Source organism: Rhamphochromis sp. 'chilingali', assembly GCF_963969265.1.
Source record: "Rhamphochromis sp. 'chilingali' genome assembly, chromosome: 6".
In the NCBI taxonomy this organism is placed as follows: domain Eukaryota; kingdom Metazoa; phylum Chordata; class Actinopteri; order Cichliformes; family Cichlidae; genus Rhamphochromis; species Rhamphochromis sp. 'chilingali'.
The window spans coordinates 22064296-22352653 of record NC_137933.1 but is presented as its reverse complement, the minus strand read 5'-3'; the positions used below and the strand labels follow the sequence as shown (position 1 = coordinate 22352653).

The following is a 288358-nucleotide window of genomic DNA, read 5'->3' as shown; positions in this document are numbered from 1 at the left end:
AAGCTGTGTCATAGATTAAAAGAAGTCACGGCAAATATTGACTTTCAGTTTTGTTTGTTTTTATTTCCATTTTTGCTCTCGGATGTTTGAATAGATCACTTGCATTTTCCTAGCAGTATATAAAGAAATCAGGGGTGGCTCAAGACCTTTGCACAATCCTGCATGTACAAATCATTATGTTTTGTGTACACGACAAAATCCAATCAAATAGAATACAAAATCAAGACCAGTCAAGTAGGAAGGGTTGCTGCCATTAAAAAAACGGACTGAGTGATTACCTCATTTCAATTACGCATTTTTTAGGCTGATGCGACTGGTCTCTTAAGGAAGGGTAGTCCCACCATCCACAGTGTATGCCACGGACCAGTTTATGCCCGACAATATTTTCACGGACCGGCCTTTAAGGTGTCGCGGATAAATACAACAAAATAAAACTAGTACCGGTACCGAAAAAAAGAAGATTTATTCATAACACACGTGAAAAGACCCAGGAAAACCGAGTTAACTATAAAAACGATAACAAAATAACGCTGAAAAACGATAAAAACCCTGAAAACCATACATTTCACACCTGAGCCCCAACTCTCGCGGCCCGGTACCAAACGACTCACGGACCGGTACCGGTCTGAGGCCCGGGGGTTGGGGACCGCTGTTCTAGCACATGCCATGGCCTCCAAAGTGACCAGATTAGCACCTAATTTTGGATTTTGGAGTACTGCAGCATCAAAACACCAATATCTTTCAGAAGAATCCCTTCAACAGAGTTTCACAGGGGTCACTAAACCTGTTCTTGCAATGAGTGGTGACCCGTCACTTTATTTACACACTTTGTCTTTTTTCTTCTTCTTCTTTTTAAAAAAAAAAAAAAAAAAAAAATCCTCTCATTTTTGGCTGATCTCTGACTTGACCACCTAGTATTAGTTTGGTTAAATAAAATTATTTAGAGGCCCATAAAAAATCTCTTATATAATACTTTAACTCAAGTGACATTATCATCCCCTGAGAGTTACATACACAACACACTGTGCAATAGAAACGGATAGGTCTTTGTGTTTATGCTCGACTTGGCTTTCCATGTGTTTATGCGTGTTGGGTGAGGTGAAGTATCTTAACAACTATGCCTGAGAGGTCAAACACATTCCTAAGCACCACAAAGTTCAGTGTTGAACATGAGGGTGAGTCTATTACATGTAGCCTGCGGACAATGTTCTGTCAACAGACTCATTCCTGCTGTCTCCTCTGTAATTCCCGGTAGGAAAACAAAGCATCTCCTCAGTAGATGTAGCCTCAAATCAGTGTCCTTTGATCATGTGCTAGGCACAGGGCTCACCACAGTGCGCTCAGGTTGGGGCTCTGCATTTTATGCAAAAGGCCAAAGTGAAGTTTTAGTGCTATATAATTCAGTGCTGAAATAATTAGTCAGTTAATGAGAAATGATTGTCGGCAGATGTAACAATTGCTTATTCCTTAAAATAATTTATTAAATAATAAAAATATTTGCGTGTCCCAGCCCTGGTATGTGCTTCAGTGTGCATTTTTATTGTTTTTAGGTTTCTGACTGATTGAAATAATTATCGTGACCTCAGGGGGCATTTTTTTCTTCTTCCCATTTTCCACAATTAATTTAATCTTGGCTTTAATTGCATCGTACTAATACTTTCCACAGCAATAATTTCCTTAAATTGGTAAATGAAAGACACGTACACAAATGGCGCCTACAGTGTCCCAATCAGTCAAGCCAGCATGAAAGTGCCTGAAGATGTAGCATTACAATAAATATTCAGACGACATTATGGTCTCACACTAGCCTGAGTCATCTCTGGTATGCATTTTCGTGGTCCTTAAAACTAAAATTGGATGTTTTCTTGATTGACACGAGGGTCGGTCTGTCACGCTGAGGTGAAGTGTTAGTCTTCCTCATCTATCCACAGCTCTACGTCTCTGCTGTTTGCCCAAAGTTGAACTTTCTTATCCCACTGACCCAATATAGTGGTCAGTGGTAAACCTAAATTCATTCTTCAGAACAGTCCTTGAAAATTCTGTCGACAGGATATGCAGCATATGCAGCACATCTAGGCTAAAAAGTAGGAATGAATAAATCAAGTAACTATGATATAAATGACTTTGTCAAATGTTGGCATGTGGAGTTATTGCAGCAAATACAGTTTTAACCTTTTAACCTTTTTTCCCCTTTACAAGCCTGTGGTTTGGTTAACATTTGTCCCAACGACACATTACTTTGTTACTTAGTAATTTTTTGCAGGTTAGTGATACTAATACCATACCTCTGAAAATACTTAATTCCATAGGCATTTTAAGCAGTATATGTACCACGGATGGTTGTCAAAAAAAAGATACTTTGTTACTAATTGATACTAAAAAGTCACGGATCGGATTAGATACTCCTTTACTCATTTGTAACAGTATTGAATTCAAAAGCCTGTAGCTAACAATCAGCCTCTCTCCTCACTAGCAGCTGAACACATAAACAGTAGCACAGCAAACTTGGCAAAGCATCTTACAGACCAACACCCCAGTCTTTATGAGGAATTTTATGAAGTCAAGCCCAGTTATCATAAACTTCCCTGTCCAGTACATACTTTAACATTAGCTGTTTAGCTATTTGTAATTAGCACATAAGGCATCCGTTAAGTAAGGTAGCATGCGCTGTAGCAGCTAATGATGTGGGGGCTGAGGAGCAAACATTATCAGTTAGTCAGTTCTGATCATCTGCTGTGTTAAACACAAGACATAGTGTTATATTAACTTCATACCTCAATTATTTTTGTTGAAGGGTGTTATACTTCTGAAAGTCTAAGATTGAAATCAAGACAGGTTTACTAGCAACAAAACTAAATCGGTGACAGCCTACCTTAAAAACTCCAATTGACTTTCCCTTTTTTTCTCTCTAGCTACACCTGTGATTTCTAAGCATTTTAGAAATCAGTTTGTCTATCCAAGCTGTGGTTTTGCATTGGCTATGCTTCGATACTGAGACAAGGTCTAACTTCCGATACTGAGTTCTAAGAAGTATAACTGCTATTTTATGAACTTTTTTTTTCTTGTGTTTTTGGAAATTCCTTGTTTCAGTTTACAAGTTGTAGGGATTGTAGTGCATATGGTGCTCTTGGAGGCATTGCAATTTCTGTCCTGCATCCAAACAACACTAAATCACATGTGCTCCTACAGTAGGCTAATCCAAGGCTGGCTGATAACAGAGAGACACTAGGATAAGTTGGAGAAAGGTTACTGTACTCTGTGTTCTGTTGTTGAAAAGGCTGCATTTTTTCCTGTGGCATATACAGTAAATGCAAACACACAGAGTACCTGCATCAAATGCAGAGAAGTACATGTATTGTAACAGCAAATGATCTTACAACAGAGATTTTTGGGATTTTTTTTTTTTTTTGTTTCTCTGCTTGTTGTTGTTCAAACATTAAACTTCAGGGCCCATCTTCCTTTAAAGGAATGTGACCTGACTTGACCAGACTCACATGTGTCATGTCTCTTGTCTAGAACTTTAACTTGTTGAACTCTTGCTTTTCCTCCAAATCCCTGCTGTAATGAGAAACAAGGCTTCACTTCCAGAAAAGATGCTCAAGTTATTAGAAAAATGTGAACTGCAAGTGTCATGTGTGGATAGTTTATGTCCACTGGGCCAGAGTACAAATGGTGAAATTCTAACTGAAATTTAAAATATGGTTTTAATTAGAGATATTCTCAGGAAGACGAAGTCTTGGACCTGACTGCAGCAAGACCTGGGCTGCGCCCCCCCTTAAGTAAAAATGTTCCTTGAAATCATAGTGAAACTCAAATTTAGTCCACTGCACAAAAAAACAGAAAGTCGTAACTTAAACTGTGTTTAAGTTATTTGTTGTTATAACAAAAAGACAAAAAACCTGAAAAAAAATATTTTCTCTGCTGATCCAGTAGAGTTGTTAAGATATCTGCCACCGTTTCGTTTTAGTTGCTGGTAGACTTTTCTCCACTTCAATTTGGGACTTTAAAAAGTTTTAGGCTTCTTTTAAACACCCTCCTGGTGAAAGTACTGCTACAACATCACCCAACACACAAACAAACAGAGTCTTTAAGTCTTATGTTTAAGGTTAAAATGTTCACTGTAAATATTTGTTTTCTCGTCATCTTGCTCTTGTCCTGCAAAGGACTTAAGCAATGAAAATGGAAAAAAAAAAAACCCTCAATGGAAGTGTTTTTCAACTGGCAGAATCATATAGATGATCTTTACAATGACTATACAATAGCAACCACCTTCGTAGATTAAATCTGGAATTTATTTTTGAAGCAAACTCCTCCCGTACTCGTTGTTTTCTTTTGACTGTTATGTGTGGCTGAAATATATAAGAGCAATATTAACCGTATTGCTAGTTCTACTCACCTCATAGAGCTTGGCAATATGGCTAAGAAAAATCTGACCTTGATATAATATGATATGATAAAGAGACTGAATATTTATTTGTAAGACAACAAACCCAATTTTTGTGCATGAAGAAAAAGAATTTAACAAAAGGAGTACAGCATGATAACAGTGGTATGCTGGGTGAACTTTACTCCCTCTAAGAAGCAGCAGTTTCGACCCTTATGGGAAGTAAGTGACTCGTTTACCTGCACTAAGCTGCAGTTGTAGTGCAGCGTATTGAGGTTCAGAGATCTGCCACAAAGTGTTTCGATAGAAACTGTTATTGAGAAGAGTTGCATGCCATTTTTTTTCTTCCTCAGAGAGGCGATAAAGGCCCTGATTGTCCAGTGTTATGTTGCATATCGTCTCCACCCATCTAGGAGCCAAGATAAAAGTAAAGACGCTTCACAGGAAGGGTAACGTGAGTGCACACACAGCGATTAGAACGAGAGCCCTAGAATGTTTTGTACTGATAAAATATAGTCGATTAAAAACACAAAAACATGATTACTTGTTTAGCATTGTTCAAGAATATTCAATATTCTAACTATGGGAATATAGTATATAAAATAAAAATGATCTATTAAATAGCACCCAGTGACATCTATGTCATATATGTACGTCCAGCTCTACAGGTTAGGCAATATAATAAGCACAAATGAAAGAAGCGTACTCTGCTTTAATGCCTTAAAAATCTCTTTTAATCCATCAAGTGTCTTAAAGTTTAAGATTTTAGCCAAACATAACTGAAGCTTTTTGTCTCATATCTAACCAGAACACCAAAGCTGTTTTGTTAAACCTCCTAGCATCTGGGCTTAGGTCAAGTTCAGTTCACTTGAGAGAAGACTCACCCTTTCAGCTATGAGGGGTCATTTATCTAACCTCTCTGTTGGTTGGATAAGCAAAACATGACAAAGCTTTACTGCATTGTTCATAATCAGCAGGCCTTGTTAGTCCGATTTAGGCTAATTGCCAAATAACTGACTTATGAAAGAATGAAACCTAATTATATCACCTTATGGATTGGCTCATGTGTGACATGTCGCGCTGCACGTCAGTCTTCTGATGTTTGTAAAGCTATGAGAGAGAAACTAAACAGTGCATTCCAAATAGCAGGAAGCCCTTCCAGCTAGCGGGAAAATGGGACCATGCGTACATCAGGAAGATCCACAGATGAGTAATCAATGCTTTATGTGCCAGTGAAGCTAAACACATCAGGAAACAAAGCTGGAGTTGTCAAGCAGGCAGGACTTTCCATGATATGAGCTAACCAGGAAATGGGAATACACAGGATGAAATCGAGCCACGGTACACAGGAGAGCTCACATACTTCTAGATAAAATACAGGCAGAGCTTTTTGACTTGTCCACTTAACAGAAATGTTATTTCCTAATCGACTTCAAGTTTGAGAATAACATGGAAAGCCTCCTTCCGAGCAAACAATACATGAAAGTGATGATGGTTAATAACAATCTCACGTGCCACTGGGACCTACGCAAAAACAATAGCTGTGAAATGGTGCCAGTTTTGGGATACCACGGCTATCCTGAACCACCCACATGCTTGCTCCAAACATTCCCCTACGTGGTTACATGTGAATGAAAGTTGCTAGTAAATATGTGAATGACTACTTGATGATGACTACACCAGTGGCTGGCGACATAGCTTATAACTGCAGAGTCCCTTACTTCCCCTCACTTGTGAATTCTACTTACGTGCCTTAAATATTTATCTTTGAAATATCTCTCTATCACTCTCAGGAGTGCAGGTGTACAGACCCAGCTTCTGAAATCAGTCTCAGCGTTGTGCTTTTCAAACATGATTTTCCAGCAAAATATTCCTATAATAATCTGAACTCCCTGTGCTGAACTTGAACATATTTGAAATTTCAGGTGAAAAAATACTGAAACTAAGGGGAAACGATTAATTCCAGTCACAGAATAATATGTTGCACTAATGAATTCTTTTTTTTTTTTTCTTGTAGCCTAGGAAGACTTTAGGGCTCTTTGCATAGCTCTGCTGGGTGGTTGATAAACTCTGGTAGTCTCTGTGGGTTTAAGAGCTGCATGTCCTGTAGGGAGCATGGTTGAATGGTCACACCCACAGTTTATACAGCATCTTCACTATAAAACCAAACTTGCGGATGTATTCGCCACATTCAAACGAACGGTTACCAGCTGATTTTGTTCTGGTATAAAGGAGGATAAATATTACCATTAACCCACAGCCCACTTGACTGAATAGTATCATCACTATCCATAAAACCTCATACAGGATATGAACGCTGCATGTTTTGGCAACCCTACAACCCTGCTTTCACGATTCAGCGACAGAGGTTGCCGGTTGCTTGGGTAGAAAAGGAGATGTTGGTCACCACGTCTGAAGTACGTCACAGATATCATCTCTTGTTGTTTTTTGAGAACAACACCAGACCTTCTGTAGCAAGTTTATTTCTTTTTTTAAGGTTTTGCATTTACTCCACGCACTGCATTAGTGTATAGTTAGGAGAGGAACAAAACATGTTGTGGTTGGAGGACAGCAGAAGTGAGAGCAGAACCTATGGTGAGTACTGATATTTAGCCAGGGCCCCTACAAGGCAGTGGAGGAAGCACCTGTTACAAAGCTATTATCTTTCTGAGCTGGACGGCCATTGTACTGATCGACAACATCAGGATAAAGCTGTTTACCCTGCTCTTTCATGCATCGCTCCATGTGCTCAGAAATGTGTTTTGATGTGTCGTGTTTACTTTTTACAGATAACCGTAACAACCATGTTTACCTACTCCTGGGTTAAAAAAAAGGGCCTGTAGTAATTTGGTGCTTTAAAACCTTAAAAATAAGGCCCATTACAATTATTCAGTCCATCTGTTTTTATATGCATATACAGGCTCACGTGTCCCACATGCTCATTATGCACATAGAGACAATGATTACAATTAATATTTTTTATTAGTGGTGATTTATTTAATGCCTTAATGGGACATCAAACTAAATTTTTACCTTGATTTGCATAGTGTTTGCAGTCACACTGACAGCAAAATCCTTGAAATCATCCACCCCCTAATTTTTAGCTTTTGTTTCCCACTTTCTAATTTTAGTCCCCTTGGTGTTCCTGTCATAAAGGATGCTGTGGTAGACAAAGCTAACCCACCGCACATCTGACCTGTGGACACGGGAGGTGTTCAGGATGATTTTTATAGGCAGTGCTGCAAAATTAGGATAGATCCTGGACTGTCTCAGTTGTGAGGATGAAGTGCTCCAAGGTCAGATGCACATCTGCAGGCAGTCTAGATTTGAATGCCAGATGTGAGTGTGAACCAGATCCCGGGGAGGTATCGGGGTTCTTTGGTAGAGTAAATATAATCAGAGTCCTGCTATCTGTTGTGAGAGACACAAGCAGATTTCAAAACGTACAATAAAGCCGTATTTATAAGCGTGTCACTGTCTTTAAAGAGGATGATTTAGGTAGAAGATGATCTTATGTAATAAGCATGACAGTTATTTGGAGCAAATTGTGGCTCGCTGCACGCTGAATCATAATGAAGCCTAATCCTTTGTTCCACAAATATTTACTATATGTCAAGCATATCTCTGTAAATATTGAAAGGAACAGCCAGTTCTGCTAAAAGCTTCGCCTTTTCATTGCCACGTTCTTTAATACAAGGATGAGTACCCAAGCCGGGTACCCATGCTTGTATTTTTCCCCACGGCTGTCACAAATGTAGGAACCTGACAGGTTGTTTCGGTCTGCTGGTGTCTGTTTTTCACCCGGCTTTCATTACGTTACGTTAAAGTCGGGCAATATCAAGAACTGTCTGTAACTTTCGTACATTTCTCTGGAAACCAACTCGAGTTTTTGCATTTTACGTGTTGAAAGTCATAGTCCGCTTTCTCGAGTGCAGCATAATATGTGCTGTACTCATCTACCAATAGGTCACTTCTCATTTATTTACTTTGTGAAATCCCAAGCTGTAATTTTTGTTTAATGCAAGACACCTCGTTTGAATTGTGAAATCCTGTAGTGTTTAGAAGACTTTGACATCAGTTTAATCTTGTTTAAGAAGTTCAGTATGCTGACAAGTGATTAACATGTTCATACATGACTTATCGAGTCTGGTTGTTTCTTTTTCGTTTTGTATACAAAGTGCCAGGACTTTACACGGTTGATTTTTACTGCTCTTTTTGTCCATTTTGACATATTCCATCATCACAATGGGAGAATTTATTCGATTATGATTGTTTTCATACTACTCAGGTGGTTTTAATATCATTTTTCCCGCTTGATACTACTATTAAACAGTATGGGGAAAGTCCATGGACTTTTCTTGGATTCCGACAGGGAATTTTTCTACTCTTGAGTACATTTTTATGGCAGATTCCTGACCGAACTATGATTCAACCTATTCATTCTTGGAAGATACAGAGTCTATTAACCTACTTTTGACTGAATTGGCACCGGAGAGTCAATCTAAACTTTGGGATCCCACATGCCAAACAGTGAACATCCCATATTAACTCAAGGTGAAGCTGAAGTAGTAAGGTTTGGGTACAGGATGAACTGACAGTGGGTTGATTTATAAATAGGAATGTTTAATTCTCCAATGGGATGTTTAGTTTTTTTCCCGTCTCTGCATTTCTATTTTCAAGCCGCTTGTGGTGAGCTGCCTGGTTTTCATTTATGCAGTGTTTTTGAAGTAAAGTATTTGCCCTCAAGCAAAGCTGTCCTTTGCAAGCTTGTGGTGGGACTGTGCGTGGCAATTTAAAAAAAAAAAAAAAAAAACTCTTTACGTTTTTGCTTGAAATACATGTTGTAGCGGGGTCCTTTTCCAGTGTTACATTTCCTATTACACATGTGGCATTTATGAAGCACGGAATTCTGTGTACATTACTGCATTAGTGTTTGCCATATTTGCTAGATGACTCTTACTTCACTGCCTGACTTGACATTTTTTTCTTTCTTTTTTTTACATGCTGTGCTCTATCATGGTTGTCTAAAAATAATCTATCTTTAAAATGAACCATATGTCTCCTGTATTACATAACAGGTCAAGTAAACCAGACTTTCAAACTAGCAGAGCTGAGGAGATCAGATGTCACCTAAGAGGCTTTTGTGATGCATCTGTGCTGCAGTAAAGTGAATTAAGTCACTGTAACCATGGAGAAGTGTTTGGGAGTTATGGTGTGGGAGGTTTTTTTTTTTTTCTTTTGTTTGTTTGTTTTTTGTTGACCGTTTCATTTCCTGTCATCATCTTGGTGTCCTTGAGTGAAGGAGATGAGGTGTGTGGGGGGTGGACGTAAGCATGTTTGTTCGCTCGCGGCCATCTCTGGTTGTTTTGTCCGTTGCTCATCCTGCAGACCTGATAAAGATGGAATCCTGGCTAGGCTGCACGCCGCTGACCTTCTCACCCCCCGGCCAGCCCCTGACACCTTGCACTTCACTTTCCGTCATTGTGTTGTCTTCCTGGCATGCTTCCATAAGAATGGGGAAAGAGCAAGGTAGAGGGAAAAGGATGATGGAAGCACGTGGTGTAGGGCACATCTGCTGCTAGATTTTTCTGGCAGCATTGTCTTGGAATTCTTTAAAAGTTGAAGTTGTTGTTTTTTTGTGTGTTTCCTTTCAGTAACACCCGCTTTAGGATGTGAGAACAGTTATTTTTAGGAATGCAAATGTTAGTGTGTGTGAACTCAGCTTCTGTGTTTTGTATGTGTTGTCATTTTAAAAACTGCCCATATTCCTGCATTTTCCAGGTCTCTCCCTCTGTCTCATACACAAAAAGTCGCCTATGTGATTAGAGGATTGTAGAGGAAAATATTTTCCTTTTTCTCTCATCCACTTTGGGTCATTCTTGTTGACGATCAGATTAGAGGAGACAGCTCGGTCTATACACATTTTATTGCTGCGGAGCGAAAACATGCGAGAACTTTTGGATGTAGTAACCTAACCAGAGTATGAAATAATTCTCTCGTGGAGGATTTGCGGGACAGAGTTCATTGGTGGTGACGGGAACTCTTTCAAGGTTTTATGACCCTTCAGAGTCTGTTTGTATTTTTCCTAGTACAGGACTCTGAAATGTTGTGGTCATAATGAAAACACTTAAACCCCGCTTTCCAGTCATGTTTCAATTGTGTCATACTGGTGGAAAACAAAGCTGATATCGTTGTCTCTGACTCTTTTTCCTTAGTCATCGTTAGTGATGGCGGCTGCCCCTGTTTAAGCTGGCCGCACCAGCCTAAGCAAGCTTTAATCACTTGTCATAATAGAAGAATGTTGCCGTGTCTTGTTCAGGCAATGCAGCTGTGTTCCTTCTTTTTTTTCTCTCTCTCTTTCTTTTGATTGGTGCTGTGACGATGCTTACCAGGTCAGACTGCATATCTAATATCACTGATGGGGTGGTGAATTGTGGGGTTGGGAGTCAGTCATGCTGGGCTGTAGCACATGATGCGACGTGGTAGGTTTAGCTGGAGGGCTGCAGTCAGCTCGCCTCTGACATCAGCAGAGCAAGTGTGTCCCAGAGATCCTTTGTCATTTGACTGAGATCTAATTTTGGACCAGGAGATGTCCTTTCTCTTAGCTGTATAAAGGCTAAACTGTTAGCACGTGTTGCTCTGTAATTGATTCCCGTGTCATGCTATAGGTCAGTGTGTAGCCTATGTCTGATCCTGTCAGTCAGTGCTTTCACCTTTTGTTACCTTCTGCTTGGTCTCTGGAATCTATCTGTCCTATATAGCAGTTACTGTTTCTGTTTGAAGAATGTAGCATAGAAGCATAGAAGCCCCCCATCCTACCTGATCTGTGACCTCAGTAAACATTTATCTTACAAGATTATTGTCTCGGTTGTTAGTTTCACATCTCACTGACACAAACTTTGTAAGTCATGGTCCCCATCAGAGTCAAAGCATGACAAAGCATGGTCTGGTTTAAGGCTGCCATGCCTTGTGATTGAAGAGCTGCTGCCATATGAAGCTTGAGTGTACCACAGTTTCTCAGTCGACCCCTCGCTCATCACATCAGGTTCCAAACCAGGATGCAGTGGTGAACATGCTTAGCACCAGGCCTCTAAACCAGTCTGTAATACCACATCCATTCTACAGATATTAGACTTCTTGAGTCTGACCTGAAACGATTGCTCTACATTGAAGTTTACACTGCTACTTTTGTCAGTCTGTCAGTTAGCAGTCAGTTCAGTAATAAACTCTACTGACCTGGTCCCATTGGTGGCAGGTATACCCTAACCACAACGCTGTGTCTACAAAGTTTAATTCTGGTATCATTTAGTCTTAAAAATGCAATATTTTTGTTAGGCCACTAAATTAAAACAAAGTCTGCGCTTAAGCCACATTTTATTCAATTCCTTTTTAAAGAGGAATAACTTAAGAAAAGTGTTACTATCGGTATATCCACACTTAATTACAAATCACAGAGGATTTCTTCGGATTGATGTTTACATGCAGTTGATTTAAAATGACAACATTTGTAAAAAGCACTGCAGACCTTCAGAGATGCCCTTCCTTTCTAGTAGGTTGCAGAGAGAGACCATCAGTATACTCATCTTACTTGAAATAGTTTTAATCAAGCAGACATTCACCATATGTGAACACCTTAGTGTAGGATCCAAACTCAGTTGTTGCACAGGCCTGAAACTTGTAGCGTCATAAGCATTGAGTGTTTAAAACCTCGGAAATGAGACACGTTTTTATAAAAATGCAGCTGCGTAGGATAGGTGGAATCACTTTCTTTGTAGAGTCTGAATCGGATCCAGCTACATCAAAGATACATGTTTTATGTAGACAGTGATAAGTTGCATGTAAATGGATGTCTGTCTGGAAGCATTGGTCCCTGAATACCATGAAGTTTACTAAACACCAAACTCAGTCAAGTGTCTTTGAACCTGTGCCAGCCCTGAAGTGTCTCTGCAGACCTACAGGAGAGAAACCCCTGACTTAAACACTTATTTAACATTATGGAAGGCAATTCATCATTTCACCATCATCTTTTCATCTGCTGCCTGCATGTCACCGTGTCATAGTCCCCATCTCGCACATATGTTCACCACTACGGAAACACACATGGAGAAATACAACACACACACAGACACACACAGGATGTTATTATCTCCTGTGATCTTCTGAGCTATGTGGTCCCAAATGTGTTTGTCTCTTTTTTGACAACAATGAATGGCATAGTTGGAATACTTTAGGACAGGAGCACAGTTATCCGCACTTGTCCTTGGATCCTGTCTGGCCCGAGCATTCATGCACGCGCACACACACGCACGCACGCACGCACACACACACACACACACACACACACACACACACACACACACACACACACACACACACACACACACACACACACACACACACACCTCCCCACAATGCAGGTTTAACAGATTTCCTGTGGGCTATTGTATCTGCTAGAAGATGGCATCCTGGTCTGAACCTCCAGGTTGAACAGGCCCCTTGTCCCCCTCCCATCTCTCTCTTTCCTCCCTTCCTCTCTTAATCTCTGTTTTCCAGCCCTCCCCTTTAATTCCCTTTTCTCCTTTTTTTTTTTTTTTTTTTTTTTTAGTTGACCTCTTATCATTTGCTGCCCAAGAGACACTACCTCGTGTACAGAGCCAGCTATCTACCCATCTGTTCATCTGTTTTTGCCCTTAGCTGCCCCTCCTTAACCCGGTCTCCTCTCTTCCTCCATGTGTCCGGTGATCCCCTGCGTAACCCCTGAGGAGCAGTCTAAACACCATTTTCAAAACCAGAGCCAGTTGGGCCTCCTGCAAAAACAAGAGAAGGATCAGACACAAACACTCAACTCTCTGACCAAATGCCTGCCTGCCCCTTATACTTTGGCCCTCTGTGCTCTCGTGTGCCACGTGGCTTATTTATTCCTTTTTCTTTTTTTTTGGAAGATAAACTATTCAAAGTTTATCTATAAGAACAAATAATTCATCTATTTCTCCAAACAGTGGGCAGGTTTATTTTGAGCTTGAAGAATTGCAAGTGTTTATGTGAAGGCAACATCAACAGCAATTTATGTCTCTAACTATAAAGTCAATAGATTGATAAACCGGTTTTGTCTAACCAGACAATGTATCGGGAGAAGCTTGTTTTTTTTCCACACTTTGCAGATGTTTTGTGTCAGGATTGGAGATGACTCATGCTGTTGTTGCTCTGGGACCTAAAACCTGTTTAAGATGCTTCTTATTATTGTAATGGTCTCTCTCTGTGCCCACAGTTTTCTAAAAATGGCTCAGTTTTGTCACGCATAGAAAATTATTGATTTGTGTGATACTTAAATCGTCAGTAAACAGGAATGTTTGGAAGTCTAAATAATAAGTCCTTCCTGGAAGATTTTGGGAGAACAGGACTCTCTCATGGAATATCTAAACCTCTGTCCAAACTTATACCCTGGACAGTCTGAATCAATAAAACGGTGTAACAGAGAGGTCCGCCTTTCAGATGTGTTGTTTTCTTAAATGATGATTCGTCATTTAAAAATCTGAATAAGAAATTGGGACAGTAGGATAAATAAATATTTGTTGTTATTCTCAGTTTTAGCTTTGATTTAATGTATAAAGTTGCTTAATTCCTGTTTTTTGTTTTGGAGTTTTTTGTCCCTGTAAGTCTTGTGTGCGACATTTCCTCTCATGCTCAGACCTTCAATTAGAACGGGCACCATCGCTGACGATTTTTAAAGAAAATAAATTCTGAACATGCCACTTCCTGCTAGCACTGTGGCATGCATAGGAGATGAAATTGCAACCCCAGAGCAGGACATCCTGTCTTTGCTCTTTATGGGGGCGTTGGGATTCAGCTAGGACCTGCTGCAGTATTTCACAGTAATTTGAAGGTTTGATTGGTTTACCAGCAAAAAGTTTCAGTGGGTGTCATAACCACTGAATTTATTTAAAAAAAATCAAAAGTAACCAAATGTTACTGTAAGTGAGATGTGATTCTGTGGATTCCTATGTGACGTCATTTTACTGTTTTTTGTCTTTTCAGTTCTGCCAGCCTGGAGGCTGGAGGCTGTCCAGAGATCGGAAAGCACCCACTTTCTTCACCGTTGTGCTGACAGATATCGATTCAGACCGACACTACTGCTCCTGCCTCACTTTCTACGAGGCCGAGGTCAACCTGCAGGTACTCCACAGTCTCTACCTTTGACCAAAACGTGAACTACATGAACTCATCTGCAGTCTCATTTCAGCTTAGAGAGTTTCTCCTTTATTCCCTGCTCAGTCTGAACCCACCACCGTTTACAGATCCACACAAGCATGTCATGTGTAAAGTGGAGTGGACAAGAACCCGTTGGCGACAGTATTCAATTTTACTAGAATTGCAGCAGAAGCCTTCAAACAAGCATTATGTGCCACTGAGTAAAAGAGAGAAATCACAACGTGCTGTTGGAGTTTTTCAGCCTTGCAACTCACTCGATCGTTTTATGTTTTATCTTAAAAACTTTTGCGAACAGCTGGAAGTGAAATGCCTTCCAGCTGCTCTATCTTTGCTTTTTCCTAGTTTTTAGCTTCTTAAATGCTACATTAACTCCCCTGTTAGCAATCAGTGCAGTGTTAATGATGTGTTGGCTGTAACCAACATGATCTGATCATCAGTGATCGCATTGATATTTGATCAAAATGTCAGATCGGTGCATCACCTGTAACCCCTTGAGCTGCCATGTGAGCCACAGTAATAATACAAATCTACAGTCACCTGTCCTCTTTAGTAGAAAGCAGTGCATGACATCATCACCTTGTAAGCCCCTGATATCAAAATGTTGAAGTCGGTTTCTTCCTCCTCCCCAAAACGAGGTCACTGTCATTCTTGTGTGCTTTTCATAACCATTAGACACCCTTAGGGATATGAAGCTTGGGCAATGTGACTTTCTGTTTTCATTTTAGGCTTATTGATTTGCTTTTTGTTTTTGTTTTTTTGCCGTCTTTGGCACTCTTCTTTAGTTCTCAGGAATGCTTGTCGCGTGGTTGATGTCTTCCAGAATGTCGGGCGTTATTATAAAACAGCCTGTTTGCATCCAGCCTAATAAATTGTGACTTGGCCGAGGAAAGACAGGATAGCCCTCCCCTTCGGCATGTGATTTACTCATGCATACAAGACTGCGTTTGATTGCAGATTAGTGGTCACGGCACCAATGTCCAAAACCCCCATAAATTATTGATTACTACAGATTAGTTTCATTGGGATCATTTTCATACTTACCAGTGATCTTGTTAACTTCTCTCCCTGCCAGAGGCCCACACAATACCAAGATAATTGTTTCACTGTGTTGGCCTTTGTTGGAGACCTTAAATGACTCTTTGTCACTCTGCCCACTGTGACCTCACATCCTTTCGCATGTGGAAGGCAGTCATCAATCACATTCCAGTTATATCACTTTAACATCTTTGAGGGAAATTTGAAATCGAGCCCCGTAAGAGAAATGTGTCAACTTCAAAATAGCAACGAGTCACTTTGGTGGAATGCCTGAATTCAGCTCTGTTGTAGTGCATCCTTTTCTCATTAGCATTTGAACTTGTTGTGTGAATCACATTATAATTACATTTGTATTAAAGCATGCCTCAGTTTGCATAACTGAGTGCATTTTTCCACTTTGCTCGCCTCTTGTTGGTGAAGTCTGTGAAAAGCATGTTAGGGTTTACAGATAAGTGGATCACCCTCATTGTGAAGAGTAGGAGGACTTTAGCGACAGGATTTCACTTTAACACGAGGATGACCTCTGGAAATTCTATTTCATGCAATTTTGATAATGCTCCACATATTTACCAGACATGATCGAGACTACAGGGAGAACTCGTACTATGCTCAAAAAACACATTTTTGAACACTTTTTTTTGTGGCAGTAGAGGAGTGTAAACGTATGTACAATCACAGAGCCGGTGTATCTCAACATGTAAACTTTGTTGCCAGGTTGGAAAAGTGGGACTCTTAATGTTTTCACTCAGTCAAAAACCCCACACCTGAAGCAGGTGGTTGTGTGTAAAATAAAGTCAATACAAACTGTTGAGAAACCTCATTTCTGTTTGGTTTTTTTTGTTGTTTTTATATGTATTTTAATCAGTAATACATGTGCAAGAGTCCCTGATGCCACGTGGAAAGCTTCAATCCATTGAGTTATGGACATTGGACCTCTGGGGGTGTCTGGCACGGGGACACTGGCAGCAGATCATTTTGGGGGCCTTGAGTATCGGGTTGTTTTAGCTTTTTTTCCAGTTAAAATGGGTCAAGGCCTTGAACTCTTTGCTATGGTGCTGGTGGTGGAGTGATTCTGAAGCAGATTTTGTAATGTTGTCAGCCACATTGTCCTGAAGGGGAGTCACGGAGTGCCTTTTTTCCCCAAGGTGGGGGGGGCATGCTTGTTTTACAATAATATTTAGATATCTCATGTATGCCCAAGTGCCGTGCTTCTTGGAAAGAATCAGGGCTTCCAAGCAGAGCGTTGCACTGATTTTGATGTTGGCACATAATGTATTAGTTTATAAAGTGAGAAGTTAATCTAATTAATTTTGAAGCTATCTTTAGGCTTTTAAAAAAAGCATGAAAACAATACAGTTTGTCTTACAGTTTAACTGATACGCTTCACTCAAACAGATTAAACTAACTGAGATGTTTGTGTCTGATAGAGAGACACTTGACCGAGATGCGTGTCTGCTTGGTGTAGATTACATGCTGTAGCATAAAGACTGACCCTATAAACGTTTATTATCCACCACACGGCCTTATCTTTTATCTGTCTCGCTCATATTAATCATTAGGTCAGGCTATATTTGGTCTCATCGAGACCATCGGGGTACCTCAAACATTCCAGCGTTCACTTCAGAGCGCTGAAGATCTTCTTGAAACGTGAGGGTGTTTTAACAGTCTTAACTGTCTGAGTTGACGTCCTTATCTGCTCAGCTAGATTTCAGAGAGCGTCCAGACAGGCGGCGCAGGAATGTATTTTGTTAAATAATTGAACCAAATCTCTCCCCCCCCCCCCCCCCCAAATTCTCAGATGGATAGAACAGATATTTTGATCCTGCACTCCTTGGTGCTGGAGATACCTAAGCGCTTGCGGCATGTTTTGACTGCCTGGAGAAATATACTAGACTGTGATAAAGGCTTTATTTGGAATGAGCGCCGAGAGATTGGCGTATCAGTGTCGTAATGCAGCTCGTGGATCTCAATAGAGACCAGATCGAAACTGTAAATTTTCTATCTTACACAACAGATACTAAGCGCTGTGCAGTTGTTAACTTGTTTGGTATTTTTGTCACTGATGTTTTGCATTTGCTGTATTATGATGTGATCCTAGGAGAGAAGGAGGATGAACTTCCTAAAGTCATTTTTGACTCTTCTGTAAGCAAATCTCGTTTAATCTTGGTCCCTTTGGAGAAATCTTTTATTAGCATCATCGTAATTGAAGAAATTAACAGAGTGGCTCTGCTGGCTGTACTAAAATGCAACATTGTGAAAGAGGATAATTAATTGTCCAGCCTTTCATGAATGTTTTTTTTTTCTGCTCACTGTAGACAAAGGAGGATTTTTAACATTTCTTTTGGCTGCATTCAATTCAGTTAAAGGCCATTTTATTTATACAGTGCCAAATCACAACAGTCTCCTCAAGGTGCTTCTTCTTATAAAGTAACGACTGCTCTTTTTATGTTTCAGGGATCAAAGAACATTGAAGCTGATGGCGATGAAGATGAGGAGGCAGAAGAGGATGGCCTGATCCAGCCAGCTCAAGTGTTTGCACCAAAAAGTCTCATTCTCGTGTCCAGGCTGGATTATCCCGAAATATTCCGGGTAATAAGACACCGCACGATTAAATCTTGATTTAAAAAATGTTTTTTCTGACCGTTCAGAAGAATTCTCAGAATTTTTGTCAAATCTGATTTTCGTCTTGCAGATACTAATCTGCTTTGTTCTGTCTGTAAAATGGGTTTAATGTAGGCATGCACTTCAGAAAGTACAGGAGTCTCAGGTGTATAAGAAACTTTGAGCCTTTCATTAAGGTCAGTTTGTGCTGGCGTAAGGCCAGTCATACCATCCATGGTAATAACCTTACTAGCAGACCTTACCTACTGAGGATCCTTTGCTCTTGGCCCAAAAAGAGAAAATGCAGACACTTATTAAGCACATTGATGGTTGCTTCTTTCCTTTTTCTCCATGTCTTAGTTGTCTTCCACGTGTTGTTCTTACAGGGGTGCTTAGGGCTGATCTACACGGTCTACATCGATAGCCTGAGTTTCCCTTTGGAGGGATTGGTGGCCAACCTTTTTACGTTCTTGGTTCCTGTTGCTGGTGGATCTCAGGTAAGTCTGACCTAAGAGAGAACATGTCCACATATCACTGTCTAGCTCTGCTGTTGGGTGGTTTTTCAAGGAGGGGGGCACAGGTCCAGGACTTTGTGCTAGTTGGTTGTTGATGTCAACCCTGCTCTGCTTTCAGCCAGATTGTAAGTGGATGACTGAGGTTCAGTGATGCAGACTGATGTTTGCTTTGCAGCCAGTCACCACCATCATGTTCAGGGTTCAGGCGAAGTTCTAGTCTGCTCATTCTGCCATGAAATAAACTCTTAGAGTGGAGCAAGAAAGAAAATCTCTTGAACTTTATCTGTAGCATTTTTGAGGACTGTACTGCACTGTCGCTGCATTAGGATCCCTCTTGATGTCATAATGTATTTTGGTGGCCAAATGTCAGAAGATAATGCTCCGATAAGCTAGGCATAAGATAATTTATTTAACACCCGGAACAAAAACGCAGCCCGCTCATTCTGCCACATTCGCTTTCTCATCTGATTTTGTTTTAAATGATGGATAATATGCTGTTAGAAGGAAGAATTTGGCCCCTTCTGTTCTCTAGCAAGACGCCACAAAAAATCTCATGTCCTCAAGTCTGCCAGACCCAAGCAGACTCATTTGTCAAAACAAAACACAGTTGAACATACAGGTATGCCAGGAATTGTGTGAATGAGGACCCCATGAGACCTTTATATGATACTGTGAGATTATATCAGAGGATACCTGCACACGGTGTGAATCAGGATATATTTGTGAGAATAATTACAGCACAGCTTTTAGGTGACTGATTAGAGTCTGTGTTGATCTGAACAACACGTACACACTTTGGAAATATGTTTTTGAATCTTTGCAGTGCATGAATCATTTTTATATTGATGCAGCTGTGCACCATATCAGTTATGTTTTTGATTAGTGTGAAAAAGACTTATTCAGATGGTCTGCACAGTGTTTGCATTGAATAGAATGCATCTTTTTCATGCCCCACGGGCTCAGAACAGTCCTGTGACTGTCAGTCGTTGGACTTCTCAACCCTGTAGACGTGATGGTCGTTAAAATGTTCTATTGCTGTTGTCTGACTGTCACGCCCTTTTTTTTCTGTTTACAGAAGCTATTTAGCCTGGGAGCAGGAGACCGTCAGCTCATCCAGACACCCCTGAACGACACGCTGCCCGTTACATCCAAGAGTATTGCTCTACTCTTCCAGCAGTTGGGTGGGTCAAGGAACTGTGATAACTACTAACCAGCAATCATGAGTCACAACATGACTTATTTATGACTTCATTGTTGTATCTGAAATGAAATGACTAAATGTCTTGTCATGTATTTATTAACATTACCCTGCTGCAGTTTATCATGTACTGTAGACTCAATCACCATGTAAGTATTTCTAGTAGCTATTATAATCTGACAGCAGTCACATTTAAAAACATAAGTTTTAAAGCATTCAATGTCTCAGCTTATTTAGTAAAATGCCTTTATGCTTGACATATTTCACATTTATTCTTATCAGATTTTTAAATGCTCTGTGTAACTTTGCTAATCACCTAGTGGCAAACTCCACTACTGTAGGACTTTTGCGGTGAGCCATTAAGAGCTCGGATTAGTTCTACATGAAATGCGTCTCAAGCACGGCTGTGCGTTTTTCTCTGTGTCCCATCAATGTTTCTGTAATTTTGTCTGGGTAGAAGGAGCCAATAATGAAGATTTGATTAGGTTTTGTGGTTTCGGATTGCAGTGTTTGCACAATATGTTAATGGTCCAGACTTAAATGATTTGAACAGGCGATACGTGCTCTGGTAAAGAACCGACGTGCCTGATACGCAATGACTCAATCATGAGGGAGTCCAGACGTATTTAGGGAGTGTGTCTATTGTTTTTCTTAGCACTCCAAAAAAACCCGCAAATTGGCAAAAGCCATGCTGTGAACTTTCTGAATTATGTTTGCAGATTTTGGGGTTATTCCTAAACAGCGGGGCTTATTTCACTTTTTGCATATGTAAGCCGAGAGTGTGATTAAATCTAATTCACCTGAAATCTGATTTGTAATGGAAAGTTGGCCCTCATTTGGTCTCTCTTGATTAGGAGAATGTGCTTCACATCAGAGTAGATTCTGTATCCTGACTGTATTAACACCATCCTCGTTTTGTTTGGAAGCAGCAAGGGGATTGGGAGGGGTAGGTGTTCTTACACGATATATGCAATTAGGGTCATGTCAGAGCATGCATTTGTTGCCAATTTGGATACACAAAACAAAATAATGTTGACATAATAACGAATCACGACCAGTCAGTTTTCCTAAACCTGCTTCCTTTAATCAGGAGGGTACATTTGCAGTTCAGAGCAGCAAGTAGGATACAGTACATGTGTGCTGGAAAGATGAACTGCACATTTTAGTTTCTTTCTAATGTTTAGAGTCACGTACGAATAGCGCAATGATTACAGTTCGGTCGCTCTGTTAATAATTTTGAAAATGAAAATGAATAGACAGGTACTCTTCTGCATGCAAACCGATATCTGAACACTGCTAAATGTACCCAGAGCAGGGCGATATGACCAAAAATATTTATCACGATATACATTTGAAAATTTGTGATAACGATAACTGACGATATAATTGACACTAGACAAAATAATTTACAACTTCTCAACTTTATTAGTGCCAAAAAAAAAAAACCATCAATGTATTTTCACTTAAACAAGCAGCTTTTTTAAGTGCATTAAAGTTACATAAAAACGTAACAGTGCAAATGCAAATTCCTTGCTGACAGTTTAACCAAAAGGCATTTCCAGTGGAAATTGGCCGACATATCCTCAGCATAACCATGTATAACATCCACAAAATCCACAAAAAAAGAGGTTATACACACACAATACGGTAATATTATGTTGAAGCACAGTACGTATCACTCCGCGAGGCTCCTGCCTAATATAGCCGTAATGCTCCGACAATCCATCAAGCGTTGCGGGTTCGTAGCTTAGCAAAGTCGTACTGAAACATTTGACAGATTTTCGAGCGCCGTGTACCACATAAAATCATTTCGAGGTCAGTAAACACAACCAGAATTCATACATAAGGCACACGGGATTATAAGGGGCACTGTCGATTTTCAGAAAAATCAAAGGATTGATTTTAAGTGTGCCGTATTTTCCAAAAAAAAACACGGTAATAACGACGGCCCGCTAACATGCTCTACCAAAAATAGTGCTTTGTTGTGTACCTGACGGATGAAAGCCAAACCAGTTCCACACCACTGAAGTTGCAGCATTTTTACAAACCAATTCTGGTTCATTCGTTTCATTTAACGATCCACTTTCGCTCTTCTCATTCTGCATCGCCGCCATGTGCGTATGTAAACAAAGGCACTGCGCATGCGCGTTTTACCCACGTTCTATCGCGATATTTGATTTTCCTATCGTTGCCCAACATTACACCGGTATTACTGTGAACGGTATGATATAGCCCAGCCCTACCCAGGTGTTTACAGAAAATGTCATATTTATGATATTTGTATCATCATGACTTTCAGGAAGAAAAGTACCTCTGACACGGCGCAGGGAATCTACACTAAACTAGGCTAAAGGCTAAAGCAATGAGATTGTTAGCATAGCTTTAAACAGAGGCTAGCAGAAGGGAAAAATAGCTAGCCAGAAAAACCTCAAAGCCACAATTTGTCACTTTTTATAGTTACTTACTGTAATACAAAAACTGTCTGTTGGTTTGGCTGGGAACTCCTCCTACATGATTATAAGTTGCCTGGCAACCACCTACCAATGGCTAAAATGACTCATGCACCTATAACGCCCAATAAAAGCATCATATCGTTTTACTTTCATGACAGTGACGCTGAATTTATCAAATACTGAATGTACTCATTCTTGATATTTTCATCTTGTGATGTTTACAGTATACCATGACTGTAATTTAACTTATAAAGTCAGGTTTACTCTATCAGAAGTTTAATGTTGGATAAATGAACAAATGTACTTCAGGCAATGGTGTTTTGAAACCACCTCAATTATTTCAGTCTGCATGTTTTGTTTTTTTGTCTGCAGGTTTTTTCAGGCTAAACTGTCCTGACCATCTCGTGTCTGTAAGCTATATATGTAGACACGGCATCGGTATTATCTATTCTTTATTCCACTCTTGGCAAGAATATGAAATCATAATCTTTTTTTTTAATCTCTCCTGCTGCTGTCACAGGTTGTTATATAATAATTATTTTTTTATTAAGGTGCAGGAAACTGAAAGTTACAGACATAGTTAGACAGTAGAGTTAATGATTCCTCTGACCTTAAAGCCTGACTTTCCTGCACATTGATTGGAAAGTCAGTTGATGAGTTACACGTAAGCGTTTTGTTTCCACTTATTAGCTCGTCCTTACATCCATATAAGGATCAGCTACTAGCATGGGGACAGGCAGGTCGGGACATCGCTCTGTGCGCACAGGTCATCGAGTCACCACAGAGGAATGTGTGTTAAACATGTTACACTGCACAGGAAGTACAGCCCCCCCAACACCACCCCCCGGCCGGGAGCGAGATAAATCCGACCATCAACAGCCCGACTGTTGTTGTTTGTTGCCTTTGTCTGTTCTGTTTTTGCTGCCACTTCTTTTATTTAGGGCTCGGAAACGTGTCGCTGTTTCCATGAGATAAGCAAACACCTGAACACGAGGTGTGACTGTGAATTGGAAGCCTCGGTATCTCAGTAAAAATTACGGACAAAAATACATCATTTGGTGCCTGTTATGACTTTTTAAGTCACGCTTTTTCATTTTAAAAAGGAAGATTTTTTTCCTTTTTTGTTTTTTTTGAGGTGCGCGTTTCCTGTTTATTACTGAAGCGCTCCATTCAGGCAGCCAGACTCCAGACCCAGCGCCCCCAGCGGCGCGGATATGTCTGCCGGTGTTCCTCTTTCCTTATCACTCCGATGTGTGATGAATTGGTCTGTCAGTTGCTTGATAGGAAACAATAACAGGAACTATAAACTTAGAATTCTTCCTGATTGTCGCATCAGTTTTTGAAATATTATTTATACTGTATGAGAGTGTGTAATTTCCTTTGTTTTTCAGAGATGACTTTTCACCTACCTTTATATTCAATGGTTCAGTAGAAACTGTCCTATTTGAATGCAGATTTATTTTCACAGCTAGTGGACACAGTGCAGATTACACAGCGTCACTGTAATTTTATTTCCAATTAATGCAGCTGCACTAAATAACAACAGTAGTAAAAATAATAATACAAGCTAAGAAATATAAACAAAAGTGAATTTGCCCTTTCAGTTTAGTTCAAAGTATTCATATTTTTAAAAACATTGTATTTTCAATTATGCATTTATTTGAATATATAAATTTAGCTCAGTGTTCCCATCTGCATACATTTGCTCTGTGTGTATAGTAAACAGAGAGTGCAGTGCCCACATACAAAGACAGACTGTGGTAGCTTCATTTAGACAGGAGGTGATAAAACAAAGAGGTAATACTAATTGAAGAACTGGCACAAGTCAGCCTGCATTACTGTAACACTCTTCTTCTTTTTTTTAAGTGCACTTCCCAAAAAGTTTTTTTGGTAGCGTGCAATAAATTTTTTACAACTTCAGCAAAAGCAGAACCACATTGTGTTGTAGTCTTCTACAGAACTGATGCTAAAATAATTGTTCTTGCATACAAAGCCTTAAGTGGTCTTGGCTACACTGCTGTCAGTGTTTTGCGTTCTCCTTTCATGCCCTCTGAAGTCATTCTGTACTTTTCCATCACAGCCGGAGCAAATTTCAATGAGATGAAGTTCTGAACTTTCTATATTAACATTCTTCACGTTGTTCCGCCTAACAGGAACGAGCGTACAGAATATTGTTTCCTTAGAATTTCAGTGATCCGGCTTGAAGCTTTTATGGTTATCAGCGAACTTCCAAGTGCACATTGTTTGCTGTAATCTGTTGTTGAAGTCTGAAAGGCCTTCACAAATCAATTTTAGATGAATGATCTGGAAAATGTGGACGTCACATTCCAGCAAATACCTCATTTATTTCATTCTGTGTTGGGGTTTGGTTTGTTTTTTGTCATTTCAGGAATCCAAAATGTTCTTAGCCTATTCTGTGCAGTTCTGACAGAACATAAGGTCTTATTCCACTCCACCAGCTACCAGCGGCTTGGAGAGGCATGCCGTGCCCTGGAAGCCCTCATGTTTCCTCTTAAATACAGGTGAGTATGTGTTTGATATGGCTGGATGAGACAGAATCTCATGTGACTTTCCATTGACTGCAGTTGTGACTTTCTTGGCTTGTGATCTGACTGATCATTAACTTTGTTAATTTTTCATTCATTTCTGTAAAAACAGTTTTCTCCACCACATTAGATCACCTTTTAAAGTCACACAATTTAACCTTCTTTAACCTCTTTTTTTTTTTTTTTGTTTGCTTGAAATGACTCAGATGTATGTGGTTAATAACCTCCTTACCTTTCTCCGATACATTTGTTCATCACTCTCCCTTGTGAAACATATCTTCTAAGAAAGGGTATTTTAAGCTAATCCGGCCAAATGGGTTCAGGGGTTCTTAAACATAACACTAAACAACAAAACATGCAAAAGGAAGGAAGACGTCAGGAGGAAGGAGACAGTAAGCCTTTTTCACAGAAGACGTCTTGAACCATCATTGTCGTAATATTAGTAACAGTTTAACGACTACATCCACATGATTTCCAGCCATGGCGTGCCACCGTGTCTTTATGTGAAAGCAAAGTACCAACATCAAGTTGATCTAATGTGGTGTAGTAGGATGCTAATACATATAAATATTTATAAGTATGAGATATATGGTCATCTGCCACTTTATTAAGTATACCTATTTAACTCACTGTTAGCGTAAATATCTAATCAGCCAATCAGCTGGCATACAGCTAGGTGTATTTAGGTGTGTAGACTTGTTGAAATTCAAACTGAGCATCAGAATGGGGATGAAAGGTGATTTAAGTGACATGGCATCGTTGTTGGTGCTCTGTGGGATGGTCCGAGTACTTCAGAAACTACTGACCTGAGATTCTCCCACACAACCATCTCTAGGGTTTATAGAAAAAGAGGAAGTCTCCTGTGAGTGGCGGTTATAAAAGAACAACACATTGAGCACTGAAGCAACGTTCAGATGACTAATTTGGCATGAACAGCATTCATGACCACACTGTGCCCATCTTCTGATGACTGTTTCCAGCAGAATAACTGTCACTAGATCTCAGTCCAATACAGCAACCTTGAGATGTGGGCATGCATGAGCAGCCGGCAAATCTGCAGCAACTGCGTGATGCTGTCGTGTCAACATGGAGCGAAATCTCGGAGAAATCTTTTCAGCAACTTGCAGAATCTATGCGATGAAGAATTGAGGGGATCCCTTTCTTTGCTTGCAAGGTGTACCTAATAAAGTGTCTGCGAGTGTATTTAGTTCCTATTAACAAATGAGCAATCAAAGCACTAAAACCATGATGCTACTCTGCCATTCCTTGCGTTGTGTGCCTGTATCCTTCATTGTTTGCTTGGTCTAAGTTTGCCAACAGCAACAAGAACAGCAAAAATCAGCAGCGGTTTATTTGTCTGTCTAAGCTGCTGGAAGTTTGCACAAACACAGTCACACGTCTCAAAAAACCCTTTTGTTACTGGAAAATGTAAAACAGGACTTGCACAGAAGTAACGGGCGTTTCAGATGACTGGTACACAATCGTGGTCTCGAGTAATTCTGTTGTTCAGGTAGAATTAGAAGCCACTATGTATTAACATGATATGAAACACTGTGTCCACACACAGTGTTCTACATTTAAATTATCTGGGGTTTATTGCAATTTTGACACAAGTTTCCTGTAGATGATGATGATCATTTAAAATTTACGTATAAATGTCCTCCGTGCTTTACTGCTCTCTTATCACTTGAAATAAGTTTAGTCATCCGAGCTCCATTTTCATCAAATCACATCCTCTTCCCTGCGGGGAAGTATATTTTAAGCTCATAGTTGACCAATCGTTGCATAATTCTTCTTAATCTTTCTTCTGAGTAAATGTGTGCGTTTTGCTTGTGTCCGTGCACACAGCTACCCCTACATCCCCATTCTACCTTCGCGACTGCTGGAAGTGTTGAGTTCACCCACGCCCTTCATCATCGGCGTGCACTCCATGTTTCAGAATGAAATCCAGGATCTGGTGAGTGTAGACGTGTCACAGACATCCAGGAATTTGTCCTACCTTCATGCACAAGTTAAAGATTAGAAATTGTTAAAAGGTAACAATGAATCATTAACAGACAACTTAAAGTCTTTAAAGGCTTATTTTGATATCCTCAAAGCAGGTCTTGCTTTAAGGACTTTTTCTTTCTACTGACCAGCGAAATTGACATTTTTATTTTTTCAGATTGTTTTTGCACACTGGGTTTTAAAAGATTTCTCTATATTTAGCTGGTTGCATTTGACTCTCATCAGACATGTCTACCACACAGCGCTTCCTCCAGCAGCAGTAAAACCACCTGACCTGTCAGTGTTTTGTGTGTTTTGATCAGTTGGATGTTATCATTGCTGACCTGGATGGAGGAACAATAAAGATTCCTGAGTGTATCCACCTGTCCTTGCTACCTGAACCTTTGTTACACCAAACACAGTCTACCCTGTCCCTGGTGAGCCCAAACGCAAACTCACACATGCACACAAAAACACCTAAAACCACATTATTTAAAGATGATGGCATCTAAAGTGAGCACCCCAAAATTTTAAATATTCCCGAAGTTCCTTTTCTTTGAACATTATATAATAGAGTAATAGAGTGGGTTGTGTTCTGTATACGAAGTGTGCTCAGAAAGTTCCGTAATGCCGGCCAAACAAAGCAAAAAACATACCTGACCTTTTCAAGGTCGTCTCCTTGCAACATTTAAATCTCTCCTTAGAAACCCTGCTTTGCAATTTAATTGTGGAACATACACGTGCACAAAGAACAAATGCTGACAACCTGAGCCAGCTTCCATCACTGTTATTGAGCAAAGGATTGAGCTACAACTCATGTCGGCCAGCTTGAAGACAGCTCATCAAGTTAGATGGGTATCAAGGTACATGCTCCTAGATTGACTCCCTGAATTTATCCCTTAGGGTCACCGAGTTGTTCTGCTGTAATACTTGCCTTAAGCAAGGCAGGCAAATTGTACATTACAGCAGTGCCCTCAGTTTCCAAGGATAGCAAAAGACACATGACCTCCCTAAGTGGGCCCCACCTGTCTCCACTGTGATGTGACAAGGTCAGAGCCAGGAGTCAGACCTGGAACCTGACTTATTAGCATAGCTAGTAGGCTAAAAGAACATAGAAACTAGTAGTTACAGTGTTAGTAACACTTTACCTGTTGTTTTATAGACTGTTGTTGGTGATGTCACATTATTTAGAACAGAATGGGGATGACCTGTGGCTGGACGGGCCCCCTGTGTATTTTTGTTTTGGGCCCCAACAGGCTGGAGAATCAGTACTGGCTGTAATATCCTGAGACAGCTGAGGAAGAACACTTGATCTGATCTGTGCCACGTGTTGTTTTTTGATTATTTTTTTTCCCGGCCACACTCTGAGACTCTCCTCTTCCTGAAAATCAAAAATGGTTGAAGGCGTGTATTTTGACACAGACAACATGATCCAGTTGCCATCAGAGACTGTCACATGCAGGTAGTCACAGCAGGACTTTTATGGAGTGAACTGAACTTTGCCCGAGTGCAACGTATGTTTCCTAGAAGTCACAGGGAGACTAACTTGAAGGGATGATCAGGTAATGTTTTTGTTTTTTGCAGGAGGTGCTGCAGAGCTCTTTGATTGCACAAGAAGTCATCTGTCATTTCATCCTTTACAAAGACAAACACATCACTACACATATATAGAGAAATAATGCTAATTCTTATATTTTGTTTAATAAAATGTTTGCTTTCCTAATGAAATAATAAGGCACTTCTTGATTACCACATTACCTGGTCACTCGCTGTGCACCCGCAGCATTCCCTAAGTTAATGTTGGAATCATTCCAAGTTATTTTCCATAAATGCTTGGGATAAACGAAAACAAATGTATCGTCTGAATCTAAATTCATTTTCTTAGGTTTTACACCCGGATTTGGAGATAGCGGACAACGCGTTCCCCCCACCTCGCACCGCACCCTCCAACCTCAAGCTGTTGGTAAGTCAGCAGGGTTAACATTTGGCCTCATTTAAGTTCCTCAGTGTCTCAAGGAGTGATGTCCTTCTCCTTCCCACACGAGGAGGACGGGCTGCCCAGAAAAGGTTTCTTATCACAGGGAGGTTAGCGTTGGAGTGGGGGTACTAACTGACGGTAACCCATAACCCAAGTGAAGAAAAAAAAAAGCATGTCTGTTGTATAATTACCTTATCAGACTGCATTTGTGGCATAGCTGCTTGATGAGTTGTGTGTGTGTGTGTGTGTGTGTGTGTGTGTGTGTGTGTGTGTGTGTGTGTTTTCCAGGACAAGGAGGTGAGAGCCGTCTTTCTCAGGTTGTTTGCACAACTCTTTCAGGGCTACAGGTCCTGCCTGCAGCTCATCCGCATCCATTCTGAACCCGTGATCCACTTTCACAAGGTAATAAAACCAGGTCATGAAATTCCCGGGGCTAAAATTAGCATTTTTGCCAATATATGACCTTTTGATTAAGCTCGTTAAGCAATTCCTCCCTAGAAAACACGACGTTCCATCAATCTGCCCGCGCTCCTTTAGCCAGCAGTGTGGGCGGACTCGCACATAAAGACCTGACAGATAAACTTGTCAGAAGTGTCTAATGCGTGCGTTTGTGTATGCGTGTTGTTTTAAACGTGTCACAGAATCTTCGTGACTCTTCCTTGATGGTATTCGTTTGTTTATCCAAGCTTCGGACACAGTCCCGTAACCTTGGGCAAATCCGGCAGTGAGCCATATGAAACGTATTAGGTTTACATTTTTGTTTTGCGCCGGGGTTTTTGTTTGTTCGTGTCTGTGGTGTCTCCGTGGTAACCCATCAGCAAATCACCCTCAAAGTACCCCACATGGATCGCATTATAAACTAAAGCTCTGCTTATTCGCCTGGAATCCTGGAGCAGGAGGTGGGGGGCTCGAGTGAACTGTTTTATCTCCTCTAGCCACAGGCACATATAATTATGTGTAAAGTAAATTAAATTCATTTGCATGTAGTCATTTCTAACTGGATTTATTTCCCTTTCTCCGCACACTGAAGAACTTGCCCACGTTGCAACAATATAAAAGTCCCCCTTGCAGAGATATTTTGTGATCATGTTCTAAAAATGGCTGCTTGGTGTGCAGTCTGTAGTAAATCCATATGAACAAGGTTTGTGATTGTGAATGCTCTAATCTGACATTATCCAGACTGCCTTCCTGGGCCAGCGAGGCCTCATTGAGAATGACTTCCTGACCAAGGTTTTGGATGGCATGGCCTTTGCCGGCTTTGTCTCAGAGAGGGGTCCACCTTACCGAGCCTGCGATCTGTTTGATGAGGTACTGTACCGTGACGCACCACCGAAACCTTAGCCTTTAACTTTAAATAGAGAGGCTCGTACATAAACACCTTTTCAATCAACTGACCCTGTTTCTAGTTTACATTTTGTTTTCTTTGTTGTTGGTGTGCTTTGCAGTTGGTGGCCTTGGACTTTGACAGCTTTAAGGAAGAGGAGGTCAACCCCGCCAAGCTTCAGAAGCACATCAGGGAGCTCTCCGAGCAGCTTTATAGAAATGTAAGTCCTCGTGCAACAAACGACTGCTAAGTTTCCTCTGTTGTGCTGGTGTGCCGTGTACGTCTGATTTCCTCATTTTAGCCTGCTCTGCATGTGTGCTGCTCCAAATCTGTCCCATTAATCCATGTTGTTTCCTGGTTGTTGTACGTTAGGAGAACCCAAACCCCCACATGGCATTCCAGAAAGTGCCTCGGCCGTCTGAGGGATCCCACCTGCGCGTGCACCAGATACCTTTTCCCGTGCTGCATGAAGAAAAGGTGGAGAAGCTTATGGAGGAGGGTACAGCAAAACACAGCAGTTCACCTCTTCCTACACGAACTGAGAAAAAGTGTGTAGTACCCGCTGGACCACCTGTTGGTATGACTCACTTTAAAACCTTATTATGCGCAAAAAATACATTTCACAGAATTTTTTGCATGTAAATTTTTAATTAAAATGACTCATCAACGATCTGTTTGCTTTTTCCAGCATCCATCATGGGAAAGAGTTACTCTGTGTTTAACAGCGCTCGCAGGCTGGAGGTCGTGAGGAACTGCATCTCATTCATCTTTTACAACAAGACTCTGGAGACTGAAAAGGTGATGCACACTGTTTATTTTTCTACCTTTAAACAAGTTCATAAGGCACCCGTGCTTTGGGTAACACCAGAGCTTCAGGCTGTTTAGGAGCAGGTCTCTCCTTAGCTTTATCGTCCTATTATGTCCCAGCTGGTACACAGACACCTAGAAGCAGGAGTAAATAAGGCCTGTGATCAATCTTTCTGCATCCCTGTGCCAGGCTAAGCTGCCAAGCAATAATTACAACTGGGATTGATCAATTCCTGTCTGATCTGTTTGTTCCTGCAAGTATTTATGCTGAACAGGAATCTTTCCTCAAAGTTATATTCCACACTACAGCCTCATCTGTAGGAGTTCATAGGTGAGCATTCAGTCCAATATGACTCCAGTGTGTTTAAAATGGGATGAGTGCCAGTTGTTTTATGTATCCTTATAGCTTCATACAGGAGTTATATAACCTGAACCTGCATCTGCATGCACACAGGGTAAAAATGCATAGCAGGAATTCTCTGAACACCCCGTGAACTTGTAAGTCTTTGACATACATACAGTGCTGTGCAAAAGTGTTTATCCTCTTCCTGTTTTTTTGTTTGTTTGTTTGTTTTTGGAAATCTGTTACATTTAAATGTTTCAGCTCATCAAACAAAAGTAAAATTACCCCCTAAACCTAATAATTGGTTGCGGCACCCTTGGCAGCAAAAACTGTAATCAAGCATTTGCAATAACTCTTTCACATCACTGTGGAGGAATTTTGATCCGCTCTTCTTTGCAGGTTTGTTTAAATTCAGCCACATTGGACAGTTTTCCAACATGAAGGACCTGTTTAAACTAAGTCCAGGCTTTAACTAGGCCACTTCGAAGGTGGACTTGCTGCTGTGTTTCGGATCATTGTCCTGCTGCATAACCCAAGTGTGCTTGAATTTTATTTTTTCACATAGGGCCAGATAGGTTTGCAAGAAACAGCATTTTATATTTATTTATCTTTGCAAAAACATAATAAATCCGGAAAGAGCAAATAATTTTCATAGCACCGTAGGTGCTCCTGTAGTTGTTGTAGTGAATGTCACTTTTGACAAATACTTTATACAATGAAGGTTTCCTGTCTTCAGTTTTTTTAACAGTTTTAAATTACTAATAGTTTCCTGTTTCTTGTGCTAATTGACTTCTCTTCACAGGTCTGTTACTTCTTTCTAAAACCTTCTTTCCCTCTTTCTTCACTTTAACAGACGCTGCCGGCTGCACTGCGTGCGCTGAAAGGCAAGGCAGCCCGCCAATGTCTGACTGAGGAGCTCAGTCTCCATGTTCAGCAGAACCGCGCCATACTGGACCACCAACAGTTTGACTACATCATTCGTATGATGAACTGTGCCCTTCAGGTCAGTGACGTGACAGATAAACCTGCCAACATAAGTCACAGACTGTTACATCTGTACTGTAAACATGCACAGTAATATTCCATGCAGATAGGAAGAAGCAGTCAGCCTTAGAAAAGCCTGGATTTTTTCCCCCCTGCAATGCGGGGGTCACGTTCTACAATCAGTCAACTAATCGAGAAATTTAAATACCTGAATTTTTGATAATCAATCAACTGTTTAAAGTACTGAAATGTTGTAAAGTCTTTATTTGTTCCAGATTTGGGTTTGGTCTGTGGCTTTTAACAAAAAAGTCAATTTAAACATCATCTTGGATTACGAGCTTTTCTGTTATTCTAAGAAAATCGATGGTGAATAAGTAAATAATGAATGAACTACACAAACCTGATGGCTTAGAGACTGTGTGGCCTTATAAAGCAATGCATTTTTTCCTCCTTACAATGCAAGTCTGAAATTGTACTGAGACACTCAGTGCTGTCGTCCCCAAACTGTGAATGTCAAATTTACCGTGTTATTCCCACAAAATATTGAGATTTATTTTAACAAAGCACTTTTTCTAAAGCTGATATACAGGAAAATGTTTTTCAGATCCATGTAAATATTTTAGTTCAGTATCACAAAGTAGACTTTATGAGTTTAAAAGATTAGCTGTAGAGAGTCAGATAGTAATGCTTAAGGTCTCACACAGGCTTAGGGACATGTTGGCGACCACTTAGTAAACCCTGGTCACGAGGGAAGAATGCATATTCCCCAATAGACTGCGATTGTTCAATGGATGTTGCTTGCAGTCGCTGTGAAATTGAATCGGTAAGACCCAGTCATGCAAGTTTGAAGACCGATAAGTGACCTTGCCTGCTGGTAACCTCCAGTCGCGTGTGCATCCCATCACTGTTTGGTGAGTGGTTGTTGGTAGTTTTAGCGTGAAATTGGTCGTAAAGACGTACACAGTAGTGCATCCAAAATGGCCTTGTGATTGTTTTGTTTCTAGCAGGTTGCAGTTGCTGGTTTTCATGGAAGATGCCATCCCGTCTGCAAAAACTTGCAAAACACTCCACGCCATCGTGAAACTATAAAAAAAATGCTATGCAAACCGGAAAAGGAGAAAGTTCATCTTCAAAGTAAAAGCTGTGATCAGGCACATCTACTTTGAAGCCATATAAAGTTTGCCTTTATTTGCAACTGTCTGGCCTTGTGTCATGAGACTTATGACCTATAAGACCTAACAATGCTTCTCAATGTTAATCAGATACTGTGTTTGTGTCTTCTTCGTGCCCTCCTGGTGGTTCAGCTCTTTGTCAAAGCAAGTACGTAGTGTGGTTGTTTTTTTGTTTGTTTTTTTGCAGCTTATAAAAAGTCTGTAAAGCTTTACTCAAACGGAGCAGTTGGTCTTAATTGGTAGTTCCACTTGTTTTATTAGTGTGAATAAACCCATCTGAGGGATTTTAAAAATGTAAGCAATAGTCAAAAAGTACAGCATTTATAGAGTGACTTGAGATTCCAGTCATTCCCCCCCAAATAACAGAAAACCAATTAATCCCACCATCTGCTAGGGACGTGCAAAATGTGCACGTTGCTTCAGAGTTGTTCAAATGGAGTTTTGATGAATTTGGCCTTTCGAGAACAGGAAGAGAAAAGTAGTTTGTTGGCATTTGGTTGTCTTCATTTTCAGGATCAGAGACTTTATCGCTGGTCTGCATTTACCAAGGCTTTATAAAACCAAAATCTCGTTTGCACAGCCTCTTTAGTTCAATTCTATCTCAAGTATAAATCAAACGCGTGCTTTCATGTTGTTTCATGTTGTTACATGAAAGCTGGTGCGTCATTTGGTCTTCACCATCAGAACAAAATCTGCAAACCTGGGCTTAAATTTTTCTTTCACCCAAACAAATGAACCTGTTGAACAGGTATGCTCTAGGAAAATGAATAGGTCATCTGTATCTTTAGTGCTGTCTGCAATTCAAGCAAGTAAACCTACATCCAAGTTGTGCTAATATTCACTATTTTCATTTGTTCTGCTCTTGTAAACTACATGTTAGACATGAACATGTTTAAAAAGAATATAAACAAAACATGTTTGCTGAAATGCTAGTACCCCAAAGGACAAAGTAATAATTTCACAAATATAGACGTGGAGTACACTTTGATGAATTGCAACAAAGTATGTAATTAGCCTTTCTCTAAAAATTTTAGAATCATTTATTGTTGTTTTTAAAGATTTTATTGTTTGTTTTTGGTCTCAAAGCCAGGTTGGCTTGCAGCTCTCGGTCTTGTGTTCGTCTGGCATCTAAATATACATTTTAAGATGTGGGGCCAGTTATTACTTTTAAATTCTGCTACGTCACCTTTGTTTCAATACCCAGCAAAACAAGGACCCCATAAAGATGTCACAGAGCGCGCCGCGGCCGGCCGGATTGTGTCTGTGTGTGCGTGTTCAAAGGTCCTTCAGAGCTTCACAAAGCCAAAGTGACCTATTCTGCAAAAAATGTTCATGCTTCTTGTGTGATGACAGCCACATGCCGCCTCAGTATTTGTGGCGCGTGTGTTGATCTGACACGTTGATTTGCAGTGACATCATCATTAAGAAACCACTTACAAGATTTATCGTTAAACTGTCAACGGCTGTGTGACTTTTCTGTTTTCTGGTTACAATCAGAGTTTTCCTTTGAAAGAGTTAGCAGGATGTGTGCGCCACAGAGTAGGCTAAAGGTTGAGGCGCTGGAATCAGATGAAACTGTTCCTTGGAAGTATGTATGAACTAGCTTTTCTTTCTTTGGCTATCTTGTTAGGCGCGCTAACAATCTGTGAGTGTCTGTAAGAAATTTACAGTTGTGCATTTTTTCCTGTTTAAACATCTGTTGTTGGCCTTATCTCTGCTGTGTTTCTCTGCCATGAGTAATACCCCCCTTATTGAGGCATTTATGTTAATTGCTCATTTATATGAGTGTGCGTGCGCATGTGCGTGCATGCGCTGGTCAATGCTCTAGCATTTAGAAGTAAAAGTTGCGCAAACCATGTGGGGGAACAAGCCCTGCTGTGGATGTGTCCTGGCATTCCAACCATTTCCTGTCTGATAGGATTATTAGCCTTCTGTGCTCTGCTCTCTCATGGCCTGCAGCGTCATGATGGTGCTCACGGACACGCTCCGAATGGAGGTTTACTGTGAGAGGGTGTCAGAGTCCGAGGTCTATGGGAAGAGATCGCCTCGGCGCAGAGTCCATGCGTCATTTATGATCCCGACCTCAAACGTGTGACATGGAAAAGTGTACAGTAATGCATATTAAGCATAGATGTTGTTGTCGGGTGGAGGGTGAACTCCATCTAACTGTCCTATATGGACTGCATGTTGCCACATCTGAGCTGATGAACGCTGATGTACCCTTTACCCTCACCCGTCCACCCCCTCTAGCTTAATTTCTACCCGCTGCACTTTAATCACTTTGAACATTTCCATTAATAGTTATTAGTGATTACATTTGTACATTATTTAGCTCATAAATTAGTCTCTTGCTGTGAGAAAATGCCCTCTTGTCTGCCTTAGTGGTCCTAATGGACTGCCTTATGTAACTCACTGGTCACTGGGAATCTGTACTTAGTATCATTCCCATGTTCGGATAAATGTTTCTCAAGGATGTGCACCAGTGTGGCCAGGTAAACATCAGTGCTAATCGGATATCTTGCTTTCACTACGGAATTTCTGTTTATTGCTCATCCGGGTGACACAAATGTCAGCTATGTTGCTTATTTTTGCCTAATTCCTTTTCCTATTCGTAATTCCAGACGCAATTAACAGTAATAGGCTATGAGGCAGGCGCTGCTCTGTTTGCCCTCTGCCGTGAAAGTCTCATAAATGCATGCCACAAGTGTCATCCCACAGCTTTCCTGGAAGGTGCTAACACAGGAAGTTAGTGTTTGCTCACATCCTACAGCGTTTTGTGTCACATGCTGACAGCCTCCTTGTGTTTGTCCAGTGCATACGTGTCTGAAACAGAATAGCGGTGTTAGTCATCCTCGCTGTTATAGCTCCAGCAGGCTAAAGAATGAGGGAAAAAGGTTAGACACATAGTAAATAATGGAAGGAAATGGAGGCTGCAGGGTGTCCGTGCAAACCGCAACATCTTCTTCTCCCTCTATTCTTGAAAACCCAAATAACATATGTTAAGGACGAGTTCCCCACCATGAACCGTGTGGACGCTGTGAGAATGACTGAGTGCTTAATGCAGTAACTTTTTGTCAAGTGTTTGATGGACTACAAGCACTCATTCAGTCTAATCTGCTGGAGATTTCACTGCTATCTCTTCACTTTGTTACTCGACCTCAAAAGCTTTTGAGCTGTCACTTATCTTCTCTGGCTGCTCACAGGAGATTAAGGTGGAGGTTAAGTGTGGCTTAAGTGAAGCCGATTAAGTCTTCTTTATATGAAAGGTGATATGGTGAAGTATCTAAACCCCTCCCCTTTCCCACCTCCAGCCATTCTTGGACCATTTTGGTTAAAAAGGCTCCGGTCACCGCTAAATTTCTGTTTTTTTCCTTGGAAGAGTACTCATTTGTAAAATAGTCACACTCTTCTGCCTGTGCATTTCCACTTGTTGTTCTATTTTGTCTGGGGTCCATGAACTCCAGTGACCTGCAGCTTTGTCGAGGATGCTGGGTAAACAATGCTTTGGTGCCGCTCCAGTAAGCTGGAACATTTTACCACAGCCCCAATGACTGCAAAGAAGAAGGAAAAAAACTAGCAACAAGAAAACTAAAGCAGAAACTGTGTTGCTTTGTCGACGGGGGGGCACTGGCTTTCATTTGTTTTGCATTTTCTCCCCTTTGTACATTCTTGCCTGTGCGCATTTTCAGGAGTGGCGGCAAGAGGGCCCCCCATTACAGACCACTATCAGAAAGTGGAGCATTCCTCCGCCTATCTCCCTCTCCAAAATGAAGCACTCTGATAGTATGTTGTTTTTGAAGAACACAGTCATGGTTTTAAGAGTCTCGTTTTCACGTGACGTTGGTCCAAAACCAATACATTAAATATGAAAACATTTGTCATACAGGGGTTTTTTTGGGGTTTTTTTTAATGACTCGGGGTTATCCGGTGCGGCACAAGGTCAAAATCAGTGCTGTTGTTTGTACATGGTCTTAAATCAAGTTTCCTCTGGCTGTTTTCATTTGCAGAGTTCAACGAATAAATCCCAACAAAGCTTACTGCACATAAGTACCAATTTCCTGTGGGTGAAGCACTTTTGAGTCCAACTCAACTCTTTTTCTTTTGTTCCCCATTGTTTTCTATGGTCTGTGTAAGAAAAGTTTAGTTTGGGCCCCTAAGCGCCTCCCACCTTCAGCCTCCCGTGTAGTGATTTTTTTGTCTTAATGCCATCCTTTTAAAAGTGCTGTTAAGCACCGCCTCTCTGACCTGAAACAGTCTCAGATACAGAGACTCATTGGAATGGTGTGTAAATGTCAAAGAGGGAATATTTTCAACCAATCCCTTTTGAAATAAAAAAAAAAACACCTATAAAAAAAAGAAAATTGAATTTGCTTTCTGGCTGGTCGTGGATGCTTGATTAATGGCCAAAATAACTGCACTTTACGCAACATTTTGTGATTATTATTTTTTTAATTAGCCTTGTATGGCAGTCTAGCTGAATCAATATCAATAAATTGAAGACTGGGACACACTTGACAGTCGTGTCAAGGCAGGAATTATATAAGAAGATTGAAAGCATATGTCATAACGGTGCAAAAGAGCAGAGTGAGGGGATTTGGCAGGCCTAGTTTTGAGCTTTGCCCTGACATTTAACAGAACAGTGTCTTTATGTAACAGGACGTTAGAAATGCTGAAGATGGATTCTTTGCCACCCAAAGTTCTCCCAAAGTCACATTTCTGCATTGCTAATTTGTAGCTGTTGATCAGCAGAGCCCTCAAAGACCATGTTTCTGCTGTTGTTGTGCAATTTAAAATTGTGTTGACATCATAAAATATTTTCACACAAAGTTATCAAACCTGATGATAGTAGGGTTGAAAAGATGTTCTCTCCGAGTCTCGCACCATGCTTTGTTTCCTGCCCTGTTCTCACTTCTCTCTTACTTTTCACCCCGCAGGACTGCTCCACCTCTGAGGAGTTCACGGTGGCTGCTGCACTGCTGCCCCTGTCAACAGCATTTTACAGGGTAAGGAAATAATAATTCTATCAAAGCATAGAAATGTGTGCCTTGAATGTAAATCTTTTGCTCCACCTGTTTTCTCAATGCCGTCTATATCATCTAAGGGATCAGTTTAACTTTTTTATGTGAAAAAGAAAGTTTCCCCAGGCTTTCTGCAGTCCTGTGAAGAACTAGGCAAACCTTTGATGCTTCGATAAGAATTGATATAGTAAGTAAGCTGCATTCAAGCCTCATATCACCAAGCACAATGCAAAGTGTTGGATGCAGTGGTGTAAAGCACCCCACCGCTGGAATCTAGGGCAGTGAGACGTGATCTCTGGAGTGACGAATGAACAGTTTGGGGATGGCCCCTTGCTGTTTCAACATGACTTGACACTAATACACAAAGCAAGATTCATAAATGGATGAGTGAGTTTGGTGTCGAAGAACTTGAATGGCCTGCACAGAGCCCTGACCTCAACCCGATAGAACAATTTTGGGATGAATTAATGGAGACCAGGCCTTCTCGTCGAACATCGGCATCTTATCTCACAAGCGCACTTCTGGAAGAATCGTCAAAAATGACCATAAACACAGTCCTAAACCTTGTAGAAAGCCTTCCCAGAAGAGTTGAAGCTGGTATAGCTGCAAAGCGAGGGCCAATATCATATTAAACATCATAAGATTATATTAAGAATGGCATGTCACTTGAATTCATAAGCTTGTGAAGGCAGAAGAAAAAATACTGTTGACAATATTGTGTAGCAGCACGACTTAGGTTTACAAAAGTGCATCTGAAGAAACCACAAGATCTCTGGAACAATGTCCTTTGGACAGTTAGACCAAAATGGAGAAATCCATCATATCAGCAGAAACACCTGACCACCTACCCACTGCTAACCACGGTGGTGAAGGGGTGATTTGATTATTTGGGCTTGTTTTGCAACCACGTTGAAAGCTATTGTTGCTAAAGGTGGTTTTACAATATAATCTATCAAGGAGTGTGCTTAGGTTTTCACATGACTGCATTAATACCTGGGAACTTTCTTTTTCCACACAGCTGTATGCAAATATTCACTTACCCCCTGTGGTTTCTAGCCATGCATATAGTCTAGTTTAATAAGTGAAACTACTGTCTCTAAATATTTAAAACAATCTTAGATAAATTATTGATTTGAGCTTATCAGCGCATTGACAGATGGTACCGGACTGGACTCTTTTAAACCTGTCAGCCTAAACATGTTAAATATGTTGCTCCTAAATCTCATCAAACTGAACCTGCAAACATTGACTCCTGTTGAACAGATCAGCTCTGGGGATTACATTAAACAAGGCAGTTCCTGTCAGTATTTTGGACCATCACTGTCTGTAATTCCACTTTGGAGGTCTTGTGAATTTCTCTGTTTTGGTTTCTTGCTGGCTGTTGTGAATAGTAGATGGGCTTGTGTACACAGCTGGTTTAAGGAACTGAACTGTTAACCATTTCCCTTGTCTTCGCCCTGCCCTAACTGCCACCGCAAGTGTGATAATGCATAAACAGTGAAGTGCAGTAACAGCGGATTTCGACTAATAAAATGCAGATATATCAGCTTTGTCTTAGTTTTATTGAAGATATTTGGGTAGCGAGATGCATGTCAGTCAAAATGTAACCACAAGCTGGATACAGCGTCTGTTACATGCTTGTCCATGTCAGTGAACCTTCTTTTTTCCCATGACCCACGCCACACACCTCTCAATCATCAATTTTACTGGCAGCCCAAGAGTTTCAAGTGGTAGTTGACCTTAACTTAACATTGCCTTCACAATAGAGAAGTTTCTACACAGGGAATAACCAGAGAAAGAACTGCTTACTTGACTTTTCGACCCCTGCTAGAAGCACACAGTATTTTAAAGCCAGCCGTGGCCTTTGGTTTCCAAATCATCTAATCAACCACAACTATGTCCTTGCAGCTTACTTGTTGCTATAGGAACAGACACAACTGTCCACACTGGCTTTTTGTTGGATACCAGTGCTGTACCCTGATGGGCTGGACTGGGAACTGGCCTGCTCTGTGCCACCACATGACTTATTCAGTTCACATGCCACAGGCTGATGTAACTTTGTTTGATATTTGTTGTTTTTCTCGTTTCTCTTCAAACCCACCAGGACTGAAACTTTCTCTCATGTAAAATTACTTCTCGTTACAAAGTGGTTTCTGTCTCAACTATGTTAGCTGATCATAAGTCACAGTTACCACACACTGCAGCGATTTCCTCCCTTTTCAGTTAGAAGATTAAAAATAATGCCTTTTGTGGCACATGCAGCTTGTTAGAAGTAAAGACATTTAGAGAAAGCCATTTTTCTTTGTTGTTTACAGATGATTGGAATTAATGACAGCACTGAGCTGTGTTTCATCCAAAGGGGGAAAAGTAAAGTGAGGTCACGAAGGAATCTGCCAAAAATGTCTGTAATCTCTAAAACAAGGATCATGCAGTGGAAATGTGAGAAAAACAAAGCGTGGTAATGGAGCATGGCAGCAGCTGTCATTTTGGGTGGGGACTGTGAGGCATGCATGATCTGATATCTCACAATTGATTTCCATACCCTGTTTCACATGTTTCTGTACATGTTTAATATTTTTATTCATTATTTCCACATTTGTGTGTGCAGCTAAGAAAAATCTTGTATCAAAAAGTATTTTTGATACCGATACCTAATATCGGATTGGTCCATCTCTAATATAGTGTAGGGTTGGGCGATATGTAAAAAATTTCCAACTGACAATCGTCAGTCCAATAATCGACGATGGGCAATATATTCGCGCATGCACAGACCTTTTGATGGGCGGAGCAATGTAATCATGCACAGACTGATTTGCACGTGTGCAACACAGAAGTCCGAACATGGACAAACTAATTTCCATAAAAAACATTAGGACTGTCAGCGTTAACGCAGTCATCACGATTAACGCGATTAAAATTTTTAACACAATCAACCCATCTGAGGCGCAGAATGAACGAACTTTGGACAAACTGCCCGAAAAACGTTGATAGAGACATTTCAGGGATTTTGACTCAGTCTGCGCTCCAGATGGGTTAATTGTTAATCGGTGATGACGGCACGTTAACACTGACAGCACTAAAAAATATATATAAAGTCGCCAATTTGGGATGAAAGAGGCAAACTTAAGGATGTAACCAAAGTGGTGTGCCGCTTGTGCAGACGTATTGTTCGAGTAAAGTACTCAAGCAAGACTAACTTGCATGAGCACGTACGTGTCCACCATTCGGCTGAGTATGCTAGGCTATCACCAGAGTCTGCAGGTCCATCAACAAGCATTTGGGCGCACTCTGAGGATGGTGCATTTGCTCGCAGATGAAAGAGGGTGCTGTTAAAACAGCGTTATTATTTTTTTTCTGACTGCTTCTATTAGCTCCATCATTATTAGCAAGCTTACTCATGGGCAAATAAATAAATAACTTGTCCTTGGAAAAACGATAGTCGATATATATTCGTCACCCAACCCTCATATAGTGCCAATCTAAACTCAACCCTACACAATCTTAGAAAGACATGATGTAGGAGTTTTGATAGATGCTCTTACTTTGCTTTCACATAAAGACACTGTGGCATGCCAAAGCTGTAAATCATGTGGATGTAGTAATTAAACTGTTACTAATATTACTACAGTGACTGCTCAAAATGTCTTTTCTGAAAAAGGCTACTGTCTCCTTCCTCCTGACGTTTTCCTTCCTTTAGTCACGTTTTTTTTGTTTTAGTGTTGTGTTTGCCTGAAGAGCCCCTGCACATTTTTGGCCGGATTATCTTAAAATACCTTTTCTTATGATAGCATCACACAGTTGCTGCAGGTTTCTCGGCTCCACATTCATGACGTGAATCTCCCGTTCCACCACATCCCAGGGGTGCTCTTTTGGATAGAGATCTGGTGACGGTGGAGGTTATTTGACTACAGTGAACTCATTGTTATGTTCAAGGAACCAGTTTGAAATAATTTGATCTTCGTGACATGGTCCATTTTCCTACTGGAAGCAGCCATCAGGAGGTGGACATGGTCAGCAACAATACTCAGGTAGTTTGTGGTAAACAATGCTCAGTTGGTACTAACGCAGGCGTCGGCAGCCTTCAACATCAAAGGAACCTTTATAGAAACACAGGCGGTTGACGGAGGACAGATGTAATGGGAGAGAATAAATTAATACATATAGTATATGTACTAATGGGGGTTACGGTTAACCCTAATTATAACCCATGGCTCACCAGCCACAGGTTGCCAACCTCTGAATTAAGGAGACCAAAGTATGCCAAGAAAATATCCCCCACACCATTACAGCTTGACAAAGGCCTGCAGTGTTGATACAAAGCAGGATGGATGTTGTGTGTCATATTGTTTACACCAAATTCTGACCCTATCATTCAGATGATGCAGCAAAAATCAAGACCAGACCTGACTCTCTTGTCCAATTTTGGTGAGCCAGTGGAGCCTTCGTTTATTGTTCAGGTTCGCTGCGGACGTCTGCTGCTGTAGTCCATCTGCTTCGAGGTTCAACGCGTTGTGCATTGATGATTGATGATGCTCCTTTGCATACCTTAGTTATAACCAGTGATCATTTGAGTTGCTGGTGCCTTTCTGTCAGGTCGAAGCAGTCTGACCTCTAGCATCAACAAGACATTTTCACAAAAAGACTGACAGTGCCGCCCACTGAAGCTCTTTTTCAGACCATCCGCTGTAAATGCTAGTGATGGTTGCGTTGAATGTTTAAAAATCCAGGAGTCTGTGAAATACTCAGACTAACCTGTCTGGGCAGGCTGTTGCTTCCAGCTGTTCCTAGAAGGCTTTTGTCTTAGTTCATTACATAAGTGCACCATCAGAAAGCAGCAAAGTCTATCCATAAGCATCTCCAGCACAAAAATAAATCAAATGACATTGTAGTCCTCACTTCAGATAGGTGAGGTCTCACAGTTTAATCATTCCTTGATCCGTTGACTGAATATTTTCAAAATTGTGTAAAGATGTGTTCCTGTTTTTCAGAACCCGTAGAACAACAAGAGCATGTCATTTATCTTGTCCTGAGTAATACTGCTTTAGTAAGCCTTCTGCAGGACTTTCCATAATTGTGTAATAAAGCTGTGATGAATGCTCACCTAAAAGGCACCTATTGTATAAATGAGAGGCTTCAGTCCCAATAAACCACACATTTAGATGGTAAATGGTCTGTATTTGTATAGCGCTTTTCTAGTCCCTAAGGACCCCAAAGCACTTTACACAACCAGTCATCCACCCATTCACACACACATTCACACACTGGTGATGGCAAGCCACATTGTAGCCACAGCCGAAGTTTGATTTGTTGCAATAAAGTGTAACAGTCCAGTACCATTGTTGCATGAGAAAAGGTTTTCCAAGTTTCCAAATAATTTCCATTGTAACAGTCTTGAAAGAGTCTCCTAAGCAGGAATTTTTGCAATTTTGATATAAAATGATTCAAAGATAAATGAGTTTCTATTTTTTGTTTTCATTTAAGTCAGAGTCTAAGCACACTTTAATCAATGATGCACATTTCTCACTGTGGGGAAAAAACTTTTCCTTTTGCACTACAAGCCAAACTTTGGGTAAAAATTATCCCTCCTCTGTTCAGACAGTGCACTTTAAAGACTGTTAGTTCAAGGTTAGGAGTCAGACATTGGTCAAGTTCCTGTTTGATATTCTTGACCAGACTTTGGCAGGCTCACAGTGTGTTCATGCTTACAGTGGCACTGTCCCCACGGCCTTCGAGTCTCCAGGTCGGGTAATGTGGGAAGGTTTCTCTCTCTCTCGCGCTCTCTCTCTCTCGCTCCCTGAATGTTTTGCTCACACTAAAACGGTGTAAATATTACAGAATGTCTAGTCTAAATCATGCATGTCATTTGGCCTGTGCAGGTAAATTTTATTTAAATGCCTCGCAGCCTTTGGACAGCGGCCCATTTGTTAAAGGCGAGGTCTTCTCTTATGCATTGTCTAGTGAGACGTGGGTTTATCAGGAGATGAACGGGTGTCATTGATGCATGGAAGTGTTATTCTGCCCTTTTACTGCCCCACCTGATCCCTTTCTCCTGACATTTGAATGTGTCGCCAGATTAAATGCCTCCGCGTGGGGGAAAATGCAGATTGAATGCAGCAGCCGTTTGAAAACCCAAACACAAGACTGGATGACTTGCACAACAAGAGCACTTGACTGTTAGCATTCTTTCATCCAGAGTTTATGCCTGGAGGCATTTGGCAGCTCGTTCTGTCAAACTGCTCTCCACTTTGTCCCCACAAGGAAGATGACGTACTCCGTGACCCCTGACTATCTCCAAAATGCCTCACCGTATCTGTGTTTTCATTTTTCTTTTGGAACATTTATGTTACTTGTACATTGTGTTTTTGCACAGTTGTGGATGCCACGATAGGCATGTTTATTAGTATGACTGTCGGCATGTGTTTCTTTGTTTGTTTGACTTGAATACGCTATTTGAAGGCAGGCTTTTAGACGCTTCACGACTTTAGTAGCTCTCCTCGCAATGCGCGCACTCGTGCAAGAATTGCAAAAGTCGGAGATGGATTGTGTTCGGGTCAAGCGTGCATTCTCACTCAAGGCTGCTCCAGAAATGATGATTGTTTTTATATCAACAGTTCAGGAATGCTATGAATTCTTCCAAAGCCCGTAAATAATGTTGCTGCCCCGAAGCTGACGACGTATCAGATATAGCAGTCTGCATGCAAGTGCGTCCTCCCTTCAGCGACAACATTCACCATCTCAGAGACAGCGGACATGCATAACGCTGCATGGCTGAGGCGGTTATCAATCATATTATGAACCTCTGGATAAAATCAGAGTTCAAAGTGGGATTCTAAATCCTGATAGCCTAATTACTGTGACTTGTGCACGGCTTTTTCTCCTTTCTGTCTCCCCTTGTGTTTTTTTTATTTTGTTTTTTTCAGCTTGTTTTTACCAAGCCCTGCATTCCTCCTCTTCACCGATCACACAGCCAGATGGGGCTAATAGTGGTATGCTCCCTCCTTCCCTTCATCTTTGCTTCCTTCTATTCTTTCCTCCTCCCTTTCCTTTCTTTTCTCCTTCCCTTTTCCCTTCCTCCTTGCACATCTGTCTGGTGCTTTACAAATGAGTAAGAGCCAACCTGGGTCGAAATGACCTACAAAACTCCTGATAAGTCAAGAAAGTACAGCCACTAACAAATCGCACACACTCGGACCCTCCTACACAAACTACACACTCCCTCGCAGCATCTCTTGCAAGACACTGACAAAGGCTAGCACACAGTACCATCTAGGGGGCTGCTATTCTGTTCCTATTTGTCAGTATTTATTTATAGCTGTGATCAATTTAGCTCTGCAGAAACAGTTTATCTACATGTGTTCTCATAATGACATCCTAATGTTGTCTACAAGTATGTCTTCCGGCAGCTTGCATTTAAGCGTCAGGTGAAATCTGTGTCTAGTACGAGTGGTTTAAATGGAAGGACAGGTAAACTGTGTGTCATAGTGCTGAGGCATCATTTAGGAACAGTTGATGGCAAGGCCCTGCAGGAGGAGCTGTTACAAATGGAAAATACAAGGATTGGACCCCCTTTTGCCTTCAAAACAGAGAGTTTGGTCCATATTAAACTGTTTGACAACATCAAACATTTGCTGAAGATTTGTCAACTGCACATCCATGATGTGAATCTCCTGTTCCACCCCAGTCCAAAGTCACTCTATTGGAGTACAGTGTCATGTTCAGGAAATTAGTTTGAGATCATTTGAACTTTGTGGCATCACAAGATGGTACGCTGTGGTCATAAAGGGATGGATAAGTGTGGCAAGAAAATATACCTGACAACATGACACCAGCAGCAGCCTTAAACCATTGTTTACGTCCATAAACAAGCCTGGTTCTGCCGGAAGTTTCTTCCTGTTAAAAGAGCGTTTTTCCTTCCCACTGTCGCCAAAGCGCTTGTTCATAGGGGGTGATATGACTGTTGGGTTTTTCTCCGTATGTATTATTGTAGGGTCTACCTTACAATATAAAGCGCCGTGAGGTGACTGCTGTTGTGATTTGGGACTGTATAAATAAAACTGAATTGAATTGAACTGAATAACATGCCATGTACCAGCAGAAATTAAGTCTCATCAGACATCAATCTTCTGTTTTGGTAGCCTCAGTTTCCCGTTCTTAGGTGATGATGGTGCATTGGTTTTATACTTCTGTTGCCCGTCTGCTTGTTGTTCATTCAGAGATGCTCTTACCTTAGTTTTAACAGGTGAATTACTTGACGTTACTCTTGTGTTTCTGTCAGCTCGAGGCAATCTGACCTCAAGTTGGCAGACTGACTCCAGACATTTACTAGTAAACACTAGTGATAGTTGTGTGGGAAATTCTCAGTTCATCAGCAGTTCAGCAAAGTCATTTAATTCACCTTTGTGCCCATTTCTGATCCTCCATCTGAACCTCAGCATGTCGTCTTGACCATGCCTACAGGCCTCAGTGTTTATTTTTATGCCATGAGATTGACTAATTTAGATATTTGAGTTAACAGCAGTTGAACAGGTGGAATGACGTGGTCAGTGAGTGTATATCTTAATATCATATCAGTTCTTTCATTGCATGGTATATCCTGCCTCTTTAATCTGTGGGGCTGAAGGTACCTGTGGAGACACAAAGAAATGCCCCAACCAGTGCGGGATCTGCACTACCACTGCAGAGCTGCACTATATAACTGCAGTATTCATGGTTTGAGTCAATGTAAAATGATGCACCTAAAACATTAAATAAAGGGTAAAAAGCTACAACAACAACAGCTGACCTTTAGTAACCTACACTGTTATTTCACATTCTTGTTCTAAATTGTGATAATTTGAATCTGTCTTGGCCTCTGTCATCAGCCAGCAGGATGTTATTGCTTCTTATTTTAAACACCTTGAAAACTCATGAAAATCTGCTGCGCTCAGCAGAGTCATGTTTCCCAAAAAAGCGGTTTCATTTGGGTAATCTAATATTAGACGAGCGGAGGAGGGCTCGGCTTCGGTTGTGTGTCAACATGTCAGAATGATTCTTTCTTTCAAGAGGTTTAACCTACACATTTTTTAAACAGTAAGACATATCTGCCAGCTCTTCTTCAATTACATGTGTTATTAAGGCGGAAAAACACATTTGTCTGAATTATGAAGAAAAACCGCTGACCTGTTAACACCCATAAACCGCTAACAAGACACAGCTCCAGAAAGACTTGTGTTATCAGTGCTATGTGCTTGCAGCTGCGGGCATTAGCTCCCAGCTCTCCTGGCTTCTGGCTTCTGGCCCATTTCACTGGGAATAAAACTGTTTTGGTTCTGTCTGTTATAATTACAGTAACCCCCACCTCCAAAGTTCTCATCCTTCAAAGGCAAACTATAAAGTGATAATAGAAACCACCGTGTTGTGTCCGGCTCAGGGGGAGGGTTCAGAAGCTAATCTAATAAAAGCCTTCAGCCTTACATATGGCTGTCAGACTTTGAAGGGAGGTGGACGGTTGTGGGCGGTTGGTTTGTGATGATAATTTAATGGCACGCCGTGCTTGTATTTGGATCGTGTTGTTCGTGGCGTGATTGATTTATTTTTTTGCTTCCCCACCACTTCCAGCGTGGTTAAACATGTGTTATTACAGTACAGTGTGCAGCAACGTTCATGTCTTGTGCTGAGGACGGTACAGTATGTTCAGAATCTGTTTTTGTAAGCAGCAGGTGATTCACTGCTTGGGCTACACTAGTGAAAAACAACAACACTGTTTTTCACTAGTGTAGGCACAAGAACGTGTGCTGCTTCATCAGTAGGAGTTGTTATCTGTTTAAGAAGTTATATCTCCAATAATGCATGCAGGATATTTTAGCTCAGGCTGGGGGAGCGTTTGTATTTATCTTCAGGAGAACAAAAAGAGAAACGTTTAGGCTCTAGACCTGAGTCCAATGTGTATTTTCATGGCTTGATAATTGTGTTTATGCAGTAAGAAGTCTTGAACCACACAAAATTATAATGATTTATTGAAACCTGTTTAAACATACTTTGAAAAAACAGTAAATCAGGCAAAAACAGAGTCTGTACAGTTCTAACAAGCACGAAAGAATCACCAGCTTTATGCTTGAACACAGCCTGAACTCTTAGGTAAACTTTTTTTGTAATTTCTTTAGTAGTGGCCTTCAGGAATACATCGCCAGATTTATTGAAAGACATTTAAAGCTCTTCTTTGGATGTTTGCTGCCTTTTTTAAATTCCATTCTCTCTCAAAATGATCCCTCACTGCTGCGGTAATGATGAGATCTCCATTCTGGGGAGACCACACCATGACTGATGGTGTTCACTTGAGCGTTTATTTCTATCTAGGTTTGCTTTTACACCATTGTCTGTGTGTTTGGAATCATTGTTCGATTGAAAATTGAAGGTGTTCTTCAATTCTTCTGAAAAATACTGAAAAAGCAGCCAGTGTCCAAAGAAAAGTTTTGATAGCTTTTCAGAAAGCTGGGGAACTATTGCTCAAGAGCACTTTACAAATTCCAAGAAAGTCTGCCTCTTTAGGGTTGATTCAAGACTTTTGCCGAGTACCGCAGATGATTTGCGTCCCCGCTTTGATTTCCATCAGAATTTAAAATGAAGTTGTGTGCCTTTGTTTGGCTGTGGAGCCACATGCTCCAGTGTGTTTGTCCTCACGGGGGGTGAAAAAGGATTTGATTGACTTTGTCAGGTTTTTAGTTGATACATGAATTCAATTTTATGAAAACAGGAAATGCAGTTGCTGTCCTAACATATATTTAATTGTAAACAATGAGACTGTCATTCGTTGTTTTTAAGCCCGACAGTCAAACATCTGGTGAGTGTCTTTTACTGTCGGAGCTGACATAAACTTTTTTTTTCTATCCTTTTTTTGTTTGTTTTAGGTTGTTTTTTATGTTTTTACTCCATCAGTCAGTCATTTAATAACCCCCAAGATTTAAATTCACGAGGGCTCTTTTCTCTTTCTACACAAGATCGCGTGTCTACACAAACATGCAGTGTCGGTCACAAATCCAGTGAAAAATCAGCCCCACATAGAAAACTAACCACCAAACAGCCTGCTGTGTAATCTTGCTTCTTTTCTCTTTTTTTGTCCACATTGTCCTCACTGTGTGATCTCCGTTTTGCCTTGTAGAAGTTGGCTCCGGGAGTGAACCAGTTTGCCTACACCTGCATACAGGACCATCCCATCTGGACCAACCAGCAGTTCTGGGAAGCCACTTTCTACAGCGAAGTACAGAGCCAGATCCGAGCCCTTTATCTTAACACCCCGGAGGAAAAGGGGGGCGTCACCGCCACGTTAAAGGTAAAACAGGGATAGGAGGGACTGTTGCACATTTTGTAACAATTTTAAGTCTATTAAACTAAAAATCAGAGTGAGAAAATAATTTTATTATAATTTATTACTAATATGTAGTTTTCAAGCAAATATCCGAATATAAATGCAAAATAATGCTTTTCAAAGCAATCTTGGTTTTAAGTAGCTCAACAAACCATGACATTTGGCTTCTTTAGCAAAGTTACATTCAAAGACGGTATGAATGTCAAAACAAGTTTTTGAGCAGGCTGTTAAGATGTTTATTTTCTGCTTCTACCTCCTTTAGGATGCCGGTGCCGTGCCTGCAGCGGACCGAGATGAAGAGCAGACAGCCATGGACCTAGCAGCAGAGCAGCTGCGTTTATGGCCCAGTCTGAGCAAAGACAAGCAGCAGGAGCTCGTGAAGAACGAGGAGAGCACCGTGTTCAGCCAGGCCATCCACTACGCGAGCCTCATGGTTTACCTGCTGGTGCCTTTGGACAGCAGCAAGAACAAGCTGCTGCGCAACACCCCTGCAACTGACTGGGAGAGCGGCAGTAACAGCATTGTGACAAACAGGTCAGGAGAGCGGTTTAACATCTTAAACCCGACTGCAACCTTTTTAATGTCTTTTGGCTTGTTCTGCATTTGCAAGGTAGAGCGATTAGTCTTATCTGGAAGGAAACTTCCATGTTGGGTTTCATGATTTGGGAGTATCTGTGCTTCTCTTAATAAGGTGATGATAAGCATGTGGGTGGATGTGGCAGAGCTTGCGGTCTACATGATACCTTCCTATTTAGCCAAATGGATCGCAGCTCCCCTTCTGTTTCCGGACCACATCCATCCTGTGGGCTCACATCGCTACTGCACGAAACAAGTGTGCGGCTCATTTACTTCTGCTGGAAACTTTAAAACCATCAGGTTGTCTTATACTGGAGCTACGCTGTACTCACCCAAACCAAACAAATTAAGAGTGGGAGTGATTTCCTATGTTCTATACCAACTGTGGAGACAATTAAACAGGGGAAGATCCCCTCCTTAAATGTCTTGCCCTGAAAACCGAAGGGTATTCATGTAGATTTTCTTGTTGTCATTTCTTGTTTAACTGAAGGTCAGGAGGATGTAGCTTTTTGCAGTTTTTTATATTTTGTTCCTAATTGCACAAGAACACAATGTCGCTATTTTATAATGTGTTTTGTTTCTATTTATAATAAGATGAGAGAAAAGCTGCAGCCAAGAATGTATTTATGTGGAAAAGTTCTTTCAATTTCTTTTGCTTTCACCCCAGACTTGTTTGCTTCCCACAGAGGACATTTGGATTTCATCACTTAGTATTTGTGCATCCAAAAGGAAAGTTGCATCAGTTTCTCATGTGAAACATTCTCCTTGGATAATAGAGTCTGAGCCAGCGATCCAGGCATCAGCACTCAGCTCATGCCAGGCTGCAAATCACTCTCACCTTCACTGCTCTTTAGCACAGTGCATGTTTAAATCCATGTCTGTCAGCACACAACTCTCACATCTAGGATCAGATCTCCTCCTGGGCATGGTGGCTTGAGCTTTCTCATTTTCATTGTGTCATCGTGTGTGTTTGCAGCATTGCTGGCAGTGTGGCAGAGAGCTTTGATACTGAAAGTGGGTTTGAGGACTCGGAAAACAGCGACGTCGCCAACTCTGTGGTTCGGTTTGTGGCCCGCTTCATCGATAAGGTGTGCACAGAGAGCGGCGTGACACAGGAGCACATTAAGAGCCTGCACAGCATGATCCCAGGTACAGCACTAACTGTATTTATTCACTCTCTGTCACCACCCTGATTCCCTCAGCTGTATTCAGAGTAAAACCTTCGATTTGTGTTTTCTCAGCTCAGGCCAACAGCAACAGAGGCCTGTGAGCTCATTAAACTCCTGGCATGTCAAAACCTGTAAATACACATCCTGATAGAAAGCACACACGTGTGTGTGTGTGTGTGTGTGTGTGTGTGTGTGTGTGTGTGTGTGTGTGTGTGTGTGTGTGTGTGTGTGTGTGTGTGTGTGTGTGTGTGTGTGTGTGTGTGTGTGTGTACACATGGTAACTGACCCCAGCTTCTGACCTACAGGCATTGTAGCTATGCAGATTGAGGCGCTGGAGGCGGTTCACCGCGAGAGCAGGAGGTTACCTCCTATTCAGAAGGTGAGTGCTGTTTCTCACTAAGCTGCTGGGACTCTATGCTACATAGACCCAGCAGCTGTATATACAGTATTTATGCAGCTACATTCACATGAAAAAGTCTTCAAATGATTAAAACTAAATACACTTTTACTGCCTCCATAGGAATTAGGAGGGTAAACAGCAGCCAGATGCTGCTAATCAAATGCACTTGATTAATTGATCATCAGCAGTTGATTCAGACAAAGCAATGCTCAGAGAGAGTGCAAAAGACCCAAGAGCTACAGCTCACACTGTGCAGGCCTTAGTTAGCACATTCAAAGTTAATGACAGTACAATTAGGGGGGAAAACTGATCAAGTAGTTTCCAGGAGAAAGCCTAGAGTCATCTGTCTAATAGCCAAGCCTTAGATCAATTGGGGCAGACCTTTTTTTTAGATCCATTTCATTCCATTTATAATAATAACCTATAGAGAACTTGACCCATATTATTGCAAGTTACTACAAATGGGTGAGGAGTCCACTGGTAACACACTTAAAAATTCGCTTTCATAGTTTGTTAATTTAAGTTTTCATCACATACTTATCATCTAACAACAGGCGCAAGCTAAAAGTTATATTCCAAAAGAACTCGTTGAACAGGCAAATATGAAAAAGCAGATCACATCTGAGGCATCTGGTTCTATGTCATAGACTGTATTTAAAAGATGGGTATAGCCTTCCTTAAATCCTGCAGTTTCACCACTGGCCAGCAGGGGGTGAATCTTTTGATTGCAAAATAAAATCAAATTGTACAAAAGTCTATCGACTGCTACTTGTTTAAGACCTCAGTAAACACTTTCCTGATGGCGTGTCTGGTTTCTTAGTGAGCTCTGCCCCGCCATGGTTAATAGCTGACGTCACTATGGCTGTAGCTCAGGAGGTAGAGGAGGTCATCTACTGATCGGAAGGTTGGTGGTTTGATCCCTGGCTCCCCCGCTCTGCATGCCAAATATCCTTGAGCAAGATACTAACCCCATGTTGCTTTCCGATGCATCCATCAGGGTATGAATGTGCGTGAATGTTAGCTAGAAAGCGCTTAAAAGCATAGAAGAAAGTGCTTGTGTGAATGGGTGAGAGAATCAGTCCATTTACCATTTACTGTGGCGATGGTTATATTTTATATATATATACTCTATGCTTTATTGATAACTGAGAAAAATAAATCTGGATTACTTGACATAATGCTTCCATCCATCCAGTCCATTGTCCTCCTCCGCTTATCTAAATCGGGGTTACAGAGGGGAGCATGCTATAGCTGAAACAGGATGAAAGGTCTTCAGTCTGTGCAGAGCTAACACAGACAACCACAGACTAATTTTAAACACTGTATTCTTCTGCACTGTTGACTTAATGAAGACTTTTACTCATGTCTCTTAGTTTAGTCCACGTGCTCAGTTTGGTCTGGTTTGCTGCAACTCTGCATCCAGCTAATGTCATCCAGTGTTTTCCAGATATCATCACGCTTTCATATTTTACCACTTAGTCTTTTGGACCTCGCTCTACCACACGCCTGCCAGCTTTTGATAAATCACACAATTATACATGCATTAAAACATTATGCCAATGCTGCTTAGGGAGCAACCTGGACACAGCGGAGAGCTGTCTGTCTGCTGCAGCTTTTGGTTAGCTACTCACATGTTTATGTGTCGGATAAGGCTTCCATCTTGGGCTGCGAGCATCATGCCAAAACATGCTGAAAGTGTGTAAACAACACCGACTCTGGCTTTGTGACAAGTCTGAATAGTAGTAATGGCAGCAATAACCCTAAAGAAGGAAAGCAGTGCATGCTTTTAAGGTGCAGCAACAATAAGCAGCCGAGCTCGCAGCAGTAATGAGGTGCAGAGGGACTTTCTTCTTGGTCTCGCTGTTCATTCGAGGACAAGAAGCTATTATCTCCTGGCTGGAGCTTCGTTCCCACAGGTCAGCTGTGGCCTTAATGGGAAATGTTGTGAATGATCTAACGTCCCTCCTCGTGCACATTTGTGACAATGGAACAACTGAGTGTTTCTGCTGACTGTGGAGGCCAGAAGGAGCCGAAGCAGCGCAGGGTGCAGACCTGACTGTTGACTTACAGTGGGGCAAAAAAGTATTTAGTCAGCCACCGATTGTGCAAGTTCCCCCACCTAAAATGATGACAGAGGTCAGTAATTTGCACCAGAGGTACACTTCAACTGTGAGAGACAGAATGTGAAAAAAAAAATCCATGAATCCACATGGTAGGATTTGTAAAGAATTTATTCGTAAATCAGGGTGGAAAATAAGTATTTGGTCAATAACAAAAATACAACTCAATACTTTGCAACATAACCTTTGTTGGCAATAACAGAGGTCAAACGTTTACTATAGGTCTTTACCAGGTTTGCACACACAGTAGCTGGTATTTTGGCCCATTCCTCCATGCAGATCTTCTCGAGAGCAGTGATGTTTTGGGGCTGTCGCCGAGCAACACGGACTTTCAACTCCCGCCACAGATTTTCTATAGGGTTGAGGTCTGGAGACTGGCTAGGCCACTCCAGGACTTTCAAATGCTTCTTACGGAGCCACTCCTTTGTTGCCCGGGCGGTGTGTTTTGGATCATTGTCATGTTGGCAGACCCAGCCTCGTTTCATCTTCAAAGTTCTCACTGATGGAAGGAGGTTTTGGCTCAAAATCTCACGATACATGGCCCCATTCATTCTGTCCTTAACACGGATCAGTCGTCCTGTCCCCTTGGCAGAAAAACAGCCCCATAGCATGATGTTTCCACCCCCATGCTTCACAGTAGGTATGGTGTTCTTGGGATGCAACTCAGTATTCTTCTTCCTCCAAACACGACGAGTTGAGTTTATACCAAAAAGTTCTACTTTGGTTTCATCTGACCACATGACATTCTCCCAATCCTCTGCTGTATCATCCATGTGCTCTCTGGCAAACTTCAGACGGGCCTGGACATGCACTGGCTTCAGCAGCGGAACACGTCTGGCACTGCGGGATTTGATTCCCTGCCGTTGTAGTGTGTTACTGATGGTGACCTTTGTTACTTTGGTCCCAGCTCTCTGCAGGTCATTCACCAGGTCCCCCCGTGTGGTTCTGGGATCTTTGCTCACCGTTCTCATGATCATTTTGACCCCACGGGATGAGATCTTGCGTGGAGCCCCAGATCGAGGGAGATTATCAGTGGTCTTGTATATCTTCCATTTTCTGATGATTGCTCCCACAGTTGATTTTTTCACACCAAGCTGCTTGCCTATTGTAGATTCACTCTTCCCAGTCTGGTGCAGGTCTACAATACTTTTCCTGGTGTCCTTCGAAAGCTCTTTGGTCTTGGCCATGGCGGAGTTTGGAGTCTGACTGTTTGAGGCTGTGGACAGGTGTCTTTTATACAGATGATGAGTTCAAACAGGTGCCATTCATACAGGTAACGAGTGGGGGACAGAAAAGCTTCTTACAGAAGACGTTACAGGTCTGTGAGAGCCAGAGATTTTCCTTGTTTGAGGTGACCAAATACTTATTTTCCACCCTAATTTACGAATAAATCCTTTACAAATCCTACCATGTGAATTCATAGATTTTTTTTTCACATTCTGTCTCTCACAGTTGAAGTGTACCTCTGGTGCAAATTACTGACCTCTGTCATCATTTTAAGTGGGGGAACTTGCACAATCGGTGGCTGACTAAATACTTTTTTGCCCCACTGTATAGTAGATACTGCTTTAGTAGATACTCGGCAGCCAGTTAATTATCAAGCAAATTGCGAAACAAAGACATGAGTCAGTCGCATGCGTCTCTGGGAAAGCGAGTTTAAACCGAAACAAATTTCAGCCATTGCAGCTGAATCAGCATTCGCACAAAAATGTAAGGTATTTACTGTTAAAAGACGCCGCTTATACAAGTATGTGTTCCAACGTAACATTACTGCACCTTTTTATTGTTGTTGTTTTTTATTGCAAAATGATTAAAAGAGGGAACAGAATGTACTGTGTATCAGCTGCTTTTTGAATTATATGATTACAAAGGTCTGTTGTGATGCACTTTTTTTCACCTATAGAACATCAGTCAGTTTCCAGATGTTGAGGACATAAAGTGAAAACCAGTCCTTACTCGGTTCAGTGAGCTGCATAAAACAGAAACATTTTCACTTAAAAAGTAGATCATGAGTTTTTCAGGAGAGTAGAAATGGTAAATTGGCCTCCGCAGAGAGTAGGAATTTGTTTTTGTTGGATATTTAATTTCTGAACGCCGTTTGATGACTAGTGTGCTTGCAAGATGTGTGGGGGGTTTTTTTCTTTTTTATTCAATGATGACGTTTGTGCGTAGCTTAAGTTTGTCCAAGAAATTCATGCGGTGCTGTGATTTGACATTATGAAGACAAATTGATTTCAGTGACGCACATGCGCTTAATTTTGAGCACCTTGTTGTCAATGAAAAATGTCTAAATTGGATCTCGCATGTGTTTGTAGACGTGATGGGTTATTATGCTTTTACCTTTCAGCCTAAGATTCTGCGTCCAGCGCTGCTTCCTGGAGAAGAGTTGGTTGCGGAGGGGCTGCGGGTGCTTCTGGACCCCAATGGCAGGGAGGAGGCCACAGGGGGCCTCCTTGGGGGCCCGCACATCTTGCCAGCAGAGGGAGCTCTGTTTCTCACCACGTACCGCGTCATCTTTAAAGGCATCCCACATGATCCACTGGGTGAGTACAAAAACAGTCTCAACAAAATGGAAAAATACTCATATGTTTTGTTTTTATTGGCTAATTTTCAGTGTTAAACTAAAAAAGCAAAAGTCTGTTTTGTCGGTAAGGGGCATCGGATACTAACCCAAATCCTGATGAGTTGAGACGCTGTTTAAAATGTAAGCAGAATGCAGTGATTTACAAATTTCTTAATCTCGTATTTTAATCACAACAGAACATAAAAAAACATCAAATGTTTAAAAAGACTGAATCTGAATTTGATGGCAGCAACATGTCTCAAGAAATCACTGTGTAGCAGATATGTTAGCTGCCATCGGCATTAATGCACCTGAGGGACTGAACATCATGGGCATGCAGTATTGGGGTTGTATGTATAATAACAAGATGCTGGTGTGTTTGTATGCAGTGGGGGAGCAGGCAGTGATCAGAGCTTTCCCAGTGTCCACTCTGACCAAAGAGAAGAAGATCAGCATCCAGAACCAGCTGCAGCAGAACATGCAGGAAGGCCTGCAGCTCCGCTCTGCAACGTTTCAGGTAGACACTGAAGCACGCTTCTCTCAAATTAGCATGAATACACGATGTTCAATTGCTTGGTTGGGAGAGGATGAAGCCTGAAGCTTAATATGTGGTACTCAAATATTATTTCACATTATTTTATGAACTGGATCTCGTTCGTTACTCGGTGAGCTGCAAAAGATTCTAAAAAAAAAAGAAGCACATCACAAACTAAAAGATTGGACAACTAATTACACCGTAACATTCGGTGTGGCACATCATTATAATTTTCAGCCAAGCATGTGTTTTTACTCGTTGGATGTACCGTTGTAAAAATTTTATGGCTCATTCCTGTCTTTTTACTGCCAGGGATGATGGAAGTGAGTGCGGGTCACTTGAGTTGTGTGGCCATCTCTACAGTTTTTATTGTGCTGTTCTGTGCGTGTACGTGTCTGTGCAGAAACCATATGTGGGCAGATTGGTACAGATGAGCAAATCTCTTAAATCAACTTGCCGAAGTGCGTCACGATGCCCCACCGTATAAAAAACACTGTGACATCATCCATTGATTGGTTTGTGGTGGCATGCATTTTTGGTCTTTTGGCATTTTGTTCTGTGTTGGAGCCAGAAGTCACCAGATATGTATGAGAAGTTAAATAACTCTCCGTAGCTTGGTTATCAAAGTGCAATTACAGTTAATTAGTGCTAAATAATAAAATTTTATTCACCAAAACTAAAGCACAACTTCTGGGGTGGATTCTTAGTTCAAGTAAACACACAGCAGTCCGTATTATGTGTAAGATTATGTATTTAAAATGGCCCCAAAGGCACAAACAGCACAAACATGGTCTAGAGGTTAAGTGCACTGACTGAACTTAGGTCAGATTAGTGTCATTGTCACTCTTTCCTCGTGAGTTTATGGTCTCAGTTGCTCGTTTTACCTCTTTTTTTTAATACAACCTGAAGTTCTTCTTGTAAATTGAGGTCCTTGTTGGAGTAAACATAAATGATAAAGCAGCATTTTTTGCTTCATTTTTCACCGTTGCAGTTTGCACTTGAAATGCTGTATTTGAATCGTTGCTTGTGTGATTAAGCAGTCTGTTTAACCAACTGTCTTTTGCAGCTGATTAAAGTGGCTTTTGATGAGGAGGTGAGCTCAGAGATGGTGGAGATCTTCAGGAAGCACCTGCAGAGAATCCGCTACCCACAGTCCATCTTCAGCTCCTTTGCATTTGCTGCAGGACAAACAGCACCTCAGCTAATCCTTCCAAAGCAAAAAGAGAGAAACACTGGGTTCAGGTTTGTAGTGCGTGCCAGCTCACCGAGCGTTGTTTCCGTGCATGAATCACACAGTCTCACACATGGTTATCTGAGATATTGTTATGAGTGGGTTTTGATGCCACAGTAAATCATTTCTGCTCTGTACTCCTCGCAGAACACTGTCAAAGACGATTGTCAAGGGAGCAAAGAGGGCTGGAAAGATCACCATGGGCCGAGGTAGCCAGCCCTCGCTGAAGAAGAATGACAGAGGCAGCAGAATGACCTGGCATGAAGATGACGATATTTCAAGTGAGAAGCGACATATTTTAATGTGGTGACTTTTGGACGTGGAAGAATGGGAAAGGGGGGAAAAACAAACTGAAGAAAATGCTGTTTGTGTTGTAGTATCGGACGATGGTGAGCCGCCACCCAGCAGCACTTTGAGAGCTTCGGAGAAGTCCACCATGGAGCAGCTTGTGGAGCAGTCGTGCTTCCGTGACTACCAGCGTCTGGGAATGGGCACCATCACCGCCAACTCGTCCCGCTCCAAGTCCGGCGAGCAGTTCAGGATCACGGCCGTGAACAGACTCTACTCGCTGTGCCGCAGGTACACCGCCTCTCGCCTAGAGGTTGTCTTATTTACCCTACATGTGCTGATGTCACCGATTTCATAAGTAGGCAAGCCTGAGAATCTCAAAAGGCCTGCGGAGGGGATGTTTGACTGAATTATTGTTCTTATCTGTGTGCAAAAACACAAACTTCTGCAGGAGGCTTTTTAATTGCGGTCATATTTGTGTGGCTTTGCAGCAGCTCACCGATGTTAGACAGATGTTAACACTTTCTCTCTCTGTGACAGCTACCCGGGACTGCTGGTTGTTCCTCAGGCTGTACAGGACAGCGGTTTACACAAAGTAGCCCGTTGCTTCAGACACAACCGTCTGCCTGTTGTGTGCTGGAAACACCCGCGCACCAAAGCCGTTCTGCTCCGCTCAGGAGGCTTTCATGGCAAGAGTGTAGTGGGGCTGTTCAAGTCGCAGAACCCGTCCTCAACAGGTGTGCTTACGTGCTGACAGGCACAGATGTTCTGTTTGTAAATGATTACAGGTTTTCTGATGAAGCAACTAGTGGAAAAAAAATTTTTTTTTAATGTTCTTATAAATCTTCCTTATAAAACTTATCACAAAGTCTGTTATTCAAACAGCTTTTATTATAGAAGTCATTCACTTTTTTTCTCTTTTTAGCCCCTGCCTCATCCTCAGATTCATCCAGTAGTCTTGAACAGGAGAAGTACCTGCAGGCTATTCTGGACTCCATCCCGATCTACTTTAAAATGAATGGAAACAACACCCTGACCAACCGCTCCCTGATAGGCCTCTCGCCAGGTACACTTCAAGAAGATTGTAATGTTCACTGTATATTTTATGTCTCACAAACACCATAAAGGTTCATAATGATTCGTGTTGGTATTTGTTAAAATGCATCTCCTACTTTCTGTCCACTGTGCTGATGGTAGACCCAGTCCCAGTTATGCCGTGGTTTGCATGTTTTATTCTTAATGTATTTTTCAGCCCACATTTTCATCAATTTTAGAACCAAAGAATAGTATATTGACCATTTCCATGGGAAGAAATTAGTGGTAGCTATAATCTGTGAACTCTATCTGAGAACTATCTTTACATTTTTTTGAGGTAGCTCCTTTCATCACCACGGACTCACTGGTTCCAACTTTTAGGCCGAACATTCCTGTGGTTTCACAATTTTAAGATTGGCAACAGCGAGGCTTTTTCAAACTTCTCTCAGTATTCTCAGTGATGTGAGAATCTGACTCCTTTTCCTGTTTCAGTCTCTGACTTAGTGGAGACAAAATGCTTCTGTTCTTTTGATTTCTGAGCCTTAAATCTTCGTCGTAAGTCAAACACCGACGACGTCTCTCTCATTCCATTTTCCCACAAAGGCACACCCATGATCTGTGCCGAGTGCCTGAAATGAGGACATGTACAATAAATGGACGGCTGCCATCAGTGTTATCAGTGAACGTTAAAGGCTGTTGGTCAAACTGTAGGGCATGAGAAAGAGCACAACCTTTTACTCGGGTTGTGGCTGACCTCCACCATCAAGTCGTGTAAATCTCCAGTAAATCCAACTTGCAAAAATTGGTTGCTACCTTATATCAGACAACTTTACAGTATGCCGCTTTACAGCGTTTATTGCTCCGTTACACTGACCATAATTGTACTACAATTTTTTTTTCTTGGGGCGGGGGGAACAAGTTCGTTTCAAAAGGGACAAGAGGCCATGCAGAGTTCACGTCTTCAGAAAAACTGCAGACTTGCACTCCACAAAGTTATTTTAGTTTTCTGCGGCTCTGTGTGTTTTTTTTCTCAGGTAGTCATTCTCTTCCTTTCTGTGTTCGCTCTGGTCAGCAGTTATTTTTTTACCACCTTATCTTTGTGTGTGTATGAGTGCAATAGGGGAGAGTGACTGTATGGGAGCATTACAGAGTGTGATATTTATTGAAATTAAGAAGGAAATTTTGTACAATGAAAGGTTGTGTAAGAATCAAAGGACAGCCTGAGGTCACTGACCACCCAATCCATCTCCTCTGACTTCACCTCCTTCTGCCTGTATCCTGAATAAACTCTATACACACACACGCACACACACACACAAGCACAAATCCTGTGCATGCTTACGATTTAACTGAATTTTCATGTGTTTAAATAACCCGGGTCACATTGATGGTTCTTAATGGGAAAACTGGGATTTAAGTCTGATCAAAAGTTGCTACAATGAGTGATCCTAAAATCAAATTTGATTTAGTTTCTTAGATCTCACTCGTGTCTCACTGTTTACTCCGTGTGTTTGTAATGGACACCTGTGTGCTGTGTGAATGTTTTCCAGGCAGTGAAAGGAGAATATCCAGGATGCCAAAGATGGCTCCTGTCCATTTAGACATCCCATTCTCAAACAGCTTTACTCGAGGAGGTGAGTGGTTTTCTCTGTTTCCTGCTTGGCACTTCATGTGCGTCCTTGCTGCCTGGTGAAATATGAAACACCAGAACTGTTACAATTACATAGTTATTTGAAAGAAAGTGAGCAAACAGGGATTTGTGCTTTCTGCATCTCTTCAGACACACCATACTTTAGGGAGTTGTGATTACAGCGTACATTATGAGTGTTGGGTAACCTCTGAAGCATTACTCCCCAGACTGAAAGCATCAAGCAGCTATTTGCTGGTTATCTTTGGGGCCATCTGTACCTTATAGCTATAAACGTGCATCCAATTTCAACTTCAAGAAATATAATTATGTGAAATTTAAGGATTTATATCTCATAAGAGAAACTTGGGACTACATTAACTGCATTAACTGTGACCCGTATTTCTTGCCACGTTAGCATTATTGTAACTTATCAAATAAAAGCTTAATGTACCGTCAAAGCTGACACATCGCGATGAGTGCTCGAACTGGAATGTGATTTCTTGAAAACAAAGTGTCCGACGTGTTAGTCAGATGAAGGTCAAATATTTTAAGGCGTCGCTGAAACTGTGAGTCATCTTTTTTTTTCTTTTTTTTTTTTGTACCGGTAAATGCCCTAAAAGGATGACACAGGGTTTTACTTAACCCATCGCTATGTAACGCTATGTAACGTCTTCTCTTAAGATCCAGAGGATTTGCCATGCAAAACTGTGCCTTGAACTTCATGTGAATTGAATTACTGTTTTATTTGCATGTGTTATCTGCAAAAGCCCCAAAAAACAAGCTTAAATACGAGCCTTTTGTCTTCACGCCATCATTTATAACCAAACCACAAACAATCTTATTCATGCATGCAACCATCATTCACTCGATCATTCGGAATAAATAATAGCCGATCCTCATTTGCATGTTTTAGTCTGTAATCTGAAATCTTTGGTAGGGTTGGTGGTCGTGTTGGTTCATTTGATGTTGACGTGATTTGTGTTTTCCATACCCCCTCGCCCTGTCTCCTCGACAAAACATCCACCCAGTGCTTGAGTACAGAGATAAACTGTTCACTCACTCAAACCAAAAGCCTGCCAGTAAGGAGAAAATCCCCAATCAAGGTATAGTGATATTGTTCCTTCTCTCCTCTGCCAGCACTCATAACAGCACCTCTCGTCTTCTTTAACACTCCTAACCTACGCAAATGCTCACTAACCGCGCCGAGGGTCACAGTGCACTGTGCTGCAAATGCCTCACAAAGACCTTCTGGGACGCAGTGCTAATCTTCACTGACTTTGTGGGCGCTCCTCTGGGAGCTGTGGTTTTTCACAAACCGAAGTGGTGGCTCTAATGTGGTCTTTTCCATTGTTAATGTGTTGGCTCAGCAGGACTAACTGTGGTCAGTCAGCGGCAAGTTAAGGCTGGGGGGGGTGAGCTGTTTGTTATGGCACAACAAATCGTGAATCACACAAAATGAGGCCCCTGCGATCCTGCAGTGTAATAAAGACAGCTTGAATATTCTGTAAGCCTGACTCAAAGGAGTAGGATTTAGTTGACGAGTAAAGATCTGAGATGACAATTCTTAGATATTTTGCATGTTTAGACAAGTGGTGTGTGAGCAACTAGTTATGTGTAGTTTTAATTGGAATAAAGTGCGCTTATATAGAATAAATATGGAGTTAATGATGGTTTTTATGCTTTTCTCTCCAAATTTGAGCACAACATCATACAGCAGGGGTGTCAAACATAAGGTCCGGATTAAAAATCCAATCCAGCCCATTCAATGGTTTTGAAAAATTACATTAAAATTAAATGACAGAAAAGACCCTGTCGCTATCTGATACAGAAATATCATTTCGTTTTTGTCACAATAGGCCCACATTTTTTTAAAAGAGGGCATTTTCTGTGAATTAACAAAAAGTTTCTGTTTAATAATTAAGAGGGCTTTCTGGGACCTACCAGAAGTTTTTCTGTAATTTCGCACAATTACTTCTTAGTAAATAAATAAGCGCTCGTTTTCTACAGCAGCATTTCTTCATAACTCTTAGACGTAGTGTTGAACTTGCAGTTCTTTTATCTCACATTAAGATACCTCAGGGATTAAATGCGTAGTTAAACATCTTTACACTGAAAGGAAGGAGAATTTCACAGGTCTGACCCACTTTAGATCGAAGTATGTGGCCCGCAATCTAAAGTGATTTTGACAATCCCTGCTTACAAACACCTGGAAATCCACCACCAACGGCAGCAGTGGCCAATATTTTGGGGCTTCCTATTCTGTGCTCATTTTGTTATTTTCGAACATATAAAATAAACTAAATCTAATTAAAGTAAAATCATTTTGTCAGTGGAGCTCAGACTGTAATGGCCCTTGCTTGCGTATGAAAATGCACAATCTGTTTACAGGGTTTACATCTGAACATCTGGGCTGTATTCATTCATTCATGTTTAGTAGTATTTACTAAGATTTAAGATTTCCATCACCTTCTGTCTGCTGGTCAAATCTGTGCTCGTAGTTCTGGGCGACCAGAGTCAAAACGAGCTAGCCGCGTCAAGGACATGAGCAGTACTTTTTATTACGTTTCATCTTCAGCCTGGAAAAATAATCATTTAGAATTACTGTTCTAACTTTGGGCAAAGCTTATTTAACTGCAGCTTAATGAGGAGACATTTTTAAGATGGGTATTCAAATAGAAATTAACTTTTATTTTTCACTAATTTGATTCAAAAAGTTGCCAAGCAGACTATCTGGAAACTATTACATTTCAGAAGTGACCACCCCAGCAGTGGTGATGACGTGGTTTGATTTCCTGTTTGTCTCTCAATCATAAAAGGTCTAACCAACAGTCAGCAGGTATGTCAGTCAGGTGGGAACAGTTACATTGTTGATCTTGTCTGAAGGAAAAGAAAACGGACAGCTTGTGTTCGGTTTTCATTGTAAACTTTAATTACGAAGCCCGTCGGTTTAAACGTGCTGAATCGAGGCGTCGCTGAAACTTCACCAATTTATGCTCTTGTATAATTGACCCGGCTACAGCAGCTGACAGTTGTGGTTTGATAACTCCGCAAGTGCAACTGAAAAAGGCCTGAAAGTGATTATTGTGAAAAATCACGTCCTTCTGGCAGTGGTTCATGCTGCTTGGAAGGCGTTGCATGCTGTTTTCAGAGAAACACCATCTAGACTTGTTGACTTGCTAAAAATTCCAGCAACTTCTGCTTCTAATATCCCAGCACATCCGACTCTCAGAGCAGTCGCTTTGTTCATGGACTGAAGGAATGAAGGTGTTTACATAATAGCCGTTGTACTGCTGTGCATGTAAACGTAGCTCGCATGTCATGCGCTGTTCATCATTCGGTCTTAGTTTGTTTGACAGCATGTGTACATCTCTGGCATTCGAACTAGCCGGCTCATGCATGTGTGTGTGTGACTTCTGTTCGCGTGTGTGTGTGTTTGCAGGCATGTGGGCCAGCCTGCGCTCCAGCAGCAGACTCGGTCAGCATCCGCTGGCAGCCGACGTGGGTGCCAGACTAGCAGGGAAGGATCTGGCACCCCCTGCAGGGAGCCACAGTCTGCAGGCTCAACTCCTCAAACATCAAGCAGCCCTTTACATCTTCGGGGAAAAGTCACATCTAAGGGTGAGAATGCAAACAAAGCGGCCAGAGACTGAGAGGACATGTTTGCTATGAGTTGTTGTAGTATATCGTTTTATATTTGCACTCAGTGGCCTCTTTTATGAAACCTATAATGTTTCTTACACTGTCATATGTGTTAAATTATGTTTTATTGGTGGTGGTGTAGTAGATGTGTAAAGGGGTATAATGAAGTCCAGTAGAACACCACTTTTAACAGAGACCCAGCAGTCAAAATATAGTTAAATTAAACACTTCTGAGGCAACATAAATGTTGTAAAGTCTGTAGAGGTGGAGTTAATGGATGGTTCAGTGACGTAGACCATCACTGAACCATCTTTCACCTGTGATGCCACAAGTCTCTGTCAATAGTATTCGTGGCCGTTGATCAGAGATTTTGACAATGAGGCTGTGCTGTTTATAAGACTAAGGGGGATCTGCAGTCACACCGAAGTCACCTGGATGAGTGGATGAACAGTTTCTCTCACTGAAAACGCTTCGTTCACATGAACAGATTAACTTTCCTTACCTGGATTATTGAGCGTGCATCAAGACACGGGTTTTCTAGCTCATGCTACTTGCTGTAAAATGGATTTGTAAAACATTGCCGTTTGTCTGGAGTTTTCAGGCCAGGTTGTCTTGCACAGGAATAGTTTGATGTATCAAAGGATAATTGTTGGTTTAATTCATGTGGAATTATAAGGAGAAAGTCAAAAACTAGCACATCTGATGAAACGGTTTGTGTTTAAACTCACAGAAACACTTAATCTTATGCATTTATGCAGTTTTCACTTTTTTTAATCCAAGTGTGCTGATTCAGTGAAATAGTACCTTTGCTGGGATGACTCAATCAGTTTACCAAAAGCCTACAATTACAAAGACTCACCTGTGCCAGTACAACTTGTAATACAAAGCCTCTGAGAGGTGTGTTATAGTTTTGGCGTCCGATAGTCTGCTGGTGTTGTTTTTGGGTCCAAATGACGTAAATTTTGTCATCAGACGGTGAGCGTCTGTAACAGGAATGACTTCTCGCCCGTGGAGTGTGCAGCTACCCGTGTCCTTGTCTGCAATCTCTGCTTGGCTAGCTGTTCTTTCATCCATAAGACACAAGTAGCATGACTTCTGATCTGCAGGAGAAGCCACTGACGTCAGCACTGCTCCCCTCCTTTTAACAGTTACAGCATGCAAGAGGTTAAAGGCAAGTCTATAAATGCGAGGCGAAGTCCACCACAGTGCAGGACAGTGCACGAGTGCGTCACACAGTTCAGTTTGTTTCTCTATTTTTCATTCACGCATCAAGAAACATATTTCACACACCGTTGAAGCATGCCGAGGAGCCGTGTCGACTAAAAACATCTTGCGCTTCTGCAGTTTGCACGATTCGCAGTTTTATAATTCTTATCTATTACACACTGGGCTGCGCTCAGCACCTCAGTTCATCCACGGTCTGAAATGAGCCGTTTTATTTCCTTTAACTTTGATATAAAGGCAGCGTTTTTAGTGGCGTGCTGTATCTGTTTTTTGTACTTTGCGCACACTGTTGTATTTTTCTCTTAGTTGAAATTTACATTCCTCTGTCTGCAGGGCCTCCGAGTGGACTCCTCTCTGAACTGTGAGCTGGTGCCAGTGGACTTTGCAGACACACGGCAGGTGAAAGCTGCTTTTAAAAAACTGCTGAGGGCCTGTGCTCCAAGCGCCACCTCGTCGGACTCGGAGGACTCCTTCCTCAAAGCCTTGGAAGACTCCGAATGGATCCAGCAGGTAATGAAACACACAAAGCATGCCATTTTTATGATCTGCAAACAGACAGCATTCAGGTCTAGAAACCATCTGATCTAACGCGGGAGTCTGACTCTTAAAAGCGTGTGAGAATGACCCATCGGTCCACTCTTTCTCTTCATCCTGTGTATCAGATTCACATAATGGATAAATTATGTGAATCCTCTCTGAAGCCATTTTCCCAAGAGAAACAGATTTACAGCGATGCAGTGGGAGGAGACCCCTTATCTTGCTGTTTATCTGATTGACCCCCAGCGGCCTTAAATTGAACATATTCCACATGGTTGACAAATGCTATCTGTGAGAAACAAGAAGGCAGTCTACTGGCAGACCAAACATGGCAGTATATGCACAGAGAGGATAAATGTTGGGTCTGTGTTTAGCATATTTGTTCACATGCACATATGTTGGCCTCCCGCAGCTTCAGAAGATCCTGCAGCTGGCGCTGTTTCTGGTGGAGCTTATGGACAGTGGCTCATCTGTTCTGCTCAGCCTGGAGGACGGCTGGGACATTACCACACAAGTGAGAAAAATGCACCAACGCCATTCATAAAAAATACATAAAGAAAACGGGACAGATGTGAAGAAGGGCAAAATATCCAGAGGGAGGTTTAAAACGGTGCAAGATTTGTCCTTTAGGTATTTTTCCACACATATAGATTTTCTAGATACAAACTGGAGTTTAAAAAGTTGTTATTAAAGTTTAATTACTAACAGAAAATAGGTGACAGTTTACTTTATTATGAGTAACTTTTAACATTTGTTTGCAAGTGTAGTGGGTTACATATTTGCCCAACCAGTGAAAGATCCCCATCAGGAAGGGCGTCTGGGGTAAAAACTCTCATTATCAGCCCTCATCTGCACTAAAGTGGGGACAAAGTGTTCAGCGAGGATGAAAAGAAACGCAGAAATGCAAACTCATAGGTGTAAAAAGGATCCAGATGCAGCCGCACAGTCATTCAACCGCTAAACACAGGGCGGGTATTTTGAATGCCATCAACCCTTCTGCAATCACGGCAAACTAGAGATCATTCAAAAGTACTACTTATAATCTCAATTCATATTCTGAATGGACTCATTCTAATTTAGCGTTTTTCTACTCCACCTGAGTGCTCTACTCAAAGCACTTTACACAGCTGAGCTATTAATTCAGTGTGTTTTGCAATATTACGGCAATGTTGTCTCTTTGACTCTGATGAACAAAGTGCTTCAGAGCTTTGGAGTATCCTTTTTAAAAAGAGGCTAAATGTGAGGGGGAGAGGGTACCTCTGAACTTCTTATGTATCTCCTGCTGTCATTCTAGACTCACAAATTAAGACTGAAAGCAAAAAAACACGTTTTGTAACACTTAAATGTGATTTTTGGACATTGATCACATTTTTAAGGATTCCCCACGGACACCCACGGCATCCGTTCAGACTGCACCTGCTTCTTCTGGCCGTTTCACTCAGTTTACTGACTGGTGATCCGACTGTGTTGATAAAGTGAAAATGTTTGAAGTCTCGAGGCCTTATGTCATTGATTTGTGCTGATTTAATTCATGAAAACTCATAGTTTGTTTAGATCCTGATCAATTCTCGGTGTCCGTTCGCTTCTAAACTTTGCTTTTCTTCACATATTTGCTCTCTGAGCTCATATTTTCCATGCTGACCTGCTAAAGTGCACATGTATGGTGTTGCAAGTGTGTGTCCCTCAGATGTGTTTATGGGGTTTGTGCAGCCCTGAGCTGCTGTTTAAAAGTATAATTTGTGGATCCCTTACGCGGGGCACGTGTTCGGCCCAGAGCATCTTTCTCCACGGGCCACCGGCTCCAACTCGCCAGGTCCAGATCGACCCGCACAGGCAAATGGGCTCCATATGCTCTGGCTCTCCTGCCATGGACCATAGACACCCAGCAGGCAGGATGCAGAACCATCCTCGCTGCCTTTCTGAATGCTTCTTTCTTTTTTTCGGTTTCTTCTTCCTGTCTTCTGCCATTCTGCCTTTATACGCTCTCCCCTCTTATTCCGCGCTCGCTTTTTAAATCCACTCTTCAGTCTGCTGCAGGGGGGCTCATTTCATTGCTGGGTTGCGGGGGGCTTTTTCTACCACTCAGGGCTGGATGTTCTTGTAAACCCACGGGGAAACCATACACTGTTCTTCCCGCTCATTCCACACGCGTCAGGGCTCATTAGCCGTCTTGGAGAAGACGCGGGCAGGGAAGTGGGCCAACCAGATTGCATGTGTAGACAAGCGATTCTCAACTGGTGTTTCGTGGAGTGAGCTCAAGTGTGCCTGAAGCTCCAGCGTTATATAAATGTTATTGATAGCAGATGATCATTTTAACATTGCACTGTCAGATGAAGGGTCATTTTTAGATTGCATTTAGCTTTTTTAGGGGGGGATAGAAAGCAAAATCATGCCATCCAGATTTCTTTTTTTAAACTAAAGTGTGTTAAATTGCAACCATCCATGACAAGTGGAAAAAACTAACGATATGCACAGATGTGGTGAAACAGCTGCCACTTTCCTTTAGTGATAAGATGTTTCAACATCTAATTTATCACAATGTAAGGGTTTTAAACTTATATATGATAAAAATATTAAATAAAAGTAGGTCGTGTTGTAGGTACTGGCAAATCAGGCACAGCATTAAAGCCATCAGGCGCCCTTCATGTCACCAGAACAACCCAAGATTAAAGGTGGGATCACCACTCAGACCTCCTTTATTAGTGTCTGTGGTGAGGCGCAGTGTCCTGCTAGAAGAGGCTGCAGTCATCGGGGAGGATGTTGTAGTGGGAGGTACCTGTTAAAGCAGCATACGAGTGAATGGGGGTTCCTCTCCTTTGTGGCTCATCAGTCTGTATGCTAGCAGATACAATAAACACAATAGAAATCTGAATTTTCATAGCTATACCTGTTTCTTTTACCTTCAGATTGTTCATTTCATAAATTCAACAAGGTACTGGTGATTTTGGTCCATATTGACATGATAGCATCACACACTTCCTGCAGATTTATCAGCTGCAGATCCATCCCGCTGGCATGAAGGGGCCAAAGTGCACTAAGAAAATTTCCTCCACACCATTAAATCACCAGCCTGAAGGCAAGGCAGGATGGATCCGTGCTTTCATGTTTTTACTGCAAAATTCAGACCCAATCGAGACATCGCACCAGGTCATGTTTTTCCAGTCTGAACTGTAGCTTTGGTTTCCTGTTCTTATCTGAGAGGAGCAGCACCTGGTGTGGTCTTCTGCTGCTGTAGCCACTCCACTTCGAAGTGTGAGGTGTTATATAAGGATGACCTTTTGCATGCCTTTGTTTTAACAGGCAGTTATTCGGGTTACTGTACATTATCACACGCTTCCACTTACTGAAGATTTTTCTCCTTTTGGAAAAATTCTCTGTAAACTCTTGAGATGGTCGTTTGGAAAACTCGCAGTAGATCAGCAGTTTCTGAAATACTCAGATCAACGTGTCTAACGGTAACAACTACGCTGCTCTGAGTCATTTAAAATACCCTTTCACCCACTTCCGATGCTCTGTTTGAACTTCAGCAGGGCATCTTTACTACATGCCTAAATGCACTGAGTTGCTGCCATATGATTGGCTGATGACATATTTGCATTTGTGTGTGAGATAAATTACATCGAGAGCACGATTCAATCAATCAATTTTTCTTACTTACTAAGAAAGGCTAAATGCATCTCACAAAACGTTCATAAAATGTGTTTATTTCTCAATATTTCCAGAGGAGCAGCTCTGGCTGAGATGATAGAGCAGGTTGTCCACTAATCCCAGAGTTATCTGTGATGTGAACAACATGCTCTTACACTGCAGGGTGTTTGTTTGTTTCATTCAAGTTGAACTTGTGTATTGAGGGTTTTTCCTTAGCCAGCTTCTCTCTTCCTCTCGGCAGGTTGTGTCCTTGGTGCAGCTGCTGAGCGATCCTTTCTACCGGACTCTTGAGGGTTTTCAGGTCCTTTTGGAGAAAGAATGGTTGTCTTTCGGCCACAAGTTCAGCCAGAGGAGCAACCTGAGCCCCAGCAGCCAGGGTAGCGGCTTTACGCCCATCTTCCTCCAATTCCTGGACTGTGTGCACCAGGTGAGTCTCACTTCTGCCATAGGTACCACAGGTACGCTGAACCCTGATCTCTGCCCCTGCTACGTGACTCTTCTCCACTTTTCCCCTCATGACTGGATGTCATTCATTGCTTGTTCGTGAGCTCATCACATTCCTCGAAAAGTGAAAAGGTGAGCGAGGGGTCAAAGCGAACGATTCTGCTGTCAGTAACGGTGCATTGTTTTAGTTTAGCACTTTCCAACACGGGACGTGTAATCACAACAACATATTGGACCCGGGGAGTGAGCAGCGAGGCTGCTGCACAGATGGTCCATGAGTACAGTGATCAGCATTGAGCTGTATGTACGTGTTCACGTGTTTCGGCATTTCTTCACATTTTAGTGCTTGTTTACAGCCGCATGTGGAAGATTACAGTTTTGGGGATTGAGAGTCTCTAGGAAGGCTTGCGTGTGCTTTAGGATTTGGGGGAAGTGGGCTGGGGGGGAGAGGGGGCTCAAGTTAAGAATGAAACACACACACAGATGATTTCCGGAGAACCGGGTCTGTTCTGAAATACTAACTTTAGAGAGTGCAGTGGGGGTTTTTTGTGTCTCCTCGGGTCACACAGGCCCACTCCCATACACTTACATCAACACATAGTTTCTGCATTTGTCTTTTGAAACCGAAGGCTTGGCAGCTAAGACGGTTTGGCAGGAACCCGGGGGTCTGGAGCGCTATAAACGAGGGGTGAAGCAGGGGATTCGGACAAGAGCTCAAAATAGAAGTGCCTCATCTCCAAAACAGCTGTTGTTTTTGCCAGCAGACCCAGGTGGCCTCAAATTTTCGACACCGTGATTGGCCACCTCGCACCGCTTGATGGGAACCGTGGAGCAGCAGTCATGCTGGCTCAGTCTGGATTGTGTCTGACGGCAATGATATCACTGACCTTTGCCCTCACAGAGGCGGGAGAGGTTCTTTCCTGTTTCCGATTGGTCATTTATACACTGGATAGATGCGACGTCGCTACACGGGGACACGGTGCAGCTGTCGCCCACACGCTGACCTCCTTCTAACTGTCTTTATCCATCTTTTCATATCCTTGCAGATTTTGGAGCAGCATCCTCTGGAGTTTGAGTTTAATCAGTATTATCTGAAGTTCCTGGCTTATCATCACATCTCTAACCGCTTCAAGAACTTCCTGTTGGACTCTGACTACGAGCGCTTGGAACACGGTCAGTGTCCTTTAACCAGAGGGGATCTTTTATTTTCTTCTTCTCTAAAAATGCTTTGTTACACAGAATTATGAACCTATGGTGGTTTCCTTAACAGTCACAACAATTTTATTGATTTGAAAAGATTCTTGGCCCCTCTTCGTCAACACCACTTCCCTGGGTAGCAAGATTCTGGCTTTTCTGTCACTGTAAATAAAGGAAACTAGATCTCTGATATGAATGCACACAGCTACCCAGGAAGCTGTTACATCAGTCAAAACAGTAATGGCTTCACATCCTCGTCAGCTTATCCTGTGTGTTTTTTTGCAGGCTTGTTGTTTGAGGATAAGGGTGATAAGCAGGCCCGGAGAGGCATCTGTATCTGGGATTGCATCAACAGGATGCACCGGAGGAGTCCCATCTTCTTCAACTATCTGTACAGCCCCTCTGAGAATGAAGTGAGTGTTTCCTTCAAGTTTCTGTCCTTCACCTTAACCTATACATCAGGCAGCTATAGTTGATTCGTGCAGCTGTGGATCCAGAGAAGGATGTTTAGTAGCCAGAGCCTTCAGCATAAACATAACATGACTATGAGGACAGCAGTGTCACACACCTGCTCTCCTAAACTTCTGTTTGTGAAGGCCAACCAATCAGAAAAAGTGAAACTGGTCTTAAAAGAAGACGAGCACCGAGTGTAGGCTCATTTTGAACTATGAATCATTTAAAGTATTCGAGGAGGGTCCAGATATAAAAGCTGGATAGCTATAAAATATTTGATTAGGCTACTTAAAAATGTTCTCACCTTACTTTACCATGTAAATCTGGGGTGTCAAACAAACATTAGATAAACAATTAAATGCTTTTTTACTGTCTGCTATAGAAATGTATGCTTGTTACAATTGGTTTACATCAGAAACATACATAATTACAGGACAGTGTATGCATGAGCTAACAGAACTTTTTGTGTCAATTTGCACATTTATTTCTTACAATTTAAGCCCAAAGAGTCGTATTGACACGCTTTTCTTTAACATGTAAAAAAAAAATCTATTTGTTTGTTTGTATATAAAGATCAATGGGTTAAATGCGTAGTTAAAGTGCTTTACACCAAGAGAAAGGTGAGTTTCACTGGTCTGACCAATTTAAGATCAAAGTGGGCTGAATGTGAAGTAAAATGAGTTTGACACCCCTGATGTAAATGATCAGGATACTTCACCCACTGCAGGATAAAATACGGGTCAGTGATTCCTCTACCTCCACGTGGCATCACACAAACATTGCTCGAGGCTTATTTGCCGTATTGGATTGGATCGCAGCCACCAGTTGCTAGGGAACTGTGTATTCTCCAACTGGTTGGCAGCGGTTCCTGGAGCAGGTCATCCAAGGTTAGTGGTTCAATCCCTGGCTGCTCCAGTTTACATGCCAAAGCATTCTTGGGCAATGTACTGAACCCCGAGTTGCTCCCTATGCATTTATTGGAGTGTGTGTAAATATTAGATAGAAGGTACTTGGATGTCGAAAAAAGTGCTTGTATGAATGTGTGTGTAAATAAGATAAAGCATTGTTAGTGCTCATGTGCTGATAAAAAGCTCTGTAGAAGAACCAGTCCATTTAACACTTGACCATTTACTTTGACAGCAAACGTAAGCAAATCACCCTCAAATCTCAACTGCTTAGGTTGCTAACAGATTGCCACAATTGCCTGTAGTTTTTCATGTTTGTTTGCCAATAAACGTTAACTACTAGCCGAGCAAGCGTGATGCAAACAAGAAATGTTACATGGAACAGGTTTTATATAGCACTTTATACAACTTGCCTCCTTTATTCAAGCACTTTTTAAGCCTAAGTGCTTTCTATCTAACAGTCACACTCCATTGAATGCATGTGAGATCAATTTGGGGTTCAGTATGGCCCCAGGAAACTTATTAATGCAGACTGGAGCAGAAACCAGGGATCAAACCACCAACAACCTTCCAATTAGTAGATGACCTGCTCTACCTCCTGAGCAACAGGTTTGCCTTCAAAGTAAAAGTTGCTCCTCAGTGCTGCAGCCAACATGTTTTTACTTTGAAGTCAAATGGTCTCCATTCCTGGTTTGTGTCAGTTTTCATAGTTTCAGGCCGAAGAGCAGCTGGGGACGGTGTTTGTAGACAAGTCTGTCACTTCGTGCAAACTAAGATGGCAGCAAGGTGTAAGAAGCCAAACCAATCACAAGGATGTTTTTGCCAGCTGTTTGTGGAATACATGTTTTTCCCTGGTGACATTCGGTTGCTAAGGGGCTGCAGGGCTGCATGTCTGGTGCTTTAGAATCGTTTTCCCAGCATTTTCTCAGCAACCAGATGCTTGTAGACGAGTCTGTAGTCCTGTGACTGGGGCCTTGTTCCCTTAATGGAATGATGGAAAATGTTGGAAAGCTACTGTCACATGTAAGCAAAACTTTAATCGGTAACTATGGTATTGTGGACCTTTAGTTTATATTTTCTTCAGAGACTGATAGAAAAACAAAGTTCCTGTAAATGATGTGACACACTGAGAACTGGATCAGATCTCCTCACCGAAGAAATCCTCGTCATCTGTAGGTCTGTGGTTACACCACATGCAAACATAAATATACAAAAATAAGATGAGGATTAGTGTTTCAAGGTTGAACGGCATTAATAATAAAATTCTGCCGTGTAGCTGACTGAAAACAAATGTTCCAGCCAAATCCTGAGTACTCACGGCAAATCGTTCGCCTGTCCTATCTTGTAGCCTGTGCACTGATCAAACATGTTTACAATAATATTTTATTTTTAAAGTACGCAGTGCTCAAACGTGCTACACTTGGATGTTTTGGCTCCTCCGAGCTGAATGATTTATTGTCAGAGTTTGAGGCTAAAACACTGAGTTTGTTTCATCTGCGCAAAGTGGAACGTTTTTGCCATCACCGTCGCTAGCGCCAACGTGAAGGGATCATTTTAATATCACAACTGCCTGAAGCCTGGACTGCAGTCAGTAGACACCAAGAAAGCTTCATAGTCCAACATTTTCGCTGATGAAGGTTGATTTTCACACCTAAAATATGTTTAGTTTAGTTGTGTCCGCTTAAGGCTCACGGGGTATTGTCGTCAACCTGCCGGGTAGGCGGGCAGATGAAATTAGCGACCCACATCAACACCCAAGTTTGTGAATGCACTAAGTCGAGAACGACCCGACATACGAGTTTGAAATTCATACCATCTGTGTATCTACCAGGAGGCTGAGGGACTCCACAGGTGGTTACACTATGTACCTCCATCCTGCTCTCATTGACAGTGACAGGTTAGAGCAGGGGTGGATGTCATGGTGATTTGTCATCTTCTCAATGAATAAAGCATTTAAAGATACTCTGTTTATAGAGAAACATTCATTGCATCTACACCTGTAATGGGGCGTCGTGAAAAGACGCTCCTCCTCCCAGAGGATTGGTCAAAATGTAATTAAATTTGTACACAATGGGTCTTCATTCAAACTGTGCTGCTTCCTTTTCCAGACAGTTTTCCAAGAAGCTACTCCTCCTGTTCGAGTATCGGTCAGATTTTAGTAAAACTTGCACACACCTAATAGGTCTTCGCCCACATTGTTGCCGAAGTGAACGTCATGTGTCGTTTTAATGCGGATAACCAGTCTGATGACCTGGTTTTCAGCTTTTGGTCCGCTTCCTGTGCTTGGTCTGAAAGTCTGTCCGAAACAAAGTGAATCAGGGTGAAAACATTTCTTTGTTTTTCTCGTCGGACTAAAGGTTGGCTGTTTGGCTGTTCACAGCCGGACCAGATGAGATAAAGTTCAGCAAAGAATTTGTTTCAGACATTTTTTTAATATAAATCTTGGAAACTGACTTTTCACTAATCTTTAAAGAATAACCTAATATATGACCAAGAATTTGGTTACAGTGGCCAACGTGAGTTTGGAGTTGACACTTATTAACTACAGAGACTGAACAGTCAGTTATTTTGTTTATCATTTGCTGATTTTGATCTCAAGTTGAGCATCATCATAGGAAAGCACCAAGGAGACAGTCGTTACACATTGTGTTGCCACAGTAGATTGTTGGACTTTCCAGGGTCAGCATACTGCTGCGTATCGAGACTTCATACAAGCTAAACACACAAGTCGAGTTTTAGCAGCGCTATGTTGGCTTCAAGTATTCTACAGAGTTGATTTAAAAATCCTCCCATGTGTATATTAAATCCTAAATGGTCTTGAATCTTCTTTAATCTCTGCACCGCTAACCTGTCAGTGATGCAGCTTTCCTAGGCTACGTCCACACTAATGCGTTTTCGTTTGGACCGTCTCAGTGTGGACGGGAGACGGCGTTTTCCTCAAGGAAAAACGCAGCGTTTTGGAAACGCTCTCGAAAACGCATACATTTCAAAACGCAGCTGTCCCGTTGCAGTGTGGACACTCGGAAACGCAGACTTTCTAAAGCGATGACGCATTTTAGTCATGTGACGCAGTCATGTGGCCAATTAAACAAAGATAGCGGAGGGCATTATACAGCAGTTGTTTTGATTGCTGTCAATTTTGACAGCCCTACAAAAGATTAATATGAGTTTGTACATGCTCCAGATAGCTTTTCTTCAAATTCTTGAATTCTCACTCGCTTTTGCGCGTGCGCAGGACTGGAATAAGCGTTTTCGGTCGTTTAATGTGGACGAACAACTCTGTGAACAACGACTTAAAACGCTAGTGTGGACGCGGAACATTTTCAGACGAAAACTCTGTTTTCAAATCTATCCGGGCTAGTGTGGACGTAGCCCTAGTTTATGCCACAAACTCTGGAACAGAGGGAAGCAAACTCTACTGATCATTTCTAGAACCTCTTAAAAAAACATGAAAGGGTGATGGGGAATTGTTGTCGCAACAACAGGCGAGCTGCTGGTGCAGACACCCAAGTTTATGAAGACAATAACTTGATCTCAGATAAGTTGAAATCTCAGTGACCTTTAGCTTCTGAAATTACCTCGAATTTTTGAATTCATACCATAGTTACATCAGCTGGGAGGCTGAAGGGTAGCACTGGTGGCTTTTCTAACCTAACATTCACACGCTCACAGTCCAATGAATGCACCTTGGTGTGCTTTGGCATGCTGGACTGGGATAAAACAACCAATTCATTCGATTAGTAGCAAACCCTATAGACGAACTATACAAATAAAACTGAATTAGATTAAAGAATTAGATTAAATTCTCCTTAAAGCCATGTGATGTCTGTGTTTCAGGTGATCCTGAAGCCTTCTATCAGCATCCTCAGCCTGAATAAATGGGACTTCTTCACAGAGGAGACCCTGTCGACTGGGCCGTGTTACGACTGGAGGACGATGGCTGTGAGGGTGGAGAGCTCGGAGGAGCTGCACACCATCTCCAACAGCAAGAGGAGGATTGTCTGGCCGTGTTACAGCAGCGTGAGCCGCGCCCAGCCGGACGCCATCACCAAGCTTCTCACTGTAAGAGACCCCAGCTTTTGTTTAAAATGTTTGTTCTGTTTGTCATTTTGTGGGTAACTTTACTCGGCTCTTCTTTGTGCTGCAGGACATCGAGAGGTTAGAGAGCGAGCTTAACCAGGCCCCGGAAAAATGGCAGACAACTCTGGAAAGAGTCAGAATGAGCATTCAGGAGGACCTCAAGCAAGAGGGAAATGTGCGTGCTGGAGGAGTCTTTATGACATGTTATGATTGAACATAGAAGGGCAGTCATATGCTTTGCATTTGCTTAATTGTCTAAATATTTCTTTTCTTTTTTGTTCGTGTGTAGCTCTGTAAGGATTCGCTGTCCATCTCAGGCCTCATTTCCACACCTAACCTGCAGGCCTTCCAGCGGCGCTCCATGCTGCACCTGCCAGACAGCGCTCTGGTAGAGGACCACAGCACCGCCACAGCCAATGGGATCAACCGCCGCGCCGCAACACTTTACAACCAGTTCACCCCCAAGAGCGAGGAGAACAGGTGGGTCGTGAACTTCCCGATTTCCGGAACAAATTAGAAGTCCACATTTGTTTCGCTGACAAGCTGTTGCCGAGGGGCCAGTCCAGTTTTGGAAAATGAGTCAGCGCTCTGGTACGCTGTGTGTCATGTTTTGTGAGAATTGTCTGTACTCTATTAAACTCTGGGTGTGTAATTTTACAATTACTGTGAGGTTAAAGTACAGTCTTTTGGCTCCAATATCTGGATCGTTTCCTGAGGTGGACATACGGTCATTAAAATCTACTTTATGTTTAAAAAAAATGAGTATATTTTCAGTGTAATACGTGCTCCTCCTGATTCAAATAATGTTCGGACAGGCTAAAGTTTTAACAGATGAAGCAAGTAAATCAGAAACCAGATATTACTTATCAGCGAGCATTTTCCATGTTTCAACACCTTCTCATTGCATCCAAATCACAAAACATGGCCTACATTATTCTGATGTCTCGTGGTCCCACAAATTTGTCCACTTTTTAGCAGGACAGAGGGTGGAGAGGGGTTTTCGCCCGCCCGAGATCCTGACTGGAAGCTAGTGCCGAATACAGCAGGATAGCAGAGTTCACCGGGAACGGGAGAACTGCAAAAACAAAACAACTATCAAAAAATAAAACACGAAAAGCACGGACAGTGGCTGCAGTGACACCATTCATTGTTTTTAACACAACCCTCCTACATGGTTAGCTGTTAGACCGACAGCAACACGAACAACAGTGGGCCACAGACCGTTTGTAGCACATATTTGAACATTGCCTCCATCTGACATCAGAGCTCACTGCAGGCGGTCGCCGGAGTGGACCTAAAAGAGGTCACTCTCCCACTGCTCGAGCATAAAGTCCTCTTTACTCTGCTTTGCTAAAAAAATATGCCCAACGACTATTTTTGATGAAGCTGCATCAGGCAGACAGGAAGTCAGACACAAAAACAGTGAAAATCATAAATAAAACACTGAATTTTCACTGCAAGGCGTCAGGTGTCATGTTCCCTGGTGCCCTGGCGACTCCTCTGAAGGAACCGTATCCACTAACTACACATCACATAAACGTGGAGGACACTGAAGTCAGCATATGGGTTCATTTATAGGTTCATGTGTAGTGGAAGATAGCAAATTCATGAACAGATGACAACGAGGATGAGGAGAAAGGGTGCCAACTGTTTAGTTGTGGCTTTTTGTGAAGCAGCGTGTGCTACTTCTGTCGGAGATATGTGCGGAGTTGGAGCCAGGAGTTTTGGCTAATGCAGACTTCATCCAAAATTTCATGACTACCTCTGTCAGCTGCTCTCCTTGGGACTCTGACTCTGATGGAATCGGTTAAAATCGCAATTAACAAAATACCAGAGTTCTTGTGATTTCTGCTTTTAAGACTAATGTGAGATTAAAAGTGTCGACGCATAACATCCAATCTTACAACTGTTATTTTTGTAGGTCTTATGAGGGCGTCCTGTATAAACGTGGAGCACTGCTGAAAGGTTGGAAGCCTCGCTGGTTCGTGTTGGACATTACAAAACACCAGGTGAGCAGGTTGCACTACCCTGCTGTAGTTTGAGTGACCGGTTGCAGGTTTAACAGTCTCGTCTTTGCAGATGAGGTACTACGACACCGGCGAGGACACGAACTGCAGAGGCCACATCGATCTAGCAGAGGTGGAGTCCGTGATGACGGCCGCGCCCACTATAGGAGCTCCAAAGCACATCAGTGAAAAGGCTTTCTTTGATGTGAGTACACATTTATTCACTGGTCTACATATTATATTTTATCTGGAAGTTGTTTTTATATTATACAATTGGATTAATATGGTCTTGCATAGAGTGTTGCATTATGGGTGTCGGTATTTTCCCAAAATGTTTTATAGAAAAACTACTTGACGTGAGTTCGCTGCCTGCACTGCAGCATGTCATAGAGGCTTTAGTCTGATTCCCTCCTGAATGACTGAGCTCCTACCGCTGTCACTAAGGGAGAGCTACGCCATCTATAATATTATTCTTTCGGTCGCTACTCAGAGATTGAGACCAGGTGAGGGTAGGAACGTACAGTGAGGGAAACAGCTTTTTGATCCCATCGTAAATTTCAGGGAAGTTTGCTCAATTGTGAAGAAACCTGGTCCATCCGTCCATTTTCTAGCCAGAAACATCCAGAGAAAAAAACCTTACATGAAAGTAATGCATCAATTTGCACGTCTTCGAGCGAAATAAGTATTTGATCCTCAACAATCCAGCAGGAATTCTGTAAACGTGTTTAAAATGTGTGCTAAATTGGGATGAAAATTTGTGACATTGTTGCCCTTTTTGCTGCCATTTAACCTTTTGTCCTTCCACCCATTTGTTCTCTAGCTGAAGACCAGCAAGAGAGTCTACAACTTCTGTGCCTCAGATGCTCCCAGCGCTCAAGTGTGGATAGACAAGATCCAGAACTGCATCTCTGATGCGTGAAGTAAACACGACATCACCGACATCAGAGGCAGCGTCGGGCGGTCGAGACGCGACAGCTGCTTTATCCAACTTTTAGATGTCTTTCATTTTGGGGACCAAACAGTGAATTAAGTGCCTGGTAGTGGAGGATGGATACTCTCCATCCACCTATCTGCCTGTTACTTAGCAACCTGTCATCACTCCACAGGTGAGCTTCAGTTGGAATCGGGTGACCAAATTTGCCTCTGCTGTCAGCGTGCCCCACTCCCACCCCCCTGACAGGGATAAAGTAAACATAAGCTGAGGTTTTAGGGGACTGCACTACCAAGGACATGTTATCCTGTTCTAGATGTACATAGATCAAAGCAATATCACTGGCCAATCAAACTGTGGGTTCAGTTTTTGACTTAAAAACATTAAAAAAAAAAAAAGCTTGTAAAAGAATTTCTATCTTATTTTACTACAAGGAAAAAGTTATTGCTGCTTACATAAACGTATGAACCGCCAAAAACTCAGAGATTTTTAATGCACAACATTAAAAAGCAATTTGTTTGCACTTAGCGCTAACGTATGCACTCGTCATCAAATATAGACTTTCTGACAGATGCGGACAGCGAGGCTAAAGGCATTACTTGGCAATGTGCATGTGTCGTTTCCTCGTGACAGATTAAATGGAAAGATTTTGCACAGTGAGCTCAAATGAGTTACCTGAGATTTTTTGTTTTGTTTTAATTTAAAAATGTGACGTTTCCTCTGTTTTGTCGAATGTTCATTGACTTCTGGTTTAACACTTTTGTCTCGTGTAATGTAAATTATTATTTTTATTAAAAGTGTAACTGTGTAAGTGTGGTGGCGTTACGTTTTCCTGTAAATACCTACATGACATGTTGTTTTATATACTGTATGTACTGAACATAAGTATACTTTTTCTAACTTTAATTCTAATGTGACTGAGTTTTTCTTTTCTTTTTTCTTCAATGTGTTGTTACTGGTGCACAAAACCCCCCGAGTGGCCTGTTCTTTGTTTGTGGTGACATGTTTTTCTGAAAATGAAATGGACATTGTTGTTGTTGTTGTTGTTCGGACAGGCTCTGTCTTTTAAGGGCTTTTTAAAGAATATATATCATGTAGGACGTGATTGTTTTCAGAGTTTATCGTCCCATCTGTCCTCTGTTTATGCAGCCTTCACAGTTTTTCATTACAAAAGAAGAAAAACACAAACTATTCAGCCATATCAGCGGCGTTACTGTATCTTTGTACCATGTTTTGTGGTTACGCTATTTTTTTTTTATTATTTTTTTTTGGAAATAAATCAAACATACTTGAAACTACCTGTTCCTTTTGTGCTCATATATTTTTCTACCTAGTGATGAAGTAAAGGCAGGATTAAATGATGACCATTTCTAATTTTGAATTTCCTAATCTGAACATGTGCGCGAGATTAGTGGGGCCTTAAAATGGCACTGGCGATTCTAGAGTCTATTGGGGCCCTAGGGAAAATTCACAGATGGCACCGCAGCCAGTGTTTTATCACCAATACCTCTTAATATAGGAAATTCTTTGAAGATAGTGAATCTTGAAACTAGAGAATTTTCACTTGTTTCATCATCAAGATATTTTACCTTGAAATAAGGGGAAAAATGAAACGAGTGAAAATTCTCTAGTTTCAAAATTCACTGTCTTGAAACAAGTTCCTGTATCTTACTGGAATGACGCTTTGTAGCTGATTTTGTCTTATTTTAAGTGTAATGAGATCTTGTGACTAGAAATAAGACAAATATACTTGGTAAGATTTTGAGTTTTTGTAGTGTGAGGAGATGCGTGGGATCAAATTAGCTGATGAATCCTCTCGCCCTATCACAGCTAAGCAGAAGACGATAGCTAGATAGTAAAAGTTATGTTATTCGAGTGTCTCTTTCAGCATTATATTTAATAGTAATTATCCGCTCCACTCACTGCTGTGTTGCTTTTCTTCTCCTCTTTTTCCTCCTGTCTTTCTTCAGTCCCAGAAGGATAACTCGTCTTCATTTTCACAGATTGGCTCTCACTGTTGTCATTAGGTTTGTTTAAACAGAATCATTCACGCTACTTTCAGCTGGAGAGAGTGCAGTCAGGTGGGGCCCCCTTGAAGGGAGTCAGGTTTCTCCTATTTGTGCAACATGCAGACTTTGCACTTTGCCACTTCTGCACTAGTTTAAACTTTGTTAACCCCATGCCCCCTAGACTTCAAGCAGTTGCCTGCCTTGTCTGGATGGAAGTGGTGCCTCTGGGACTGGTGAAAAAAATAAATAAATAGAAACTCACCCTGAGTAATCCCACAGTCTTGCCAAAAATGAATGTATGAACTAGGCGCCCACATTGGCTCAGGTACACTTGGCCTCGAGCTGAGACTGAACTCACACTGCCAGTAAAAGGTCACAATCAACTGCATTTTCCAAGAGGAGCACATTTAACTCTCTGTAAGCTCATCTTATTAGTCTTTTTGTTTTGTTTATTTGTTTTATTTTATTATTTGCATCATTATCTGAGTGGGTATTATGCTGAGGCAAACAGGAGGTGGAGGCCAGGTTATTGAACCGCAGGAGAAGGAGGAGTGGAAAATGAAAAGGGACAGGGAAACACCCAGGAGACCCCAAAGAGTGCTGAAGATCTGGGGCCAAAATCTCGATGACAACTGTGTTTCCATGCAAGCAGAGGGAAGAGTGAATGCCCACAGCCAAATGGGGGTATTTCTTTACCAATGCAATACAAATTTTTTAATTATGGATATGTTTGCACTGAATCAAGGTGACATTGTAGTAAATAGACAAACTCCAATCTGTGCATCAGGAGCAGCTAAGGCTTCAGTATCTTGCCCAAAGATACTTTGATATGCAGGTTGGAGGAGTCAATCTCACATAGAAACCTCTGAGCCCTGACTGCTCCTAACTACCAGCAGGGGCATTTTTGGTTTGTTTTGTCAGGGTTTTAGGACATCGAAGAGGAAAATAATGTTTTAAATCAAGTGATTTATGTGTAACCATGGAGTAAAGCGAGTCAGCCTTTTGATTTGATTCAGCCAGATTCTTTTCACCCCATGTTAAAAAAAAATAGTGTTTAAATTTGTTATTTTGTTTCAGACTCCCGAAGCTGTCCTTTCCTCTTTTCCTTTCCTCTTTTCCTTTCCCCTCACTCACCAGCCAGTCGAAGAAGATGCCAGCTCCACCCTGAGTCTGGCTCTGCCAGTTTCTTATTCTTAAAAGGGAGTTATTCCTTCCCAGTGTCGCCAAGTGCTGGCTCATAGTGGATCGTCTGGTTGTTAGAGCTCCCAGTCTAATCATGTCAGGTCAGATATAAATCGCCTGCCATTTTTTTATGTCTCCTCACATTTACACCATCCATCTGTCATAAGTGTCCGAAAAACAATGACTCAGAGTTTACTTTATTGTGTAACTGTTTTGTATTCTCAGACAATGTTTACCAAAGGAATGTTTTTGGGTTTATATGTAGAAGCTAAGCAGCCAGCAGTGTAAGACTGGATTGTCTGCCATCTGCTAGCTAGTGATGATTTCTCTGTTAGCTGAAGCTCATATTTATCTGGATTACAGCTGAAAGAAAGGTCAAACTTTCCCCTCACAGGATTCCTGAGAGAAAGCGTCCCCTCTCCGAAAAGAACATGGCAGCGCAATTTCGGTTTGCAAAGTTGCATCTCAGCAAACCACAAGTGTTCTGGGACAATGTCCTTTGGATAGATGAGACCAAAATGGAGACGTCTGGCCGCCATGCACAGTGTATTGCACAGAGAACCAAATACAGCAGTACAAACACCTCATACAAATCTACAAGCATGATAATGGAGAGTGGAGGATTTGGGGCTTGTTTTACAGCCACAGGACTTCGGCACCTTGCCGTCATTGAGTCGACTAAGAACTGCTCTTTATTTAAAGCATCCGGGAGGCAATCTGTCTGACTGCTACAGCTGGTCTGAACTGAGTTATCCAACAGCAGCAAATCTACAACAGAATTGCTGAAAAAGAAAAGAACCAAGGTGCTGCAATGGTCCAATCAATAGTCGAGGCCTCAACATGACTGAAATGCTGTGGAGGGACGTTAAAAGAGCTGTGCATCAACACATCAAGCCTCAATGAACTAAAGCAACATTATAAGGAAGAGTGGGGTGTCAGAGACTCGTGCAGAGAGAGTTATTCCCACTAAAAGCTCTTCTAAAATCAACTGAAACATGGAGCACACTTAGTTTTTCACATCATTTAATAGAGTCCTGTGAAAACTTTCCATGTAACTGTTAACACATGGCAATCGAGTCCTAGCACTCGCAGTATGTTCCCTTCAGGATAAACAAAAATAGATTTGGTCATCTTCTGGCTTTTCATTTAGCACTCGGCATTTTAACTTCTTCTGTACTCTGGTTTTATGACTTATTATCTGTGATCTCAGAGCATCAGCTCTGTCAATAAGGTGAGTGCTAACACACCACAATCACATGATGAATTTCATAGGTTTGTCAACAGGTTTTCTAGAAGTACAGTGAGTACTGAATGCTGACCTTAGCAGTGAGTTCAAGGTAAAAAAAAACAAAACAAAGCTGCTCATCATTTGCTGTCATGTCACACATAGGATAGAGTCACAGGATACAGGAAGAACTATTTGTAATTTCTGTCCTTGTGTGAGCACCTCATCTTCAAGAAAGGATGTCCTATCAATGAGCAGTAATCAGACACCCCTTCAACTGATGTTTTCTGATCTGAGCCAGCAACAGGGCTTGGAGAGGATGATGATGATCTATGTCTCACTTGCCAACAATGAATATGGGACTGGGCAGGAGCCCCAGCTCAGGCGCTGTGGCGCCTGGTTGGCGGTGCAGAACAGGACTCGTGTGGTCCCTCGAAGGTTTGATTCAGAGAGGAAGCTGAGGTCAAAAGAAGAGCGGTGAGGCACTTTTTTGGAGGGAAGTGGTGAGTATTTGTCAAGCAATGCAATCTCCCAGCTGGCTTATACTGGCAGCAGGTGCAGAGCTGCAGCAGGCCAACATCTGGACAGAGTCTATGACACATCATATTTAGCATTTTGCTTTGGGTAAGGGGATTAGGACCTTGGCCCGTTAATACTGGGATGCAGCGGAAGTTATCCAGCAAGATTGTGTGGAATGGCATGATAGGAATCATCTTCTCCAGAGATAAAAATGGGGGTTTTACTTCCTTAAGACCGGATTGCACCAAATTCATGCACATCAATTGAATAAGTATTTTAGGATGAAAACTCCAAGCTGTTATATAACGATAGCATGAGGTGGTGTACATTACTGCCTGTGCAAGTGATTTCTTTCTCAACGTTTGAGACAAATTACTGATGAAAGCCTCTATTACCCCTACAAGCAGCAGTGTTTTAAATGCATTGCTGTGTAACAGTGATATTGTGTAACTTGGCTGCATGTGTCTTGAGTTCACTGTGATTAGTCTTGGTTGGCTGGAAGCGTGCTGCTTCCACATCAAAAGTGGTCTATAAATTAAACATTGCACGTATCTGTTGGTCTTGGATCGCGCTCTTCGTGTTTAGTCACAGCTGCAGTAAATGCTTCTTGTCCAATAAAACATCTCCAGAAATAAGCTGATTGGCCTTTCCGCAGGCCCCAAAAATACCCCAGTGACAGATGATCCTGATTTATTTTATTGCTCCTCCAAGGCTAATATCCATGTAGCCCTGTGGCTGCAATGAATGCCTGCTATGTAGCAATTTTTACATGAATGTCATGTCATGTAGGCAACTTGAGAGTTCATTCGCCGCTGCTGGGGGTCCTTCCCGCTTCACAAACTTGCGGGCCTCTCTGCGGGCACCTGCTCCAAAATTCAGCAGAACACTTCCAAACGCTGATCTCACTTAGCTTGACACACATCATCGAGTCCCACCCTTGGAAATCAGGGTGATGTCAACTGCGGGCAGCACATGGGGGTCTAGATTATCCAGTGCATGCTCCAGATGATCTTATCCAGACACCGCCCGCTCATCCATGAATAGAAAAGCACAATAAACATTTGATTTGTATCGTTAAGGGCTGGTGTTTGCTTTCGTGACTGTTTCTTTGGCCCATTTTGAGTGATTTATCTGAGGCCCTGATGTTTTTCACTTGCCTGTGTAAGTGACCCACAGTTTCTCTCTGCAGCTGAACCCTGAGCCCATTCAGCTATAGAAGCGCTCAGGGCTGAGGTCACTGTGGGAAGCCATCTAACCCAGAAAACAGGCATCTGCCAGACATTTTTTCACCAGCAGACAATCCCATAAGATGTTCCAGTTTCAAATCAGTCTCTATGAGGATGTTTTGGAGAGGAATCAGATGGATTGGTTATGGGCATTAGGGTGCTATTCGAACACATGAGCTTGAGGGTGAGACAGCTAGAGATAGCCTTTACTTGGAATGCAGAGGGCTTGTGCAATTTAGCTACGGAGATCAGAAACTCACAATTCTGAGAATAGTATTTGCAATAAAAAGCAGCACATTTTTCTCAGATTCTGAGATATAAATACCTCTTAAAAACAAATGTGGACACCAAATCTGTTTATCACACAGCAAACCCTGTTAATCGTATATCATCATGCAAGACACCCATAAAAGCAGAGTCTGTGTTGTGTTTAGTGTTTTTTTCTACAATCCCGTTTACATTATTAGCTCAGAGCCTTGACTGATCTGTTTCTACACCTGATCTTATCAGTGACCTGCCAGTATAGAGATATGTGCACGGTGCTGACTGTTAGACCGGTGTGCAGGTCGTTATCTCATCTCCTGAACTCAAAATGAACTCCCAGTTTCCTTTCAGAAGGACAAATGAAGGCGAGTTGCTTTTTTACTGTAAACTATAAACGTGCATTGTGCAGGCGAGCTGCCTGGCTGACAAGACGAGAGACAAACAAGTGCCCGAAATGACAGCTTGATGCCGAAACAATGTTCCTGCAATGCTGTCTCTGTTTTCACTGAAACATGAGGATGAAGAAGACAAAGGTGAGCAGTACGTGTAAGAACAGTGGTTCTTTGTTGCACAAACTGATGTGTTTTGACACACGCAGACCTCACCGCTGCATGTCACGTGCATCAAGTGATTCATCTTCTTTAGTGGTTACTGGAACAATGAAGTCATGTTGTAAAGCACCTACAAGACCTGTTACACGATCAGACAGGTAACCAGGCCAAGCGCTGATCCGAAGCATTCTCTCTGATATCCATTTCAGCGTCTGCACCAGCCAAAGTGGAAGTTTCTGGAGTGATGCTGCGGCTGATAGTGGGCCCGCTCCGTGACACTCAATCTGCCGCAAATCAGATCAGTGCATCCAATCTGCGTTGCTTTTCAAGAAGTCTGAATGAAGCTACCTAACTGAAAAGACAAGGGTAGGGATAAAAATAAATAACAACAACAATAAATGGGTTCTGTTATTGTGTACTGTTTGTGTAGTCAGGCACTGGCTCCATGCGGTCTTAAAGAATCGCAGCTGGGTGAAAACGACGTGTAATTAAACTAATGTCTTTGCTACCTTTGGCAGTAGTTTGCTCAGAGTCCAATTAAATTCATATTTGGGTAGTGACTCAAGTAGTTCAGCAACTTTATCTCTATTTTGAATCAGGGATGCCTGAAACTACAAACGGTTTTGGGCCGTATTATTTCACTTTTATTTTCCACGCCCTATTATTGTTTTCGTGCTGAAAGCTGTGAAGGCATGCCCAGGTGATGTGTTCACCAGGCTGCTCAACATTCGTGGAAGAACTGTCAATGCTCCGGGCTCACTCACCAGTAAAGCTTCCCAATCCCACCCTGAAGAAGAATCACTATGGCAATACCTAATACAAATACATGATATAATATGACATATGTCCGATATACAAGCCCAGACTAACTGAATACAAAACCAAAGCTGAAATTCCCGTGATTTCCTTTAAACTGGGGGGGGTCACAGGAAATTCGTTTTAATTATTTTCTAAGTAGTCTCAACAACTAAATATCTCACCCTGAGTAGTTTTGCTGTTTCTCTAACAGCCAAAATGACATTTTTACAATGACAGCGGGCTTATTTACAAGCGACAACCATGAGGAGTGCGAGGGGCACGGCTCCGCTTAAGCCTGAGCAGTCCCGGTTTAAAGCTCCCGTCCCTCCTCAGCGTGACTGAGGATCGTGTTCATCTGCTGACACCTGCTGGATGTTGTATGACTGCAATCAAGTAGAAAATGGAAAGCTTGTTGGGTTCTTTAGTTACATTTATTTGTAGAAAGCCTCTTCTCAAACTGTGAAATGAGAACAGCCACGTCCACAGTCATGAAACAATGCTTTAATTTGTTGGTTATAACAGACACAATTAACTCATCTAGAGTTAATGACCTGGGACAGTATAACAAACATTTCTGCCCACATATCCTCCTCCTTTTCCTTTTATGTTACAATAAGTCTTCTAACAAGTCGAAATATTAAAAAAAAAAAAAAAAAAGCAAAGTACTAACATGAAATACAGCACATGAGATGAGAATAAAATCTAAATAAAATCTAAAACGGAAAACTCAAATGAATAAAATAAAAAGGTGGATGTTAACCTGTGATCAAATTATCTCAGCTCATCACCTCTTTTAATCGCCTCTCAGGAGATGGTTGTTATTAAATTGGAACATCTTCTTCCAAGGTAACAAATAAACTTCTGAGGCTTGGATCTGATTTTTTGTCACAGAAAATTCCTCGAAGCTCTACATCTACAAGTGACTCAGAGAAGTAAACCATTTTTTACATTTTTCACGTGGTTTGGTGAGTTCATGTTATCAAGCGCCTTTAGACTTGTGACATTTCAATACAGTCAGAGGCTGTGAAAGAACTCACTGCCTGTTCACTACTTTACCTACTTTTTCTGTCTGCCATGTTTGAGTGTGTTTATTTAGTCTTTAATTGTAGACACTGGGATAAAAAGTAGAGCAGAAGAGTAACTTGTTTGCATCCTAAAAGCAAACCCACAATCATTGGACAATAAAATGAGGACGCATATCTTTGCATGACAGGAGCTGACACAGAGGACTTAAAATTAAGATGATACATACGGGGGAAAAGAAAAACACCCTTTTACATATCGGGACATACTAAAAATAATATTCCTTAGGTCTTAAAATGAGGCAAATACAACCTCATATGCACAACGGCACGTTGTCTGTTACATCGTGTCATTATTCATTTAACAAAGTTAAGCCAAAATGCAGAAGCAGTGTGTGAAAAACTAACTACACCCTTACTGCTTTCATAGGAACCAGCAGCAGCCAGATGCTGAAAGTAAAATGCACTTGATTAACTGATCGCCAGCAAGTGTGAGCACCTCTATAAAAGCGGAGGCTTTCAGGCTTGCACTGCAACCAAGGGACCGGCACATCTTGGAGTTATCGAGCCGACCATGAACTCCTCTGAGTGCATTTTGGACTAGTTTCTGCTAAATAAATAATGACAAGATGTAATCTTCGTGTGCTGTTGTTCATCTCAGGCTGTATTTATATAATTTTGTGACCTGGCAAAGATTACATTTTATTTTATTATGTTCAGATAAGTAAAAGTTTTGTATTTAAAAGCAGGGTTCTTTCTTCAACTCTTTACTATTACATGAACTATATAGTACAGTAATGCTCACTGTGAGCCACATATAGTCCACTTTGATCTTGAGCTTTAAAACTTATAAAAACACAGTTAAAAGGTCCAAATCTATGCACTCTTTTCATAGTTGTCCAGCGGTCGGAATTGGAGTCTTTGTCTCTGGGGCCTTATGTTTGAAACTCCTGCTCTACAGGATGCCAGTAATTTGCAAAATAAACAAATTAAAAAGTGTGTTGTAGAATATATTTAAAATGTCATCATTTGCAGTTAATGGTACTGGATACAGTCAAATTAATCTGGATTTATCTGTGAAATGGGCCATTACCGTCAACATTTGTGTCAATTTGTGAGCATTTTGTTATTTTTATTGTTTTTTAGGTATATGATTACCTGGCCTCCAAAAAAAAGGCTATCACTGATAGGGTTTCTTATACAGAAACTAGCAAAGCAGTGAACAGTCGGGTGACTTCGGACACAAACACTGAATTATCCATGTATAAATCACTGAGTCTGAGCTCCCTGATTCTTACGCTCCTGCCACAACTTCTTCTTCAGATCCAGCTCAGTGTCAGTGAACGATGCAGGACCCCAGTTAGTGATCCTCTGCGGTTCTTTGTGACCTAAAAGAGAGGGTCAAAAGAAAAGAGATGAAAAAATTACAGCGAGATGTACTGACAAACCGATCGCTGGTGTTCCTCTTTTTTTCTGCCGAGTAAGAGAAAACATTTGTGCCAGGGGCGTCAAACTCATTTTATGAAGCTTAGTGTGAGCTTGGCTCTGCTAGTCTGTTGCATAACCACTGAATGATTCCTCTTTCTGACAATGGGCTTTCAGAAAATATTAATGAACCATCCATTTACAAAACTGACAAAGAGCAACCTGAGATTATTTCAACAACATTTTTTTAGTGTTTCGACATTCAGTCCACTGACACTACAAATAAATGCTTCTGTCATAAATCGAGGGCTCCTTGGCTAAGCGGCTTTAGTTCGGTGTGGTCTGGCATGCCGCGGGTAATTTTTTTATTACCAAGAGTGCCGTAAAACTGACAACGACTCAGACCTCTGGCTCGGACTAAATTAACAGTTCAGAGAACCATTCTCATAACACGACCCATTCTTAATGTCTTGTCCTGCTGCAAAACACAGAGAAGAGTCCCCAGATTTTTCCATACTTCTCTACAATGTGAGAGCTCGCCAGTCATTCATCAGGCTGGACTGAAGTCTTAGACGATGCTGCCTCTGGCCGGTGCAAATGGAAATGAAATTCATAAACGAAGAGCCCTCCTACCTGGCTGGATAAGACGCACCAGTCCCTCGTGCTTGGCCACCTTGTCTTTCCAAGTCTTAGTCTTGTTAGCTGCTCGCTCAAGTTTCCTTGTCACTTCCTGTATGTGAGGTAGGAAAACAGAGGTGTTTTATACGATTAACTGTTTCTGTTCTCATAAAAACGATTTTCAAGTGAATCTGTTTTTTTGTTAGGAGACAGAGTTCGAGATGTGCAGAGGAAGGAAAGTGGATAGATTGTACAAAGGATGTTGACAATGGGGCTGCCAGGCTGGAGGAAAGGAGAAGGAGACCACAGGCAAGAATCATGGAGGTAGTGAAGGAGGGTTGATGTGACAGAAGAGAAAAAGAGTGATCAGATGGAGGCAGGTGATCCTCTGCGGAGACCCCTAGGGGGACCAGCAAGAAGAAGAGGAGGAAGAAGAAGATAATCTTATCACAAGCTTTTCCATTTCACCTTTACTAGGGGTCAAAGTCATGCATGAACATATAATGTAAGTAGGGCATTATGTTTTTTAATCTTATTTTAAAGAAGCTTGATCAGACAGTAAGGATATACACAGTTCTGTGAGATACATGGCCTCTGTCTTCTGAAAGCTGACCTCATATTGCTTCACTGCTCCCTGCCGCTCCCTCTGCAGCCTCTCCAGCTGCTGCACGGCTGCTTTCAGGTCTCTCTCCTTGGCCAGATGCTCGGCCATTAGCTCCTGCTTCTCTGCCTCGGTCTGAGACAGCGCCCTCTGCTGCTGCTGTTGGATCCGCTCCAGTTCTGCCCTCTTGGCTGCCTCCTCTTCCAGCAGGCTACACATGAACACACACCAAGCATTCCTAAGATATTGTTTTTACTTTTAACAGACGGACGGATGGAAAATCAAATAAATTGACCACATAACCACAAAGTGACTGAGTTAAAAACTAGTAGGAGCCTTGGTAAGACTTCAGGTCAGTTAATCGGGTTCACAAACAGGGAGCTGACATCACCAGATTTACTTCCTGTATGTATCCACATGCCGTGTAGCACGTGTGTGTGTGTGGGCGTGTTTTCGAGACCTGGCCTGCAGCTTCCGCATGGCCTCCTCATCGTGCTTGGCCTGCCTCTCATCCTCTAAGGCCTCCTCCAGCCGGTGGTACATGTCCTCCAGCTCTCTGACGCGCTGCAGGTACTGCTCCAGTTCACTGGACTTCTGGGCCACCTGCTCCTCCATCTGCTGACGCACCTGAATGAGTCAAGACACAAACACACGCACAGTCATCCACATTTTTAATCAATGGGCTCTTTCACTCAGAGCAGTTATCTACACGTCAACTGTTAGTATGCTCTACTGCAAAACAAATCGCCTTTTATTGCTCTACAAAGGCATTTGTCTGTCTTGTTTTTCAACTTGGGGGGATGATTAACTTGTTGGCTCATCTGACACTCAGACCAAAGATGAGTCAGCATCCTGCGATGGATAATTTGAGCTTTTTTAGCCTTTGTTTCCCTTAAAATACAGACGGCTTAATCAGACACTCAAAACCAAGAGACAGAAAGTCACCGTTTACCGGACACATTTCTTTTTCTTCTTACTTAGAAAAAAAAAATACATAAAACTGTGTCACAATGCAATCAGGTGTTGTGAGAGGCACACTAGTTACCATCTTCTCTCTCTCCAAGTCCAGTCTGTAGCGATCCTGCAGATCTAACTGAGTCTGCTTCCTCCTCTGCTCCTCCAGCGCCGCTTTAGCCGCAGCCTCTTCCATCTTCTGCAAAACCCCCAAAAAAGAGGAAAGAGTTGCTCGACTGGAAGCCACATTAGCCTGCAGGGAAGTTCTTGACTGGTTTTACTTAAAGCTGAACTTCACACAAGTAATGCTAGCATCTATTTCTAGTGCAATTAGCGATAGGTATATTTTGTTAAGTAACACCAGGGTGTGTTTAGCAAAACAATTAAAAAAAGAGCCATCTGGCAGAGTAAAAGCAGAAGTGAGAAAGTATAACTTTTCTAAAGTTCTAAAAGAATCATACGCCCAGGCCTGCTGCTGGATGCAGGTGTCCATGACTGACATGTTCACAAACAGTAGTTTGCATAGCAGTTTTGTTTCCCTTTTTCACTGTGAGTGTCACATTAAACTCTCTGCGTTCTTAAAAAAACAACTGAATACATAGAAATAAATAGGAAGTGGACAGCACCATGATTTTCTCTGGAACTTAGGTTACACTGTAGCAGTGCTTCAACACTTGTCATTCTCTCCTGGATTAGTTTCAGGACCCCAGAAACAACCCCCCAAAAAAGAATCTATGTAGCATGAAAAATATATGAAATATATATTTTGTTAGGTTTATAAAGGTTTAAATCTTCTAGGCTCTGTTCATTGAAGAGCAAATGTTACTGTAACCAAGGCAGTCATAATTCTTCCTCCCACATGACAGGGCTTTTAGAGTTTTTAGTTGACTTAAGCACAGACAATTCTCATGGCTTCCAGCTCTCTCTGTTTGCTCTCATTGGCCGCCTGGAGTTGCCTCATCCTCTCTGCCAGGTCGTCTTCCTCCACCTGCTGCCTCTGCCGGAGCTCCCAGCGCCTGAGCCGGGCCTCGCGGTGAGGAGACAGCAGCCCCAGCCTCAGCTGCTGGATGCACGTTTGAATAGCTGCCACAAGACAGAGTCACCGGCTGAATTATTCCCACGACATTTAGTCATTATGGATTTTACGTTGAGTCAGACACTGACATTCAAAAATTCAGAGGCAACATTAAAGAAAATGAAGAGACAGTGATGATGAGACCTTTTTATGATGAGGAAATTACAGAGGGCCGGAAAATGATGAGTCAGTACCTTGAATCCATTCCTGCTTCTTCTTTTTATCTGACGCGCTTATCTCAAAGCTTTTGTCAGCACACTTTATAATAAAAAGGCATTTCTTCCCTTCTTTATCTGGCAGCGACTGCAGGAGAAAGAAATATTAGTCGCTGCTATAGCGTATGCTCATCATTTTAAAGTCTTTCGTTTAAGGAACATGTAGGACATGCAGGTCAGCTGTTTACCTCCACACAGCAGCTTTGGTCCAGAATTATGTCTCCTTTCTTCTCCTCGAGATCCTCACACACATAGTACGACAGTGAGGTGGGTCGGAGGACAAACCAGCGCTCGGTCCAGTTCTTCCTGACGTGCCCTTTTTTCATCATGTATCCCTTCAAAACACAGTGTAGGAAAGAACATATGAATACAGTAGCTACACTGGAAAGGTTAAAAAGTCTCTTGCAAAGGGCTGTCTGGGAGGGTTAGTGTAGCCAGAGGTGCAAAGCCACCTAAAGAATAATGCAGTGAGAGATGAGGGAATTTGCATTGAGGAAGCTGACATTTTTATCTCAGTGGCAGCATAACCGTGAAAGCTCACGGTTCAGAGATTTTTAGATGGGAAATCTGAAGCTGCAAATATGAGAAATATACAGAATAACAGATCAACATCCTCTCTGACCTCCTTGAGAACGTCCAGTATGAGCTCATTGAAGACCTCATTGATGCCCATGGACAGGATCTGGTGGTTTAAACCTTTGCTGAAGTAACCCATTCCCACCAGCTCAATCAGCTCCCAGGCAGTCAGGAAGTTCTTCGAGTTCTGACGCTGCTTATATTCTGCAAAGCTCTCTTTACTCCAAACAGTCCCCATGGCTTCCGTGAGCTTTCGCAGGAAGTACTCGATCTAAGGAGATATGTAGAAGCTTTACTTGAAGCTCAGAGCTTTGGTAGAGGGAATGGTAAAACATTTCAGACTACGGGATCCTCACCTCTTCCATGACGATGACTAGCGGGTATCTCTCCTCTGACAGAAAGTTGAAAATGCACCACACTTTGAAAGCGTCATTATCTGAGATGAGCAAATGTTTTGTGTGTATATTTTTCTTGTAACAAAGTGTCCAGCACATCCTGTTGAACTCCATTATGTCGAAATCCCCACATACCTGAGATTAAAAATGCAGAATTCAGTCAAATTCAAAGTCGGAAGCACAAAGGAACAAGGGTTTTCGTGTTTACAAATGCTAAGCAGGAGACTGCTTAGAGCTTTCAAAACCTCGAGTCTGCAGGATGTGAGGTGCAAACGTGATGTAATTAAATGCCTCATTTTTATTCAAGTCAGAGCCTACGAGAGAAAAGCGAGAAAACAGAGAGAAACAAAGCAGTTTCCTGGCTCGGTTTTATCAAACTTTTATAAAATGCACGTTTGTCGTGCGTTTGCCGCTTGCTAAGCTGCAGAGCGAAGACACAAGGATCCACTTGTGCCAAGAGTATGTGAGGATGAAACTCATTTTATTCACAGATTTCATTAACATTCATTAAACCATTATTGCATTGATTAAAAACAAAACAAAACACATTGCTACTCTGTGTGCACTGAGCAAAACAGACCATGATTAGTCATTGTTTTCAGTGCCACAAAACCGTGTGTGAAGTGTGTGTTGGCAGGTTTTTACTATTTTTATTGTGTAACTGACTACTTTTTTCTTTTTTTTTGCGTTTTTAATTTTCGTCCTACAAAGCCTTTTGAGGATTGTTCCTGGCAAAGTGTGATATCCAGTGTAAATAAAAGCTTTGGCACTTCTTAGTGTCGACAACACGATGCATCAAAGGGCCTGTTTGCAGTTAGCTTTAAAATGCATGACGGGTAAGCAGTTCACAAGCGCACAGTATCAAAGACAATGAGCAATGTTGGGGTGACACATTTGACCATATGTCCTTTGTAGACATGTCATGCTTTGAGATGTATGCACATGTACAGCAGCTTATTAAGATTTTAATTTATTGCATGGAGGGCCTTCAAGCTGGTGTTACGTGAGCAGTAACAAAATGTGAATACAACTTATCAGCTGGACAGCTTGGAGTCACGGGTGTAAATGACTATGTGGAGCAGATGTTTGCTGGTGAGACACATTTTAAAGTGTAAACAAGGTCAAAAACTGCTGAATACTAAGAATTTGTATCATCAAACAGGATGACGCATTTGTCATCCGAGTCTTGTCTCAGAAGTCTCAGCATTCTTGCACAAGATGCTAAAGCGAGTGAGTCAGAAACCCGTCATGTTAAAGTGAACACTGCATATTCCAGATTTTTTATTTTGGTGCATTACTGTCTTGACAGGAGAAGACAGTAGGGAGAGAAAGTGAGGGCAAATGATGCACAGGAAAGTGGTCTGGGGCAGGCTTAAACCCAGGAGTCTGCAGAAGCCTCACCTGGTTAAGCCAGGTGAGCTATGGCGCCACCCCGTGATCAGCTTGTGTTCACAGTCATTGTTATTCAGCGAGCACTGAGAGAGTGTTAACATGTCATAGTGTTTAACTGACCAACTTCTAGTTTTCACATCTCTTAGAAGTCTCAAGTATCCATACTGAGAACAACATTTGAACCAAGGCTCTTTGCTCCCACCTTGTCAAGAATAAACCTGTTGAGGTAAGGCATGTAGCCCTGGTTGGAGAGAGGCCCTTCATCGTTATCTTTGAAATGCTCTTCAAGGGCCACAGGGTCATGTGGGATCTTCATCACTGTGCACAGATTATGAGACAGCACCTGAAAAACACAACAATAAATGGACAATAAACAAAGGAACAGATGCTGCCGGGCTTTCTTGGATATTTTTATGGCAGTCTTGAAAAAAAAGTTCTCCAGGTTTTCTGAAGGTCTTTGGACATTTGCTGCTTTTTCACTCCTTTTTCATTAAGTCCTTGTATGAGACAATTTTAAGAAGAAATTTTTGTTTGTTGTTGTTTGTTAAGCCACTTACTGGTGACACATGACTCATTCAAGCATAAAGAAGGCTCTAAACTCGATGTGTCGTGAACCACTGTTGTGTCTACACCTAACAGACAACTTAGCAAAGAACCCATTTTAAGATAATATCTTTAGGCACTTTGTTAATAGCTCCCTGTCAGTGCCAGACCCAAAAGACTATCTACAGCACATCAGTATCTGAAAGTCATGTCCTTAAGAGAAAAGAAAAACTCCAGTCTAGACCCTTTAATTGATTCTTCTACTGTTTCCTGAAGCCTCATCAGAAATGGTCTCAGTGGACGGGTGGATATCAAGAAGCCGTTCTTAATGAAGGCAAACTACAAAAAAATCAGTGGTAACAGATCTTACTGAGCGATGAATCCAGATTTGAAATGTATGTTTCAAACCATCATCAGTATGTATGGAGGAGGCAAGGGGAGAGAGGTACAACAGTGAGTGTCTACAGTCATCTGTAACACAGGGTGGAGGCTCTGTCATTGTGTGAGCTGCATTTATCAATATAGAAAAAAAGCACCATCAAATTTGAATCCGTTACATGCAATATCATCTGGAAAGCATCTGATTGGCACTGGATTAATTGTTCAGAATGACAATAATTTCAAACACAATGCCAGTGCAGTAAAAGCACACCAAGGTGGTTATGCTTGGATAGGATAGACACAATGAAACACTATGAGTCATGGACTGGCCTCCCCAGAGCCTAAACCTCAACATTTTTAAAGCAGCGTGGGATCATCCTGACAGAGAACAGAAACAACGAAGAGCTTTAATTGTCCTTCAAGAAGCCTGGAGAGCTAGTCCTGAAGACTTCGTAAAATAAATGGCAACAAAGCTGCGTGAGAGTTCAAGTCCAAGACGGATATTGACTTTTAAGTTTGTATGAATTTTATAAAATGTTTTTGCTTCCTATTCCGCATTTCCACCTATCATTGCACACATTTCAATAAATCGCTCCACCTATTTCCTATTTTCCTAGCAAATACAAAGATGAAGGCCAGCTTTTGGACAGTACATTACCTCAACATATGTCAAATTACACTTCCTCAAAATAACACACACGAGGTTAAATTAAAGGTTAGGCTTGGGTTCACTCTCGCCGTTTTCATGTTTGCAGATATGCATGCAAAACACTTCTAACATTTACAAGCACTGCTGACCAAGCGTTAACTCCAGTTCTTGAAGATGAATGTTCACTCCTCAGAACAAAGCTTGTCCCTGGTGATTAGTGCGACTGCATTAATGCACCAGGGTACAAAAGGTTTTACGGCTTCGTGTGAATAGTTCAACAAGCAGTGTGTATAAATACATCTCCATAAATAGGGACTTTTTCAGTTTTCCTGGCTGTGCTGCAGTGTCCATATGTTAGAGATGAAAAACCCTGCAGGAGCCTTGAAGTCAGACAGTGTCTTTGTCAGGCTGGGCACACAGACAGCAGAGCCACCAGGCAAACAAACTTAGGCCCAGGCTGTCATACAGTAAAACACCACCTCTTTCTACAGTGGAGCTGCCTGAAACTGGATTTTCTTTGACAGTATATGTTTATGATAACATGATTATATGTTTAAGCCCACGTTTGTAACAATCCCTGCACTCAGCATAATTTGTGATTGAGGGAAACACGTATAAAATTGAGTGAAAGTTCACGGATTTACTTTCACTAAGTTTTAACTAAGTAAAACCAACTCAGCCGCGTTTATCACACATAAAGTCAGAAAAAAAAACAGTGAATACAGGAAGTGTCATTTATTCAGCGGTTACGTTACTGAGTAAAAATAACGGCAGAGTTTAAGTATTAGTGTCCTGCAGAAGAGGCTCTGAACTGGAAGAAGAAAAAAAGAACCGAAACGCACCTTTAACTGAGACTTGGAGACTTTTCCACGCTGATCCACGTCCAGGGCTGTGAATGCGTGCCATATGGATTTCAAAAGCTCCTCTCGCAGCCACATTTTGTCCCTCAGCAGCACCGCAGGAGGTGTCTGTGTGTCTCTCCGTCCGTCTCCCTCTCTGCGTATGTTTGCGGGTTTGAAACTATCCGCCTCTCAGAGAGAAGCGCTGCGCTAGAGGCGCAAAAAAGGGAGAAGTGTGATAGCGCCACATGTTGTTTAGTTTTTTTTATGCGTCCCGCTGCTAGTGGAAGTTTGTTCAGTTCAATTCAATTCAATCTTTATTGGCAGACTACATGTCCATAAAAACAAGACAAGAAACACACACACACAACTCCCCCCCCCCCCCCCCCCACACACACACACAACACAAGGTATACCATTAAATATATATATGTATATAAATAAGTATATAAAGCATTTGTAAAAATATAAAACCATAATATACATAAAACACAATTACTTAAAATAAATCAATAAATACACAAACACTTTAACCAGTGCTTTCTGAGACTGGATGAGTAACGGGAACCACTCACTGTCGGATCTGTAAGTGCTAAAATTATACTGTTACTCGAACCATCCAGTCGTTCTCTAAAACTGAACATTAACTTTCTTAAAAGTGCTTTAAAAGTCCAAACACCCACAGCTACAAACATCTGACTGGCACTACCACTTCTAGGTATCCTGCAAAGGATTCTCATCGCATCATTATATGCAACATGCAGCTTCTGCATGCTACATTGTTTGTAGGATGACCACAAGGGGGCAGTATATAGCGGTGTGCAATACGCTTTAAACAAAGCCACTTTAACTGGAAGTGAACAAAAGCTGAATTTGCGTGCAATAGTATTTGCCTGCACATAGAGCTTACACCGTTGTCTGTATATGTCATCATCATCATTCATTTGCTCAGTAATAAAGTGACCGAGGTATTTCACCTTTTTATGAACTTCAAGAGTTTTTTGTGCCAGTTTAAACAAAGGGAAATTTAGCTGTTTATCCTGCTTGGTTCTACATATCAAAACAGCACTTTTAGCAGCATTGTACTCAATGTCATATTGCACACCATATTCAGTACAGACATTAAGAAGATCCTGTAACCCAGCACTGCTTGGACTAAAAACAACCAGGTCATCTGCATACATAAGATGATTTATCAGTGCTTTACCTAATATACACCCAGTGTTACAGGCTCTCAGCTGTATGGACAAATCATCGACATATAAATTAAATAAAATTGGAGACAAAATCCCACCCTGTCTGACACCATTGCTGACACCAAAGGGGGCAGAAATACTGCTTCCCCATTTAACCTGCATGTTCTGATGAGCGTACCAGTAAGAGAGAATCCTCACGATGTATTGAGGAACTCCCCGTGTCTTCAATTTATCAAAAAGTTTTCTGTGGTTCACTCGATCAAAAGCCTTAGAGGCATCAATGAAACACATGAGGACAGATGAATTTTTAGCCCTATACAACCTGACTATTTCCTTGAGTGCATATATGCACATGTCAGTGCCGTGCTTTGGTTTAAAGCCAAACTGATTATCCAGAGAAGAGATGAACACACTAACTCTGTCAAACAAGATTCTTTCTAACACCTTAGATAAAATACTGGCTAGTGCAATCGGCCTGTAATTATCCAAACAGCTCACTTTTGCAGCTTTGTCTTTCATAACTGGTACCAGTAAAATACACAGCATTGAGTCTGGTAATATGCCATGAATCATAAACCCAGTGAAACAGAGTGCTAAAAGAGGAGCTAGCCTTAAACTAGCATGTTTTAAATGTTCTGCAGTGATGTGATCCAAACCAGAGGATTTATTATCAGACAACCTATGAATGGCTTCATATACTTCATGTGTCCTTACACTTATTGTGTCATTACTCATGTCAAGATTGTCCTCATATGGATCACTTTTTATACAGTTAAACAACGCACTGTAATGCTGTCTCCATAATGCTGCAATGTTATCTGCCCCAGAAACACCTTCAACAGTTGATGGTAGAGATGGTTTACAGTTATTAAGAGCTTTCACCTCTTTCCAAAAATCTGCCGTATTATTACACAACATTTTCCTGGCCAAAGAATCTGCTCTCAGCATTTGCTCATTTTTAGTTATAAAGCGAACAGCGTACTTATATCTGGCATTCGCACATTTTTTCTGTTCAAATTCTGGGCCTTGTTTAGGTCTTCCAGCCATGGCCCAACATTTATAAGCTATGCGAGCTTCATCATGGTACATGGATACATGTTCTTTCCAGCCAGGTCTGATGTTAGGTTTCTTATGCTTATATTGTTTATCAAGCAGTGTACCACTTTCATGCAGAGCAGTCACTATATCATCATACATGGAGCAGAGTAAATGTTTATGCACAGCATTCTTACAGTTGACATCCTTGCACAAAATAGCTTCTTTCGGCAAAGAAATGTCGTTCAGATGTATATCGGTATTACTATGATAAGCTAAGAAATCATCTTCACTACAAGCTGACCAGTCTAATTTTACACTGGTAGCAATATTAGCAATATTGTTTCCAGTTGTTGCTGGCATTTGTTCCACATTCACAGTAAAACCAAAAGGTATATGATCTGACACAGTTACCTCATACCTAATAGTCATGTTTGCTAAAGCTGCATGTCCATCAGCTGTACAGATACAGTGGTCCAGCCATGATGTACTATGCCAGGCTTCACTTATGTATGTATAGCTATCTGCAGGCAGTAACACTTTGGTAGACAAGATAAGATTATTAACTTGACAAAAATGAGTTAAGTGGTCAGCAAACTGAGAACTGCTGTCTGTGAGATCAGCATTAAAATCACCCAAAACATATATGCTGTAAGTATCATTGTCTTGAATAAATGCATTAATAAAAGCCAGCCTACTGAGGTATTCTTGCTCATTTTGACAAGATTCATAGGGAGTATAAATATTAAGAATGATAAAACTACTATTGTTCTGTGTATATTGTATACCAATACACCAGTCTACATCCAGTCTAATGGGCTTTATCACAGGGTCTATTTTTTTGTCCCAAAGCACAGCAACCCCTCCAGGTATTCTGCCTCTGACTATAGCTGTGCTGAGATCAGTTGTTGATTCCCCCACTCCCAAAAAACTTGCATTTAGACAGTTAAGTTTTCCCAGGTCCTGTTTGGACAACCATGTCTCCTGCAAGCATAAAATGTCACATTCTGCAAGCAGACTGTCCACAACAATCTGTCGAGCTTTGTCCCCTGCACTCTGTCCCAAACGTAGACCACGACAGTTGTAAGATAATACCCGAATAGACATCTTCATGTTGATACGTTGGTACCAAAAGGCGCAGTTATCTCCCCTGCTGGATCCACTGAGCTTGGCACCACCGTACCGGGCTTACATGGTTCATAAAAACGCCGGACCAGAGCCCCTTCAGGCCAGAGTTCAGGATTGTACATTTCACCCACATCATTACATTCAGCAGTAACCTTGAAAGAGCTGAACCTGCTACGTCAGTTGACCTGAGTAATTAAAACCAAGTAACACGTCAACAGTTTATTTAATCATGAATAAGTAACTTTAAAGTGAGCCTGCTATGCTCTACGTTGGTAGGTGTTTGGATTAAATGTGGTCGTTCATGACTTCAAAAATCCACGTGAGACAAAAACGCACACTTCAGGCTGCTTTAAACACTTTTAAACATTCTTTTTCCAGTCTCGGCTCTCTGTGATGTCAAGAAGAGCCGTTATCCCTGATATGGTGACGTCAGGGACACAGCTCTGAGTAACCTTGCTCCTCCCGCCTACTGTCCAAGCCTTCTGTTTAACATGTGCAGCCAGACAGAAGAGAGCTGGCTTGTTTTTAACTAAAAATAAAATTAACCAATTTGGCCCCTTTTTTCTAATTGTTAATTATTTGTAGAGTGTCCCAGCCGCTGGATTGGGAGCATGCTGGAAAAAGTTTGAGAGCCTAAAGGAGGAGAGCATAACCTCCACTTCCTAGTTCTACATGTTATAACTGCCTACCTGGACTCGGTGCTGCAATTTGATTCCACATATACTTTTGATGGTATACAAAAGCAGGTCAAGTTATTGGACGTTCATACTGACCACTACGTGGATTTTTTATCTCTTCATTATGTTGTGTTATTCTAATTTGTGTTGAAAATGTGCTGGTGAGGATGACTCCCCCTGCAGACCAAATCTACTTATTCCCATGTGTTTGATTTCTTAGGTTTTACACCAGATGCTCTTCCTGATACAACCTCAAACAGATTTCTGTCTCCTCCTGGGATTAAACAGGTGATCTTTCACTCATTAGGTAAGTGTAACCTGCTACACTAACTCAAATCTAGCTAAGGTTACAGATAAAGTAACCTGAACCCAAAAGAATACTTCAAATCCAGGCAACTTCGAGGGCAACGCTTAAGGACGTCTTCAGAGGTTACTCCAGTATTTTGTTTTTCACATGGGGTGACCTGAACTACTCAAAGGGTTAGGGGCCTCAATAATTAAGATCATTTTATCAGAAATAAATACAGAATTAAAAACTTGTTTTGGGAAAACAAAGAAAAAGAAAAGAAAAACAACAACAGGCGTGATTTCCCTCCTCTAAGAGTGGGAATCTAAAATAATTTTGTAATGAATACTTGTTTTGGAAAGTGTTGAAAGAAGCATTTAGATACAAAGAAGCATAACCACCCAAATGAAAATCAAATAACATAACAAAATTTGTTACTTTGTAAAAGTAAACATAAAGTATATTTACTTTTACAATTAGTTTAATATGTAGCTACACCATTTTTTGGCTTTAGTCCATAATATTTACACCTCATATTTATCTGGATCTCATTTTTGAGTTATTCTAGTTGCATGCCCTCCAGTATCACAAAACTGACAATAAAGTTGACTTTGACTTTTGGGTAGCTTAAGCTAACAACCTAAGCGCTCGAAACAGTTACTGGAGTACAATGCCGCCCTCCAGGATTTAGTGGGGAAAAGCGGAAACGAATAAAAATTTACTCAAGTAATTGTACTTAATACACCACCTCTGGTCCAAGTTGGTGCTGTTGGACTGTATCTGACAAACCTTATCAAATAACCCACTTTCTGATTTGCTTCATTTTACTGAAGGTAAGATTTAGGAAAATCAGGTGTTACAATAAAAACACAAAACTTCTTAAAGGAAGCTAATTCACAATCCTGTAGACATCCAGAATATCAATAAAGACCTCTGCAAAAGTAACATTTTTACCAAGTTAACAATTACTAAAGCTAAGAATATTGGCTTTTACATTTTTATTATATTTTTGCAAGGTCACAAAACCATTTCAGTTCATCCCCCCCAAAGTATAGTTTTTATTTTTGCTTTAGTTAAGTAAAATGGGTTTTTTTCACATTTGAGTTACCTAGGATAACCTTGTTTGAGTGGTTACCAGAGCATCGTGCACATACTTAATTTAAAAAAAGAAAGAACTCTGATCTGTGATCACCTGAGAGCGCTGCTTTTTGAGGGGTAGTCATCCAAGTTTAACGTTATTTACTCATTCATCATGAAACACATTTCTAAAGCAGGTAAAGACACGAGCCTTGATAAGGAGACACTCGTCATCATGAATTCCCTTATCTTTTTTGTTTTTTTTAATATGTTGTTGTATATATAGATGGTTCATCCATACACCAACCAAAAGCTTGAGACCTTCACGATAAGTCCAATTGTACATGCTTCAAAGATGTATCCAACTGCACTGTCAGTGCTCACACTTGTCCTGCAGCCAATAGTGAACACCAAGAGCATTCTCTTTTCCTGAAGTCGCCCACTGATCCCCTCTGTAACCAGATTATTACAACCTGCCATTACAGAAATCACTTGCAAAGTAACAAAGTTACAGCTGTTTTCATTTTAAATAGTTTTCAATTTAAAAAAAATTTGCAGTCTGATACAGAGGGCTAGGAGACCTGAACAATATGAAAGTGCTAGTATTATTAATTTACAGAGATCAGGCATCACATAGTGCTATGAATTATCCAATATGCTACATATGAATACAGCTGTTGATACCTTACAAATGCCTCTGGTTGCTTTTTTTCAAGGCTACTTGAAAAATAAACAATAACCTTGGCTTGTATGTACATAAACATGAGTTTTGTTTATGCTGAAGATAACGTTGATTTCACCACTACCAGAGGTATAATCTTATTAGGCCAAATGGCCATGACAGTGATAATGAAATATTTAGTCCCATTATCAATTCTAACGGTTAATCCCCCAAATTTTGTGTAAGTGAGAAAAAAACAACAAAAAAACAAAGCCAAAAAGAGTTGCTGTCATGGTATCCCCCTCCACGCTGGGCTCCAGAAGACAGCGCTGTTCAGAGCTTCTTCATCATCATCATCATCATCATCTCCTGCATCGTGCTCAAGTTCTTGGTTCGTTTTTCCCCCCAGCCACTTGTTGCAATTTGGTGCAATTTCCCCCATTTGACAGATTGAAGAATGACTGAGAAGAACCAGTTCTGGAACCACTACTTAAGGGAACAACACAAGCTTTTTTTTCTTTTTTTTCTCTTTTTTCACTTCACTACAATCAGTCACGGAGTAATAAAAAGTAGAACAGATGACTCAATTCATTCCTGGAGCAGTGCCTCCAAAGTTGAAAGTAGATGGCACCACTGGCGCTGTGAACTTGTATCCGCCGTGTTTCTCGATCATCTTGGATTCTGTAATAAGATGGGCAATATAATTTTTAATAAAATAAAACAGCAGAAAACAGTTGTTTGCTCAAGATTTACTGCTGTCCAGCTATGCAGCTCACCCAAAACAACCAAGTAAAATCTTTATCTTTTTACCATGACACGTACCTTGATTTACTCCCACTGGGCAGCCTTTACTATTTATTTGTTTATGCATGCCTATTAGGCCCCCATGAAGAAGGAAAAGATAGTCTAACCAAAGAAAGTCTGGAACAAACTGCTTGGCCATCGCTGTGGTCCATTATCAAAGCTGCAATGGTGAGGAAGATCCCATTTATTACTGAAGTGGGATTTTAGACATGTTTTCTTTCGTGTGGCAAGCGTCTTTTTTTTTTTTTTTAATGCCTTGCATTTCTGAGCCAATAATGGCTTATTTCAGTACATCAGTCTGAAATGCAATTAGATGGAGGCAGTGAATGCTAAAGTAGTTTTTATTACAGGTACAACTGCATCAACAACAATGAAAAAGAAAAAGCAGCACATACAAAAGCACTTTATTTTCAGACTTTAGAGCACCACAAGATTTAAATTGGCAAACTTGGGTAGTCTTAGCCGGGCCTCACCATGTGCTGCCCGTCTCTGATCTGCAAGTGTGGCGATGTCCTGAAGCTGTTTGCCCTGTTCCTCGTCGAGGGATTGTGTTAGCGCCTGGTACCATGCTGGGTCACGGTTCTGGAGATCTGCACCACATTGAGGTGACATCAATTAGTGAAAAAAAAAAAATACACATGCATATAGTGGTTTGTTTTTAGGCCATCAGTAGCTTGTGGTCTTACTCTGTAGAATGACTTTGAAGATCTGATATTCGTCCACCAAGTTATCTTCGTCATCTACGGCTGTAGTGTAGCCCTCGAGTGCCGTCTCCTCTGCGTCGTCCTCCTCCCAGTCCTCGTCGTCTCCGTCCTCGCCTGCATGCTTTGCCAGCATCTCCAGGTATTCTTGGCCCTCCTCGTCAATGTCATCCTCGTCACTGCCCAGCTCCGCTATAATTACAGACGTAAGATGACACATTTAGACATTACCTCCCTGATTAACGCTGAACGCTTAGACACATTTAAAAGAAATAAATAAAAATCTTCATCTTACCATTATCATCCTCTTCTTCCCCATCCTCCTCGTCATCGTCTTCCTCGTTCTCATGCTCTGCTCGACAAGCGTACGCCCTCTTGAGGCCACTGAAAAGCAAGATGGCTGCTGGAAGAAGCTGGCTGGCCACCTGGTTGATGGCCTGAGGCCTGTGCTCGAGGTCCATGAGAGCACACAGTCCCAGAATGCACATCTTCCTGTCATGGAGGCTGAGAGAGAGGAGTAAAAGCATTAAAAGGTGCTGAATCTTCTGAGATTCAACAAGGATGAACAGTCAACACAAGATATACTGAGATAAGACGCTTGGGCCAGTCACTTTAATTTTATACTCTAATATTTTCACTGCCAGCAGACAGACTGTTAATAGTGATTTCAAGGTAACCTTTAAATCAACTAAAATAAAAATAGTCAGTTAATTCTGGAGAAGACAAATATTTTTCCTAAAAAAGGTGACTTTCCCTCTTCCCCCCCCCTCAGTGTCTCATCTGCATATCCCTCCAGTCACGCAGCAGCTGCACCGACCCAACCTTTCTAAAAAAGAGCCATCGGTCAGATGTGACAACAGGCCGCTACATTAACTGCCATGTTGTTCTACACTTACTGAGCACCAGCATCAGTGAACCACAGGAGCAAAGCTAGACCAAAAGGTTCAGGAGTCTGGAACAACAGTTCTTTGTTTGTCAACGTTTTGAAATTCTCCACAAGCAAATGAAAAGCTCTCTCCCTTCCCTTGTTGGGAGGCTTTTATTGCAGTTTCAGTACCCAGCTCCATTAATGTAATCTCAACTCAGTATGAGGGGAATATGCAGCAAAACAAGAACTAACGCAGCCATAAAAATCAGCAAACAGCGTCATAGACAGAGCCTGATGCTGCTTGTAGACAACACCGTGATTCATTCCCAGTCTCTTCTTCACAGTGAGAAATACACCCTATTAATCCTCTAGTGCGCATGCGCCAACCAGCGTGCAGCCTGTTACAGTCGCTCCTGCTTTTCTCTTAGTTTAGCTCTTTTTTTCTTACGTATTCTTTTTTTTTTCTGACTTGTATTTTCCTCCACTTTCTATCTCTTACTCAATCATGTGGATTGAGAGAGTTTTTGTTCTTCTGGTGGCCGTGGAACTGTTACTTTTATCATGGAACGGGACCGCGGCACATCTCCTACACGCACGGACTGTTTACTCCAGAGATCAGCTGATCGCCCTGATGCCGGCCGGCTCGCTGGCCAGGCCCGCAGAAGTGCCCGCAGAAGTACCAGCTGAAATTTGGAGGAAAACACATCGGGGATGCAGAGGTCAAGGACAGAAGAGAAGAAAAAAGGTGACGGTGAGACAGCGGAGGCTCGAAGCGAGGAGGAGGTTTAAACCGTGTCTGCCGTCTATCGTGATGGGAAATGTGCGATCGTTGGCAATTAAAATCGACGAGCTCTCAGCACTGGTACGGAGTCAGAGGGAATACCGAGAGTGTAGCCTGATGTGTTTCACCGAATCATGGCTGCACCAGGTCATTCCCGATGAGAATGCTTCCGTGGAAGGCTTCCACACTGTTCGGGCGGACAGGGACAGCATCGCTAGCGGTAAGCGGAAAGGAGGTGGGCTTGCTGTTTTAGTTAACAACCGGTGGTGTAACCCTGCCAACATAACAATCAAAGAAAGGATTTGTTGCCCGGACACTGAACTGTGTGCTGTTGGACTCAGGCCGTATTATTTACCCAGGGAATTCTCTCACGTCATCTTGGTGGCTGTCTATGTTCCCCCCTCTGCTAACCCCACAGCTGCATGTGACACTATCCACTCTGCCATAGCTCGGCTACAGACTCAGCACCCGAGTGCCTTTATTGTGATCTCGGGTGACTTCAACCATGTATCACTGGACAATACACTACCAACATTCAAACAATATGTGGACTGTCCCACCAGGGGAGAGAAAACTTTAGACTTACTGTATGCTAACGTCAAGGATGCATACAGCTCCTCCTCCCTCCCCCCACTTGGTAGGTCAGATCATAACCTGATTCACCTCACCCCCCGCTATGTGCCAATTGTGAGGAGGGAACCTGTGACCACCAGGACTGTTAGGAGGTGGTCAGAGGAGGCAATAGCGGAACTACAGGGCTGTTTCGAGGTGACCGACTGGGAAACACTCTGTGAGCCTCACGCCGAGGACATCAATGGGCTTACTGAGTGTATCACAGGCTACATAACTTTCTGCACCGACTCCATTGTTCCAGCTCAGACTGTTCATTGTTACCCAAATAACAAGCCGTGGGTGACTAAGGACATCAAAGCCCTCCTCAACAACAAGAAGAGGGCTTTCAGAGGGGGCAACAAAGAGGAGGTGAGGAAGGTCCAGGTGTTACTAAAGGACAAGATCAGAGAGGCTAAGGACAATTACAGGAGGAAGCTGGAGTGGAAACTCCAGCAGAACAGCATGAGAGAGGTGTGGAGGGGCATGAAGACCATCACTGGATTCAGGCCAACCAACAGCAGGGGAGCTGAGGGAGGTGAGAATAGAGCCGACGAGTTGAATCTGTTTTTCAATAGATTCGACACCACAGTGTCTGCTCCCACCCCCACAACCTCACCTGCAGTCAGCCTGGAATCCAGAGCCACACCACTGTGCCAGCCTCTCTCTTCACATGTTGCCTCCTGTGAGATTCCTGACACCCCTCCCCCACCCATCACCTTCACTCAATACCAGGTTGAGATGCAAATAAGGAGACTTCACTCAGGCAAGTCTGCTGGACCAGACGGAGTGAGTCCCCTTGTCCTCAAGGCCTGTGCCCCCCAGCTGTGTGGAGTCTTTCATAAACTGTTTATGCTGAGTCTGAGTCTGCAGAGGGTCCCGGTGATGTGGAAGACATCATGCCTCGTCCCTGTACCAAAGACACCTCGTCCCAGTGGCCCCCAGGATTACAGGCCCGTGGCACTGACCTCCCACATCATGAAGACCCTGGAAAGGCTCATCCTGGACCAGCTGCGACCCATAGTAAGACCACATCTGGATCCCCTTCAGTTCGCTTATCAGCCTCGTCTCGGAACAGAGGACGCCATCATCTACCTGCTCAATCGTGTCTACACCCATCTGGACCAGCCGGCGAGCACTGTGAGGGTCATGTTTTTTGACTTTTCCAGTGCTTTCAACACCATCAGGCCGACCCTCCTGGGTGATAAGTTAGCAGCGATGCAGGTGGATGCTTCTCTGGTGTCCTGGATTGTTGATTACCTGACAGGAAGACCACAATATGTACGTCTCCCACAGTGTGTGTCTGACAAGGTGATTAGCAACACAGGGGCACCACAGGGGACTGTCCTCTCCCCCTTCCTCTTCACCCTCTACACCACAGACTTCAGCCACTGCACAGAGACCTGCCATCTTCAGAAGTTTTCTGATGACTCTGCGGTGGTTGGATGCATCAGCAGGGATGATGAGACAGAGTACCGGGCTGTGGTCGACTCCTTTGTCACGTGGTGTGAGCAGAATCATCTGCAGCTCAACGTGGCAAAGACCAAGGAACTGATCGTGGACTTCAGGAAGACCAGGAAACACTTGACCCCTGTTTCAATCCAGGGGGTCAGTGTTGACATTGTGGAGGACTATAAATACCTTGGAGTACACATTGACAATAAACTGGACTGGGCTAAAAACACCACAGCACTTTACAGGAAGGGCCAGAGTCGTCTCTATTTTTTGAGGCGACTGAGGTCCTTCAACATCTGCCAGAAAATGCTGAGGATTTTCTATGAGTCTGTGGTGGCCAGTGCGATCCTCTATGCTGTTGCATGCTGGGGGAGCAGGCTGAGGGTCGCAGATGCCAACAGACTTAATAAACTGATCCGTAAGGCCAGCAATGTTGTGGGGATGGAGCTGGACTCCCTCAAGGTGGTGTCGGAGAGGCGGATGCTGTCCAAGATAAAGACAATGTTGGATAACACCTCCCACCCACTCCATGACATGTTGGTCAGTCACAGGAGCTCGTTCAGTGAGAGACTGAGATTACTGAAAAGCACCACTGAACGACACAGGAAATCATTCCTGCCTGTGGCCATCTCCCTGTACAACGCATCCACTTAACACACTGTTTGCTGCTACAACTACACATGTTTCTTTTCCAACTATTTATTTATAAGTGACTTATGTATGTATATATTGTACTATTCTTAGTTAGCGTATTGTCTGTCTTGTCTTAATGTTGGTTTAAAATGGAGCACTGTAACAAAAAATAATTTCCCCCAGGGATCAATAAAGTATTCTGATTCTGAAAATCCAAAGTACCTATACTATTAAAAAGTTCTTTTACAAGATCAGTGACAAGCTAAATGGATAATAAAAACTAATAAACATATATGCAGCTATAAAGAAAACAAGTGCAGGGTTTTGTTAGAAATGGCCCTAACAGCCTGTTTTAAATTTACGAGTAGTCATTCGTGCTGATTAACAGTGATTACTATTCAATGTCAGTTGGGGAAATAAAAGCAAATGTGTTTTGTGCATCTTCAATTGCTGACTGGCGCACACCTAAGCTGCGATTCGCAGTATTAAAAACATCAGTCTTACCCCAGGAAGCAGTCAACGTCTTTCAGCCACTGGCTTATGAAGTGGTTTGTGATTGGTTCTGTGTTGTTGGGAAAGCGGAGATTCTCCAGAGTGTTGAGGAGCAGAGGAGGGCTGTAGTACAGTGCAGCAATGGCCACCTGGAGGCACATAGTCCTCAGCTCGCTGGTCTTCACCTCCCGCGTCAAACGCTCCAATGCAGTCGTCACAAACAAAGGCACAACCTTCAAGGGCAGGATGAAGTTTAAAAATAAATAAATGAATAATAATAATACAAAAAAATCCCAAGCAGGAACTGTACAACAAAAATCTACTTTTACATTTTATTTCACAGCCAAGTGGTGATGCTCTTTTTAATATAACAGCTCATTGTTCTGATGCGTAGATGCAGTCTTTATTTAACACTGACCTGATCAATGCCGCGGCCTTTGCACTGCAGAATGATCACTTCTAGGAGCTTGGCTGCGTGGCACTCTGGGTCCTCACCTGGATCGCCCGTCAGGATCTGTGTGAACACACAGGATGGTTTAACACCAAAATCGCGCTCAGCAACTAGTTTAGCCAGAATATAAAAAAAAAAAAAAAAAAAAAAGCCCATCTCACATTATGTAGAATAAACTGCAGCACCTTACCTTCTTACACATGCTATAGATTATCTCCAGGTATTTAGTGTCAGAGAGGAGGGTGTCCGTATCAACTGTGACATAGTTGTGAAGGAGAGGCATCATATCTGAAAGAAAGACAGTTATTCACTCAGCTGAACAGACAGACAAAATTACACAGGGTGTGAAAAATTCATTGGAAAATCAAAGTACCTGTGAAATAGTCAAAGCCATCCTGCTGGAAGACTTCATACACAAGTGGAAGGAGCTGCCACATCTGCGGTGACACCTGCTGGCAGGTGAGGCTGTGGGCCAAGGACAGGATCTCCTCGTAGAATTCTGGGGGTAAAATCGAAAGTGCATCACTGGAGGTAAACACGATCTGTTTACCACAAAGAGTTTAAGACCAGCATGCGGGAGGAAAGTGGAAACACAGGAAGAACCGGTCTCCCTTACCCAGTACATGCTGCTGCAGCACAGTGCCGATGACCTGCAGGCAGATGCCCTCGAGCTGCTGGATGATCTGAAATACCACAAAACATCAAAGAAAATTCAGAATTCACTTTCAGTTTCACTAAAGAAGATGTAGCTGTTGAGATCAAAACTATATTGCTTTTGCGTCACATAAGGCTCTTAAATTTAGCACGAGTAGTAAGTAAAATGATTTAATAGAAAACAGTCTTTTGGATGCAAACCTTGTTATTAGGGGTGCAACGATACTCTTATCGATATTGAACCGTTCGATACAGTTCGGTACGCATATGTATCGAACAATACAAAATTTTTAATTTATTTTATCAACTTTCCTTCTGACTATGCTGTCTGTGTTGAGCGCTCAGTGGATCTGCGCTCGACAGTGCAGCCTAGGCGGAGTAGTCGAACGCAGATTCACTGAGCGCAGGGCAAGCTAGCGAGACAGAAGTTAAGCTCTCCTTGCAACATGGCAAATTGAACCTCCCCCACCCTCATTCAGATGTGGCGTTTGGAACCATGTTGGTCTTCATGTGAAGCATGACCCTGAAGGTAAGCGCGTCATGGACAAAAGTAAAACAGTGTGTCGGATGTGCCACGCAATGCTCAATTACATTGGTGGGAACTAGTGTGTTAGCGCAGTTAGCTCGTTAACGTGTTGGCCGTTCAGCCCCACGCACGGGGCGATCCGCGGTAGCTTGTTAACGGAGATTTGCCGTGTTGTGGCGTTAAGGTCATTTTAACGAGATTAACGCTGACAGCACTAGTGAGAACAAAATGAATAGGACTGCACATTTACACCTACAGCATCCTAGTGCAAAGACAAGTGGAAGCAGACAAAAACAACAAGCACGCATGCTACAAACTTTACCTGAGTCATTTAGACAGCCGTTAGCACATGATTCTCCTTATGGGGACCTGATATGTTTAATATGCTGCTGAGAATATAGCCCAGAAGAAGCGTATAGTGTAGCTTTTATTTTGGAAAGAGCCATTTCTCTGTAATAAACTCTTTTCCAAAGATGAGTGATTCCTCGATCAGATAGATTTTTTTTATTATTTTGTTTCAGCAACATTAAATTTAAAAACTACTTTTGAGTTAAATATATATTTATAATTTTAATAAATGACAAATTAAAAAGGCATGAACATTTTTTTGTATCGAAAAAATATCAAACCGTGACACCAAAGTATCGAACCGAACCGTGAATTTTGTGTATCGTTGCACCCCTACTTGTTATATGTGGAAATTTGAATTGAAAACACAAATTTCCAGATCCACTTGGAAACTTTGGACTAGAACTCCCCAACTGTACTAACTGTAACCTGGGACAACACTTATTTGAGTCAATACCATCTGTGCTGTTAGGTCCTCTAATGCACCTACAGCCATTGATTTGGTTACATTTCCATTTTCCCAAATCCACAGGTCAAATAAAATAATACCACTTTGGTGCAGCAAAGCAATGCATGTTGACAATCCTAATTACAGAACCATTACGCAATTTAAAAAACCCAGAGTGCTTATTGACTGAGCAGCAGTAGTCCTGCGTTTCAGCAGACATGGTGGCAGCGTGCCCCGGCTCTATTTCTAGCGTCTGCCTCAGCCTCTGAGTCATTTTGAACATGGTGAGAACAGAGCGTGTTCCCAGGAGTTGGTGGGTGGCTCGAGTGTGTTGGCAGGAACGCTGTAGCAGCAGACCAGAGCCGCTTCCACAGAGGAAGTGGCACCGAGATGAGCGATCAGCCGGGAGGGGTGTACATGTGGGCAGCGGCTACGGTGGCTATGATGCTAACCTCTTTGTGGTCCTCCACCACACTCAGCAGTGTGTCGATGGTGTTGAGGATGCCCATGGCGGTCACAGCCTTGTCATCCCCTCCCTCCTCGTCAGGGCCCGTCTGAATCACCTGGTTGAACGTCATGGCCTGCCAGAGAGCAAACAGGAAAGAGCATTACGACTGCGTCTATGATGAGCAGAGTACTTTCTAGTGAACCTCATAGCAACACATGAATCATCAGGCAGGAGATTGATTAATATGAAGGCTCCACCTCTGAAAAGGGAAAAGCAACAAAAACAGGAAAGGGGGGGGGGGGGAGATTTTGTTGTAGCTTTCTGTTAAAAGCAGCAAAGAGGAACTGCAGTCACTTTGCAAACATTCAGCATCAGTCATCAGTGCATGAGATGGAAAATAAAGAAGCTAAAGGGAAGAAAAGTCAGAAACATGACAGGACACTTAATCGCGATACTGATTCTTCCTTTCCCAGGGATATTATATATTTATTAAAAATCAGGCCACTGGTACTTTATCTGTCATGAGAAACTTGCAATTAATCTTCAAATTCTTTAAAAAAAATGAATACAACATTTTTTTCCTTATGGGATGACAGCCCTCTCCTCATTTATTGCTCTATAGGAGCAGTTTTATGTGGCATCTTTGTGAGATTATGCCATGACAATGTAGCCTCCATCATGTCTGCACTTACCAAATGCTGTGTCATCTCCACTGCAATTGGAGTGACCTCCTCACTGTATTCACAGATCATCTTCTGTATGACATTAGTGAGGTCGTCATTCTCCGTCTCTCTGACGATGTGCAGGAGTGCCTGCATCACTGGCCGAATGAAGGGGGTGATGTATTCTTTGGCTAAAAACGACACAAGGAAAAATGTTGTTAGATGGGAACTGAACTTTAGTGTTTTAGTATCACAGGCTCCATGAATAGATTATCTCACCCTTCTCCTGATTGCTAATGAGAACTTGTAGGGCGATAGCGGCCTCCACCTTAACTGGCATCTCATTGTCATTGATTAGACAGTTGCGGGTCAGCTCGAGGGCCGTTTGCAGATTCTGGTCATTTTTGAACTTCACCTCGCAGAAGTAATGCAGCACCCAGCAAGCCTATGGGAAAAGGTGGCAGGACCACTGATTAAACACATCCTACATAAAGTTATTCCGTGCTATTATCACACAAGTCTGACGACTGGTGATTATGTGGATTATGTGATCACTTACTCTGGCTCTCATGTATCCCAGTTCACTGCGGAACAGGGGGAAGACGTGATTCTGCAGCATGAACTCCATCTGGTCTTTGTATATCTTTTTCTGCATAAAACGAGGAAGAAGAAAAAAGTAAGTTTCACGAGGCAATCAAAACAGTTTACACTTGCAGTGGTTTGCAGAAAGAGGATGCAGGCTGAATTCAGATGATTGATAATTACACAGCTTCAGCACTGATATTTTGCCCACAGCTAGGAAAGTATTAAAATGGACTGCAATAAAGTACAACCGAGTAAAGAGCAGTTTTCACCATCAGTGCAATATCTGCAACTGAACACATGAGTGAAAGTGGAACTAAATGTCTTTTAGTTTGTGCCTAGAAAACAGGATTTGCCAGATAAGTGGAGAAAACGGGCCAGTGGGAGAGACGTTTACCTTGAGCAGGATTTCAGCCAGAGAGCCTATCATGTGAAGGGCGCCGTCCTTTTTCCTGGGGTCAGAGGTGGGGTCTGTGAGAATCTGGTAACAGAAGCCCATAGTCTTTTGCAGCACCTAAACAGTAAGAAGAACATTTTATTATTTTCTGGACCTCAAATACAGATTATAGGGATAGTTATTTTTTTCCTCCCTCTTAAAAGGGTATACATTTTTAATACAATTAACAAAAAATGGCCTCACCTCTTTTCTCTTGTTGCAGGCAGTGAAGAGAAGTGTCTGGGCTGCGGTTGTTGGAGAGATAAAATCCTCGAATACATCTGACAGAGACAGCACAGATTGGAGTAATTGTTAGTCATCACTCATGCACGGACTCTTTTGGATTTCAGGCATTGATCGTCTCAGCTTACCAAATTTCATGCGGATGTACTCGTATGGATCCTCCTGCCAGAGCTCCTCATCGCTATCTGTGTAACACATGAGGGGGAAAACCACGTCCTGAATGATGCCCTGAAAGATCAAAGTCACAATGGTCAGCGAGCATCAACACAGATGTCAGGTTTGTTCTTGGACAGAAACAGTACATCAAAGTGCTCATTGCAATCATTACAAATGGAAAGATGCACTTTAAACTGCAGTTATCAAGGTTCATTCACTGCTCTTTTTCAAAGTGTTCCAGAAACCACTAACAGTCTTATACATAATTGTGAAATATCTAGCACATTTAAGCATTTTGAATTTTTACCTGGATGTGTTGTTTGAGGTTTTTCCACGTCAGAGCGTGCGCTATGCCCTGGTTGATATAGTTGAGCGTCTGTTGGAGTACTCTGGGAGCCACATATTGCTTTTCCTTGTATTGGTATAACACTTTCAGCAGCACCTAGAGGCAAAGTGTGCAAAGAAACTCCTTACATTTGTGGGTTTCACTCCAAAAAACAAAGTTCAATTTAAAAGGTGAGATGCTGCTGCTCTTTCATCTTCCAAAGTTCTTACCTGCTGTGCACCGACTGCATATTCCTTTAGGAAAAGTTCAGCAAACTCTGCGTACTCTTTGGTTGTGTTTCCTGGGCTTCCATACCTGCAAACAGAGTATGAATGTTAAACCGAGTGGCAATCTTTAGGGCTGAAGTATTAAAACACCATTAAATAGCACATTTACAGCCTGGTACAAAAAACTGGTTAGTTTCTTTCCTCATAATAACTGGAGGTGAGAATTTTTTTGGGGGACATTGTAACGCTTAAAGTGAAGGGTGAGGAAGATTGATGTAGCAACACAAGCAGCCCTGGTGACTGCTGTCTAGTAGGATTAACTTATACTAATCCAAGTATAGTTCATCAATGTCGCTTCAAAAATGCTGAGTCCAAACCCAGTCGGTGCGTCTATTTTTATTTACTTTTTTTTTTTTTTTAAAACATGCAGTCTATGTGTTAAACTTGCTCCTATCATTTGCTGAACAAGTTAAGGGAACAATTATTGGATTTTTACCTCTCAAAGAGCCGAGCCAAGATGTGGAGGGCCCACTTCTTACACTTCCACCATGGAAGCTCAGGCCGCTCATCTTCATCGATCTGCATCGTCTCCTGCAGCACAGACAGGAACCAGTATCGCAGTCAGCATGCGGAGCAGGTAAATGTGAACACCTTGTGGAAACTGGAAATCTTTTTTCCCTACTTACCGGAGGCACATCTCTGTCTACTACCGTCTTCAGGATTTCCATCCACTCTGTCAGGTTCTGTCTGTTGATGAGCTCCAGAGGAAGGTTGTACTGTGGAAGGAGACAAGGAACCAGTCATTTACTCCAGTGTCACCAGATATTAAGATGTGTGTCAAAGAAGGAGAATTAAAAATAAACAATGATTTTGCTGAGCAAACCAAAGAATACCTGGAAGAGGGCATAGAGGATTTTAAAGATCTGTTTCTGTATGAGGACAGAGTCAGTAGAGTGGTCAGAGAGCAGCTGGATGAAGCGTTCTTTCAGCATGGGCATGAAGATGTGCATGGCGGCCACCAGTGGTTGACGCTCTTCTGGTTTCTTGTACCTGTTTCATACACAAGGTCCACAAGCTCAATGTTAGACCCAGGGCGTGTGGTATAAGACCATGTAAAGGTCAACAATGAAAACTCTGACTTACTCGTAGTTTTTGACAAGCTGGTAAAGACAAAGCAAGATGCCCAGCCACCCTGCACTGTTGTCTGACTGCAGGTAGAAGCCAATCTTGTCCACGATGGCCGTCCACTTGCCGGGGTAGTCATGCTTGATCATGTGGTGAATACATGTTGTCAGCTGGACCCTGAAAAGTTCAACAGACGACTTTCAGATTGGGTAACTTAATGCAAGAGTGACAAACTCTCCTCAGCTCCTCCTCTCTCTACTCATCCAGTGGAGTTTGTGGTTACCTGATGCGCTCGGGGGAGTGGATGATGGCCTCCACTATGGTGTCTCGAATGAACTGCCTGTCCTCCTCGGGGATGTTATTAACAGGCGTCTCTGTGCCTGAACCGTCTCCATCGCTCCAGTGCTGGGTTATCATGTTCTTAAGGTAAATCACACCTGGACAGACGGGGAACACAGAGGTTACAGAGCACAGCCCAGAAATGCAACACACACAGTGATCAACATCACAAAAAAGATTACATTTTAGCACAAATAGTTAGGCAGCTTCCAAATGAATGCACGGAAACCACGTGGAGAATGAAGAAGAGACTTAAAGGAACTCTGTTTCAAGTTTTGCTCCCTGACGCTCTTTCGATTATCTTTGAGATGTAGCGAAACTGGACTTTTAAGGAGTGTTGACAGCACTTCACTGTATAGGAAAGAGGTATGACGGGTTTATCAAAAGACAATAGCTGATAGCTTTAACGTAAATGAAAGCAAACTATTAAACTGAAAACATGATTCCTACCATAACGTTTGAGAGACACTCCAAAGACTTATTCTGGGGAACGATATGTGAACTTATGAAAAGGAAACATGGGTATACGATCCCCAGAAAAGGTAAAAGGCTATATATCTGCTATCTTAAAATGGGTATAAAATGGACAAATACACAAACTAAGACTTCAAGACAGACAGATTTTACCAAAGAAGAGCAGTCTCAAATACCAGAAGGAAAAATAACATGGAAAGCGAGATTTTAAAATCATACTTCTCTTCATGACGGGATATCAAAATAAGCCACCAACTTCATGCAACCCTTAAACTCACACCCATCATCATTATGGCGGCGTACATCACAGCAATGTGAATTGAGCACCAAATAAAGCCTATGCTGCAGAAATAAATTCCCTCTGTAGGTCAGTTTTGAATGTAGCACCAGGGTGTCAGCTGGGTTCACATCTACAGTGTGGGGGCCTCACTATGAGGTTTGTGGCTCACAAGGAAAGGCATCTGAGAGAGCGGAGGTCAACACGAATGCCTACAGCAACTGCGAGTCAATCATAATCCACCCCATCAATGCTGATGGAGCACAGCCCTCCGCCCCCCTTTCACCGATGACTACACTGTACAACAAAGTCCCTAGGAATGTGTCATAAATTAAATTTATGACCACGAGGAAAATGTGTTTACACAATATACTTTCAACCTCTGTATTTACTTTGTAACAAATCTTGAAACACAACTCACGCTGCACATCCTGTCAACACGTATTCAAAGACAACTCAAATCTACATTCAAACACGATGCCCAGAGACAGCTGGCTGCCATCAATGCATCTGATCAATCTATTTATGGGAAAAAATTATCTAATAACTGTCAATCACCACTAAAGCAGCGCCACTCATATTTCAAAAATTTAAAAAGCATTTTTGTTGTGTTGGACAGCCTACCAGCATCAAACCAGACAGGCTGCAAACAATAATCTGGCCAACCAAAGTGACTACATGCCAGAACAATAAATCAAGACATTAGTTTGTAATCAGCTTTACTGTTGATATTAGTCCAAAGCTTCTGTACAGTCTGGACCGCAAAATAATGTCTGACATTTTTTCCCCCCCTATGGCTAAAAAAGTAATTTATAATACCTGAGCACAGATCTATAGCAGCTTAATTTGCTGGAAGAGCCATGTATTCTTGGGAGGTGTGTGCACAATAATTAAGATGTTATGTGTGCACTTTCTGTAACAACTCTGGCCCAGATTTTAACTTTGAGGAAGGTGTCAGTGGAGGGAAAGCTCCATGTTCAGAGAGCAGCATTTGACTGAAGCTATATTTAACCAACTCCACGTGTGCAATGCACTTCAGCGTGGTACTTTAGCCTCACAAAAACAAGTGTGAATCACAGATCATCACTTAATAACTCTGTTTAAAAAAAAAATAAAAAAAATTATATAATCGACCTCTTTAACTTGGGAATCGCAGGTAATAGATGTGTTTTCTTATTTAATGCAGTTTTATCCTAAAGTGTAGGATAAAAGCGGTAAAAAAGTCAAACAGTAGCAAGGTGGATTCAGTGCACACTAAGGTTTGCAATAACAGCTTAAAATAAACCAAAACATTAAATTAATTTTCCTGACCAAGTCCTTGAGCACTGATCATGCTCAAGGACTGAAATAAACTGAAATTGAAGTGAGAACATTTTTACAGATGCTTAAAATAAATAAATGTAATCACGTCTTTTATTTGTGGATTTGGTTTCAAGTCATAAAATAGTTTGACTCAGAAAATACACTAAACGTATGAACAGAACATTAAAGCCAATGATGAGTCACTTTTCTTTCAAAGAAAACAACTGCAATTAACAATAATTATTAGCAAAAACGTTTGGTTGTTTTGTTTTGTTGGTTGTTGTTTTGTTTTTTTTAAATCCTATGACTGTATAATTATTTGTTTGCTGAGAAAGTTCTGACTCACCTGCTTGCCTGACAGGCAAATCCAGCTGATCAGTCATGGTGACGCGAAGCAGCGTGGACACAAAATTTACCCGGGCGTGACCCTGTAAGCATTGAAAAAATATATATATACGTAAGCTGGTTATAAAGACAAAACATCTCCCCTCTCTTTGTTTAAAGAGTGATTATTTGCCTTCATTATTATTAGTATTTTAGACAAGATGGTAGAGCTGACAGGAAAGGAGAGACATAGAGCAGGCAGAGTGACACAGAGGAAATGGCCTGGGTTAGAATCAAACCCAGGCTCCTACAGTAGCCCTTCAGCATACGGGTAGCCCATTTAACCAACGCCCCATCATCTCTCTTTTAGTACCGTTTCATGTGTGCTGGACTTCAAGTTAGTTTTAATTAATCTTTTTGAGCTGGCATTTAAGTATACTTGAATTGGTCCAAGTCTAACCTGCAGTTTGAGCACACACTATGTACTCAGATAATCATACATCACTGTTGCTGAGTAACTGGAAACAGAAATACATGACTTATTGTTACAAATCTGCAATATTATGATCTTTGAAGGATTTTTAAAAAATTATTTACTACAGGGGGAGGAAAAATATCCCATAGCCAGAGTCAGTTTTACAGCATCAGACAAGACATTTTTCCAACCTAAAACATGATGAAGTAATAATCATCACCAGAACAGAAGCGACATCAGACTGGTACCTGCTAACTTGTACAGCCAAAAAAGCATGATCAGTCTCTGATAAATACATTAATGTCCTGCAGCTCAAGGGACAATGAATTTGATTTATCTTAAGCTTCATTCACTGTTCAACTGATAATTCTCCATGAAAAGCAGTGAGAGTTTATGACTAAGCAAAGAACCACATTTAGAAACCACAGATTTACTCCATCCTCCTCCAGAAGACATGACTTCTATTGAGAGAAGAAAAAAAACAAAAAAAAACTCCAGGAGGTCCAGCCAGCTTTGTGAAAATACTCCGAGCTCTGCCATTCAAGGGAAGCAACACTAACAACGCTTACGTGGGTGTAAAGCAAAACCTTAGCCCCAAGCATTGCCAATAATACATAACTGAGACATTAGCGCCTGAATAATAAACAAACTCAACCATTTCATTCGGTACGCCCATGCAAGCTAGTGCACTTCCAAACAACAAAAAATGATTATTCCATGTTATGCTCATTGAGTTGGAAATGTGTCCAACTCCATCACTATACGACACCAGTTAGGTCCTCAATGGCACATGAAATTAAGACGCTTTGCAGCAATAACTTTTATTACAAACACCTAAAGCAGTCCAGCAAATCAGTTTGCTACGAAGTGCCAGGGATGGTGGTTTAATTTTACAGGATGGCAGGACTCTGTCCCGCATTTAATCCCCATTAACAAACCAAATACGCTCTCAGACCTTAAAAATGTATCCAGTTGTTTTATACAGATTAATTTCCGTATATCAGAAATAAAACTAATTGTTAGTGTGACCAGACATTTTTTTTTTAGTCACACAGTGCGGATGCTGCCTCGACCAGGATAGTTGCTAACTCTGAACTTTAGCTCATACGGACCTCGGAAAACCTATTTCGTTACACATTTCACGCAGTAGATGTGAAGCCCACGATTCTATAACGGGCGAAGCCAAGACAAACTGTACTAAAATAACCGATTATGTAAATTTTATTGCGTAGTTAAATACTGTGAACAGTTCAGGGACTGCCAGTGACACGTGAGCAGCTGCTATGTAGCGGAGCTACAGCAGCTCATCCAACAAGTAGCGAAGTTAGCTAGCTGACATTAGCCACCTAGCTAGACACCAGTATCCCGCTGTTAAATACCCTGCCTTCCACTTGCCTTGCATTTGGCCGGCCTCTTTTGCCACTCAATAAGCCGCTCGAATCGTTCTTCCGCCGTGTCAGCCTGGAATTTAGTCGAAATTGTACAGAAACGATACGAGCACAGCTCACACTTATCGCTTCGGCAGGGCAACAACCGTTAGCTTCTGTAGCATTAGCGGCACAGCTGGCTGAAGATGAGGCTAATAGTGACGCTGGTAACTGCCACACGAGCGTGTTATCACCTAATCACAAAAAGGACTGATCACATCGCGTTTATCACGCACAAAAAACAGCAACTAAAGTCTGGGCAATCAGACAGTCTGCTAGCCGAGGGGGATATGAACGCCTGAACTGCCACACTAAAGGCAGTAGAGCCCAGCCTGCGTGATCGCACCATCTTGATGTTGTGAACGGCCGAGGCCCGACCCAACCAAGACCGCGCCACAACTGCCTTCATCTTAACTTTTACCTCGTTCAGCTGTCGCTCCGCGGCCTCCCGCAGATTGGGGTCCATCGTACCCCTAAGGGCCTCGACCAAAGCGTCGGGATCCATCACGAAAACTCTGTTTACGGCTCGGATTTCAATATATCACAGCTCTATCAATTCCCAGTCACTGCGCACATGGACGCACGGCTCTCCGGTTACCCGGCGCGAAAGGAAGCAGTGAATGAAGTACCCGGATAGATCAGCGCCAAATTTGTGCAAGACGAACTTCCGGTAGCGCCCGTGGAGCTCTGGGAGGTGTAGTTTCCAGCTACATGGTATCATATTATCTACTGAAATTCAAAAAAATGAGGAAGCTGACCCACCTACTGGCTGCATTTATTAAACGATTGAAAAAACTTTGTTTTAACGCCTTTTATTTCTTGATTTCTTTGCATAAATAAAGGTCATTTAAGGCTATTCATTATGAAAGTCCCAGTTACAAAGCTTAGAATGATTTACATTCTCATTTGATAGTGTGAAATAAAGTTTCTATGACAGAATGCATGGATGTGAATGAGAGGGAAGCTTAAATGAGTTCAAATACTGGGGGCAAACATCAAAAGCAATGGATGATGAGAGTATCAGGGGTGATGCATGACAAAAGGATAGCAAGAATGAAAGCGAAGGTTTACAAGACTGAAGTGAGACCTTTTATATTGTATTTTTTGATGACAGTGGAACTGACAAAAAGACAGGATGTTGAGTTGGAGGTGGAAGACCATAAGATCCAATATTTTTTCATTGGGAAAAAAGTATGCCAGAGGGATATCCTTGTTTCTCAATAAGTCACCTCTAATGATGGAGACAAAGTTGTAGTGGCAAGTTTGTGCACGAGCAGAAGAAAGACAGTTGGTATGTTGTACAAATTATGTTGAATAAGGAGCTCCCAGGCAGGATAGAGTAAAATGGATGCATATGGTATCATTTAATGACCCCTAAAAGGAGCAGCTAAAAGAATAAAAAAAACACACACAGATGATTTGTGAACTTTGCTTGAAACTTACATTGGGATCCCACCCAAAGGTGTTAATCATATGCAATGATTTTCACTGCTATGATTTTTATTTGAAGACATAAGCAAGAAAGATTTACACCAGCGTGGATTCAAAGGGTACTGAACAAGAAAGAAACCCTCGCTCCAAAATCAACTCCTTCAAGCTTGATTGAAATTTGCAGCTGCCCACATGGACAAACCAAATCCCTTCTGGAGAAATTTTTTTAGGTCAGACGAGGCAAAGATTGAGTTATTTAGCAATAAAAAGAAGAGGTATATTTGGAAGAGTTATTCTTGGTGAGGCTTTCAAACTTAAAAATACTCTGCCAGCTGTCTTGCATGGTGGTGGTAGCATCATGTTGTGGGGCTGTTTGCTGCCAGTGGTACTGGTACATTGCACAAACAGGATGGAATCATGAAGAAGTAAGACTTCCTCCAAATTCCAATTTCATTGCAGGTGTAAACTTTGCATGTGATAAATAAAGGGCTTGATTGATTGATTGATTGATTGATTGATTGATTGAAACTTATAAAAATACATGCCTAAGATGAGTGTCTGTGAACTTTTGACCCCAACTTTAAATATAGTTGGTCTATAGAATCAAAATAAAGTATGTGCAGTATGTACATCTGTATGTTTTTTGTTTTGTTTTCCTATTGTGATGTATGTGTTTATTTTGGATTTATGTTTTGATTGCTTTTACTTCTGGAGTGCAAGTCCTTAATAAAATCCCGACTGACAACTGTTTCTCTATAATTCTCTATAATGAAGAACCATCTGTATAAATTATAGGGCTGTCTGCACCCTCATCTTTGTAATTTTCTCTGAAAGAATTTAATATATGATGTTAATATTTTAAAGGCTTGTTCATGCAAGATACAGATACAGAGTGTGAAGAGTATAAACTGTAAAGTACCTTAAATTTGTATTTTGATTGATCATACTTTATTCATCCCGAGGGAAATTGGGTTAAGGCTGCCAGCCGTGCCAGCACCGTCTTACCCTACCGACCATACATACATTACACAAACATCACATGGGGAAGACAGGTCAGAGGGGTATAACATGGAAAAAGCACAATATGAGGAAAGATAAGGAGAAAAAAAATAACTCCCCCCCAGACTGAGCTCCAACAGGGAGATCAGTTTTTTTTGACACTTTTTATTTGTTTAGGAACATTTTTATGCAACAAGATAAAAGAAAAAAGAAAAAACAGAAACAGTATGAGGTCATGGGAAGATAACATACACCTGTACATACATCTGCACATCCACACATACATACGTCAACAAGTCTGCATTACTAATTCTATGCATCAAAGGGTGCTGCCACAAGCTGTAAAGTCCAGCCATTTTCTCCACCGTCTCCTTCCCAAATCTCCCTGCAGTTGCAGAGTGAAAGTCATACATTCAGGGAGATCAGTTTGAGAACAGAAAAAAAAAACCTCTGCACATTTAATCTACTTCCTAGGTGTTTCTCTTCCAATATGAAACACTTTAAATATAAAACTGAATAATAACCAATAAAAAATGTCTTTAAGATATGAAAGTAGACTTCACTGCAGAATGTGGCGAGCCTGCCGCTGGGGGCGCTGTTGTAAATGGTGGAGGTTTGCTCCTGAATGTAAGGTAAAAGGTCAATCAGTGTAACGTGTCATCAGGCTGTCGACATACCGGTGTCACTCGATCGACTTGCCGGTTGTTACTCCACTACATCTCGGTACCGCTAATCTTAACGTTATCTCAGAAAATGGCCAAAAAGCGGAGAGAAACCAGAGACACGGACGGCTTGTCCGTGGCACAGGAAGAGGTGAAGGCTAATGCCAGTAACTCCAAAGTCCTGAAAGGTAGGCTCATGGCGGTAGCTAATTGTTAAACGTTAACGAAAAAGAAGAGGAAAGCAAATAGAGACAGATGAAGCAATATGACCACTCGACTGCGTCCTTTTAACTTTGAGACCGTTACGTATTGCGAAGCAGCCTGAACCAGCTAGCTAAAGTTAGCCCTGCTTGATTTCGATGCTGTACTTTGTATCGCCAAACCTTATAAACAACACATCACAAAGTTGGCCAAAAATCCACCTCAGCCTCATTTAAGGTGTAATAACTTAAATGTTTAGTCAGCATACCTACATTAACCTAATAGTTTAAATTACTAAATCTTTTATCAGCGAAAAGATAAACTGCTGGTTAACAAAGACGGTTGGGGAAGTATTCATCTCCTCCAACGGTAAAGTAAGGATATGACAAAAAGTACTCCATAAGATTAATCATAAAAGCTCTTATTTCCAGAAAAATGTGCAGAATGTAATTCTAAAGTTATTTCAGTTTCAATGTTTTTTGAGGGGGGTTAAAGTAATATTTAACCATTTTGTGTAAATGAAGTTTAATTAACTGTGCATTGTTAATTAAACTTCATTCGAGCTGCATTTCAAAAGCTCATGTCAAAAAGCTATTATATTAAGTGTAATGTATCGATTTGCATGAACTGTAAATGAAAAAGTAAAGTGCAAATGTACTCCAGCAATGTCAAAAGTAGCTAAGGTTACAGGGTGTATGTGAACCTTATTACATATTCACAGGTATTGTACTTACCTTGTACACATGGCGTGTGGATTACATATGAGTGTTTCCCTTTAGTCAAGGACTCGCATGAGTTCAGAGCTGAAGTGTTTTTTTTTTCTTATGAACTTTGTTCCTTCTTGTCTAAATGACCAGCAAAACAAACAAACATAAAAACGTATAGAGATGCATTTTGAGTTTATCATATCTTTTGGTTGATTCGGTTTGCCTGGATCCATAAAGTGGACGTAGCCATGCTGACTTAACACATTGCTTTGTAGAGTAAAACCCTTGAGTTTGGCATTTGTCTATGGGCTTTTTGGAACTGGAAGTGACCATATTAGACAAGAAGATAAAACTGGGGAGTGCCAAGTGGAAAATAATGAAGGAATAAGGAACCACCCACACTCTGTCAGAAAGGGCTAATGAGTTGCTGGAAAATCAGCTGACTTTGGAGCCTGGTGTCCTGCTGGCCAGGTCCATCTTTTTTTTTTTTTTTTTTTTTAATAAAATGTATGCCTCAAATAGACTCAGTCTTAATTTCCACCAGACAAGGCATCAGAAGTGCATAGCTATGTCCTGCTGTTAAAGAGGAAAAGTGGCACACAGCTATGAGGTTTATTTGCATAAGTGCTGGGAAGTGATATCCACACTCATTCTAAAGCTATGTGTGGACTGATGAAGTGTCTTTGTCTCAGATCACCTCTGAATGTGCTGCAAGTGATTACATCTGTCCAACTTGATTGGATCAGACAAGATGCATCTCAATGGCAGGAGTGACCAGATGGCAATACTGCTTTCTGACGTCATGCTCAGTTGTGTTTTTATGTCACACAAACTTTGTTGAGAATGTATTTAACCGCACCTTTTTAAGCATAATCTTTATTAGTGCCAAGTATTTGATTGAAGCTGATGGTAAAGTCAGCTTCAATCAAAAACTTACAAATTTTAAATATTAATTGAACAATTAAAAACCATAACATTCATATTTTACTCCCAGGTGTCAGCTTATCATCAGTGTCATAAGCTATCATCAAATATGTATGTGACACCAGACTCAGTATGTGTTGGCAGACCATCATAGTGTGCTGCAGTGTAGTAGTGTGGTTTTAAATGAGCAAACGGCAAAAAAAAAGCACTTCCTCTCTGCATATATTAAGATCTCACAGTTAGATATTGCAGTTCTCTCTTTCTATAATGTTTATGCTGAAAGCATCATTAAAGAGACAGTCTCAGCCATAGCCACAAGTGTCTCTCTCTCCCGAGAGAGAGAGATTCGGTTCCCCGTAGTGGCTTAAATGAGTGATGCTAATTATACAAAAGCTTACTTGTAGGATGTTTATCTGATTATAGTTTACTCTATGTTAACCGGGTGTTTGACTTACTTTCTCTCTCGACAGAGATTCAGCATAGCGCAGGGGGCTCAGCACGCATGTCTCTGTTGATTCTGGTGTCCATCTTCACCTGCTCTGCCTCAGTCATGTACCTTGTTTACAGGAACTTCCCAGAGCTTTCTGAGTAAGTTGCCCTGGTGTGGTTGTTTCAGCATGAAGTACAGTTTACCCAAAACACTTCTCAGATCTGAAGGAGTGGATTTTACTAGACATTGCTTTTCTGTTTAATAGATTAATTTCTGCTGTTTCACAGGTAGGGTGTATATAACTTTATTTCCATTCAGTGGCACACAGGCTTGAAAACTGAATGGTGATGAGTCATGGTTAAAAGACAAACAAACAAACAATAAACATCTTGCTGAGTACAACACAGCTTGAGCTGTAGGTCGTCTTGTGTTGAAGGCAAAGCTGTCATTATCTTGATGACTGTTTTCTCCCCAGCTAATGATGAGTTACACTTTCTGTTAGTAGTTCTGTTCGGTACCTATTCATAAAATACTCTGTATAAAAAAACTGACAGAAATTGCTTTATAACTAGTTGGGATTGTCTCTATAATATTTTGTGGTCTTTTCCTTACTGAGTGCCCTCAGGACTGTTGTAGAGTGGAGCTATACAAATGCTGTGCAATTAAATTGAATTTGGGGCAAAGGAGACAAACCACATAATGTTTGGATCTTTATTCAATGAAGTTAGGATTTCAGCTTAAAGGTTAATGAAAACAAATGCATTTAAAAATGTCTTTTGAGACCATTGGCTGCTTCAAAAGCATAATCTCCCTCAGTGTTTAGCTGCGACATTGGAGATTGTTTTAAATTCTTTGGGGAGGCTTTACTCTTTGTTTAGAAATGTAAATAAAAGAAAAATAGAGGGGCATAGCAGAGTGGAGATACAGTAAATGGCCTCAGGGGTTGCTTTGAACTCAAGCCTCCGCTATTTTTAAGTGCAGGTGAGCTTGACTGTGTTTGGAATGCCTTGCTAGTAAAATAGTTAATCAAGTGAAGAGTTAACCAAGACAGCCAGGCACCAGTGCACTCCTGATATACTTAGTTATTAGGAGCTCTGTACTGGTGGATTTTGGCAGTTTTTGTTAGGTAAATGAAGAAAAGGCTAAAAATGAGAGTAATTCTGACATAGTGTTCAAGTCCAGAACTGCTGAGATATGATTTAGAAGCAGTAAGAGAATATGTCAGCATGAAATTGGCAATGGAAAACTGGACAGATCCAGTCATTAAGCGAATGGGTTAAATGCAGAGAGGAATTTCCCCACGGGGATCAGTAAAGTATAAATTATTATTAACTGCTGGTAGACATGGTTCATTAGAAGAGTTGGACCCATAATAGTAAAACATGCATGTAGAGTTTTTCTCTGTACTTGTACAGCTTCAATTTTGAACATACCTGCTAAGAAACACACTATTCTCACTGGTAGTGCTAATTCACAAACCAATTACATAATCATTTGCTGATTTTTATATATTAAAAACGACTGGAAAGGGTTTTAAGTAAATTGTGACTGACACAAGATTTATTTTATTTTTTTCCAGTGATGAAATGGAGAAAATCAAGATCCCCAAAGACATGGATGATGCTAAAGCTTTGGGAACAGTATTGTCTAAATACAAAGACACCTACTACACCCAGGTGTTGGTGGCCTACTTTGCAACATATGTTTTGTATCCTTGGAGAAAACATCACCCTTTATGTAAAATATGTACTTTACTACTTACTCTGAACTACTTTGCTGAGGTTCAGGCTAAGTAAAGCTGTCTGGTTTGCATTGATAGTTTGCACTAGCTATTCAGTTAACTTTGTGTTAACTGAAGTTATTATTTTATTGTCTTTTTCTGGCTACAGCTTCATTAGTTTCTTGTGACTGAATCTTTCAGCTGGCATTCCTGACAAAGTATGACCATGTATGACCTTTCAGAACTGTCAGTGGTATCTCCCACGTGTAAAACTTATGACTCAGATTTTTTCTAATAATTCTTTCAGAGTGTCCGCTCTAAGTCTGCTGTAAAAGTCAAGCAAGCAGAACTTTGTATCCAATATTGGATGTCTCTGAGGATAAATCTAGTGTGTGCACACAATCTCATTTTAACTGCTCAACCTACAGACAAAGTATTACCATCATTGTAGTGGGTTTTTCTTTTAGGGCTTAAGTGGGAAGAGGAATCTTGTGTGGAGCTCATTTTTAAAGAAATACACCTTAACACTTTTACCAGCCTCCAGACTTTTGCAATCCCTGGATCGATCTTCCTCAGCATACTGTCTGGATATCTTTATCCGTTCCCTCTGGCTCTTTTCTTGGTGTGCTTGGTGAGTAAGAACAGTATGAAATTTGTAAGAAAAAAACATTGAGTTTATTTATGTAAGGATGTCAAGCCACAGCCTTTTGTTAAATAGATGGATGATTACATCTCTTAAAGTTTTTCATACAGTGGAATTATAATTTACAGTTATGGTTACATCTTTAATGACTTTAAAGAAGGGGGAAAAAAGTGATTGATTAAATGTTCCTTAGCAAGCTGCACCACAACCAGATGCTTTTGGCAACCATCATCATCAACCTCCTGCATAAGTCTGGCTGAATGTTTGACCACTTTTCTTTGCAAAATTTTCCATCTTACCACATTTAAATTAGTTTATTTTTAAGCACAATCCAAACATTTTCAAAAGGGTTGAGGTCAGAGCTTTGGAAATGCTCTTCCAGAAGTTGATCTTTATCTGTTATAAAACCAGTTTTGGTGTGTTTGGGATCATTGTCCTGTTGGAACACACAACTGTGTCAAAGTTTCAACTTTGTAGCTGTTGATTAGACACCTCAGCTTCACTACTGGAACTTCAACATTATGCACTCCACACTGTATATAAATGCCACTTGTTTTGCACATATTCAACTCTGTATATTTTATATATTTTATTATTATTATTATTATTATTATTATTATTATTATTATTATTATTATTATTATTTTATTTTATTTTATTTTTACTATTTAATTTGTAAAAATGTGTACACACACACACACACACACACACACACACGTAGGAAAATATTTAGTATACACATCCAGAAATGCATACACTATTATATATTGTACATATATTTATTAGTTTCAGGTTGGCCATTCTTGTATTTTGTTCGTTTGTGTTGTTGTGTTTGCACATCTCTGTTGCTTGTGGGGCTCGCACACAAGAATTTCACTCACATGTGCTGTGCCAGTGTGCCTGCACATGTGATGTGACAATAAAAGTGATTTGATTTGATTTGATTTGATTTGATTTGATTTGATTTGATTAGAAGAGAATTTGAAGAATTTGGAAGTAGTCTTTATTTTTTCCAATGTACCAATACCAGTGCAGCAAAACAGCCCCAGAGCCTGATACTAAGGCTATAGCTGATATCGTGTTCTTAGCCTCACCTTTACTCCCTCCAAATATAACTCTTATCGTTGTGACCAAATAGCTTAATCTTAATTTCATACGATTGTAATACTTTTCTCCAAAAGCTCTTTGGCTCGTCCATGTGGGCAGCTGCAAATTTCAGTTGAGGTTTTCAGCAGTTTGCAATTCATGAGCCTTGGTTTGGTTGTTCCTGAACATCCTAGCCAATATCCTCTCAAGGCCTTCTTCCAGACCTTGGTAAAGTGGTGACTTGTCTGATTAACTTGTACAACTGGAATCTACAGTTGTTTAGAACTGGCTCCAAGAGACAATCCCAACTTTTGTAAATCCAAAGCTCACCTTCTTAGAACTTTACTGAGTTCTTTTGATTTTTTTTTCCCACCATTGCCATGATGTTTTGTCAGTGCTTTGGTCTGACCAAACAATCCTTTTTATGCTGGCAAAGATCCAGTTAATCATGATCACTACTTAGTCTTTGTCACATTCAAAGACACTATAGAACCTTCAGCACCACTTTTTAGCTTTAGCTTGTATGTATATTTTCAACCCTGTATGGATTAGAAGAAACTCTAAAATAAATTAAAACTCGTGGACACAATTTTTGTTTTTAAAGTCATTAAAGATGTATGCTGTACAATAATTTCACTCTGTGGCCTAAAATGATCATGAAATTCATGCCCATGATGAATTTATGCAACACTTCCAACCACAACTGTAAATGTAGAGCAGACAGCAGTGTAATCACGTGGCTTTTTGTATATTTTTGAAGGGAAATTCCACATTTAAACATGCAAGGATAGAATGAAAATGTCACGTTTAACATTGTCACCAGTTTAACCTCAGTACCTGCATGAACAGCATACAGCTGCGTGTGACTATGTTGCATCATAGTCTCCTGTGACCACTTGGCTGGTTGTTGTTTTTTTTTCTTGTGGACTTTTTTTTTCCCTGTAAATACGCGATGCATTCACACTAGTGGTTTAGCCTTGTTCACACTAAACCATGATGTTTTTGCTGTTACAGCCAAGAAGGGCTTTGGTTAGTGTGAAAACCCAGAGACCTTTTCTTTGAAACTACATGCAGCTTTTCTTAACACCTCACCTCTGCTGCTAGCATTATGAAAGCGATGGAATATGGAAATTGTGTTGCATTATAGTTAATAATCATATTTAGAGATACATATTTAATTTGTGAAGGACTCTAAATGTTTTATGAGTCAGGTACAAGAAGAGTCATTTCTGCTTCTAGCTTTGAGATATTTTTTTTTCTGTATTATCTTCCTCAGTCACTCATCATTTTCTGTCTGTTGGCAGTGCTCTGGCTTGGGTGCTTCGTTCTGTTATATGCTGTCATATCTGGTGGGCAGACCAGTGGTCTACAGATATCTCACAGAGCGAGCACAGAAATGGTCTCAGCAGGTAGGAGCTTTGACAGGAAAGAACCTTTTTTTTGTTTGTTTTATTTTGGGGGTTTTTGTTCTTTTCATATATTTATGCATTTTCTTTGTGCTTTGCTTTAGTTGTACTGGTTTTGAGTTGCATTTAAAGACCCACAAATATATTGCCAAATAACAACAACAACAACAACAACAACATTATTTACCTCAAGATGCTTTATACTATAATGTAAAGACCCTACAATCATATAGAGGAAGCCCCAACAATCAAACGACCCCCTTTAAGCATGCACCTGGCAACCATGGGAAGGAAAAACTCCCTTTTAACAGGAAGAGACCTCAGGAAGAATCACGCTCAGGGAGGGGTGGACATTTTTCACAATCGGTTTGAGGGGAGGGGAGGAAGACAGTACAAACGACCTGCTGTGGAAGAGGACCAGACATTAATAATAACTAATGATCAAAGTGCTTTGTAAGCTTGTAATGAGTGAAGAAGTACTTTATGGAAATCTCCCAGCAACCTAGGCCTATTGCAGGGTAACTAAGGGTTATGTGCTTTAGCAAAAAGGAAAGTTTTAAGCCTAATCTTAAAAATAAAGAATTCAAACTGGTAGCTGTTTCCGCAGAAGAGGGGTGTGAAAACTAAAGACTGCCTCCTACTTTTAAATACCCTACGAACCACAAGGAAGCATGCAGTGTGAGAGTGAAGTGCTCTATTGGAGTGATATGGTACTATGAGGCCTTTAAGATAAGATTGGACTGAATTAGTCAAGACTTTGTATGAGAAGAGATGGGTTTTAAATTTGATTTCTCTCTCTCTATCGTGCTATACATGTTTTAATGATTGCTTAATGAGATGAGCTTTAATATCCCCAGTATTACCCCGTATTCCACAGCACAGCAGTCTTCCAACATGATTTTAATAAAAGCTGATCATTTATTTATTGTTTGTAATTTCAGAAATATTCTGCTCATGATTTTTCTTATATTTTATTTTTAATGGCAGGTTGATAAACATAGAAATCATTTAATCAATTACATCATCTTCTTGAGGATAACCCCCTTTCTACCCAACTGGTTCATCAACATCACCTCACCTGTCATCAATGTGCCTTTGGGGGTTTTCTTCATCGGTACCTTTCTTGGTAAGACTGTTTTTCTCTCTACTGCTGGATCCATTTCGGTAATGTTTTCCACCAATGACTAACCTTCATTCCACACTGATCAACAGGAGTGGCTCCACCATCCTTTGTAGCAATCAACGCAGGTACAACACTGTACAAACTCACCACGGCAGGCGAAGCCGTGTCCTGGAACTCCCTGGCTGTGCTCGGTGTACTAGCCGTGCTCTCGATTTTACCCGTCTGCTTCCAGAAGAAGCTGCAGCAGAAACTAGAGTAGAGCCCGTCACCTCACCTCAGCAACTCATCTGCTGGCTGATCCCAACATCTCCCTTACCTCGCCTCAGGAACATGCAGCGGTCACTGAAGCTGCTCCGCATCCATCTCGTAGGCGGTGGAGGAATTGCCAAGCACTCATCAACCACAAAAATGCATGCAGTGGTGGGTTGTTCCTGATGTAAAGTACAAACAGTCCACTGCTTGCACAAGTTGTTTTTGGTTTCTGTGACTCATGGTATAAATATTAGAAACTGTTTTTTTGTTGTTTTTATTTAATGCACTGCTTGTTATATAATTGTATGATCTTCTTCAGACAATAAAAGGTGCCACTTGCAGGATGCTTTCCTAAAGTGCAGGTCACAGTTGTTCCACATGGCCTTATTTCATGGGGAATAACGTGCCTGTGTTGTCTTTTTAGGAACTCTGTCATCAAACAGTGTAATCAGCATCTTGTTCAGATTATTCTGGACATTTTATTTCTAAATACTCAACAAACAGGCACTTGGACAACAGCCGAAGAGTTGCTACATCCTGTTAGTAGCACCTTTAACACCCACTCCCGTTTTAATATTTATTTCTCCTGCATTTGTCTACTTAATAGAATCTGATTAGCACTATAGCAATAATTTTCACACTACTTCTCAAAGGGGATTTTAGTCTTTTCAAAGTGCATTTTGACACAGGGTCCATGCTCTGGCGACTATATGCAGAGTTTGGGCATACATTAATATGTAGAGAAAAGGAAACGCGTAAGCACTGATCTTTGTAAGTTTGTGTTTTGTTGACATGTGAGTAATTCAGTGATCTTCCTAAAAGTGTGCCTGCTGCTTCTGCCAGACAACTTCCCTTTTTCTTTCAGCCATGTTTCCATATTATAAATCTACTTTGCTACTGAACGCTTGAAGGTATTTAAAGTACAGACTAGGCCAATGTAATATTTTTTTTCACAGGACATCCAAACTGCAGAGTGTCAAACTCAGGATCTCTAGCTGGTATTTTTATTTAAACAGTAAATGTAGATCTTGCTGGTGTACTGAACAATTCTTGAAAGTCAACACAGTTGTCTTGGTTTGTAAATTTTAAAAGTCAAAGGCTGAGATTGCTTTGTTGTTGTTTTTTTTTTTTTTTTTTAAATGTACTGTGATCATCTGCATTCATCTCCACCCTACAATATCTAACTAGTGATTTTAATATGATGGATGATCGACCATTGAGCTCAATAAGACTGCCAACAGACTGTGCAGTGTCTGAGCCTTGCCTTGCTTTTACTGCTTCCTTTTCTTCACCTTGGGAAATGTGCTGTGTTGCCTGATTTATGTTGCTAGATTGTGTTCTTTAAAGTGTTTTGAATGGCTGTTTGTCCTGTTATTTAAAAAAAACAAACAAAAAGCTTATGGATTATATTTCCCTCTAGATTTGTTGCCTGTGTACCAAGGTAACTCATTGCTCCTGCTGCTAAAAACCTTCTGGACAGTTAACAGACGGAGTGAATGTACATGTAGGTAACAAATCTTAACCTAGATCTCTTAAAAATGCATATTTAGAGTTGTACATCAGGAGATTTCATGTTTTTGCTTATGTCTTAATGGACAGTGTATCTACTGTACTACTGTATGAATATTAAACTCTCAAACCCAGATTTTAAAAGACTGCATAAACATTAATTGATGTAAAAGGAGGAGACAGCGCTACAGTAGTTAAATGGTTTTTTTTGGTTACTGTTTTTGAAACATCTGCAATGGATAAAGAACCTTCGTTAAGTAAAGTAGCAAAATGCTGTGAAATGATTCCTGTTGCAGCTATGAGTAACCTCTTATTCCCCTGTAATGCTAAATATGCCAACAAATGATAGTTGGTAACTTTTTCTAAAATATTTAAACCTTACACCTAATTTCAACTTAACCTACTATACCAACTGGTTAATTCCCCCCCCCCCCCCCCCCCCCCCCCCCCCCCATCGTCTTACCCAATCAGTGATAATGTGTGATACTTCTTCTGTATCCCTCTGCAACATTTCAAAAAGCAGTATTATACTGTGCAGTGATGTATTGCAGTATGAAGTGTTTACAGATTTCACATTTCTGTTCTGTTTTTTTTAAATATGTATTTATTGAGTCATTAAACTCTTTACACAATGTGAGTTCTGAACATAGTCTGTACAGTGCACATATTTAATAATACTGAAATATACAACAAAGAACGCAGTCGTTAGTTATTTAGTGCCACCAGGTGGTGACATTGTAACACAACTGTAAAGCAGCACGGCCTGTTTGGTTAAAATAACCCATTAAGTGTAATCTAGTTTTGCATGTGTAGCAACGGTAATGTTTTTAAAATATAACAGATGGAAACGTTTAGCTTTGATTTAGCAATTAACAAAAACGTGAGATAAGTGTCATAACACTTAGAGGAATGACAACGCAGTGGTGTTCTTTATTAAATCAACTTACATTTTGTTTAGTTGTATCAGCATCCACTGTTGCAGTACAGTTCATTGAAATGTTACTCTACAAATATTTTCGCACCCTAACATATTCACACAATACTCACACGGACTTCTTTCACTAATGTACTCAACAAATTAAAATCATAGAATATTAGAAGACCACACTTTGATGCTTCCATGAAAAAGTACAGCTAATCCATTGCTTTTTACGATGCACGAGTACACTTTGGCTCTTGAGCAGTACACCTAAAATCTCTGGTAGATGAAAGCTCAGAAACCACAACCTTGGCGTAGCACATTTATGCAGCTGGTTTAGATGATGGATACATAACTTTAATTCTTTCAGTTTTTCTGGGAGGCAATGCCAGATATCTTTCCTTGCCCAAGGGCACTACCTTTGAGCGTCTCTGGGTTCATAAATAAATTATTAAATGAATAAATTGCTCTAAATGAATACCGTAACTGAATTTCAATTGTGTCAATTGGAAATATTATTAATATTAAATTATGACAGAATTTTTAGACTTAAACCATCGCTCGTTCATGATTATATGTCTAGGTATGAATTTTATCCATGCGCCAAGGTGATGATTTAGTATCAATTTTGATCACTGTAAATAACTTAAGTGTGGCTAACTGGAAATCTTATTATTCTTAAAAAAATACTACTAGAGTTATAGTCAAAGGAGCTTGCAAAGAAAAGCGTCTGGACTTCTTTAAGTTGCTTGAAGACGTTTCACCTCTCATCTGAGAAGCTTCTTCAGTTCTAAGGTCAAATGGTGGAGAGTCCCAGATATAAACCTAGTGGGAGTAACCCCCCACAGAGGGACAAAAGGACCCCCTGATGATCCTCTAATCGCACGAGCCAAGGTGTGAAACTGGGTGTGGGTCCCAATCAGCCAGAGTTTCGGGTGTGTTCATTGTGAAACCTGGCCCCACCTTATCATGCGAATTCCTGAGGTCAGATGGCCCAGGATGTGAGTGGGCGTTAAGGCGTCTGGGAAGGGATCTCAAAACTGGATTATAGATGGCAGAGAGTTGGTGTCGTAAACCCCCGCCTCTGTTCAAAGATGGTCGCTCACAGTGGACATAGATGGCTTCTTTCACTCCTCTTACAAACCATCTGTCCTCTCTGTCCAAAATGTGAACATTGGCATCCTCGAAAGAGTGTCCTTTATCCTTAAGATGCAGATGGACTGCTGAGTCTTGTCCTGTGGAGGTGGCTCTTCTGTGTTGTGCCATGCGCTTGTGAAGTGGCTGTTTGGTCTCTCCAATGTAGAGGTCTGAGCATTCCTCGCTGCACTGTACAGCATACACCACATTGTTAAGTTTGTGTTTTGGCGTTTTGTCTTTTGGGTGAACCAGTTTTTGTCTGAGCGTGTTGCTGGGTCTGAAATAAACTGGGATGTCATGCTTGGAGAAAACTCTCCTGAGTTTCTCTGATACACCAGCTACATAGGGGATGACAATGTTGTTGCGTCTGTCCTTCTTATCCTCCCTCGCTGGTGTCTAGTCTTCTTTTCTGTGCCTCTTTGCTGACTTTAAGAACGCCCATTTAGGATAGCCGCACGTTTTGAGTGCTTCCTTTAACTTAACAATGTGGTGTATGCTGTACAGTGCAGCGAGGAATGCTCAGACCTCTACATTGGAGAGACCAAACAGCCACTTCACAAGCGCATGGCACAACACAGAAGAGCCACCTCCACAGGACAAGACTCAGCAGTCCATCTGCATCTTAAGGATAAAGGACACTCTTTCGAGGATGCCAATGTTCACATTTTGGACAGAGAGGACAGATGGTTTGAAAGAGGAGTGAAAGAAGCCATCTATGTCCACTGTGAGCGACCATCTTTGAACAGAGGCGGGGGTTTACGACACCAACTCTCTGCCATCTATAATCCAGTTTTGAGATCCCTTCCCAGACGCCTTAACGCCCACTCACATCCTGGGCCATCTGACCTCAGGAATTCGCATGATAAGGTGGGGCCAGGTTTCACAATGAACTCACCCGAAACTCTGGCTGATTGGGACCCACACCCAGTTTCACACCTTGGCTCAGACGATTAGAGGATCATCAGGGGGTCCTTTTGTCCCTCTGTGGGGGGTTACTCCCACTAGGTTTATATCTGGGACTCTCCACCATTTGACCTTAGAACTGAAGAAGCTTCTCGGATGAGAGGTGAAACGTCTTCAAGCAACTTAAAGAAGTCCAGACGCTTTTCTTTGCAAGCTCCTTTGACTACGATGACCTGGATGACTGAGAACCTTCACAGACATACTAGAGTTATAGTTGTTTCGTACTATAGTCTTCCTCATAATCAATATGATTAGCATATATAAAATATGCTGTTATATTTTTTTCTCATATAAAATTTTAAATTTATATATATGTATTTATTTATTCTTGACTTTTATTCTGAAGGCCGATTTCCCCCTGTATAAAGGTTTATTGTGAAGGCGCTCGAAAGGATGTCCCTTGCTGCGAGCTGATCAGGTTAGCTCAGTGTCGGTAGTGATTTTCAAGCTTCGCAGCAGCGTATCGTCGGTAATGGCACGGAGAAATCACTTCTCCGAGTTCCTTTAATATGCTCCCTGTTTTAGGGATAAGGGTACCACCGGACCAGTCTCAAAATGACCACCGGCTTCAGCTCCGGTTCCTGCCGGTTCGCAGATTATTTTGTGATCTGCGGACTCGACACCGAAAGCGGGCTGGAACCCGACGAACTGTCCGGTAAGCACATTAGCCATCTGGGTAAATGTCGGGCTGATGCTGGGGCAAAAAAAAAAAATAAGAAGAAGAAGAAGAGAGGAATGAACGGGTATCATAACAAAGAGTCGGCGTTGATAATGAGACTGTAATGTTTTTTTTGTGCATGTCATCTATGAATTCGGTTAATGTATGTTTTCAGGGTAAATACAGAGCGAACCTAACGCCAGGCCTAGCTCATCTTCTCCCAGCCTGTTTGTTTGTAATGCTCGATGAGGAGCGAAGGGGATTACTGGCTGGTTATGCCTCGTTTAAAGCGCTGACATGCATTTAAATTCAAAGGCTGTCGATAGAGTCCTTGCTGCATTTCACACTCCGGGTGTATTCGTGTGAATTGATGCTGACGCTACGCAGTGTACACATTTTACATAAGGAAACGCTTTGCCTACAGTGAAATTAGGGTTGGTGTTGTTGTAACACTGATGCCAGTGTAATCTAATTGCATGTGACGAGGCTGTCCTACTGTCTCGTGGCTTTCACTAGAGGAGACCAGGTACTCAGGTAACGACACAAAAGGTTACCGGTCAGATCCCACCTCTGACATTCTCATCATCTACCAGAGACCCTCGCTGAACATGTAACCATCCTCTTCCTCCTCTTGTAGCACACCCAGCCCTTTACAGACTATTACATAAATAGCTTAAAGATCTAATAAGAGGACAGCATGTACTTACACACCTTGATACTGCTTTGCTTAGAGACTGAGGTCCTTTTTTTGTCATGAGTTTACCTGCATGAGGATGGCTTGTGGATGAAATTGAGCTTTTTGTGAATATATGTGCATGTGAAACTGTGGATGAAGAGTTCCTCGAAAGCCAGGGCTCTGATACAATCTGTGGACGATGACAGCATGGCCACAGTGCTTTTTGTTTTTTTTTAAAATTCTGAGATCTCCATCATTTTTCTCTCTCTTGCGGTAATATTGTCAGGGGTTTCCAGAGCACCTGCCTCTACTGAAGGGAAAGCCCCTGAATGCTGAAAGAAAAATGCCAGTCCAGTCAGCTCACATGATGTCTTTTAACACGATATTTACATTCTTGAGCTGTAATGTCACCTAGCTGTAAGCTGAATGAGAGTGATCAAGTTGAGGGGTGTAGGCTTCTTCTCACTTGAGGCACCATTCCAATTAGTGAAGCCATTTTTAAACCTGATTTTTAGTCTTTAGTTGCACTTGTCTTTTTTCAACTTGTCCTTTCAGTCCAGTGATTAAAAGGGATCAGTTTCAGTGAAGAGTTGATTTTAATCTCTTTTGTTATTTATTTTCTCTCCCGTATCTGTGTGATTTATTATGACTCAGCAGGTAGTGCGAGCCCCGCAGAGTTGCTGTTGTGGTTGAAAGAAGCGTCTGTTCTTCTCAGATGAATAACCTAACCAAAAATCCTTTTAGTTTTCAGAGCCTCAGCACCCCCAACTTCCTATTTTCACTTCCTTAAATTAAGTTCCTTTTTTGCGTCTTTAGCACAAAATTCACTTTGAATTCGCAAAATAAAATTAGATACGTGCCCTGTTTTGCATTTTAACTGAACCCAACCATGCGCCAAGCACGAGTTGTCTGAAGCGTCCATACTAATGCGGCGATTTGGCCTCCCATCGATACAGTAAAGCTACATTTTACAGTTCCGAAGTAGAGCTTTTCAACACGTGCAACAAAGCAAACACTGTGAAAATGACAGCCATGTATTAGTGGGGATATTGCTGTGCTGTGTGATTGATTTCCATTCTTCAAACTGTGGTTTGCTACCATTGTGTAGCAGCAAAGCTACGAATTAAGAAGGCCCTATTGTGTAATTGACAGCTGTGTTGTTCTTCACTCAGCGCTCAAGACACTAAAATTACCCAGAGTGGGTAACAGCTCATTTTGGACACAAGCGAAAAGACACAGATGAATATATAATTTGCAGGTTGGGTTTGCATATTTTTAAATCACCTGCATATTGCGCCTGCATACTTAATGCTTCTGCGTGCGTGATGAGGTTTCTCTTAAGGCCTTCTGACTAGACTGAAACTTTGCTTCGACATGCAAACCGGGACTCTGAGGTCAAACTTCACTGATGTTGTTCTACTTACTGCATCTTGCTGCTGTTTACTGTAGAACGAGGTTAGGGGCTTGCCCTTATCAGCTGTTTCAGTCTGAGTTGAAAAGAGGAAATGGTGTGGAAATTCCATTGTTATGGCTTATGTATGATCATGTCAGCTAAACATGTGCTACAGGTATACCTGGGGGTTTACAGTTTTGGTTAGTTGTCCCGAAGTGTGTGTGTGTGTGTGTGTGTGTGTGTGATACAAGAAGATGGCAAAAAGAGTTTTGGCTTTAACCTAAGGAGATCTGGCCATCTGAACAAGGCGAAAGAAATCATGGATTAAGAGGAAGAAGACGAAGTAGTCACAACTTTAAATAAATAACCCTAAAAATTTGAATGTAACGACACAGCTGTATGTCACAGACCTTAAAAGACCTCAAAAGGTGATATCCGAAATGAGTATATGTTGACGTTATGAACAAGAAAACTGCACATATTTAGATTTGAGAAACATTTTAAATGACTTGAAGGCATCTTACAAGAAAAGATTTAAATGAAACTCTGCATGCCGGTTCCTCTTTCTCAGTATGATCCAGTGGTGATTCACGTACAGTCAATCCACAAAGAATGACCGAAACTTTCTTACAGCGTGGTGTTTGGCAGCTTAGGGAGGACCTGATTAGCATATGTATGACCCTGCGGCTTCACAGGCCACGCTGGAAGCACAGGGAGCTGAAGGATATAAGTACACATGCAGACAGGCTCCACCTATTCAAATGCTAAACATCTCTTTTGAATTTCCCAGGCAGCCTCTCTCTCGCTCTCTCCCTCTCTGTCCCCGAATCCGACTCGGCAAACAAATGAGGTTGAATGGCTCAACATGAAAGCTGAAAGCTTTAAATGCAAAATGTCGTCTTTCATATTTTCACTCAGAGCTGTGTATTTCTGGACCTGGCCGGTATTTTAAAATATCCCTTTGAAAATGCATCAGTGAAGCTTTTGATGCAGTTTGAAGAGTTATTAGAAACCTCGTGATCCTCCAGGGCAAAGTGTACAGCTAAAATTATATGGCGCTGAATATAGGGGACCTCATACAAGAACTGGCTGTATAAGCTGGCCATGCTGTGCCAAGTGATTGATCCTATTATTGATAACACCTCAGTTTTTGTTTTAATATATCAAGCAGAAGGAAAGCGCTACTTTTTGCCCGCAGGACTGAAAATTTGAAATGAGTTGTCTCAACCTCACTGTTGGAGATATCAAACTGTTCTGGTAAAAAAATAAAAGACTGTAAGTAGAAGTTTGTAGGCAAATGCTTTGAGGTTAACCACATATATCCCCCCCGCTGTGCATATTGGCGTGTAGCATGCAGTTACGGAGCTTTGAGGTCTGTGCATTGCTACCAATGGGCTGGAACTACTGGAGCTACAAGAACATTCACAGCATCTGCAACTTGATGGTGCAAAGCTGAAGAGACCCAAGTTTCTTTGTTTTGTTTTGTTTTATATTAAATTACATTTACGGTCTCTTTAAAATAGAATTTCAAATGGAAACGCCAAAAGTGGAAGCCTACTCCCCACTGATCATAATATCCAAGAACAGGTGTTATTTTCACATTTATCTTGATTTAAAATAGCAAATATTTTATCCTTGTGCACAACTGTAGAATGGCTTTTAAACTCCACATGATGAAGGTTTACATTCTTCCCAGTCATGGCAGAATAATTAAACCTGCACATTCTTGTGTAAAAGGTTGTTTTTCCACCAGGTCAAATTTTTCCGCAGTTCAATCCCCTGGCTGCTAGCAGATGTGTGCTGAAATTTTAGGCTGCTGGGGTGTTAGACCAGGTTTTATGGCCCTACGGCATCTTCTCGCCACTCTGTAGATAAACTGCTGATATTAGCCTGTCTGGTATTTGTAGGTTATGTGCCATATTTCAGCTTCCTTATCAAAGGTGAACTAATTTTGACCATTTAATCTGTCAGAGACAGTTTTCCTGAGGGAAGAGGGAATGAATACTACCTAGCAGTTACATTGTAGCTAATAACACTATTACTGGCAACTGTACAAGAGTGTAACAATGTTGAGTGGTGAGTGATGGTGGTTTTACTGCAGTGTTCAACATGTGGGAGTTAAAATTCAGTGGTTATTGAATTTCAGCTTAATTACCTTAAAGACGGAGCCACTGTGATAAGCTCTCCTTTGTATGACAAGTTGAAAACTTTACTATGGAAAAAAAAAAAAATGAAACCTGTCGTGGTATAATATTATATCCAGGGAAGATATTTTTATTGATGTTGGTGTAGATATTATATTAAAAGTATTGACAGTCTGACATTACTGGGTTCGAGACATCTTTCTACAATAAATAAAGACGACCGCTGCTGTCGTTGCGCCTCTGGGTCAGTGAAGGCAGCTCGTCTGGTTTCCGAAAAGAACATCTAGTTGTAAAATCACCACAGAGGGTGTTGTGTCTGCTGGTTTCTTCCCTTACTCAACACAGCCATTTACAAATATAGATGTTACAAAAGATGGAAAGTGCTAGGGCTACAGTAACCAATGGGTGATATAACAATAGGGGTTACCATCTTTTATATACAGTCTGCGAATTGACCATAGTTTAATGTGATCAGATGATGTGTTGACAGTTAAAAGAACTTGTCCTTTATTTATGCGGTCAGCTTGTCCTTTTTTTTTTTTTTTTTTTTTTTGTATGTTGTACTACTGTGTAATGATAGTGTTTTTATTAAAAGGTCAATTACTGTTATGGGATTTTCTTGACATCTCGACATTTTTCTTAACCTAAAACACTAGCATAGGGGGATTTTTCACATATGCGATGACTAAAGATCACTTAATGGTAATTTCCACTGGTCAAAAAGTTTTATAGTCAAGTTCCCAGTTCTGTTATTTATTTTTTTGTTGGATTTTTTTCATTAATCAGTCCCTAACCTTTCATTAATTTTAGACCCTTTTTTATAGGGTTGTATGAGATGTGAATAGGGTACCTTAATGTATTTTAATGGGAACGATCTTTTTTCGGGTAAAATATATGCAACGTTAGTGATAGCGTTACAAAACTGCAAACTAGTGTTCCAGAGTTAAACACATTTTTTTACCTCCAGACTAACTAAGAAACACCGTGCTGGTGTTTTTGGCTAATAGCTTTTAAGTCATGTTAACAACTAAATTGAATGCGATAAGGCAGCAACTTTGGTGTCGGCTTAGAAATCATCCCACACTGTAACAAGTGGGGGGGGGGAAAAAATCGAACTTATCTTTTTGTTAAACTCACAGAAAGCACACAGGGGACCATGAGCTGTGATGGCGGGGAGTTTAGGCTGTGAGTGAGCTATCATGTTCTGCCAGTGCCGGGCCCGCTAGGTGAATGAGTGTCGACGTTATTGCTGCTGAGCTGTTTTGACGTGTCAGCAGTCTGTACAACACTTTGTGCTGCAGGGAGTTTAGTCGTGTTTGAATATAGCTTTACAGTCAGGGAGGTGCATCCCTTTATGTCTAGCCTAGTGAACCGTGCCATAGTAGGAGTGTGTGTTCATGATCACAGGAGGGATGCAGAGCTGTGGGTGGTCCCTGGCTCGCAGGATGAGGAGCTCAGTGACGCTCTACTCCCACTGCTACCGGTCCACACTCTATTACATCACAGTCCATTAGCTGGAGAATATGACAAAGGAAGATGATGTTTACACTGTAGCGTCTGTTGGTGTTTATGTTAACAAATGGCTTCTCCAGGTGAGGCAGTTGGCTTGTAATTAGTTTTAATTATAAAGATGAAGCTGAAGTGAACACCTGTCTCAGGCAGCTTCACTTAAGCCTCATGATGTAACACAACAGCCACATCATCCTGTGTGGACAGCCGTGGAAAATGCAAATCTGGGAATGATATTTTTAGTTTTTGATAAAGCTCAAATTTAATATTGTAAAACTGTGGCTGTTTCCAGCCACATGTTAAAAATAGCATTTAATTATGGTCGTTGCATTTACATAAATGGAGATTTTTCTAGAATTGTAAGCTTTGTAAATTTGCCATAGACTCTTTGTTTGCACTGTGACATCTAGGTCATGACAAGTGATGAGCACAACCCTAACCCAGAGTTTTGGAGAAAAGCAACAAACTTGGATTGACTTGAATTTGGGAAAACAATTAAAAATGTACATGTTCTGAGAGCATATAGTCAAGGGGCATCCACACAGGAAACGACTAGCAGTGATGTGCCAACCAAAGACAACAGGAAGTCAGTGACTTTCTATGACTTCAAGTGAAAGTGAAGGGAAATGGGCGGGACCTGAACTAAAGTTTAATCAAATTCGATGTGAGAAGTTCAAGTTCTACTAGTAAAAGTGCAGGATACTGCATATTGACTTACGACAGGGTGGTAATTACATTTGAGGGTTACCTAGGCAACTGGAGCCTAGAATGTCCACTAATGACTGATCATCAACGACAAAGTGATGAGCAATGAGTGCATCGCTTGCTGTGTGGACGCCCCTTTTAGAGTCAAAAGTAGGGATAACTTAGAACTCGCAGGGTTAACTTTTACTTCTTGGAATTTAATCTGAGTAACATTACTCTTCATTCAAAGCCGCCTTTATTTAGTAAAAGCTCTGCATGTTTTTTGCAAATGAAACGTTAGACCCTCGTATGTGTTTTCTTTGGGAAGGACTGTTATGCCTGCTTTATTTTACACACCTCTGCAGTGTTTTGTTGTGGCTTCCTATAAGGCGTTGCTCATCTGTGCTCATGAGTTTCACAGTCAACAAACTTTTCTGTAGTAGCTTAAGAGCCAGGTGTTTGTTTTTAAGTTGATTTTGTTATTTAAATTAAAAGAACATGCCATCTCTTATTTGCTGCACAGCCAGATGCTTCCAGATGTTTGTTGTACTACTGAACGGGTTAACAATCAGCTTGAATCCATCGTGCTCCATGTCTGCATTCTGTCGTTGAGTTTGACCTACATTACATCCTCATGAGTAGCAGATGCCATTTTTCATCAATTGTGCTGCATTTTACATTTGCTTAAGGAAAATCAAATGACACCTAAGTGCTTTACATAAGGCTGTTATGAATTATCACCATATGTAATTATTTTTAATTAATAATCTTACTGCCTTCAGTTGCTGGGGTTTTTGTAGTCTGAGATGTGTTCCTGGCCTAGTTTCTTCCCCGTGGGCTGTTTGGATATGAAAGTAACCAAGAGATTAAAGCACTTAATCCGTAAGACTTTTATTCCCTTGCCAGGATCTGTGTGTCTGTACTGAGGACTCTAATGTGAACCTGTTTGTCGCGTCAGTCAACACTTTTATTAATGTCCGATTAAAAAAGGATAAGACTTTTGAATCCAGCGGATACTTTTGCCATCTGATGTTTCCTATTGATATAACTTTAATCCATCATTTTCAAAAAGTTTATCTAGGGTTCTTGGTAAAATGCTAATGTGCAGCAGAGCGAATTAATGCAATCCTCCAGACTTGAGAAAGCGATCGTTTCTTGTCTGTGTGCACGTGTCATTACTGAGTCATTTTATAAAAGCAGTGTAAACTGATTTTCATGGATCTCAGAGGTCACAGTAGCCTGATAAAAGCTTTATTTTGAAGGTGATGTCGCTAGAAAACAGTCAGAGGCATGTTTTGGGGTTGACATGCTGCTGTAATTTGCTCTCCTTGATGTTTGTTCAATGCGATGCATGAGAACGTTTAACTGGCTGGAAGGACTGCAGAGGGTCTTTTTTTTTTTTTGTGTGTGTGTGTGTGTGTGTGTGTGTGTGTGTGTGTGTGTGTGTGTGTGTGTGTGTGTGTGTGTGTGTGTGTGTGTGTGTGTGTGTGTGTGTGTGTGTGTGTGTGTGTAAAATATAAAAATCGAAACAGAGCTGCAAAACAAGGGCGCTCATTCATTGTAATCTAACCCATGACTCTTTGCTGATAGCATCTAAACATCGGCGCACTTTGCCAAACCATGACATGTTTTCCAGCATGAAATTGAGTATGTTTTAGAGCGGATCACACATATGGAAATGTTTCCCAAAAGGACTTCAGAGAGGGTCTTTGTTAGGAAGTATTTGCAGGTTTGTGTTAATCCACATTCACTGTGCTCGGTGAGTACTGAGTGCAATGTATGTGGACTGTGTAATGCTAATGATGAATGTGTCACCCACTTCAAAGCTGTGACTCATTATTGCGGTTATTTATTCTTTGTATCCGGCCACAGAGATAACACTTGCCACATTTTTTAATTGTTAGTAATTGACAGCCTTATTCTTACATTCGTGGGAAAAGAAAAAAAAAGAAAAATCCTACACCTTTCTGCTTGGAGTACTCATGAATAAAAGTTTAATACTGTATGGCTCAGTTTCCCAGACATGGATTAACCCTAGCCCACTTTATTTATTTATTTTAAGCGGAGGCCTTTAATAATCCATGTCTGGGAAACCAGACATGGATGTACTTGGTAAAGATTTCAACAGTTAGACAGTAGTAGACTAACTTTGTCAGTGTGTGCATGTTAGTTAAGGGTAGCGTTTGGCTGAGAGTGCTGCTGCTAACTTGGTTGTTGTGGATCCCTGTTGTTGCAGCAGTATGGATTTGCATGATCCAGTAAAGACACAGCGAAACACAGCATCCTAGTGTCATATCCCCACCAGTTGACTTGAATTAACATACCCACCTGTCCCCAGACGCGATGATGTCCCCCGAGTGTGCAGCTTGTTCTCAGCTGTGTGATCTGTTAACACAACATAAGAAGTGATGCGCTACCCATTAAGAAGCAGGCTTTTAATTCTATTTTTTTTTTATTTGTTGTGTAGCTTTATGCCAGTATATAGAAGCTACTAAATTCAGAGATGGGGCCAGAGGAAAACTGGCAAGGGGAAATGAAGGTAACCTTCCCACCACACACACTTCTCTTCCTGCTAACTTAAGTTCAGCTTTAACCCTTAAACCCTTTAAACCCGGCACACTTTATTTTCTCGGCAGCCCTCTTTTGTTGCTGCACAGCTGTGTTTTCAGTTGTTTTCTGTACAGGTGTGGGGACACGTCTTTTCTGTTTTGCACACTCTTGATTTCTCTTCTCCCCCTCCTCCGTCTTCCCTCACCTCCTTCAGCAGCAGCTGAACAACGAGCTGATGTTTGACAATCACTGCTTCTGTTTCTCTCACACACACACAAATTCAGTGCTGCCTGCACTGCCATTGCTTGGTCAGTGTTTACTCTCCCCCTACGCTCTGAATGACTTTTCAGTACTGCCTTGGTATGTGCATCACTTCTGCTTAGCTCTGGGTTTGAATCAACTCAATTTGCGCTTCTATGACTGATTATTTTCCGTGTCCCTCTGTATTGCCAATAAAGCTGTCAGGAAGCATCGAGATATGTTAAAGTTGGCTATATTTCATTCTTTTTTTATGATCTAATTTAAATTATCGAATCCTGCTGTTTGAGTGTATTTTCCTGTTTACCTTCTACAGCAGGAGGCTGGCAGCTTTATTTGATGCAATATAATTTTCCTCTCAAGACAAATATGCTAATGTGCTCTTTCCTCTGGAGCTGCAGCTGACATTTTTAAGCCGACTGTTCTGCTCTTACGTCTGCATCTGGAAATCTGGTTTCTTAACTGTTTGTCTCCTGTTTTTTTTTTTTTTTTTTTTTTTTTTTTTTTTTTTTTCTGCACTCTCTGTTTGTTTGACTTTCAGGTGAGAATTTTGAGCAGAGTCCACTGCGGAGAACCTTTAAATCCAAAGTCCTAGCACATTATCCAGACAATGTCGAGTGGAATCCTTTTGACCAGGATGCAGTGGGCATGGTATGGTATGATGCTGATACAACTTAAGAACCCTTAAATTTTAAACATTTTCTTGGCTTTCTACCAAAGGCAAATCACCAGGCCTGCGATAAAAATATTTCACTTGGATATAATATTGAAAAAATAGAAATGGCCATAAATAACAAACAAGAGAGAGGTTTCTGTTAGGTAACACCTACTCTTATAGGGCATCCACACAGGAAGGAACAAGCAGCTGTGTGGGAGACATTAAAAAGTCATTCAGAGAGGAAACAGACAAACTAGCCTGCGTCTACATGAAGTGGGCTGATCCCAGGTTAAACTTTTTTCTCAACTGATCTCAGCTGATCGATTTAAGGGACCTCTAATGGAGTAAAGGATGTAGCTGGCATATGACAGGGTGGTAAAAACATTGAGGGTTTAGGTAAACATAGTGTGGAATAACTGCTCGTGATGAACTGTCAGTGAAAAATTGATGTGATGATCAAATCACTTGGACCCCTATGGTTTTTGACCTTGGAAAAATCCTGATAGGCCTTAAGAATAAGATAGATCTGTTAAGGAGCAAATCAACAATTCTCCATGTAAAGCATGTATAAGTATTTTTTTTTAATGTAGTGAACTATTTCAGTGATATGAAGATATTGTATAGTAATTTTGTTTTAACTTTTAAATAATTTTTGCTGTTGTGTCTGTGAGTCAGGAGATTATTAATTTGAATTAAAGACGCGCAACGAGAGGAGGAAAGCGATCTTACCGCAGTCTCTAAAGCTCGGAAATGAAAACATTATATCATGCCTGTTTGATCTGCAGGAAAAAATTTGAATCTATCCAGCTACAGTTTCATCTCCATGATGAGCCCTTTGTCTTTGTTCAGCTCTCTGAATCCTCTCCTGTATATCCTTTTTGCAGCTCTGTATGCCAAAGGGTCTGGCGTTCAGGACGCAGATGGATTCTCGGGAGCCTCAGTTCCACTCTTTTATCATCACCAGAGAGGATGGCTCTCGGACCTATGGCTTTGCCCTCACCTTCTTCGAGGAGGTGACCAGTAAGCAGATCTGCAGTGCCATGCAGACTCTTTACCACATGCACAACGCAGAGCAGTATGATATCTTGCACACTCCCACCTCCCCACAAGGACCCGAGGACCAGAGACGCCAACACACCCCTTCTCGTCCCATGCTCCACGCCGCGCCCGCCATCTCTCGTTTGCAGCGTTTTAACTCGTACGACATAAGCCGCGACACGCTATACGTGTCAAAGTGCATCTGCCTGATAACACCCATGGCCTTCGCTCAGGCCTGCAGCAAAGTGCTGCAGCAGCTTCATCAGGCCGTCTCTTCCCCACAACCCCCACCCCTTCCCCTAGAGAGCTACATCTACAACATCCTCTACGAGGTTCCCTTGCCACCTTCTGGGCGATCCCTCAAGTTCTCAGGCGTCTACGGGCCTGTGGTGTGCCAGAGGCCAAGCACATCAGAGCTGCCTCTCTTTGACTTTGCCATCAGTGAAATGTTTAACCTGCTGGGGGTGGAGAACGTTCTTCAGCTGTTCACGTGTGCCCTGCTAGAGATGCAGATACTGCTCTACTCACAGCGTAAGTAGCTGGTCTGCTGGCCTAAACACATGTTCATCATCCACGTGCATAAGTGTCAAATATATATGCAAATACACTGCAGTCAGGCTTGAATTTAACATTAGTTTGTACAGTTCATTAAAATTGGACATGTTTTCTAAATAGCTGAAAGGACAAGCTAATTGTAAATGATATGAAACATCTGCTTCTCTGCGGGTGGTGAGGTCATGTGATCCTGTTAGTAAAGTCGTGTCTCAAGAGATCTCTCTGGAGCTGGGGGACATGTCCCTGTCATCCCATGAGACTAGGTATTATCTGGGGAGCTTGAAGGATGTCTAACAAAGGAAACGGAATACTTAGATTGCTAATCACACAAAAATGTTGTTACACTGTATATTCATTCTAGTCTTTTCAGTCATATTTAGTCTCACCGTGTCGTTATTATTAGTTACAGGAAGAAAATGTAAAACATTATATGGTCTAATAATAATAATAAGGCCTGTGTTAATCTTGGTCAGAACTCCTTTGCACAACATATTGTCCATATCAGAAATCAGATGTGTTTCTACTATAAACAGCTGGCTGCCATACAGATAAAGTTATTAAAAAATGTTCTGATTTCCCTGGTAGGCAGCGTAGTACCTTGCTATTCACATTACAGTTGTAACAAATGTTGTCAGAAATGAAGGAAAGAGGGGATTGTTTGACAGAGAAATTTCCAAGGTTTTGGAAGCCTTGCTCAGAGGAATCTGGTGTTTGAAACAATTGTTTTAAGCATATTGTTCCATCTCGTGCAGGATAACCTTCCTTAGTCTATCTATGTATCCTGTGTCCTTGGGAAAAATGCTCAATTGAGAAAAACAATGCTCAACTGAGGAATTTAAAAAAACTACTTCAGCAACGTTCAGTAGTAATACAAATCAGTTTCGAGTCCACAATGATCATCTCACATTAAATTACCTAATTTTATAGGATCTGTTAGCTAGAAAGCTGTTGTTTTTGTTCAGTGTTCACCATTGAGAGAAAGCGCGTGCGTGTGCACAGAGAAACTTGGCGATCCCTTAAGGATGGATCTGATGTTCTGATGGGATTCATTACAATTGCAAGCGAAAGCAAATGGTTTACAAAACTGCAGGGCCCACAGGAGGGAGAAGCTCTTAATGGGGAAAGCTGTGGTGTTGCTAGGCAACCTGGAGACAGGGAGGAGAGAAGTGATGCAGGATGATTATTATTGGTTGGAAGTGACATCATGGTTCTTTTCACCCCCATAAGGCTCATCACTGCAGAACATGTGAAGGGTGTTGTGGAGAGTTAAGCCTTGGCAATCTGCCACTGAGGAAGAGCTGAGGGATTTTTACGAAGGGACGCCACACACCGAGGCGGGGGATGCTCTGCAAATAAGGAGACGACAGTGTGTGGCATGTGCTAAAAATAACACTGAAATTCTGATTAAAAGAAAAAAACAGCGTAGATAGCATCTTTTCCACAAAGCTGTAGAGGACAAGATGTTCAAATACAATCTGTTCTTCCTGTCCTTCCCAGACACTAACACTACTATGTGTGTTGTTACTACAGTTAAGATGGCATTTTTTTATGTTTATTTCTTGGTCATTTTCTGACATGAGGTTATTGAAGTCGAGTGTGACAGGACAGGTGAAGTCAGAGGGACAAAAAGGTGTAAAGGAGAAGTGCAAATGCACAGATCTGAGGTAGATTAAATGATGAAGGTTGTAGAGTCCAGCTCAGAGTTCCTCCAGTCATTATGTTGAAGTGTCCTTGAAGCATAAAGTAAAGCACTGCATGAATGTTTGTATGAATGTGACTTGCAATAAGAAAGTGCTTTGAGTGCTCAGTCAGAGTAGAAAAGCACCATGTAAGTATCAGTCCATTTACTATTTAACAAATCAAGTTTAAAAACAACAAATATGATGCTGCGCCCCTGTCTGCACGTTCTGTGTTTTAAGGCTGTCGCACTATTATACAGAATCACGCTGGGATTTTGGCAACACACAAATAATCATTAAACAATGCCAGCTTTCCAGTGTATCATCGTTTTCATAGATTTTTCCATGAAAAATCTTGTAGTCTTTGTTGTTGTGAGGGGACCGAGTCACTTAAATCGAGAAAATTATATCGGTTTATTCTTAAAATATTTAGTGTTCTAGGCTATTCATAGTAAAAACTGAGCATCTGATCTAGGATCTCTCTCATATACAGTTGTGGTCAGAAGTTTACATAAATTTGGGCGTGAATGTCGTGGTACTGCGAGGTTTTAATGATTTCTTTGAACTGTTCTTTTTCTACGGTGGAATGATTGTACAGTATACATTGTTTTAATTTATTTTGGATTTTCTCTAATCTACAGTCTATTTTCTCTGTGCCAGCAACAGAATTGTTTGACAGAACTCATCAGATTAAGCAATACTCAGAACAATGAGAAAGTCCAAGGAAATTGGTGAAGATCTAAGAGAAATGTAGATTTACACATTGGGAAAGTCTCTTGGAGCCATTTCTAAACAACTGCAGATTCCGGGATCGTCAGTTGACTCTGTGCCAGGAACCAATTCTGCCAAGAAGACCGGTTAAATATCCACCCAGTATTCTTCTTTATAGCTACCAAGAGTGCCTGGTTGAAGTGCAGTTTGCATTTGACATTACGTATGTTTGACCCTGTGGGAATAAAAAAAAATTATAATCCAAATAAATTCAAACGTGTGCACCCAGTTCATTTTTTTTAAGTAGTATGCTGTACAATCACTCCACCCTGGGAAAAGAAATCATAAGTCTAAAATACCTTGACATTCATGCCCTTGAATGTCATGGTATTTTGCGCCCATGACCACAACTGTAGTCAGGCTTCAGGTTCATATCATCACTGCTGACTGATCTGTGCCTACTGGCAAATAAAATGACATTTACCAAAATGAGTGACCGATGTTATCTGTTGTGTGACATTAGCTAAATATTTAAAGATGGTATGGAGACCCAAAAGACATCAAAAGAGTTTATTTGAATTTGTTTCCATAGAACAAAATAAAATCGGCAGCAAATGATATCTTTAGGATCTGTGTCAGCCCAAAATGTCACAAAAGTTCTTCCTATTCTTAACTAATCTACATCTGCAGAGAAAGCACAGAGTGTTTTATCTTGTTTATTCCCTGTTAATCACTGCTAATATAGTAATGGCTCAAAACTAGCAAGTGCCCTCTGTTAGTGACACAATCTGAGACTGCTGCAAGAAGTTGTTCGATCAGAACAGTGCTGAGTTTCACTTCTATGTTGTGCGAACTCTTCCGTCACAGCTTCTACCACTGCTCAGTGTGGATAATTCTAAACTGGTGAGGTCATGCAGCTTTAGGTGTAAGCGACAATGCTTGACCCTTTGTTCAAGTGGTTTCTTGTCAGTGGCCTAGTTTAAGAAGGAGATGGGTGATGTTAGTATTCATGTCCCCATCCTGGGAGAGGAAGCCTGCTGAGAAGAGGGATGAGGGAGAGGCCCAGGCTGGGGTGAGAGTCTCTTCTCATGGACCAGCACATGACCAAAATGAAGGAAAGGTATTTATTTTGGCACCATACCGGGGGAGGCAGAGCTGCTCCCGAATCTGCAGTAGGTGTCAGCGGGATAGAAGAGGAATGCAGATGAGGACTGGACACATATTTACATGTATACCAGTTGGCTCAAGTGCAAAAGCCTGAACTCGGAGTGCTGCTGTGTGGAGTCATGATAAAGGAATTTAATGTTGGCCAGAGTGCCAGCTGGCAAGCTGTGTCACACTTCAGAGTCTGGATCCTCCAAAAGACTCCACAAAAGGCCCTCCAGTGGAGTTTGTGTTCAAAAGAAATGGTGGGGCCTTACAGGAACCAAAACTTAATGTGTGATCAGGCAAGAGAAATATGCCAGTTTATCTCTAGTTTGGTGCCTTAAAAATGCTGTGTGTAATAGGCTGTCATTTAGAGTGGCATTGCAACAAGGAACAAATACCATACTTAAAGTGATTCAGTTGATAGTAAAGCACCCAGGGCTGCTCAGGATACATCAACTGTGCTCTTCAGAAGTCATTCCCTGTCATTCTGGTACAGCGAGTTTGCTCCATAAAGGTAGACAGGATCCACATTCTGTGTGTCATAACAGCTAATTCCTTAAAGGTTGGTAATCAGTCCAGCTCATTCCTGTAAGTACAGAACAGAGAATAACAAAAGAGTTTTGTAACAAAGTATAAGCACTCCAGTTAGGTCACTCACACGTGCCGTCGATACTGAATCTGCCCTCAAACTGCCACCATCAGCCACGTTTTACCTTTTGACCCCAGCCAATAAGTGATCAAGCAGATGAAAGGTCATATATAACACTGCTACTGCAAACATAGCGGGATTAGCTGTCTCGTCATGTGGTGCAGCTGCTGGATTTCAAACTCTGAGAGCAAACAGAAGACAAGGCAATAACAATGTAATCCTATTAAAATAACATTCAAACAGTCATGTTGCGTAACCTCTGTCATACGCTGTTTACTGGCTCGAGTATTGTTTAGGTTTCAGATATGGGGGAAGTGTTGTGCAATATATTTTGTTTAGTAAATGCATAAAAGCATCAGCATTTGGTAAATTTCATAATGGAGGAAACGACAACGATCAACCAAGATTTTAAAGATTTGATCGGTTATCAGATCAGACGATGAACCTGATGTCAGAGCTGCATTTGCTACAAACACCCATCTTTATCTTTTGTCTGTTTGTGTGTAACAGATTACCAGAGGCTGATGACTGTGGCAGAGAGCATCACAGCCTTAATGTTCCCCTTCCAGTGGCAGCATGTGTACGTTCCCATCCTGCCCGCCTCCCTTCTCCATTTCCTCGATGCTCCTGTGCCGTATCTAATGGGCCTCCACTCCAATGGGCAGGATGACCGCACCAAGCTAGAGCTGCCACAGGAGGTACATTCAGAGAGCAGTGTCTGAGTTACTGAGTGCAAACCTTCGTCATGTCTAATATTTGACTGTGTTACCGCTCCAGAAACCAAATCTTTAATTTCATGGTTTTATTTGTTCTTATCTCACAAACTGTGTTGCAGCTTCTGCACTGATTTGATTTGTGCTTTGCTGCTTGATATTTTTATTTCATTTCAGCCTTATGTTTGTGTGATGATGTGTTGTTGCAATAATAATGCTGCTCAGTATGAGAAAACATAAAAGTTCGTGTTTGGTGCAATGCATAGACGCGCTAATGGCGTAGCAGTGTGGGTCTTCAGTTGGTCTAGGTGAAGTAGAGCCGTTCGTGACCGGGCTGTGGGATGGCTGAATGATGATCATCCCTTTCACTGATGATTAATATCTTGTAAACAACCAGATTCTGAGTCAGGGCCTTGCGAGAGACTGGTGCCTCGTTCAGGGTGTAACCCGCTCATGATCTATGGCAGCTAGGATAGGTTCCTCCCCACCGCGACCCTGAATTGGAAATGAACTGAACTTGAACTAGACATTTTCTTCGTATAACCTACACAGTGTAGGTATTTCAGAGTCAGTTATTGCTCTCTTGAGCATGTCAGCTTTATATTTTCAGTCATCAGTGACCTTTTTAATTCAGGGGGCTGGAATGTCCAACTGAATGAAATGTATAAAAACAGGATCTATAATATTACAATACTATAACTGTCTGTAAAGCTTTGTTAAATGTAATATAATCATTACTCTATTTCTCTTATTCCAGGCAAACTTGTGTTTTGTGGACATTGATAATCACTTCATTGAACTGCCAGAGGAGTTGCCACAGTTTCCCAACAAACTCGAGTTCATTCAGGAGATCTCCGAGGTGCTCATGTCCTTCGGCGTGTCTCCAGAGGGAAACATTTACTCCAGCGACAGCCAGGCCAAGTACCGGGGCTTCCGAGCAGCTGATATGGTCTCTGACAAGCGTAACGGCAATCTGGCCTCACCCCTCAACTCCTACCTGCTGAGAGAGAATGAGACAATTGCCAGACTGCAGGCTCTGGTCAAGCGGACAGGTGTCAGCTTAGACAAGGTGAGAAATGATGTAATGTCGTTAATTAAAACGGGCTGCAAAAATGACCACGTGTGACTCACTGGGCTTAGTTACATCACCAAGACTGATCATTTAAGTAGGTAAAAATAGGAGCTTTAGATTGGGCACCAGGTCTACGAATATATTTATATTAATGAGTTTATTGACAACTGGAAATTCATTTGAGGTGTTTTAATTTTTAGGACAGGAGCTTAGCTTGATTAAAATATTTAACGGTCCTCTTCTTTGTAGAAAAATCATTGCAGTGAAAATAAATTTTCTTCTGGCATTAATATATTTCTATAAGTAGGTAATTAACTCTTAGAATATATATTGATGAGTGAAGTCTGAGTTAAAGTGCATCCATAACCATCCGTTACTAGCAGCATCGTTGCAGTAAGGGACAGCAAACATAAGGGGGCGCCCTCTTACACCACAAACACACATGTTTTGTCAGTACACAAAAGGAGGTGGTTTGCTTTTTAAAATATTTTCTCTTCCTTTTAAATACACCAACTCATTTCTGAGTCGTGTGACTATTTTTCAGCTTTGCGGTACATGAATAAGATGCACTCAGTCTAAAGACTGACGGATGAATTAATGGATGCTTCGAGAAGGCCTCTGTACAGCGTAAGCAGCTTATGCTGTTGTGGGCAACATTAGCTTTCCTTGAATGGATTTGCGCATCGTCAAGGTCTGACCTTATAATTATTCCTATCTAAAGGCACGGCTGAATTCCTATTAAAGAAACCAGGTCCTGATTAAATGGCGTTCCAGGTCACGTCAGTGGATTGGATATTTTCCTGCACAGTGGCAGCCCTGCTCTGTTATTTTAGCTGCCTGGCGCTGGCATCTGTCCAGCTGACATGCTGACATGTTCAGTTAAAATGAGGTCATAAATCAAGACTCATGTCCTTGGCCATCTTTCCCATGACCCTACTTCTTCTTCATCACTATAAATGTGATAAAAGTCACAAGAGGTGACGTGAAAAATAGATGTGCTTCTGCCTCTTTTCTTCATTGAATGAGCGTTTTCCCTTTTTTCGGACCCTTCTTACTTTGTGTTCTTTTGTATTGTAATCGGTCAAAATCAGCATTTACAACAATGTTTCTTAATGTTGATGCACATCAGCTGGAGGTCAGAGAGGATGCCAGCAGCAACAAGGATGGGCGGGTTCAGTGTGACGAGGAAGAGTTGAAAATGCACCAGCTCAACATCCAGGTGCGCGAGGTCTTCGCTAACCGGTTCACCCAGATGTTTGCAGACTATGAGGTGTTTGTCATCCAGCCGAGTCATGACAAAGAGTCCTGGTTCACCAATCGAGACCAGATGCAGAACTTTGACAAGGTAAAGTGGTATAGCTGCTTTGTTAGCAAAGCATAGTAATGATTTAGCATAATATATATGTAATCTTTATATCTTGTACCTTTGTGACTGTGTGCAGGCCTCCTTCTTGTCTGACCAACCAGAACCCTACCTGCCCTTCCTGTCACGTTTCTTGGAGACGCAGATGTTTGCGTCCTTCATCGACAGTAAGATCCTCTGTCACGATGACGAGGAGAAGGAGCACACGCTGAGGGTGTTTGATGCTCGCGTGGATAAGATCCGCATGCTGAACGTGCGCACGCCCACGCTGCGTACTTCTATGTATCAGAAGTGCACAAACATCGAAGAAGCAGGTGAGGAGGAAAAGGAGGAACATTAATCTATATGGTGGGATTGTTTTCAAAGCTCCAAATGTTTGAATTTGGCTCTCTTAACTCTTGATAGGTTTGCACTTAAAAAAGTTGCAGGTTATGCATTGAGAATGAACAGCTTCACTGGAGTGTCTTTAATTTAAAACTATTAAAAGAAATGGACCTCTGAATGTTTGTGATTGTAATTAAAGAAGCATTTAAAACTGCAGAACTCAATAATCTGCAGTGCAGTTATGTACGAATCTGACAGACCTCTGGAGGTTTGCTGTCTTTAGTTACCTGACTGGTTGTTGCTGTCTTGCTTGCAGACACCCTGTTTAAAAAGCGTCTTGAAAAAGCTGACTTTATCGCTCCTGGACCTCATGTCATTGAGCCGGAGAAGGCCGAGACCGAATTTCGTAATATTTGTTCTCATTATCTCAACCAATCTAGGGTGGTGGTTCTTTCAATTATGTGTGCAATGTGTTAAGTTAGGTTGGCTCATAGAGGAAGTATAGACTTCCTTTAACCTTGTATTTGGAATAAGTCACACTGGCAGTGGTTTATGCAGGAAAGCTTTTAAAAGCATGGACGAATGCTCTTGCTCATTCTGCTGAGTCTGGAGAATGTGAAAAGAGAAAGGGGTGAATAAGAGATGAAGCAAATGTTACCATGAACTTTTCACATATTACTGTAAAATAAATTCCTCTATGAGATCCTCACTGCATTGCACACATGACAGTTTTTCCAAAGCTTGGTGATCTGTTATTGATTTTTACTGATATAGTTGCAGAAAAAAGTTTTCTAACCCTTTTGAGATATTTGTGCAAGAATTACCCCTTACTGAGTAACTTAGGAAGCTTATTATGAGGTTTAATGTCATGATTTACGTCTGTTTTGCCATCAGTGGACATCAGTGATGGCCAAATTTAATTCAAAAGGACTCTAAGCAGGCTCCAATACATAATCTAAAGTAATGTTTGTCAGTAAATAAAAGACAGTCTCTTTTCCTCATTTTAATTTTAAATCGGATCAAATTACTCAAAGTATATCTCAAAGGGTTAACAAAGCCTTTCCTGCAGCTATAATGTAACAAGTACAGGTTAAAGGGTTGATGATAAATCCTATACAAGAAAAAACATTTATGTGAATTCCAACTTCACCCAGCCAGTGTTTTTCCACCGTTTTCATGCTGCGCTTTTGCAGCTTCAAATATCTCACACCCCCTGGTTTGTTTGTTTTTTGGCTTTTGTTTTTTATTGCCATTTGATGGACAACAGGAAGTAGTATTATTTTTCTCTGTTTCTCTAACATCGTGGGAGCTTTTCCTCACACAGCCCATGTGTGTGGGGGGATGTTTTTAATAAAGCATAAAAATAATCACTGTGTAAAGCTGCATGACTCGGCTGGTTCTTTTGAAGACAACAAAACATCTGCTCTGAGCCTTTTTTCTGTCATTTCTCTTGGTTCTGTGGGTGCTTTTTATGTTTTCTTTTCTGCTGTCATCTGGTTTCTAAATTTGAAATGAAAAGTTCTTAGTCATTATCTGAATCTCACAACATAACTTGACAGGGTTGGTATAACAATGAACCTGTTCTATTTACTCCAGTTGTTCCTGGAATTTTGAAGTCAGGATATCCATTAAATCATTTTATTGATGATCTGTTTCCATAAATGGCAAAAAGCTATATCTTTTACTGATGGGACTGTTTTGTTTTTTTGGGTTTTTTTTAAATTTTATTTTTAATCTTTTCAATCCTAAATGATTTTTTTTGTATTAGATGCTGGAATAACTTAACTAAAATTCTTCACCGGATCATCTTTTAAATTCAAGAGTAAGATAGAAAGAAGACATTTAATCAAACGGACACATCTCAGCAGTAAAAGTAGGGTGACTTTGAAACATGATGATATAATCCCTCTGCTGACTTGTGTACCCCTCACACACCTCCACAGAGAAAGCCATTGAGATGAGAGTCTCAAAGATCGACCACACTGCCCTGCACCCCCACCTGCTGGACATGAAGATCGGCCAGGGGCGCTACGAGCAGGGCTTCTTCCCCCGACTGCAGTCTGATGTGCTCTCCACTGGACCCACCAGCAACAAGTGAGTATTTGTAGCTCACTACTGTCTCTGTCCCCTTGTGATTAGTGTATATTTCAAATGAACCTTTGATGTGTGGGTTTGATGGCTGTTTTACATTTGTTTCTTTTTCTGTGTTACAGATGGGCCAAGAGGAGCGCTCCGGCTCAGTGGAGGAGGAGGGATCGGCAGAAGCAGCACGCTGAGCACCTTTATTTAGACAATGACCAGAGAGAGGTGAGAGCGCCCCCACAGTGTTTTCTTTCATCAGCTCCTTCACACAGATGGACTGCTTGAGCTTTGATGTCATTTTGCATGATCTCTTGTCTGTTTGCTCTTCCCATCAATGTCTGCTCTTACACCTGTTCTCACACATTTCATTTCTTTTCTTTTTCTGCTTGCCTTACACTCACGCCCTCACACTCGCAGCATGTAGAGTGTTTGTTTCCGGAGCTCCAGCTCCTGCTGTTTCTTGACTACTACTGGCTCTCGCAGTCCTTCAAGCCCTGTCTAAAGTCGGTGACTGTGGACGTGGTATGTGTTGGTTGTCCGTAGAGCGCAGTACCTGTCCACGCATGTGGTCTTTTCCTCCACGTACAGCAGCTGAGCTTTGTTTGAGTATCAGTGTTACTTTTGTGTGTGTCAGGTGTGGGTTTAGGAGGTGGAACTGATAAGCAGTGATGTAATTAAAATGCAGCTTCATTTTATCAGTTTTCTCCAAAATTGTGACCCATCTTGATCCTTGTAGTTTAAACTGTAGGACGCGCTTCGATTTAATATTCCCATACAGAGCGACACCAGCTCTGTGTCTAACCACAGAGCTGTTTGTTGTAGATATAGTGACATGAGCACACGTTATTGTACTCGCTAACTAAATCCTCTCTCTTTCATCAGAAATACATCCAGGAAGCCAGAAACTTGGGCACAACCATCAGACAGCCTAAACTGTCCAACCTGTCACCGTCTGTCATCGCTCAGACTAACTGGAAATTTGTTGAAGGATTGCTAAAGGAGTGCAGGAACAAGGTTTGCCTATCACCAGTTTTTGGTTTCACAGATTAAAACTCATCACGTATAAAACTCAGTTATGATTGAAGTTTGGGATGAAGCTCTCTTTGGCTACTTTAACGCTCTTTAAATGCTGTTAATGCAGTGTTATTTAGAGTTATGACCAATTTTCAAAACATAAAAACCCCCCAAAAAAAGCATTTTCTACCTACACGAATCGTCTGTTTTTAAGGTATTTCTTTCGGCTTCTCAGAAACAAATATTAGGTTTGAATTGTTGTCTCTCTGCAGACCAAACGTATGCTGGTAGAGAAGATGGGGCGTGAGGCTGTGGAGTTGGGCCACGGAGAGGTCAGCATCACCGGTGTTGAGGAAAACACCCTGATTGCAAGTCTCTGTGACCTGCTGGAGAGGATCTGGAGCCACGGGCTGCAGGTTAAACAGGTCAGGAAAGAAAAAGAAATGACTGCAGTCAGCATGCACACCCGTTTTAACATACAGTGCTCTCGGGGGATGTGTAGCACTAATGCCGGTTTTCTCTCTTTCTTTTAAGGGTAAATCTGCCTTGTGGTCCCACCTGCTGCACTACCAGGACAGCAAAGAGAAGAAAAATGCAACCCCAGGTAGTTTAGGGCCTCCAGGTAAGAACAAAAATCCTTTCGGCTGATGATCGCAGTCATTTAACAAACCGATGGCTTCTGCTTCAGTTACGCTTCTTTCTTTTACTCCAGGGTTCATTCATGACACCGAGAGACGTAAATCTGACGGCGGCGGATCGGTTATGCCTCCCCTGAAAATCTCCCTGATCCAGGACATGAGGTGAGGCATCTGCAGAAATGTGCACCTCAGCGAAGGAATAAAAGAGGAATGAAATCATTTCATGCTCAAAGTACTCAAAGATGTTCTGGAAATGGGCACCTTCAGACCAATGTATTTTTTGACTGATACTGCCCCCCTGTGGTAGACCATTGAACGCAATATTGTTATTATATCCCTATCATAATAATCTGGGCTGATCCTGTGTATCCTCATGCGTCCAAAATTCCAATATCCTGAAATAAGACACACATAAAACTTGCAGATTTCACTGTGGGGTTACATTATTACTATAGTCTCTCCAAACAAAATACTATAAAACCAGCAGTATTTGCAGGAATACCATTAGTTTAATATAATAGCATTTATATTTAGAGAAGGATTTTCTTATTACTTTTACGATATAAACAAAAGCATGAAGTAATTCTGCTTAAATGCTGTGATGTTATTTTTCTAATCAGAATTTATTTATTTATTTTTTAATTCCTACCACTGCACTGAACATCCAGATCCACCTCTGCTATGCATATTATAACTGTATGTTTTAGTTAATGATAATAATAACAAAATAAAGATAATTTGTAAGCTGTTAGAAAAATCCAGGATTGCAAAGGTCCAGAAAAAGGCAGTACAGAAAAATTCAAATAAAGTACAAAATTAAATAAAATAACCTATAAATATGCATCCCACATAATTATACAGTTCATATATACATGTGTAGACTCTCATATTAAAAACAAAAAAGGCATAAAGGTGAGTATTTTGTCCGTAGTAGTCGTGTTATACAAAAAGCAGTTTCACCTTTGTGGAGCCCGTGAGATATGAGACTGCATAAGATGGAGAGAGGACACGACATACAGAAAAACCCTCACTGATCACCATCCCAGACCCTCAGGCCAGCCTTGTTGCCCCAGTTTGATCAAAATGTTGTCATCTGGTCTATTCTTTTTAAAAACCAAGAGTTTTAACATCATCGACAGCTCTATATCTACATGCTTCAACATGCATGTATGTGTGTGTCTGCATCACTTTCGTCATGTTTACCCACCATAACCAGCCAGGGTTGAGGAGTCTGGGGTTGCGTTGTTTGAAGACGACACAGCGTAAGTGTGTGTGTATGTGTAACAGCGTGTTACTTCCAGCCTAATTACCAGACCTCCCGCCAGTCTGACTGAGTGGAAAGGAGAGGAGGGGTCAACTTGGGGCACAAACATGCAGCTCGACTCCGCACTGGTGGATGGAGCCTCCTCCGCATTCACGTAAACGTCTGACGGCACAGTCACAGACACGGTGGCAAAGAGGCAACCACCATCATAATACTTCATTTAATCCTAACAGGGAGTTAATCTCACATTTTTAAAGCTTCGCGTGTGTTGCAGTGCGTTTAATAATAACATTTCATGTAGTAGGTGTTTCCCACTGTTGCTATGGCGATAACGAGCACAGAAAACTGGGTTACTTGACGTGATTGGGCGTGGAGGGTGGAGACGGGGAGGGGGATGGAAGGTGGAGAAGAAGCGCGTATGGCACAAGTGGAGTGGAAGGAAATGTGTCTGGACGTCAGAGACGTGATAGTGGCTCGGAGCGATGGCGCGGGGGCGAGACGGCCACGGCGGAAACATCACATGGGGCGAACAGAGACAGACTTTGGTCTGTGTGTAACGGCATCAGTTACAGTTTTATTTACACAGAGCCAGGTCACAGCATCTCAGGACACTTTGTATTTAATTATCTGTCAGACTGGGAAAGGCAATGCTGAAATTTTTTCAAATTTTATTTTTTTAGTTAATTAATACAGCCTTTTCATTTGTCAGTTTCTTACACTGTTGATAGATTAATATTCTTTTAGGGTGCTGAAGCTTTTTAAACATCAACATTTGTTTATATCTGCTTCCTTCTTTGAGTTGAATTGTTGAATCTGAATCTCTTTAAGAAGATTCTGCATATAAATGTGCAACAACTACGTGAGTGTGAACTTTGGCTACATACAATCAAAAGGTCTGTACAGAGAGCAAGAATGCATTTTTGTGTATTAGCTATTTAGCTTTCTATTCACTTAAAAAAAAAAAAAAAAAAAAAAAAAAAAAAAAAAGTCTTCTTATAAAGAAATGACTGGAAACATGATTGGACTGAGCAGGAGGTCTTCGGCCTGATATAAAGTATCTCTTATCTGGAAAATATGTAGCTACACCAGGAGCCTGGAAACATTTGTCCATTGCCCCCAGACAGTAAATCATCAGGCGATGGCAGCTTGGTTTCCAGATTGGCGGAAATTAATTTAGGTTTACACAGTTAAATTTAGACAACACACTTGTGTGTTCACCTGTATAAATCCATTCATATCACCTTGGTTGTTCCACTGAGAGCAAACAAGATATATTCATGTCAGATATCAGACTTTTAGTTCTTCTTCACTCTTTATGTGCTTACACGCCACTCTGCATTTAATCATGAATTATTATTCATCTCTGGCTCTCTTCGTCCTCTCACTCCAAACCTGTCACGGCAGATGGCTGCCCTTCCCTGTGCCAGGTTCTGCTGGAGGTTTTTTCCTGTTAAAAGGGAGTTCTTTCTTCCCACTGTCCTCAAAGTGTTTGTTCATTGGGATTGTTTGATGGTTGGGGCTTTCTCTGTATTATTGTAAGGTATTTATCTTACAATATAAAGCACCTTGAGGAGACTTCTGTTGTGATTTGGTTCTATATGAATAAAATTGACTGGAAATTGTTGATAATATGTTGAAGTATTGCCTATCCTTGCACTTCTGTGACACTGCAGGAATCAAATTTTTCTATGTCTGATATCTAGCATCAGTTCTTCCTCCCTCTAATCTCTAAATCTGTTGTTATTTTTTATTTGCAGGCACATTCAGAACATAAGCGAGATTAAGACAGATGTGGGCAAGGCCCGAGCCTGGGTTCGTCTCTCTATGGAGAAGAAGCTCCTTTCCAGACACCTGAAGCAGCTGCTTTCAGATCACGAGCTTACAAAGTGAGCAAAAGGACACAAACAGCAGAGTTTATATGTGCTTCCATTTATCGCAGGGTCACTATTTGTCAGAACAACTGCAATAAGTCACGCTGATGCAGATTAAAGATCTTTGGATTTGTTTTTCTCCCTGCTGTGTGTGCTCATCTGACCTTCTTTCTTTGTTTTGTGAAGCAATGTCTGTGTCATATGAAATGAAGATGTGATCTAACCATTTATAATGCATTAAGTCTCTTGAAATTTCAGAGCATCATGCTATAGTTCCCCTCTACATAAATAATTCACAGTTTTCTTCATAATTGATATCCGAGTACTAAAGTGGGTCAGGGGATTTCTGTCTGCCTTTTATTGACCTTACAGTGGTATTTATTTCACCTAATGCTAAACAGTGTGCACGTTGTCATCCATTTACCTCAAAAATGATCATGTCTTGTGCTTGTATATACCAAGGCATTATTATCTTTTAATTGTAATCGTAGCAGAAATTATTTAATTTCTCTAACAATCTTCTTCTTTTTAGGAAACTATACAAGCGCTACGCCTTCCTGCGCTGTGACGATGAGAAGGAGCAATTTCTTTACCACCTCCTGTCCTTTAATGCTGTGGATTACTTCTGTTTCACCAACGTCTTCACAACCATCAGTGAGCCTGACCCTGTACTCCGTGAACAACCAGCTTTTATGGATTTCAGTTCATTGTGTAACCTTTGTTTTCCCTCTGCCTCTCAGTGATCCCCTACCACGTGGTGGTTGTTCCGAGTAAGAAGTTGGGTGGCTCCATGTTCACAGCCAACCCTTGGGTGTGTGTTTCTGGTGAGCTGGCGGAGACCGGAGTCCTGCAGGTCCCCAGAAATACTCTGGAGATTACTTTTGAGGTTGGTATTAATTCTCCTATAAAGGCCAATTCCACTGCATTACAACTGGGTTCTTAATTGGATAATATAGTATGTAAATTTGCAAAAAAGTAAGTGTTGCAATTAGGGAAGAAAGCAGCACAGATGGAAAGAAATACAACTCTGTTACTAACCATATTATCTAAATCGATGGTTATCAAATTTGGACCCCAGGGACTTGATATCAGCTGATATCTGCAAGCAATAGCTGAAGGGTCCACAAAGTAATCCACTTATAATATAATAAAACAGTGGTCTATCATTAAAAAGTGCATGTATACAAATGTGAACTGCACTAATAAAACAGTTATTGCTCTCTCTAGTAGAAGCTGACCATCTGTCATAAATAACTCATCAAATGTAATTTCTCCCAAACTGTTCTAAGTCCTGTGTGGCCTGAGTAATTGGCAGCAAGCATGTGACTCAAAGGCAAACCAGCTTTATCTGGATTACAATGATGAGTCCCTAGAAACTCTCCCTGATGAAAGACCCCTGGGCACACAAACTCTGAGACTTCTGATTTAAATTGCTTACTCTAGGAAAAATGTCCAGTTTCACAGCACTTCATGCTAAAATCAATCAGTTGTGCTGCTGGATGAGTTGCACAGGTAACAATTTGACTGCCATTGTTTTCTCTGCCACACTGTTTTGGTGAAATGGTGTTTTTGTTTCAAACGTTTCTCCTCCAACTGTGCAAAGAAGCCAGAGATGTAAACACAGAGTTGTTCAGCTCCACTTCAATAAAGATAGACACAGGAAATATTTCATACCTCGTGCAATGACTCTTCACATGCAACACGTTTTTCTAGCAAAGAATTATCTGCTCTCTCATCTCGTTAGCTATATTTCAACCCTGCACTGTGTACTACACTTTACACTCTCTGTATACTCAGTCACTTTAATGCCACCTGACATTTGCTGTGCTGGTTTTTATTATATTTAGCAAGCGATTTTTATTCTGATTGATTTTTCTTTATTTATATTTTTAAGCTTATTTACTTTATTGTATTATATTCAGCTTTTTTATTTAAAATTTTACTTAACCTCCTGTATTGTAGTCACACCTTGCCTAGTACTAGTCGAACGCCCTTTTGTCTGCAAGACTGTCTTTAATCTTCATGGTATAAATTCAACAAGGTGCTAAAAACATTCCTCAGAGATTTTCCTCCATTATGACATGATAGCATCACACGGTTGCTGCGGATTAGTCAGCTGCACATCTCTGATGTGACTCTCTCGTTCCACCACACCCCATATTTGATTGAGATCTGGTGACTGTGGAGGCCGTTTGAGTAGTCAGTTTAAGTGCATTTTACAACACAGTGATCCCTTGTTTATTGCGGGAGTTACGTTCTAAAAATAACCCGCGATAGGTGAAATCTGTGAAGTAGCCAACTTTTTTTAAATTATTATAGATGTTTTAAGGCTGTAAAACCTCTCACTACCGCAGGTGCCTTTGACGGTGCAAAACGTTTCATTGACATTGTTGTGTATGTTGGGGAGAACACTTACAAACATACAGTACAGCACTTCAGAGTAACACTGCTAGCGATCGAAGATTTATGTAAATTTGACAAGCTGAACGCATTCTGTACTGTAAAGGAGACGTGGCACAGAGGAGACTGATTAAAAATGTGCTGTAAAAAAATTAAAAAGCATGCAAATTGCACACAAAAAAACAAATCTGCCAAACGACGAGGCCGCAAAAGGTGAACAGTGTTATAGTGAGGGATCACTGTACACACTTTGTATCGGGGTCAATATAGAAAATATCCTTCTAACTATTATACCACCACCAGCAGCCTGAACCACTGATACAAGTTTGGATGGATCCATGCTTTCATGTTGCTCATGTCGAATTCTGACCCTACTATTTGAATATTGCAGCAAAAGACTCATCAGACCAGGCAACATTTTTCCATTCTTTTGTTGTCTTCTGCTGCTGGAGCCCATCTGCTTCACAGTTCGACATGTTGTACGTCCAAAAATCACTCGTCTGCATACCTTTGTTGTAAAAATATCACTATATGACTTATTAATTCCTCCTTCTCACCTCAAATCCGTCCGGCCATTCTCCTCTGACCTCTGGGGTCAATAAGGCTTTTTCACCCACAGAACTGGTGCTCACTCAGTAGTCTCTCTTTTTCAGACCTGTGCTCTAAACCTTGGGTTGTTTAAGAATAACCCATCTAGTAGATCAGTTTCTGATATGCTCAGACCAGCAGAAGTCTCTTAAATCATCTTTTTAGCCAATTCTAATGCTCAGTTTTAACTTTAGCAGGTCATCTTGACCATGTTTACTTGCCTGAAAGCATTGAGTTGCTGCCATATGATACTTGGATATTTGCATTAACAAGAAGTTCTGCAGGTGTAGCTAACAAAGTGTGTATCATTGAGTTATGTTGGATTATTTAAAGTGGTTTGATATATATTCTATTTAATGTTCTGGCTTCTCTAACACAGGAATTTCATGTCTTCTGGAAAAAAGATTGTGTATCTTATCTTAGAAACTCTGTAGTCTAAATGTGATTTTTTTTTTTTTTTTTTTTTTTTTTTTTTGTTTGGGTGTTTGACATTAATCTGGGTCCTTCTGTCTCAGTGCCAGAACCTGGGCAAACTCACCACAGTGCAGATGGGTCATGATAACACAGGGCTCTATGCGAAGTGGCTGGTGGAGTGTGTTGTGGTCCGCAACGAGATCACGGGGCACACTTACAAGTAAGCATTACCGCCTGGTGGAAAAATGAACCCGATACCGATTTGGCCAGTTGGTTGTCAAAAAATCGACTCGGCGTGCTCATCTCACAGGTTTCCGTGCGGCCGCTGGTTGGGGAAGGGCGTGGATGACGGCAGCCTGGAGAGGATCCTGGTGGGAGAGCTGATGACCCCCAGCTCGGAGAACGATGAACGGATGTGCCGCACACCTCCCATGCAGCAGTCCCCGGGAATGATTAGGAGATTTGTTACCATCTCGCCAAACAGCAAACCAAGTGAGTTTGTAGAGCGTTTTGTTCTACAAAGAACAAAAAAAAACCCCTTTGATGTGGGATTTAGCTGTTCCTCACCTGCTAATGATTAAAATCTTGCCTTAAAAAAAAGAAACGACCCAAAAACGCCTGAACGAGAAAACACAACGACAAATTGTTTTAAACCTGGATTGGGAGTTACCGTCATGTGTCTGCTTGTGTTGTCTCTCAGTATCTTTGTTGAACTTTTTTTTTTTTTTTTTTCTTCTTTCATCCAGAGCTAAACACAGGTCAGATCCAGGAGGGAGTGGGAGAGGCCATCAATGGGATTGTAAAGCACTTCCACAAGCCAGAGAAGGAGGTGAGAGACGGCAGTCTAGACAGGCCCAAACATGTACTTCTATTATTCATCACAAATGGGGAAAAAAGCAGCCGTCTGCTCCGGTGGCCCCAGCCCCCCTCAGTAACTGTTCTGCCTGTATTATAGTTCAAATATAAAAAAGAGGGATTTGTGCTGGGTTTTTTTGTTTTTTTTTTTTAATGATCTTATTTAGCTTATTATTATTATTTTGACCTAGAGTGCTGTCTGTTAATTTTCCTCTTCTGGAGGAACTAAAATAGAACTTGAATGTTGATAATTATTACATACTCGGGCAGGTGGAGAAGGAGAACTGCAATTGAAGATTTTTAAAGTGTGTTGTAACTTAGCTGCTGATTACAGGCTTTAAAAGTCATTCATTATAGTTTCAAAGGATTTTTTTTTACTGGGAATTCCCCTTCACTTTTGCTCTACCTCCTTAACACACCAACAGAACAATAACGTTGAAGTCTGCTTTGTATTCTCCCGTGTGTCCTACTATAGTGTGTGTGTGTGTGTGTGTGTGTGTGTGTGTGTGTGTATATGGTCTCTTAGTTTAATGATGATTTAAATGTTTTGGAGTTCTCATTCATTTAAATATGACCACAGAGAAAGCTGTTGAGTAATGATCCTTTCCATTGTCTGTTCCTGCAACATATTTGGAAGGTGGTTTGGCATTTTAATGGGATAGCTGATCCATTAAATTGGCATTTTCAGGAAAAAACAGTCAGCAATTTTGAGGCAACTTGAAACGAGCTCTAAATGCATGCATGTGTTTTTGCTCTCTCCACAGAGAGGCAGCCTGACCCTCCTGCTCTGTGGGGAGTACGGCCTCGTCTGGGCTCTGGAGCAAGTTTTCCAGCACGGTTTCAAATCACCGCGACTCTTTAAAAATGTCTTCATCTGGGACTTTTTGGGTAAGGACTCAAGCTTGTACTTGCATCCTGCATAACTGAATGACAAACGGTAAAAAGCCTGTGTCCCAATAAAGAACAACAACCAACTGCAGTAATCTGCAAAGTACATTGTGGTGTACGAGTACTTTGGAAATGTCTGTTGATGTTGATCGATTGTTACTCTATTGAAAAATGCTTTAATTTCAAAGAGGCCTCACATTTTTTTTTTTTTTTTTTTTTTTTTGTTAAAGTAGACCAATGTTTTGCTGTTACCTCTCAGGTGTAGTGTGTGTTTTAAATACTGTTAAAAACTGTTAACTGAGTGGTCTCCTTTGTTTTACAAAAAAAAAAAAAACCACAGAAAAGGCACAAGTTTACTTTGAAAGTGCTGAGCAGCGTGAGGTGACCCCGGATGAAAACTGGCAAACCAGAGTGCGCCACTTCTGCCGCTTCATGCGCGCCATCAACAACGCTCCCAGAAACATCGGCAAGGACGGGAAGTTCCAAATGCTCGTCTGTCTGGGCGCAAGGTAGGAAGGACCACGTATGCTGCTAATGTTTCATCTAAAAAGAGATAATACACATTAATTAATAAGAGTAATTGGGCCCATCGACATGTGACTGTGCCAAAATTAGAGAGGTTATGTTAGTTTGGCTTGTTAGCGTGTATAAGCATTAAAAGAAAACATCCGCACAAAAGATGAGATGAAAAAGTCCATAAACTAAATAAAGGACTCAATAAACATTTAGAACACTGTTAATATTCTTGTGGACAAAAAGGAAGTTGAGTGTTCAAAGTGGATGCAATAAAACTTCTTAGTGAAGCTCGAGACATAAAACAGTCTTTGCTGATACACTGATGTCAGGTTTTAAGCATAGTGTAATGTAGTTTGCTTTTATTCCACCACAGCTTGTGATTTTTATTGAAAACTGCATCACGTGTTAAGCTACACTGTTAACTCCACATGTGTCATCTTTTGTCAGGGACCATTTGCTCCATCACTGGATCGCTCTGCTCGCAGATTGTCCGATCACTTCTCAGATGTATGAGGACACTGCACTGATTAAGGACCGCTCGCTGGTAAACGCTCTGATCAGAGTACTGCAGACTCTGCAGGAGTTCAACATCACCCTGGAGGCTTCACTCGTCAAAGGTGTTGGCATCTAAAGCCAAACCAGTTTCCCACCCACTGGACTTGACCAGGACGATCACTGGGGACCACTAAAAAGAATAACTGAACCTTTTATATGCAGGAACAGGCTTGAACAAAGGAGACTTTCTGGCTTATATTAAAGCTACTGTTAACATTTGCCATATATTAAGTGCAATGAGCCTTTCCAGATATGTTGTTATTTTTATCCTTGACGATGTTGCCATTAGATGTTTAAAAATATGTTTTCTATTACGAACCATGATTTACACATTATTGACCTACTTGTGCTATAATGTTTTACTGAAAACTGAATATTTTCACCGTTATCGTGAACTGCTGGCGACGGCTATATTTAAGGGAAAGTGGGGGATCAAAACTGTTAATATATTTTCAGAGGGGGGAAAAAAAAACAGTATTATTTTGTTAAATTGGTCAAGTTGCTTGCTCTGTTATCAACTCCGAGTTCAATGTCATAACGCAGAGCTTAGAGCAAATGATGTGGATGTATGCTTTGTAAGTGTGTGTATGACAGGGAAGTTTGTAGAGCGTTAGGTGATTCACCACGTGGGCTGTTACATTCAGGCCTTTCCCTGATAGAAGTACAAGTATGCAAAATCTTTCACAAGGAGCACCTTCAGCAGAGATGAAGATCCTTGTTGTGTGTGTGTGTGTATGTGTGGTTTTAAGCCTGTATTCAGCGATTAAGAAAAGTAACCCCAAAGTTCTCCAAGAGATGCTCGACCCTGCTTTTTGTGCGACCTGGATCACAACTACAACCTTCATGCTAACACCTCCAACCAGCCCCTTTCTCCTGCCATCATTACAGCTCTTACACTACATTTGCTGTTGTCTTCTGCAAACATAAAAAACTGTGATTATCTGAGTAGGCTTCCTGTGATGGGAATGATCTCCTGCTTCCCATGTGAGGAGCAAAAGGACTGTCTCCCCCCCCCCCCCCCCCCCCGTCGTCTCCTGATTTTTATTTTTCTTCCTTCGCATCATGTTTTCTTGCTATGCAATATCCACAAGAGAAATTAAACTCCCTGTAAACTCCATATCAGGGCGTCTTGAGATGGTCCCAGGCCCTCCTCCGTTATAGACATTTCACTTTACTGTGCAGAATATGTGATGGACTTCTTACCTGTGCCAACAACGTCTGGAATGACTGTGTTGTACCCATCTATGTACGACCCGACACACAAGCATCTTGGGAGATATATATTTTTGTTTTCCAATACAGTTGTACATTTATTGATATAGCGGTGTAATGTAGTGTTTACTAAGTGAGCAGCAGTGTACAGTGTAAAAATATATTAAGAATAAAGCCTCTGTAATGCATTCAAATGGGTGATTTTGTTTTTCATTAACACATTTATATTATTTGCTCCAGGAGCTCTGGAGTTTTACAAGCTGCTAGAGAAAAACTTAAATATATGAATTTGGGCTTTAGAAATTAGGTTTTTTTTTGTTTTGTTTTTTTTTAAATGAAATGGCACATTTAACAGAATTGTTGATTAATCTAATAGTGATAATAGTGTATGTATGTATGTATGTATGTATGTATGTGTGTATGTGTGTATATATATATGTATGTGTGTATGTATATATATATATATATATATATATATATATATATATATATATATATATATATATATATATATATATATATATATATATATATATATATATATATATATATAAATATATAAATAAAAAATAATGAATTTATTTACTGCCCTGAATTCAAGTAAAGTGCTTACAGTAACTAAAATGTGCAATAAAGGGAAGCTTAAATGCATATTTAGATGTATAATTTAGATGAATGAGCTTTTTAGGTCCTGCAGTCTTGATTTGATAGCTTTTAAATGGCTGTTGTACATTCATATTTCCGCTGAATGCCTTTTCTCGGCTGAGAAAATGTAAACAAACTCTTTCGCGCCATATCAAAGAGGTGTTTTTCTTTAAAGGCTTCGGCCATGTGCCTTGTGGGATTTTGAGTTTCAAGACAGTCCGTTCACATCTAACAACGGCACAACGCCTCGCTTGTTCACTACGCTTCCCAGAATTCATGTCTTCCGGCGAGTACGCGAAGGGGTCAGCGATTGGTTGGAATCAGGTTCAAACCCAACGGCTGCACGCCTTATATGGTCATGTAAGCTCTGCGTTTTCATTCCGGTTTTTTATGCAAATGTATTCTAATGACCAGCTGTATGCAGTTGTAGTAAGAGCATGCGCAGTGCGGGAAAGGAACACGGCGAAGATTCAAAGTTTTTGTTCGGTAAGTGCAGTCTTATGTCTCTTCCACTGATATTACATTTATGAGATTTTATTTATTCGTTATGTACGTGAAGAGTAGCCGTAATGTGGTGCAGTGGTGACCTGACGTGTGCTTTTCCATATGTCACGCGCCAAACGTTTAAGACTAACAGTCTCGACAATGGGGATAACGTGGAAGTGAACGAGAGCGTGGCGTGGTGCTGGTAGCGAAGTAGGCTAGCTGGAATGCTAAGGGCTAACAACAATGAACCATATTTGGCGCTCTAGCGGGCAAAAGTTTGAATTTAAAGGGAAGGATGTGTTCGTTGCAACTTTTTGCATTTTGTTAAAATTTCAGTGACATTCACTAAATGCAATGAGTTGATAAGTATGACTTATTTAGAGATGCGCATTTTAACGAATAGCACGGTAGCTTTTTGTTTGTTCACTTCAGAAAGCGCCGCTTACAGCCCGCTTTTTGTTTCGGATTCCCAGCGCACACCAATCTCCTGATAAACAACGTGTAATCGCTCGCAATCTCACTTTGTTAACGTTTGCTAGATAGTAAAATATATAATCCATGCAGTGATGTTTGGAAAAGTGGTATTAATGCCTGCTACCGAGTGTAAAACGCTGCTCGTGTGACGTCCCCACGTTAACCGAGCTGTGCTTGAAAGTTTAAGATCCCGACTCGGACCCGCATCCGCGTGGATGATCCTCAGATCTTCTTTATGTGATAAGACGATCGATAACATGGCGATATAGCGTGCGTTTAGTGTTCGTGCTGTCTTGTTTTTGTTTTGTTTTTTTGGTGTTTTGGTGTTCCCGTGACTTGACTTTAAATTCCTCAACGTTACGGCTTTAGCCAAATGTAGTTGGGCATTTTCAGATGTTTGCGCACTATTAGTTTTATGTTTCGATTAGTTTAAAAAAAGTGATTTCTTGCAGGATTTATTATAATTGTGAGGTTGTGGACGGGTTTTCCTAGATCTGTATGTGTGCGCGTGTAGGGACCGCCCCCTTTTAGCAGTAGAAAGCACAACTGTCTGCAGACATCCACGGTGCTTAGAAAAGGTGGGACTGGGACAATTACCGATCGTGTGCTCATATTTTTATTCCTCCTTCCGTTTTCAGGATTTTAACCCTAACACCGACCAAGAAATAGACTATGTTTGGCTTTCACAAGTCAAAGATCTACAGGAGTAACGAAGGCTGTTGCATCTGCAAGACCAAGTCCTCCAGTTCTCGATTCACAGACAGCAGTCGATATGAGGAGACATTCAGGCTGTGTTTTGGGTAAGAGCTCGCATTTATTCATATTGAATTATCTGTGCATTCGTTTTTTTTGAGTTTTTTTTTCTTTTTTGCATACTTTATTAATGACTCATGTATTTATTTATTTTTTTATGTGTGTGTATATGTGTGTGTGTGTGTGTGTGTGTATATATATATATATATATATATATATATATATATATATATATATATATATATATATATATATATATATATATATATATATATATATATATATATATATATATATATATATATATATATATATATTTTTTTTTTTTTTTTTTTTTTTTTTTTTGTGTGTGTATTTTTTTCTTTCTTTGAAGGCTCTCTGAGGATCGTGTTGGAGACATCTGCAACGCCTGTGTCTTACTGGTGAAAAGGTGGAAAAAGCTGCCTCTTGGCTCCAAAAAAAATTGGAACCATGTAAGTTATATCCACTTATTGGTACTGTTAGTGCATATTTGTCCCATTCAATGGACTGCTGACTTGTTGTGTCTAACCTAATTCAGGTGGTGGATGCAAGAGCAGGTCCAGGCTTTAAGGTGACAAAACCCAAGAAGATAAAAAATGGAGATGGGAAGAAGAAAAGCAAGCTAAAGAAGCTGCACAAGTTCAAGAGACAGAGTGAGTCATTTTAAAAACATTAAACCGTGATCTATTCTTAGTAATCTTGACAGATGCAGAATACATTTTTCTTAGCCCTCAAACAACTGATTTTAAACACTTTAGCTGCAGCTCATTCTCACTGTCCATCAGTCTTGGGTTTGTTATGTTTGTCTTCTCTGGCTAATTAAAAGCAACTGCTAGCATCATCTGGTGGCTGTTTGGGTTAGGGCACGCTGTTTAGCTTCAGGCTCATCTCAGGGCTGAAAGTTAATTAGAATTAATTGCCAATTTGGGTGCTGGATAAATGTCATTCACTGATCAAATTTTATTTAAAAACTAATAATAATATAATCATGTGTAACTGTGTAGTAGGACAAAAAAAGCAAATTCATTCCTCTAAAATCCAAAAAGTGATGACTTGCTGTCAAAAACAGTCATTGAACCATGAAGTGTAAAAGTTTCGATCAGTTTTAGAAATGGTGGCTAACTTTCTGCTAAATAAGTGATCGGTTAAATTACTGTCTTAAAATATTTAGAATTCAACAGAACCTTACCAAACAAATGTAAATATGATAATATTTAATATATTCCCTTTTCCTAAGCAGACTCTGATGCACACAGCACGACCTCCAGCGTGTCTCCTGCCCAGTCTCCCAGTTACAGCAACCAGTCAGATGATGGCTCAGACATAGAGTCCAAGCAAAGACGCTCAGCTCCCTCTATCTTCTCCTTCTTGGACCGTTCCTACTGGAAAAGGCAAGCTACTCGTTGACTACACTGAAGAAAAAAAATTTATATCTTTTTCAAAACGGAAAAAAAAGATTAAGCATTGTTTAAGTAACTTTTCACCTTTTAACTTTTTAGACAAAAGGTGTGCTGTGGGATTGTCTACAAGGGTCGGTTTGGAGAGGTGATTATTGATCCCCGGCTTTTCAAGCCCTGCTGCAGTTCCAAAAAACAGAAGACACTGACATCGCCCACGCAAGTGGCCACACACTTGCCGGACACACAACACCCAGAAGACATAAAAGAAACCTGGTGAATGCTATTGTTGTTGTTGAATTTCCCTGTTGGGGTTATCCATGGCATCCACCTGGATTTGTCTCCAGTGGTAGACCTCTCATTTCTGCTCCTCCTCTTTCCCATAGACAGTTATGTAGACCTTTTTTCCTTTGTAATATTCCTTTTTATATAGGTATTTTTTAAGATTTTTTGTAAAGAATTGATTTTTCTTACTTTCCTTCCTTTTTATTTTTTTTATAGAAAGCACAAATGGGGAAAAAAAACCTTAAAGGCATTAGTGTTATTTATAGGATGAGGAGACAAATTTTGCTAAAGCTCTGCTTTTGACTCTGGATTATAATTTTTGTTTTTATGACATGATCATCCTTCTGTAAATACTTTGTCACCTTTTTTATACATATCAGGATTGTTTTGTTTTTCATTAGTTGTCAAATTGTGTGTAAATGAAAGACACCAGCTTTTTTGTGAGTGGCGTGACTTCAACATTTTGCTATGTTTTGTCTATTAGTGCAAATGAATCTTTGAATTTTTGTTTTATTTTTTATTTTTAATACAAAAATGGCTTTTTCCTGACACCGGGGATCACTAGTATAACTGTTCTTTATCGATTTAATGATCTTTTAATATGTGTATATAGATGAGAACACGTAATCTTTGGACATGTATACAGCTTTAGCATGCCACAAGTTTGAAACACTCCATTTTAAATTTGTTCAGCAGTGTGTGCACATTAACTGATAGATGTGGTTCGACCATGCATGCAGTACATCCCTGTTTGTTGCTTTTTGATTTTGTTTTTTAGTGGATTTTGTAAATACAATATTTTGGCTGTTGGAACATCGAAACTTTTTTTTTAAACAATAACAGGAATAGAAAACCACTACGTCTGTTTAAAAAAGAAAAAAAAGAAAATGCTTTTGTGTGTCCCAACATTGTTAAAACATGTACTTTAACAACAAGAAGAAAAGAACGGGCTTTTTTTACCACATGTTCACATTGTTCACATCTCTTTGATCAGATACATTTCTCTAAACACAACAGTGAGCAGCAACATTCCTCCTCCTGTGTGATTCATCTTTTGAAGTTGCTTTACATTTTAGCTCCCATTATCACCATTCAAAAAAATTGCTTTTAATGAAATGTGTTTGTCATGGCTGCGACTGTCAAAGTTCAAACTATGCAGACGTTTTGAATGTGAGAAGTGCTCTGGGGCCGTCCGTCGCTTTTGCTACTTCAGGTGTAAAGCGATGGATCCTTGCTCAACCAAAATTGGCTTGTAAAAAGCATGCATTATTTTAGCAATAATGTTGCATTTTTTTTTCTAATTGTCCTAAGTCATTGTCTCACAATCATTCTTGTCTTTGTCATGTCAAAAATAATGCTCAGATTGCAGTTTTTTGCTATACTGTCTCTAATTAATACTGCAGTGATAACGGTTGCTTTTTTTTTGTTTTTTTTACATAATTATAAGTGGTCTCAAACTAAAAGAATTGACAGGCAATGCTCTGTAAAGTTGCTTAATATATTATCTTCTGCGGCAGGGTTGTTAAATGCTGAACATGTTTATGATTCTTATTAAAAGGAGAAATGCTGCTTCCTTTTAAGCTGGAAAATAAGCTTTTTTTTTTTTGTCCTTAGGGAGTTGCCATATTTTTTAAGAGGTACATTTTGGGATATCAGATGTGCCTTAAAGAATTATTTGATCTTTCCGTTATGGTTCTTATGTAATTTATGTTTATTTATTACAAAAACTTTTGTAACTGAAATTTTTAGATAATTGGTGTAGAGCCTTTCAGAAATTTTGTGCGCTTCCTTTGAACATGCAATGTATGTTTTGTTTTGTTTTTTTTATACTGTACCACAAAGTAGTTCTGTATTACAATAAAAAAAAAATAGAAAAAAAAATAGCGGCCTGTCATATTTTTCTGCACCAGCAGGTGGTGGAAAAGCGCTACATTAACGCTGATGGAGCTTTTGGTCCCTTTGCTGTTTGCAGGGGTTAAAGGTGTTCCTGTTTATTGGCTAGATTGGGATTTCACTTATATTGCACAACTGGAGTTGCATTTTGATAATTGAACCTAAGTCACAGTAGGGAAAACTGCGGCTGTAAAAATCAGTATGGTGCAATCTTAGCAAATTCTACCATCGTTAGCTTATTTGTCCGATGGTAAAAGCTCATAAATGCATGTAAACGTCGATACTAAGCTAACAGCCCTGCTGAAGCAAGTGTACGTACTCCACTCTTACCCAGGTCTGTAGCTTTCACAACAACGCCTGACTTTAAAGTTAACTATTTATTTGACTGGTAAACAAGGCGTCTTTCGTGTAGCGATTATCAATTAGAACTAAAATCGTTCGTTGCCTAGCAACCACGCTTTTTTAATTAACGTTCGCTTCCAGGAGTAGCTAGTTAGCTAATATTTAGCTTAATGCACTCGTAGTATATATACACACAGTAGTGCACGTAAAACATTACAACGGCAGTGAAAAAAGCCTGTAAGTATTTTAAAACTTAAGTCAACTTAAAGTTTAAACAAGACTTGGTGTGTCCCTAACAAAAACGCATATGGCAACACAGAGTTTCCCCGGTGACATCTGGTTTGCTATCTGACATGTAAACTCTTATGTTATGTCATATATTTTATATTACATATGTAAAAATTGAGAGAACTTAATATGCAGCTGAGTCCACACTGGAAGCGATTCAAACCGATAAGGCCACTAGAGATCATTGAAAGGCAAAGACATTAAGCGACTCCGGGCGAAACACCGAAGTGGGTGGGACTTCGGGACAAACATTTTTTATTTCAAATCCCAGGCGAGCAGTAAGGCGACTACCAATGAGAATGTAGAATATCGTTGATTGACACATGACCTTGTAGCATATTTACCACTAGGTTACCTCTAACCAGAGCCCATGAGTAAGTAATTCCAACTGCTCTGCCTCTAGCGTATTTATTAGAGGGTTACCGAGGCAACCGGCGCCTGGAACGACCACAGGTCGTCATTTTCGAAACGATGCCCTACGAGTAAATCGCTTTCAGCTAAGCAACAGTCACTGTCGACTGTCGCTCGCCTCCGTGCTACCATACACAGACACCAAACGCTGTTTAGACTTTAAAGCCACTCAAAGGAGCTTGTAAATTAGCATTTACCATAACACTTCCGGGCATTTCTGTTTTTTCAAAACAGAAGCCTCTGCAGCGCGCTGCCGTTGTGATGCTTGTTACACACACTTGACGCTTCCGCTTTTCTTTGGCTTCCCTCTATTGACTCAACCCTGCTTCAAAAGCGTTTTTTCCATTCTCACGTGCTCGCGCGCGCACGCACGCTCTTATTCTCACTCACTCACTCCTTTCTCTTCTCAAAAGCGCCTTGTGAAGCGGATTGACAGGCTAGAATGAAAATGAGGCGGACGCTCGCTCGCGACTTCAGTGCGTACGCGTCCTTTTGAGAAAGACCTCTAAAGTTGGATCATATCACCATGGGAGCTGTTTGGGCTGCAAGGGACTTTTGTTTGTTTTTGCTCCTGTTAAATAGTCGCCAAAGCGCAGCGCTTCCAGAGTTTCGAGGTGGGACTGTAGTGAGTGTGTGTGTGTTGTCTTTTGCAGTCGTGGAGACTTTACGCACGTTTTTCCCAGGAGTGCGCTCCATGTCGTTTCACCAGCAGCGACTTTTAGCATTTTCTCCTAATTCCTAACAACTTTGTATTATAGGAAAAAACAGCACTGCCGTGGCAGGTTGCGCGCTCTGTGTACATAAACGTTTCCAAAAAGTTTTGTTTTTTGGCATGTTGTTAACATTCAGGTTTTCACAGAACTCCCCCCCCCCCCCCCCCCCCCCCCCCCATTTCGACTCATACTCTTTTATTTCGTTTTTATCAGTTAAATCTGAATTTTCCGGCTTCATTCTCACAAATATGTCGCCTTTTTGTTAATTTTCTAACGTGTTTTTGATGATAATGCATTCCTGTAGATCCATGCGCAGAGGGAAGTGATGGCTGTCACATTGACGCTATTTGTCAAACGACCCAAGACTCTTATAAGTGCACGTGTAAAGCAGGTTTTAAAGGCGATGGAAAACAGTGTGAAGGTAAGCATTGTGTAAATGTTTAGCCACAGATTTCTTTTCTTCCTGTTGCAGCCACACCTTGTTCTAATTGTTCAGAGCCTAAGATGTTTTAGCATTTTTAGCTTTTTCTCCCCACCCCAACCTTTATGTGTTGTTTGTTTCTCAGATATTGATGAATGTGACCTGGAGTACAATGGGGGTTGTGTGCATGAGTGCAACAACACACCAGGCAATTATCGCTGCACTTGTTATGATGGGTTTCATTTGGCACATGATGGACATAACTGTCTAGGTAAGATTAGCTTTAAACTAAATAAGCAATCTTTCATGGTAGACAGGGAGCTTGTGTCCTCAGCTGTGTAAACTCATGCTTTATAAAACGCTGAAGACGGTCTGTGTTGGTTTATGTAAGTGAATACCTCCCACCTGAAGCATTGTAAGTTGTTTACTCGTGTGATCGATTCACTGTCCTGTAGATGTGGATGAATGCCAGTTCAACAACGGTGGGTGCCAGCACACTTGTGTCAACACAATGGGCAGCTACGAGTGCCGCTGCAAAGAGGGCTTCTTCCTCAGCGACAACCAGCACACGTGCATCCACCGCTCTGTTGGTGAGTATATGTAACACAAAGTTTGAAATAGTCGCTAACTCATCTACAAAAGATTGTGTGTTTGTGGATGCCTGTGTATTGTGTAAAACTAGTAAAAAAGAAAGAGAGAGAAAGATGTGGCAGATTCTCCAAGAGACTGATGACACAATGAGGGGTGACAGGTTCAAGCTGGCTCCTGTCACTGAGCTTTCATCTGAAACAGCAACATGCTGTGGGAAAAAGGATCTCTGTGTCCCTCAGAACAAAATAAGTCAATAACTGCAACACTCTGGTCTATGCGGTCTGTGTCACAGATTAGTCTGAAGCGCCTTTGTTTCGTCTCCTTCACTGAAGTCGACTCAAATGTGACTACTTTCCACTCCATCGGGTCTTGACAACCCTTTTATATCCCAGTGGACCTATCCGCTCAGCTGTGACCCGTCCATATAAATGCTGCTACAAATCACCATTGAATATGTTGTTTTGTTTTTTGTTGTTTGGAGGTTTTTTTGGGGAATGAACTTTAGATTCTTGTTCCCTCTGTAGAGGCGCTAAGAATAACGCAGCAGTGGATGTTTTTTGGCTTGTGTAGGGGCGTGAGAACAATCAGTGTCTTTCAAGTTTCCAGACTAATCTCTCAGTATGTGCGCCTTTGTGTGTAGCTGGTCAGTCACTGTAGGAGAGTTTCATTGTGTACCTCTCTCCCTCTTTCTATCCAGAGGGCCTCAACTGTATGAATAAGGAGCACGGCTGCGCCCACATCTGCAAGGAGACATCCAAAGGGGGTGTGGCCTGTGAGTGCCGTCCAGGCTTTGAGCTGGCCAAGAACCAGAGAGACTGCATCTGTACGTGCACGCTAACACTCGCAAGTGCATCGGGCTTCTTATGTTGAACTGATTATTTGCATTAGTAGTTGCATGTTGTTTACCTTACAGTGACTTGTAACCATGGCAATGGAGGCTGCCAGCACATCTGCGAGGACACTGAGAACGGCTCCATATGCAGGTGTCACAGCAGGTACACTCTGCAGCCTGACAGGAGCTCATGTGTAGGTAAGCAGGCTGACACTGAGGTGAGACGAGGAATGCAAAACAGTGAGCACAATGTTGTAGTGAAAGAAATGCTGGGATACACATCATTTTTTTTATGATTGATATGTTATTGAATTTTGGAGGAAGAGAGGACAGTATATGCCCGTGCATACAAACTGTATATACGTTGTTGTTGTTTTTAAAAAAAAGCATGCTTAGGATCAGGTGAGCAGGTGGTAGGTGTACATGCATAAAAAGGAGGTGAGACAAAAATTTATCTCCATGAGCTGTTAATATGGTGAAGATATCTTTGTCATTCCAATCCTGCCTGGTAAAGATAATGTTTCCCACTCCATAGCCAGCCATCCAGCAAGCACATTAGACCACTCTGTCATCTAAAACACATCACATCAAATATCCTCTACTATCTTTAATGTCCTCACATCATTTTCCAACCAGCGTGCAAGGTTGCTAAGTGACATTGCAACATTTTTCCAAAGATGCCAAATAATAAGCCCATCCTAATGGTTCAGCCTTAAAAAAATATGGCGTTTTGAAAGCAGTCATACTCTAAGTGTCAACTGACCCAATAATAAAATAACGCTGTAGGCTAGATGAACTTTTTTTATGACTTAATTGGAGTCATGCTTTCAAATCTAGATGATGTTTACAGCATTTTAAAGCTTTAACAAAGAAACACAAAACATGTATACAATGTTTTAACCTGATGATAATTGTTTTTACATACATATATATACTCATTTATGTTCAGTATGTAGCAAAATGGATCTAGATTTCAGCCCAGGGTGGGCGAATTCCAGGAGCTGCCTACACTATTTTTTTTTTTCTTCTTGCGTTACGAGGAGGCTACCCTTACGAATGGATGAAATTAGAGGATCCCTCTTTCTCTCTATCAGTTCTCCTGTTAGGCAGCGTGCATTTTTCCACACAGCAGTTGTAAAGGATAAGGATCAGCCGTCAGATAGCGGGTAATATCTCTCCTTCCAAGCCAGCAGTGTGTGTGAGGTCTGGGCGTGTCACTGCGACGTTGTCTCCGTGATTCACTTTTCTGATCTGCCGTGTTATCTGACACACACCAAGCCACCACAAGCTGAACATCTCAAGTGTCAAAACACATCTGCGCCCTGATGGCTGGCATAAACACTCACTGAGGATAACAGTAAAGCATTACTCTGGTTTTGTGTGTCACAGAGCGAGATGAAGCCACCACAGAGTCCTTGGACCACAATGCCACGTCCTTTACAGAGGTGGACAAGCGGGTCAAACGAAGGCTGTTAATGGGTAATAATAAGACTCCCCCAGTTTTGAATTTGTGTGGGGTTTTTTTGGGTTTTTTGGTTGTTGTTTTTTTTACGTGTGAAGCTTCCAGGAAGCCCTCAGGAGTGGGGAGAGGAGTTTATTTCTAGCAAACTGATACATTCCTCAGTCTTTTGAGCAAACTGTGAAATGGCTGCATGCTCACTTTCTCACCGCCGATCTCACTTGAAATATACACGTATGTGACAGTGTGGTACATTTCACATTTTCCTTCCATTTGGAAAGGAAAGCATGTGAATCTTTTCTTCTATGTTGAGTATTCATCAGTTGTGTGATTCTGGGTCACTCAATACATGTAAAACATTGTGTGATTGGTACTTTATTAGGTATGCAGTCTCATCCGGTGAGACTGTACGGGTCAGCCCTAATCCAAACATCTCAGTGACGTTAGACGCACAATATTGTTAAATTCTGCACGTTAATTTAACCTTTTAAATCAGTGGACGAAATTGTTTAAAGGGTACTTTACAGGAAATCGTTTTATTCTGCTAAGTTCTAGTATTTTGTCACAAATGGAAAGCACAGCATTCCCCACTAGGAGAAAGGTCTTTTGCATGCAGTGATAAGACGTGTTGCATTTTTAGAAACCTGCGCCGTGAACAATGGCGGCTGCGACTGCACCTGCAAAGACACATCCACCGGCGTGCGCTGCAGCTGCCCCGCTGGCTTCACGCTTCAGCCAGATGGGAAGACGTGCAAAGGTCAGACTGCCGTCTTCACAACGAGGGATAGTATCTTAATACGCTAACAAACCTGCATGTGAAAATGTGTTCTTAGAATCTCACTTGTTTCACCCGCAGATATCGATGAATGTGAGGTCAACAACGGCGGCTGCGATCACTCCTGCAAGAACACCATCGGCAGCTTTGAGTGCAACTGCAGAAAAGGTTTTAAGCTGCTGACAGACGAACGCTCCTGTCAAGGTAGACGTGGCTCCTGAACTGCAGGAGCAGTAACAGGAACTTGCATGAACGAGATAATGATGACATTTACAACATCTCTCTCTTGTTTCCTTTTTTTTTTTTTTTTTTTTTTTTTAATCACTGAGTGAATTTAGATTTTTCTTTTTTACAAAAAGAAAATTAGGATCATGTTGAATTTTTCTGAGTTTTTCAGACTTCTACATCATTAGTGTGATTTTATTCAACTTGAATTACTTGACAATTATTTCATGGTTCAGGCTTTAAAGAGTTGAATACATCAGGGAGCATGTAAACCCTTTTTCTGGGGTTTACTTTTGTTTACCTTTTTTTGCATCAGAGTTTGGCATGATTGATGACAATGATTTCTTTTTTAGAAGTCGTTTCTATGAAAAGCTAGTATTTTTGCTTTTGTTTTTTTAATCTGCTGTAGTGTAATGTACCTGTCGCACTTCACTGAGTAGGAAAATGGTCGTCATTAGATGGGGAAATTCCTGCTGGCGAAGATTGTAACTGACTGCCCTGCTATTATGTCATCTGCCTGATTTTGATTACAGATATAGACGAATGCTTCTTCGAGCGCACATGTGATCACACCTGTGTGAACTCCCCGGGTGGTTTTCAGTGTCTGTGCAACAAAGGCTATACCATGTATGGACTGGCCCACTGTGGAGGTGAGACTAAGTTGGGTGGAGGGCACTACACATAACAAGTTCAGCATAACACACAAGTGCTTGATGCATTTAAATGTTTTATTTGATTAAGCACATAGATGTGAGTGGTTGCTCACTGGCGTTTTTGGAAATCGATCTCTGAAATGATAAAGAGTAACTTTTTTTCCCCATTTTTTTTTTTTTCCCATCCCAGATATAAATGAATGCAGTGTGAACAATGCCGGTTGCGAGCATGGCTGTGAGAACACCGTGGGTGGATTTGAATGCTTTTGCCGTCCCGGCTATAAGCTACATTGGAACAAAAAGGACTGCATCGGTAGGTTAGCACCTGTCTCTGAATGACAAGCAGGTCTGTTATTGTCACGTCTCAATGGAAATTGTGCAGTGATGAAGTGTGACAGCAAACACCTTTGTGGACAAAAACAGGAGATACTTTGAGTTGTTCTTTATTTATTTGTTTGTTTACTCTTTAATTTTCTTGTGCTTGAGTAATCCATCCAAAATGCTACAAAGCTGTCAGGATTTTGGACTTTCTGTGCTTCTTCATCTTCATGTGCATCTTCCTCCTTCCTGCTTTTGAACATGTTTGAGTTTTGTTGTGGTTTTTATCTAGCGGCTGAGGGTTTATCACCTGCACAGCCCCCATCTAAACCTACTTTGAACTGTAGCAAGCAGGAGGGAGGGGATCGCTGCTTTCTGACCTGCCAGTCTCAAGTACACATCAGCAGCGGTGAGTTGGTTGAGCCAGATCTCTGTATAGTGTGAGCTGCGATAAACCGGTGTGTTGGTTTAATAACTGAGCAATTTTTTGGCTACGTTATATATCATCTGTCATGCAATCAGTCTTTATTTGTATGGACATCTTTCATGCAAGTTAGTGCAGTTCACAGCGCTTCACAGATGACTAACCAGTAGATAATGAGAACAAAGAGTGATAAAGCAAAGCAAATAATATGCAATAATATGTGATATATATAATAAATTAAAAAGAGAACAAAAACATTAAGAAATAGACGATAAAATGACCTATAAATAGATTAGAAGCACCTAAAAAAAAAAATTGAGAAAGATATGACATTAAAGATAAAAAAATAATGAAATGAAATACTAATAAACTAAGAATATCCAAATAAAATAAAGCTGCATAAAAAGACAGCATGTATGTGGAATATACATTAATGGTCTTATCATTGGGTGGTGCTGTGGTCAGCACTGTCGCCTCACAGTGAGTTCTCTCTGGGTACTCTGGCTTCTTCCCACAGTCCAAGAACATGCATGGGTACATCTCTCTGTGTTGGCCCTGCGATAGGCTGATGACCTGTCCAAGGTGTACCGCAGCTCTCACCCTATGACAGCTGGGATAGGTTCCCTGAATTAGATAAATTGATGGTTTGTCTCTTTCATAGTTTATTTTTATCATATTGCCCTCTTCAGTTTACTTGTTGACTCTCTGCGGACCCCAAGAAAAGTACTTGTTGCTGTGGTAACAGCTAACTGGGGGTGTGAATAAAAATTTTTTAACAAGAGCTACTTGCTGATATGAAGCAGATGGCTGGTGTTGGGCTGTCAGAGTGAAGCAGCTGCAAAACATGTCAACTAATCCAGCAGGATTAGCACTGCTACAAGTCCCACATTTAAATCAGGATATTTTGACAATTGCAGGTTCACAGGTTAGTTAGAGAGAGATAAAAAGGACCAGGGTGGATTGGTGAAGAAGCTTATGATACATCGAGGATGCTTTTTGTATATTATGTCTTCAAACAGCACAATTCAGTCAGGTGGAAGTGCAACTAGTCAGTAAGCTCAACAGTTGTAGATTTAATTGAGTGAAAAGTCTGTTGACGGACTTCATGTTCATACATGCTGCCTGTCTTTTGTCTTAGTTGTTTTTTTGGCCCTTACTTTTGTCAGTGTCGGTCCCTGTGTCACGGCCTCGTGTGTTTTCAGGGACGGAGGATTCCTACACAGTGACCTGTGGAATGCCTCTGCCCTGCTTGGCTGACGCACAAAAGAACAACAGTGGCTCATATTGCTTAGGCAAGTACAGGACATCGCAGATTTACATCTTTTTTTTTTCCGCTCTGCCAAAGAAAACAGTAACACAGGAACAGGTAGGTCACGCTTTACTTGTCTTCACTTGATAACGATATTTTCTGTCCCCCTGTCGTGCAGGTCGAGAAACGGCCAGCCTTGCCCGCATTAAGACAACGGCCACTTTTAAGTCTGGCACCCCAAGGTGCAACTTAAAACGAAGTCAGGAGAAACTCAGGGAGAGCCTAAACTCAGCGCGCTCAGGTACAGCGCCACGCCGACTCAAAGCACAAGACTTAGAGTTATATCGTCTTTATGTTGCTGGTTAAAAAACATTTTGGGTTTACCGAAAACTGCCAACATCTAAAGACTCTGAAGCAGACCTTAAAGATGCTTCAAAGAAAACCAAAAACCAAGAGCAAATGTGAAAGAAATTTGTGGGGAAAGTGATGTGGTTTTGAGTGTCTTCCACATCTCAGCACAGCACTTTGTCTGCCAGTGACAGGGAGGATGTAATTGGCCACAGGATGCCTTTCAGTTGTGTGTGACCTAGCTATCAATCAAACACGATTCTGATTGTAGGATTATTTTGCTTCTACAAAACGGGCTCAGCATGGTACATCCCTCACAGACACTGAAAGGAAACCAACATCTCATTGCCATTGCATCCCCTTTGTTCTATTAGCTTTTCACTGTGCATGACCAAAGATTATTGTATGTGATTAATGTTTCCTGTCTGTTAACAACTGTGCAATTTTTCTCTTTGTTGTGCTTGCTGGGGGTTTGTTGTGTCCCATGTTCACAGAAAGGAAGTTTCTCTTCACTGAAAATGTCCAGTTCAGCTACGTGAGCCTGCGCTGCACCTCATCCGGACAGAGAATGCGTAGCCGCCATGGCAGGAAGGCCGGCGAGGAGGACGGCTCCTCAATCACTGCTGAGTTTGAGCTGGATGTGAACCTAGAGGAGGTAACAGGTTGGTCTCTCTGTGGTTTCTGCTTGGCTGCCCGCCTGTCTGTCTGCGACCTGTGATTATGATTCTTAAATCTGTCTTTCGCCGCTCTGTTTGTCACTAAACAAACCAAGCTGTGTAAAAGTATCTCCTGTTTTGACTTGGCTCTGGTGATGGGCTCTAGATTTGGGGCAAAGGGTGTTTTTGTTTAATTTCCTTGATTTCTGCGTTAGCGGTGTGAAGTAAGCTTATGGGAATCTAGGCATGAAATCGTAGGTTATTGCAGGTGAACAATAGGAAATCTTGCTTTGGAAACTCTTGCAGTATCGAGTGCTTTTCTCAGCAGAGGGTTGTGACGTGAACTGCGCACGCCGCCGTTCAGAGAAGAGGCTCAGGAAGACCATCAGGACCCTGCGGAAGTCCATCAACCGGGAGCAGTTCCACCTCCACTTTGCCGGAGCAGACTACAATCTATCCAGGAGTCCGAGCCAGCTGGCAGAGCTGCCAGGACACTGCATAGCAGGACAGATGCTCTTGGGCAGAAAATGTGGTGAGTTGAGTTTATGTGTGTAGTGTTTATTCACTGTAGAAATCCTGTTAACGAGCAGAGCACAAACAGTTAATCCAGGCAAAACTTCTACTGGAAACGTTAATGCTTTTCATCTTTCCCACCGCTTTGTTTTTTGAGGCAGCAGCACTTGTGAGCATACCCCATACACACAGTAGACCCATAGTCATGGCTTTAAGTAATTGAATTGGCCCAAGCCAGTGAGATATATTTAGACAGGCGGGTTTAATGATTGGATTTGGAGCAGGTGTGGGCCAGATGAATGCCATATTTGGTTTGCAGACATTCTGTAATGAGCAAGTTGGAGGGGGAAAGCGAGCTTGTGTGGAAGAACAGAGAAGCTGTTGTTGGCCCTCCAAGCTGCGAGATCTTCCAGCATCTCCATGGGATAAAAGTGTAACGTTAGGGCTGATGGCAGGTCTCCTGCTGCCTCTTGCTTGAATTTTATATACAACCTGCGCTGGAGAAAAATGCTCTTTAAATAGGGCTGTCGATGGTGGAGAGCTCAAGGCAGGCTTGTGTTTTCTCTGGCGGCTGCAACTGTATGCCCCTATTTTCAGGCCTCACAATGTGTTGGCTGCGTGCTGGACATCTTCTCAGTATCAGCGAGGGGAAACTGGTGCCTTTCCTCCTAAATTGTGATGTCTAAATATTTATTCAGGCAGTATGCGCTTTGTTCAATATATGCGTCAGTGTTGAGGATGTTTTAACTTAATGTAGGCCCAGATCTTTATCCCCAGATCTCAGGAATATGGCTGATGGCCAAAAAAAATGTGTCAAACTATAGCCGCTCTGTAGTTTCATGAGATAATGTCTGTTGAGGGGAAAGTCATAAGTTTTGCTTTCCATTCATCTCCCTGTAATTTTTTTTTCTTTGGTCTCATCATTAACATTTAAGCTACGTCTGCTGTTAAGCTTTCCTGACATGATTTATTTCACATCTTAAGTGTCTTTATTCCTTCCGTCCCCCGCTTTGCTTTCAGGTCAACATTAGGCAGTCTATTGGTTGTGGCAAGGGTGTAGACATGTAATTTGGGAGAGGAGGGAAAAAGGAGAGGGGGGCTCTGAAAGGCATTCTTCTTAACCTCCAGCTCTTTAAAGGAGCTATATTTTTCCCTCCTCCCCCATCTTTTGCTCTGGCTTAGTTTGGAGTGCAGTTTAGTCCTTTTCAATTTGCCCACTCCATTGAAAACCCCATTTGAAGCTCATTCTCACTCCTTGAGAAGAACACAGTCTTCTGTGGATTTGAAGAAAACACTGTGCACAGTTTAAAGCGTGGCAGCTCCTCCTCCTCTGTGCTGTGTTTGGGTTATTGGTTGAAGTAACGTTTATATTCCGGGACATTGGTTCAGTTTAAATAACTTGTGATGTTAGCTTATTAATAACATGATCATTTTGAGTCTAAAATTTATTTCAACTCTACATTATTTATGTGCAAGAAAACAACCAAAGCATACATAAGAGGCTTCATGTGAACGTGTCCACAGGTCCACATGTTCTCACATCCATGTGAGTGTCGCAGTGAACTTGTTTGTGTGTTTGTTTTAACGTTGGAGATGTTTAGGAAGTGCTGTTGATTCAAGCTGGCACTTTAAGTGCTGTCCCCCCCCCTACCCTTGCACCCCAGCTGGGGGCCACTTTGCATGACCCCTAGCCACTAAACTGCTAAAGAGAATTGACTTCACCCACACCATGGGAATCAATTAGCATCAGCTGTTTGGGCCCCTGCTTGATGGGCGCGAGCAGTGATTGGACCAAGTAGAATGGGGGGATTCAGAAACCTGACCTCTTTTATTGGGTTCAGCTCCTTACTACTGTGATACCATAGTGTTTTCCTATGTCATCAAGTAGGCAAAAACCAGGGACTTGAATAGAGGTGAAAGGTCTTTTAAACCTCTTTGGGGCCATCAATTCGAGAACTCTATAGAACCGTTCTTTGCATTTGAAAGACTTCAAGTTTTTCTTTCTTTCCTCTTTTTCACTCTCACTGTCTCTTCCCTCACAGCTTCCCTCTGTCAAATAAAAGCTGTTAGAGGACAATGCAGTGATGGCTCCTTGTGGTCTTTTAGAATAAACAAAAGGCTTCAAAAATGAGCTGCTCTTGATAGGTTTTCGTTGGGAGAAAGAAAATGTAATTCTAACAGTCTACAGAGCCACGTATAATGGATCTGTGTGAAAGCTTTTGTGTGTCGAGCTCTCTCTGATATTGGTTGTTTTCTTTCAGCCCGGTTGAAGGCTACATATGAGGCACGTTTTGCTCGAAAATCTCAGGAGTTTAATTGATTTATTCTTGTGTGAGCTCAGCTTTAGTTTTCAAGTGAAGTTCTTACGGCTATCAGACAGACACAGTAATTGCCAAATTAATTACAGGCATCAGTCTGAATGGGAGGAACCAAAGCAAAACAGTGTTTTAGCCCCTTTAATCAAGTGTTTGCGCTTTTATACGATAAAAGGGAAGCTCTCCCTTTGATTTGCGGCTGTGATTGCTTTTAAAAGAGCTGAGGGTCCTTACGTTGGCATTTAAAGTTCCTCTCTGATGCACAGCCATGTTGTGTCAAGTATTAAGACAGGTGTAGGTGTGGATGCAGTAAAGGCAGCACTGGGAGAGGCTGTTGTTCTTTTGTCCCCATGATTTTGTTTTTGCATGGCTGTTTTAGGTTGGTTTGCAAATGTACTTTAATGGCATTTGGACTTTTAATGTGTGTGTTTCATGCAGTCCAAAGCAAATAAAATTCATAACTTCAGATCAGTTTATTTGTATAGCTCATTTAGGCACAGCAAACACTGAACAAAGTGCAAAACAATCATGTAAAACAGATCAATAAAGATAAATGTTAAACAGACAAATAAAAGTTGACTTAAAGGGAATAACCAACAATAAGGGAATGTAATTGAAAAGCAAAAGTTTACAAGAAGACACAGTTAAAATGAGACTTGAACCTGAAACCTGCAATAGTTACACTGTGTTAATGTAATGCACAAGCATTTTCATAGCTGACATATTATCATACAGTTGTAGCTAAGATAAATGTACTTATCTCTCCTTTAGGCATCATGTAGGTTATCCTTTGTTAGTATCAAGCCGTACTCTGTTTAGTGACACAAATCTGACATTTGAATCCAGTGGGCATATTTCACAAACATTTTACGAACATGCTCTTCTACTGTTTTCTATTTGAAGACTCTAGAACTTTATATAGGCATCACAACAGCATCACTACTTTACATGATGCAGTCCTGATATGTTACCTGCACGTTGTTCACATCTGATTGTGTGGTGCCATATAAAGATGGCCTGTAACCATACAGCCTAATGCACCACTCTCTGGTACAATAATCTACACTGAGCTCAGTGATACCTTTAAGATGGCAGGAAAACGCTGTCAACAGATAGATAATTGTTCAGGCTCAGCTGCCTTCTTAAAGCTGGCGCTCACTGCTCTTTACTGTGTTTATCCAGTTCAAGTATTTACATGATCCTCTTTGATTACACTTGAGAGGCAGCTGTGATCTGGGTTTCTTTAATGGTCTCATCATTCACTGTAGCTGCGGTGTTTATTGTGTACATCTACGCTGTGGTTAGGACTGCTTGATTGTGTGTAACCACGGGGCAATCTGCTATATTTGTTGATTCATGTCTGCTTATCGCATTGTTCTTTTTTTACCCACACACTCTTATGGTGTGGTTATTTGTCCATGAGCGCCACCTGACCTGATCTGTCTACTAAATTGACTTTAATTACAAGTTCAAACGTTAACGTCTGTTTTGGATGGCTTATCTTTAAGTGTTTGTTTTTAGTTTTTGCGGAAATGTTCCATCATCCTCAAACAGTTACATTTGTTTGTAATTGACTCTATATCACAGAATTACTGTCTGAAAAATATTTCTGTGTGTTTAGTATTCAAAAAATATGACTTTTCCCCCTCAACTTAGCATAGCACAAAGATAAAACTGTCAGCACATGCTTAGCAACTCTTTGGAGAAACTTTGTAGGCCGACATTTGCTTTATGTGCACTAGAGACGGGCATGCAACAGTGTCTCGCTACAAGTATGTCACAGAACGGCTAAACTTTAATCTCTCTTGATGTCCTTTTCCATCTGTGTCTTAGTGAGCTGCAGTGTTGGGACCTACTACGATGGCGATCAGGGACGGTGTTTGTCGTGTCCAGCTGGAACGTATCAGGACGAGGAGGGACAGATGTCCTGTGAGGTGTGTCCTACACCTCAAGGAAGAGAAGTCTCCAAAGTGGTGGGAGCTCGAAACATTTCAGAGTGTGGAGGTAAAACACCATATTTTAACATTTAAAAAACATCAAACAATAAAATTTTATAGTGTATTATAAACTGGTTTGTCTTAATTCTTTATGATGTGTCCTTTAAACATACTTTACTGCAGGCAACTTGACATTTAATGTCTTGTGTGTTGACTTTGTATGTGTTGAAATCCTGGAGATGTCACAAGACAGGAACCTACCACGAGGGCTATTTTAAGTGCTTTGGAAGATTTCTGAGTGTCTGTCTGTGGACAGATTTTGATCATGTGCTATCAAAACTTTACAGGTGCCAAGTTTCAAATTAAAGACAGGTTCAGAAATCTGTGTTTTCCAAGTTTTCACAGATTGACTGATCCTACAGCCAAATGTTAATGCTAATTTTTAATTTTACAAGCAGTTAAAATGGTCAAATCAACTCACCCAAGCACCCATACAGTGCTTTTATCTGTAGCTAAGCACTTTCTAACATTCACACACACTCGATTCTGTATGTTACCCAAGAATGCTTCAGCATGCAGGCAGGAGTCGAGGATTGTTTCACCAACTTTCTGATTGGTAGATGACCTGCTCTACCACCTGAGCCAGTATTAATCTGGTTTGTGCAAAAACTAGTCACCTTTAGGGCTCAGAAAGCAGGTCACAAATAAATAAATAGTAAATTCTCTTTTTTACTTTATGGTGACATGTAAATGCCAAGCAACTGTCAAACGTAAAGCCCAGGGGCCAGAATCAGCCTGCCAAAGACTGACCCACTGCGCAGCTTTGGAGAGTGTGAAGGAAGGGATGAATTTTAGACTTTTAACTGCATTTAAAAAAAAATGTTTTTCAGCTTTCCCTACTGACACAGACCCCTCTCATAGCCAGTCTTACTGCACCAAATTAAAAAACAAATAAATAAACAATGAAAAAAGAGATTGTGTGTTATTTAACTACCTACTAAAAAATGTATGATATTTTATAGATATTTATATCAAATAAATAATCCAAAAAAAGCAACAGCCGCAGAAAATTAAATATAAAGTTGTGAAGGTACAAAGGAAGCAGTGGTGCCTCGATAAAGATCTCGTTGGCAGTTGTTTTGCTTTGTGTAAATCTGAAGAAGCTTGAATATGAATTAACTTCTTTCAGTCCTGAATAAAAAGCTCAAGGAGCCACCATGTTTTGTTCTCCTCCTGTGCTGTTATCAGAGTCACATCTCGCCTGACAGACTAAACAAGACGAGCTATCACACATCCACTTTGTACTAGTCACCCAGGAGTTACACGCAGTGAGAGGTGGAGATGTAACACAGCATTTTTTCCATTAGTATTTTCTTAAGTTTTGCTAAATAAAAGTAAAGCAAAGTTGTTGTTGTTGTTTTTTTGTTTTTTTTTAAGTGGACAGAGCATTTCCTGCTTCTAACAGTGTGTGTGTGTGTGTGTGTGTGTGTGTGTGTGTGTGTGTGTGTGTGTGTGTGTTCAGGTCAGTGTTCCCCTGGTCAGCACTCCCACGATGGCTTCATCCCCTGCCAGCTCTGTCCACCTGGAACGTACCAACCAGAGGTGGGGCGCACTTCCTGCTTCCCCTGTGGAGGGGACCTGGGCACCCGGCGCATCGGGGCTGTCTCATTTCAGGAGTGTGAGACCAAAGGTATGAAAGATTTTAGTTATGTCACTGGATATAAAACCTAATAACGTCTGCCTGGTATATTTTAGCTTTCGCTTTAGTTTAGCTTTAATATAAACGAAGGGTTTAAATGGTTCTTTTGGAGCCGAGAACGTTTATGAAAGCCTGCCAGACTTGTGAAATAAAGTGAACCATCTGTTGTTTTGGGGATTTGAAGTCTTTTTTTGTGACTTCAAAACACTGTGTAGCATTTGCAGGTGTTGATAGGGACTCTGCTGCCCTCTGCAGCTGTTGTATGGTTTTTACCAGGCACAGAGAGTTTCCGTTCTAACTCAAGCGCAGAGGTTTTGTTGTTGTGTTTTTTTTGTTTTTTTTTAATGTATAACGTTTTAACTGAAGATTTTTCAGGTATAATGTAGGATACGATTTTTTTGTACCCCGAATGTTGGTGGCATTAAATCAGCTAACAGCTCTCTATCGCTGGCCTTTGCTCCTGCAGTGCAGTGCTCTCCAGGACATTACTACAACACCAGCACACACCGCTGCATTCGCTGCCCAATGGGCACATATCAAGGGGATTTTGGTCAGAACTACTGTGTCACCTGCCCTGGAAACACCACCACCGACTATGATGGTTCCACTAACATCATGCAGTGCAAAAGTATGTATATCTGTAGGGGGTGGGGCAGGGTTTTAGTTTCCAATATTAGAATTCCATTTGAGATATTTTTAATTTTTGTGTCACTTACAGACCGACGATGTGGAGGAGAGCTCGGGGATTTTACAGGTTACATCGAATCTCCCAACTACCCGGGAAACTATCCTGCGAATATCGAGTGCACTTGGATCATTAACCCTCCCCCCAAACGCAGGATCCTTATTGTTGTCCCTGAAATCTACCTGCCTATTGAGGATGAATGTGGAGACTACTTGGTGATGAGAAAAAGCGGTGAGTTCTACTGTGTTTGTGCCATTTAACTAACAAATAAAATATAACACAGGGGTTTTAGGTTGGATTTGCTTTGGTTTGGGCTCAAGTTACGATTATGATCCTTTTTTTAAAACGCTATAATCCTCAGAAGTTATGAAAACAAGTGTCTGCTTACAATATAGTCTGTGTGTACAGAGCAGGATGAATCGGCACAGTGGTAGAAAAACATCTCTTAATGTCATAAGAGTGGTTTTCATATTCATCAGTAGTTACGTATTAAGGCCTTTCCTCTGTGCTTCTCACAGCTCTCCCCAACTCTGTGACGACCTACGAGACGTGTCAGACGTACGAACGTCCCATTGCCTTCACCTCCCGCTCCAAGAGGCTTTGGATACAGTTCAGGTCCAATGAGGGAAACAGCGGCAAAGGCTTCCAGGTTCCATATGTGACGTATGATGGTGAGATGGTTTGTCTTGGAAATAAGATTAATACTGTAATTCCATGTAAGTTCACAACCTGGTCCCACCAAACCAGCGCACACTATATTGTGTCTCTCATTTTTCCAATATAAATGATTGAAATCCTCATTTTCATTCAGCATTTATCTTTCAGAAGCAGAGCAAAGTGTTTTCATTTCATTCATGCAGCATTTGGCCTGGCAGGAATCTTTTTCTTTTTTTCTTTTTTTTAATGGCCCAGAAGAGACGATGTGTGCTGGGTGCCATTACGACCCATAGTTATTTGAAATTGGTACATGGTGTCCTCCCTGAGGATTATCAGAGACAACTTGGAAAAAGATGTCTGTGGGTTTTTGTCCCTTGTTTTTGGGGGGTGGGGTGTAACGAATACTGTGTGCCTCATTCGTTTAAGAGGAAAAAAAAAAATCTGCCCCTGCCTGTAGAAACTGCGGTTTCCATTAAGTCTTCTGTAGGGTTCTACATTTGTTTTATTGTTTGTTTGTTTTTTGAACAATCCCTTTTAAATTTGATGAATTGAGAAAGAATAAACCGATGATACCTCTGAATATTGTTTAAATCTAGTTTGTTTTTTCTTACTAAGCTATTTATGAACGTTATTTGTTTCAGAGGACTACCAAGAGTTGATAGAAGACATCGTCAGAGATGGAAGATTATATGCTTCAGAGCATCACCAGGAAATACTTAAGGTATCAGGATTTTATAATTATATTATACAAATGTTTAACAGGGAGCACTGTGGTCTCCAGCCTGAGTAGGTCTAAAATACCTAAAACCTTTAGTGTAAGCTGTATATATTTACATTTATCCATTACTTTCATCTTTTAAAGCATTGCATTCCTGACTTACTAACCTGCTCATTAAGAGTTTTAGCTGTTTTATCTCATGGGCTATTTTCAGCTGACCATTTAGACTTTATTTGACAAAGATCAGCTGGCCAGTTTTGACTCCTCACTGTGTTAGTGGTTTGGCTCCAGTGACCATGTAGCACCCTCTTTTGGGAACAAGTAGAAATACAGAGTACCGCTCACATGAACCCATAAGAGCCCCGACCCATTTTATTGTCAAGAAAACTGTGAGAGAGTAAGTGTTGAAACTTTAATAGGAACTTCCCTCTGTGTGTAAAGGGACAGTGACACCTGTGTCACTGTGGTTTCCTATGTGTAAAAATTACATACTGTAAGTCTGTGAAGGTTCTCAGTCATCCAGGTCATCGTAGTCTAAGGAGCTTGGAAAGAAAAGCATCTGGACTTCTTTAAGTTGCTTGAAGACGTTTCACCTCTCATCCGAGAAGCTTCTTCAGTTCTAAGGTCAAATGGTGGAGAGTCCCAGATATAAACCTAGTGGGAGTTTCCCCCTAAAGAGGGACAAAGGACCCCCTGATGATCCTCTACTTAATCACGTGTCCAAAATGTGAACATTCACATTTTGGACAGAGAGGACAGACGGTTTGAATAGAGGAGTGAAAGAAGCCATCTATGTCCACTGTGAGCGACCATCTTTGAACAGAGGCGCTGGTTTACGACACCAACTGTCTGCCATCTATAATCCAGTTTTGAGATCCCTTCCCAGACGCCTTAACGCCCACTCACATCCTGGGCCATCTGACCTCAGGAATTCGCATGATAAGGTGGGGCCAGGTTTCACAATGAGCTCCCCCGAAACCGTGGCTGATTGTTACCTACACCCGTTTTCACACCTTGGCTCATGTGATTAGGTAGAGGATCATCGGGGGGGTCCTTTGTCCCTCTTTGGGGGGAAACTCCCACTGGGTTTAAATCTGGGACTCTCCACCATTTGACCCTTAGAACTGAAGAAACTTCTCGGATGAGAGGTGAAACGTCTTCAAGCAACTTAAAGAAGTCCAGATGCTTTTCTTTCCAAGCTCCTTAGACTACATACTGTAAGGAATTCTTTTGGATAACACACTTCTTTTTTTTTTTTTCCCCCCTCAGGACAAGAAGCTCATGAAGGCACTGTTTGACGTGCTGGCTCACCCACAAAACTTCTTCAATTATACAGCGCAAGACTCGAGAGAAATGTTCCCCAAATCCTTCATTCGCTTCCTGCGGTCCAAAGTCCTGAGGTTCCTTCGTCCTTAAAAAAATAAATAAAAAGTTGCCACAAGGTTCCAGGATTTTTTCATAATAAGCTTAAATTAGAAACTGGACCCTCTTATGTGTTTTATCAATTGACCCCTGCGCATTCTAAGGTTACGTGTTGGACAAGAGGACCGCACCTGATGAAACGATCCCAATGGAAAAGTGAAATTTTTAACTGAGGAAGTGGTACAAACCACAGATCTATATGGGCTTCCTCGGAGAGGAATTAGGAGATCTCATTTGGAAAATACTTCTAACAGCAGATGAATGACATTATACGGCCCTTTAAATTTTAAAGTTGGGATTTAAATTCCAAATTGGGTATTGGAATGTTGAGAAATACTGTGCATGGCGGCATTATGGGACTCTTTAATTGCATTTGGATGAAAAACAAATATGATAGACGAACAGATATATGCTGAATGTCAGTAACACTGTATATAGGTTTAGGTTTAACATTTAGTTTTTTAACATGGCCTGCACAGGTAGGCATGAAATACTGACAGAAATACTGCAAAAATGTCAGGAACAAATAGCGCACACAAGTTTTCTTGGGGAAATTAGCACTGCAAAAGAAGTAGCCCTGCCACAAAAGCAATTATTCTGATGAATGTCTTGTATATGATGTAAAAAGTTTTAGGTGAAACGCTAATGTTTTGTAGCAGCTACATACACTTTAATGGTATAGCATGGCTGCGTTTGCTGTTGGCTCACGTATTTGGTCTTCTAAGGTGTCTGGATGAGCACTGCTGTTCTTTAAAAAATACTTTTCCTTTCCAAAACTAGTCACAAGACAATGACTGCTTCAGCTAGGTCACTAGCAACCAAAGACAACGAATTACTCTGCAGAGAAACGGAACAATTTGTGATGCCATGAATACATGAAAAGTTCTGTAAAATAGAAGTAAACTATATTTACCTCTCCTAGATGAAACAAGTATGTATATTTTTATGATTTTGTACATCGAATGTGCTGTAAATAAAGACCGGAAACGGATTTCCACCACTTTCAACCACTTTTTCTCATTTCTGTACAAGTTCATGTGTTTGTATATGTTTAACACCTCCAGAGGAATAATAAAGTTGGTCTTTATTAAGTATTATTATTATTATTATTATTGAGTTAGTAGGTAGAACTTGTGAGATAAAATGCTTGCAAGAAAAAAACATGATTATTTTATCAAAAATGATATGGAGACAGGGATAAACTAGAGTAATTAGAGTAACAAGGTTGCACATAATTTGGATTTATCTTGGATAATAAAAGATGTTTCATCACTGAAAAAAACCCCCCCAATCTTCCATAGTTATAAAGGCCATTTTACAGTTGCAGGACATTTTCTATCAACCCCATGAATTCGAAAAGAATCTATATGAAAAAAGTGGTTCGAAAATATTTATAATGCAAAATAGTTCTTGAGCACAAGTGTAAATGCTAAAAAAGATAAAATTATAAAGAAATTATAAAAATAAATGGTCGATTTGTTTATTTATCTTAGCGTTTTAATTGAGTTGAGATTTTATGTATATAGCGCCAAAACACAATGCACTTTAGAATGTAAGGTAAGTAATGATAATACCTACAATGATAATATAATAATTGTCTTCCAAGAAGAATGACCCGCCTGGTGTTCCCCGGACCAGAGTTTGATACACCTGCTCTTTACCAGCTTGTCTAACCGAAGGGTGCGTTCGATTTATCTTCACGTGACGTGGCGGAGCAGGGGGGTGGCTTACTGGGCTTAAGCCCGGGTTGTTTTTTCAGAAGCCCGGGGTCTTTTGGAGTGTAATTTTTTCATAGTTAGATGCCTGGCTGACAACTGTATAAAGCAAAAAACTACACACAATATTCGAAGCACATAGTGCACACTGTGGGAATTTACAACTGTGCATAAATCCCCCCTAATATTGGTATGATCCGAGCTCAGGCACTAAGCGGGGCGGGGCAGCTGCTGCCTACGAGTGCGCTGTTGGAGAAACGGAGCTAGGCAGACAGAGGAGAACTGAAGTATAACCAGGTACCAAAGCAAATCATTCGTACTGTACAAATAATGTAAATATGACGGTGTATCACGAAAGATTGATATCAAACTGATCACTTGAAGAGAAAGTAACGTAATATGGGTCAATTGACCCATATTACGTTACTTTCTCTTCAAGTGAATCAACAAATGGCGAAATGAAAAGCCGAACAACAACAATGCTGTTTCTTTAGAGAGTCTTAGCTTACATGTGTGTCTATTTCATATTTTCAGTTGTTACCCTCCATGGCTAAATAAATCAGATTCAGTAATGTACTGATATACAAGAATGGACATAAGGAGCTTCTTTCAAAGAAAAAACTCTGGTAGTATTTTATATATTATGCTTTGTATGTTGTTCAGTATATTTCTATGCAAAACAAGAGGAATTTCAATACACAGCAGTATATTCACAGTTGAAACCAGATATTTACATACACTTTATGGAAAACACAAGAACATTTTTTTTTACTGTACAACGTCAATTTAGAGTAACCTTTTGAATTAGTTAAATGTCAGAATAAAGAGAGACAGAGCTGTCTATTTTTTATCACTTTCATCAAATTTAGGATTACATATACACTAAGTTTATTGTTAATTAATAAGAAAACTCCAGACATTCCATTCTGAGCTGAAGAAGCTTCTGATAGGTTAGTAGAGTCCATGTGAGTAAATTGGTGGCACAGCTGTGGATGCATATAAGGCAAAACACAGAGCCTGTTTCTTTGAAATGGGAAAATCCAGAGATGTCAACCAAAACACCAGAAAAAGAACTGTGGAGCTCCATAAGTGTGGCTCAAGTTTGAATACAATTTGGTGCCATTTACAATTAAGAAATACAGACAGTTTCTCTCTTTACTCTTAAAGTTAACAAATATGTTTTTTATATTTATCAATCTAAAAAAATAAACATTTAGTCTGATTTGTCTGTTACAATTAAAAAAGTGTTTGTGTTTTGATCTGAAGAGTGTGTGTAAATATCTGGTTTCAACTGTATATTTGATGATTGTCAGCACAAAGAGGGAGAGAGAGGAACAGAGATTGAGATGCAGAATGAGGACAGAACAGAGATGGAACAAGAGCAGGTGACACACATGTTAGTCAAATGGTTGTTTACCAAAAGTATCACTGTATCATAGGTACTCATGTATCTCGTACCTAGTGTTTCTTTTTAGGTTTACTATTTTTCAAATTCTACATTTATTAAGTTATGCAGGCTTGTTTGCACAACAAGGCTAAATAATTATATAAAAAATCCCACATGCATACTACCCTTTAGGGCTAAGCCCCCGGGTGTTTCAAATGTCTGGCTCCGCCTCTGTTCACGTCCTTAGCAGTTCAGTTTACTTTTATTGTTTTTTTTTGTTTGTTTGTTTGTTTTTGTAGAAATATAACCCAATTAATTGAAAGTAACTGGTTTAAATGTTGGATAATATTTCGAACAACCTTTGATGGGCGACAAACAAGCAGCTATTTGGCATTATCTGAAATGTCCCGCCCGCCGGACATCGTTTATTATGTCTTTAACCAAGCACAGCCCGCTCAGTACTGTGTGCGGAAGACAACCGCCATTTCCGGAAATTACAAGTCAGCTGCTAGGAAGCTGACGATTGTTGCTGTTTAGTTAGCTTGATGGCTAATCTTGTCAGTTGTTAGGGTTTGCTTCACACTGCTGGAGCTGTTCGTGGAAACATTTGGACCTGTGTTGTTAACGAGCTGCACTCCTGTAAACATGAAGTGGGTGTTTTTTCTCGAGGCTCTCCTCCTGGCTTGTTTTGTGCTGCTGAGCCAAGTGACAGCGAAGGTAAGGCTGACGTTAGCAGACTTAGCTAGTTATGTGGAGGAAATGGTGATGATGGCTGGATGAAATGAAATGCCTTTTTCTTTCAATCTCCTCTAAACGATGACTTGTCGCTGTGGGTTTGACAGTTGGATGTCAGAAAAGTTAACTAATGCGCGAATGTGGCTGCTATGTTTGCTGCTTGATGGTGAGGATGTAGAACAGAAAAAAGAGGCTATTTATCCCGAAGTTGGCAAGTTCCTGTGTTAACAGCGGCCAAAACATTAAACATAAAGCTGGATAAAATACATTACGACAGGACGAAAGGGGTCAGTAAAGTAGGAGCACAGTTAAATAGAGAAAAGTGAAGGAGTTAAGTATCTAAATAAAATAATGACACTCCATCTAAAAAAAAAAAGTGAGTAAAAACCAAAGATGCAGGTATTGTCACGTGACTGTACTGAATGCGTGTGACATCTGTAACCTGTATCGACATAACTATAATAATCAGTGTTATGGTTGAGTAAGCAGGTTCAACAAACTGTGTCTGACCATAAAGTCCAAGTTGATTACCTCTCACACGGGCAACTCTTGAGTTTTAAGTTCGAGAAAGCCAGAGTTCAGCTGCCTGAGTTTGTTCACCCCAGAGTTTAATTGCTTCAATGCAGGCTCTCCATTTGAATCCATCTATCTTAAAAACAGCATCGCGGCATTTTATTCAGCATCGTCCACTCAGTCATCATTTACTCAGATTTACTTTTCATTAACAGATCAATCCTAACAAACACACTCCTGGTTTTACTAATTTGATGGCTGATAGAAGCTGTTATTAAATGAAAATTTAAAAAATTAAAAAGAGACAAGCAACATCCTTCTGCCATGTTATGGGTGTTGATGTTGTATAGTCTGTCCATCAGAGGGCACTAAACATCTTCCCTGTTGGCAACACTGATTGAAACGGCACAAACACAACAATCAGCTAATCTGAGCAGAGCTGGGCAGAATGTAAACGAGTAAATTAATAACCACACGAAAAAATGTTAATGAATCTGTTTATGTTTTCTTTGTCTGAAAGAAAAGGAAATCATCCGATATATCAGAATGTCAGATTATTAAATGAACAAATATAAATATTGGGCTTAAATATCCTCTAAGTTTATTTTGGGATGATGTAAAGTGTAAAGTGTTTAGTTAGTCCCCATAGGGAAATAGTTCCTCTGCATTTAACCTATTCACCCAGTGAAGCAGTGGGCAGCCACCAGTGCAGCGCCCGGGGACCAGTGTGTAGGGACGGTACCTTGCTCAGGGGTACCTCAGGGTAGCCGTTCAGTGGAGTCGAACCCCCGACCTTCCGATCATGGGGCCACCACTCTACCTACTGAGCTATCCCTGCCCGATTATTATGATTTGCATAATAATGAATTAATTGCATAATTGCATACTAATGAAATGTGTAGGCTTTTGTGTACCATATATTGTGCAAATGTGTTTGACAAACAAAAAAATGAACATTTGCCGTCTCTGTTGCAGAATTCAGAGGACATCCGCTGTAAATGCATCTGTCCGCCGTACCGAGAAGTCGAGGGTCAAATCTACAAACAAAATGTCTCTCTTAAGGACTGGTATGCTAACAAATCCGTCGCTGTGTTTCTCTCAATGATGCAAGTTGTCCTTGGTCTGTTTAGCTGAAAAGCTGAAAGCTTGTTAATTTTAATGTTTCGTCAGCAACTGTCTCCACGTGGTTGATCCCATGCCAGTGGACGGGAAAGATGTGGAGGCGTACTGTTTACGCTGTGAGTGTAAATATGAAGAGAGGAGCTCGGGGACCATTAAGGTAAATTCAAGTTAGATCAAAGAGTCGTGGTTGTTTTTTCTTTGCTGTGACGCAGGGCTGTATCTAATGATTGAGTTTTAGTTTTATAGTCTTATTGTACTTTTATTGTGACGCCTCTCTTTTGTCTAAAGCAAAATGCAAAAATGAAAAACAGCCAGCCTATCATGTGACTCATGCTGTGTGTGACTTAATGGATTATTGTTCAGCTTAGAGGACATCTGATTGTTTCAGTGACTTTTTTTTTTTTCTTCTAAACCAGGAAACGAGCAATCCCACAGTAATTGTTTCTTATTTTCAGTTTACCATCATAATGTACCTGTCCATTTTGGGTCTGCTGCTGCTCTACATGGTCTACCTGACTCTCCTGGAGCCCATGTTGAAGAGGCGCCTGTTTGGGCACTCGCAGCTTATACAGAGCGACGATGATGTTGGGGTATGTGGTCCCTTTAATTTTACAGCACTCCACCTGAGAGCATTGTTGTATAGTTTCTTTTCACTGCTGCTGCGCCACTCTTCTGCTCCTTTTATGAGGATTTTTATGTGGACCCATTGGCCGAAATGTCACATGGGAGTCATCCTTTGTAGGTAAACTTTAAAAGTTTACAAGTGCCTCTGTTAATTTTCAAACCCTTTTTTGGTGCTGTGCTGTGCTGAAAATGCCTCAAGTGAATCTGATCGCATGTTTCAAGCAAAGACTGGAGAACACGGTAGTTACTACAATCGCAGGCAAACACGGGAGCAGGGAGGATCTAAAACAAGCTGTAACTACCTTCTGTTCACAACATAGTTAAAAGAAAGCTGATGACAGCTGCTACATTACTGATGGTGAAATCGTGATTATTTATAAGAACATGGGCATGACAAAGATCTGGGACAGGAAGTGTGGTTGTGGTGCAGTGGGTGAGAACACAACCTATGATGTGAAAAAGTAGTGGTGAAGCTTTAGGTTTCCTGCTGCTGCAGATTCACGTGAAAATAATTTAATTTGTGAAATATGAGTTGACCCTTACTGTAACATACTCACAGGAAATGCAGTGTATGGGTCAGTAAGCTTAGCACTTACTGCTATCGTTCATCAGGACGAGCTGATGCTCATTTTCTGCATTTTTTCCACTGTGGAAACGATTAAAATGAACGAAGAGCTTCACTCGGCAGGAAGGAAACGAATTCCTCAGAGAGATGACCAACTCCTGTCAATATTCCCAGCTGTTTACCAACTGATACCACAGGAGACATAAAATCAGATCAGAGTTATTCACAAATTGATGGAAACAGGCTGATTATGTTGTTATTTTTAAATAAGATAAAGATATTTTGGTTTTAGTCGTCCTCACCATCAAAATCTGTGAGCTCAAACATTGTCTGATGCCACCAGGTGTCACCTAATTGACATGACTGAAAGGATTCCCACTTTAACGTGTCAGTTTTCAAAGTCAAACATTGGTCTGTTTATTACATTTGTTCATGCTGCTCGCTTGCTGCACAGTGAACAATCAGCCTGAGTTTGTGTTTTCATTAATCTGTACTTTTTAAAAGCCAGAACACACTCATATGCAGTATCAAGTAGGAGAAAGAAACAAAAAGGAAACAGTTCAGTAGATTCCTGACTTCTTGCTGTTTTCTCTTTTTAATTATTTAATAAAAAGGCACTGTGAAAATGCTCAAATTTCTTCGTAAGAGCAGACAGTTTGGTTGTTTTAATTTAATTTCCAGTCTGAAAGACTGTTTAGAGAAAAAAGCAGTGACTACCTTTGACTGTGGGAGGTGGGTGCAAAGCAGTCTCACTGTGTTTCACTGGCAAAGTTTAGGCAAGAAGAATTGTGGTGTTTGTCTTATACTGTACAAAAAGCTAATGCTGCCACTAAAAGTTTAAGATTTGTCAGTATATTGTTTTTCTGGTGAATAAGCTGACAACAAACAGCTGAGGTGCTGCGTTGTCTTGTTTATCCCAAAGCCTGTAGTCAAAATTCAGACCACATGTTTCTCCTGTGCTCTAACATGAATTAGATGAAGAAAAAAAAATTTGCAAGCAAAACCAATAAAAGCGGAAGGACTCCTGCAACATTAATTATAGAGGAAATGGTGGGCTTGTAATGTTTAGTGCTCGATACAGAGAGACTGTCTGACTAAAGCTCTTGCTTTTAGTCAGACAGGGCTTTCCCTTTCCCATCCTCACAACATAATCCCATAGCCATTTTTTACTTAAATAATATCCAGTAAAGAAGATTATTATAGTTGACTAAAACTAAACTAACATCTGGATACATTTTAGCTAACTACACTAGACTTTTTAAAAGAAAAAAAGATTTTGTGAACTCTGAAAACTAAAATAAAGTTTTAGTAAATTATAAAGTTTTAGGGTTTAGTTTTAGTGTTTGTTAGTTTAGTAAAATTTCATTACAACTTGCCTTATGAGGCGTTTATGGACATGTTTATTGGGACTCATGGTGTCTTACAAGACTGTTAATTAACTTCTTTCCAAAAGTTTTGTTTTACTTGTACTGATTTTCTAAATCTTGCCTCTGACACATTGCCGCCATGCAACAATTTAAAAGCCTTAAACTAGCAGTGAAACTTATAAAACGAAACATTTTCAAACAATAAAAACCAAAACTGAAATCAGAAAATCCACTCTGGACACCAACAGAAACCAAACTGAATTGAAAACAATCATAATAAAGTAAATGTGAAAGGAAACTAGAAAATACAAAGCTATAACAACACTCCACCGGAGACTAGGCTTTTGTTAATTTAAATGATTCTCACTGCTAACCCGGCTTGAGCAGCTGTCAGCATACATACATCCCAAACAGAACAGAGGACATCTACATGTGTGTTAACTGTGTTGTTTTTATTAGTTGTTGTTGTTTTCAAGACGGTCATTAAAATGTACATTTGAGTCTTAAAAAGAACTACCGAGACGCTCGTGTTTGACGTACATCAGACTTTTTAATCTCACTGTGTTAACTTTGCTTTCAGGACCAGCAGCCGTTCGCCAACGCTCACAACGTGCTGTCCCGGTCACACTCTCGATCCAACGTCCTGAACAAAGTGGAGCATGCCCAGCAGCGCTGGAGGAGGCAGGTCCAGGAACAGAGGAAATCTGTGTTTGACCGCCATGTTGTTCTCAGTTAAAAACCGTGATTAAGTAAATGGTGGAGCGAAAAAACAACAATAACAGAAAAACACTGTGACAGACGCCCTCCAATTATATCGCTTCGTTTCTCTCATTTCTGAATCAAATCTAAACGTGTGTGGTGCATCAGAGGTGGACATAGGTAAGAAATCATTCCCGGCTCTGGTTTAGTCTGCAGGCAACACACGAGGTTACTCTGAATTAATTTCTTGCACAGTTTAAATACACAGACCTAAAACACAATTTATTCTTTGACTAATGAATCTGAGCTAAGAGTCCTCTTAGTCCAAAGAAGTCTGATTACACTTGATTTCTGAACAAAACATCCAGATGTTGGTCATAACTGGCTGTTACCTTGTTGGCATTTAGCGGGGTCGATAGTTTCCACCCTAAAACAAACACGATCACTGCTCTCACCATGGGAGCAAAAAGGAAAAGAAAAATCATGTAAAATACTCCTGCTTTAAAAATGCATGTTTTATAAATAAATCTTTTCTAAATGTGTTTACGATCCTTCCTTCCTACCATGATTATTAATGTCTCATAACTGGTGTGAAATTAATCATTTTAATGAACTGAATTAAATTTGGTAACTGAACAAGTAGTTTCCCTGAACCTTGTTGCAGAAATCAATGTGATTTCCTCTCGATGTCATAATGAACTTACAGTAGCTGTGCTATTGGTTATCGGCTGTTAGTGGCCCTTTAAAATCTGTGCCCTCTCCAACTGCCTAAATGTAGCGTCACGTCTTTTGGTTTAGCAGGTTTTTTGGGGGTTTTAAACGCTTGGTCAAACATCACGTCCACAGTCAGTGTCCTTGTTGTCTAACAGGCAGGGTTTCTGTGACAGAATTTATTTTGTGTATAGTTTGTGTGAGTACATGGGCAGAGTGGATGAACTGCCATCGCTGGGAGACATTTGAAAGTGTTCTTAACTATTGTATATGTGGTACCTTTAACTTTGAAATAAAGTTCTGTAATATTTCTGATTCTTGCACTTGTAATCTGTTCGTTACATTGGTCCCAGGTCAGCCCTGAGAAAACACGTTTAACTACTAGTTTGTTGTCATTTATTACGATTTATATATTTGGGGGTTTTTTGTTTTTGTTTTTTTGAGCTGACTGATATGCTGCAGAGGTCCCAGGACAAAGATAAAATACCAACTTACTTTAGAACAAAGACGATCATTGTATCTACACCAGAATCCTGCCCGGGTTCAGGTCATGTTTGTCACATGTTAATCACAAAAGAGCCACAAAAAAGCAGGAACCATATGAGGCTCCTCATCATTTTAGCTTTTATTTCAACATACGTGTTAATAAACAATACAACTGGTAACCAAGTCATCACAAAGAGGGGGCGTTTGTAGATATGAGGTTGGAGGAAAGCTTGATTTAGGGCTTTGGTGATGGCATAAATTGATGCAGAGCTGACGCGGAAGCATAATTCTCATGTAACCCTGTGACACTGGTACTTATAACACCCAACAGCATCAGATGACAGCATGGATAGGACCAAGAGAAGTTTTTATTCATATATATATGTATATATGTATCTATATCAACTGACTGAGTATGTTTACATCAGGTACTTTATTTTAGTTATGCAACTTGTGCACTATTAAGCTGCCTGATTTGGATTACAGGTTTTACTCAAGTAAAACGTCTTAATAATAGCTCAGCCCCCCGCCCCCGACTTCTCAAAACACAAAATTATGTTTAGATGTTGTAAGAGGGTGTGAATCATGTCAGATTTTCTACACCAGATTTCTGCACTGATTTTTGGTTGTGATTAAATATTCAGATTTCCTGTAGCCCCCCCCCCCCCTCCGCGAGCTTTGTTCTTGGTCTCCTGTGGCAAAAACGAGGCAAGAATCCTGGAAACACCCCGGTCTCAAAGTTAGTTGGGAAGCCTCCCTTCAGTGACAGCGTGTATACGATTTTTCTAAACTCTGACAATCACTTTAAATCGTTTAAATCCACAAGTCAACCAAACTAAGAAAAACAATAGATAAAAAAAAAAGGAGAAACCTTTCTGCTTGAATGCATTTCTGGGAACCGTGGAGACAAACATCTCCCAAACTTTGACATGTTAGTAATCCAGCCTTAAATACCTCGTTTTTTTTTTAAAGTGTTCTTTTGTCTGGTGCTTTTCTGGCTTAGTAAATCTCTGTTTTCATAACTTGTCCTCTCTGTGTTGGCAACAGTTTTTCTACCAATGGAAAAATACTAATTTGGGATTCAGCTTGGTCAATAAAAAAAACTCGACAGGCATTTTCTTCTTCTTCTTTTACTTCTCATCTTGACATAGTAACCCATTAAGTTACCGTGTCATGATGAAAATTTGGATTTCGCAGAGAAAAGTCCCATACAAGCATTCAAACCAGTTAAATTGCAGATGTTTGATAACTCCAACCATCTTCTTTTCATTTAACTCAGTGATTTCCATACAGCTACGTCATCGTTTCCTGTGCAGTCCGCTTTTCCTTTTTTCCCTTCTCTCTCTGCATGCAGTTCTACCGAGAAGACTATTTTCCCCAGTAAAAAAAAAAGAAGCAGTTTTCAAGCTGCACACATACACACACACACAGAGAGAGAGAGCGACACGGGCTCTGTGCAAGAATGGATCAGTGACCTAACTGAGCTCCAAGAAAGACAGTCAGGTAGGCTTTGTTTCTTTGTTTTACCTCCTTAAATGTTCTTTGTATAGAAATCTAACCAAACTTTCCTTTTTTAAAAGTAAGCTGTAGTTTTTGCAGCAGATTTAGAGAGTTTCTGTGAAGAAAAACAGCTGAACGGAACGATACCTTAGTCATTTTTGATATAATTAAGGTGTGTGACTCAAAAAAAAGTTCGCAGATAGTGATTTAGATCGATGTCAGATGATAACTTCAGTGTTTAATGTTTATGTGGGAAAGTAGCTCTTCTCAGTTTTACTGTTGCACTTGCATCGACGAGCCTACAGGGGTCGCCTCAGACTTTGAATTTGATCCAGTGCAGAATCGATGGCTTTTACATCCATCTGTGTTTATTTTATTTCATGCCCCAACAAGCTCCCGTTCAATTTTTTAAATGACTTTCCCAGGTATTTGTCAAACCTGTCCCTACTAATACACACACACACACACACACACACACACACACACACACACACACACACACACACACACACACACACACACACACACAGTCATGTTTCCATATCTCCACAATACATTACACTGACTTACATTCATTTTGCTGTTGTTACCTCAAGCCAAGTCTTCTTAAAATGCACTGATTTTGTTATTTAGAGTCTATTTTTGTACCCACAAGAAAGCCAGATCCTCGGAATGTTACCCCGTATCGCTGCATTCAAGGTTTCTGATTCAGTTCGGACTGATGTTGTGGCTGCTGTGTGGTCAGAAGCTGAAATGCCATGAGATAAAGGAATGTCCTTGTACTAAACTGTTCTGCTTGCTGCTCCGCCAGCACATCATGTTGTGAAAGCTGCAGCTATTCAGAGCATTTTTAGAAACAATAACATCTTATTGTTACTTTGACTGAGAGAACAAGAAAAGTTTTGTGCTTCGGTTAAACATTCCCCCCTCGATAATCAAAGAGTGATCATGGTTACTCATAGACTGCAATCCCCCTTTTCCCCTTGAAGCAGGGATGTGAAACTCATTTTACATGCGTCCCATTTTGAGCTTGTGCTGAGACCTTTACACCGACACCAGGTGTTTAACTAAGCATTTAATCCCTGTGATATCTTGATATAAAATAAAAATAAAATAAATAAGTGCATTTCTACATGATCAATGTGTAAAATTAAGACAATTACTAAGACACTGCCCAGATTGTCTTGTAGTTTTTGTTGATTGATGAATTTTGTTTTCAACTGAAATTTCTATAGTAGACAGTAAACAGCAACTTTTCTGTCATTTAATTGTTTAAATGTGTCTTAACTACTTATTAAAGGGCGAATGGCTGTGGGGGATGTCTTTCAGAAATAAAACCTTTAAAAATACAGTTAAAAGAAAAAATATTTATGCCCTCTTTCATATTTTCCAAAACCGCTCAGTGGGCCGGATTACAGTTTTTCCTGGGCCAATTCTTGCCCCCAAACCTCATGTTTGACACCCCTTTCTTAAAGGGTCTTCTATAACACAGAACCAGCTGATAACTGTTATTTACTGTAACCCTCAAGGTGGCTGATACTACCTAGCTTTTCTAAGGTGAACGATGGACTGATCCTAACAGCCACAGTACCATTTGGCCTTTTTTGCATTCAAACATGTGCGAATACAAAGAAAAGTAAGTGAGAGTCTCTTGAGAGTGATGTCAGATACAGTTAAAAGAGACACTTCCAGCCCATTTCTTCACTTCTTTCGAAGTGAAGAGGCTGTGTCAACTCGACAAGTTGCATCTTCTCCCTCTGTGCTGTCAGGCTGCATCTCAGGGTGTTGAAAAGACACGTCAACTTAATCGGGAAGTTAAAGAGCTGCCTTGGGTCCTTTTCTGAAAATCAATATGGTGTTTATTACACTATTTAGGGGATAATTGTGCTGTGACTTTGACTTCTTGTCCTCTCTTCTCATTGAAACTTCAGGAAGGAAAAAGAAAGGCTTAGTAATGATTTTCTCTCTGGCGTGTCAGTGGCCAAAGTCTCACAGAGATGAGGCGTAATCGTATCTGTTGTTCATGTTGGATGAGATTACTGCTTATTCCCTCATGAGTGCAGCTCCAGGAGGTGTGTAACGAATGAATACGATGTCTGCTGTCAGAGCTCTGTGGTTAGTCCCGAAACTGAGGTTGAAGGGATTCACATAAAGTTTTAGAAATCTGTCTTAATTGGGATTCCTTTCCTGTCTGGTAAAATTTCATGTATGCTCGTGAGTCTGTGCTTTGATGCTCCCGTGTCCTGTGAGAAGAGGATGTGGCTTTTAATGAGAAGTCCAGATGCCACTGTGATCAGTGGAACAACGAATTCCACATTATGTTGTGGTGAAAAAAAAAAAAAAATCCCACAAAAAGCTGTTAGTGCCTAAGTCTTTTGTGCTGAAAATGTGCGGATTTGAAGTGTTTTCAGGAAGGACGATCTTTATGAGACCTTGAAAGGATTTGACGGGGTCTCTGTAAGAAAAGCTGCACAGTCACTGATCTGTAGGCTTCCTGCTGACTTCATGTAATGAACCGCGATCACGGATGTCTGAGTTTTGTGACTTCCTCTCTCTTCCCAGGCTTGTGGGATGATAAGACACCCCAAGAGACTGAAAGGAGAATGTTTATGGGTGCTCCTTCAGTGTTTGGGGCAGAAATGTACAGACAGATAACCATGGATGACAAAGGGAACTCTCTTGTGAAATAGTTGGAAACGGTTTTCTCTGAACTTCCATCAACTTCTGCCAAAAGAACAAAACATATATTAGAAATTCCTTTATTTGTGTCCAGTGCAAACCTTTTTTAATTGGATGCGAGACCTCACCATAACACCGCACTACAGGCTGAAATGAGTGTGTCTTTCTCTTGTTTATAAATGACTGATGTAACTTTTACTGATGTAACACCTGGCTTTAAAAAAAAAAAATCACTGCCCTTAGGCTTAAAGCATCACCCGTGAGTCTGATTTGGTGTCTCCTGCCAGGTCTCTCCTCTGTTACACCTGGAACCACACCCACAAGTGATGACATGGGATCTTGGAGTGCACCTGCGTATCTGTGCAACAAGGTTAAAGGTAGAGGTCAGGAATGAAACAGATTTTCAGGGATTCTTAGTCATCTTTTTTGCTTTTAAGTGAACATTACAAAGTGATATCACGCCATACTCTTACTTCACTTGCAATAGGTATTCTGAATGGGGGTTTTCTTTAGAAAAGCACAGTTGTTTTCATCATGAGGTGGTCAGAGATGGATGATTAATAGAATCAGTCATCACAAATCTGATGATTTTTTTATAGGTCTGCGTAGGGTTGAAAAAACACCCAAATTTTAGTAAACTGTAACTGTTTGACAATAAAGTTGAATTCTATTCTATTCTATTCTGTTCTGCATATGGTGCTACTCAATAAATAAAGCTCATTAACTTAAAAGTTGAATTTATCATGTTACTGTAACTAAAAACTGTTGTTCTGATTAATAGAAGCAGTAACTTTGGTTAGTTGAGTGTCTGAAGGGGGGACACGATGGTGAGAAGGTCCCAGACCAGAGTCCAGTCTGGGGGCCTTTCTGTGTGATGTTCCCATGGGAACAGCTACTCCAGTTTCCTTTAACAGTCCAAAGTCACGCATGGAGTTAGGTTAACTGGTGATTCTAAGTTGGCTGTAGCTGTAAGTGTGAGTAGTTGTCTTTCTCTTTGTGGTAGACTGGTTATCCAGGGTGCACATCCTGCATCTCGCCCTACGGCGGCCGGGATAGGCTCCAGGGCCTCCTGCAACTCAGAATTTGATAAGCTGAAGAACAAGATGGGTGGATCTGTGCATTTCCTTTTAATGTGAAGGTGACTAAAAAGAGATGATTTTTGTTCCAAGTCTCATTTCTTGCACATCGTTTCCTCCACCCTGGGGTGTACTCTCCCTTCAGGGAACAGCACAGTCCTGGTGCACAGCTGGCTTTAGAGGACACCGCTGGAGTCTCTAGTTTGAGGAACAGACGCTTGGCAGTTTTTATTAAACAGGACCTGTAAGAACCAGATTGTGCTTTGAGTCATCACGAAGCATTTTGAGCTAAAAGTTAGAAAAGGTGCCTTAAAAATAACGTGTTTGACTGACTTTGAATGCACTCTGGTGAAGCTGCTGGAGGACAAATGAATAACATGAGGAGTCTTCATGTGTGTACGCACTTTAATGGTGAACATGTCATAAGGGATCTTTTTCTATCATTAATGAAACGCTATTATACGGCCAACATGCATTTGCACATGTGGGCAACACTCGGTCAGTGTTTCCCATTCACTTTGGACATATGAATGGCATCTTTGTGTGTGCTGTGGAGCATTTTTCAGCATGACAATGCCCAGCAGCCAGCTCTGGCAGCGCGGATTCGTCCCATCAGCAGCCCTCGGCTCCTGAATATTCATCCACGCTCCTCAACTCGTCCTGACAATAAACAAGAGGCCAGAGGCTTGAATGCCTGGGTGGGGAGGGGAGGAGGGCAAAGGGGCAGAAGGAAGGGAGGCGGAGGGGGGGGGGGGGGGGGCAAACAACCCGTTTCCAAGGTAACAAGCCCAGCCTCTGTACTCTGCAGCAGTCTGTGAGAGAAAGGAGAGGGGAGGCAGGAGGGCTTTTTCCTTTTTTCCTCCTTTTCTTTTTTTCTGGTCGGTTTTAGTTGGAAAGACATGAGTCGCAGTTTATTGAGAAGGGCAGGTATCCGGCAGAGCCAGCCAAAGTTTTTCACCGTGTAGACGAACGGGATCTGTGCGTCGCAAAGGGATTATAATCTCAAAATACCAGCAGCCATGGATGTGAGGGGAAACTCGGAGGTAAAAGCCGTCTGCTTTTTTTTTTTTTAAACAAACAAAAATTTCCCGACGAGCTACGGCAGGAAGTTTAATTTGTCACAAAGCAGCTAGTGGGACAAAGCAGGGGTGGAAAATAACTTTTTAAAAAGTTGCAAGGTGCGTTAAAGTGTCTCCATGTGACCATATTTGGTCAATGGCATGCTGAACGATGAAGTGCAGTCATCGGCAGACTGCTTTGCTTTCACCCCCCCGACAGCTGACCCTTTGAATGAAGAAAAATGTCCCAGCGGATGCAGGCAGTAACTCTGCGGGCTTTGTAATTAGTTATTATCGGTCAAACATCCCTAAAGTCAAACCAGCAGATAAGTAAGAAAACAGCACAAGACTCCAGATCACACGACTCTGAACTGAGCACCCTGTGTCCTTTTTCCTGCTGGAGTTCAGGCTTATGGTGAGGGGGGTGACTTCTGTTGTTTTGGCCAGGGAAGGGTAAAAACCCAAATACTTTTTAAAACATGCATTCTGCGTATTTTAACCTTTACACTCTTGTGCATGTGCAGTTTTATCTGTTAACGCTTTTTGCGCCACACATTTGGAGATCATTTGCATTTCGTGTGATGTAGCAGTCCTTAAAAAGTATCATTAATCACACCTCTGTGGGTTAAAATGATCATGTACGTGTTTTCAGCTCTACTTCTTAGTTTGGAGCCTTTAATTTAACTTCTTCTGACCTGGCTTTGGCGCAGATGCAGGTCCAGGGTTGGTTTATTTATTTATTTTTTTGTGATTCTCTGAAACATGTGCATTTACTTACTTGGATAAAGGGGGAAAATCTGGCCCATGTATCACAATTGTTTCAGGCAATTTAAACTTCTAAAAGCACCTTTTTTTTTTTTTAGAACAACGCTGGGAAAAGAGTGTTTTCACTACACTGAGGTTTGTGTAGGTTAAGTATGGAGAGCTGTGTGGCTGTCTTTCTTGAATGTTTTGGTTCCTGAATATGAGTTTTCTTAACAGATTACAGCCTAAATCCTTATGATCTTATCTCACTCACCATAATGCAAACCCTATGGCTGTGAGCGGTTTTCTTTAAGCTTTCTTTTTCCTCCCTTAAAAAAGCCTTTCCATTGTGCAGATCAAACAATGACCTTCCCCTCTCACTGGATGGGACTGTCAACACAAAGCTATTGAGGAAGTTCTTCTCTGTTCTCCATTCACTCTATGCCATCGTGCGTCTAGCCTAAACGGGCCGTTGTTCACTCAACATCACAATCAAGAGTTGTTTTTGTCTTCAAGATAGGTTCATTGGGATTTACTGAGAATCGTGAGGGTCTGAGGTTGCTAAAGCGATCCTCAACTACATTTCTTCAGATCTGGGGGGTGTATTTCTCCAACATGCGGTTTTGACAGATTTCCCAGTCATAAATCTGCAGATCACAAGACCATCTCCCTTAGCTTCCCTCAAACAGCCACAGAAGTCACAAAGCTTCTTTTGAAAGCAAGCTTTTCATTGCCTTTCATGAAAGCATTTAATCTTATGTGACTATATCTACGCAGAAAGGAGACATATGATGCCGGTGCCTTTGGCTCGCCTGTGACTGTTTTAACCAATTCAGCTCTCACATTCACGTGGCTTAAAAACACAGCAGATGTCACACCTGTGGAGAGAGCACAGAACAATAAGGTGTGTGTTTCTTTCTAGGATTATAAACACTGATCTCATCGATCTGCTGTCGCTCAGCTAAGAAACTATATTAACCTTGCTTTCCGCCGTGGGATTTTAGTTCATTGAAGGTCATGCTATGCTGACTTAATATTAACTTTCAGGCATACAGTATTACCCACTGATTTAGGTCTAAGGCACACTCTTAGTCATACTGTTTGTCACCATGCTGCGGCCTCAACATACAAACTAGATTTATTGGCATCCCAGTGTTTTACTTTAGTACATTTTACTTCCACCTTCTATCCTTGATATGAGTGTTTGAGAGCCTGCCTGACCTCTCATTAGCTCATGAAGTAAAGCAAAACATATCACTTTCTTTCTGTACTGGACAATAACCCGTGAATTGTGATGGATCATGAGTGGGATGAGCTGCTATATCACTGGTGTTCTGGTTTTCACAAGCGCTGGTGTTAGGTTGATCAGTACCTCATATGATGCTCTATTCATGGTGCTTTGTTAGTAGACTACAGTCACAGCAGCAGTTCTGTTGTCAAAAATTTGTCTGGCTAACACTGATTGCAAGACCTTCAGAGCTGCCAGCTATGGACCTCTTTTACAGCGTAACGTAGTGACACTCACCGTTCCATGTGCCAAACCAAAGATGCCATCGTGATTCATTTATATTAGTCGTCTTTCCTCTGGGGCTGCCCAGAATTGCACAGTGTAAAACTGCCTTAAGCTTAATCCCTTTTGCATTTACCAAAAGAAATCTACGACTGGTGTGTCTTAAGGTTTCCTAGGAAGTTTCTCAAGCTCTCTCCAGCTGCAGTGCCAACACGACTACACTTCCTCTCACCCACTCACAGTACCTCTGGTTCAATAGTGCTTTTTTCTTTTTTCTCATTAAAGATGACAAGTGCAGGATTTCCACAAAGCTTTAGAAAGACTTTGGTTACAGCCTTTTTCTGTTTGTCTTTTAATAAAAATCCAAAAATATTTTTCAAGCTATTTCATGTGAAGTAAAAATTAAGCCTCAAGCTACTGTGTAACTTAACCTCTATATGTAACCGTTTATAAGCGCCCCCCTGGGCTGTATAGTTAATGGGTCGTAATGTTTTAATAGGATTTTGCATGCCATGTCAGGGTAACAAAACATCATTATGTAGACGTTATCATGCCGTAAGACGTCCTGACTATATTTATTCGAGGGGCTACATTTGTCATGTATAGTTGCGTGCTGAGATACGAGCAGCGCTCGGGTTGGATGTCTGGAGTACACACACTCTCAGCTGTGTTTTTATTTCTTAAACACTTGTCACAACCTGTTGATACTCAGAATAAATGGTGCAAGCGCTGCATTTACAAAGCCTCCTTATAAAGTAGACAGCCTATAATCTTTAATGAATTGCTAGTGAATTTGACTCGGAGCATAATTTTCCCAGTGCCATTAATCAGCACATATTGACTTGAGTTTCCAGATTATTGAACTCAAAACAGCTAAAGCCGAGGAACGTCTTTATCTGTCTCAGTCATCACATGCGTAATGACTCCCCTAATGAGATCACGTCCAGTTATATTAATTAACTCACTGGCTACTTTAAGTCAAGAGTGCTAATGCCAGTGTAATCAATGGGAGCCCAGTTGTTTTCTTCAGGATTTGTTCATCAGCGAAGCCTAAAAAAAGGGGGTAATTTGATCCACATATTTTAAGTGCTCCACAAACAGCTCATATTTGTTCTGTTTCTAACTAAAACTGTGCGGTGAAGTTCGGGGAAACATCACATTTATGGCCAAAAGAATCCAGTGCCAGCTGTTCTTAAGTTTTTATAACTAGTGATGGGAAAAGAAAGTGTATGAACAGTGGAAACTGGGTTATGAATGAGTGGTCATGCTGCTGGCCCTCGTCCAACATGGGAGAAAATAAAGAAATCCATATAGCTTGTTATGAACTGTTTCATGTAAGAACTGCTTTCTTTTGGCTGTCTGTTAGTAATTGGGTAACATTACGGTTCAGCCGAGGATGGGCGGCTGATTAGTGATTAGTGTCACGCTGTCAGTAGACTGAGTCTCCCGTGGTGGGCAGATGAACATTTGCTCACGCAGAGTGATAGTCTCGGTCGGTGTGTATTGGTAAAAAACAAGGTTTGTGGATTTATTGAGCAACAGGGCTGTGATTTCTGGAAAGAGACACTGCTGCAGAATATTTTAAATGCACTTTTTTGGTTCTTTGAGTACTACAAGGAAAGAACCCTTGAAGTTATACATCTCTACAGCTGAGATCTCCAAAACTGCGCAACACCGTGAAACAGTCTTTAGAAAAATGAGATTTCTAGACTCGACTGTTCCTTTAATTTGCATAAAACTGATAGATTCTGAGAAATGACTCATAGGAGAACAAATGAACCACGCAGGTATTAGTAAAGCTAATCTCTTTCTCTGTTTACTTAAGCTTTAAGAATTTGGCAAACAAGAGCACATTTTGTGTCCTTGGAAAAGTCAAAGACTTTTCTGTTGGAGGTCAGCTTTGTGACAGATTCACCCCACCCCCCCCACCTCCCCGCTGCAGCTCAGATGGACATAAGCCTGTTTTCCACATGCCTGCCTCTGCAGCTGTGCATGCTCATATCTAGGTTATACAGAAGGGGTTTTCATCTTTTCCACAAGGAGAAAATATGCCATGATTGCCCTGAAAAAAAAAACAGAGATAAAAAAAGAAGTATTGGTTCCACCTGGACAATCGAGCTACAGTGGCAGCATGGCAAAACATGTGGTAGTGTAATTATATAGGTATGGGTATGTGCAACTGCCAGTAGCACTGACCTTGGTGAGTTTCTTTTACATAGACAGATAGAGGCCGTTAGAGTCTCAAATGGGTCTCCAGAGAGTCTCACTATGAACACAATGCACATATATACTTCAGGTTTTCAGTTTCAGATGGGAATTTTTGCTTTCCCATCATGGTTGGCTTATAAAATGCCTAAAAACAATCTTTACATGTAGTGAAAATGATTTTATGTGTATTCATCCTGTTGAATATCAAATCCTGGGTGCCCTTCTGAAAATATGTATCTGTACCTCAACTCCCACGCTGCTCTGCTGACATGATTCGGCTCAAATTGGCTCAACGGACTTTGTCCGCTGGGGACAAAACTGGTCTTTCAGGAGGTACTGAAACAATGGTGTGGATCAGTGTGTGGGCTTTTGCACTCATGTCTGCCAGCAAGTTGTGACGTCTGGAAAGAGTTGAGAATTCGCAGAGATTTTCACCCTTCCTTTCCCCATTTGTTTTTGGCTGCCTGTGAGCTCTGCAGTGGTTTGAAAAACCTTGAAGTCAGGTTGCTGATCAGCAGAAATAGAGAACCGGGTCAACCAGAAAAGCAGAGAAACAAGAGGCAGGCAGCTCTGTTTATGAAAGCTGTTGTGTCTGCTGCTTCTGATGCATATTTTTAAAGTTTGCCAGTCTTGATAATAACATGAAAATGTTACGTAAAGTTAAGCGGTTCCGTGAAGATTGCTCTTAGCCAGGTGCGTATTTGTGTAGCCTTACACTGAATGAGAACAAAGGTTTTGGCTTTGACTCCAGGTGTTTCTGCCCCTCTGCTGTGCTTCCTTTCACCCTCTGAGAACAGACTTTAATATTTTGAATGCAGCCAAGGTCTGACGGATAATGCAAATATTAGCACATTCCTGCAAGTTGCGGGGAGAACTATGTATCAGATAATATGTCAAAAGTGACAGTGCCAAGGACATGTGGACTCTCTTTAAAAGACACACACACACATAGACTACAGACTGATAAAAGACTTACTTTTTAACCATCTCTCCCTCTCAAGGACACACTGAGCACAAAGAGCTCTTTTATTCCAGGCCAAACAGTCTAATGGAGACACTGTCATGGTCCCATTTCATCAATATGCTCCTGTTGCTGGGGGAACATATGCGTCATTGATATGTAATCACATAATACTTCTGGACATGAACATGACAGAACCAGGAAAAACCCTGAAATGGCAAAGCTAGCTAATTAAGACGATGGTGTTGAATATCCAAAAGTGACACGTTGGCTTACAGGATTTGTTTTTATGCCAGAGGCAAAAACAGCCAGATAGTTTTTAATCTCTGCGTTGAGGTTGAAGTAAAGGGATTAAGAAGTAGCGCTTAAAAAAGAAAATAAGGAAGAAAAACTTTTAGCTGACTAAGTCTGGATGTTTTGCTAAGCTAAGATTTGAAAGAAGAGGAAGCAGGCCAGTTGCTTGGAAATGCGGATATGTGTTAGTCGACATGGTTAGGCGAGACAATAGTGTAAATAAAGGATGGATGTGCTAGCGGCATTTTGGGTGTAGACAAAATGCCAAACTCATAGGACTTGTTTTTTTAAGCAGGACGTGACCATATATAGGATGAACCTGGGGAGTTAGCTTACACTAGCCTAACTAGCTAGAAGAGTGCATTGTGGTTCAGTGTGTTGTAAAACAGGATGATAAGTTGGCTAGCGACAAACAGACAAAATGTATTGGTCACAGAAACCAAACAATGTGACTTTGAGTGCACTGGGTGTTGTTAGTTTCAGGGTGTTGATCTTCAAAAATGGCTGATCACACCAAGAAGCAAACTCACCCACAACAGGCCCATGGGAATACTCTTCACCATAAAGAAGACTTACAGTCATCGTATCATCTGCATATTGGGAATCCAGATGTGGCCGGATTGAATTAAAAGATGAAGAAAAGTCAGTAAATAGGAGCAGAGCATGGGCTTTGGCCCTTTCCAGACGACGATACAGGAAATTTATTCAACCACGGCTTCATCTTCAACGCCCCTACAAGGCCTGTATGCAAATTGCAGTGGATCATTATGCTCCATCTCCTGCAGAATCTCCTTTCTGTTGAGCTTTTCAAAAGACTTCATCACTAGAGATGTTAAAGTCCAGTCCCTGAACTTTTATTAGTCTTATTAAATTTAAATAATTTTCCACCCATGTTTACTTAAGATGGAAAGTTGGCATTTTAAAACTAATTGAGGCCTAATATTAAATTAAAAAAAAAATTTAAAAAAAATGACGCTGTAATGAGCCCATGATACAGTGTTACAGTAAGAAAAGGACTTCACATTGAAAAGCTGACTGGAGCCCTCAGCCTCTCGGCCTGGGGCTCGGTCACTCTGGCACAGCTGGCTGCCGGCGGAGCTCACGGGCACGTCACTGCAACCCCCCCTGGCTTCTGCTTCGCGGCTGCTGAGTGACCTCTCATCTGGGACTCTCCTTAACTCTTTCTGGGATAGTGGCGCAGCTGCCCCTCCGTTGGTCTTCCTTGGTCTCTTGTGTTCTGAGGGCCTCTGGATGTTTGGAGTTTTGATCTCCTCCATACCTGCTTCATGCCCTGGAGGACGGGGCTGTGGCCCCCCCACACCCTCTAGCAGATCCTTTTTGGCTCCTATCTCAAAGCACACTGTGCGCCTTCGATCTTATGTGCTGCACAATAATGTTTAATATTTAGTATTTACTGTTATATTCCCATAGATCATCGTGATTTTGTTTATTATGTTGCTCTTTTTTTTCTCTTCTGCTTCTTCTCTCTTTTTTCTTTCTCAACAGGTGATCCAGGTGATCGATATATGTATTTTTTGTCTGCTTATTTTGTTGGTTTTTGTTTTTTGCCTTTTATCCCCGTCCCTCTTCCCCGCTGTTTTTCTTTCCCTCTTTCTTTCTCCCCTTTCTTTTCCCCAGTCAAATCTGTCCCCGTATTTAGCAAGTAAAAATGAAATAAAATAAACAATAAAAAAAAGGTGAGTCAAATAGACCAATACGGCAAGGCTGGGATGGTCCATTTGGTAAAGTAAATCCGTTGGGCATCTTTCTTCGCCTTTAGACAATAATTCTGATGGCAAAAGAGCCAAACGGGACAAGCAAAAAAAAGAAAAGAAAAAAAAGCTGACTGGTAACTTGGTTACAAGTTACAATTAAAATATTATTACTTAAAAAAAAACTATTTTAATGGTATACAGCTTTTAAATTAACCTTTATCTTGTCAGTTGTCAGTTATGCACCGCTTCATAGGAAAAATTGGAAAAAAGATGAATAACAGTACAAACTCTTGTCTAGTCATCCAGCTCAAGGCTATTTAGCTTAATGGTTAATGCTGCTTCTTACTGGGGTTTGTGAGATTGTTCGGTTTCCCCTCTGCAGAGAGCTCGATTAAGATAGTTTGCAGGCTGGTTCAGGCCTACATGTGATCTTTAGACTGCTGCTTTATTCAGCAGTTCCACACTCTCCTTTTGCCTTATGTTTGACACCCCTGATGTAATGCTGTGTTCCAGATACCTCGGAATTCAGATGTTGGAGAACGTTCAGGAAAAGGCACGGGAAAACAAGATTTGTTTTGATTCTTAGCAAGATAGAGGCATTCAAGTGTCGCTAGCAATACAACATAATACTTATTTTATTGAGCTTAAAAATACCGCTACAGTATATTCATGGATAGAGCCTCAGTGTCAGTCACTGCTCTGCGTATGGATTATTTAGTGAGTCACGGATACAGAACAGTGCCATTAGAGAAAAGTTTTACCGTTTTACTCCTGTTTACGTTCAGTACCGCTATCTTGAGTTGCTATCTTGGGATTGCTAGGGCTGCTCTGACGTGTCAGGTTGGAAATCCTAGTTGAGGGGACATTCCAGATTGAAATTCCTAATTGGAACTTGGAAGTTAAGAGTTCAACTTATTCAGGAATGCACTACAAACGTCAGGGTTAGTCAAGTCAGCTTTGTTTTGTGTTATGTTGCTTAATGACAAATTTGCCCCATTTTCATTATCAGACTTCCTCCATCCTCACATATCCAAGTTCCTCCTAACAAACCCTTTAGAAAGAAACATCTGAAAAAGCAAGACGGGGACGTGTGGGTGAAAAGAGTGGACACGGAGGGAGAAAGATGGAGACAGAAGAATTGTGTTTTTACAACAACAGGACAGCAACCTCAGGCTAAAGTGTGCCTTTTTGTGTCCTGCCTCCAAACCCCGTAAAACCCCAAAGATTTTAACACTCTGCGATGTCAAGTGTTTCGTCAGTTGTTGACCGTTAGCTTGCCCTTGGCTCTGACATCTCAAGAGAAAAGTTGTATTGAATGTGGTTGAATGCACTTTAAAGGTACTCTAGAGCTTTCTTAGAAGTGGTTGTTTACAGCCAGTAATTTTGTGTAGAGAGATGGTATCAGACCTCAGGAAGTCAGTTGGCTAACGCCTTGGTGTTTACACTGAAATGTCCATCTTGGGCCTCTGTGACCCATTTCTGTGATTATAGCTTTCTGAGTCCAAAAAAAATGAAAACAATAAATTTACACAGATTAAAATTGATTCTAAGTTAGCTACATAAGGTAATAATGATGTTAAAGAAATTATTTCTGCGCTTCTTTAAGGTGTTAGAGATCAAATCAGAGAGAAGAGAGTGGAGTGAATATCATCTCCAAACTCACCATATTTTAATCAGGTATAAATCATATTTACACAGCTGCCAGTGTCTCTGGATTCATGCTTCCTAATTTAACTTAGTCAAATTTTGAATAAGATGAAAGATTTTATTTCTCAAGTTCTCTGAATGTTTTTCTCAACATCCCTTTTTTTCCTGTCAAGCATGATTTCTTACATTTTTATCGTTGTTTAGTCCATCGTGAATCAGTCTAGATAGTTACACGCGTATTAGGATAGTCTTCGATGCCGGACATGTGATTTGTAGAAATCATTTGAGAATTTCTCTAATTTTAGATCAAACAGCATGTTGATTGATGACTCTGTCTCTCTCCGAGGCATGTGAGTGGATGCTTATGATGAATCTTACGTAACTATTTGGATGATAGGAAATAGATGCAACTTTCCACATTTTCCCTCCTATTTTGGGACTAATGTTCTGTTTTTACTTTGAGCTCTGCGGTTTTATGGTTCACAGAGGAGCAGCAGCACTGGCGGAGTCGTATACAGGACAAGGCAAAATCGTTCTTTGTGTTGGATGAAAATAACGATGCATGCCTCGTCGTTCTAGCCCAGTCCACAATCCACAGGAAATAGCTGACAGCAGGAATGCTCCCTCTCTCTTCTCATCTGTCTCTATAGGAATCAGCTCCACTACTGGTTGGCTGGCTTCTTCATACAACAGCTTCCTGTAAACAAGTCATGCTGCCAAGCACCCTCCTATCCTCCAACTCTGATCTCTAGGGATCTCCATTTGACCTCCTCATGCACCAGAACAATTGCTTTGAGCCTTTTTGAAAGGTTCATTGCTGCACTTTCAGGGGCACTGGCCCTCAGTTTGAAGGGAGGCTTTAACTAACTGCTTTGACAAACTTGAGTAAATGTTTTAGGAAGAACGACTTAACAGTTTCAGTGCTACATCAGCGTTTCATAGTGTTATAAAGAGAGGGTTGTTTAGGATGAAAACAATTACACGCTCAATAGTATTTTCATTGCTATGTTCTTTTCACTTATTTTAGACGTGAAAGGTGGTAAATATGTTTGTGTGATACCAGACATACTGCTTGAGTATGAGCCATTGATTACAATTAGGCAAAGCATGAAGAGCATATGGAAAGATTAGGATGTGGGTTAAAATAGCAGACCCTGAATGTCTGTTGTGTACTGTGGGTAATCCATAGCCCGTAAGACTCTTGCAGAGACCTTGGTTGGAATCTGCCCGGGCCTATCTGCCGTGTGGCTTCCTCTGCTCTGTCTCACAGCTTTCCTGTCCTAGCATAATAATAACTAAAGAGCCCCACTCCTTCCCCAAAAATAGACCTATAGTATTATGTGTACAATATGGTGAGTAAGCAATTAGCACTTTATTTGCTAAGAGGGTTTGCCTACCCATCTATCCACCCTGACCTCCACCCTATGCACAACAGATGGGTTTCAAATATGAGTTTAAGCGTTATGAGAGTCTTTAAATATTAACTTTGTTTTAAAAAAATCTGTATTCTTTTCAATTCTAGAAATAAGTAAGCTAAATTAGTTTTCTGGACTTTGTTTGAACTCAACCTTTAATGTTAGTATCAGCAGAGTAGCACATGTGAATATATGTATTTATATATGATTCATAATGTTTATAAAGAGCTTGCTAAATAGAAGTTTAGCTTTTTCTTTGGCAGCACTGTATACCCGTATGCTTTGATTCCGAAAGGAAATTTTTCTAGGCGTAAAAACCCCACAGCTGTGCCGGGAGCTCCGGGGCTTCTCCAGCACAATACTGTCTACATACTCTGTCAGTTATGCCACTTACGTTCAGTTTATTGAAAGTCATCTGCAGTGTTTACACTGGAGATTCAAGATGGCAGATGGGGTGAAATGGAAAACTCTGTAGGATTTCTTTATTAGCCCGAACTGTGAAAAGTTGTCAGATGCAATAGTAGTAAAGCTACCATTGATGGGGGATAATAGTAACAGCTGCTGTTTCAAAACCTTGCATTGACACATTGATACTACAGTTATATAGACCCATAACCACAACAGATGAAAGAACTGCTATGTTGTATCTGTTTATTCATTTGTTTTTGGCTGCACATGTACATGAGAGGTGCTGTATCAGTAGAGTTAGTGTTGCCTTCTGTTAGCTTTGTGTTTTGTTATGTGGCTCCTTAGTGTAGTGGTTAATATGCTCACTTAGCAAAAGATCTCTGGCTTGAGACCGGCAGGGGACACAAGTCCCTGGGAGGGTTGCAGCAGGACCAGTATGAAAATTTGCAGAGTCATCTGACGTGGCGACTCCTTGGGAATAAGAGAGCAACTAAAATAAGCTTTTTAGCTCTATGATTCTATATCCTGAAAATATTCACGACAAATACAAACAATATAAATGGTTTAATATTCCGTATAAAACCCATGTTTAAATGTTTGATATCCCTGTGTTGTAGGTGAGCGGGTGGTTTGCAGACGAACATGACTGCCAACAAGAGTTCAAAGGCTGCACCTCGTGCTGCAGGAGGTAAAGCTCCTCGGGACGTCCCTGACAGGTCAGTGACATGTTGGACAGGGTGGGCTTGGGTATGTGCATTTCAGGGAGCATTAAGTGGTTTCAAAGTGACCAAATGACTCGACTTGAAAGACAAACAAATCCACTGCTCGAATTTATCCATATGTTCCTATTTTTTTCACTCATGGAAAAAAAACAACTAATGATTGTCAGTCATGATAAGGCTTCCAAAGCTTTTGCAAGTATGATCCTGTTTCCTGGACAAGTGCCCCATTCAGCCCTGAACTGAATACTGAGCTGAAACGTGTGTCAGCATGTCGAGAAGTGACAGTGACATACTGCGGGAAAACTCATTTACAAATGCTTTGTAAAATATAATTCTTTATGATCCTGTCAAATTTGTCAAAAGCCCCTCTGAGTCACATTTCCTGTCACATCAAATAAAATGTGTCGTATTTCATATGTTGATAAATTGAAATATATAGAATTCAAATATTTTCAGTATTGCAGCAAATAAATGGCTGCACATGCATACTTTTAACAAACCTAATAAATAATAAATCAGCTTTATTATCTCCTGATTTGTTGCATTCTTCTTTTTCTTCATGTGCTGAAGAGACTGTAGAAATAATATTTTATAAATGCCTTTAAGCAGTGTGACAAAAAAACCATCACACGTGGTCTTTAAGTAAATGTACAAAAAGAGATTAAAAAAAACAAACAACTGGCATGTTTTCATGTCAATTCATGAATTTATATGATACTGTGGTCTAAATTTAAACATTAGAAAAAGAAATACATTTTTAAGGTATCCTGAAAATTGGACATATTTGAAGAACGACCCTTTTGTCTTTGTTGAAGCTGTTACACGACTCTGCCATAGCTGATTTTAAACAGCATTTTTTTTTTAAATCCATGGTTTCTATTATTCTTATATAGTTAATGATTCCCAGGGATGTTGCTGATTTCTATTCCTTTTCTCATTTTTCATTCTGATGAAGCAAGACACACAGAAGAGAGCATTTCTTACATAGAATTATAATGTAACCTAATGGAGCTGGTTTCTGTAGCTGCTCATTTCAATCAGGCCTAATGCAAATGGAAAACCACATAAAGCATAATTTGTGGTACTGCATCGAATCCCCGGTGCAGTGTGTGACATTCCTTGTGTTTATACTTATGTGCTGATGTGGCTGCATCCTTAATTCATGAGTGAAACTGAGTAAGTCTTGAACAACAGAGAGGAGAACATTTGCAGACTTTTGAGTGCGAGCACAAATTAAAATGAAAGAAATATCGTATGTCTGTACTGTTAAGCTAAATACATTCACAACAGAGGGATTCTTCTTGTGCTAATCTAATATACTGAATGTTTATTACTATCAAACAAATCCAGCACAGTTGAGGTGGTGTTGCTGGGATTTCTATGAGGGTACAAGTCTCAGTGGGTACTTAGGATTTAAATCAGTGTCATAAATCTAGTATAACAAATTTTAGGTATTACTGTGTACACACTGTTCTCCATAGTAAACATTCGCAACTAGTCATTGTAAGTAAAACACTGATCGCAGTAGCACAAAGCTTTCTCATCATCCCCCTTGCACCCCATTTGTCCATTTAACCTGCGTCTCTTAATAAAAGTATTTGTTATTATTGGCAGCTGGTAGTCCTCAGGGACTCGTCTTACACAAGACTCTTTAAGATCATATTTAAAGCTCGTGAGATGCAGCCAGATGTTTTAACAGATGGAGAAGATTTATGTGCTATTCAATGGATTCTCACCGACGTATGAAATTAACCAAGGATAAATTTCTAGGACAAATTATGCTTGTGCTTAACTGTGAAGCCCCAGGAGGGGAGCATTTTAATATGCAACAGCACATGGGCAAAGTCTCGATTAAAATGAGTTGAAACTGGAAACTTGTCCAAATACAGGATCTTCGTCTGATGTTGTACTCTGAATGGACATGGACCTGCAAGACTACAGTGAAGACTACTACACTGTTTTCATTGGTACACATTTGCCATATTTAGGTGTTACGCACTGATAATTGACAGAGAGCTGGTAAAGTCGGCACATGCGGAGCTATAAGTTTAGGGAACAGGCTGAATTCTCCATCCTGGTCAGTAACGGGAAGTGGCTTGTGGTTGGAATGCCCTGGAAGCCTGAGTAAGAGCCAGAGGCCAGGTTGTGACTGGCATTCAGCTCTTTGTAGAGTACTGTATGTGTGGCCAGTCCATCTGAAGCTGACTAAACTGGGCTTATTTTTACAACTCTTAAAGCACCCAAAGCCTTGAATAGGCAAAAATCTGATAGAAAAGGTGAAGCTCAGCACAACGTTTTGACTATCTAATTTAGAGGTCTTCAAAGTCAGACTACAGGTCAGTTGGTTTTCTAATATTATTCTTATACTCGTATTATTTTATGTTTACAACTGAAATAATATGAAGCTGTCAAGTGGCGTGTGAAGACAGGAAGTTTTCACAGGATTCTGTGCAGACCTGTGAAAGCTAAGTACACCCTCACTGTTTTGATAGGAAAGAAGAGAGTAAATAACAACCAGGTGCTGATAATCAAATGCACTTGAAAAACTGATCATCAGCAAGTGTGAACACCGTTATAAAAGCAGATGTTTCTGCAGCCTCCTGGTCTGGAGCCTTGGGGTGTGTGTTTACACAATACCACAATCTCTGGAACATTGTGCTTTGATCAGAAAAGACCAAAGTAGAGATGTTTAGCTATAACACACAGCTCCATGTTTGGTGAAAATCCAAACAAAGCACGGTGGGGGATTGGTGATGATTTTGGCGCATTCTGCAGCGACAGGACCTGGGCACCTTGCAGTCACTGAGTCATCCATGAACTCCTGTGCATACCAAAGTATTCTAGAGTTAAACGTGAAGCCATCTGTTGGACAGCTAAAGCTTGGCCCAAATTAAGTCATGCAACTGCGCAAGGATCCCAAACACAGCAGCAAATTGACAATAGAATGGCTGAAAAAGAATAAAATCAAGGGTTACAATGACCTCAGCCTGAATGAAATGCTGTGGGACGAGAGCTGTGCATACGATGCACACATGATTAATAGTGGGTCAACAAGCACCTCCTGGGACTTTCTCCACTAGGGTTTAAATACCTGGGACATCTTTTCGTGTTAGAACTGAAAAAGCCTCTTGGATGAGGGGTGAAAATCAGTTCAGACATGTCAGAGTGAAGACACAGCAGTTTGTGCACAATTATGCTGCGTTCTCTCTTTAAGATGTTCTGAAAGCCCAGCATGAAGCCAGCGTGAGTGTTTTCTCCCAGATCATCTTGTTTTTGCTTGTTTACTGTCACATTGTGGAATCATTGTTAGGCATGGAAACACAGCACTTCCAATCTTTCCCAAAGTAAAACCCCAGGGAGAAAATGAATAGTGTCATGATTAACTCAATAAACTGCACTGCTAGTGGTATTAGGATTGCATTGTTGAGTGTTTGGTCTGGTTGCTACTAAAACATTCCAGTTGATACTTAGCTTCAGAGATGCTGTTCCCTCACTAGGTTCCTGTGGCAGACGTAGTCCTTGGCAGAATTTATGATCGGAGTTTTGCCAGGAAAGCAGTAGGAATTTAATTTCCCAGACAAATTCTTTTCAACAGCTCCCCACTGAAACACTGCAACACATGCTGACTGCTGATTAACATCAGTGCTTTAAAAGGATTGTATTCATGAAACCATGGGGTCTATTTGGCTTTTTTTTTGGTTTGGGAAATAGGTGCAGACATAATAGGTGCACAAATGTGCAAGCATACATGGGAATACAATATATATGACAAAAACAGAGGTTTTATATTTCCAACAATCTTGAAAGTCAGTGTTTGGTATGATAACCTTTATTCTTCAACATAGGCAAGGTTTCTTGTAATTTCTTTCAGTTGTCCTCAGGAATAGTTCTCCAGGCTTCTTGAAGGACATTCAAAGCTCATCTTTGTATTTTGCTGCCGTTTTTCTGTTCTCTGTCAAGATGACTCCACATTGCTTCATTAATATAGAGGTCCGGGCTCTGGGGAGGCCAATTTATCCAGATATTCTTATACTACACCGGCAGTGGGTTTGGGTTCATTGTCATGCTGAAAAATGGATCCTTTGCCAGACAGATGCTTCCATTTGGTGGCTCAAAATCTGATGGTACTTTTTTGCATTCATTACTATTCAGTCAATTTTGAGAAGATCCCCAACCTGTAAGACTTGTTGCCTCTTGTTTTCAGTCCAGTTCTTGTGTATGGCATACCCCAGCCTTTTCTGGCTGTTTACCTTCATTAAGAATTCTTTAATTGACGGCCATCCCTCTACTGAGACCATTTCTGGTGAGGCTTTGCTGAACAGTAGATGAATCAACTGAAGGGCCAGATGTATCGCTCAGGTCCTGTGTTAGGCCTTTGATGGATTTTTTCCTTATTTCTTCAGCACATGACTTTGAGATACTGTTCATCTGTTGTTGTTTTTTTAGGACTGCTGCTTCTTTTGTCCTCCAGTTGCCAAGTTTCCTCAATTTTTTTAGGAAAATACACAGCATGCTGAGAAATGCAAGTTTGTGGCTAAAAGCTCTCTGGGAATCCCCTTGTTGGTGTATAAATACTATTTTATATTTGTCAAACTGTAATTGTTGGTATTTTTTGTTGACTCAACTAAAGAAATGGGAACAAATGATGTGTTTTTGTGACAGGCTACTTGTAACAATGTGCCTAAAGACACAATATAAAATTGGTTGTTTACTAAGTTTTCTCTTAGGTGTAGTCATAACATTCTTGAGTTAGGTGCGTTCTTTATGCTTGAATGATTCACAGGTCAGTGTTAAGTAGCTTAACAAAATAAAAGCATTTTTCTGAAAGTTGTTAGGTACAAGGACTGGAAAAAAGTAACCAATGTCCACAGGAAAAATTAAAAAGACCTCAAGAAAGCCTGGAGAGCTATCACTCAAGACCACTTTAAAAGTTCCCAGAATGTCCGGATCATTGGAAACAAAATATGAGGCAATGAGGGGTGGCTCGAGGCTTTTGGACAGTGCAGGCTTTTGGACCTCACTTTGTTTTTGCATTACTACTGCAGTTTTTTCGGAAACCACCTAATATAGGTAGTTTCCCTTAGGTAGTATCATCGCTGGCATAGCATACATACATTTTCACTGCCATGCAGATGACACCAGCCTTTATCTATCCATGAAGCCAGATAATACACACCAATTGCAGGAACTGCAGGAATGTCTTAAAGACATAAAGACCTGGATGACCTCTAATTTTCTGCTTCTAAATTCAGATAAAACTGAGGTTTCTGTACTCAGCCCTAAAAATCTTGGAAATGCAATTTTTACCAGATCTTACTCTGGATGGCATTACCTCGGCCTCCTGTAACACTGTGAGGAACCTTGGAGTCATTTTTGACCAGCACATGTCCTTCAATGCATATATTAAACAAATATGTAGGACTGCTTTCTTTTTTTTGCGCAGTATCTCTAAAATTTGAAATGTCCTGTCTCAGACTGACGCTGAAAATGTATTTATTACTTCTAGGCTGGACTACTGTAATTCATTATTATCAGGGTGTCCTAAAAACTCCCTTCATTGGCTTCCTGTTGAATCCAGAAGTGAACTCAAAATCCTGCTCCTCACATACAAGGTCTTAAATATTCAGGCCCCATCTTATCTCAATGACCTTGTAGTACCATATCACCCTATTAGAGCAGTTCGCTCTCGCTCTGCAGGCCTACTTTGTTGTTCCTAGAGTATTTAAAAGTAGAATGGGACCAGCTTTAAGTTTGGATTCGGGAGACAGACACTATCTCTACTTTTAAGATTAGGCTTCAAACTTTCATTTTTGCTAAAGCATATAGTTAGGGCTGGACCAGGTGACCCTGAATCCTCCCTTAGTTATGCTGCAATAGGTGTAGGCTGCTGGGAGATTCCCATGATGCATTAAGTATTTCTTCTTCATTCACCATTCCCACCCAGTACGTGTTAATATAGACCTCTCTGCATTGAATCACATTTGTTATTAATCTGTGGCTCTCTCCCACAGCAGGTCTTTTATCCTGTCTTCCTTCTCTCACCCCAACCGGTCGCGGCAGATGGCCGCCCCTCCCTGATACTGGTTCTGCTGGAGGTTTCTTCCTGTTTAAAGGGAGTTTTTCCTTCCCACTGTTGCCAATGTGCTTGCACATAGGGGGTTTTCTCTGTATGTATTATCGTAGGATCTACAGGGTCTGTTGTTGTGATTTGGCGCTGTAAACAAAATGGAATTGAATTGAATTAAATTAAATTGAATAGGGGCTGCTTATCCTCATATATTAAAACATGAGAATTACTGTAAATTGTGAAGGACCAGATGTCAGTGGGATCCTGCTTTTAAAGGACTATAGAATCATATTTGGTCATATTTCCTTTGTCTCCACTGACATTTCAGCCTTATGATGAAAATAGTGTTAGTGTTATTAATCATTCAGTTTACTCCAGAGTAACTCTGGAAACTACCATTAAAACTCTGCAGATGTGAGGTCATGTCTTCATTTCTCATACAGTACACCTTCAAAGCAAGTAAGATGAGATGCATCCTCCATGGCTTCAGCAACCAAGCCCCCAGCTTTTGTATAAGTTTCTCCACCCTGGAGTAGGAAGAGTGAAACCAGGGATGGGCAGATAGGCGTGAAGTCGGATCTGTCCCAACCTGCATTGTTGGATCATAGTCCACAGCCCTCAGCTTCCTCCTCCCATAGCTCTTGTTATTCTAACCATGGCTATGACATCAGATCTTCCCAACACTTCACTTTCACAAGAGTTAGTCACCTTTCAGCTCATGACAAAGCTCCTGATGTGCTATGAGTGGTAGGTTAAACTGCTGTTAAGTGGAAAATTTGGCACTCTGTGGAAATCTTAAAGCGGGTGAGCACCGTGAGAAAAGGTGTGTGTGTGTGATAGTGTGTGTGAGGTAAACGGTTGCAGAGTCTGCAGTAAGTGCGAGAACACAGTAGCACCTAGTACCACTTAGCTGCAAGGATCAGCAAAAGTTTTGTGCACCTGAGCGGAGCAGCGAGACTTTCACAGGTAAGATAAATCTCGCTTGGCATGCTCCTTTCTGTGTGAGGTCCAAACTGATTCTCCTCAAGTTTTTTTTGATTATGTGGAAAAATCCGCAGTGGCGTTTTAATGTAGTCTGTATTTCCTTTGGCCTGTATTTGAATCCCGCGCTGCCAAAGACAGAATACTTTAGTGTGGTTATTCTAAATACGTGGCTCAGGTTTTCATGCTGTCTTTGATCTCGGAAATGATTTCAAATCTTTCGGCTGATTCTTTACAGTTTTCTCCCATCTGTTCCACATTTGCACGCGGACTTGTTGGCACCTTTTATGACACTGGTTTGTTACCATCTGTCAGTCTGAAATATTTTTTTTAAATGTAAATTTTCTTCACACTTCTCTCCGCCTTGTTTCAGGTGCCAGTCTACATCACCGTGTCCTGCTCTCTCTGCCAGCCAGCGGCAGAGCCAGCAGCCGCTCCTCAGCGACAGTGAGAACTCTGGTAAGCAGAGCAGGTACGTCAGAACTGACGGCAGGTTTCTGCTACGCGGTGGATGGAATAACAAGACAGCTAGCCTGTGCAGCGGTGCATCTCTCCCAAGTGAGCCTGACTGCCAGGGGCGTCTAACCAAGTCAAAGAGCATCAGCTGCCTGGAGAACAGGCTTTCCATCTACAAGCCTCCAGCTCAAACCAAGTCCTGTCAGGAAAGTCAGGGCGCCCAGGAGCAGAAGGAGAAAGAAGGGGATCTCGCTCCAGGAGATGGACTTAATGGTAGGACACTGAGCTGGAGCACGCTCTCACTGGGACCTTCCTCTTACCAAGGCCACAAGCGCGCCCTCTCTCTCACCTCTTCAGCAACAGGTGTCCCTCCTGCCACAATCCGCAAGAAGATCTCAGAATGGGAGTGCAGAAGGGTGTCTCTGCCTAGGATGAGCTTGTGTCTGGACAAAAGAGGAGGGGAGCGCATAGGGAGTAGCGAGGGCTGCCCGAGCCTGCTGTCTTCTCCCTGCAGCGAGAAGACTTTTGACTTTAAGGGGGTTCGCAGGATGAGCACGGCATTCTCTGAATGCTCCTTCACAGAGACGGAGGAGGAGGAAGGATTTCCAGACAAAAACGGACGTTTCCAGAAAAGGATCGGCAAGACAGACTCTACGGGACCGTTCGTGCGCTCCCTGTCTACTCGCAAAGAGACGTCAGCGGTCCTCAACAGGATACAAAAGATCGAGCAAGCCCTTAAGGAGAATCCCAGCCCACCCCCTCCACGTTACCTGAGTAACTGCTACGCGCCGGATAAGACGAGACAAAAGTCTTTTGTGATAGGGGACGACCTGGACAGCACATGTACCAGTAAGCGCAGCAGCATTTGTTCAGTGAACACTGAACCGGACACCGCTTTGGTGCCCGACAAGCTCTCTAAACTCAGACAAAGGTTTAGTGTGAGCTCAGCCAGGTCCGAGAGCCCAGAACCACCGAGCCAAAAGAACTCTGTTAGCACACCAGTCAACCCCTTACCTAAACCCAAACGCACTTTTGAATACGACGCCAATCGAGACCAGAAGGGTGCATCGTCGACCAATGGACTACCTCCAGACAGAGCCTCTGAGTCTCCGCCGCCGCTGCCCTCGACCCCTGCACCCAGCACGACACGAACGGCAAAGACCGAAGGAAGTGCCCCCATCAGAATCCGGGACAGGTGAGGCAAAAATCAAATGCCTGCTTTTGTGTCTGTAATCACACAAGTATAAGCACAGGAAACTTGTACATTACCACACAATACGATGCTTTATTATTACAGTCTGGAGTTTTGAGTGAACAGGACGAACCACTTTAAAACAGGAAGTTTTTGAAGGGCTAGGGAGAAAGTATGAAACCTGGCATGCACTTACAGTGTAATAAAAACGTAATATTTTGTGGATCTTGCATATTCCAACTACATGCATACCACATGTAACATCCCCAGAAATATTTTAAAAAGCATCTTGGAGCTATACAGGTAGTTTACAGATTTTGAATTAACTGCACATTTACCATTCCCAGTCTGTACATTAATAAACTCTGCAAACTTGACAGTTTAAATGACAAACTTCTGTGGTATGTTATAATTTGGCATTGGACCTAGTTTCTGGCTTCATCTCCTTTAAGAGGATAACTCATCAAACATGTTTGACTGCCTTGTGAGAAATTAGGCTTGTTCATTATGGCTAATTGCTTCGCTGATGATGAAGCTCAACAGGCTTCTCATCAGTGTGTCCGTTTGCAAGGTTGCTGCACGTCCTGAGTTTGTTTTAGCTCTTGAATCAGCTGTTAAGGTTGCCACTGAAAAATAATACTTTGACAGAGGATTTGAAATGCCAGATCCTATCCAGAAATGTATGCAGGCCCATAAAAAAGGTCTGCTCCTATAACTCTTTCATAATCCTCTTTATCAGAAGTCCTCAGTTGTTTTTTGTGAGCGTCGGGCCTGTCCAGATCATCCCCGTGTGTGAAACGGGCATGAAATCCTTAAACATTCATCCCTGTGACTCTGTGTTTAACATTCCTGTGGTTCAAGCAATTTCAGACCGAGCTTATAGCCACAAGCTGTCGATGGTGCGACTTGACCGTACTGTAGATCCCTGCGCCGATGTAGCTCCGCTAACAGTTTGTGCAGTGCTTCGACATGTGGCATGTGCTTTACACTGTGCAGACAACACGCAGGAATAGTAAGATATCTGCATGTTTACTTTGGACTTATCTAGAATTTTTCGGTGATCGGAGCATGATCCTTTTATTTCAACATTAATTCTTCTGATTTAGGGTTTTTTTTAAAGGACAAACGCTGACTTTAATGCGCTTATCAGCACTAGGAGTGTTTTAACCACCTGTTTCTGTTCTTCCAGATGACAAGTAGTGCATTTTAGAAGTAGAGCCAGCTGTCTGGATTATATTTTAATACAACCTGCACTTTTTCTGTCCTCTATCACGTGTTGACATGCTCTGAGTAAGACACTGGCTCGTGTTGACTTGTCCTCCTTGTAATTTTGCCTCAGCACCTTGGTCTGTTTCAAATTGTTTATCTTCTTCTAGAGAGTCGTGTGAGTCGGAGGATGCTGCCAGCTTGCCGTCTTCATATCCGTCCTCGCCCACGGAGAATGGCGGACTGACCACAGACGCACGGAGCCGACCCAATTCCAAAAGCACTTTAGAGGAGAATGCCTATGAGGACATAGTAGGTAAGCACACTGGCTCAGTACACTGTAAACAAGACAAGATGTAAACATTAACTGATCTTCAGATCGTTGATCTGTAATTTGTATTACTGTATAAGTCACCTTTCAAAGTAAGACATACAACATTTTTCTGGTTCTTGTGTCTTGAATTTGCATTTATTTTTCATGTTTTCTATTCCTCTGTGATAGTAAACTGAATATTTTTGTATTTTGAACTTATGTTGAGACAACAAAAGGCAATTTATACGCAATCTTGGTCTTTAGGGAAGTTGTCCATGGTAATTTTTTTTTACAACAGGTGTCTGGTTACATATGAATTATGAAGGAAATACAAAGAGTAATGTGACAGCTGAGGCATTAATTATAATCTTCAAATCGGTTTGCTCCAAACATATAATGATACAGGTACTATAAAGGAAATCAAAGGCAAGGACACCCAAATCATGTGAAAAAGTTTTAGCTCCACTAGTTACACTTGTTGGCCACTTTATTAGGTACACCTGCTTAACTGCTCATTTACGCGAATATATAATCAGCCAATCACGTGAGAGCAACTCGATGCATTTAGATCTGTAGACATAGCCAAGACAATCTGCTCAAGTTCAAATTGAGCATCAGAATGGAGATAAAAGGTGATTTAAGTGACTCTGAACGAGGCGCGGTTGCCGGTGCCAGACAGGCTGGTCTGAGTTTTTGACAAACTGCTGACCTACTGGGATTTCCCACACAACCATCTCTATGATTTACAGAGAGTGGTCCGAAAAAGACAAAAATATCCAGTGAGCAGCAGTTCTCTGTGTGAAAATGCCTTCTTGATGCCAAAAATCAGAGAAGATTTTTGTCCAGACTGTTTTAATTTGACAGGAAGGTAACAGAAATTTATATATAACCGCATCTCTGAATACACAGCACATTGAACCTTGAAGCAGATGGGCTACAGCAGCAGAAGACCAGGCTGGGAACCACTCCTGTCAGCTAATAACAGGAAACTAAGGATACAGTTGGCACAGGCTCGCTAAAATTGGGCAATAGAAAAGTGGAAAAATGGTTCTTGGTATAATGATTCTAAATGTCTGCTGCTGCATTCAGATGGTAGGCTCACAATTTGGCATAAACAACATGAAAGCATGGATCCACCCTGCCTTGGATCAATTCAGGCTGCTTCTGGTGATGTAATGTGTGGGGGATATTTTCTTGGCACACTTTGGACCTCTTAGGCTACGTTCACACTGCAGGTCTTAATGCTCAATTAAAGCGGCCCGCATGCGCAAAAGAAGACGTCACACACAACGCACTCTGTTTAGACCCAGAGCAAACAATATTGTTTGACTGATGGTCCTTAAAATAAAGACTTCGGACTTTATGTTTCCCAATTTTTGCTTTAAGTTATGATAAGTAATGATCCTTATTGCTGTTTTAGAGAGGAGCTGTGCTTCAAAGGATAGTTGCAGATTTCTGTCAGAATCTGCAGATTATACAGTACAAATAAAATGTTCACGTTGTCTTCCCAACAGTTTCACTAACATCTACACTGGATGGACAGGAAGCGTTCACGATGTCTTCTCGAGCGCTGATAATTGGCGTCTGTCTTGTGTCAGTGACGTAAAAGACGGATTTAATGCGACATGACCGTTCAAACAGCAGTTGCTTTCTAAAACATCAGATATGTATCGGATTCAGTACCACATACGAAAGTGACCCAGATCGGATTTGAAAATATGGGATTTGTGCCGTTCACACTGTCATACCATGATCGGATATGGGTCGCATAGGGTCAAAAAAATCGGATTTGATGCGCTTTCGCCTGCAGTGTGAACGTAGCCTTAGTATCAACAGAGCAAGACAGTCTACTGGAGTATTGATGCTGACCGTGGTTGCTTCCAGCAGGATAACTCACCATGTCACAAAACTCAAATCCCCTCAATCTGGTTTCTTGAATGTGAAAATGAGTTCACCGTACTCAAATTCCCCTCACACTCACCAGATCTCAATCCAAAAGAGCACCTTTGGGATGGGGTGGAACGGGAGATTCATGTGTGGCCGATAAATTTGCCGCAAATGTGTGATACTGTCATGTGAATATGGAATAAAATCTCAGAGAAATGTTTCCAGCACCTTGTTGACTCTATCACATGAAGAATTAAGGCAGGTCTGAAGGTGAAAGAGGCTCCAAACTCGTACTGGCAAGGTGTACCTAATAAAGTGGGTGCTGAATGCATATCATTAGTCTGATTGTAACAGAAGCTTTGGCAGACAAAGTCGGATGTTTTAGTGACTCTTAAAGTTGTAATAAGCATGGTGGCCCACCCCCTTTTCGCTTTTGCTTCATGTAGAAATGTGTGGGGTGTGGAAAACAAATCCCACTGTGGGAGCAGTCAGTGAGCACTGAGCCTGAAAATAAGATTAATGGATAACATGTGGCTGCACGGGTTGAATTTTATTGTAGAGATCGACTGGGTATCTGCATTTTCACTCTGCTATCCGGCATCAGCAGGGCGAAGAGGAGCAGTGGGAACTCCCACAGTGAAATGCCTTTATTGATGCAGATAGATGTAATCAGTAATCAGTAAGTGGCAGTTCACCAAATGTTAGAGTAAGGATGGAATTTTTTGTGTGGTCACAGATTTGCTTTTTAAAAAAATTGCTAAGCATCATTTTCTTACATTTTCATGAAGCGTTTCTCGCCGGAGAGAAGTCAAATCATTGGTTTGTTGTCTGAGATAATTTGTGTATGAAATGCTGGACGCGTCGAGGAGCCAAAATTCCTTTCCACTAGCAAATGACCCCAGGCCCTTTGCCCAGTTCAGCTGCCAACTCCCTCGGTACATATTTAATGCAGTGAAAATGTGTCAGTGCGATGTGCAAGCTCATGATGAAACTTGTGCAAAAAAACAAAAAAACCCCCAAAAAATCCCCAAACAGTTTACACACTCTGCAATATTTTTATTATAAACGCTCAGTGATGACTAAATAAGGGTAGGATGTTTTAAATATACAAGCATAACCATTTTTTCCCAGTCAGTGCACTTCTTCTTCTCCTTCTTCTTCTGTTTTTTTTCTTTTTTTCTTTTTGGCTGAGGATGTGCAGCGGTCTGAGATAGAGCGTCAAGTCATGACGGATTTTCATGTGACTCGCAACAAAGCTCCTATTGTTCATCCGGCACTGTGAGGGTGAGAGTTTGCGGGTTGGAGACGCACTTTTCCCGATCTTTGCCTGTTCTCGACAGAGATGTTGTCTTCGAGTTGAAGTGCTCAAACAAAAGCTTTCAAACTAAAGTTTCATTTGAGAAGCAGCCACGCTGGTAGGAAATGAGGGTTTTTGTGTATCTTATTACACGGTACAGCCATCTTTTACAAAGAACAACAACCTCCCGTATATTCTCTGAACTCAACAAGTAAGCATGTACGGAAAGAAACAGGAAAAAAACCCTTTTGCTGATGTTTAGATTATATATATATATATATATATAGTCTAGGTCTCCCATAATGTGTTTCATATTTGCTCTTGACACGTTTTTCTCTTTGCTATTTGTAATTATAAAAATCAAATGCAAAGCAAGCTGACATTAAAGCTGCTTTCAGACGAAACAATTTCTGGGGAGTACCTGTGGGTAAGTACCCACTGGGGATGTCCCTGTGTTCCAAATTCCTTCCAAGCCTTTATTCTGATTGTATTCGCCCCTCAACAAACTCTTGAGGCTGATGTAATGCAGGCCAGTGGTTGGTAGCTCAGCGTCACCTCTTGTTGTGGTCAGCGTCTTCATTTTCTCCCCACATTGCTGCATGGGGTGGATGCCCACTAGCAAACCGAAGGGAACTGTGAGTGCAGAGTTTTATATTTAATCAAGATTGCATCTTATTTCCCTTTATTAAAGTCTGGACTCCATCTCATCTTTAAGAGTTGCTCTCTAAATAGCTACATTCAGATTTTTAGCCAATTACAGTATACCTGCATCACTCAAAGTTCCTCTTAACCTGAGGAAGTACCCTGGTAACGCTGGCTAGAAAAAAGACCCTATAAAACAAAGCGCTGCGATGGTTCCCAGATGTGAGGTCTCTTTTTCATGTCGGATGAAAATACATGAACACTGACTATGCAAGAAATGAAAAGAATTAAATAAATAAATAAATGTTTTTCTTTCCCATGAGAACTTTGACTTCTTTGACTTTCTTGGAAGGACGCCCACTCACTTGTTGTCAGTTGGCACTTGTGCTTGATGTTAGGTGTTTATCTTAAGATCGCTGGCCTTTTTTGACCTGCGCTACAGTGTTACTACGATTGCATGATATATTGTGACATCAGGGAACCGTGTAAGTGCTTTTAACCAGTGTAGCTGATAAATGGTGTGCCGGTGATTGATCTGTTTACAAGCTGATGAATCACACCCTTTGCACCACTGACACAATGATTCAGCTGTCTGCTCTTACCCCACTGTGAATGAATGAATCTGGGCGACTGTCTGCTACGTGTAACGAGCGATTAAACAGATGCACCTTAGACACATAAAGCAAGCTGTAATTTTGTTATGGTGCCTGAAATACTGTACATTCTGCCACAAAACGTCGCCGGCGTGGTCACGGGAGAGACTGTCTTCGTGACGGAGGCGCTGTACGGTTTGCGGTCCTGCCAGAGGTTCTTCTATAGCGTCCGTCCCTGATGTAGTTTTGTTTCAGTGGTTGAGCATTGGTACAAGATCGCCACTTTAGAGGGTAAATTGATCCTGACATTGTTGGTGTAGTTTGCTCTGAGCCTCGCCCTGCCCAGAGCGTCTATTGTGCGTGTGTACAATCACAGTGTGCAGCTGAGGTGTGTCCCCTCCCTGCGTAATGCTGCGTGTCTGGGAGTGTGTTAGGGAGAGATCCTGATGTTTGTAATCAGAGCAGCAGATTAGTACCCTCCAGTGCATGAGCAGCTATAGAGACATATGATTTTCCCAGCAGGCTCTCATTACAGTATAGCTTCGGTTTAATGGCGCAGCGGCACAATGTGGGGTCAGACTGAGCCCTCTGATTCTGCCCCGCAGCTTTAATGATGCACATAAAAATAACTCCACTCAACTAATTGACTGCATGACACAACATAACGCCCCGAAGCTCCCCATCCAGTGTACATTGTCTGTGCATGGATGTGTGTGTCCAGGTTAAATCATTAACCTAAAAATAGGTAACTGAACGAAGCTATGCAAGCATTTTTTTAAGTTAGGTGCTTAAAAAACTCTCATTGTTGGAGGGTTCACCGGGTTTTCCTTTAAAACACAGCTACCAGATGCACTTCTGTTGCCAGATAACACTGATTTTCTTTCTTTTAAAAGTTCCCTTCATGCATTTCGACGCCATCTGGCTCTGTTTTTTGTTCTTCGCCGTGGTTTCTTCTCTTTCTCACAACCTTTTTCAGACCCTGCCAAAAAGCTATTCTCAGAGCACATGTCTGAATAGACACGGACTGTGGTGTTACACAAGTTCTGTCTTTATTGAAGTTGGTCCCCTGCCAGGTGACATCAGCGAGAGCCATGCTATGCTCTGTAATGTTCATGCTCTTTGCTTTCCTGCCATCATTTAGTGACTGAAGGACAACTATGGAGCGGTAGCAAAATCTATGCTTATTGCAGGCCTAAAATAATTTGCCAAATGAGACCTGAACTCTTGTTTGTCAGATGCCTTATTAGATTGTCTTATGCAAAAAACAAACATAAAATGATATACTTAGCTGATGTATACTTGAAAGAACCAGTGGTTATTGGAAAGGTCTTTGTGGAACTCATGATGTACTCTTCTTTTGCTCTCTCACTACAGTTTGCATATCTGGACAGTGACTCAGTTGGGAATTAACTTGAGTCGGCTGTGAATGTCCTTTGACTTACCTTTCATCACTCATCCCTTTTTGAAATAACCTAGGGAGGCTTTCTTGGACCTCTGACACCTTTAATCGCCTTCTATTTACCCTCTTTGACCCCTCGGCCTCATCTGTCCTCTCTCAGAAACGGCCTGCTTACACAAACTGTTGCCAGCTGTACTTCTATCGTGAACACTCACTTTATTCCCACAGAGAAGGAGAATCCATATGAGGACGTCGACCTGAAGCGGCGGAGTTTGGGCCGTACGTCTCGTCTGTTGGAGAACAACCGCTCTTGGTCCGTCATGGACAGGAAGCTGAACTCTCCGCCTCAGGTAACCCTTTCGGGGTGTCACGGATGAAACCTGGATAACGTCTTTTAAAGAATCTCACACCTCATTTGAGTCACTCCAGCAAACAGCTTGACGTGTTTAGACCTTGCGATGTTTACAGAAAGGGCCATCTGCTGATTTAGTCTGCTCACTTCATTGCCTGGCACATGCCTCACACTATGTAAAGTAGAAGGGACAAAAGGGGTACATGTGGTAACAACAAGCATTGTTTAACGCTGCTGTAAACACTGTTTGAACCGCTACTTTTGATAGAGAAGTCCATCAGAGAAGTCAGTCATTTCCAGAGTAGCGCTGAGAAGATGACAAACGTTTCAAGTTATCACATGTACAGGAAAAACCCCTGCTTTGAAGATGGACATGCTTTTTTAAGTTGTTCCTTTGAACGCCACTCCCTGTGACTGCTTCACAATAAATCGTATTCTCCTGCTTAAATGCTTTAATGTTTTGTTTGCATTGACACTAACACATTAAAGCATTGTGGCCCACATACGGACCGGTGCAACTGACCTTTCTGTCAGTGCAAAGCTATTAATCTACACATTTAATTCCTGGTATATTTTAATAAAAGAAAAATAAGTGCAATTTAAAAAATAAATGTTATTGTTATGTTATTGTAGGGTCAACTTAAAATATAAAGTGCCTTAAGGGAACTGTTGTTGTGATTTGGTCTTATATAAATAAAACTGAATTGAATTACTTGTCAGTTTTTCTACATAATAAAGAAACGTTGTTATAGTAAATGAAAAAATAAAATCAGTCAGCACCACACTGGGTTCAAATTGTAAGAAAACACTGTTACAATTACCGAAAATGTTCTTGTAGCTCATTGCACAGACTGTCCTGTAATTATTAAACAGAAAATAAAATCAAATAAAAATTCTTGTTAATTGACAGAATATGTCCTTTTCCCCCTTTGTACTCTGAAACCACCATTAAAATGACAGATTTCTATGAAAAAATGGAAATTTCTGTCATTGAAGTCCAAAATTCAGGCTCTTTCCAAAGCTGTCGAGCAGGCCATATTAGAGGCCAATTCTGGCCATACCTCTTTATGACAGGAAATGAAAAACTAGGAAGGCAGATCACTGCGCAATGTAACTGATATATAAAGATATTGCTTAAAGCTAAGTGTTATTACAAGTGAATGAAAGGTACCAAACCTGCTGCTTTCTTTTCTCTGTAACTAGCTGCCTTCCAAGCCCAGCAGTCAGTCCCTTCACTTGCCTGCTCCGAGCGACAGGAAAAGCCATCGGATGTCGCAGCTGACCAAACGCTACAGCCACGACGAAATGCTGCTTCTCCCCCAGATTGGTGTATCGCCCTCACCTTGCGGCCTGCTGGATGATAGCCTCTGTAGCACAACCGATACCCTGCCCTCACACAGGCACTGGAGGATCCCCAAGGTACACACTGCGAAATTGTACAAAAACACCTACACTAAGTCCTCGCAGAGCTCCGACCGTGTTCACTCTGTGTTCCCGCTTCACAGGCCGTCTCAGGTTTCAGTCAGAGTCAGTGGAGCTCTGGATCACTTGTAATTCCACAGTTTGGAATAGATGTTTTAAGATAGAGTGCCTTGGTGCGTGTAATCACTGTTTAAATTTGCCTTTTTCTCAAGAACTCCCCTTAATGCCTTTCTGTTGTATTTGTCTGCACCCTTTAACACACATGTACTGTATTTCACACTGTTAGCTTTGGCCGTGCACATCTCTGCTTCCTATACTTAGGCTCAAGAGAAACAAAACCTTAAGTTCCTGATAGAATTTCCTCCTTCCTCCGTCTACAGCTGGTCCAGAGGATCAACTCCATTTACTGCACTAAACGTGGGAAGAAGAGGTTGAAGAAGCTTTCCATGTCCAATGTTGAGACTGCATCTCTGAGAGGTATTGCTTCTCTATATTCCCCTTCATCTTCTGGCCAGATAAGCGAGTAAATATTTGTATCTCAGCCACCCACGTAGCGTTCCCTCTGTGTCCCTTTTGTGACATAAACACATGTTTGTGAAGAAGCACCCTGACCCATAAAGACCCCTTTTCTCTGTGTGTCTCCAGACGACAACAGCGAGAGCGAGAGCGACTCGGACGACAGGTTCAAAGGTTAGCGAGCGCACATTTTTCAGATACCTTCTGTTTAATTGACTGACCTGCTGTAGCCTCAGATTTCATTCTCTACAAAAAACTGACAATTTTGCGTGTATTATGTTTCTCAGCTCACACCCAGAGGTTATTAAAGTTACAGTCCATCCTGCGACGAGCCCCGAGCTATCGAACGCTGGAGCTGCAGCTCATCGAGTGGCAGGAGAGAGAACTCTTTGAGTACTTTGTGGTTGTTTCTCTGAAAAAGAAACCCACCAAGAACTCCTACTCCCCAGAGGTCACCTACCAATTCCCCAAGGTAAAAGCCGCAACTGGGTCCTGCTGCTGGTCACCTCTGACAACTTTTACGTGGGGCGTAGCAAGAACGCAGAGAGTGCAAATTGCTTTGAAACAAAGCAAACAAGCAAAGAAATTGAAAAAAAAATCAAGTCTATCGTGTCAGTGACCATAAAATTCCTTAACCGACGTCACTAGGTTTTTAGAAATCACAAACTGTGCACAGATATGTCACCACTGAATGGTTTCCAAAGCATAAATAGTTCAGAACCTCCTGAGTGTTATTATTACGTGACTTATAAAAGCAGTTACTGCAATGATATTATTCTTACTATTAAAAGATCTTGTAGAGGGTTTCTAAAATTTCCCCCCATTTTGAGCCTTGAAACACTTTTTTCACATTTGACCCTGCAGGCTGTTTGAAGTTGTGCGGGTTATTACAGCTTATAAATTAAAGCCCTGTAGGTCTGTTTATAATTTAAAATAACCAGGATCCATTCACGCCACAGGAAAAACCCTGAAAGAGTATTTCTCTAATTACTTCTCAGCTGACGTGTACACTGGGAGAAGTTAATCTCACACGGCCAGAGAGCACTCTCTGTGTAGTTGAATTAGAGAGGACATGAGGGAGTTTAACCTTGAACAGGAGAAAAGTTAGTCTGGTCATTTGTAGGTCATCCATGGGGGATTTTAATAAAGGATGACAGAGTTATGTGAAGGAGGATGAGCTGACTGGAATACTCTCCTCACCTCACAGCTGGATAGGCCCACCAAGCAGATGAGGGAGGCAGAACAGAGGCTCAAAGCCATTCCCCAGTTCTGTTTCCCAGATGCCAAAGACTGGAGTCCGGTCTCAGAGTACAGCAGGTACGTCCAGCAGTCTTCCACACAGTGTCAAATTCCTTTCCTTTCCTGTCTGTTGGGCAACAGAAAAAACAGAAACTATAGAAATTTCACATCCACCTCACCCTCTAAGGCGAGGTTTAGGTTTTCCTCTGCTGAATACCTCAGCTTCTGAAATGACGTCTCATGCATGTTAAAAGTTTTTCCATTTGGCTCCGTTCTCTAAAAGGTGGATTTTTACTAAACCCAAAGCCACAGTGGACGTTATAACTGATAATAAATGATACTGTACTTTATTTAATCAACAACAATATAATAATGATGATAATCTTTCACACACCTCCACCCTTTTATCTGTGCACTCCACCTGCTGCACCGTTTGAATGTATAACCAAGCCAGGCCCAATACAATCATGCTCTGTTTTATCACAAGTATCTGCCGTTGTGTTCACGACTCTGTGTCTTTGCGTTGCTCCTCATGTGCATATATTTGTTTTTGGCCTCAGCGAGACCTTCTCCTTCATGTTGACTGGGGAGGACGGCAGCAGGAGGTTTGGGTACTGCAGGCGCCTGCTGGTAAGCCGCTGTTCATCTCCCTGTTCACACCCCGCTGAGCCCCTGTTTGTTGTGACAGACGCTTTTATTTGAACACTCGGTGTAGTTTCCTGTGGCGCTGCTGATGTGACCGTGTGCTTTGTCCGAAAAGGAAAGAAATCGCTAAGAATAATAATGTCAAAAATAAAACATGAAAAACTAAACAGGGTGTGAAACGCTTGAAAAAATAGATGCGGACAAAGATTATCGCACTTACTGTTACAGCAGCTGAGCAGCATGTGTGTGTGCCCAGTAAATACTTTAAATAGTGTTAGCAGAGCAACAACACCCAAACTACACAGGTGAGATTTCAGTGGCTACAAAATACAGTAATTGAATAAGTATATGTTTAATGAAATGTGTAGCTCTGTTGCATTTTAAATTGAATACACTTGGGAAGAAATATTGCCTTAAAAGATAGAACGCAGTCATAAAAAGCCCATGAAAATGTTGTAAAATATAATAATTGAAGATAAAAACCCAGTTAGAATAGAATAGAATAGAATTCAACTTTATTGTCATTGCACATGCACAGGAACAGAGCAACGAAATGCAGTTTGCATCCATCCAGAAGTGCTTTAGTGATATAGATATATTACAATATATATTAGCAATAGTATAGATATGTAAGTATATTACAGAAATGGGTCTATTCAATTCAATGAGTCTAGGACTGACTCATTGAATTTAACAACGGTTTCTCGAGCGAGGCAAGACAAAAAGAAACCATGAAAAATCCAAACATTGTCATTCTGGAGCATTTCCTCTCCGTAATTAGGCTGGCGAATGCTTTGAAGTGTTTCGTTGAGCCTCCCATTTAGCTTGCGGGTGGAGAGCATGACTGTGTGGGATTCTGCTAATGTGCTGGCGATTTTTGTTTGCCGTTTGCCTTTAAAAACGAAAGAAAAAAAAGCGTGCACGCAGCATGCACGGTCTCAGACGCTTACCAGGAGCGTGTGTGCTGTTTAGATTTCTTGGTAAATTTTAGATCAGCAAAGTGTTTTCTTATGCATGATCCGCTTTGTTGATCTGAGATTGTTTTTGATGGAAGCAGGTTTTAATGACGGTTGACAGAGACAGATAGGGAGATGGGGAAGAGAGGTGAGCTGCTCTCTCCAGTAACTTTGTTTCCTCCCCGCTGTCTGTCCAGCAGTTGGCAGCAGGCGAGCATTCCTGAGGACTTGAATCAAGCTCCACATAGTTGATTTAATCATCCATTTGGAAAGGCAGAGGAGAAACTAGAGGAGAAAATTGTATTCCTAATATGGACAAGTGGATTCGTCTGTGTGGCCTGTGTTCATTTGTGTCCGTGTTTTTAAGTGTCTGTGCCCCCGGTGTTTCTATTTGAGCGCACAGAGGACAGCAGATAGGATCAGACAGAGCAGATAAACCACCTATGTTTATCCGCATGAAAGACTTTCACCTCAGATGACAGATTGAGTCAAAGACTTCACATACAACATTTAAGCAACTTATCTTCACGTTATCATCCGTGTAGTTTTATGGTCCCTTTATGTATTTGTAATTATATACAGTAGTGTTTGGAAGTCTTGAATCGCCCCTTGTTGGATTACTCTTCAATAACGTAGAGGTTCTTACTCAGGGGAGGCCAATCGTGACTGATTATGTTAAGTCGTGTGTTTTTCTATCCAGGTATGCAGCGTGTTTAGGATCATTGCTTGACAGATCAAAATCTGATGGTACTTTTCTGTCCTTTTGTAATTAATTCCAGCAACACCGCTGGCTGAAGTGCAGCCCAAAACCATGACAGAGCCACGGCTGCTTTTTAAATTTAGTTATTTTTGGCGTTTTCTTTAATAGAATGAACTAAAGAAATGTGAACAAATGTTTTTGTGTTTTTGTGACAGGCTGCAAGTAACAAAATGTCTAAAGTTGATTCTTTGTTTTCTATGATGTGAGGACACAACACTGGTGCATCCCTTGAGTTTAGGTTCCTTGTTTATGCGTGAATGATTCATAGGTCAGTGTTAAGTGTCTTAACAAGCAAAAACAAATATTCCTGTGAAGATCATCAGGACTGGGCTCAAAACAGCCAAGAAACCCTCAAGAACTATTGCTCAAGACCACTTTAAAAAATGTGTTTCCTTGGAAGTAAAATATAAAGAAAAGAGGTGTCACTCCAGACTTTTGGACAGCACTGGGTATAGGGCTACCTTGCTAAGCCCTTTCTTCAAGTGCATTTATAGTTATCATTTTTTTAAGGATATCTCTGAATGGGTCTCTTCTGGTAAAGAGTTTATTCTTTTTTCTCTTGCAGCCGACTGGGAAAGGACCTCGCCTTCCTGAGGTGTACTGTGTCATCAGCAGGCTGGGCTGTTTTGACTTGTTCTCTACAGTGAGTTCAGTCTTGTCCTCTAGCCACACACACAGTAAATGCACACACACACACACACACACACACACACACACACACACACACACACACACACACACACACACACACACACACACACACACACACACACACACACAAAAAGCCAAATTTCTGCATGCGGTGCTGTAGCTGTGGTTAACCTGTCTCATAGCTGAAGGAAATGACTTTCAGCAGACCTTGTGCCGAACGCTTGTTTGTCAGTAAGGCTTGTTTCAGCTTCTTTTCCTTTTTTTGTAACCCTCTGATTTCCCAGAGTAATTGTTTCTCTTGCTTTTTTCTCACTGGTGCTAACGCAGAACAGAGCAGTCACTCTGTGTGACTCTTTCAGCCTTATCTGATTCCTTTATTATTTCAACCCAGACTGTTGAATGTTTTAAGGATATGGTGCATATATATATAGTTGCCCAATGAGACTGCAGTAACTGAGTAAAAGTAGAATAACTTCCCCATATTGATGAAGTATTCACACACTATCAGTATGGGTGTGTGCCTTTAATTTGTACTGGTGTTTACTTACTAGAGCCAAACTTTAACTAGTTTTGGATCCTGTGATATTTAAGCACCCTTAGCAGATGCCCAAAGAGAGCAAGAGAATGCTTGCGATGTTTCAAATGTAAATTAGATTTATTAAAAAAAAAGTTATCATGATAAAGAAGGAGGTCAGTGTTTGCTTTCAGAGGAAGCTGTATGTGTGTGAAGAGAGAGCAACAGGGTTGGTATCATATGACCTCCAAAATGAGCGATTCCCCAATCAACTTTCCAGACAGGAGGCAGCTTGGACCAAAACAGGCAGACAGGCACACTGGGTGGAATTTTCCTCACACAAAGGCATGGAAATAGATGCCTTTGCTATTTTTCAAAACAGAAAATGAGAGCTAGACAACCATGAGCGCTTAAAGCCACAACAGTATGTTTCCATTAATTGTCAACATCCTCTTTTCAGATCCTGGATGAGGTAGAGAGACGGAGAGGCATCTCAGCAGCTCTGGTCTATCCCTTCATGAGGAGTCTGATGGAGTCCCCCTTTCCCGCTCCAGGGAAGATTATCAAAGTAAAAACCTTCCTTCCCGGTGCAGGAAATGAGGTCAGAGCTACAGGCACAGGCACAACAAAACACAACTGCTTTTTGTTTACGACCGTTAGCTCAGTACACTTTGGCAAAGTGCACTCAGTAAATCAGACTCACGCTTTCTGTGATCACTCAGGTCATTGAGTTGAGGCGGCCCACCGATTCCCGACTGGAGCACGTGGACTTTGAAAGTCTGTTCAAGTGTCTCAGCGTGCGGCAGGTGATTCGCGTCTTTGCCTCGCTGCTGCTGGAGCGGAGAGTCATCTTCGTGGCTGATAAACTCAGGTAAGTGTTCGAGTTAAAGAATTGGTCTGCAAAGTTGACCTGTGCAACCATATGTGCATACTTTATATTTGCATATACAAAAAGTATCTCATTGGATGGGTAATTTCAGACATTTTGTTTCTTTCCCAGTAGAATTTGTTTCAAATTCTCCTGGAAATTTTTTAAAAACAACACCAAAATTTCAGATTTCAGCCTCAAGACTCAGACTTCATCCTTCATTTTCTATATAGATGCATCTCTCTAGTGTAGCGGTTAACACGTTTGCCTCACACACACAAACATGATCCCTGGTTTGAGACCAGACACAAAGTTCTGATGAAAAATGAGGGAGCTGCTGAAAGACGTTTTACTTATACTGTGATTATATTGGCAACTGAAATGGGAACACACTTGTGTTCTTTCAGTGTGGGCTATAACAGGCATTTTCCCTCTGTGCCTTTACAAAAGGCTGTATATAAAAGAAAGAGTGCCTTAAACAAACAGCCGTCTGGGTACATTGAAATCTGTGGGAAAAGACAAGTCAGCTCCTGTGCTTCGTGACCTCAGCAAAAAGTGTTCCTGAGTTTATGGTCTAGTTTCAAATCTTTTTTTTATACTTATTTTCCCAGTTGTGTTAGATTTATTAAAGTGGCTCAAGATGGACATGTGCATGGAGGGATAGTGGATATATTGGAAAAAGGATGGAGCTGCCAGCCAGAAGGGAAAGAGGAACAATACAGAGGAGGTTCATGGATGTAATGAAGGAGGACATGCAGATGGTTGGTGTGACAGAGAGGGATGCTAGGGACAAATCATCCACTGTGGCGACTCATAAAGGGGAGCAGCCGAAAGGAAAAAAGTTTGGCCTAAGAGGCCCTGACAGACTGGTTTGGTTTTCCTTGCCTCCTTGCCATCTCAAATCAAAAAGTAGTTTAAGGATAGTTGGAAAGAAGCTTGCGTTCCTGAGTGCAGCGCACAACAAGAGATCACTTACATCAGCCGCGTGACCACTCAGTAAGCTGTGAATCTATATTAAATTAAATTCTCAATTTGTTCCAATCTGTGCGATGACACATCACACTCACTCTGAAGAGGAACTTGCAGGATAAGTGCCGTTTAGTGTCCAATCTGTTGTATCTAGAAAATTTCAGGGCTGCCTTAGTCTCATGCGGCCTATTGGAATCCCTCTTCTAAACACAGAGACGTGTAATAGCAGGGTTATGCTGTGGATTTGCCAACTGAAGCCTGACAGATGCACGTGTAACAGTTTCACTCTGATGTCTGATGTTTGGTAAGTATAAGAAAAAGTCAAGCAGGAGTGGAGTTTTGATATCAGAGGTGTAACGGGTCGCTTTCAAAGGAGAGGTAAAATGTGAAGTCTCCAAGGACTCAGTGTCCTCTTCTTACACAAAAGAGAGGGGTACTTTAAGAGCATTGGAGTCAAGGGTGGAGTGGGAGGAGATTTGAGTGGAGAAGTAATCTCTTCATGTATCAGAGCCCAGTTTAAACAAACATCAGTGGGGGCAGTGACTGCGAGGGGAAGGAATGCACTTCCTGTGTGTGCAACTCTGCCCTCTGTGATCTGTGGCTCAACTGTCACCATTTGACTTACGATGTCACGTTCACTCCCTACGTACAAGTGACCTCGCGCTCTGCGTCCCCGGAGAAAATTTGTCTGAGCTGCTCATTAGCGGAGCTGATAGCATCGAGGAGTCATAGGGTGGGAATCACAAAGTGACTCGAGATAGAGTATTATTATGATATGTTAGCAAATAGCAGTCAATGTTGATAGATCTTTGTAATATCTAGCTCAAGTGATAAACAAAGCATACTGATGGTTTCCAGAGAATAGAGTCTTATACCTTCTGGTGATCCTCAGACATTTCCAAACATCAAGTTTACATTTATAATTTTTGACAACTCTTAGATGGATTGTCATGAACTTTTGTGAAGCTGCTTTTGTCCCCTCAGGGTTATTTGAACTTTGGTGACCAGGTGTCTTTTTATTTACCACCATCTAAAGGTTAAATTTCCAGATTTCTTCTTGTTTTTCTTTTTGCACGTTTCTCACACTTACATGTTTCAGTTCATTAGACAAAGTTTAATATCAGTCAGCAATAACCAGATAAATACAAAATGCAGTTTTTAAATGATGATTGAATTTATTAATGGAAAAAAGCTATCCAAAACTACCTGGCCCTATATGTAAACGTAATTACCCTACTAACTGGTTGCGCCACCTTTGGCAGCAAGAACTGCAGTCAAGCAATTGCAATAGCTGGCAATGAGTTTTACACACTGCTGTGGAGAAATTTTGGCCCACTCTTTTTTTGCACAATTGTTGTAATTCAGCCACATTGGAGGGATTTTGAGCATGAACGGCTTGTTTAAGGTCATACCGAAACATGTAAATCCTAATAAATTCCGGGTTTTGGAGTGACCACTCCAAAATCTTTGTTGGTTTTGTTTTGAGTTTTTTTGGACCCTTTCAGAGGTGAACTTGCTGGTGTGTTTTAGATTATTGTTCTGCATAAACTGAGTGTGCTTGATCTTCAAAATACAAACTGATGGCCGGACATTCTGCTTCAGGATTTTCTGGTAGAGCGCAGAATTCATGGTTCCATTAATAATGGAAAGTCGTCCAGGTCCTGAAGCAGGAAAGCGACTCCATCAAACTACCACCACCATGTTTGACTGTTGGTATGATCATCTTTTTATCAAGTGCTGTTGGTTTTACAGCAGATGTAATGCAACTCAAGATCATCGAGGATGATCCAGAGGATTTTTTTTGAGACAAGTCTTTGTGTTCTTTTCGGTCAGCAGTGGTTTTCACCTGGGAACTCTCTCATAGATGCCATTTTTGTCCAGTCTCTTTCTTATTGTTGAATCATGAACTCTGACCTTAACTGAAGCAAGTGAGGCCTGCAGTTCTTTAGATGTTCCTCTGGTTCTTTTGTGACCTCCAGGATGACTCGTCAATGCGTTCTTGGACTAACTTCAGTAGGACAGCCACTCCTGGGAAGGTTCATCTCTGTTCCAAGTTTTCTCCATTTGTGGATAATGGCTCTCACTGTGATTCGTTGGAAATCCCTTTTGTCTGATTTATTGCTTTTTGAGATCTTTTAGCTGCCTAAAGGATCTCTCAGTTATCAAGCCTGGATAAGGCAAGTGAAATTTAACTCAAACAAGAATGCAAAAAACTAAGAAATCAGAAAGGGGGCAAAAACTTTTATGACACTGTACCTAATTATTAAAAGCTCCGAAATATAAACTGAAGTATAATACCCACTTCAGATTTATTCCCAAATTTAAATAACTGAGAAGCAGAAGGTCAGTTAAAATGTAAAGAAAGGAGACATAAAACTTACACAAAACAAAAATAACATACACAACCTTTAATAAGGCAGCGTTCTCGACAGATTCCTCTTAATGTTTGATCTGCTCAAACCAGTCCATGTTTAATGTCTATGGTTTTATGCATGTGTATATGCAGTGCTCCAGTCTTTTTATTTAATTTTAAAACATGATCTCTGTGCAGCTTTAATGACTCATGTGATAAAAGAGCTACACCCTCTCCGTCTCTGGCACATAATCCATAGCAGACCGTGATATATGTTTCTTTCCCCTCAAATGTATACCCAAGACACGAAGGAACCGAGAGGAAAAGCTATTTTAGGCAATAGCTGCGTTCAATCAAGTCTTGTAAAAATGAACCGAGAGCTTTGCTGCTATTTCCAGAAATTTTGCTCCTTCTACACAAAAGTCTGAAAAGACAAAGTCATTCACCCTCTGATGCCTGTAAAAACTAGTTGGATGTCTAATCACAGACACTCAGCATTAGCTGTGCTGCTCTGTAATTGCTTTACTCAAGTGACCTGCAGATGTTGAATGAATTTTGTCAGTCCTGCAGGCTTATGTAAACAGTCACTGTCAGCCCTCAGGGTAGAGCTGAGAACGGTTACCAAATTAAATGTCTGGATTTATTGTTAAACATAAGCAGAGAAATACTCCTGCTGTATATTAGATTACAGATATTAATAATATGGTAATATGATTCTGTGCAGCTGCACATAAATATATTTAATTAAAATAACTAACAATGCATTTTTGTGCAAATGAAAAAATTACATTAAACCTGCAATTTTTTAATGGCCAGTTTTTAGATACACCAGGCACAAATTTCTCTCCATGCACTGATAATAAACATGAGGGCAAATTCCAAATCGTACTTGTATCATTTTAATTTGATTTGTCACTTTATACACTTATCAGTGTATGTCTGAAAGAGCTGCGTAAGAGTAATTGAGCGGGCAGCGAAGAAGAGAAAAGAATTTAATGAAATATGAGAAGTCTGGCTTTTAGAGAAAACAGTGAAAAGAGGAGGGAACTGTGAAGGGAAACAAAACAATAGCTGAAAGCCTTTCTCACAGCCATGGTGAATTAATCAAGCTCACTTTTCTGTGGTGCAGCAGGCTGTTTGTGTTTCTGCATAGAGCCGTTCCTGTGTCCTCTTACAGTAAAACTACACGATTGAAAAAAATATTAAAAAATCACGTATGAGGTGTCGTGTTTTTGGTTTTGCACTAAATTGCCTGAAAGTGAACTGCAGCCGTGGAGCTTGCCAACATGTTTTGCAGCTGCAGATCTGCAATATTATGATCAATGTGGTGACTGTAGCGCTCAGACAGGTAGAATTATTGCTGTTGCTGTAGGCATTTTCAAATCAGCAGGTACTGCAGCGTGCTTGTTTCATTTAGTCCACGGTTGCTCTCAGACGCTTTCTCTGGCATGTTCTGCAGAGCTGGTACAAAGCCAAAACCACTTTTAGCAACTCATACGCTTTCCCATGTGGTATTCAACTCATCAACGCACTGTAAATATGTGAAATGTTTCAGTGGAGAAAGATGTGGCTATTACATGAGTCTGACCAGCTGATTTTTACATCAGTGAGCATATGTAACGGAAGACACCTGCACACTTACATTTGCTCTCCAGACAGCCTTGATTAAACTCGGATGTTATTGTGGTTTTAATAAGAACATGTATGGAGTTTTCCATCAGGGGGCCATTTCTCAGTGTAAAATAGTTTGTGCTGTTTGACTGAGACCGTGGCTGGAGACCCTTGTGCACAGGAAGTGAGGGAAAACCATTTGTGGGGCTAAAGGAGCAAGCAGAGAACATTCTGCTAAAAGGATAAAAATACACCACTGGGAGCTTTCCCTTGCTATACAGTTCTGCATGTACTCTGTTGCGACTTCGTGTGACTTCTAGGTGTTATTAGGGGCTTTGAAGGAGGCCTAACACTGAGGAGTGGTTTTGTGGATCAGCTGGCAAGTGACAGCTGTGGTTTGGTCTTCTACAGACCTGTCTGTGGAATTCATCTTGCCAAACCGTCCTAAGACTGGTTGATACAACACAGAGCTGCAAAGCATGTGATGATACAGCCTTGCCTCTCTTTTTCTTGAATACTGAAGTTTATCCTACTCTTCTTCTGGGCTTCACATACTAAGCCTCCCGATCCCATGTTTCCTGGAGTATCTGCCAATTCATCGTCACACACATTAAACCAGGCCCAGCAGACCCATGAGAGCTAATATGTGAGGATTAGCTCCCAAACCTCAACACACAACAGCTCTGAACAGACTTTATCTCTGTTGAACTCTCGGGATCTTTTTTTTCTCTTCTTTTCTTGAGAGTGGCATCATAAATTGAAACATAGATGTATTCCATCAAATTAAATGAGTCAAATTAATTTCTGTGGTGTAGTTTTTATTAGTAAAAAGGTATAGACCCTGTGCACAAGAAAATGCTAACTTCCTGGTTTGAGACCGGATGTGGGGTTGTACATTTCCGGTATTTTTTATTAATCCTTTATTTATCCAGGTAAAAAATCTCATTGAGATTAAAAATCTCATTTCCAAGAGAGACCTGGCATCATAGCAACAAAAGTCACATACCACATAGGTATATAACATTTAAAACAAATACAATATCCCATACAAACATGTGTAAAATATACAATAACAGATCAAATTAAGAGTACATTTAAAAACAATCAGCAAGTAGCTTTACTTTGCGGTCAATCGCTACTGCGAAGACATACTCCAAAATCATGTCCAAAACTCGAAAACGGAAAGATCGCGTTAAGTTACAAAGAGCAGAAGGTGGAAACACTCACCACTGTTGTGTCATAAAAAATCTAATGATCAATTTTGACGTTTAAAGAGTTTAGATCGATCAATTGTTTACATCACTCAACACAAGCAGAACTGCATTACAGAATCAGAAGACACATCGTCCACATTCAGAAGCACATCTCTGTATAGTGACAGTTCTTATGATTTAAACAGGCAAATGTTCAGCATTCAAACTACAGGTGAAGAATAGTCAAGCCAGATGTTTCCCATTATGTCGATATCAGGTAGTGAAGTACACACCTACACAGCATGTTAACAAACCGTGAAAAAAAGCAAAAAATGAAAAATTGCTGAACGATTGCTGGTAACGGTTTCTATACATTAGTATTTACGAAGGGTATGTTGTGACTTACCTTCAAAATTACAGCAGTACTGTATGTCCACGATGTCCACGAAACGTTTTGCACCGTCAAAAAATAAAATTGGCTACTTGATTTCACCTATCGCTGGTTATTTTTAGAACATAACACCCGCGATAAACGAGGGACCGGTATTTACAGATACTGAGAAATATAACATTTGAATCCCTTTTCTCTTTTGCTCTGAGGCGCGGGGGAAAAAATATCGACAAGTCGATGAACATCATTTACAGATATATTGGGTAAATGCCCAATCAGAATCAGAATCAGAATCAGAATACTTTATTGATCCCTGGGGGAAATTATTTTTTGTTACAGTGCTCCATTTTAAACCAACATTAAGACAAGACAGACAATACACTAACTAAGAATAGTACAATATATACATATACAATATATACAATATATATATACAATATATACATATATATACATACATACATACATAAGTCACTCATAAATACATCTATAGAAATGTAAATCGCCGCTTGATTCATTCACTTGCTTAACTTGTTTTGGACAGTAAACAGGGTGCGAATAGGACACCGGAAACAAAGCTCCCCACAGGGGTTTCCGCACCGGAAGTAGCATGTGCTAACGTGCACGTAGTCTATTAAACTATGGAAATTCATGTATATTTACATATGTTTACGTCAGCAAGTTTATTGACACACACTTTGTTGCTCTGGGTGTCATTGAATGGCAAAAACCGATTTTTTTTGTCCTCTTGTATCTACGTTAGGGTAACTCATTTAATTTCTAACATGTTCTCAATAATGCTAAATGCTAACCTATGCCTTCTTACTTTGTACATAGGCTGCATATAAAAGCTGGACATGCCTACTGTGATGTCACCCACGTGCTTTTGGACTTTAATAAAGGGTGGAAGTTATCAGCAAAGCAAGCTAGCAAGCATGGTTAGGCCTCAGTCACACAGGCCTAGAGACTGGGTAACCACCATATGGTAACGATCAGTCACGACAGAAAAAACAAGTGTGTCACGGTAAAATAGATCCCCTTTTACACAGGCCTACAGAGTGGTCGGTTTGCCTAGCAACCAGTGAAGTGTGTATTCTGTCACTGGTTGGTGAGTGGTTTCTGAAGGTTTCTGGGAATCGCAGAGAGGGCCATGGTACTTTAGTGAAAAACCTCCTTGCAGTTACCTCGGTCACTAGCAGACTGCCCTTATTGCAGTTTGCATGGTAGATGCCAAATTGTCCGCAAACACTTGGAAACTATTTTCAAGCAAGAGTTAAACTGAATAGTGTTACGCAAAACAGAAACGGTTAGTGTCCTGAGGGTGGTCAAGGCAAATTGTTTGCAACCAAATCTACCACAAGGAGGTTTTTGGCACACCATGCTCTTTGTAACCAGTTTCACCTAGACTCAGCCAGCAGCCTCTAGCAGTCACTCACTGTCCGAGGCCTTAGAAAGCTACATCTATAAACTTTAGAGATGCAATGCTAAGACACGGGTACTTACTAGTTAGCGTTAACAGATAAATAAAATACTACAATTTTACTCCTCAAAACTGAAGCACTAAACTTCTTGAATGATCTGGAATGAACACATAGTAGTATTAGTCATGATATTTAATTCAAAATGGTCCAAAAGGCACCTGCAACACAAACACGGGCAAGAAGTCCAGTTCAGTGACTCAAATTTGTGAGCGAAGCCTAGCAGGAGTGCTAGAGCTATATCGTCAGAGTATGATTCAAATAGGCTGGACTGTTAACTTTAACAAAGTCCAAATGCAGTACAGTTGTTATGAAGGGGGAAACTATCCACAGAGACCAAAAATATTTTTGTACAAAGCTGTAAAATTGCTTAAGAATGCAGTTTAGTTGGAAATTTTACCACAAGCGTCTGTGACGACTTGTCTCAAGTGGACACTCCAAGAACTGCAGTTTTTTCCACCTCCGACTTGGATTATTTGTCAGTTACTTCATTTTGATTTGTAGGGTTAAATTTCCTAATTAGCACTAGAAAGTACAGAAAGTACATCTGAGACAGAAGTACTGCTAGTTTTATACTTCTGATGGTCACAAACCAAAGAATTTTAATTCATTCAGTGGTTTTGAAAAGATTTCCTCCTCTTCCTGATCTTCCTCCCCTCAACCCCAACCGGTCACAGCAGATGACTGAGGTTTTTTCCTGTTATAAGGGGGTTTTTCCTTCCCACTATTAACAAGTGGTTGCTCAAAGAGGGTTGTTTGTTTTCTCTCTATTACTGAAAGGTGTTACCTTGACATGACTTTCTGTGATTTGGTGCTACATAAATGAAATTGAATTCAGTGGAATTTCATATTTAGAATAAAGTGGCACTGACCGACTTTGTGGCAATGTTGATGTCATAGCTAAAAAAGCCATATAAAGGCCTATAATCTTATCTGGTACCACCAATTTTGAGTGGCTAAAATCCAGCTTCTGTACTTATATACACTGTACCAAGGAAAAAATATGGCTTTACTGTTTAACTCAAACTGTTTTATTTTTTACATTCTACTATTCTTTACCAATCAATGTATATGGAGGCCAAAAAGCATTTTTTTCTTCTTATTTTATGACCTGCGTATGCCTGAAGCTTTGGTCTAGATCAAACGGGAATGTCCCACTCGTTCTCCAGAGTTGAGTGGCAACCTCTGGTAGTGCGGAGTGTTTTCGTTGCAAGTTCATTTTCTCCCAGGAGTATGCGGTCGGGGAATGAGTGTAATTGATCCTTTTTGGTATCAGTGGTGTGCAGGGCTGTGTGTAGCCTGTGGCGAAGGTTTTCGGAGATCTGTGCCCCATCACTCCCTGTTGGAACTCGTCAAACCCAGGAGACGGGATCTGTTAGGAATTATCAAGCCCACCTCAGGCAAATGGAAATCAGACTGGCCAAAGCAAAGCTGCAAGTGCTTCATGTTGTGAGTGAAATGTAAAAAAAAAGAAAAAGAAAGGTTGAATGCTGTGGTTATTGTATCCTTTGGGTTTCTCTGATGTAATTTTATTTTACCCTGTCTAGAAAACATTTTAATCTTGTCAATTTGACTCATGGGAAGTTCAGAAAAAAAATCTCTGGCAGACATGTAGCTGGAATGGATATTGTGGAAAAAAAAGCTGTGGGAGTTTGTCAGTTTTCTCTGTATATTGCTCAGTAAAGTTTCTCTGCGCTGAAACAGACATAGGTCACATAAAAGGGAGGAACTTTTGTTTGCTGTACTGCTGTTGATGAAATGTATATATCTCAGATAACGTGCGTCATATACCATGTTTGATCACTGGTCTCGGTCTTGAGCTATACTGATTTAGTGGTTTGTGTGTGTGTGTGTGTGTGTGTGTGTGTGTGTGTGTGTGTGTGTGTGTGTGTGTGTGTGTGAGAGAGAGAGAGAGAGAGAGAGAGAGAGAGAGAGAGAGAGAGAGATTGGACCCACAGTTTATTTTCACTCTCTTTGTGTACATGGACTGGACAGTATGTAGAAGACTGAGGGGAGTCTGGAGGGGGGGCGGGGTCAGCCACTGTCAACAAGCGACGGATCGTGAGAAAGACGTGCTGCTATTTGTGAGCTTCATGTTATACCACAGCTGTCGAAGTTAAACCGAGCTGCTGCGTTTTGTTATTGCGTCAACAAGACCCCAGCTTAACCATAGCAACATGTCAGAGTCACGCCACCCCTGCAGACAGAGTGGGGCAATCTCAAAATAATGCAGTTTGTGGGGTTACGGTTCCTCGTTGTGGTCTATAGTAAATGGTGTTAACTGTTGGCGCGAGAAGTGGAAGTGCAATAAATTAAGGCATTAATTTTTCCAGAAGCTGTGATAATAAGCTCTGATAACGTAAAAACTTTGGGGGGAAAGAAAAGAAAAACAAGTGTATTTGTGGAAGCTCAAGAACAGTCTGTTGGATCTGGCTGCACCTTAGAAGAGCTGCAGGAAGAACAAAGAGTCCGAATACTTAGCTGTACTGTTATGGCTCATTTAAAGGCAACAGTTTCAGGGAAAAGAGGATCAAATAGTCATTTAACTTGGAGAATTGGAGTGTAGTGATGGAAATACATCGGCTGTGCTCCAATAGTTTGGAATGTGGCCCCAGTTAGTGATTTAGTAGTAATGATTTTCCAAACATTGCATTTTAAAGAAGAATATAACGTTCAACTTAGCATGACCACAGCAGGTGGTGCTTTTTGAGTAAATGCTTGACTGCACAACCCTTTCAGCGTTTTATACTCCCTGTTTCAAGCTTGTCTGAATTAATCTGGTTAAACATGATTGATGTGTTTGCCTTCCTCTTTGTCTCCCATCATCAGCACCCTGTCCAGCTGCATGCATGCTGTGGTGGCGCTCCTCTACCCCTTCTCCTGGCAACACACCTTTATCCCGGTGCTGCCAGGGTCCATGCTGGATATCGTCTGCTGTCCCACTCCGTTCCTGGTGGGGCTGCTCTCCAGCTCGATGCCTAAACTCAAAGAGCTGCCTGTAGAAGAGGTGAGTACATTGTATTTAGACCATGAATTTTTCAATTTTCATGTTGATGTCAGCGATGTGTAAATGTTGCTGCGTAGAGTCCTGAATGTAAGGGATTTGAATGACATGTTTGGATGACATGTTAAAACAGTACAGATTCACAGTAATTCCATTATGACCTGGCAACTGTGGCTGTTTCTCTTTCTGTCTCCGTTTTTATTATACTAGGGAACGAGCCAGGTGACGTCCAAATGATGAATTTACCCAGCCGGGGTAAATTAGTTGATCAGTAAAAATAATGGTTACAGGTTTTAGACCAAGTCTTTCTACAAAACAGAATCTTGGTGAAGTGAAGTGTGGCAAGACTTTACTACACTGGTCTGTATCACACATGGCTCAATGTGGATGGACGGATGGCATCTGTGCTCTCCATCTGATTCTTTCTTTCGTATAAAATAAATATTTTGGCAGTAGAAGCCGCGTGAAATGAAATGGCCATTAGTTTGTTACAAAAGTGTTACTACACCCAGTTTTTCCCCAGCGTGGGCCACATTAATGTATCAAACTGAGAAGCGACCATGTTAATCAGAGTTAAGACTGACCCAATAACGAGTTGTTCGCAATACCAGAAACCTGTTTCTGTCACTCTTCCAGTTTGTGATTCATTCATTGCGACATTTGTCCAAAGTACGTTTACATCTAACATTGTGCTGTAGCATGTAGCTTTGACCATTTTATGTACAGTGGACTTTAAAGTTAAATAATTCATCAAAGAGTTCTCATGTGTGCTAATCAAATAATGATATCCTCCTTTTCTCTTTTTTAGGCTTTAATGGTCGACCTGGGAACTGACCGCTTCATTAGACAGGTTGGTCTAATGGCATTTAAAAAGAAAACCATTAGCATTAGCATGAGCAGTGACCACTGTGCCCCAAGTGGTAATGTAAAGATAATGGCAAATTTCCTTTAACACCCTACATGTTGTTCAGTCGTTTGCTCAAAAACATTAATTGGCATTTCTTATTTCTGGAACAATATATTAATAAGTAAAAGCAGCTTTAATTGTGACTTAACTCAGAAAAATTTAATAATTATAATAAAAGTTCAAAACTCAGGATAGGAATGTAATGACTAGATGAAGTAATGAAGCACACAGAGGTGATCTGTCCCAAGAAAAAAGCCAATAATGCATAGGTGAACTACATCTGACAACAATGAGGGTGTGAAAAGAACAAAGGCAGGAAGTAAAAATATAGCCACATTAGGAAGAAAAAAAGCAACAAAATAACACAGGAAGTGACGGAAAGAGAGACATAGAACATACCTTCCTAGGCAAACAGGAAGACAGAGAGGAATGCAGAAAGCAGGACAACAGTAAAGAAATAGAGAAAAAAAACTAAGAGGAACCGCAGAGATCATTCCTGGGTATCCTGGTTTTCTGTGGCAACATGTAATTGTGGTGAAACATCTGTCACAGCAAAATGTCTCAATAATGTGCGTACACAGCAGTAACTAACTCAAGTTAGCAGATAAGAGCTATCATGAGTAAGGGACAAAAACAAACAAACCAAAAAAAACCCTGACTGTATCAGGTCGAGTAGGAAGATCGAAACATTTCTTATTCCAAAAATTAGACAGTCATGCTCGTAAAAGGTTGCAGAGCATCGTCTCCACGCCACTGTTGTTCATCTGTAGTAACTGCAGCACTTTCAACTGTCTGTAGATGGATGACGAGGCATCGCTGTTGCCGCGGAAACTTCAAGCAGCTCTCGAGCAAGCGCTGGAGCAGAGGAATGACATCATCACTCAGGACTCTGACAGCGAGTCAGACGAAGGTGAATAAGCGACTGAACATCTCTCGGTTTAACGCGGCAGATGTTCTTCTTGTTAATTAGGGCGACAGGGAGCGCGGTCTACAAGTCTGTGAAACTGGCTGGGAAATGACGTCTTCTGTTCTGCTGACAGTGAGTCATGAAAGGCTCATCTTTGAGATGAGCTAATGCTGTTTCTGGTGGTAGTAGTGTACATTTCAAGCTGACTGGAGCATAAGTGCAGTTGTTTCTAATGTGTCAATGTCTCTATGTGTAGCTCCCATGTGCCCTCGCAGTCAGGATTCCCGGTTTTCACCCAGGAGGCCAGGTTTTGACTCCTGGTGTGGAAATGAGGCTTTTATCAAGGAATCATGAATGGCTTACCTGTAATGGGCTGTCACAACATGCTTTACGGCACAGAAACAAAGAGAATTTTGACATAATAAGGCCAAATCATTTGTGTTTTTTTAAGGCTACTTCAGACAGTCTTATCTCTGCTTTCCAAATTCCCCTCCAAGACCAACAGCTAACACTCTGTGTGGTTATGTTACATGTGCCAAGTGCCACTCATAACCAGTTCTCACTAGTCCAGAAAGCCAATACACTTGTGCAACCCACAGTATAGCCTCATTGGACTGTAGGTGAAGGGGAAAATGAAACTACAACTACAACAATTAGCTTTCTTGTGCTAATATTAGTGGAAAGTAATAAAAAACAATAACAACACGAGTAATCAAGAAAAGAAATAAGTAAAAAATATTGACCTGTGGTAAACTAGCCTTGAATGACAGTTGTAGCTCTGGGTGCTCTGATGGGCAGGATTTCAGGTTTTTCCTGCAGTGTCATTGTGCTTCACTTGACATCTTCTGACATAGGATAAGCACAAAGCTGTCACATCATTATTGTTATGTCTCAATTTTGTCGTTAACATGACTGAGGTTTGGTCTTTATTCGACAACTTTACTTTGCAAGCACAGCAAAATTCTTGAACTTCAAGGTTTAACAAAAGCTGTGGGCCTATTTTATCGATTAACGCCTTCGTTTTTATCCCCCACAGAGTATAACTCGCTGAACAGCCTGGTGTCGGAGGCGTTCATCCGCTTCTTCCTGGAGACTATTGGACATTACTCCCTGTTTATCACTCAGAATGAGCGTGGGGAGCGCATTTTCCAAAGAGAGGCCTTCCGCAAATCAGTGGCATCGAAGAGCATCCGACGTTTCCTGGGAGTCTTCATGGAGTCTCAGATGTTTGCAGGGTTCATCCAAGACCGGGAGCTCAGAAAGACACGAGCTAAAGGTAGACTGCTGTTCTCTGAGTGTCAGCTGGGTCTATGAATGCTCTTTCTTCCTTAAAACATTTCATGAGAAAGCTGTTTGCTTTTCTTTGTGCATTTCCACCCCTGCATTCCTAGTGCTCTCTGTGCAGAAGAAAGCATTGCACTTACACTGACCTCTAGTGGCTGAAAGTTTTTCAACAGCATGCTTTCTCACTGAATCAAAGCAGCTCCCTGAAGTATTGATGTTTCATATTCTCGTTCTTTACCCTTCCTTTTCCTTTTTTTTTAAAAGAAAAATCTCTGCTGTTGTGTTGACAGGTCTGTTTGAGCAGCGGGTAGATCAATATTTGGAGGAGCTGCCAGACACAGAGCAGAGTGGAGTCAACAAGTTCCTCAGAGGCCTTGGTGAGTTCAGAAGCAGACATATTTTAGGAGCTGGAAAGTTATAAACAGAAATATCAAATATTTATTCTGCATATGCTAATGTCATCTGAACAGGCAGAGCTACACAGCAGCTTTTACCAAACCTCTGCACAGTTTCACTCTCACTTTATTTTTTATTGTAAATATCTCACATGACACGAGCTAGCTGTGATAGGCTTCACCAATAAGAACTTAAACATGGATGTTTGCCAGAAATCAGATTTTTTTTTATACCGAATATTCGTGGCTTCGTTTTACACGGCTTAATAGATTCATGTATTTTATTTCCAGGAAGTAAAATGAAGTTTCTCCACAAAAAGAACTGAGGAGACGACCTGATCTTTCAAGTCTCTGCGTCAAGACGACTCCCATTTTCATACTTTGTTTTGTTTTAAATGTTCTAAAAGCATGTACATATTATTTCACTGTAAGCTGTGATGCTCTTCAGCCTATGTTTATAGTATGAGATAGCAATAGCAGGACGGTACACAGCATGTGAGTCGTAGAGTAACCACTGATGTCTAGTCGTGCTTGTGAAGAGTGTTATCGGAGTTTGTGAGTGTATGTGACTTGAAATGGGTTGCAGGAGGGCGTAGATGTACAGATATGTTTTCCTTTTTGCATTATTTTACGACAGTGTTTTTCTCTGTTTGACCTAAAGCTTATTCAAAAACTGTACATGCAATACAATGAAGAAGATGGTTTGAACTCTTCCTGGAGATTTTTACAGTCTTTTATTAAAAGTGATCATTAAAATTGTTTCAGTGTCCAAGTGTAAGCATTGAACTTAAACTTTATTCTATTCTTTATTCTTTAACCTTATTAAACTGTATTCGTTCATTATCAAAACAAGGCCCAAAGCAGTACAGACTTCCCAGTCAGACATAGACATATATTTCACATTTTGCCTGATGATGAAAACTCACCTCCTTTTATCGCTGACATCTCAATGACAGCCTCTCCCAAAGCTGTGTATTAGGTTGGTAAGATCCCAAAAGGCGCAGTAGTCTAACACCGGCTACCACATGCTGCTGGTAACCTAATTACGTCTGTGCACATCACTCCGGTGGCTGTCGCTGCCACGCTGTTATTAGCTCTCCTAACTGAGCGGCTCGCTGTTGATTCCAGGTGCCGTGGTGCTTTTCTCCTGCCAGTGTCTTTATCGCAGTTAAGAGTGACATTTGATGTGAAGTGGTCGTGCAGAGACTTTCGGATAAAGAGCTGGCCATGAAAGAATTTTTTTGCTTGAGCAAAAGTTGTGAAATCAAGTTATAATAACAGTGAACCTACAATTATGCTTTCAGAATGTAGTAAATACAACAACAACAACAATCTTTATTTATAGAGCACATTTAAAAGCCTTGGGCATACCAAAGTGCTTTACATAAAACAATAAAAGGTTCAAACATTGATAACGGATAAAAAAAATAAAAAATAACGAGTTATGTTCATAGATAAAAGCTACCAATAAGAATGACTACAGCACATGGGTAATAGCAAGATAAAAGCTGTACCACCATAATAAAAGACACCAATAGAAAGATAGGAGGGAATTAATACAAGAGGTCAATAGGTCACAGCAACCAAACAAACAAACAAACAAATACACACAAGTACTAGTATTTAATATTTTACTGTGGAATATTATCATTCATAGGTGTAATAACTGGGAGTTTTAAAATCCCCCAGTCCAGCTGACATTACAGCTTCTTACCACTTTAACTTCCTGTGACCTGAGATTGTATTTTGATTTCTTCTAGTTAACTTCTGTAAACTTCCTCTTTGAAAAAGAAGTATCTCCTCATATGAGGATATTGGTTTTCTTTTACAGCGTAGCACAATAAAGTCAAAGCTGCTTAACACAGCATGCAACACTTAATAAACAGAATGAAACCCAAAATATGTCAGGAAGTTAAATGTTGCAGCTGAATCCAACTCTTAGGTTGGTGGCTCTGTTACTTAAACATCTTTTTATTTTTAAACAGATTTTTCCTAATATTCATCTGAAATATGTCTAGGAAAAAAGTAAAAGGTGCAATAATTTCCTTTAAAATTGATTGCAGCTACAGTGGCATAAAGACATACTCAAAAAAAGTATCAAATTTAAAAATCAAGTAAAAGTATAAGGTCCTAAAACCACCAACATACTGCTAAAATTATGGCTGTACTTTAACTTGCGGACACCAAGGATATGTGCTGCTACATTGCCCACATCAGCAGGGCAAATGGGGTAAACTGGCCAAGTGGCTGCAGTAAAACGGTCCTGCAGATTATAGTATCAATAATTCAAGACCAGGAAAGGATGAGTGTGTAGAGTGATGCCTTAAATTGGGAATATACCTGCTACTTCTTTAAGCTGTCTAAGAAAATGTTTTAATGTTCTATTTGTGACCATTATGAACGCCGGCTTCACTCGCTTGACTGATTTAAAAAAGAAATATTTGAATGTTTTCACTGCTTTAATAATAAAGTATTCCATATCTTTATTTTATTTTAACTAGATGACTTTTAAAGTCATACATGTTCCTGATGTTGATGTTTGATGTGAGTGTTGAGATTTTAAATGAACCATTCACATGTCCGCTGAATTTCTGTACATTTAGTCAGGCACTAAAGTCATCTATGATTTTCAGATGCTTGCTTGATTTTAAAACGCTATCATGTTTTATAATGATAATGCACAACACTTTAAAAAAAACATAGTTACAAAACGCTTCAGAGACCAAACACAATTAAACTATGAATTCCAGCTAATCTCCGAAATTTAACAGCTGAAATGATGCTGCAGTAACTCGGCGATAAAATGCGTAATATTTTATCACTGTTGCACCTTTTTTTTTTACTCAGAAATTGACACACGATTCCCGTTTTCAGAAAAATGTGGAGTTTTAAATTTTGGTCACGTTGATGATTTGTTTGTAATTTTGTAATTACGTGTTTATACATAATTTTGCATTTAAGTTTCGAAAGGTATTACACGTTAATATTTTGTATCGCTCAGTGACGGTGGGCTCTAATTGTAAACTTGCAGTCTTCTCGCCAAGTGTCACACTTCAGCCTTGAGAAACGTCAGAAGTATTGCAGGACTATAAAATCTCACGATTAACTGCGAGACTTGGAATCTCCAAAATTTTGTCCGGGCCAAAGAGCGACATCCGAAGGGGGATCAACACTCGGAGATGCTCGGGTCAAGGTAAAAGAAAAAAAGAAAAAGAAAGGATAAACTCTCTTTGTGCAGACGCAGGGCACAAGATGTGATGGGCAGGCTGACAGAAGCGGAGTTTCTCGGCAGACAGTCTCGTTTCCTCCGGACCAAAAACAACACTGTGACATCCTCACACGCGCGCACACTGATGTTTACCTGACAGGATGTTTTGCACGAGCCGTGCGCTTCGTGAGGGGATTTAATTTGTACACAGGCACAGTTTGTAGCTGCTTAGTGGTGGAAAGTATCCGTGTGTTTACTTTGTGTTTGCGTGCTGTCCTTCTCTGTGTTGTGGATTGCACCATGATGCCATGATAGGGGCGGAATCTCATGCGCACTTTCTAAAAAATAATATCACGCTCAGTGATGCGCTGGCTGCTGATGCAGAGGCAGGCTGTGGATGAAGGGGCAGGTACTCTGCGATGTCTCTGACGTGCTTGCTGTTGTTATTTGAAGAAGCTTTAATAAGGTGCTGACAGCACATCCATAAACAGATGGAACAGGTAGCCGAACGCGTAATACGCCAGAAGGAAAATCACAGGAAATCCCGAATTCCCACAGCCTTATGCAGTGGGCTAATACAAAAACTACACATTACTGTTCACGCTTAATGTAAGTTTCCCACAAGGGTTGGGTGCTATTCAGATACGGATGTGCTGTTTTACATTGTTTACAGTTCAGTCATAATGTAACCTAAACACTAAACAGGTATTCATTGCAATAATTTGATGAACTTGTATTTATTATTAAGCTAAAACTAATTTTTTTAACGCCTCGATAAGATAAAGAGGGTAAAAAATTGATTCTTTCACAATTATACACCCCATGACTTAGTGGTGTGCAGAAACTTTTTGTTTGTTTAGTTTGTGGCATGTCCTGTGACTTGACTCACATAAAATAACTTCTGCACGGCTCTGGATTTCATATAGGCCAATTTCGTTTTAGAGGCCACTGGCTGTGATGAACTTCTCGATATGTTTTTCCTCTTATTTATTGCGTGAATTGAGCTCCTTATTCTGTAAGTTTTGCTATGAATATTATATTAATATTATACTTTTTTCAGTGAAGTTTAATTTCAAATGTTTTCTTTTGCTTCAATGTAAAGAAATGTAGTTTAATGTAAATCCAAATTAGCATTTGAGAAGCCTGCTAGAGGACCGCAGCTCCCAGCATCCTTAGTGCTGCAGAGCTGCAGCACCCTATAGTTAACAAATTTTAATACAATATTATTTTATGTTTTGCATATATATTATTATATATTAATGTTGTAGCATGTACTACTATAAATGAAATGCAGTGGTTAACCTATCGTGCTGTGCAAAATTCTCGAGCTACCCTTCCTTTCTTTATATTTTGGTAGGAAAATGGGAAATAGGTGCAATGATTTATTGAAACACATGCAAAAAAAAAAAGAAGCAAAAAACTGAGCTTTTACAATTTCAACAAGCTTGAAAGTCAGTATTTGGCATGACCACCTTTCTTTTTCAACACAGTCTGAACTCTCTTAGGGACGATTTCTTGTAATTTAGTGTAATTACAATTCCTTTAGTGTTCAGGAATAGTTTTACAGGTTTCATAAGGACTGAAGATTCAAAGCTTCTCTTTGGATGTTGGCTGCCTTTTGTTTCATTCTCTGTCAAGATGATCTCACACTGCTGTTGTTGAGGCCCGGGCTCTGGGGAGGCCAGTCCATGACTGACAGTGTTCAGTCGTATGTTTTTCTATCCAGGTATGCTCAAAGGGTTTGCATTGTCATCCTGAGCTACGAAGCTGTTGCCAATCAGATGGTACTGCATGGTGGTTTAAAATCTGATGGTACTTTTCTGCATTCATAATCCCATCAAATCTGACAGAGCCTTCACTGTGTTTTACAGATGGCTCTAGACACTCACTGTAGTAAGTCTCTCTTGATCTCCACTATGCCTATTGACAATATTTGGACTATAAATTTCAAATTTCATCACTCCATAAGACCTGTTGCCACTGATTTTCAGCACAGTTTTGTATAATTTGGTATACCTCATTCATTTCTCCCTGTTTTCCTTTCTTAAAAATGACATGCTTCTACTGAGCTCATTTCTGATGAGGCTTTGCTTTGCTGGATATTTTCCTGTTTCTTAAGGACATGACTTTCAGATACTGTTCATCTGCTGTAGATTTTATGGTTTTTGCCAGTTTTTTGGCTAATAGCTGTTTGAGAATCACCTTGTTGGTTCTTTGCTAAGTTGCCTGTTATGTAAACACAACACAGGTTCACCCCTTGAGGGGTGGTTCAGGAGTTTTGCACAGAACACTTAATTACAGACTACCTGTAATATCAACAGTATTGCCAGTGTAATGACGAACTGGGAATTTTTACTGTGCAGCTTTATGAGTCTTTTGCTAGTTCAGTGTTTTTGGATTTATGGCTTACATGCTGAGGCTGAACCGATGTCAGTAATATTACATTTGAATATTAAATTGTGTTGTTGGCACATGTGGAAAGTAGTTTATTAAGAAGGTAGCCATTGCAGCTAAAGAGCAATAATATGTGAGAGTTGTTCGTCTGCCTGCTTATTCTGCCCCCTGGTGACAAAAAAATTATAAACACCCCTTTAAAATAAATAACACTGAAAATAAATGTCATGTTATTTTATAGCCTATCAGCTATACCGGTTCAACTAGCCCACATTCAAAAGATAAACATGATGTGGAAAATATGTGTTTAAGACTTGTTTCTATCTTTAAATTAAATTGAGTTAGAAGGTCGGGATGTTTTTGTCACATGTGATGCCTTTTGTGAAGGAAGACTTTGTGCTTGATTAACATCTGATGAGTGAAAAGTGAAGACGTTTCTTTCCTGTTCATGGATTTGGTAACAGTGAGTTGTTTGAAGGGAGGAATAGTAAAACAGCATGATAATTTCAGAGTGGTTGAAGATAATCCCGCTTTCTCTGTGACCTCATCACCTCAGTGTTAATAGATGTTACTCGGGAGGTGCTTTCAAGGGAGAGATCATAGCGCAGGTTTCTATAATTGTGACGTCTCCGGAGATGGTATGCGTATCTAGTGCCAGCTTAGCAGAGCAGGGAAGCTGGCGGGAGGTTTCAACGTGAGCGATAAACGCTGTGCAGGTTGCAGAGAAAGCGAGTGCGCAGTTTGAAAATGCTACAGAGCTGAGTGAACGAGACACAGGGTGCACCACGACTGGCTAATTGTGTTTCAAATTGGGTCTTTGAGTTCACAATGGGGAATGGGATTGCTCTGAGCTCCCCCGCTGAAGTATCCAAGGATGAGAAAGTTGTCAGATTTTTAGGTCAGACTGTAAAGGGTTGTTGTTAGGCAGATTTTCTCATAGGTCCAGATGCCACATTGGTTTAATTCAAAGCTTCTGGGTATTTGATGTGGAACTATTTTAAGTTTTGGTTGGTTTAAGCAGTAACCTCTTCTTTGGTTTCGTTTCTCTGCTTTTACACTATCTTGCAACTGTATCTTTGAAAGACATGCAAGTGTTATATTTATATTTATATTTTCTGTGTTCACATCTGTACTTCTTTACTTTCATTTTACAGTGCTCTGTTCATTTTAACGTCCTGATTGATTTTGTAGTTTTAGAAGGAATAGCAGGAGTGCATCCTAGTCCCATCAGAGCCTGACCCCGTTTCTGTGAGCTACGTTAGAGTGTAGCCCCTCTGGGACTTGTCCCCTCCTCGTGCTGACGAAGGGAAGAAGGCCACAGCTGGCCCATCCTAGCCCAGCTCAACTTAGCCTGACAAAACCTCAGCCTTGCATCACCTAATCCTGCCTGCTGCAAAGAACCTAAAGGTGCTTGCATTACAATTTCTCCTTCCCTGCTCATTGTAGGTCACTTGGTCTTCCTTCCTTTAATTTGGAAAGGCTTCCGGGGATATTTTGCCCTACAAAAAATAATTATGTTATCTCCCTAATTCCCAATTATTATGCACAGGCTTATTTAAGAAAAAGGATTAGATTTTCCCTCCCTTTTTTTTTGTTGGCTGCACCAGCGAGCAGTGAATGAATATGAAAATGACACTTCTCTCCTCGTCTGCAGTGAGGGGTCCTACACTTGGATGATCTGGGGGAGGAGAGAGCACAGTGAGCCTGTCATGTAAGCCGCCTCCTTTGGGGCCACCTCTCGGTGTACACTGCTTCCTGCCTCAGGTAGAAGCCTCAGTGTTTCTGCTGCTGAGGCGTCAGGCAGTTCTCTTTCTCCCTCTCCTCTTCACTCCCTCCCGCTGAGAAGGCAACACATCCTCTCGCAAAGCACGGAAATGGAGAAGGTAAGTTGTCGCATTTTTGAATCTTGTTTCCTATCTTTAATTTCTTTTTTGACACAACAGGAAATTATATTTCTTTCATGTGGCATTTTGTGCACCGTGCACTTTCTGTATAAAGCTGGCATGTTTCTTATGTTTGTGTTGCCCTCTTCTCAACCCAAAAGTCTTGTTAGATGTTTGGAATACTCCTACTGTTGTCTCTGGACTAGAGTTTCAAAAGCGGATTTTATCCCAGAGGTGCTGTTCACGGCTCCAAAATTAGGCAGGATCAACTATAGATGACAAATGTCCTGGCAAGGATACATTAATAAAAGTGAAAGTGCTTTGTTCTTATAGGTTCTGTGCTTTTATTTTGAAACTAAAGACGACATAAACAAGAGAGAGCATTTGAACATTTTATTGATGAAAACCAGCTTTTTTAGATTTCAGTGTTAGATATTTTATTGTGTTAGATAATCTCTTGGTTGGGTACTTATATTTATCCACACGAGTCGCTCTACAAAGACTCTCGGAGGCATTTGCAAGCATGCAAACGCATAACAGCTCCTTAAAGTGTGATTCCACCTTAAATGAAGCAGCAGCACAATTTTTTCTGACATGTCATGTGCCACCCCATCTTTTTAACACATTGTCATGTGTTTGTGTATTCGTTGTATGACTTAAGGCAAAGTTTCTCTTTCAGAGCTGCTCAGAGTGCACAGAGCCGACTCTTGCACAGAGTCTGTGTACGCTCTGCAACAAGTGGTTGTGTTACCAGTGCACAGATGTGCACCAGCATCTGAGAACCCCCAACACTTCCCAGTACATGGAATCACACCAGCAACAGAGGCCCAGTGCCACCCAGTTCCCAGAACTGCACCAGAGGGGCTCCAGCTCCCTGCCTCCTACTGGACAAGGCAAGACATTAGTTTGATTTGTTGGCTTTACAGACTTGTATAACACATTATTATATAGTTAGCAGGACTGGTGTCTTTTTGCAATGATTAATGCATGATAGCTGCATGTATTTCTATGCACCTGTCTTTAACACGTGTCTCAGTGCTCGGATGATTTCATTTTTGCTAATATTAGTGTTTTGCTATTTTAAGCCCATCGCGTATGTTTGGCAGCTTTGTTGCCAGCTGCTTTTGCACAAGTTGTCAAATCATAATGAGCACGTCCCAGACAGCATTATTGTGATGTGGGAGGGTTAGCATTTGGTTTGTGTACTTGTGAGAAAAACCGTGTGACAGCGCTGATAGACAGGATGTGGTCAGTCAGATCAGGCTGATGCACACAAGGTGATGCTCAGCTCTCTACCACAGAGATCTCTGATGATCTGCAGGCAGGAGGGGGGTTGGCTGAGGTGAGCCGGCCACCAGAGAGCAGTAGGGTACGTTTATTAGCATTATCCAGCTAATGTTAGATGGATTTTCTGTGCGCCAAAAGCTTCTTATATAGCGAGAGAGGTACAGGTGAGAAGCACTTTAGAGCGTGTGTATTAAAAGTGAGATGTTGCTAATGGTACTTCAAAAGCCAGTTGGACAGCAGCTGAAACACTGACATCTTTGTCACTAAACACTTTAACACATACAATTGCAACCTCAGCTTCCTTCGGGTGCCACAACATTATTTTGGTGTTAAAGTGTAGCACTAGGTCAGCTTTAATAATGCTTGTCAACAAAACTGGTAACAGTTTTCTTCAGTTTTCTTCAGTTTCTTTTCATGTATGTTTAACGCAACAGTAAGAGCACTGACTGACTTTTATTTTCAACATTTAAAAAAAAAGAAAAAGAATCCAGGTATAAGGTACAAGTAGAATTTATATTCAGACCATTAGCTAGCAGGAGAATAAACAACTTAAAGAACTGAGGCTTGGTCTGGTCAGCATGGCACTTTAGAGGCGACTTCTAAGGATTTACAGCTCTTTAAGTATTTCACATCAGCATATCTGTCCTATACTGATGACATTAAAAGACACTTTGGAATAATAAAAAGTGTTCATAACTTATCAAGAAGACAGTTAGAGGCTGTCATGTGATCCTGCATGCCATTTGAGCAAACTTTGAGCAAACAGGCTGATGACACTGCAAGTCTTTCTTTTCTTCTAATGTGTTTACTTTAATGCTGCGTGCTGTGGGCCTGACTGTGAACTGCCTGTTGACTGCTGCTCTGCCCCCCTCCCCCTCCTCTCTCTGTATGTCGTTCAGGCCCGGGGTCGTATCCTTGGTCCCTCCTCATGTGCCACTCTCACAGACAGGAGCCCTTGGAGCTTTTTTGCGAGTCATGTGACCTTCTGTGCTGTAGCAGCTGTCACCTGTCCTCCCACAAAAACCACAGGTCAGTCCTCAGATGCACAGCACAAGGACACTGCCGAGAAGGGCTAACCACAGGTTAAAAAAAAACTTCCTGTGAGCAGTAACACTCTTTAACTGCCTTGTCAGTTTTATCATCTATATCTGCATACACTACCCTTGGCCAGCCTAACATTCATTAAGTATTCATACCTTTTTGTTTTCTGTGATGTTAGAAAGCAGGAGGTGCTGCGAAGGTCACCTGCATAATGTCTTGTCCTCGGGGGAAACAAATTCAATTCTGGTGTTCGTCATGCTCAAAGAATAAATTAGTGAACTTTCTGGTGGATGCTGTGATCTCTCATGTGTTTAGGGTGGTGCAGATCGGAAAGGCCCTACAGGATCAGCAGTGGCTGTTTGAGAGTCTGATGGTTCAGGTGGAGGAGAAGAGGTCTGCAGTGGAGAACAGCGCTAAACAAATAGAGGAGAGGTTGGTTTTCATCCACACTGTCATTAAAATCCAATTTCTGAGCAACTTTGCCCACAAATGGTGGGTTAGGGAGGGACTGAGACATTTGCCCCCTTTCTGTCTTTCCAGGCTTCACGGAGTGAAGATTGCACACAGGAAGGCAGAGAACCAGATTAAAATGGCAAAGATGATTATGATGAACGAGCTTAACAAACGAGCCAACCTATTAATAGAGCAACTGGAGGTAATTACTTTCTCTTTCCATCTAATCATCTTGCCGGCCACGAATCTACACGCAAAGAATCTGTAACTGCCACGATGCCGTCGCTAGCTCGTGATAAGCTGTCGCAGCTGCTTAAACCGACATCCCAGCACCTACATCTGTCAAAAGCTGTCTGTTGATTAACCTGCAGTCCAATCACAAGGCTTGCCTTCTGCAAGTAAGGACACAAAACTTCATGTTTACATTTGTTTTTTTTAATTTTCTGCAGAAGATTGCAGAGGGCTTCCAGCAGCGTCTGGAGGACCAGCTGCAAGGGGCAATAGAGATATGTGGCCAGCTGGACCATATTCAGAAGTTCATCACCTGGGCTATGACCCATCACTGCACAAGCCCGGTGCTCTTCAGCAGAGCTCTGGTATGCATATGAGACAGTTAACAGACGTCGTCCCGCACATGCACATGCACACACACAAAGTCCGGTCCTGTGAGAGAAGTGATAATTAATTTCTTGTAAAGTAGAACAACAAGTGTGAAGTCTCTTTTTATCGTCTTTGAAAAAGAAGCCACACATTTACATTTAAAGGGGAACTCCAGTTGTACTTGAAGGTCAGTTTGCTAGAGATTACTTTTTTTTTGAAGGAGCAGCCTGAGAAAATTGCTGAAGTTGTGTTGCTGGCTTTAGTTCAGCATGAGAAAGAAAGAAGGCTCCGTGTGCTCTGTACTGGCAGCCTGGAGTTTGACATTTACCCGTTAGGTGGGGTTTAAAAATAGAAAAGCTGCATGATAAGCAGTGCAGGATACACTGTTTTGGGAGATTCGCCTCTTTGTGGAAGTCCAAACTAAACCACTTAAGTGTTCTTTTAAACTTATTTTGCATCCATTTGTCTTTCTGGTCTCATGATTTGTATGGAGACACATCTGTCCACTGACTCTTTTGTCACGTAGTGGTGTAGTGGGCAGCTTGGGGCCTTGTGCGTGGACCTCAAGCTGCCCACCGCATCACTTTTTCGCATTTGTCCCAGTCCAAATCATGCTCTTTGGGTTAACTGGTGCCTCTAAATCAGCTCATGGATGTGAATCAACTGGAAATCTGTCTTGAGTGTAGTCCACCTCTTGCCCTATCATAAAAACCTTTATATGAAGTCCACTTTAACAAGCATGTTTTATCCCTTGTGTTGATTTAGTTTATTATAAAAAACTGAATGACATATTTTTAGTGAAAGGAACAAAGGAAATGCATAATCATCTACAAATATATGCTGGAGTTTTCTTCCTGTTAAAAGGGAGTTTTTTCTTCCCATTGTCACCGAGTTCTTGCTCACAGCGGGTTGTCTGATTGTTGGGGTTTCCTCGCTATCATTTAATGGTCTTTACAATCTAAAGTGCCTTGAGGTGACTGTTGTTGTGATTTGACCCTAAATGAATAAAGTTGATCTTCCATCTTTTTCATATTTCCTTTCCTGCAGATTTCACTCCAGATGCAGCAGCTGCTTGAGGCGTCACACCACTCAGATTCTTGGAGTCCTGTGAAGATAAAATTCAACTGGGATGCTAGTTACTGGACGAAACAAATTTCCTGTTTAGGTAAAAATCAATCCGTTAATGCAAGAAGACTTTTTTTAAGAACATGTTTTTCTAGGAGAAACCTCCTCACTCAAAAAAAAAAGTTAAGTAGGCACAAAAGGAACCGTAACTATGTATATCTGTTTGATAATTAATCAGCATTATTTTGATGCATGACATGTGAAATACTATCTCTGAAACCGGGCTCTCACTGTGACTCTGTTACTCTGCAGGTCAGCTGACTGTTGAGGGGGGAAACTGCGCTTATCCCCCAGGGTTGGCCTGCTCCAGTATTATGAGACCCCAGCCCATTACCTGCTTGACTCTGCCACCAGTGTTTCACAGAGGACGAGAGCCGGGCTGTGGGTACCAAGCCTGCTGTGAGCCTCAGATGTGCTGCCTTCATGGCATTCATTCGCAGCCAGATCTTCCCAGTCTGGACAAAAGCCAGCTGGACACCACACTTTATAACTCCAGCTGTGCTCAGCCGGCTCATATTTCTGCTTCCCAGCACCAGAACCAGCAGATCCAGAGGTTCTGGGACCAGGAGAGTTCCTTGCAGCGTCCTCCACCTGCATCACCTGTCCCAAACAGAAGGCACAATCAGCTCAGCCGCAGCCGAGCATCTGCATCTCAGCCACAAGCTGCTGACTCACAACCACATTCTCAGTCTAAGTCCTATCTTTCTCATCATCAACACCGCAAAGAAGTTCTTCCAAATACCCAGGCTCGGCTAAGTGCAGAGCGTGGGAGACCAAACCGGCGTCGGGGGAAGCTATCGACCAGCAGATCTCTGCAACAGGAGCTCAGCTACACGGCTCTGGAAAGGGATCCAATGAGTGAAGAGAACCGGTTGGAAACGCATCGTGTGGAGGAGACCTGTGGACAAATAGCGGTTGCTGAAAGGAGGGAGATGTTGGATCAAGAGCTACAACAGGGCAGGAGGGTGCAGAGTCCTGTCCAACAGCAGCAGCTGCTGCTGTGTTTATCAGGTGTGAGAAAAGAGCAAAAGAGGACCAACTCTGCACTGACCGTCAAAGACCACAGAGATGCCAGGGTGAGAAATTAAGCTAAAAATGGAACCTCACCAACAGAGGATATTGCAATATAATATATACCCATATGCACATGCATTAAAAAAAAGAGCTGAAGCTACAATATATTAAAAAAACAAGATGAAAAAGACAACAAACAAAAAATGTGTGTTAAAGCAAAAGATTATACAAATGAAACAGAAATCTCTTTGCTGTCGTGTCAGGAAGGGCGACCAACATAGAAATCTGCCAAATCAAACATGGCGACACCTTGAGAATAGCCGATCAGCTAAAAATAGCATTTTATGTACAGTGTGCTTCTTGTACGCTCCTCGTTGTAACAAGAAAATTCTGCTTAAATCCAGCTTCATAAAGCTTCTTAAAAGCAGCAGAGTTGCGAACATTGTTTGACAGTTGGCCCTCAGATGAAAGCGAGCCATGCGGTGGGATTTTTGTGCACCTCAGCCTTCGGTTTTTCACTTCACACGTGGTTCTGCAAAGTTTCTAGAGGCTCAAGCGAAGTTTTTAACCCTGCTATGGTAAACCACACAAAGCTGTTTATATGTGCCTCTCAGAACCCGCTACTGTTTGGTCAAGCCTATTTCCTGTGAAAACAAAGACGTTCAAACACTTGCTTACACAAAGGCACCAAAGCCTGCATTAGAAATTGCTTAATGACGGGACGTTTAAGTCGAATGAAAAGCTCGGAGAGCCGCGATTTACGCGTTTTGAAAGGGCTATTGTATATTTTTAAAATATTGACATGTAGACGAGTGTTGGAGCGTTTGAGGCGGCATTCAGTTTTAATTAATATCCATTAACAATTGAAACCAAAAGCAACACTTTATATTAATGCCAGAATGATCACTTCCCACAGCTGACAGCTAGCCTCAAAAACAGATGGCGCAACAGAAAGCTGCTCTTGCTTTCAAAAAGAAGGGATGATGGGAAAACAAAAGAGCTGCTCTGACAATTATAGCCGAGCACTTCAATGCATGCTTAAATCCAGGAGCTCGCTGTTCATCATAATCACTCGTGATGCCAGGGGTTTTAGCAGCCGCATAATCGCCCTTCTTTAAAAATTCTCAAGATGGGTGATTACTACCACAAAGATATGTTATTTTTACATTTTCAAGTCACAGCATCTGAAAGTGATATAAAGCCACTTGGGCACAGTCATTTGTGTACTTAACCTGTCATTAATGAGTCGCTGAGGGAATAGTGTGAGCTGCCAGTTTTTTAGTTCTGGTTTGCACTGAGATAAATTCCCATACCCCTCCGTGATTCCAGAGAGAAGGATTATAGTCTATTTTCCTCTACAGCCTGAATCCTGCATACGTTTCCCAGGGGGCATAGATCAGGTGAATGTTTTAATCGCATGATACTAAGGAGCATGTGCTTGGTGTCAGCCTGGCCTGAAAATGTGTGATGGTGTACCGGAAAAAGAGACACAAGCCAAAGTGTTTAAAAAAACCTTTTGGAAGACTTGGATCAGTAAACTGTAATATATGAGAGAAACTGTGAGAGTGGTGGCTTAATCAAAGGGCCACACTGTAGCTCTCGGGTTGAATTTACATATGATAATTGGTGTGATATCCAAAGCTTTCATTGCTCCAACAATAACACTAATATATTCAACATGTTTGTAAGGATTGAGGTGTTCCCTGAATAGGCTCTGAGTGATGTTTTTGTTCATTTGGTGTGTGCCCGTGTGTGTCCATCCACTTTTTTTTTTGTCTCCTTTCAGTTTTTAATGGCATGAACAGGTGCACCTGTGCATGCAAGGCTGCTTGAAACCCCAGCTCAGTTGTGTGTGTGGATATATTTATGTTTTTTGACAGAGATCCACATCCCTGGAGGTGACAGTGACAGCCCACGAGTGTGTGTCTGATGTGCAGAATAGCAGCAGGCTGAGCACTGGCTCGGTGTGCTCGAGGAGGAAGAGGCGCTCCCAGAGCATCCCGACAGAACTGGCAGCCCCGTCCGCCAGCCCTTACGCCGAAAGGCCCACAGGATGGGCTCGTAGCCTAGAAGCGGGAGCTGCAAATAAGGTAACCCCGCATCAGAATATGATTGCACGTGGGGAGGCTGAGCTGTCAGGGAGAATAGGACTGATCACAGTTAGGAGGTGCACTCGCCACATGTGTGTTCAGCACTGTCATCTCTGGTGATACACAGTTCCACAATAAAAACTGTAACTCCAAAACTAACTAGAGGCGAAAACAATACCAAGATCCACTTTGCATCGATGGACTAAGATGCTCAGTTGTCACTAGGTTGCTGTTTTTCAAGCGCTTTTAAGAATTCATCTGCCATGTGAAGAAAGAGCAAAGCCTTCTGGAGGTGCAGAAAGAGCAGGATAAAAGGAATGCAGAGTTAGAAAGAAGTGAGCTTAGCACACCTGTGCACGTGTAAAGCCCACTTCTCATCTCTGCTTGAGCCTAGCAGCTTAGGCGAAATCAGCTGCTCTTGGCACGGTGCACCCACACCTCTGATTTGGTGCTATGCATATATTGGAGGTGCTCAATTTGATAAGGCGGGAGAATGAAAATGAGCAAGGGAGAAAGAATACAAAACGATGGTTCTGCTAAATCAGTTTTAATAGTTAAATTCCCAACGTCTGACAGAGAGTGCGATACTAAATCTGTGCAGTACTCTTGTAAAAAAGGAAAAAATAATAAAATCTGTGAGGCGTTTAGTTGAACAGTTTTCTCAGGAGATAAGCGAGGGAATGAGGAGCCCATTTTTCCAATCATTTTTGACAGTTTCTGTCATTTGAAAAATCGCGTGCTTGTAGAAACCTGCAGGAGCCATTATTTGGTTTAACAGCATATTTTGCTGCTGGAGTTAATGACTAAGATGGTGCTGGAGTTTTTTATTTCTTGATGGGGCAGGGATAGCTCAGTAGGTAAAGTGGTTGCCCCATGATCGGAAGGTCAGGGGTTTGAATCCCCTGAACGGCTACCCTGAGGTACCCCTGAGCAAGGTACTATCCCCACACGCTGCTCCCTGGTGGCTGCCCACTGTTTCACTGAGTGAATGGGTTAAATGCAGAGAAGAATTTCCCCATGGGGATCAATAAAAGTGTACATTATTAAAAGAGTTTTGCTTATTCTGATTTCAGTATTACGTGCTGGATCCCAGACAGAGGAGAGCATCAGATGGGGTGCTCTGTGTGGCCAAGGAAACTTCAACTGAACCTCCTTTAATGTCCTATAAGACAGAGCCAGGTGGTTGAAAACACTCAGAGATTTTTTTTCTTACATAGTCAATAAAAAAAAAACACCTCACATTTTCAACTGCTTGAATTCTTCATACTTTTTAGATCACCCCATCACTTACGTAAATGAAGAGATTGGTTTTGATGCCAACAAGAAATGCAGCTTCTCAAGTAACAGCAACAGCAGGTATGTATTGTCTTAAAAAAATGAAAGATCAGTCCATGCACAAATCATGAAAACAGCTTGTTAACCTATTTTTACATCCCTCTAAATTAATAGTGATGTTCAGAACGACTCTGCAAGGCCCAGGGTTCCAGTCATTCAGAACGACTCTGCAAGGCCCAGGGTTCCAGTCATTTGCCTCGAGCGTCTCAAAATACTCGTGTCTCAGCTCCCACCACACGGACGAAGACAGAGTGACCCTCTACCTGCCAGTGGGACGGATAAGAGCGAAACCCTCCCTCAGGTGTGGTGCATTTGTTTCATTCAAAACAAGAAGGGAGATGTTTTAACCCTTTAAACCCTAACCCGTCACGGTTAGCATTTTTAGCAAGGGTGGGCAACTCCAAGCCTCGTGGACCGGTGTCCTGCAGGTTGTAGATCTCACCCTGGGTCAACACACTTGAATCAAATGATTAGTTCATTACCAGGCCTCTGGAGAACTTCACGACATGTTCAGGAGGTAATTTAGCCATTTAAATCAGCTGTGTTAGATCAAGGATACACATAAAACCTGTAGGACACTGGCCCTTGAGGCCTGGAGTTGCCCACCCCTGGTTTAAAGGGTAAATTAGGTTAGGGTTTAAAGAGTTAGAAGCACCATAGCAGGCATATAATTAGCTGTCACCACACCATTTATTTCATTTGTTTACTTGGTTATGGCTAAAGTGTGTTGGCTAGTAAGCTTTAGGGGTAATTTAGGATGACCCTGGCTAGCTGCTGTCCTCTGTAGTATTTATGCATGAGGGTTTTAAGAGATTAAACTGTAATATGAAAAAAATCCCTTCCTTTCTCTTCTCTGGTAAACACAGGGAATAACAGGAGAATCTGAGACTAGTGGGGCCACCCGCGTGCTTGCAGCACCAAAGCGACAAACTTGTAATGAGTCCACCGCACAATCAGACTGCAGCGACAGCAACATAGGGGTACCTGTTCCTCGTAAAGAATCCACACTGCTCTCCGCTGACTCTGAATATGTGGCACCAAGTTTCTATGAACTGGATCTGGATTCTGACTCTGATCCCAGGTCAGTGTCAGAGGAAGCAGTCATCTCTCAGGCTGATTCAGACCCACAGCTTGACTCAGATGCATCACCAGATTCTGACCCGAATGCACCGTCTTCATCTGAGGCTGAACTGGAGTGTAGAGCTGAGCAGAAGTCTGCAGAGATGGGGCTGTGTGGCGACTCAGAGCCAAGTCTGGAGTATGAGGCAGATCCAGAATCAGATGCGGGACCAGACGGCCGAGGGTTGGATGCAGATACAGAATCAGGTGATGCTGAAACGGAGTCCGACATCCAGCCTGTATACGACCCCACTTTTCAGGGCGAGACTGATTCTGACGTGGTCTCCGATCAGCCTCCAGACTCTCAGGGCTCTGTGGCATCTGAGCTCGATGTAGACTCTGAACCCGAGCTGACCACCGATGACCCGCAACCGTTTCGCTCTGACCTGGATGAGGAGATCGGTCCAGGTCAGAGGCCGCTCCTGATTGCAAATCCCGTTGTTCCCGGAGACACAGAGGAAGTCCAGACTGAGCAAGACAGCACAGAGTTGGAGAGTGAGGATTTTTGTGCCGTTTGTCTGATCGGAGGAGACCTGCTATGCTGTGATCGCTGTCCAAAAGTCTTCCACCTCTCTTGCCATATCCCCCCTTTGCTGACCTTCCCCTCGTAAGCTCACGTGAAATTTCAGCACAATCCTCACACCTCCTGTTAAACAGTTTACATAAAGCTGGTACTGCTAATCTAATGTGTCTTCCCTCATTCAGAGGTGACTGGGTGTGCACCCTGTGCAGAGATGTTCTACACCAAGGTGTCGAATACAACGGTGACAATGAGAGAGCATCTGGAGAAAATGCATCAGCAAATTTGCTATCTCCATGTGACCAGAAAGTAGGTCAATTCATAAGAACAAACTTATTTATAGCAGTCAATTTGATATGTTATAGAGGGTAACACAGCTGTCACTCATATTACCCGAGGGGGTTCATCTAAATGCTAAAAAAATCTCCATAAATATCATGACTAACGAGTGTTTACGTACTTATCAAAATGGCTATAAAAAATGTATGTGGCAATAACTAATGTTTTTTTTAGTTTTTCTTTAACTGTGATCCTTCTCTTTCTGTCGCGCCAGTTTTCATTCATGTTTGGCTGAATCTTTGCAGAAATGTGAGCGGCTGACACTTCTGATCCTCAGTAACATCCTGAGTGCGCCATTCCAAGAGCCCGTCAGTCCACTCGTAAGCTAATCAACATTTTCTTACAGTAAAGTTAATTTATTTTTGCAGAATATATTTATGTTTTCATTATACTTACAGACACATAGTAGTTAAGAGTTTTACTACCAGTCTAAAGTTTCCCTCATGGGTTTTATATGTAACACAGCTCTGCTCACATTCAGTTTTTGCCCAAGTGAGTGAATCCTTAGAGCCTTAAAATTGTGCTGAATACATTTTCTTCTTCATAAAGTATTTACGAAGCTCATTTTATATGATATTTGAGGCATTCTATAATTGTCATTCATGCCTAAATCAGCTTACACTTATCTATTTATGCAACATTTCATTGTGCATTGTGTTTAAGCTGTTTTGTAACCCATAAACAAAACTTCAACAGAGAAACAGGTCACCTCCATGTTACCATATGCTATCAAAGGTCTTGAGTATCTAACTTAGTTTAAGACTGCGATGCAAGCATGCACCCTGTGCACAGGTAGAAGCACGTCTGTCACAATGATACATAATGGAGCTCATGCAACATTAATGTGATGCATTTTGAAGAGCAGAGTGCTCCTGAGATAATTAAATTGGAATTGGTTTTAGAGAACCAAAGTGGCTGGGGGGATAATATAAGAGTCTTAAATGCCACTGCTTTCTCACACAGGCACGCCATTACTACCAGATCATCAAGAGGCCAATGGACCTGTCTGTGATCAGGGCCAAGCTGAGCAAGGGGAATACCCAGTGTTACAGCTCACCTGATGAGTTTGTGGCCGACATGTATCTCATGTTCCGCAACTGTGCAAAGTTCAATTACGTAAGTTAAAAGTCTAAATTCTGCTTGTTTCTGTGTATATACATCAGTCTCGATATCATCACTGGTCACTACTTTACTATAATTACTGCCCCCCCCCCCCCCGTCATTGCAGCCTGACTCTGAGGTGGCCCAAGCAGGCCGCAGCCTCGAGGCCTTCTTCACCTCCAACCTGAAGGAAGTTTTCCCAGGCAGAGTCTTCCCCATGGCTGAGGTGGATTCAGACAGCGATGAGTACGACGAGGCTTACAGGACCACTGAGAGCGGGTTCCCTTGGCCAGAGAGAAGAGAGCAGTGCCACAGGAAGAGGAAGAGGAGGCAGTCTCTCAAGTCGAGGAGGCATCATTTCTAATTAGAGCTTAATAGTGCGCAACCATGGCAGAAAACATGTTATTTCTGTTTATAAATATGCTGTTTTTTTTTCATTTAGCAGCCAGAGGGAATGCACCAGTGTTTCTAAAAGCAAGCCAACCTTGTGGTTTGCAGTGATATGACAGTACTGCCATCTGATGGCAGCTAAACATGCGAAAATAGGATTGAGAGTAGTAACTAATGCAGGAGTCATTATTATCCATGCAACTCATCGGAGGGGCTGAGTGCGAAAATGGAAATAAGTGAAGGTCACATTGTATAGGTTACGCAGTCATACCTCTGTGGATCTCGGTTTGTTGCTTCTACAGCCATGTAGTGAGGTGATGCTGTAATACTTCCTTTATCATGTCATATTTTGCCGGCTAAGCATATGCTCCTGATACACTGCACTGCTTGCTATTTTCTGCTAACATAAAATACCTTATATATCTTTCATCACATGCTTTTTTTGTACAGAGGATGCTGTAGTTGGATGCTTATTAATCGCACTTTGCATCTTTATTAAGTGGACTTTTTCAGGTCATCATAGCCCTGATTATATGCAGTACTCTGAAACTTTGTCGGTAAATTCTGTACTTACCATATTCACGAGTTTCCAAATCATTTATGCACGTGTCACTGTATAAACTTTTATTTTACTATATGAATGATTGCAGGCAATTAACATAGGTTTGATCATTGTTATAATTATGTGTGTCAGTAGCCTTTTTTTGAAAAGCAGCAGCAAATTGTTTAGATTAGAGGAAGACAGGATGTGAGAGATCGTGGGCACCGTAAGCACTGTTAGAGCTCACCGGGGCATTTTTATTATTGGAGAATTTAATATCTGGAGCAAACAGTTCATGAAATGTAAAATTTCACATTTAGCTAACAGATAAGTTTGTGTATGTATATTGCAAATTATTTCTCTTGGAGCAAAATCTTCCACTCTTCTCTTATCGGGATGTCTCAGGCTTACTGAAAGTCTAAGGTGTTGTTATCTTTGATTACTGATGAGTATAAAAATGTACTTGCTGCTGTGTGTAGAGAATTACTGTCGAAAGGAAATGCATAATTTTATAAAAAAAACGCTGTAGCGCATTTCCTGTTTTTAACTATGCTGTACTTGGTTCCTGCAGCTTAATATACGCTTTGTGTGACTCATGGCGATGGATGTACAAAAGTAGCGAATGTATAGTATATGTAATGCTATTCCTTTTGACATCAGTAGATCTAATAGGCATAAGGGAAAACTGCCATAGTTGCTGGCACTGTTTCAAGAGAAATGTTGTCTTTTTTCCTTTTTTGTAACTGTAATTATAAATGCACAAATATTAATATCAATAAAACGCATTCATGAAAAAAAGCATGTTAGCATTCTTATTTAAGATACAGTACTGCAGAAAAGTCTGGAGTCCCCTGTCATTTCTTTATATTTTGCTTCCAAGGAGCCTGACTGTCTTGTAACTTTTATGGTGGTCTTGAGAGATAGTTCTTTTTTTGGACACTGGCCGCTTTTCTCCTCATTTTACATGTTTGCTAAGCCACTTAAAACTGACCTATGAATCATTTAAGCATAAAAAAGCACCTAACTCAAGGGTTAATCAGTGTTGTGTCTACACATAACAGATAACTTAGCAAAAAAACCCATTTAAATTGTATATTTAAGCACTTTGTTACTAGCAGCCTGTCAGAAAAACACATTTCCCCCTAATTTTATTTAGTTTGAGCTATAAAAGCAAAAAATAACGAAATTTAAAAGGCATAAAAAAGCAACAGCAAGGTGATTTCCAAAAAATGGGAAAGTGGAGGGGAAAAAAATCTACAGCAGATGAAAGCCGTGTTGTTTAGAAGAAATCCAGACACGAGACCTGTCTCATCTGAAACAGTCTCAGTGGAAGGGTGACTGTCAAGAAGTGGTTCTTAAGGAAGGGGAATGGGGAGAAAAGACGTATACAGGGACATATTACAAACTGCAAAGCAGGTTAAATGCTGGATCAAAACGAAGCAATGTTAACTTTATATCAAAATCCTGTCACTGCCATGTCACATACAGTCCGAGGTTATGGGTGTTTTATAGCTTCATTAATGGTGTGTGGAAGGGTGGTAAGAGTGCTCAGAATTACACAGCCGAAACTGCAAAAATATTCAGAAAAGACTCTTTTATTACTTCTAAAACCTTCGTGACATTTAAAAAAATATATTTGGTTGAATAATCTCTCAAACTGCTTTGATGCAACATAAAGTAGAGAGAGATTTTTTTGTGAGCGGACAGAAGTTTTAAGAATTAATCAGATGAGACTAAAGAACTAAAAATTGTGTAATTAGTCACACTTGTTTCCTTGAGATTTGACAGTCTTTTTGCTCTGAAGTAGTTTTTCTTTCTTCAAAGCAGCCACTATCATCGGCCTGTACCTATGATTGTAACCCAAACCTTCAGTTCAATCTGTCAAATGTAAGAAAGCAATCAGTCTAAAGGTTAGTAGCTCCTGGAAGCCTGCGAGCAGGGCAAAATGCACATCACCATGAGTTTTACGAGTTTCTTTTCACATTTGTTTTGAATATTCCCGAGTCATAAATCAGTTAGCATGCATCATTTGAAGTTTTATCTTTTAGTTTTACGTAATGAAATGCTTCTTAAAACCCATCGCTTCTTTGCCCTGATGTATGTAGAAGTGAGTCATGCAGACAGCACCGCCCACCTAGTCTGCACGGTTCTTAAAAGGCTCTTTCATGGCCACTTCAAACAGAACACCATCAGAACACATAGCATGTAATAATGAATCTGATTGTCTGGAGAGCATTAAAGAGAGAGAGGGAGAAGTAACTTGCTGGACTCTTTCGGCAGCACAGACGTGATGTAACCCTTCAACGTGGCCCAGGAGACATTGCTGGCTCCTGCCTCGCGTCACACAAACTGTGGAGAAAAAAAGTTGCGATGTTTTAATTGCATGTGAAAAAAAAAACATTTAAAAAAGTTAAAAACAAAACAATCCTCATATTTAAAAGTAGAAGTTCAAGAGTTCTAAGTGTCATAGAATTCACTTAACATAGGATTTTCTGCATCAGGATATTTGTTTTAGTTTTAATCAGACAATGGAAGGCGAGATTCATCGTAGGGATTTTAAGGGTTTCCTGGAGAGAGAAGGACATTTAACAGAAGCCCCCTGGTGATGCATTAAAGTGTTAGCGTTGTAAAAATAAAATAACAACCCCCCTCTTGGTGCAAGTTGCAGTTTGACTTCTGTGACTTTTGTAGTTTGCTGCAAAAAGCCTGTGCTTTAAGAACAAAGAAGAAAGTTCTGTTTTTACATTACACTGCTTATCCTCCTCTCGAGATCAGTCTGTTTTTTTTATTTTTAACCAACACACACACACACACAGCAATAATTGTTATATGTACACTATTTTGGTCAGGAGGCCTCTTGCTATGTTTTATTTGTGAACAAGGCTTGTGACCTTTCAGTCTTCAGTCTTCACGTAAAACATCACATGATAATAATGAGACACTTCTGTGACCTTTGGTGAACAATGAAAATGGCAGACAGAAATGCAGTGAGAGAAAAACACGAGCTGGAAAGTGACGCAGGGAAGTTTGGAGTCTTTTAGTGCTGCAGGGGGCAGAGAGGGGATCTAAATTGTGTGCCTTGCTGAGGTTAACTGGCACGTTACACCTGGAAACATCTGCTGGCATTTTATAGTCTTGGTAACGTGCCTGTGTGTGTGTTAGCCATAGATTCTGTTTATGAGAACTCTGAAAT

The 288358-nt window shown here is 41.1% G+C and overlaps 10 protein-coding genes across 20 annotated transcripts in view; 8 read left to right on the top strand and 2 right to left on the bottom strand.

Annotated features, from left to right (window-relative positions):
* sbf2 (SET binding factor 2) overlaps positions 1–81088 on the top strand; it is a 107703-nt gene extending 26615 nt beyond the window's left edge. For 2 of the 3 annotated variants that reach the window (XM_080885021.1, XM_080885022.1), the window contains 40 exons: positions 14420–14557; positions 18083–18217; positions 18616–18726; positions 19820–19925; positions 24785–24917; positions 26790–26898; positions 27251–27364; positions 28813–28890; positions 29194–29307; positions 30085–30213; positions 30351–30449; positions 30602–30806; positions 30918–31027; positions 32233–32382; positions 38470–38538; positions 49691–49861; positions 50160–50431; positions 51450–51622; positions 51948–52021; positions 56510–56705; positions 57115–57242; positions 58327–58502; positions 58639–58772; positions 58869–59070; positions 59320–59516; positions 59705–59845; positions 61365–61448; positions 62473–62547; positions 64884–65062; positions 66641–66817; positions 67257–67358; positions 70734–70919; positions 71983–72109; positions 72419–72546; positions 77329–77553; positions 77639–77746; positions 77861–78051; positions 79493–79580; positions 79651–79782; positions 80398–81088. In XM_080885021.1, the coding sequence (XP_080741147.1) occupies positions 14420–14557; positions 18083–18217; positions 18616–18726; positions 19820–19925; positions 24785–24917; positions 26790–26898; positions 27251–27364; positions 28813–28890; positions 29194–29307; positions 30085–30213; positions 30351–30449; positions 30602–30806; positions 30918–31027; positions 32233–32382; positions 38470–38538; positions 49691–49861; positions 50160–50431; positions 51450–51622; positions 51948–52021; positions 56510–56705; positions 57115–57242; positions 58327–58502; positions 58639–58772; positions 58869–59070; positions 59320–59516; positions 59705–59845; positions 61365–61448; positions 62473–62547; positions 64884–65062; positions 66641–66817; positions 67257–67358; positions 70734–70919; positions 71983–72109; positions 72419–72546; positions 77329–77553; positions 77639–77746; positions 77861–78051; positions 79493–79580; positions 79651–79782; positions 80398–80496 (5565 nt within the window). In that variant the 3' untranslated portion in view covers positions 80497–81088. The remainder of the gene's footprint in view (positions 1–14419; positions 14558–18082; positions 18218–18615; positions 18727–19819; positions 19926–24784; positions 24918–26789; positions 26899–27250; positions 27365–28812; positions 28891–29193; positions 29308–30084; positions 30214–30350; positions 30450–30601; positions 30807–30917; positions 31028–32232; positions 32383–38469; positions 38539–49690; positions 49862–50159; positions 50432–51449; positions 51623–51947; positions 52022–56509; positions 56706–57114; positions 57243–58326; positions 58503–58638; positions 58773–58868; positions 59071–59319; positions 59517–59704; positions 59846–61364; positions 61449–62472; positions 62548–64883; positions 65063–66640; positions 66818–67256; positions 67359–70733; positions 70920–71982; positions 72110–72418; positions 72547–77328; positions 77554–77638; positions 77747–77860; positions 78052–79492; positions 79581–79650; positions 79783–80397) is intronic. The other variant, XM_080885023.1, reaches the window with a different exon arrangement.
* A 7704-nt stretch (positions 81089–88792) lies between these two features.
* On the bottom strand, positions 88793–99142 carry swap70a (switching B cell complex subunit SWAP70a). The gene is made up of 12 exons (XM_080885550.1): positions 98971–99142; positions 96758–96898; positions 95125–95298; positions 94815–95039; positions 94381–94527; positions 94172–94280; positions 93804–93985; positions 92994–93101; positions 92409–92575; positions 91961–92159; positions 91363–91459; positions 88793–90692 (listed from the first exon to the last, which is right to left on the bottom strand). The coding sequence occupies exons 1-12, from the start codon at positions 99064–99066 to the stop codon at positions 90574–90576; spliced, it is 1764 nt and encodes a 587-aa protein (XP_080741676.1). The 5' UTR covers positions 99067–99142; the 3' UTR covers positions 88793–90573.
* A 5128-nt stretch (positions 99143–104270) lies between these two features.
* ipo7 (importin 7) lies at positions 104271–123250 on the bottom strand. The gene is made up of 25 exons (XM_080885479.1): positions 123041–123250; positions 120740–120821; positions 118285–118438; positions 118020–118178; positions 117770–117926; positions 117563–117652; positions 117373–117467; positions 116880–116964; positions 116632–116766; positions 116297–116396; positions 116130–116206; positions 115887–116003; positions 115467–115556; positions 115187–115352; positions 114938–115098; positions 114250–114378; positions 112438–112504; positions 112195–112320; positions 112012–112109; positions 111789–111884; positions 111383–111603; positions 106828–107036; positions 106518–106724; positions 106305–106421; positions 104271–105708 (listed from the first exon to the last, which is right to left on the bottom strand). The coding sequence occupies exons 1-25, from the start codon at positions 123122–123124 to the stop codon at positions 105611–105613; spliced, it is 3120 nt and encodes a 1039-aa protein (XP_080741605.1). The 5' UTR covers positions 123125–123250; the 3' UTR covers positions 104271–105610.
* Positions 123251–125693: 2443 nt separating this feature from the next.
* On the top strand, positions 125694–135353 carry tmem41b (transmembrane protein 41B). The gene is made up of 7 exons (XM_080884130.1): positions 125694–125899; positions 128014–128131; positions 129553–129681; positions 130231–130324; positions 132727–132831; positions 133816–133954; positions 134041–135353. The coding sequence occupies exons 1-7, from the start codon at positions 125803–125805 to the stop codon at positions 134208–134210; spliced, it is 852 nt and encodes a 283-aa protein (XP_080740256.1). The 5' UTR covers positions 125694–125802; the 3' UTR covers positions 134211–135353.
* A 3772-nt stretch (positions 135354–139125) lies between these two features.
* dennd5a (DENN/MADD domain containing 5A) lies at positions 139126–173012 on the top strand. Of its 4 annotated transcripts, XM_080884182.1 has the most exons (24): positions 139126–139386; positions 148263–148334; positions 149145–149254; positions 150146–150830; positions 155553–155740; positions 156513–156824; positions 157957–158172; positions 158270–158504; positions 158831–158920; positions 160458–160608; positions 160728–160821; positions 161479–161610; positions 161883–162035; positions 162145–162232; positions 162323–162410; positions 165270–165398; positions 165916–166037; positions 166124–166269; positions 168887–169005; positions 169096–169277; positions 169532–169614; positions 170405–170528; positions 170869–171037; positions 171492–173012. In XM_080884182.1, exons 1-24 carry the CDS (start codon positions 139287–139289, stop codon positions 171673–171675), a joined length of 3972 nt encoding a protein of 1323 aa, XP_080740308.1. In that variant the 5' UTR covers positions 139126–139286; the 3' UTR covers positions 171676–173012. The 4 variants fall into 4 exon arrangements, with proteins under 4 accessions (XP_080740308.1, XP_080740309.1, XP_080740310.1 ...); XM_080884183.1 differs by lacking the exon at positions 148263–148334; XM_080884184.1 differs by lacking the exon at positions 158831–158920.
* Positions 173013–173859: 847 nt separating this feature from the next.
* Positions 173860–178340, top strand: sinhcafl (SIN3-HDAC complex associated factor, like). 2 transcript variants are annotated; one of them, XM_080884859.1, is made up of 6 exons: positions 173860–173942; positions 175055–175216; positions 175543–175642; positions 175729–175843; positions 176431–176581; positions 176690–178340. In XM_080884859.1, exons 2-6 carry the CDS (start codon positions 175089–175091, stop codon positions 176865–176867), a joined length of 672 nt encoding a protein of 223 aa, XP_080740985.1. In that variant the 5' UTR covers positions 173860–173942; positions 175055–175088; the 3' UTR covers positions 176868–178340. The 2 variants fall into 2 exon arrangements, with proteins under 2 accessions (XP_080740985.1, XP_080740984.1); XM_080884858.1 differs by having other exon boundaries at positions 176428–176581.
* Positions 178341–179938: 1598 nt separating this feature from the next.
* Positions 179939–199485, top strand: scube2 (signal peptide, CUB domain, EGF-like 2). 3 transcript variants are annotated; one of them, XM_080884408.1, is made up of 23 exons: positions 179940–180420; positions 180824–180940; positions 181086–181211; positions 181396–181530; positions 182229–182354; positions 182445–182561; positions 183753–183842; positions 184463–184579; positions 184679–184801; positions 185356–185472; positions 185666–185788; positions 186086–186202; positions 187420–187509; positions 187645–187767; positions 188309–188476; positions 188799–189002; positions 193132–193302; positions 194758–194925; positions 195401–195562; positions 195653–195850; positions 196138–196290; positions 196918–196997; positions 198264–199485. In XM_080884408.1, exons 1-23 carry the CDS (start codon positions 180333–180335, stop codon positions 198408–198410), a joined length of 3060 nt encoding a protein of 1019 aa, XP_080740534.1. In that variant the 5' UTR covers positions 179940–180332; the 3' UTR covers positions 198411–199485. The 3 variants fall into 3 exon arrangements, with proteins under 3 accessions (XP_080740535.1, XP_080740534.1, XP_080740533.1); XM_080884407.1 differs by having other exon boundaries at positions 179945–180420; positions 188796–189002; positions 198264–199484; XM_080884409.1 differs by lacking the exons at positions 186086–186202; positions 187420–187509; positions 187645–187767; positions 188309–188476 and having other exon boundaries at positions 179939–180420.
* Positions 199486–201992: 2507 nt separating this feature from the next.
* Positions 201993–208159, top strand: tmem9b (TMEM9 domain family, member B). Its single transcript, XM_080884655.1, has 5 exons — positions 201993–202235; positions 203742–203833; positions 203937–204045; positions 204344–204478; positions 207025–208159. Exons 1-5 carry the CDS (start codon positions 202164–202166, stop codon positions 207178–207180), a joined length of 564 nt encoding a protein of 187 aa, XP_080740781.1. The 5' UTR covers positions 201993–202163; the 3' UTR covers positions 207181–208159.
* Positions 208160–209696: 1537 nt separating this feature from the next.
* dennd2b (DENN domain containing 2B) lies at positions 209697–265506 on the top strand. 3 transcript variants are annotated; one of them, XM_080884706.1, is made up of 20 exons: positions 209697–209843; positions 226173–226271; positions 233699–234976; positions 236350–236495; positions 242539–242660; positions 243866–244081; positions 244465–244561; positions 244730–244774; positions 244888–245072; positions 245808–245917; positions 246400–246469; positions 248766–248843; positions 249826–249966; positions 250088–250236; positions 261058–261235; positions 262041–262082; positions 262938–263049; positions 264083–264322; positions 264621–264707; positions 265017–265506. In XM_080884706.1, exons 2-20 carry the CDS (start codon positions 226198–226200, stop codon positions 265049–265051), a joined length of 3405 nt encoding a protein of 1134 aa, XP_080740832.1. In that variant the 5' UTR covers positions 209697–209843; positions 226173–226197; the 3' UTR covers positions 265052–265506. The 3 variants fall into 3 exon arrangements, with proteins under 3 accessions (XP_080740832.1, XP_080740831.1, XP_080740833.1); XM_080884705.1 differs by lacking the exon at positions 209697–209843 and adding an exon at positions 214398–214638; XM_080884707.1 differs by lacking the exons at positions 209697–209843; positions 226173–226271; positions 233699–234976 and having other exon boundaries at positions 236352–236491.
* A 6568-nt stretch (positions 265507–272074) lies between these two features.
* Positions 272075–285875, top strand: trim66 (tripartite motif containing 66). Its single transcript, XM_080885149.1, has 17 exons — positions 272075–272210; positions 272890–273103; positions 274397–274526; positions 274854–274970; positions 275079–275193; positions 275441–275587; positions 276639–276756; positions 276969–277792; positions 279611–279820; positions 280894–280999; positions 281095–281176; positions 281270–281456; positions 282022–282881; positions 282980–283103; positions 283379–283453; positions 284097–284249; positions 284362–285875. The coding sequence occupies exons 1-17, from the start codon at positions 272202–272204 to the stop codon at positions 284596–284598; spliced, it is 3708 nt and encodes a 1235-aa protein (XP_080741275.1). The 5' UTR covers positions 272075–272201; the 3' UTR covers positions 284599–285875.
* Positions 285876–288358: the final 2483 nt, after the last annotated feature.

Bases quoted from the DNA above. Each gene is read 5' to 3' on its own strand.
- swap70a (XM_080885550.1), bottom strand. From the start codon at position 99,066: ATGTGGCTGCGAGAGGAGCTTTTGAAATCCATATGGCACGCATTCACA. The intron at 92,576-92,993 runs GTAACTAGTGTG...TGACTCATTCAG, and splicing joins ACTTGGAGAGAGAGAAGATG to GTGCGTCAGCAGATGGAGGA. The intron at 92,160-92,408 runs GTCTCGAAAACA...GTTCATGTGTAG, and splicing joins ATGCGGAAGCTGCAGGCCAG to CCTGCTGGAAGAGGAGGCAG.
- scube2 (XM_080884407.1), top strand. From the start codon at position 180,333: ATGGGAGCTGTTTGGGCTGCAAGGGACTTTTGTTTGTTTTTGCTCCTG. The intron at 181,212-181,395 runs GTAAGATTAGCT...ACTGTCCTGTAG, and splicing joins TGATGGACATAACTGTCTAG to ATGTGGATGAATGCCAGTTC. The intron at 196,291-196,917 runs GTGAGATGGTTT...TATTTGTTTCAG, and splicing joins TCCATATGTGACGTATGATG to AGGACTACCAAGAGTTGATA.
- ipo7 (XM_080885479.1), bottom strand. From the start codon at position 123,124: ATGGATCCCGACGCTTTGGTCGAGGCCCTTAGGGGTACGATGGACCCC. The intron at 114,379-114,937 runs GTAAGTGCAGAC...GCTCTCTGGCAG, and splicing joins TGGAGATGACACAGCATTTG to GCCATGACGTTCAACCAGGT. The intron at 106,422-106,517 runs GTAAGACCACAA...AATGTGGTGCAG, and splicing joins CTTCAAAGTCATTCTACAGA to ATCTCCAGAACCGTGACCCA.
- dennd5a (XM_080884182.1), top strand. From the start codon at position 139,287: ATGACCACCGGCTTCAGCTCCGGTTCCTGCCGGTTCGCAGATTATTTT. The intron at 166,038-166,123 runs GTGAGCCTGACC...TCTGCCTCTCAG, and splicing joins CAACGTCTTCACAACCATCA to TGATCCCCTACCACGTGGTG. The intron at 169,278-169,531 runs GTGAGTTTGTAG...TCTTTCATCCAG, and splicing joins CTCGCCAAACAGCAAACCAA to AGCTAAACACAGGTCAGATC.
- sinhcafl (XM_080884858.1), top strand. From the start codon at position 175,089: ATGTTTGGCTTTCACAAGTCAAAGATCTACAGGAGTAACGAAGGCTGT. The intron at 175,217-175,542 runs GTAAGAGCTCGC...CTTTCTTTGAAG, and splicing joins ACATTCAGGCTGTGTTTTGG to GCTCTCTGAGGATCGTGTTG. The intron at 175,844-176,427 runs GTGAGTCATTTT...CCTTTTCCTAAG, and splicing joins GCACAAGTTCAAGAGACAGA to CAGACTCTGATGCACACAGC.
- tmem9b (XM_080884655.1), top strand. From the start codon at position 202,164: ATGAAGTGGGTGTTTTTTCTCGAGGCTCTCCTCCTGGCTTGTTTTGTG. The intron at 204,046-204,343 runs GTAAATTCAAGT...TCTTATTTTCAG, and splicing joins GGAGCTCGGGGACCATTAAG to TTTACCATCATAATGTACCT. The intron at 204,479-207,024 runs GTATGTGGTCCC...CTTTGCTTTCAG, and splicing joins AGAGCGACGATGATGTTGGG to GACCAGCAGCCGTTCGCCAA.
- tmem41b (XM_080884130.1), top strand. From the start codon at position 125,803: ATGGCCAAAAAGCGGAGAGAAACCAGAGACACGGACGGCTTGTCCGTG. The intron at 130,325-132,726 runs GTGAGTAAGAAC...GTCTGTTGGCAG, and splicing joins CTCTTTTCTTGGTGTGCTTG to TGCTCTGGCTTGGGTGCTTC. The intron at 133,955-134,040 runs GTAAGACTGTTT...ACTGATCAACAG, and splicing joins CTTCATCGGTACCTTTCTTG to GAGTGGCTCCACCATCCTTT.
- dennd2b (XM_080884706.1), top strand. From the start codon at position 226,198: ATGACTGCCAACAAGAGTTCAAAGGCTGCACCTCGTGCTGCAGGAGGT. The intron at 234,977-236,349 runs GTGAGGCAAAAA...ATCTTCTTCTAG, and splicing joins CCCATCAGAATCCGGGACAG to AGAGTCGTGTGAGTCGGAGG. The intron at 236,496-242,538 runs GTAAGCACACTG...TTATTCCCACAG, and splicing joins TGCCTATGAGGACATAGTAG to AGAAGGAGAATCCATATGAG.
- trim66 (XM_080885149.1), top strand. The intron at 275,194-275,440 runs GTAATTACTTTC...AATTTTCTGCAG, and splicing joins TATTAATAGAGCAACTGGAG to AAGATTGCAGAGGGCTTCCA. The intron at 281,000-281,094 runs GTGGTTGAAAAC...CATACTTTTTAG, and splicing joins GTCCTATAAGACAGAGCCAG to ATCACCCCATCACTTACGTA.